We start from the raw sequence: 257866 nt of genomic DNA, 5'->3' as shown, positions 1-257866 counted from the left end.
TCTTTCTTACTCCTCTTCTTTTCTATCTCTGTCATTTCTATTATTCTTCTTTTCCCTCACCCCAAGTGTAGGGTAGCCAACCGAGTCAAGCTTGGTTAGCCTCCCTGCCTTTCCTCTCTATTTATCTCTCTCTCTCTCTCTCTCTCTCTCTCTCTCTCTCTCTCTCTCTCTCTCTCTGCGACTCGTGCGAGACCCAGGTGACCGACAGGGGTCGCCCGCAATGTCCCATAGACGGCACCACGTTCGATCGGGAACAGGTGACCACCATGCCGTTTGCGAAGCGAGACCTGGGCGAGTACCACGTGAGCTGCATCAACGACAACGCGGACGTCAGCGATGGCCTGGGTGGCTGCACTATCATCGGAAGGCTGGCCGCGTTGGAGGAACACTACCTGGCCCACTGCATTCACGGCAGGGTCCGCTGTTCCAAGTGTGGTGGCAGCGTACGTGTTCGGCATGGACACCGTGGAACATTACGTAGGCTGCGTGGGACCAGAGGCAGACACCAGGTGAATGAAAATTGAAAAATGAAATTGAGTGGGAAGTAGGCGGAAAAGAATCATATCTGACGAAAAAAAAGATAGCCCTCAAAAATGGCTCAGGAGAGAACTACGCCCTTGTTCTGCAGCGGGCGTAGTTACATTAGCCAACAGGCCAGATTAATAGACATGAGTACGCTTTAGCCAATTGTCATGGCATTGTTTAGTGCGAAATAACCAGCATTCTGCTAACATGCAGTCGTGGTATCTTCAATAAGGTCTAGAGCTGGGCTAGTTCGTGACTGATCATTACACTGTGTGATGAAGTAGCGCACTTTTGACCGATATAGTGGACAAGATGGACCCGACACTTGCAACAAAATTTATATATCTTGTTATGGGTACATTGTAGTTGTACCGGAACAGTAGTGGCGGCCCCGGGGCATCTACTAAATATACTCATTTGTGAGTTTTGGGGCTGGTCGAGCAGATATTAGCTGTCTTTTCCCAATTCTGCCTCTACAACATTGTTTTGTTTTGTTTTGTTTTGTTTTGTTTTTTGAAAGAAAGCCTACTACTGCTACTACTACTCCTAATGATTACCACCTACACACATTTATCGCACACGTGTTACTCATAGACGCGGACGAAATTTTACATTGTGTAAGCATTAATTATTCTTTGTTTTCCCCACTCTTCGCATGCACTATCGGCAGGCTCCAGTCCTCTGGAGCCTGCCGATAGCGGTAAAATAATTATTGACACCACCGAAACCAAACGCCTGGTGGGAACGCTGAAGGACCTTCATGGGCTGACGAATACGTCCACAGCTACCGTCAGCTACGCGTCGCTCAGGCCCAAATCTGTCTCCCAGGGGGACTTCCTCAGCGTACTCGATCCCGACGTGGACCAAATCTATGTGCCCAGGCACAAATATAGTACGACAGCGAATCTGGTGCATGTATTTGAATTGCGTAGATCTTACAGCTCACACTTTTGTATTGCGATAGCAACTTTATGGACACTCTCACCTGGATTTGCCCGCCAGCCGTCATTCTTGGTATATGTATACGTATCTATATATACATGAAAACGCAAGAAAGAAAAATTGTCCACAAAAAGACTACGGCGCGCAGAATCGGACGTACCGACCTCTTGCTGGCGAGTGTGTGGCGTTAGCCACTGAGCCACGAAGGAGCACCGATTTCAGCGTTTAAACGGCAAGCTATTTATATTTACCACTTACCGCTAGCGATGCCGATCTCGGGGGAACTATCGTGTCTTCACCATTATGAGTGAGATGGCGCAATGAGCGCGCATCGCCATGTCGTCACGACGTGGCGGCGCGCGCTCATGCGTTCATCTCCACAGTCACTGGAACCAGTTACTTCATATTTCCACGCGTACTTTGCCCCACGAAGGGGGGGGGGGGGTTGGACGGTCATGCGTGTGCGCGCTTATCTCGCGGTGGGGATGATCGTCATGCATTGGGCTTTCACCGGAACGATTTCGTGGTAGTTACCGGGTGCAAAAAGATCACTGCACTCACTGCACAGTCTCCGTTTTTGAAAAGGGTGCGCATTTCACACACAGCGAAATAACAGCTGATACACTCATTCGCGTTCATCTATACCTGTGTGTACGTTTTGTGCGTCATTTGTGCGGGAGCAACTCAGGGCACGTTTCGATCTGCTTGCCATTCTTCGTGTGACATTCCACTTTGTTGCTACCGCATTCATTGCTTCGCCTCTGCGGCAAACCTGTGACATTTCCTTTTTTATAGTAACGCGAATAACGGGTGACACTCTTGTTGCTTTACCAACCACATCCGATCCAGAACTTCGAGTTTTTTTAGTATTTTCAAAATCTGATTAAATGAAAAATCAATTGTCTGGTTCAATTTAAAGGAGTGTTGACGCCAATTTTCAATACTTAGGAATTGTTGCTTTAAGCAACAACATGAGTTTCGAGAACCCTTATAACAGTGCTGTGATGGCTGGGAATGCATCGTTAACATTTTTTTATACCGCTACCATAAGTAAACACTTTGGGTTTCGATATCGAGGGGACAGCTTCTGCATGCACGCGCCATGAGAGTGTGACTAGTGGCAGATTTATCAACTGCTCGTGGTGGACATAAACAGGAAAGAGTGCATTCTCTCCAGCGACTCCGGCAATAATTTTAATGATTTAGACTGCATACAGAACCCAGAGTTTGCAATGTCAATGTCAGTTTTTAAATGTGAAGCATAATTTTAGTGAACTTCGGTGACTTTGAGCATATCTATCTATCTATCTATCTATCTATCTATCTATCTAACTGCTTACGTTTGGGTGCTCTCGTGGTCGCCCCCTTAATTTGGCGTGACCCAAAATTAGCATGGGAGGCTAAGATGGTTTCATGAATATGACATGCTGGTCAAGACATGAATATTGTCACAATCCCGTCACATACGTCGTCAAACACTTCCCGCCAGACAGTGACACATACCCACTGGCAGGTATGTGCCGCTGTTATGCGGTTATGTGCCACGGATGATTGACACTTGTATATACCCAGGAACGACGAGGACACATATATGGGCAATTTTAACGCGCGAGTGTTAAGAAATACCCGACATCGGTAGCGTCGATTCAACGAAAGCATAGAATAAATGCCAGTGTTAAAAATCTGATATAGGCAGCGTTGACCCCCCGACGAATGGGAATAATAAATTTCAGGGTCTCAGTAGGAATCGAACCCAAGCATTCTGTGTGGCAGTCAAGCATTCTACCACGGACCTACGCCAGGTCTCGGAACTATTTTTCATATAGACGCTAATCTTCATGAAACGTTCATAGTGGTTGCAGTGCTGCCTACCCAATTTTATAAACATAACTTATGTACTCCTTTAATATAGCCGTCACATCAAGTTAACGTCAATTGTGGTTAGGTGCCATGCGCTGAAGTTGATTTATGTAGCAGTGTGCAGGGTAGCATCCTCGCGAGCATCAGCGCTTCATATCAGCTTCTGGTGTTGCTAATACGCATGTTCCAGTTGCCATCGCTGCACAAGTGCAGCCAACTGGTTATATAAACATCTGCAACGCTTAAACTTGTGCCTTTGCGTGCAACATTTGTACATATATTGAGCGTTATTTCATCACGTGTCACTCAATAAAAAAAAATGCAACATGGTCACCTTCCCTTCGCATGCTTCGCATAACGTTGATTCCCAGGTATACGTGGGATCTGCCTATTTTTAGATCTGGAGCACCTAAGCTGCTTGAGTACATAAGCCGTTGCGTTCTTTGTGTCCCATGTTGTGTCTATGCGGGTGAAAAAAAATGCGAGAGCGTGATTAGGTAAGCGGCGTGGGTTTCCAGGCATTAAAACTTTCTTTTACGAGTTTCATGCTGTTGGTACACATTGTACGTACTCTTAATCATGTGCTGCGTAAAGTGCTGGATATAACGAAGGCTTTATACTTTTTTTCGTACATTTTCCCGGCATTAAGCTAGCACGTACAAGCCTTAGACGGGACCCGACTAAGAGTGTGGTTCTGATTATCCCGTATTTGACAAAAAGATAGTTCTTATATTACTCTGCTTTTGTTTCCCATAGCCTCGTCGACGATTTACAAGTTCCAGGGCATCAAGCCCGTGCGCGAGTCTAGTGACCCGGTGCTTGCTCTGGGGGAGCCTTGAAGTCTGGGCGGCTACACGTTCATCCCGACCTGTTTATATGAGTATTGCCGGGGTAAGGTGTCCGACGTGTCCTTCCTTTTCGCCCTCTGCCCTGGTGAGAGGGACCACTTCGTTCAGTGGCCATTCGCCAGGTGAGTTAAGCTCAGCATCGCCCACCCGAAGAAACCAGAGAAGAACCTTCCGATCAAATTGAAGATTCGCCAAGAAAAGCCCACACAAAGCCTGAAGAGGCCGCAGACGGCGGAGCCAGAGAACGGCATACTCTCGGATAAGACCACGTGGAAGTACCTCGAGAAGAAAGAGCTTGTCAGCGACGACTGTCTGTCAGTGGTCGCTGAGTTCGAATGAGCAACCACTTACGCGTTCTAAACTCCGTGTTTCACTGTTTTCTTTTTTTCTTTTTAAACATTAAGCACTATTCCTTTGAGTCGAGACTACGGTGTGCAAGTCGATATTGAGATCACTCTGTGTGAGTGCCTCTTTTTGCCGCAACACAGCAGTGGCGGAAGTCTTTTATTCGTTGGTCGCGACTGGATTTATCAACTCCGGGCTGTCCAGACGGCCCATGATGCAGCCTTCCCTTCCCAACGTGAGAGCAGACCGCAATATTTCTCCTGTAATTGTGGCATGACGTTTTTAAGGACCTCAATAAAGTACATTACCAACTTAATCATTTACCATTAAGCAACAAAGGAAGACTTTTATTGGGGAAAATATTTAATCTAAATAACGCCTCATACCTTAACGGACGAAAGAGTGTCATAGCGTGACAAGCTTAGAGGAACACCTTCTAAAAGGTATGTGGCGCTCTTTGTGGTGGGTTGCCCCGCAGCGGTGGTCTATAGTGTCTGAGGTACTCGGCTGCTGACCCGCAGGTCGCGGGATCTAATCCCGGCTATGGCGGCTGCATTTTCGATGGAGGCGAAAATGCTGTAAGCCCACGTGTTCAGATTTGGGTGCACGTAAAAGAACACCACGTGGTCGAAATTTCTGGAGTCCTTCACTACGGCGTCTCTCATAATCATATTGTGGTTTCGGGCCGTGAAACCCCACATATCAATCAATCTTTGTGGTGGGTTCTACTGACTTACCATGTCTATGTCGCTTGATGATGTTCCGATTGCTCCGTTTTGCGTCCCATGACACTAATATATTGAACCCCTAAGAATTATTAAGTTCACCCGCGTATCTATAAAAAGAGTCGTATACGTTGCAAATCAAGACACCACATACAAAAGGCAAAAAACGATGGACTAATTTTTCTTATTGCACTGAAAGTCACAACTGTATGGCAACCGTATATATGACCTTGCACGATGTCCGTTGAAGCCAAAACGCAGGTGTTATATATATACCATATACATAGAGCGTTCGTAGCGCTCATGTGGTTTCAAAAAAAAAACACAGACCATATATTCTGTCCATACATCCGTCCCGATTTCGTGCGTGCATCCACCCATCCTTCCGTCCATGCGTTCGTCCTTTATACTAGTCATTATTAAGCAAAAGGGAGAGTTGAGCTAGTAGGCTTGCTCTTATATTGGAACAGCTCAGAGATGAATCACGAAAGAAGACCAAGCAACACGAGCGCTGGCTGATAACTGATTGCTTTATTCAAGGGAAACAGACAAGCAAAGGGAAAAAAGAAGAGCAAAACATGCGCACCCAACCCGTAGGCGCGAGACAAAAGACTACAAATGTGGTATCATTAAGTTTTCTCAAAATACGTCAGCTTTGTTGTAGGTCCGTGTGCTCAGATACGGGTGCACGTTAAAGAAGCCCAGGTGGTCGAAATTTCCGGAGCCCTCCACTACGGCGTCTCTCATAATCATGTGGTGGTTTTGGGACGTTAAATCTCGCATATAATGTTCGCGACTGAAAAGCGTGCCTCGCATCCACACTTTGCACAGTGTAAGGCAAATGGATTTGAAATTTCGATGGTGCGCAAAGGCAGGGGGTGACTGCATTGATATATATATATATATATATATATATGTGTGTGTGTGTGTGTGTGTGTGTGTGTGTGTGTGTGTGTGTGTGTGTGTGTGTGTGTGTGTGTGTGTGTGTGTGTGTGTGTGTGTGTGTGTGTGTGTGTGTGTGTGTGTGTGTGTGTGTGTGTGTGTGTGTGCGTGTGTGTGTGTGCGTGCGTGTTTATTTTCTTAACAAAACCTTCGGTTGATAGTAGCGCTCGTGTTGTACCCTTCTTTGCTTTGTCCGCGTGTCAGGGTGCGCTAAAAATAAGTTACGATGCACTCATGCCAACTAGCTCGTCTTTCAATATTACTCATCTTTCCTTCCTCCGTGGCGAAATACGATTCCCTATTAAAGTTACGAATTTTTGCACCAAGATCTCGAAACTACTGATAAGCGCAACCACTTGTGTTCATCTTCAGCCATCTCAGCATTACTCATGCTGAGATAGTCATCTTCAGCATTACTCTCAGCCTTACCTGGATAAACTTATATACTCACGTCTACTGTTCGCATCAATCAAACAAGTCAGCTTGCAATCAAGTAATGTAATCGACGGTGCGCTAACAAACGTGTCACCATAGATTTTGCAGATAGGAAATGCCTCAGCTAACCCTCTTATATTGTCACAGGCTAAGCAGATGCCTGAGGATGACGAAGACGAAGTGCTGAATGCGAACGTGCTCGCACTGCAGCAGCATACATTGTACACATTTGCTCGAGAGTATATTCGCCAGTACACATTTGCTCGCCAGTGTATACTTTATTCCCCGTAACATCGTTGGTGGAAGGTGCGGGGTACCACTCGCTATACAGCCCAACGAGCTGTACCTTCGCAGCGGACGGCGCATTGCAACTACCACGATGACTGACCAGGCTACTCAATGTCAACAAGATCCATCAGCCCCGCGACCGATCGTTGTGGTGCAACCTCGTGACCCAGGCCCATTCAACAGCACAAGTGGCATAGACGTCGATGACTGGCTTGTTCTATATGAGCGCGTCAGCAGCAGCAACCATTGGGATCCGACGCTTATGTTGGCGAACATCATCTTCTACTTGCATGGCACGGCAAAACTCTGGTACGAGGCACATCAAGAAGAGTTGACTGGCTGTGACGTCTGTAAGCAGAAATTGCGCTATCTATTTGGGAAACCCATCGGACGACAAGTGGCCGCAAAGAAAGAGCTTGCGACTCGTGCCCTGGCATCCACAGAGCTGTACATCACGTACATCCAGGACGTGTTGGCTTTGTGCCGCAAGGTCGACAAGGACATGCTCGACGAGGACAAAGTCGGACACATCCTGAAAAGAATTGCCGATGACGCCTTCAGTTTTCTCCTGTGCAAGGACTGCTCGACGGTGGAGTCGGTCATCGAAGCATGTCGTCGCTTCGAACAGGCAACAAGTAGGCGCATAGTTCACGGATTTGACCGCCTTCCTAACACGGCGGCTACGTCCTCTTGCGAAGATTTGCCCACACTACATCAACCACCAGCGCCGGAAAACGTCACCAGAATAGTCCGTCGGGAACTCGAGGCTATGGCACCCGCTATGTCTAGCGTCAGTGCGCCAGGACACAACCTCGATACTGTTTCAATGATACAGGCCGTGGTTCGCCAAGAGATCACGAATATGGGCATTTCGCCACCTCATCAAAATGCCCCTGCTACTTCCAGCTCAGCTCCAGTCGTTGCGGCTGCCACTCCGAACCACACGTTCGCGCCACGACGAAACCCAGCTGAATGGCGCACTCATGATGATCGGCCCATATGTTTCACGTGCCATCGGATAGGACACATCGCTCGCCATTGCCGCAGCCGTTGGACCTCATCACCTCGACCGAGCTTCTATTATTGGGGGCCTCGCTCCGAACGTGCACCTTATGCCCCGTCCTACTGTGCTGAGACAGGTGCAGAGCATAATCCAGAACGTTGGACCAGCCGCTCGCCATCGCCCGTGCGTCGTCAGTCCTGCTCGCCCCAACCCCGCCGTTCTCGGTCTTCCTACGACCGTCACTCGGAAAACTAGCGGGTGCAGCCCCCGGAGGTGACGCTGCATACACGACTCGGACTGCAAATCCTCTGATTACTCCCGACCAGCGGTGCAACCTTCTTACAATTCTCGTTGATGGTTTACCTGTAACTGCTCTTATTGATACCGGTGCACAAATATCTGTGATGAGCTCAGACCTCCGCCACCGCCTCCAAAAAGTTCTGACGCCTGCGATTGCACCTACCGTTCGTACAGCGGATGGGAGTACTCCTGCTGTGCTTGGAATGTGCACTGCGCGATTAACGATTTCTGAGCATCAAACTTCAGTTCTGTTCGCTGTACTGGAAAATTGCCCTCATGACCTCATCCTTGGACTCGACTTTCCGACTTCGCACGCTGCGCTCATTGACTGTTCCAAAGGTCTTCTTCGGCTCGAACTACCATCCTTCTCAAAGACCGTCTCTACCAGCCCACCTCGTCTACGCTCTGTTGATTTCCTCAGACTTCCGCCGCAAGCCGCAGTCCAAGTCCAACTCTCGCCATATTCTCCAGTACCCGATGGTGATTATGTTGCTGCCCCAATTTCTGACGTGGCCATGACACGTAATGTAGCACTTCCCAAACGGTGGTTACCGTTAAGGACAACCGAACTTCATTTCCCGTCCTAATTTTGACTTCTCAGCGCAAGTTATTCCTCGTGGCATGTCACTTCCGCATCTGACACCACTGGTCGAACACACAGTTTCCGCCCTAACCACTGATTCGCCACCCGATTTTTCATCAACGTCGCTTTCGTCACGTTCCTGTTCCGACCTTTTCAAGCCAATGCTATCTGACAAGCTCACCTCTGAACAAGTCTCTGCTTTTTGCCGTGTGCTTGCTTCTTATCAGGACATCTTTGACTTCGGCGACCGTAATTTGGGCCAGACATCCGTGGTAACCCATCGCATCGACACCGGTGACGCTCGACCCATTTGCCGACAACCCTACCGTGTGTCAGCCCCGGAGCGTGCTATTATACAGCGAGAAGTCGATAAAATGCTTCATAAGGGCATAATCGAACCCTCATCTAGTCCCTGGTCCTCACCCGTTGTACTTGTTAAAAAGAAGGACAATAGCTGGAGATTCTGTGTTGATTACCGCCATCTCAACCATATTACGAAGAAAGATGTCTATGCCCTACCGCGCATAGATGATGCACTCGATTGCTTGCACGGTGCCAAATACTTCTATTCAATAGACCTTCGCTCAGGCTACTGGCAGATCACTGTGGACGACAAAGACAGAGAGAAGACGGCCTTCGTGACTCCTGATGGACTTTATCAGTTCATGATGATGCCTTTTTGACTATGCGATGCCCCCGCGACTTTTGAGCGCATGATGGACTCTCTCCTTTTAGGCATGAAGTGGACCATCTGCTTCTGCTATCTTGACGACGTTGTTGTTTTTTCGACTACTTTCGACGACCATCTTACCCGTCTGTCCACAGTGCTTGATGTTTTCCGACGTGCGAACTTGCAACTTAACTCGTCCAAATGCCGCTTTGGGCAACGCCAAATCTGCGTACTCGGCCATCTTGTTAATGCTGCGGGCGTTCAACCAGACCCTGCGAAAGTCCGAGCAGTTCGCGACTTCCCCACACCCCACTCAGCCAAGGACGTCCGAAGTTTTCTGGGACTGTGCTCCTATTTCTGTCGTTTTGTCGAGAAGTTCGCTGAAGTAGCCCGTCCTCTAACCTGCCTCCTCAAAACGGATGTCGCATTCACCTGGGGCCAACAGCAAGCAAACGCCTTCTCGTCGCTCGTTGACATTCTCACCAATCCACCAGTCCTAGCACACTTCGACCCATCTGCCACCACGGAGCTTCGTACTGACGCCAGTGGCCACGGCATAGGCGCAGTGCTGGCGCAGCGGCAACAAGGCGTGCACCGCGTCGTCGCGTATGCAAGCCGACTGTTGTCGCGCTCGGAACAAAATTATTCCATCACAGAACGCGAGGGCTTAGCTCTCGTCTGGGCCATTGCGAAATTCCGACCATACCTGTATGGCCGACCATTCTCAGTTATTACGGACCACCATGCGCTTTGCTGGCTCTCCTCACTCAAGGACCCTACGGGACGCCTTGGTCGCTGGGCGCTGCGCTTACAAGAGTACACTTTTTCCGTATCCTATAAATCCGTACAACTTCACAAGGATGCCGACTGCTTGTCCCGTTACCCAGTCGATCCCCCTGACACGATGGAAGATGGACAAGAGGCCCTCGTTCTTTCAATTACCGACTTTACCGACATAGCTGCTGAACAACGCCGCGACCCCTCTTTGCGTGCAATGGTCTGCACTCTCCACACCCTGACCACTCCTTACAACTGTTCGTTCTTCACAGTGACATCTTGCACCGCTACAACGCCCGCCCTGACGGTGCTGAGCTTTTACTCGTTGTTCCTGTGCATCTTCGCTCAGACGTTTTGGCCCAGCTCCATGATGCCCCCTCCGCTGGACACCTAGGGGTGTCACGCACGTATGACCGCATTCGCCGCCGATTCTTTTGGCGTGGCCTCTACCATTCTGTGCGACAGTACGTTGCGGCATGCAACCTCTGCCAGCGCCGCAAGACACCTGCTCTGGGACCTGCTGGTACCCTCCAGCCCATTGAAGTGCCAGATGAGCCATTTTTCTGAGTCGGCCTCAATCTTCTAGGACCTTTTCCCGTGTCGGCGACCGGTAATAAGTGGATTACTATTGCTACGCAACGCGGTATGCCATTACACGCGCCCTCCCCACCAGCTGCGCTACTGATGTAGCCGATTTCCTTCTTCATGACATCATTCTGCGTCGTGGTGCTCCTCGTCAGTTGATCACCGACCGTGGCAGCTGTTTTCTATCTAAAGTAGTCGACGAGCTCCTGCGATCCTGCTCTACCCACCACAAGTTCACTACAGCGTACCATCCGCCAACCAACGGCCTCACGGAACGCCTCAACCGTACTCTGACGAATATGTTAGCGATGTACGTCTCCAAGAATCACAAAGAATGGGACATCCACTTACCTTTCGTTACCTTCGCATACAACAGTTCACGTCATGATACAGCTAGATTTTCACCTTTTTACCTACTGTTTGGTTATGACGCGCCTTTGCCCATGGACACCATGCTCCAATCTGACGCCCCCTCATCGACTGCTTATTCTCGTGATGCCCTGGCCCGAACTGACATCGCCCGCCGAGTGGCCCGGGATCGTTTATGTGCCTCGCAGATTAACCAAAAGAGTGCTTATGATCGCCGGCACCGGGACGTACAGTACTCCCCGCGGTCGCTCGTCTTGCTGTGGTTACCATCACGTCGTGTTGGTCTCTGCGAAAAACTGATGTCCCGTTACGTTGGCCCCTACCGCGTCATACGCAAAGTCACCAGCGTGACCTATGAGATAGCTCCACTTCATACCACGACAGTACCATCTTCAGTCCCGACCGATATAGTGCACGTCTCACGGCTTAAACCATACTACTCACGCCTCGAGAATTGATCGCTCTGGGACGGTGCTTCTGCCGCCGGCGGGTAATGTCACGGGCTAAGTAGATGCCTGAGGATGACGACGAAGTGCTGAATGTGAACGTGCTCGGACTGCAGCAGCGTTTTACACATTTGCTCGACAGTATATTCGCCAGTACGCATTTGCTCGCCAGTGTATACTTTATTCCCCGTAACAATATGAGCGAGATTCTTTGTGTAAACAGTGCATGGTCGTGCGTCAAAATACTGGGACAGGCATGCTTCATGTTGGGAAAGAAATTACAATGATATGTGTATTACAATGATATGATATGTGTGCACCTACTTTTGCACCCGTTTATGTGTGTAACAAAGCGCGAAAAGCTTATTTTTACAAAGAAAAATGTTCCGTACGGAGGGAACCGTTCTTAGACCCAATTACTTCATTTTAGGGCGGCAACGAATGCTCATATACCTCCCGCGTGGCAGAACGCCAGTAAACCTGTGAAGGACGCATCAACTAGAACCATAGGTCGGAAAACTTGTGGAGCTCACTCAAATTCGCTCATGAAATATATTGTAACAGCGAGCTGTGATAAGATGGTTTTATCTACAGGAGGTGAACGATGGTCGTTTGCGGCAGCACACTGCGATCGTGCCAAAACTCTTCGTCTTCCTCTGCTTCTCTTCTCTACCTTTTTCTAGTCTGTTACATTCCCACGCAAGCAGACGAAGCCCGTAGGGCGAGTTATGATGCACAAGGAGGGTAGAAAGGTTTCAGGTGAGCAACGTGAGTGAGCTGCGTTCTGCTCGATCGTCGACCATTGGACAAAAGACGAGCAATTACGTAAGTGAGCTGGCTTAGACGCTCCAAATTTACAAATGGTACTGAATATCGTGACAGAAGCTTTTGACACAATCCACGCTTACGTTACGGTGTCCAAAGTAACACCAAGTCACCTTTTTCGAATAAAACCGGTTCGTAACGGTCGTCGTATTGTTCCTTCGAACGACGTTGAGAGGCCAGAGTACGAAGACGAGCGATTCGACAGGCTTCTTCCGCTAGGCACAGGGTGTTTGATACAGAGTCGTCATTGTGTAGAATAAAGGGTAAGAAAGTGTCTAGAGGGCTTAGTGGCAACCTGGAGTACAACAGATAAAATGGGCTGAAGTTCGTTGTTTCATGTTTTGCTGTGTTGTACGCGTACGTGATAAAAGGCAGCACTTCATCCCAGTTCTTGTGATTGGAAGAAACGTACATGGCAAGCATGTTGGTCAGCGTTCTGTTTGTCCGTTCAACGAGACCATTCGTCTGTGGGTAATATGGTGTGGAATGACGGAACTGTGTCGTTTACATGCGTAGTAATTCTTCAACGGCATCGGCAGTGAACTGGCGGCCACGGTCGCTGATAATAACACGCGGTGGGCCATGGCGAAAAACCACGGAGTGAAGCAAGAAGTCCGCCACGGATGCAGCGGTAGAAGAGGTAATAGTTGCGGTTTCGGCATACCGCGTAAGATGATCTACGCAGACGATTATCCAACGCTTCTTATTGTTACATAACGGAAATGGACCCATAATGTCAATTCCTACCGGTTCAAAGGTGTGCTGGGTGGGGTTAATGGCTGAAGGGGACCTGGTGTAGCGGTGGCCGGGCGCTTGTGACGTTGGCACGTCTCGCAGCTAGCGACGTAACGCTTCGTCGTTTCGTACATCTTGGACCAGTAAAAGCGTTCCTGCGAGCGGTTCAGCGTTCTAATGAAGCCGAAGTGACCGGACGTCGCATCGTCATGCATGGCACGTAGAACATCGGAGCGAAGGCTCTCGGGGACAACTAGAAGAAAACGTGCTCCAGGTCTGGAGTAGTTAGTTTTATAGAGCAACTTGTCTCGGACAGTAAAGCGACCATTGTGTTGGGAGGCACGTGCGGCGGCAAAAAGAGGATCCAAGTTGAGATCGTTGCGTTGTTCTCTCTGGAAATCAGCCGCGTTGGGGAACGTGCTTGTAACAGCAGCAAGGCAGTCGTCAAAATTCTCAGCATCGCAGTCAGTAGTCGCAAGAGGAATCCGGGAAAGGCAGTCTGCATCAGCGTGACGACGGCCACTCTTGTACGACACCGTAAAGTCGTATTCCTGAAGTCACAGCGCCCAACGTGTGAGGCGGCCAGAGGGGTCACGCAAACCGACCAGCCAGCATAACGAATGGTGGTCGGTAATTATCTTAAATGGCCTCCCGTAAAGATAACAACGAAACTTCTGTACAGCGAAAACAGCTGTCAGACATTCCTGTTCCGTAACTATGTAATTGCGTTCTGATTTGCTCAGGCAACGGCTGGCATATGCCATGACATGCTCTGCGCCATTGGGACGTTGTACAAGCACCATGCCTGCGCCGATACCACTAGCGTCTGTGTGGACCTCGGTCGGGCAAGATGGATCGAAGTGACGCAACAGTGGTGCTGACGTTAGTACAAACTTAAGTTGTGAGAATGCGGCGTCACACTCTGGTGTCCAGTTGAAGGTTGCATCCTGCCGCAAGACGTTTGTCAGCGGATACACGATCTCCGCAAATCGTGGAACAAAACGACGAAAATATGAGCATAGGCCAACAAATGAGCGAAGTTCTCGTGCGGACTGCGGTGATTTAAAAGAGCTCACTGCTTCTATCTTGCGAGGATCGGGTCTGACGCCATCCTTGTCGACCAAGTGCCCCAGCACGAGAGTTTGACGTTCGCCAAAGCGACATTTTTTAGAATTCAGAGCCAGCCCGGCTTTTTCGATGCAGTCAAGAACAAGACTGAGACGGTTGTTATGTTCCTCAAACGTACGGTCAAAGATCACAACATCGTCAAGGTAGCACATGTGTATCTCCCATTTTAGACCACGTAATACTGTGTCCATAAATCTTTCGAAGGTGGCTGGAGCATTACAAAGTCCAAAAGGCATGACATTAAATTCAAATAAGACATCCGGAGTTATGAAAGCACTCTTTTCTTTGTCGCCGGGTTCCATAGGTATTTGCCAATAACCTGATCGCAAATCAAGCGTTGAAAATAGGAAGCGGCATGCAAGCAATCTGTGACGTCATCAATCCGTGGTAAGGGATATACATCTTTCTTCGTCACAGTGTTTAGACGCCTGTAATCTACGCAGAATCTCCAGGAACCATCATTTTTCCTGACAAGAATTACCGGGGCTGCCCACGGGCTGGACGACTCTTGCACGACCCCTTTGTTCAGCATGTCCTTTACTTGTTCGGCAATGACTTTGCGCTCAGAGGATGACACTCGGTAGGGCTTTTGGCGGATGGGGTGTGCAGAGCCAGTGTCTATTCTGTGACGAGCGCGGGACGAGGGTAACTGAAGGGGTGCATCTCTATGTTTGAAGTCGAAAGCAGCAACATGCCGGGAAAGGACCTGCACCAGCGCTTGCCGTTCCGTCGTACTGAGAGTCTTGCTGCTCATAGCGAGCATTAGATCTTCATTATGGCGGATATCACAAGCAGAGGAAGAGGTGGGGAGGTCCGTAGCTATTGCTGCTATCGAGTTGCATGAGGCTTCATCAAAGAGAGCTATCTTCATCCCACGAGGAAGCACAACCGGCGTGGCAGAACAGTTCAGCGCCCACAATGTTGCTACTCCTTTTGTCATGCACACAACAGAACAAGGCACAAGTATGTCCTTCTTTAAACAGTTCTTGCGTAGAGGCCCCACTACGAGGTCAACACAAGCATTATCAACCGCTGTGGAAGAGACTCGAACGGGTGTCAGGCACCAAGATGGTGCTATCACTTCATCATTCACACTAAGTGTGTTCCTGTCTTCGCCACGGTAGTCTTCTTCGGAAAGCGACGGTAGAAACAAATTGTTTAGTGATATTCCCCCACTACCACAGTCAACGGAAGCACCGCATTGCTTCAGGAAATCGATACCAAGAATGACATCGTGCGAACAACGAGATAGAACCGGAAATTCCGATACAAATACTTTTCCAGCCAATGAAACACTGACAGCACATACACCAAGAGGATTAAGCCACTCGCCGCCTACACCACGAAAGGTGATTGTATCGTCCAATGAAAACATAACTTTGCGACCTAAGCGGTTTCTGAAGGCGAGGCTCATCACACACACAGTCACCCCAGTGTCAACTAACGCCATCGTCGGTATTCCATCAATCAACACATTCACTTTGTTTTTGATCATAACAATAGGCAGAGGTATATCTTGAAAAGACCGTCCGGCAACCTCACCTCCATTGGCCGCGGATGCTAGTTTCCCGGCGGCGGAGAAGAACGACGCAGAGGAGACGGCGAGCGACGAGAACGGTTGGATGGTGGTGTCAAACTCCACTCGGATGCTGGCGAATCACTGCGTCTGGTCTCGCGCGAAAAACGGTCCCTTGGAAACAAGTCGGTTGTCCGCAGGTCATATGAAGCACCGGGTCTTGGTGGCGAAGACATGGCTGGTGTCCTTCGTGATTGGCGGCGTTGTTGGCGGCAATACCGAGCAATGTGCCCAGTGAAACCACAGTTGTAGCACACGGGAGGGTCACGGTTTATACTATATTCAATGGAACGAATCCTGGGCCGCTGCTGTCGGCGAGGAAGTTCGTTATCACGCGAATAACGGGTTTCTGCCACTCTCTGGAATTCATTGTATTCGTCGTAAGTTACATCTTGGTAGTAGGGTTGGTACTGTCCTTGCCGCAGCGGGACGTAGTCCGGCTGAGAGCCCTGAGTATAAGAATGTGGCTGTGCTCGTCGTGATCATGCGTCATAGGCAGGGCCTTCATCGTATAGACGTGGCTGATAATGAGGTGTGGCATCAGAATCCTCAAAGCCCTCCGCCACTCGGTGCGAGGAGAATGAAGCAACGTTTCACTCAAACTCCGGTAGCTGATAGGGGGGATGAGTGCTTGGGCAGTTTGCCACTTGCACGTACAGGCCGAGTTCTTCACGTACTATCTGCCGGATTGTTGTTGCAAGATCAAGCGCCTGGTTGCTGTCTATGCTCGCGATGGTCGTCACATTGGGTAACCTGCCAAACTTTGGCGTGATGCGCCTCGTCTTTAGTTGCTAAAAATTGCGGCAATGACGAATGACATCGGTGACAGATGTCAAGGTGTCTTTCGCGATGAGGAAACTGTAAACATCCTCGGCGATTCCTTTTAGAATGTGCCCAACTTTGTCTTCCTCAGACATTCCGGAGTCAATGGTCCTACATAGCTTTATGACTTCCTCAATGTAGGTCGTGCAAGTTTCACCTGGCACTTGAGCGCGTTGCATTAGCGTCTGTTCTGCTCTTTTGTTTATCGTTGTTGGGTCGCCGAAACGCTCTTTTATTTCAGAAACAAACATGTCCAACGTCGTTAGCGTTCCCTCCCGATTCTCGTACCACATTAATGCAGTATCCGTCAGAAAGAACGCGACGTACGAAAGCTGAGAAGCGGCATCCCATTTGGTAGCGGCGCTCACCCGTTTGTAACGGATGAGCCAAGCCTCGACGTCTTCATCTGGTCTGCCGGCAAAGGGACGAACATCTCTCAGTTGTGGAGCCGAACTGGTCGGCGCAGAAGTCGAGAGGGGTCGGTGTTCATTTGCGTTGTGGGACATGTCCAGACTGCAGATGGATTTGGTGGAAGTCCAGCAATGCGACGGCTCCGTCGAAGAACTTGCGGTTCACCTTCCGTCTTCGGGTGTCGATTACCCAGCACGTCCACCACAACTGTAACAGCGAGCTGTGATAAGATGGTTTTATTTACAGGAGGTGAACGATGGTCGTTTGCGGCAGCACACTGCGATCGTGCCAAGACTCTTCGTCTTCCTCTGCTTCTCTTCTCTACCTTTTTCTAGTCTGTTACAATATATTGAGCTTAGGACTAACTGAGACTCGCGCTCATGAAAATTTTCTCGAGCCAGACTCACTCGCACTAATACTCAGTAAAATTTTCTTCAGCCGGACTCACTCTGACTCAAACGCACCAAAATATTACTCACGCGGACTCACTCAGAATAACGGCTTGATTTGAGTCCGAGTGAGTCGACCTATGAGTCCTTTCACCTAGAATTAGCTTCTTTGACCGTGGTATCAACGCTCTTTAACACCAATATCTCACGTAATTGGTGATATTCGTGGTTCCGCTGGACATAGCATCTTTTAAAACGACTTCTGCAGTGCGTCCAAGCTAGTAAGGTCATTTTTCTTAGAAGACGTGACTGCATAAGACATAGTAATTAAGAAATTTTCTTGAAAAGTTTGTGGAGAGAGAAAAGGCACCCCCCCCCCGGTCATGTATGTAAATCACCCCTCTAATTATTAAACACTGAAGCGGTGTGCGAACAACAATGTTTCGAATACCTGTGAGTAGACGTGAGTATACAAGTGAATCCAGGTAAGACTGAGGGTAATGCTGAAGATGATTATCTCAGCATGAGTAATGCTGAGATGGCTGAAGAGGCTGAAAATGAACACAAGTGGTTGCGCTTATCAGTAGTTTCGAGATCTTGGTGCGAAAATTCGTAACTTTAATAGGGAATCGTATTTCGCCACGGAGGAAGGAAAGATGTAGTAATATTGAAAGACGAGCTAGTTGGCATGAGTGCATCGTAACTTATTTTTAGCGCACCCCGACACGCGGACAAAGCAAAGAAGGGTACAACACCAGCGCTACTATCAACCGAAGGTTTTGTTAAGAAAATAAATTGTTAAGTGGTTTATTGGCCGACACTCAGCGATGATTCACGGCAGCAACAGTCAAAGCGGAGATCGACTCTCTGCGCGAGCTGCTCTTCTTCTTATGGAAAGGGCGACCCACTAGAAGGCGCTGCAGAGGACGACCCACTGTTCAAAGGCTTTACCACAACTACCCCGGGTACGAAAAGGGAGCCGCCTGGCGACCTAACAGCTGGTTGCAATGAGCGGGTCATGGTAGGCCTTGAGGCGCTCCACGTTAACAATGTCGCGTCCTCGACGACGCATGTCCGAAGATGGTTCGATGGGTTCAATCAAGTAGTTGACTGGGGAAGTGCATTTGACGACACGGTAGGGGCCTTCGTATTCGGGCAATAGTTTTGAAGATAGGCCAGTTGCAGTAGTAGGGATGGAGAGCCAGACGAGCGCTCCAGGGAGGAACGTGGGCGCAGTAGTGCTGGAGTCAGCGCGAATGGCTTTTTGCCGCTCTTGATCATGCGCTGTAAATGTCCTTGCAAGCTCTCGACACTCTTCAGCAAGCTTGGCTGTAGCAGAAATAGGCGCCCACTCGGACGGATCTGACTTGTACGGAAGTATAGTGTCGATGGTGTGCGACGGGTGCCTTCCATATTGCCACGTTCCATTTCCCAAGCTTTTGTTATCGTCCCAAAACACCACACGATTCTCAGCGCAAACTGCGCCTGCAGTTTTCGAGATGGTTCCGGACGGTAGTAGATCAATTCGATAAGATTACGCCCACTGTGTGAATGGTACAGATTGTTCTGGAACGTACGCCGCCGCCAGCGATAGCGCTAGAACATTCGACGGCGGAAGTATAAATGCCGACGCGCTTCGCCGCTTGTCAGTTGTTGATCGAAGGCCGACGCTCCGTTCGCCGCTATCAGTCCGAGACTGCTATCTGTGCGAGACTGCTGCTGTAATTGGACTTTCCGTTTACCGGGCACAGGTTCGCCCAAATAAACAGGTAAATCACAACACGAAGTCTCCTGTCTTCGGCCACGTCACGACCCCGTGACATCTGGTGGAGGTGCTGCTTCGTTCATGTACCGCACGCCCCCGTCAAGCCGCGAACCCAGCCCACGTCGCGGAGAAGACACCGACGCCAACCAGGAGCAGCGAACAAGCCGCCGACAGCCGATGGTCATGCATCAACCCAGGGAACCACCAATTTACCATGGGTCATCGTTCGAAGACCCGGAGTCCTGGTTAGAAACATACGACCGTGTGGCCGCCCTCAACCACTGGGACAACGAAGAAAAGCTCCGGCGTGTGTACTTCTACCTGGAAGACATCGCAAGGACCTGGCTAGAGAATCGTGAGTCCACGCTCCGAACGTGGGATGTCTTCTGCGGCGCATTTCTGCAAACGTTCGCGAGCGTCGCTCGCAAAGAAAGGGCCGCTGCTCAACTAGAGACCCGGGTTCAGCTACCGAATGAGAAGGTTGGAATTTTCACAAAGGAGATGACTCGCCTATTTCGTCACGCTGACCCAGACATGCCTGAGGAGAAGAAAGTTCGTTTGCTCATGCGAGGGGTCAAACAGGAGCTCTTCGCGGGACTAATGAGGAATCCACCGAACACCGTCCAAGAATTTGTATCCGAGGCGACCACCATCGAAAAAACCCTTGACATGCGCACCAGACAGTATAATCGTCGCCTGACTCCAGAATGCGCTGCTGCTCAAACCAGTGACTCCGAAAACCTGCGTGAAACAATCCGAGCGATTGTGCGGGAAGAGCTGCGCAAACTGTTGCCTTCGGCGCAACCTCAAGTGGATTCGATCGCCGACATTGTGCGAGAAGAAGTTCGGCAATCACTTCGAATTCCCCATACACCGCTGGCCGAGCCAGAAACTATGAGCTACGCCGCTGCAGTTCGCCACAACGCTCCTCCCCGTCCACGCCAAAACGCCGCCCCGTCGCACTTCCGTCGCCAGACACCACCGCCGCCACCTCCCCCACCGACGACCTACCGTTCACCAGCGGGCCAGCGCAGTGCGCCGAGGAAAACCGACGTTTGGCGCACCCCTGACCACCGCCCACTGTGCTGCCACTGCGGCGAGGCCGGGCACACTTACCGCCGTTGCCAGTACCGACAGATGGGACTGCGTGGCTTCGGCATCGATGCACCACGTCCGCAGCCAGGAGAACGACCACGTGACATCGCCGACTACCTGACAGGAGCTCGGTGGACACCACGAAGCCCTTCGCGTTCGCCGTCGCCCAGCCGCCGCACGTCACCGCACCACCGACAGTACTCTGGCCCAACGCGGGGCCGGTCTCCTAGCCCGTATCCGGGAAACTAAGGGCAGCAACCGGTGGAGGTGCGGTTGCTGTGCGACGAACTACCGAAGATCCTCCGACGACGACGACGCCGCGACGGAGCTTTCCGAACACAACGCCAACCAGGCAAAGCCCTGACGGCGAAAGCTCACTTACTGAAGGTGGCCTGACGACGCAACATGGAAGCAGCGGAACAAGCCGACGCAGCCGTGACCCGACGCCACACCCTAACTGTAATGCGAGACGGCGAACTAGCGACCTCGACGTTCTTATCGACGGCCACAGTGTGACCGCTCTCGTCGATACTGGAGCCGACTATTCTGTCATCAGTGGGTCGTTCGCCGCGAAGTTAAAGAAAGTTAGGACAGCTTGGAAAGGCCCTGAAATCCGCACAGCCGGAGGTCATCTCGTAACGCCTGCAGGAATCTGCACAGCGAGAGTCACCATTAACGGCCGTATTTATCCAACAGACTTCATAGTCCTACAGCGTTGCTCGAGAGATGTCATCCTTGGCATGGACTTCTTATGCCTCCACGGTGCTGTCATCAACCTAAAAACAAAGTCGATAACGTTATCCACAGAAGAAGCACTACCGCCGCGCACGCCGTCTGGACACCATGCCTTGAATGTGCTGGAAGAACAAGTCACCATTCCGCCTCGCTCAAGCGTCATTATTTCAGTCGGCGCTCCTGAATCACCTGACTTCAAAGGCGTCGTTGAAGGCAGTCAGCATCTGTTGGTCACCCGAAATATTTGCGTCGCAAGAGGAATTGCAGAGCTGCGGGGAGGCAAAGCAACGGTTATGCTCACGAATTTCGGCAATGAGTACAAACATGTGAACAAAGGTTCAACGGTCGCATACATCGAAGAAATTGTCGAAGCCACCAGTGCTTTCGCCCTCGCCGATTCTGCGGAACCTGCTCAGAGGAACCAAGCCCCTCCCATAGCTTTCGACGTCAATCCCAGACTTCCGAACGATAAGCAAGAACAGCTCAAGGCCCTGCTCCTGCAATACGAAGATTGCTTTTCGTCGTCATCGAAAGTTCGGCAGACACCAATCACGAAACATCGCATCATAACCGAAGAAAATGCCAGACCACTCCGTCAGAGTCCGTACAGGGTTTCGACGCGAGAACGTGAGACCATGAAGAGACAAGTTGATGAAATGCTGCGGGATGACATTATCCAGCCGTCCAAGAGCCCATGGGCATCCCCCGTGGTGTTAGTGAAGAAAAAGGATGGGACCCTACGTTTCTGCGTCGATTATCGCCGCCTGAACAAAATCACAAGAAAGGACGTGTATCCTCTCCCACGAATAGACGACGCACTTGATCGGCTCCATAACGCCAAGTACTTTTCGTCAATGGACCTCAAGACTGGCTATTGGCAAATCGAAGTCGACGAAAGAGACCGAGAGAAGACGGCGTTTATAACACCGGACGTCCTCTTCGAGTTTAAGGTGATGCCCTTCGGCCTTTGCTCAGCGCCTGCAACTTTTCAACGCGTTATGGATACAGTACTGGCAGGATTGAAGTGGCAGACTTGCCTTGTGTACTTGGACGACGTCGTCGTATTTTCCTCGAGTTTCGACGAGCATCTTCGGCGCGTTGAAGCTGTACTTCAAGCCATCAAGACTTCCGGACTCACACTGAAGCCAGAAAAGTGCAGATTTGCGTATGAAGAGCTCTTGTTTCTGGGGCACGTTATCAGCAAGTCTGGAGTTCGTCCTGATCCACGGAAAACAGCCGCCATCGCCGACTTCCCGCCGCCCACTGAAGAGAAAGCCGTGCGCCGATTTCTGGGCCTGTGCGCCTATTATAGGCGGTTCGTGAAAAACTTCGCCCGAATCGCCGATCCTCTCACTAACCTTACCAAGGCCGACGTGGAGTTCAAGTGGGAAACGCCACAGGAACACGCTTTCCAGGAGCTTAAACATCGCCTCCAGACGTCTCCGTTACTTGCCCATTTCGACGAATTCGCCGAGACAGAAATACATACTGACGCAAGCAGCGTAGGTCTTGGCGCCGTTCTTGTGCAGAGGGCTGACGGACTTGAAAGGGTTATTAGTTACGCCAGCCGATCGCTATCCAAAGCAGAAGCAAATTATTCCACAACAGAAAAGGAGTGCCTCGCCATCATCTGGGCTACGTCAAAATTTCGCCCATACCTCTACGGCAGGCCCTTCAAAGTTGTGAGCGACCACCACGCCTTGTGTTGGCTAGCCACTTTGAAAAACCCTTCAGGTCGCCTCGCACGATGGAGCCTGAGACTTCAAGAATATGACATTACTGTCATTTACAAGTCCGGCAAAAAACACTCCGACGCCGACTGTCTCTCTCGTGCGCCTGTCGACCAACCGCTACCCGACGACCCGGATGACGACTACTTCTTGGGAACGATCACTACCGACGACTTCACTGAACGACAGCGGGCCGACCCGGAACTTAAGGCCCTAATAGAATACCTCGAAGGCAGGACCACCGAAGTCCCGAAGGTATTCAAGCGCGCACTTGCGTCGTTTTTTCTACGAAACGGTCTTCTACAAAAGAAAAACTTTTCACCGCTTCGGGCTAAGTACCTCCTTGTGGTGCCTTCAGCTCTGCGACCAGAACTCCTGCAGGCCCTGCACGACGATCCGACGGCGGGGCACCTCGGTGTTTCTCGCACGCTCGCGAGGATACAAGAAAGGTACTACTGGCCGCGTCTTACAACCGACGTCACTCGTTATGTGAGGACATGCCGGGACTGTCAGCGACGCAAGGCACCGCCGACAAGGCCAGCGGGACTTCTGCAGCCAATAGATCCACCTTGCCGACCTTTCCAGCAGATTGGTATGGACCTACTGGGGCCGTTCCCGACGTCGGCTTTCGGAAACAAGTGGATCGTGGTAGCTACCGATTACCTCACCCGCTACGCCGAGACAAAAGCCCTGCCAAAAGGCAGTGCATCCGAGGTAGCTAAGTTCTTCGTCGAAAATATCGTGCTACGTCACGGCGCCCCGGAGGTCCTTATCACCGACAGAGGAACGGCATTCACTGCCGACTTAACTCAAGCGATCTTGGCATACAGCCAAACAAACCACCGCCGGACGACAGCGTACCACCCACAGACCAACGGCCTCACCGAGCGGCTTAACAAGACGATCGCCGACATGCTGTCAATGTACGTCGATGTCGAACACAAGACGTGGGACGCCATTCTTCCGTATGTGACCTTCGCATACAACACGGCGGTGCAGGAGACGACGCAGATATCTCCATACAAATTGGTCTACGGAAGGAGCCCGACAACGACGCTCGATGCCATGTTACCCAACGTCACCGACGAAGAAAACCTCGATGTGAGAGAGTACCTTCATCGCGCCGAAGAAGCCCGACAACTTGCGCGGCTCCGTATCAAGAATCAACAGACGACTGACAGCCACCGTTACAACCTTCGACGACGCTTCGTGGAATACCAGCCCGGTGAACGTGTTTGGGTGTGGACGCCGATACGCCGACGTGGACTAAGTGAAAAGCTTCTGCGACGGTACTTCGGACCGTACAGGGTGGTTCGACGTCTCGGCCCACTTGATTACGAGGTTGTCCCCGACGGCATCACGAACTCTCAACGACGCCGATCGCAACCTGAAGTCGTCCATGTCGCACGCCTAAAGCCGTTTCATGCGCGTTAACAAACTGAAACAGTGCTTTTTTTGTATTATTGTTGTATTGTAATTTATTCATTGTACTTTCTTGCATTATTATTGTACCTTCATCTTTAGTTAAAGCATCGAGACGATGCCTTTTTCAGAGGGGGGCAATGCCACGTTCCATTTCCCAAGCTTTTGTTATCGTCCCAAAACACCACACGATTCTCAGCGCAAACCGCGCCTGCAGTTTTCGAGATGGTTCCGGACGGTAGTAGATCAATTCGATAAGATCACGCCCACTGTGTGAATGGTACAGATTGTTCTGGAACGTACGCCGCCGCCAGCGATAGCGCTAGAACATTCGACGGCGGAAGTATAAATGCCGACGCGCTTCGCCGCTTGTCAGTTGTTGATCGAAGGCCGACGCTCCGTTCGCCGCTATCAGTCCGAGACTGCTATCTGTGCGAGACTGCTGCTGTAATTGGACTTTCCGTTTACCGGGCACAGGTTCGCCCAAATAAACAGGTAAATCACAACACGAAGTCTCCTGTCTTCGGCCACGTCACGACCCCGTGACAATATAATAAAAAGAAAGGTGAAAAGCCAGTAGTGCTTTGAGGGGCGGTGTTATATGCGTAGGTGACGAAGGGTAGAATGTCATCCCAATTTGTGTGATCGGCGGCGACGTACTTGGAAAGCATGTCGCCGAGCGTACGGTTGAAACGTTCCGTGAGGCCATTCGTCTGCGGGTGGTAAGCAGCAGTTTTGCGGTGAACAACGTTGCACTCTTTGAGAATAGCTTCGACGACTTCAGACAGGAAGACGCGGCCTCGATCACTGAGCAGTTCCTGAGGTGGACCGTGTCGCAGCATGAATCGTGTGAGCAGGAAGGAGGCCACATCGCTCGCTGTAGCCGCGGGGAGAGCGGCAGTTTCGGCGTATCGCGTGAGGTGGTCCACAGCAACAATGGCCCAGCAGTTACCAGCTGACGTTAGTGGAAGTGGCCCATACAAATCGATGCCAACGCGCTCAAACGGCCTGGCAGGGCAAGGTAGAGGTTGCAGACCTACCGGCGACAGTTGCGTTGAAGTTTTGCGGCGCTGACATTCTATGCAGGAACGAACGAATTTCTGCACGTAGCGGTACATGCCGCGCCAAAAGTACCGTTGGCGAATGCGGTGGTAAGTCTTCGATACCCCGGAGTGCGCACATTGCGGATCAGAATGAAAGAATTCGCATATGTCAGAGCGCAGACTGCGAGGTATGACTAGTAGCCACTGGCGGCCGTCACCGTTGTAATTGCGTCGGTGGAGGAGGTCATCGCGAACGGCGAAATGGTGGGCTTGACGACGCAACGCGCGAGTGGATGGAGTGGATGGATCAGTCAGCAAGTCTATCAGTGAGGCAATCCATTGATCCTTGCGCTGTTCAGTAGCAATGGCATGAATGCTAATCGAAGAAATGGCAAGGTGAGACACTGAGTTGTTGGCATTGTCGTCAGGCAAGGGAGAGCGCGACAGGGCGTCGGCGTCAGCATGTTGCCTTCCATTGCGGTACAGCACGCGGATGTCGTAGTCTTGCAGGCGAAGTGCCCACCGGGCGAGACGGCCTGAGGGATCTTTCAATGACAACCAGCATAGTGCGTGATGGTCGGTGACGACATCAAATGGGCGACCATACAAATAAGGTCGGAACTTTGCAAGGGCCCAGACGATTGCCAAACATTCTTTCTCGGTGACTGTGTAATTAGTCTCGGCTTTCGTAAGCGTTCGGCTCGCGTACGCCACGACATATTCCGGGAACCCTTGTTTGCGCTGCGCAAGGACAGCGCCAAGGCCGACACCACTGGCATCCGTGTGTGCCTCTGTAGGGGCCGTAGGGTCATAGTGGCGGAGTATGGGAGGCGACGTCAACAAACGACGAAGTGTTCTGAAAGCGTCGTCGCACTGTGATGACCACGAATGGAGAGGCCCGTTACTTCCGAGAAGCTTCGTCAGTGGCGATATGATAATCGCAAAGTTTCGAATGAAGCGCCGAAAGTAGGAACACAGTCCTACGAAACTGCGCAGTTCCTTGACGGATGTCGGCTTGGGGAACTCGGTCACGGCTCGAAGCTTGGCTGTATCAGGGAGAATTCCGTCCTTGGACACGACGTAGCCGAGTATTGTCAGCTGCCGAGCTGCAAATTGGCACTTCTTTAAGTTCAGTTGCAGACTGGCGTTGCTCAGACGCGTTAAAACATGCCGAAGGCGTTGAAGATGCGTCGAGAAGTCAGGAGCGAAAACAACGACGTCATCGAGGTAGCACAGGCACGTGTGCCATTTCAGGTCACGCAGAACTGTATCCATCATGCGCTCAAAGGTGGCGGGCGCATTGCACAGCCCAAACGGCATAACGTTGAACTCGTACAAGCCGTCGGGGGTGACAAAAGCGGTCTTCGGTCGAGCGTCCTCAGCCATAGGTACTTGCCAGTACCCTGAGCGCAAATCGAGGGATGAAAAGAATTCTGCTCCTTGCAGGCTGTCAATCGCGTCATCTACCCGCGGTAGTGGATACACGTCCTTACGAGTGATCTTGTTGAGACGTCGGTAGTCCACACAGAACCGCACAGAACCGTCCTTCTTCGTGACGAGAACGACAGGAGACGCCCAGGGGCTGCTAGAGGGGCGAATAACATCGCGGTGAAGCATGTCGTCGACTTGCTCATTGATTACACGGCGTTCTGTGGGAGATACGCGATATGGACGTTGCCGCAGTGGTGGCTGTGTGCCTGTGTCGATGCGATGCGTAACGGTGGATGTGCGGCCGAGAGAAGGTTGAGCGACATCGAAAGAAAAGCGGAATTCTTCCAACAGGCTCAAAAGCTGGGAACGCTGGCCCTGCGTAAGGTCGTCGGGTAAGCAGGGACCGAATATATCATCGGATGATGAAGCAGATGTGGAAACAGCACCAAGCGTACAGGAACTTGAGCAGTGCATGTCATCGGGTTGATCCATAACTTGAACGTCTTCGATGGGTTCCACGCTGCCGAGACATTCCCCTCGCACCAACGTAACGCTGCACGGAGATGAGTTCACGACGAAAATAGTGGTACTGCCGTGAGTGAGTTGCACGGTCGCGAAAGGAACCAGCAAGCTTTTTCTTATGAAAACACGATGAGATGGCGAGAGGAGTGCAGCGGCGTCAGAAAGGCTTGCGCAGTAGAGCGACACCGCAACGGACGAGTTTGCAGGCACTTGAGTGTCGTCTCTGACGAGCACCTTGCTTGCAGCGGATGGACTGTCGGCCGGCGTCAAAGAAGAGAATGGCGTGAGTTCTATTTCTGCTGGTGCGCAATGAATGACGGCGTCGTGGCGGGAGAGAAAATCCCATCCTAGGATGACGTCGTGAGAGCATGAAGAAATTATTATGAATTCGACCGCATACATCACATCCTGAATCATAAGGCGGGCTGTGCACATCGCCGTAGGGTGAATACTTTGGGCGCTGGCTGTACGGAGGGAGAGCCCACAAAGCGGCGTGGGCACTTTGCGCAGTTATCGGCTAAGTTTTTCGTCCATCACGGATACGGCGGCTCCAGTATCTACAAGGGCAGATGCAGGAACGCCATCCACAAGCACGTCTATCACGTTCGACGGGCTTCTCTGAGGGCTTCCGCAGTTCGACAGCGTCGCAGCCCTTGCCTCGTGGACTGCGACGACTAGTTTTCCTGGTCGCCCTCGAGTGGACGTGGCCGCATTGGCGACAGTGAGCGACGTCGTGGAGATGGTGAACGGCGGGTAGACGGAACGGGGCGGGACGACGGTGACATAGGCGGCGGTTGGTCATAAGAGCGGCTTAACTGGCTGGGAAAGTTGGAGGCGACCTGCGGTTGCTGCACACGATTGCAATAGCGTGCTACATGACCGACGCAACCACAAGCAAAGCAGATGGGGCGATTGTCAGCAGTGCGCCATAGGTTTGCGGGTCGCATCCATGTCGCAGAACGCGATTGACGAGCCGGCTGCTGATATGAGTGCATGGTAGCGGCACTCGGGGCACGTGGGTGACGCCGGCGTATGTAGGCGAGACAGTTTCTCCAAAGGCCTGGGGCCTCGCGACGGGTTCGGTGTAATTTAGGGGAACAGTCGCAGAAATCGGTGGGGGCGGCCTGGCAACAACTTGGGCGTAGCTGAGTGGCACAGATGCAGGAGGCGGCTGGTGGTATTCAGGGACGACCTCCGCGATTTCCTGCTGAATGGCTCGGCGGAGCGGAGGTAGAAGTGTACTTGATGGCTGTTGAGCATGTTGTGGGGAAGCAAAAGCCAGTAGAGAGACCTGGCGGGCAACTTCCTCACGCACGAACGACTTGATTTCGGCGAGCAAGGTTGCGTGGTCAGGAACTGCTGACAAGGCCGAGAGATCAGCATCACGTGGTGGCGGTCGACGGGTCATCAAGCGCTGCCGCCGCAGCTCGTCGTAACTTTGGCATAACATGATGACTTCTGCCACAGTGCGGGGGTTCTTTGCCAGGAGCATGGTGAAGGCATCGTCGGTGATGCCTTTTAGAACATGCGTGATTTTGTCAGCCTCTGACATGTTCAGGTCGACTTTCTTGCACAAGTCAAGGATGTCCTCGATATAACTTGTGAAGGACTCTCCGGTCTGCTGGGCTCGTTCACGTAAACGCTGTTCAGCTTGCAGCTTACGAACGGCCGGGCGGCCGAACACGTCGACGACAGCGGTTTTAAAAGCGGACCATGTCGGGAAATCAGATGCGTGGTTGTTGTACCACATGCCGGCGACACCCGCGAGATAGAAAAACAGGTTGCCCAGTTTACCTGCCTCGTCCCAATGGTTGGGGACGCTCACGCGTTCGTACATGGCCAGCCAGTCCTCGACGTCGGTGCCATCCGCTCCGGTGAAGACAGGAGGGTCGCGTATGCGGGGGACACCGGGACATGGCGTCGGCGTAGGAGGAAGCGTTTGCTGGGCGGCATCTTGGTGCATGGTTGGAGGCACGGTACGGGATCGAAGCTCCAAGGGCATCGAATGCGGACCGAAGGTGTTTGAAGGGCACAGCACTCTCAGCACTCTCCACCAAATTGTTAAGTGGTTTATTGGCCGACACTCAGCGATGATTCACGACAGCAACAGTCAAAGCGGGGATCGACTCTCTGCGCGAGCTGCTCTTCTTCTTATGGAAAGGGCGACCCACTAGAAGGCGCTGCAGAGGACGACCCACTGTTCAAAGGCTTTACCACAAAACATATATATATCAATGTAGTCACCCCCTGCCCATGCGCACCATCGTAATTTCAAATCCATTTGCCTTACACTGTGCAAAGTGTGGATGCGAGGCACGCTTTTCAGATACAATCGTTTTGTTTAGGCACCATGATCGCACCGCACGTGTGATCGCGGAGGCATTTCACATCAACATTAGGTAATCATCCTGTATCAGCTACCCGTCAGTGACAATTTTCGAAAAAGAAGTGTCACCGCTAAAGCGGATAATGAACACATGAGAGAGAGAGAGAGAGATTAATGAAAGAGGAAGAGACAAAAAGGACGCTATTTTCTGCCTCCCGTCGCGGGGGCACGGCTCAGCGCCTTTAGGGATCGGGGAAGGGGAAGTAAAGATGATAGGAAGAAGAGAGGAAGGAAAGAAAAAGTGAATGTCATGGCAAGAGAACGTCTTGTCAGTACAGTCAGTAGTGCGAGTGAAAAGAGTCCGTCTATAAGGCGGCGAGGTCCGCGCAAGCACAGAACTCGAGGAAGGCTCGAAGGGCTTTCGTCTTCGAGCGCGCGGGAAAAAGTATGTCTTCCATTGTTTCGGCAGGTAGTCCAAGGAGACGATAGCGGCTTACCAGTGCGCAACGCTCAGTGGCCAGGTCAGGGCAGGAGCAAACAATATGCTGCAGCGTTTCGTCATCACCGCACCTTCGGCACGCTGGCGATGAAGAGCGACCCGCGGAATACATGCGTGCCGCAGGCCAGACGCTGCCAGTACGCAGGCGAAGCAACAACCGCCGCTCGCATCTGTCCAGGCCGGTCTCCGGAAGGGATGGTGGAGGTTTGCCGCTTGCCACCCGTGTGTCAGGGTGGGCCGTTGGTAAGAGCTTCCGCAGTCGCTGCCGTGAGTAATCCGACTGGGTTACCGCCTTAGTGACTGGCGTGTCGCAGTGGTGTGCTGCCTTAGCGGCGGCGTCAGCCTCCTCGTTGCCAGCTATTCCAACGTGCGAGGGAAGCCAGTGGAGGGACAGGCGCACACCACTCTCTTTGATGGCGGTCAGTTTTGCGTGCAGCAACGCCACAGTTATGCCTGCTTGGTCTGGTTGGAGCAGCGCTTGTAGGGCTGGTCGGGAGTCGCACAGAATCGCCACAGGCAACTGGGGTAACGTGGCAGCAAGGTGGTCGGCTGCCAAGTGAAGGCCGGCCAATTCAGCTGCAGTGGAGCTGGCGTGAAAGGGAAGTCGGCAGCGGATGGTTGTCCCAGTCGATGGTATGACGCAGGCAGCCGCGGCCGAATGGGGGCTGTCCCGAACGGACCCGTCCGTGAATACCAGGAGCTGCCCCTTAAGTCTTTCATGAAGTTTCGCCACGGCTGCCTGATGGAGCTCGCATGCCGGTGTGCGCCTTTTTCTGAGGTTGTCCAGAGTTAATTGTACGTCCAGAGGCTGCTGGTGTGGTGGAGGGGGTTGGATTGGACTGGGGGGATCGGGGACCAGCTCTTCATAGAGAGCGCAGATCTGTGCCATCCGTGACGCTGGTCGGCTCCGCAGTCTCCGAAGGAGGGCAGCGCCCCCGAGGGCCCTGTGAAGGCGATCCACGTGATGCAGCGCCTGTCGTAGCATCAAGAGTGACAGAGGCCAGGTCTGGGCCTCCGCCAGGGTTGCAGCTATGGGTGACTGACGGGGAAGTCCCATGAAGCGCCGAATTGCCATGCGATGTTGCCGCTCCAGTTGCTCCTTGCGGTGTGGCGCTAGCTGCACCAAGGGCAGTGCATAAGTTTGCGCTGTCGTTGCAGCCCCTTCATAGAGTCTTAGAGCCAGCCGTGAGGTGCACCCTTGGCCCCTGCTGAGCAGTTTGCTTACGGCAGTCTCGACCCTGGTGGCCTTGAGGACGGCGAGCTTAACGGCTGGTATCCAGGTAAGGCGGTGGTCGATCCTTAGCCCCAGGTACGTCACTGCATCGCTCCACGGGATAGGTCGGTCACCTAGCACAAGCCTTCGGACGGCCCTCCGCGCAGCGGCTCTGGGGTGAACCAGCAGTGCCTCCGTCTTCGTGGGCGAAACGTTCAGTCCGATTGCCTTGAAGAAAGAGACGACGGCATCCAAGGAGCGCTGCAGGGAACGCCTTATGGCCGTGAAGTTTTGCCTAGGCCCCTTAACCCACAGTGCCACATCGTCTGCGTACAAGGAGCACTGCGTGGGGTAACGCTTGTCTGCGGGCATCGCGGTCGGCAGCCCCGCTAGCACCAGGTTGAACAGAAAGGGGCTCAGGACGGAACCTTGTGGAACGCCTGCTGTCACTGGCCGTGGATCGCTGAGCGCGCGTCGTACTCTAACCCGGAGGGTGCGTTTTGCCAGAAAGGCACTGATAAAGGTACGTAGGCAGCTCACGATGCCGAGTGTGTCCAAAGCACTCTCTATCGCTATGTGAGGCAAGTTGTCAAAAGCGCTCTGTACATCCAGCAGGACGAGGAGGGCCACTTCGCCGTTGCGCTTGGCCTCCTCCAAGGTAGAGACGACGTCCGCGATCGAGTCTGCTGTGCATCGGTGGCGTCGGAAGCCCGTCTGCTGTTCTGGTAGGAAATCCTTTGCCCCCGCAATCCAATTTAGGCGTGCCAGTGCTATGGCTTCCATGAGCTTGCAGGCAGCAGAGGTGAGAGAAACGGGTCTGTAGGACGTAATGGCGGCACAAGGGCGGCGAGGTTTCCGGATCGGCACCACAACAGCGGTCAGCCAGGCTTCAGGTAGGTTGCCGCTCTGCCATATTTCATTAAAAGTCCTCAACAGGTGTCGTCGTGAGGCCATATCCAGGTTGCGCAGCATCTGGTATGTGATGCCGTCGGCACCAGGGGAACTGCGGCGCTTGGTTCTGGCTAGAGCAACGTTCAGTTCGTGTTCGAAAATAGGGTCCTGACACAGAGATGCGATCTGGCTGGCCGTCCAGGCAGGGTGATGACCTTGCGGTGGCTTGGGAGCAGGCGTGGCGATGAGGGCTGAAGGATTGGCTGGTGGGAGTTCTGTGAAGCGATCGGCCAGTCGCTCTGCCAGTTCTTTTTCACTAATGCCTAAGTAGATGGCCACCGCAATGACGGGTTGCCGCACCATTGGTCCAGTGACGAGGGATCGTAGAAGTCGCCATGCTTTTGCGCCACCTCTTGCCTGACTCAGGGAGAGGCAGATGCCTTGCCAGCTTTGCCGCCTGCGACGGTTGGCATGTCGCCGACATACCGCATCCACACGATTGAAGAGTGTACGTTGAGCTGGGTCATGGGATTTTAGGTACCTTCTCTCAGCCCTGCGCCTCGCAGCCCGTAAGTTCAAGTGATGGAGGTCTGGCACAGGGTGGTGCTCTGGCACCCTGGTCTGGATAGTTGCCGCCTGCGCTGCCACTGCTACCAGATTCAGGAAATCCTGATCCTCTGGGACGTCTCGAAGCTGCCTTCGAAAAGCCCGCCAATCGATCGTACTACACAGCCTCCTCCTTGGGATCTTTCCGCCCACAGGTGAGATGACGATCGGCAGGTGGTCTGAACCCCAGGAGTCAGGCTCCACTGCCCAATCGTACCGGTCCCCTTCACTGGCCAAGGTGACGTCAATGGCGGAGCATGACGGTCGTGCTGTTCTGCGGACGAAAGTGAAGGATCCGGTGTTCAAAACTTGTAGGCCCAGTTGATGGATAACGTCCACCAGATCCCTTCCTCGAGAGGAGCAGGTGCTACTCCCCCACATGGTGTGATGAGCATTCATGTCCCCACATATGAGGTAGTCTCTTCCGAATTTAGCCGTGAGCTGTAACAGCATGGAGGCGTCCCACCGCTGTCCAGGTCGCACATACACAGAGGCCACTGTCGTGTCCACACCGCGAAGCCGCACCGTCACGGCACAACACTCAAGAGCCCCTCCAGTGACATCAGCCACGTTTATGTGCACATGTGGTAGTTCTCGTCGCACGTACACTGCACAACGTGGTCGACCCTGGGGATGTGCACTCGCTATGCACGGCGCGTCCTGGCACGTGTCTAGAGTACACGACGTGATACTTTGGTAACCGATGTATCCGGGAAGTCGCAAGTCGGTCGCTGCTACGTACACTTCCTGCAAAGCAAGCACATCATACTCGCTCTGCAGGAGATGTGAGGAGAGGTCTGCATGCCGCCGCCGCAACGAGTGAGCGTTCCATTGAAGCACACACGGGCGGCGGCGGCGGTGGTTCTCTGCAGCATGCGGATGAGTGTCAGCCATGGTGGCTGCTATGAGGGTGCGCGCCACCTGCCTGAAGGCAGATGGAGCGCAGCTGGTTTTCAGGAGGCAGCAGGTCCGCAACTGCTCTTAACAGGAGCCTCAGGTTTGCATTTTCCTGGTCCACACGAGGCTGGGAAGGTACCTTCGCGGGTGGACGAGTCGTGGTAGTGTCTGGGTGCTTGAGACCAGCCGAAGGGCCCCGTTGTTGTACGCCTGTCTGGCCTGGATGGGTCGAGCTGACCGTCATCTTGGATGGTGATCCCACTGCGGCAGCATAGCTCTTGCCCGTGGTCTGCCTCAGCTGAGGACTATCAGTTACACTAGGGCTTGCCCGCAAGACTGCTTGAGCCTCGCGGTGAGGCAGGTAGGTGGGAGCTGATGCCTTGATGGTGGCCAGGCGCCGCTCTCTTTGCCAGAGCTGACAGTCTGCGGAATCAGCTGAATGTGGCCTGCCGCAGTGCAGGCATCTTAATTTGTTGGTGCAGTTGGCGTCTTTCCCATGGTGGCCACCACATCGCAGGCACCGCTCTGGTCCTCGGCAAGTGACGGCGATATGCCCATAGCGTCCGCACCGCCGGCACTGAAGCGGGCGAGGTCGGGATGGCCTCACTTCGAACACCATGCGAAAAAGGCGGACCCGGGTGGGAGGCACGGGAGAGGCGAACCGCAAGACTAGTGATGTCCCTTGTCGCCTGGCTGCAATCACCGGCACATCGGACGACACGGCGGCCAGGAGGGCTTCGTCGGTATAGTCGCCATCGACGCCTTGCACCACGCCACTGCTTTGTGAACGGTCAGCAGGGAGGCGGGCAGTCACGGGTATTCCTGCGAGCTCCGATGTTGCTAGTAGGCGATTCATCCATTCTGGTGTAGATGCGTCTGCTGCCACGATGTTCTTTTTCGTGTTTACTCTCACCTCCTTGACTCCGGGCAGCGCAGAGAGAGCTTGCGCAATGGCAAGACGAGAGGTGCGGTGAAAGGAGGCGCTGGCGTTTGCTGGTCGAAAAAGAATAGTGCCCGAGTCTAGCGACGATGAAGCAGAAGCCGGCATGGTGTGTTCAGTGGCGCGTACCCCTGCAGGAGCGGTCTGAGTCGCAGTGGGCGCATTAGAAGTCCCTGGAGCAACGTGGGCAAGCATAGCCGTCGATTCAGTGGCGGGACGAGGACCAGTGTGGGCAGCGGGTCCTTGAGATGTCGAGGCTCGCTGTCGGCGCTTCTTAGACTTGGAGAGGACGGTCTGAAACTCAGACTGACTGATTTCGTCAGTTGCGTGTGTGACGGCGTCTTCGTGGGCAACCGCATCATTTGACGTTGGGGTAAGACACGCAACTGTGGCACGTTCAGGCGCTACTGCGTGCATCTTCCGCGAGCCACCCTCATCGTCGCTGCCCGACTCGCTAGGACGCGAGCGCTTACGCGTTGACGTAGTATCCATGTCTGCAATATCAGGTTCCTCGTCTGACGGCAGTGGTACGTTCTGCGGAACGGTGACGTTCACGCACAGAATTGACCCGGCATCTTCGAGTTGGGCTGTATGATGCGCCGCTACAGCGGTCGAAGATGCTGTGGTGCTAGTGGTAGGGCTGGAGGCCGCCGAGGACGTCAGGCCCCTTGCAGTTGTCTCGACGTCGGCAGCAAGCACCGGTAGGCGAAGTGATGTCGGTTTCTCGCTGACGACTCTGCACAGTTTCTGTGCCTGTTCATGATGCAACCGCACCGCTTTGGCACTGGAGATGAGGTTCCACAGCACGCGGGTGCACGCGACGCTCGCTGAGCGTCTGTGTGACGATGTGGGAACCAGGGAACGCGACGGGCGTTCCAATGGCGTAGCCGAGAATGGAGGGGACTGCTCTGCCATGGTAGTCGGGATGACAGCTGCCCCAGCGACGCGCAGGAGCAGAGGACGCTGTCACAGGGCTCAGGTCACCGAAAGCGGTGGCAGGGATCCAAGGGCATAATCTGTAAAGATTACTCGCCTTGACAAGACTCGAACGGGTATGAGAGTCCAGGAACGCGAGGAGCACTGCGCGGAACGCGGTCGCGTCTCTCGCGGGCTGACGCGGTAGCGTCTCTCGCAGAATCGGGAGCACCGGGCAACACGTCTGCTCTCTGTGAACGCTCGAGAGAGACTCTCCATGAGATATGGTAAGGTAGACACGACGGTGTGCATGGGCAGTGGGTGAGTACATTGATACATAAATGTTTCTTTTCTGAATAAAACCTTCGGTTGATAGTAGCGATGGTGTTTTACCCTTCTTTTCTTTGTCATTGTGCGCTAAAAATAGGTTACGAAAAAGGAAAGATGTTTCCTTACTGCATGCATTTCGCAGATAAGCCGCACGTCTGTGTTATGCGCGCGCCAATTTTTCACGGTATTGCAGCTAGCGACACTACATGGTCGTTTTTAAAGCCTGTCAAAACATGTCGGCGCACATGGGCGTCCCACGTGCGTGTGTGTCTGTAGCTAGTAGAGTGTACTAGTACACTCTAGTAGCTAGTGAATCTTGTATTTAATCATTCTGCAACTTTCTTGACTCCGACTGTCGTAGTTTCTATATATCTTGTAAAGGTAAGCCACGCTCACTTTCTGATGTCCGATCTAGGTTTTGTTGATGCCCGTAGCATCAGCGGAGCTGTGCAGTTTTAAACCTCCCTATAATTTGATAACTTCGCTCTTGCTGTGTTACGAAAGCTTTCTTCAAAATCCATAGTGTCCACGGTCATCATCGTAATGTGTAGTCGAGGCAGGAATTTTCAAATTTACGGCGAGTGCAATGAGGTTGTTTTGTAAGCTGTCACGTGCTTTCGTCAGGTACCCCATGTGTATCGTAACAGCGCGTTCAGATTTGCTGACGGCTCTGTGCAAAAGAAAAATTAATGAAACAGTCCTCTTGCTCAATGTGGTAATAAACAGGAACTCCAACAGGTAATCATTTATGTTACTGTACTTCGCGATTGTTTGAGAACTTCGTAGCGTTACGTAACCACTTGTCAACGTCAAGAGTTGTTCCATGTCGAAACATGACAGTAGTGCTTGCCGTCCACATGCGCAAACGGTGTCATAATGCAGTACATGGATTTTCTACATGCATTTTAGGTCTCTCTATGACCGTGATGTGACGCAGCGATCATTTCTGGAGTTTGCGGTGTTCGCATTGTGAAGTTCATTTTGCTCTCGCTTATTTCCCTCTGGTCATTTCTTTGTCCTAGCTGTCTGCGTTTTCGCATCGCAGTGTAATGAAACAGCGTTGCTGTTTTGTTGCTGTTTTCAGCGCTTCGAGTACTTCATTTTCTCGATCGTCAAACCACGTTAACTCATCTAGTGCGGCGATGCACCAAGAAGCTGGGAAAAGTATACAGATCAGTCAGAAAAGCTCTATTCGCTTCGCGAATCGCGCTGGTGGCTGCAAATTTGTCCTTGTCGTCCAGCTGAGGTGACGTTTTCCGTGAGGTTTAGAGCAGCCACAGCGCTAGCCACGCGCAAACATTTTCGCTCCAATCATTTGAGAAGTAGGAGATTGAGAAGTGACGTAGGAAGGAGTGATGTCACCCCACTGGCGCTCTGTAACATTGTGTATGTGTAACATGTAAGTGGCGTGATGTGCACTTGTATTCAAGTTGGGGAATGCCGCGTAGTGTTAGTACACTTGAGGAAGTATCAGTGTTTTTTTTTATAGTTAACGCTTAGAAACATCACCCGACGTTCAGAATAACAGAGCTGAGCCCACTGGCTGAGGTGTTTGTGGTGTCTTGACTTCTCCCTCCTGTCCATGTTTGCGGGCCCAGTCTCTGAAATAAGGCAAACCCACCAGTGAGGACCAGCCATGGCACAAACCTCTCTTGCACGGCAGTTGCAGAAGCTTGCAGCACCACAGACGTCGCTGCTCAAGGAGACCAAAAAACGCGCATCATTTCTCTTCGACCCCCGTGAAGCAGCTGCCCTTGACACCGACACTGCGTACGCCATAGGTAACGTTTTTTTGCATTGCTTTCATATTTCAAGGCAACTGGGTAACAACGGTTGGGATGTTCGTAGTAGCATATATTGCAATAGTTGTAATCCAGGCAAGACAGATGTTCACGGCTTGAAGGTGGAGGCTGATGAGAAGTTGTTGAACAGTAAACGCTTGCTGGCATCACTGTTTTGTGAAAGGAGAATTGTCATCGTCAGGATAGCATTTTTATGTTAAACCTAGTGCACTCATTTGCTGGTTGGATCAGTGGCTACATGCCCAGCTGCTGATCCAAAGGTCGTGTGATCGATTCCAGGTACCGTAATTGCATTTTTGAGGGAGGCAGAACGATATAGGCCAGTGTTCTGTGTGATTTCAGTGCACATTAACAAACACCAGATGTTCTAAATTTCTGGAGCCCTACACTATGGTGACTCTCGTAATCGTATCAGGGCATCGGGATGTAAAATTCCAGATAATATAATTATTACAACCTCACTCTCCCTCGTTCTCAATGGGAGGAAGAGGAGGAGAATGGCTTCCTACATTGATCGGGGAGTGGCCTAGGTGTAGGCACAATAACGTCACTATGAAAGCAGATACAGACTTCACTAAGGCAAGTGCCCTTGTGGAAATTTGACTCCAGCGGCATTTTTTTTGCTCAACAGCTTTTGATAATTGGCGGCAGTAGTCACTTTGACTAATAATACTGCATCACAACTCGAGGCAGTCTTAGTGCCTACTTTCACTAGATCTGGACAATATATTGTGATCTATAAGAGAAAGAAAATGAGCTTCATTCATTAATACTAGCCTTGGTCATGTGGCATGAGGGCTACACACATTTTGATGGATGCACAACTTCTTGGGTGCTTTTGCAGAACGTAGCAATGGTCAGGCAAACCACCACATGTTAGCTTGTTTAGGACATTCCTGTTTCGAATTATTTATAACAGTGGCACAAATGAAGAGTAGGCACATTCAAGATTCCTGTCGTTTCTCCCATGCTTTGTTCTTCTTGCCCTACAGTCCAAGATGACCAATTTCGCCAGCTCGCTCAATTTTTTTTTATTTGATGTAGCTAGTAGTAAGTGTGGCTCATATATTTTCTCCATTAGTGGATGGGTGATTGACTTTGCAAAAATTATTAGCAATCATTGCTCATATGCTTATGAATAATAAGAGTAAGTTATATTGAAGTTTTTCATCATTATTTATCAAATTCTAAAAGGCTTTATATAAGGCATTACATATGTTGAACATAAAGATAAAACAATTTGTGAAAGTGTGAGAATTATCAAGTGCAGTTGGTGGCAAGATGCAATGTCAAATGAGTACCAAAAGGAAAAAAAACAAAACAACAACAAAAATCTTTATTGAAAAGAAGCTTTGTTCAAGAAATGATTAGTGCAAGGGTCAGCTAAAAACAGAAGACAGCAGCTCTCTGAATTTGGCTTGGTGGCGCTCTTGAACAACATACTCAGGAAGACTGTTCCGTTGTTCAGTGGCTGATGACAAGAAGTTCCAGTGAGTTGCTTGGGATGTAAAACTGCAGCTATCATAATTGAATCCCAGTGAGTATTCTAGGGACACATCACAACACCTGGTGACGAGAGAGTTCTGGGATAATAGTAACAATCGGTTGATCGGTGTGGAGTTGCTGTCTGGTTTTTCTGGTTCAGTTGTACCATCAGGTAAGTGAAAAAAAAATTGCTTACGGTGCCTTTGGATCAGTCCAGAAAGATAATAAGGCCTACATTCATTGTCAACAGAGCCTTTGAAAAGGCATTTGAAATCTTTTGCACCACACAAAATATGTGATATCATATGTGGCACAACTACATTACCTCATGGCACGCTTATTGTTACCATATTTCTAAGACAAAACACAAAATAGTGGATTTGTTTAAATAATTAGTAATTTAGTTAATTAGCGTCTAATTACCTTAATGATATGTTTTGTTTTATTATTAAATGTGCAGCATATAAGGAGAGGTTGGGGCAAATGTGTGGCGCCAGCCACTCCTCTCGCACAACAGTCAACATTGCATGTTAGATACGAAACACAAGGCTATACAAAGGTAAACATCACTACACTTATGCTCAGCGTCCATTTTTTTCAATACAAAAATCTGTCCACACCACACAGAGTTTGGAAAACCATAATCACACAACTGAAATATCCACACTGTGGGGTCTCGAATAGGTGAGCGAGCCCCACGCCACGCTCTTGGAGTGAAAGGACACTGTTGACACGGTCGGTACAAACCAAACAACATACATTTATTTAACTACTTTTGAACTACGATATCATCCGCCGAATTATTATACATCAATTCTTATCAACTACCTAGGTCATCCTTACACAATATTACCGTACGCTCAAAACATGACAAACACACAATAACACACTCAAAGCGGCGGCGCCAACGCTCGACTTACCACCTGGGCCCCCCAGCGCGCAGGCCCGCAGTGCCACGCGCCGAGGACCCACGCTAGATACAACCGTTCGCGGCAACCGTCACGCGCAGAAGAGGCTCGCTCAACTCTCACCCGCCACCAAGGCTTGCCTTCCGCCAGGGGTCACTACCGGGGCTACCACGGTCACAACCATGATGACTATGACAGTGGTAATCAACGCCACCTACCACCCGGTAGCTGTAACCCGAAATGCGACCCTTAGGCGAGACACGTGCGCCACACAACGCAAATAATCCTACAGGGGGTGTCAGCACCCCCACATCCCCTTAACCTTAAATCAAACCATATCCCGAAAACAAAAAGATCAGCTACACAAGCCTTAACAAAAAAAATGACATCACATGTCCATAATGTCCTTGAACCACGACACCGCCGCCGGTCGACACTACTGCACTGTCCGGCTCGACTTCAGATCAGTACCGGCCCCGCAACAGCAACGTTGCCGTCGGCGCGACGAATCGTCGCTAGCGCCGACATGTTTTCCAGTTGCGACCAGCACTCACGAAAGCGCCGGACTGCAGGCAGCTGCGCAGGTCCCAGGCATCTCCATTGCCCGACCTCACTACTGCATTCCTGGCCAGCGACGCTAATAATCTGCAGAAGACAGCCGGCTGTGGATGACATCCCTCCCGCTGAATGCATTAAAAAAAAAAACTCGAAAGAAACAATAGAGCAGGGCCTAGGGAAGGGAGCCTCCGGCTTTCCGGCCGCGTGGTACGATGGTCAGTACTGCTAGCCTATACATCGGCGGCGGCCAAGGCGCCCATCAAAATAAAACAAAATCACTTTTCCTACCTTGTGCATCGCAAGATAAAAAAATGATGGAAGCAGAGCGCAACACCCTAACGCCACAATCCACCTAGTTGTGCCACGTGCGACAGCTGGCTGTGCAGAGCCTTAGGCCTCATGAGTCGCTCGGCAACAGCCGGCATCCACCCAGCACCCAGCCTAGGCGCAGAAGAGGAAGCCGGAGGAGACATCTACTCTGTGAGCTGGCCCTATCGCTCGCCGCACGCAGCAGCTCACCAAGCGATCGGCGTCCACCACCCCGGGCGGTGTTACGACGCCCCAGCGTCGAGCCGCAATACAAGTCAGCAACGACGCCCGGCTCCCTAAGCCCAAAGAGGTAGAAGAAGCTATTTACAGAAAATCGGACCACCCACGAGGCTTCTGTACTCACTCAACTGCTGTCCGATACTCCAAGAGTTTGGCAGCCAGTGTGGGGTCTCGAATTGGCTAGCAAGCGGCACGCCACGCTCTTGGAGTAAAATGACACCGTTGACACGGTCGTTGCAAACCAAACAACATACATTTATTGAACTACTTTTGAACTACGATATCGTCAGCCGAAATATTATACATCAATTGTTATCAACAACCTTGGTCATCCTTACACAATATTACCATACACTCAAAACATGACAAAGACACATTAACGCATCCAAGGCGGCGGCGCCAACGCTTGACTTACCGTGCGGACCCCTCGGCGCGCAGGCCCGCGGTTCCACGCGCTGAGGACCCACGCTAGAGACAATCGTTCGCGGCAACCGCTAGGCGCAAAAGAGGCTCGCTCAACTCTCGCCCGCCACCAAGGCTTGCCTTCCACCAGGAGTCACTGCTGGCGCTACCACTGTCACAACCATGATGATGATGATGACAGTGGTAATCAACGCCACCTACCACCAGGTAGCTGTAACCTGAAATGCGGCCCTTGGGCGAGGCACGTGCGCCACACGGCGCAAACAACCCTACAAGGGGTGTCAGCACCCCCATAACACAAAATATGAATGTGCACTAAAATGTTGTCAAAGGTGACCATGTCTCTTGGGAGCAATCTCTTAAATACTGCACTGATTACTACATCAGCGGACACACACATCAGGTGACTAGCAGTGCCCTTTCTTTTGCCTTCAATGAAGCCATCGCCGTGCGGGCTTATACTCATTGCATCATGCTGCGCAACTTTTTTTGTAGAACACAAACCACCCTTCCAAGCACTTGCATACAGCAAATTGTCAGCGTTGTGCATGGGGCCGTGGAAACGGCCTAAAGTGTAGTGAGGCTGTGCAATGCTGTCGGGGTTCTTCCCAGAAATTTTTGGGGGGTGTAGCCAGGAAGGGGGTTATATTAAGTTTAATCGTTTCAAGTTTTCGAGCTTCTGGTTTTTAACACACATCCACATTTCATTTACTGGTCGTGCATTTCGAGCCTCTATGACGCACATAGAAAATCTAAGAAAGGGTATTTGTGTTCTAGGACCGGCACCGTGGTTCGCATTATTCGAAACCACAAGGCTACCTGTTTGGACTCGTTTTTACATAACAAAGTGATGGGAGACGTGCGTGACTGGCTTTGCATGCGCACATCTTCTTATTGGTTTCATTGGTGCACATCTCAAAGGGGTAATTGAAGTGGTGGGTGTCATTTTCACTGCCTCCCCCTGCAGGGATAACCCTCAATGTGACCCTTTGTGGTTGCTTCTTGCAGGCACTACGGGCCTAGAGGAGTTGACGACGCTCAACGAGGCCTTCGCACGCTTTGAGGAGAACCTTTTTTCGGAGAGTGCCAAGTTTCTGGAGCGTGCTGTCAAAAGCAAAGAGGAGAACGCCATTCTTGATGGCCAGATTGAGGAATTCCTGCTTCTCCTGTCGCCTCACTTTCTGCTGCGGCCAGCGCACAAAGCCCTCGAGTGGCTCGTTTACAGGTGAGGCGATGGTGTAACTGCCAGCTTTCATAAATTTTCTGTAATGTTTAGAAAGTTTTGTAAGGACTGAGAAAACCTGAGAGGTGTAAAACCTTAACAAAAAACAAGTTATGTCGGTCTTCCTGACACCTCTTCTGCTTGCAGGTTCCACGTGCACGAGTTCAACGTGGATGCAATCCTGCGCTGCATACTACCATTCCACGAAACGCGCGTCTTTGCTCGCGCCCTCCAACTGCTCGACTTGTCCAGCAAGACCTCCAAGTGGCACTGGCTTCACTGCCTTCAGGTTAGACAGGCACGCTTTTTGTCAAGGCATACTTGGGGACTGGTATCAAATAAAATTAGGCATACGTTTTCGTTTAGTGTTTACCAATGTTCCTTTGTGTAAATGTTCATGTTGCGTATTCATGTGGCACAACCTAAGGTGAAACATAGAAAAAGGAATTGCTTGGCAAATGGTCGATTCTCTTCGTCCTGAAGCTCGCCCAACCATAGCCTTGTGGTAGTTGGCGCGTGCGTTGTGCTAACATTTTTCCTGGTACTTTAGGAACACTGTAAGAGAGAACCATTGGGTTAGTTTTAACTGTCTGAAAGTTCTTTAACGCGTGTCTAAATCGTGAGCGCATGACTGTTATTTCAACGTGCGGGCGCTCGTTTCCTGGCAAGATTTGTGGGGAAATGTGTGTGAGAGGAACAGCATGACAGCATAACAAAATATGAGTCACTGCATAAAGAAATTGCGAGTCTACAGTTACCACAAGACTAATGTCCCAGCTCACTCTTTTTACTCGCATACAACCATCGCTTGTTAAACTTACAATGTTCACAAGAGTATTGGCGAATGATGGCTAATTAATGTAAACTAAATGGTTAATGTTGGCTAATGTCAGATATTGTTGCCATTTCCTGTTAAATAATGGTACCGTAAATAGTGCTTGCTAACACCTGACAATTCTCCTCTGGGCAGTGTCTAATTCAATTTCTTTTTGATTCCACCCATGTATTTTTTAAGCAGTGCTGCTCTCAGACCAGTCAATCAATCCGTTGTTACTTCTTTTGTTATGTAGCATAGGTGTACTGAATGCATCTGTTTACCCTTAGAAACCTGGCCTGTCATTGACCAAGACTGCCCTTGTGACACAGTGCACGCGAGACCCAGGCACCCTCAAGTTCATCTGTGAAGTTCTTGTTGCCATGGCAAAGGTGAGGAGAGCGTGGAAGAGAAATTCGAATCACCGAAAGGAAGGTGATCACGTGTTCATCTTGTATTTCAGCAAAGATTATGAATTTTAGGGGTCTGTCTTAGCAGCCATAGATTAAGGCCTTCGTCATGAATGCTTATCAGTTTGATATAAGTCGATTCTACATATATTAAACTCTAAATGGATCGCAAAATAGTTTGATATATCGATGATTCTAAATACAAAATATGTGCATTCAAGGCCTAAATTAAAGCATTTCAGTCTATCGAAATTGTTACAAACACCAACATAACGATTTATTCAAAGTATGATGAAGAACAAGGTGTGAACTGCAAGTTACCGCACTTTATTTCATGAGAAAATAGTCCGTAAACTTGTCTTGCTTCTTGTGTAGAGGAAAAAATGAGCCGCCGTGCCCATGGCGAAGCCCACTCATCCACCTCTTCTTCATTTTGAATGCTGGTCCTCCCTTAATGATAATAGCAACGTTCGTCATCATTTACACAATATTTAACATCCTTCGCGCCCCCGCATTAACACATGTTGATGAAGAACACGAACACACTTAATTTCGAAGCACACGCTGTTCAAGAGTGCTTGTATATGTCCAGGTCAGTCCTTGTGGACAAATCCATGATATCCTACTGCGCCTGCTTTTCCAGCGGTGCTTTCGTTGCTTGTCCACACTCATGCTTCTGAACCCTTTGACCTTGACGAACCTGCGTTGTCGCTGAGCAAGTTTCCTTGGCATGAAAATTCGCAGATAAGACGATTACAGGAATATCTTGTGTAGCTATACTTGATGGGCCTTTTACTTTTTTTTCTGTTCATTGCTGCATTTACCTTGTAACCCTTTCGCCTTCGTCTGGTCTCTCTCATTCTCTGCTGTTGCGCTGTGTCGGCATTTATGAACTTTGCGGAAATAAGATGTGCCATTCACGCTCTTTGCAATATTGACTTCTGTAGCTTTCTCGAAGAGCCTAAGCTTTAAGCAGCTGTCACGGGTCCCGTTATTTAGGGAGGTGATCGCCGGGCTAATTCCAAGGGCCGAAGTATCGGCCCCCCGAACCGCACCACGAAAGCGTGGACAATTTAGAAGTGGTCCTATTTGGCGCGCCAGCGGACGCCGGCTGTGGCCCAAAGAACAAGTCAGAGCCGAGAGTTGATAAACAAAACAAAATTATATTCTCAATTATGGCAGATCAAAACAATACACAAGTATGCACACTCCACAATAGTTGAATACAATATGTCACCAACCAAACAATGTACTACACAGTACAATCAGCCACACTTGAAACAACGGACACGGACAACAATACGCACTACAATGCAGTTGCATGCATTGAACAACCAGGACACTTAAAGACTAAAGAGTTAGAAAACTTATTCAGTCCAAAGTTCTTGGAACAAGAGTCTGAATGATACTCCTCCAAGAATCACTCACTCAAAGTCCAGCGTTGTTGTCGTTCCGCTGCCCCCGAAGTTTCTCTTCCAGGAAACCTCGCGTCTTCAATTGGCCGCTCTCCAAGCTCCAAACTTCTTCGCTGGTAACACGTCAGCTTCCCACACGCAGCTGTTGCCACGCCTCTTCGCTCGCTGGCGGCAGACACACACTCTTGCCTGTAGCTCGAGTCTTCACCCCTCAGGTGGAAATCCTCTTCTTCTCCTCCTTTGTCACTGAAAACAAAAGGCTTCGCCGACAAGGCAGAACACCCTACGCACTCTGGCGCAATGTTCCTTCTTCTCCTGCTTTGTCACTCAGGACAAAACCTTCACCGACAGACGCGGCGGAATGACCCTACGCACACTGACGCTAACTTCCTTCTTCTCCTGATCTCCTATCTCTGCTGCTCGCTTAAATACCTTTCGCGCGAGATTCCAGAAAGTTCTCATCATTTCGTCGGCGCGATATGCAGCGAAGGCTGGGGAAAGCGCGAGACGGTACGAGGGCCGTCCGTGACAGATGACGCAACCCTGCATCACCACGCCCCTTTCCATCGAGAACTTTCCAGGGCTTGCTCAAGCGCCGATATGAGGAGGTTCGTTGGCGAACCTACGCTTCCGAGGGGAGAGGGACGCGCGCCCGGGGAGTCTTTGGAATCTTGTTTTCTTTTTTACCGTTGACCTCGAGGCGTCTCTCAGGAGCTTCGTCACGAGAATTTGGCGGCGCGGCTTTTTTTGAACGCTCATTTTGTGACAGCAGCACAAGAAGCTGGCTTTTGTGTCGTCGTGGCTTTTTGTTTCTTTCTTCTATTCCTTCTCGCTTTGAGAATTGGCCTTGATTTTCCTCCATTGGGTACTTGTATGCAGGGCGGTGAGGACTTTACTACGTCTAAGTCTGCCAGCTTTGGCTTGGACGCATCCTCAACATCTAGTGGGTGGCCCTTTGGGTCTACAAAGTCCTCCCCCTTTTCAATCATGAAAATGCCTCCGGCCTCGAACACCGGAGTTGTTTATGTCTCTTGACAATAGGTTCACGGGTATCGCACGCTGACGACAGTTCTACAGGCGGAGGCCAGATCCTTGTAAGTAGTGGTTGTTCCGTGCAGGCTCCTTCGATGGTCGTTACTTCAGTCAAAGTCCTGATCGATTGGCATCCACCACTCTCAAGAAGATGTCCTGAAGCTGGCTCGACTGGCATCTGTGCTACAAGATTGTTGTCAATGTGCCTTGGCTAGATGGTCGCGACGCAGATGCAGAGAGCGCCTTTTTTTCTGCTTCCATTTATTCTGTAGTCTTGTTGTCTCCAAACGAGCCTGTCGTAGCTTTAATGCGTCGGCGATTTTATATTCAGTTCTGACTTTCTCTAGAATGATCTGGCGCTCATAAACTTCCGCCTCCTCCATCTCAGATTCCAAATTATCGATGTTAACTGCATTCTTTACTTCCTTGAGTTCCTCACACTGCTCAATCAAAACTCTGTGAATACATCGTAGCTCACAGATTGGTGGGGGATTCAATTGCCGAATTCATTCGACGTCTGCGATGACCTGTGTGACGGCCTTGTGTGTTTGACTCCGCCTTTCGTAGAGGGCCTCTATGATCCGGTCCAGTGTCGGAAACGTGAGAAGTCACTGGCCGGCCGGCCGTTTCACAGGGCGAAGTTGGAGTCAACATGGCATTCATCACAGAAGGTTCACACAACGAATATTCGTCACTTGTCGGGCAGTCGTTCTTCATGATCTTGTGCATATCGGGTCATTGTCGTGAAGGGCGAGTCAGTACTGAGCTAGAGAAGACATCACTGCTCCCGTCTCGTGAGCCTCCAGACGATGCCTGCACTCACGGGGCTGCTCCGTCAAGATGTACATCATTGACCTATGGACTGCCTTCACTTGTGAACATCGGGCGAGTCTGAAGGGCGAGTCTGAACGGAGCCGAAGTAGACGTGAGGGCTCCCGTCTCGCGAACCTCCAGACGGTGCCTCAACTCACTGGGCTGCACTGTCAAGATGTTCGTCGTTGACCTATGGACTGCCTTGACTTGTCAATATCGGGCCGTCGTCGTGAATGGCGAGTCAAGAAGGAGCCGAAGTAGATGTGAGGGCTCCCATCTCGCGAACCTCCAGACGATGCCTGTACTCACGTCAGTCCATGGGTGCTCCTACGGGTCTCAGTTGCAACCGGAGTCGTGCTCCCAGGTCTCAGCGGTGGTTAGGCCTCGCATATCAGCTTTACCCATGGCGGCTTCACGAAAGTCCTCGAGGCTAAGACTGCGGTCGAAATTCGTGCAGTCCGCTCTGTCTCGCCTCCGAAGGTTCTTCCTCTCAGGTTTCGGCACTAGAAAGATGTCGCGTATTCAAGACCCGAGCCCTGCACCAAGAACGTCCATGTTTATTTCTACCGCTCGTGCCCTCCCATTCTTCTTTCCCCTCGGTTCTCCTGCTTGTCGCGCTGCCGCAATCATCCGCGACATACTCCCAAGGGGCCAAGACGATCACTAGGCAGTCTCGCTAGTCTAGACCACTTGTCTAGCTCACTTGCCTCCAGAATATATGCTAACTGAACCAGTTGCTTTCCTTGCCTTTCCAGAAGCTAGTCACTCTAAAGCAGGCGCACAATATTGTTCTCTCCTGGGTCCACTGACCAATTCAGCTATTATAGCACTGAACGTGGGCTACCGTCAACACAGGAACACACTTTGCAGCTCTAAATAGCAAGGCCTTCGGCATTCAGGCTGTAGCACAAATAACCGTCTTGATGCGTTTTCTGTCAAGCGGGTGATCTGATCTGACCAGTCTTCCCACCAAAGATCTCCCCCGAACTTCCACTGGACGACTGGTTGGCTCTGGAAGACGAGCAGCAACTGCGTAACATCAGCGTTGAGCTTTGAACCTTTCAGCAATGCATCGTTGTGGCAAGGATGACCTAGCGCGTACGCTGAAGCGTCAGGCACAGCACTAAGCCTCGGTGTGACAGCACTTTCGTGAATGACTCCATGATGAGGCGCATAATAGCCATTGTCTTGTGGCTGTGGTACTTCCAATCGCCTTGTTTGTTTTTTGCTAAACGCCGCTGTGACTGCCTCGCCACGGTGCCCATACAGTTCAGAACGGCTCTTGAACCAGTCCAATTGCACTTATGTATAACCTTCTCCCAATCTTCGATGATCGCTACCTAAATGTCGGCCCAAAACTTGTTGTTTTAGCGGAACCTTGTAGCAGCTGTCAAACTTGATGATGTCCTGTTTGGATGCCTCAAGTTCTGGTGAACCCTTGCTCCTATTCTTAGCAGGGGCCTTGATCCCCATGATGCCGAGACGCCACATTGCAGAACGATCATCGTTAGGAACAAACTTCGTGCTACAGTACAGGAATAGAGCGCTCGTGTATGCTGAACGTCTCTCGCGTTACAGGGTGCCCTGACCGGTCCAGCCAAACTTGGTTTATATGGCCGTAAGATCACTGGACAAGTGATCTATCCTTGCAGTTGCTATCTTCCAGTAGATGTGGGAACCAAGCAAAACGCTTACTTCCTGTGGGTGCCAGGTGTTGGGATGAAAGTTGTCTGCAGCGTCATAGTTCTTGTCGCACAAAAGCTGTGAAACATCAGTACTGAGCGGCGGACTTGTAACTGCACACACTTCGGGTACTTCCAAAGCCTCCACGGTTATCGCCATGTCCCTACGTTGGCCTCGTAGAGTCAAAGTTACCCGTCGACTGCGTGTTACTTCGCGGAGCTTCGAGTGGCCGAACATAACGAAAGAAACTTCTTCGGTTCTGATAACTGGGCATCTGAGGTCCTTAGAGATATTCACTCGGATGAATGTGAGCTGGCTGCCGCTGTCAAAAAGGATGTGCACGAGATGCTTTTGGGACCCGCACTCCATCCAGACTCGTCCTGTTTCAAGAAGGGCGGCGTTGATTCCGCTCAGGCTTGGGACCGATGTCACTGAAGGCGTGTTAGTGCCTCGCCCGGTGATGCGCAGGTAATCTTGGTTCACTGTCATCGCATTTGTACGGGTTGGGGCTGCCAGTGTGAAGCATTTACTACAGGTGATGCTGCGTTCACGTCGGCAAAAATGCGCCATGTGGTTTTCTCCACATCTGCCGACGACTTGACTGGCACTGAGACGTCCACCGCTACGCCACCGATCACCAAAGAGAGGGAAGAACACTCAACCCTTTTTCTATCCGGTTCCCTCTTGGCTACGTGTCTCAATAATTTCTCACATACAGGGATTCGTGCTGGGGCCGGGAAGTAAGAGACGCTACGACTTGTTTCTGTTTACTGATTCAATAAATTTAATACTAACTTAAAACATCGTATACCGCGTACATCAACCACTACAATAAATTATAACACATGATTTGGACATTTGCGACATGCGACGCCGGATACATAAGGGAAATAACGGTGCCAATACAATGGTGCGACGATACAAAGTAAACACAGCCCGACACAAATGATAAAGTCATAAATTAACAAAACCGCGCAATGTCTCAATTCGCCACCTCCCTTCCCGCAAAGTTACTCTAAATAAGGTGCATAAAGTCCGTCTCACGAAAGGTCCATGTTGACGGGGGCCTCAGAGCTGGTTGTGCAAATCGGGGTCGAAGGTTGGTTCTTTCCGTCGCGGTCTGATCTGTCTCCTTCCGTCGCCGTCTTCATCGTCTTCGTCATCGTCGCCTACGTCGTCCCTCTTAGTGGTTTCCATCTTAGCTTCTCTACCATTTCGAGCTCATCGCATCATCTCTCTGACTTCCTTCGACTCTTCGCATCGTATCTCTCCGACCTTCAAGCTCGTCTCGTAGTCCCCTTTTTGTAGGACCCGACTCCGCCCTACCGGGGCACCAAAACCAGTCCGCCACTCCACGCGGCATATCTTTTCTTCTCAGTCCGAGTGTATCCTCTTCGGCGGCCGCCCCCGCGGCCTACACCAGTAGAAAACCCTCTCCCAAACAAAGCCGAGCAAGTAACGAGGTACAAACTCAAGCCTCAGGGAGAGTGATGGGCGAGCCGTCCGATGACACTTTAATTACGGGCGAACAATGGTCCCGATGTTTTCGGTACTTGGCGAGCCGATGTCCAGACCGTTTCAACGTTTCTATGCAGCTCAGTGTCTCCCACGAAATTCTCCGTAGCTGCCGCTTCCTCGTCGTTCACCGTCGCGGGCGGCCATCCGCACAGAACGCAGTAAGAGCCCTGGTGCCACGGAGACGGACGGAAAGGCATAATGGACCCGGCACAGGCGCTTGCCGCAAAGGTCGCTTTCCCCGAACCAACAAAAGGTGTTCTGCTGCTCCCCCATGCCACAGATCTGAAGGGTCGCGCCGATTATTGTACTCTGTCACACCATCTGTAGACGACAAGGCGCCGCCCGGTCCACGACTTTGCGTGGGCGAGCCCGTGAGAATAGTAGACATAATCCTTCTGGTACTTAACTCCGGAATGCCCTTTATGCGTGGGTTTGAAAACGAGCGCACACATCTCGAAAGGAGCGGGGTTCAGTCCGTGTTCGCGGGGACGTCACAGCACTAAAGCGAGCAGGTGGTCAACGTGCTCATTGAAAAGCAAGTCGTGTTGACCAAATCGCTCCGTCAAGGTCTTAATCGCGATGTTGTAATTGTCCTCGGTTAGTTGGATGCCTTCGGTTGCTCTCTTTGCTGCACCGCTCAAATAGGACTGAAGGTACTTGAACTTCTCCATCTGTGAAAGGTCTTCATTCAGGTGAATTGTGGCACTGAAATGGTCTCAGAAGGACTGCCAATCGCGAAGTGTGCCAGAAAGCGTCGGGATCTGTAGTTTCGGCAGAACCACCGTGCAATGACGCGGCATCGTTTCTTGACTGGGAATGGCATCGGCTACTCAAGAAGAGTCACTGACCTGACTCTGGGCCGCGTTGCTGGCACCACCGGCATCGGCGTTGGGTGATGTAGCCATCAACCTCGCAGCTCTCGTTCCTGTCGCCTTGTTTGCGGCCTCTCGAAGGAAGAAACGCGCTCGGGACACGGGTAAGAGACCCTTCAATAGTACTGTTCCACGACCTCGAGCTCTTCCTCGTAGTCGTCGTCATCAGTCCCATTGAAGATTTTTTTGTTTAAGGTGACAAGTTCAGTGTTCTTCTGAGTGTAGTAGGCAACGTGAGAGTCCACCTGGCTGGCATTGGGAATGGAGGCCTGCAGCTCGTCGGTAAGGAGCATGATAGGTATGACGCTGGTCCTGACGACGCCACGGTTCTTGTGCAGCCACTCCAACGACGCCATCGGAAGTAGAAGTCTTGAAAGGGTGTGACCGGGGGGGGGGGGGGGGGGGGGTTCGGCACCAGAAATATGTCGCGTATTCAAGACCCCGGCCCTACACCAAGAACGTCTATGTTTATTTCTACCGCTCGTGCCCTCCCATTCTTCTTTCCCCTTGGTTCTGCTTGTTGTCAAGCGGCCGCAATCATCCACAACATCTTGCGCGCCGTCAAGTTCCAGTCATCCTCAATGTCATTAAAACTTTTCACATAAGCGAATTCAGCTCTTTCAGCCTCAACAGCATTGATTGTTGCAGAATGCTGATGCAAGCTCTGTAGCACGGCAAAAAGGTTGGTTAGAGGCAGCAGAGAAGGCGTTGGCATATTAATAACTGCACGATTAATAACCAATAATAACTGCATATTAATAACCTGCAGTTCAGGCATGAAAGATACCAGTGCACTTGCAAGCGCTGCTAATCGAACCAGATCAGCACGATTGAATAACATCGCCTTTTCGTCCATTGTGCGAAAAGAGATCAGGATTTGTTAAAACACAGTTGTTGAAAATTGATCAATATTTGCTTTGTGCAAAAATGAACTTTTCGGGCTTCGGCGCGGTGCGGCGTTTGATATAGTCGATGTTCTGCTGTGCTAGAGTTCAGTATATGGGTGCACTGATCCTATACTTTTGCTTAGTATTTCTTATCTGGTCAATATAGGTAATTCCATGTATCCGAGTTTCATATATTCAGGATCGACTGTAGGGTAAGTATAGACTGTATTTCGTGCATGTACAAACCATGTTTTGGGACAATGTACAGGTACACTCTGAGGACGCTGTGGCACTGCGGCCTGTTATCGGCCTGTACGCCTCCGCCGTTCTGGGCACACTGGAGGCAATGAAGAAGATCACAGACCAGACGGTAGCAATGCTGCTGCCATACATTCTGAAAGGCCTGGCATCGTCGGCCATTCCTGACCACCGTGCCGCTACCTACCTCGTGGTCGGCCAGCTGGCTCGGCGCACGGTTCTCAACCGAGAATTCTCACAAGAGTTGGTCGTCCGAGTTGCCAAGGTGAGTAGGGTTGCTTTGCAGAGTTTTCTTTAATTTTTTGTTTTTGCGATAGCTAATGTATGGACAGTCATTTTTGCAGTCGCTGTCGCCGTTGTGTCCCGAATATATATACAGTCAAATCTTGATAATTCAAGCTCCAAGGAGCCCGAAAATTTGTTCGATTGAAAAAAAGTTTGAATTAATGAAAGCTAAGTAAACAGAGCACTCCCCATGCAGTGGCGCATGTGCATTGAGAGAACACACGAGGGGGAAGTATCAGAAGATTTACATTTATTCACAAATCACAAGACATTGGTCGTTAATTGAAGTAATCGATGATGCGCGTCCGCAACTGTTTGCATTGCTGTGAGTCAATCAATTTTGCACGCAGCTTGCAAAGCACGTCTATTTCGGCTTCAGCATTCTCCCGGTCACAGAAGGTACGCGCGGCTATGACCAGCGCCGACACTCTCTAAAGACGACGACTGCTCCGCTACTTCCGTCTGTGTCAAAGCCGCAGCCTGGCCAGCACGTGACGAGAAAGGAAGAGTGTCTCCACGCAGAGAGAAGCAGATCGGCATTTTAAAAAAACCAACACTCCATGGCAGCTTTTTTTTTTTTTTGCTCTCTAAGCACGCGTTGTTAAAAGGGAAAGTGTCTACATCTCAGGGACGAGAAATGGGGAAGCGTGGCACTGGCCAGTGAGAGAGAGCCAACACTCTGCGACAGCTTTTTTTCTCTCTCTCTTTTCGCCCCCGGCATTGAAAGGAGAAGAGTCTGCGTGGCAGGGACGGAAAAAGGAGAAGCATGGCACAGGCGCGTCGCAGATCGTCATTTGAGATAGAGCAAACATTCCACCACAGCCTTTTCTTTCCTTTTCTTTTCCTTTGCGCGCAGCGTTGAGGTGTCGGAGGTGCCGCCGCGGAATTGGCCGTGGTGCTGAGAGCATTTCCGGAGCACGGTATGTTCGAATTAACCATCGAAAATGCTCGTGCGATCAAATTACAGGGTGTTTTCACCCATTGGAATACACAAAGCTTTGACAGAACCTTAGCGTGAGTTCGAATGAACCGGAAGTTCGAATATATATATATATATATATATATATATATATATATATATATATATATATATATATACACACAACAAGTCGAACTTCGATATATCAAACTCGAAGGGGATTGCAAATTAGTAATTTGTTTGATATATGAAAAATTCAATATAAAAAATAGAAGCCCCGAGTGCTTACCTATAGCGGATCATCACCTACAATTGGCGCACTCAAGAATGACAACTAATTAGAATGATTTATTTGCATGACAAAAAAATCGCTAATCTTGGCCTGCTTCTTCAATATTGAAATGTTGAAGATGCTAGTCTCGATCTTGTCAAGGCTGTCCAGGTGCGACAGCCCGGTTTCCTCCATGTGGCCAATACAATGGCGATTGATGCCGAATGCTGCCGCCACTTCAGTGGCAGAGTATGCCCGTGTAGCCAGCGCCTCGTCCGGACGGACAATTCTTCTCGTCACATGGGCTGCCCGCCTGGACATTGCAGTCTGCTTCCACGAATAACCGCAGACAATTCGTGTGGAACTGCTGCCAGGAAGCGGGACGGCAACTCGTGAAACGCATTGTCTATGCGCTCATCGTCGTCGTCTTCACCGGTTTCCGCAAGTTTCACCGTCTTAAACCCTGCCTTGCAGAAGTAGTTGACCACTGTGCCCGTCTTCACGTCTCGCCAGGCATTGAAGATCTCCGCGGGAGAAAACTTAGCAAAGATTTCCAGCCACTCTTTCATCATCCCCTCCTGGCTGCTGACAGCTTCGCTTCCGCCAAAATTGGTTTTGCCAACGATGTTATAGCACTGCTTAAACCAGTGAAGCCACCCGCTGTTGTCGGCGAAGTTGTTTCAACGAGTGCAGCGGCAAATTATTTGGCCTTCACGATCAGCATCGGGCCATCCACTGACATGTTCATCGCGCGCACTTCTAAAAACCAAGCATAGAGTGCCTTTTCTACATTCCTACGGGCAGAAGCGCGCACATGACAGGCTTCAGACATTCGCAGCTCTGCCGCCTTTACCTTGATATCTGCCTTGTTTTTCAACAAGGTACTTGTGTGCTCCGTAGTATTCCGAAGTTATCCGCGACGGCCAAAAACATTTCTCGCCCGCCTCAGCATGCTGAATAGCCTTTCAAGGAGTCCGCAGCAAGTGTCACAACATGCACACAAAAGATAAATGCTACACATGCGGTGGTACGTAGGCTACGCGACAGCAGTAGCAAAAAAGTGCTTGCGAGGCGACGGCCACCTGCGAGGGCAACAGCAAAAGGCGCAAGCTGTGGTTGGGTGATCAAAACTCGCAAAAGAGCAACAAAAAAAAATAAAAGAAATGGCAAAAGAAGGAGGACGTGGGCTTCTTCGTTCCTGCTCTTCGAGCCGATGGGTATGCAGAGAAAGCATGAGAGAGAGGAGAAAAAAAAAAAAAAAAAGACCATTCCGCAAGTTTGAGACTGTGCAGTCTAAGCCCTCTCGCCCTTACCTTTTTTCGAGCGTTTCGGGTTTTGGAGGAATTGTGGGGCCGCGCGGTGGTCGTTGGGCATTGCGAAGCGCCAAAGCACACCTCCAACTCGCCCGCTGTCGTGGAGACCGTGGAAGAGGGGGCTAGTGCGGAATCGCATCTTCCAGCTCGCGCAGCGTTTTCTGAAGGTAGGTAAAAATTCCGTTCGATATAAACGTGCGAATTTCTATACTTTTACAAAAAAATTGCATGGAGATAACTTGCGAGTTCTATATATGTGGGTTCGATATAACCGTGTTCGACTGTATAATATATATATATATATATATATATATATATTGCAACAAGCGTGTTCTTCGGAGGAGTTTCAGCGAGAAACTCGCCAGGATAAACAAGACAGCTGCAGCACAGAAAACAGGAGGCCGAGAGCGTTAAACACAAATGTCGTTGTCTTTTCTCTCACTGGCACAGAGCTGGCGCCGATGTGCACTGGTACAATTTCCTCCCCATACAAAAAGGAGCCATCCTGGCCACGGCGACGTAAGAAAAAGACGCTATGCTATAAGTGGGTCGTAGCAGGGTTTAAGTCACGTGATGTGAACTGTTTCGCGGTCTCGGCAGCGATGATCGGACGATGGGTCGACCGGCTCGATGACGTAGTTTACGGGAGATGTCTGTTCCAGTGTGCGGTGAGGACCGTTGTACTGTGACAAAAGTTTGGTGGAAAATCTGGAAGTTGTGAACAGGACCCAAAGCGAAACCAGTTTTCCTGGGGAGTAATGGGCATTAGACGTAGAGGTGTCATGACGGAATTTTCGGTGCGACTTATCTTGCGTGGTGAACAAGCGAGCCAGTTTACGGGCGTAAGAAGCAGCTTGAGAGATGGGCTTGCCCTCAGAAACATCCGGTTGGTACAGCAAAATGGTGTCCATAGAACATGAAGGTTCATGTTCATACAGGAGAAAGAAGAAAGAGAAGCCAGTGATAATTCGGGATGCAGAGTTGTAAGCGTAGGTGACGAAAGGGAGTACGGGGTCTTAGTTTGTGTGGTCTTCTGACATGTACATTGCCAGCATGTCGGCAAGGGTACGATTGAAGTGTTCGGTCATGCCGTTGGTCAGAGGATGGTATGTGAAAGCGGTGCGATGTACAATGCGGCATTCTTTGAGCAGAACCTCGATGGCATTTAAGAGGAAGATGCAGCCACCGTCACTAAGTAATTCACGTAGGGCCCCATGGCGCAGAATGAGATGACATGGAAGGAACCACGCGATATCTCTCTTGGTGGTGGCTGGTAGCGCAGGTGAAGATGCGAGTACATTTTGAACATGCCAGTGTGAACGCACTGAGGGTCGTTGTGGAAGGCGCTGAAAATGTTCGTGCGCAAATGACGGGGGATCACGAGGAGCCACCTGCGGCCGTCGGTCAGGTAATTGCAACGATACAGCAAGCCTTCACGAAGTGCGGAGTGTTGGACTTGACGACGTAGGGTGCGTGAGACGGAGTTTGGGGCATGTTGAGACAAAATGTCAAACAGGGAAGCCATCTACGGATCTTTGCGCTGTTCTTCCGGAATGTCTGATGGTCAGAAATGATGAATAACAAGTGGAAGCTGGTGAGCCGACAGAGTCGGAAGGCTGTAGCGATCGAGATAGGGCGTCAGTGTCCGAGTGTTTTCGTCCAGAGTGATAAAGTCAGACGTATATCATACCCCTGTAATCGTAAAGCCCAGCAATCCAGGCGTCCAGCCGGGGCTTTCAAGGACGACAGCCGGCATAGCGTGTGGTGGTTGGTAACAACATCAAACTGACGCCCATAGAACTAAGTGTGAAATTTATCGATTGACCAAATAATTGCCAAACACTCCTTTTCTGTGACGGAGTAATTTGACTCCGCCTTTGTGAGGGTACATCTGGCATATGCTACAATGTACTCGCCAAAGTCTGGTTTTCGCTGAGTACCACGCCAAGGCCGACACCGCTAGCATCCATGTGTATTTCTGTAGGGGCATTGGGATCATAGTGGCACAGAATTGGAGGAGACGTGAGGAGTAGTCGGAGCCTCGTAAATGACTCATCGCAATCGGCATTTTAAAATGAGAGGTCGTTGCTGCCGGTAAGTAGCTGTGTCAAGGGGGGTATAATGAAGGTGAAATTACGGATGAAGCGCCGAAAATATGAACACAGCGCAATGAAGCTTTGGAGTTCCTTTAGAGTGCTGGGCCTGGGATATTCAGCAACCGCTCGAAGTTTGGCAGGATCTGGCGAAATTCCCTCTTTGGAAACGACGTGGCCTAGGATGGTAAGCTAACGGGTGCCAAAATTACATCTTTTCAGTTTTAACTGCAAGCCGGCGTTAGTGAGGTACTTGAGAACTTGTTCAAGGCGAGCGATATGAGATGGGAAATACGCAGAAAAAACCACTATGTCATCTAAGTAGCATAAACAGATCTGCCATTTGAGGCCTCTGAGCATGGTGTCCATCATTTTCTCGAAGGTAGCAGGCGTGTTGCAAAGGCCGAAAGACATTACGTTAAACTCGTATAAACCGTCAGGGGTGACGAACGCTGTTTTCGGACGGTCGGCTTCAGCCATGGGCACTTGCCAGTAGCCTGAGTGCAGATCCAGTCATGAGAAATATTCAGCTCCTTGAAGGCAGTCCAGGGCGTCGTCGATGCGGGGTAGGGCATAAACATCCTTCTGTGTAATCTTGTTTAGGCAGCGGTAGTCAACGCAAAATCTTATCGAACTTTTTCCGCACCAGCACGACAGGAGAGGCCCAGGGACTGTTAGATTTCTGAATCACGCCATGTTGCAGCATGCCATCGACGTTGTCACTAATAACGCGGCGTTCGGCCTGCGATACTCGGAAGGGACGCTGTCACAGGGGAGCATGATGACCGGTGTCAATACGATGAACCACTGCAGATGTGCGCCCCAATAATGGCCAGCCAACGTTGAAAGAGGCACAAAAGCGTTCAAGCAGTTGAACAACCTTTGTGCGTTGGACTGGCGTAAGCGCGTTATCGATGCTATGCAGGAGGATGTCTTGAACAGGGGAGGTGGTAGGGGCGGCGGAAGTGACGGCATTTATTATCAACGGTGTCTTATCGCACGTTGCATCCAAAAGGAAAATGACGTCATAACTGTCCAAATGCCCAACACATTCGCCACGTAACAGAGTTGCGGAGCAAGGAAAGGGATTGCACGTGTAGACCACACTGGCACCATTCACAAGGGTAACGACGGCAAACGGGAGTATGAGGTTCCGTCGGCGTGCACAGTCTTCAGACTATGTAAACAGGGTGGTCAAATCACAAACGGAGTCAGAGGAAATGGACACCAGGGTGGCAGAGAATGGAGAATTGATAGCATCAGCAGTGACATCCAATTTAGGCACCAGGCTGGGGACGTCGACGACTGTGGTACCGAAAGGGGACAAAGTGAGTCCAGCTGCAGTGCAGTCAATGACCGCATCATGTGTAAAAAGGGAGTCCCAACCAAGGATCACGTCATGGGAGGCATGTGGTCGGACAATGAATTCCACAACGTAAAATGCATCATTGATAAAAAGACGTGTCGTGCACGCTGCCACAGATTCAACGTGCTGCGAGCTCGCCATTCGTAATAAAAGATCAGAAACAGGTATCGTCACTTTCTGCAGTTTGCGGCACAAAAATTTACTTGAAACAGACACGGCAATTCCATTGTCGACAGAATCAATAATAACCGTGATCTCTTTTAGAGGCGAAAGATGAGGCCATGAAATTTTTGACGAGGGTGCAGTTCGTGCCTCAGGAACTGCAGCTCTTAGTTTTTCTCTTGCGTGGGGTTGGTACGGGGGAGCATAGGAGAAATGGAGCTGCACCGAGGAGGAGGAGATTGACGTGAGGGGAACTGGCAAGGCGTGAATAAGTGCCCGATGAGTCAGCGGAAACACGGTGTGCTGGCTGCTGTGGCATGTAGTCGAGGTTAGGGATGTAATCGTTGGCATAAAGACTGCGCTGACGACAACAGTGACCCGCAACATTGCCAAGAATGCCACAGGCGTGGCAGATGGGCCTGTTGTCTGGAGTGTGCCAAGGGTTGCGTGGTGGTCCGAGAGACGTGAGGGGTTGTGCGAGAATAGGGCATATTGGGTGAACAGGGCGTGGTGGCGAGTTGAAGTTGGTGACTAGGGCGGATGGTGTTGGCATCGGTCGAGCATAGGAACGGGTAACGACCTCAGCATCGGTGAGAGGCGCCGCAAGCTGCGTTGGTGGTACAGCAGGTGGAACCGCCTCAGCAGCTTGAGCCTGAATGACACGATATAGCGAATGGTCCAGTATCGTGGGACTCTCAGTGACAGATGTGACAATAAAGAGCTGACGAGCTACTTCCTCACGTATGTATTGCTTAATTTGCAACAGCAAAGTGGAATATTCAGCGCCAGTGCTCCTAGCTTCCAAAGATGAGAGTTCCACTGTGGAAATTTTGTCGCGACGAGTAGAAAAAAGTTTTTTGCGCAGTTCGTGAAAGCTTTGGCACAGTTCAATGACTTGCGCTACTGTCTGAGTGAGGGCACTTGGCTACCAGCATATGAAATGCATGGTCATCTATGCCTTTTAGTATATGCCGTATTTTGTCAGACTCCGCCATAGATGCATTCACGTGCTTACACAGATCGATGACGTCCTCACTATAATTCGTGAACATTTCACCGCTCCTTTGCGCTCTGCCGCGGAGGCGATGTTCGGTGCGCAGCTTGCGCAAGCCAGGCCGACCGAAGAACAAAGCGATAATTTGCTTGAATGCCGACCAGGTTGTGCACTCGGCTTCATGGTTGTAGTACCATAGCTTCCCCACATCAGTCAGATAAAATCTGACGTGTGTCAACTTAGCACAGTCACCCCGTTTGTTGTGACCGCTAACACGCTCAAACTCTACCAGCAAGTCTTCGACGTCAAGTTCGTCGGTGCCGCCACGCCGCGGTGGTCTAGTGGCTAAGGTACTCGGCTGCTGATCCGCAGCTCCCGGGATCGAATGCCGACTGCGGCGGCTGCATTTCCGATGGAGGCGGAAATGTTGTAGGCCGGTGTGCTCAGATTTGGGTGCACGTTAAAGAATCCCAGGTTGTTGAAACTTCCGGAGCTCTCCACTACGGTGTCTCTTATAATCATATGGTGGTTTTGGGACATTAAACCCCACAAATCAATCAAGTTCGTCGGTGCCGCTGAACATCGGAGGGCCATGATGACTAAGCATCCCAGTACCCGTGTCCGTAGGTGGTGCTAGGGAAGGAGAGGTGTCCTCGGCCATTTCGGGGGCAGATGGTAAAGTCCTGTTGCGGAGCGCAAGGACAGAAAAGGGGAACGACCTAACAGTGCTCCACCAAATGTAACAAGTGTGTTCTTCGGAGGAGTTTCAGGGAGAAACTTGCCAGGGCAAGCAAGACAGCTGCAGCACAGAAAACAGGAGGCCGAAAGCGCGACACACGAACGTCGTCGTCTTTTCCCTCACTGGCACAGAGCTGGCGCCTATGTGCACCGGTACAATATATATGTATACGCATACAAGGCACAAAGAAATCGGAAGAACGAAATTTTAAAGCACCCTCCCGCGAATCCAAACCAGCGACCTTTCTCTGCTTAGCACGCTACGTTAACCAACTAGGCCGGGCCGCTCATGCTATCCGTCTCACCAACAGCGAGCTATATACACTCAAACCTCATTATAACAAAGTTTTATTTTACACGGAAATAAGTTTGTTATACTTGAAAATTTATTATAAAGGCATATTCTTGACACTATACCTCTTGCAACACTATTCTTCATTTATTTTGTTATAACCGATATTTCGCTTTATCCGGGTTTGTTATATCGCAGTTTGAGTTGCATATACAGTCAAACCTCAATATATCGAACACGGATATATCGAATTATTGCCTATATCGAACGGTTCCTATATCACGCCGGAAATTGCATGCATTATTGATTTTTTATTTCGAACAAAGTTTGACATATAATGGATATATCGAACTCAGCCACCCCAAACCGCCCGCGCTCCATTGACAGGCGGCGAGCTTTCTTGCAACTCTCGAAAGAAGCGGTAGAGCGGCGGGCGTTTACGAATGCTGCACACATAGATGGCGCCGAGAGCGCCACTTTAACTTAGCGGCGTACGCGCGCCGCAGCCTTGCGGTAGAGGTTCTTGAATGAGGAAAGTGAAGAGAAAAGCGCGGAGCTGTTATTTTCTTTCAATACGAAGGCACCGACACGGCTTTGCGCGGGGGAAGGGGGGAGAGGGAGGTAAAGATTGAGGAGAAAAGTATAGGAGGGAAAAGACGCAGACGACTGTTTCGGACACGGCCCGCGCTGCCGCGGGGAAAGGGAAAGCAGTCAGGCGAGCCGACATGGGCGCGCCATGTGCGCGCTTTACACCCGGACTCACGCCGCAGCCTTGCAGCTTGCAGTTGTTGCAGTCGCTATGGTGTCAACGGCACACTGCGCACTTGTTGCAAGCTCCTCATCGGCAGGCATCGGTCGTTGTGCTCGCAGTGTTCGTGCGTTCGGAGTTAGGCCTGTTGCGCACTGTTCGGAGTTGGGCCTGTCGCGCTCTGTGGTGCACGACAGGCCTAACTCTCAACGGCGGAACTCACGGCGGAGCTCATATCGGCGAAGCTCACGGATGTGGAGATTGTCGCCGAAGCTACTGCTGAGCAGCCAAATGAAGACTCTGCCGAGGTGGATCCCGCAAGCGCTGATGGTGCCCCGCTCCCGACATCAGCTGAGGTTCGTAGCTGCCTTGGCCCTTGTGCGCCGCCACTGCGGCGCTATTGAAGGCACTGGCCTGTCACTTATGGATCGCCTGGACTATATAGAGGACGCAGTCGTCAAACACGCCATGCCCAACAAAAAATAGGCTACTCTTTTTCAATATTTTAAACCAACACAATAAATACTCTGATTCTTCAAGTGAGTATTTACTGTAACACGCTTGAACGGTTCGTTGGTCGTTTTCAGCAAGCTGTTGGCGCATTTTTTTCGTGATCTTTTTATATCGAATTCATCGAACTATTTCGCGATCGCCGCGCCGTTCGATATATCGAGGTTCAACTGTACACCATTTGCCACTGGCTTACTGTCAATTGGAATCATCTACCCGAGAACATAGTAACTATTTCTAATATCCATATGTTTTGTCAAGCATTATGTAATTTTCTATAATTTAAAAGTGCACAATGCATTGTGTTGTGTCTTTTTATGTATTATGTTCATATTGTATTGAAGTCGTCCTTATGCAGCTAATATTGTATAATGAGGAGTTTTTGTTTGTTGACTAACTTATTTTTATGCTGTTTTATTACTTGTATACTTGTAAGCACTCCCTTTTGTAATGCCACGTGGCCTTGAGGGTAAATGAAATATGAAATAGACATGTAGCCATGCATTGATTATTATGAAATTTTTTTCTATTCCTGTAGCGATCGATTTCTACCTCACCCCTTTTCAAAATTAAAATTTTTTTATATTAACTGCCGGTTTCATGGCCAATCCCTCATGCTAGGTCCGAGCCATATATCAAGGAGCAAGCAAGCAAGCTTCTTTTACCATCCAGCTGCTTCTGGCATTAACGCCCACAGTGAAATGTCTGGGACAATCTGAGGTGGATGTTTTGGTGAAGTGCATTAGAACTGTACTTTTCATTACCGTCACCAGTATCGTCGACGTCGATTGACTCCAAGGAAGCGAACGCCGATGAAAACGGTGCATTTAGTTTGGCCTTTGTGATGCCATCACGTGTTGTACGAACACATTCGAAACAGGTCCAACGAAATGCTAGTCGCGCTGAAGCAAGGCATGCTACATACGTGCCCAGACATAGGAAGAACGGGCTGCTGCACGTGCGAGAAATTCTACAGCTCAATGCGCATTCGACCATGTTCACTACATTCTGTATGGTTCCTAAATATCTTAGTCTTAATTCGTATAACAGTCTGATGTGTTGCTATGGCATTCATTTGTCCAGCCTTGTGCCAAAACTGTGACTTTCTTTTTTTGTGGGCGGAGAGAGCTGCAAGTGTTCCAATATTCTTTTCGCTGTTTTTCATGAAGGAAGTTTGGATATTGTTCACAAAAGTTAATGAGGTCAGTTGTGTATATGCTCTAGGCAGCTCGAAGGCAAAAGCCATGGGTAAGGGATCACCTTCTTTGTTGCCTTGGTTTCACGCTTTCACAAAGACTAAAGGGAGAGTCACACAAGTGCTGTTTTTAGACATTTTTGAACCATGCACACACCGCAAAGATGAAGTAAATGATTTACGCCCACTTTCTGCGCTTGCAGAGTTGAGAAAGTGGAAACCAGCAAGAACACACCACCTAGGCTCTACTGTACACGGCAAGCTTGTGCGAATATTCGAACGAATATTACTGTATTCGAATTCATCTAGATCTGAATTTGAATTACCGACAATTTTGATGTATTCGAAATGAACGTATAGATAATTATTAATCCACATGTAACTCTCTTTAGGGGGGTTTCAATGCAGTAGAAGGGCACTACCCAGTGAAAGCACCTATCTAGGGGCACATTACCTCGCATGTTACTTTTTGTGAATGTGGTTTCACTGCAGTGAATGGGTAGAAACATTGTTTCGTGTCTCCCGAAACAACATCTGTAAATGTATAAACTGTTTCTTATCAGTACTTTGCATGTATAAGTAGAACTTGGTGCGGATTTTAATGCTCAGGAATGAATTCTCACGCGGCAACGGCGGTGGCGGCGCGTATCCGAGAAAAGAATAAATTTGAATATTTCCAACGGTTGTGGATGTGATTTTGCAGCCGCTCAGGCATTTTCGCTTGACTCCTTCAGTGTGGATTCTGCAGGACTGATTTTCTTTTGTAGATTTTGAGGCGCGTTCTTCTAGCTGCTGAAACTCCAAAGCGAGTGAATTTCCAATAAGGTTTGCTGCCTTCGCTCTTTTTGGTGCCAAGTGTGAACACGCCTTATAGCGCCAGCAGCATGAGGGAGAAAACTGCGGCACTTTATCGAGAGGTGGTAAAGGCAGGGAAGTTCTAAAGAACATGATGGATCTTTTTTCAGCAAGAAGAAGTTGACACCAATAAAGTTCTTGCTCATCTTCACGATCAGTTTTAACTTGTTCTTGGTTCATATAAGTTTAGGATGATTTGAATATCTTGCCTGCTCCCTTGGAATTCGTATCGTCAAGATTCTACTGTAGTACGCTTCGCTGTGCGGCGATTGATTGTGTACACTGTAGTTGTTCACCGCATCACAGGGCTGGACTGCAGTGAAGCTTGGGTGAAGCAAATCCATCATTGCTTAACACAAATAAGATTCCTGCTTCGTAAGCCATACATATTTTGAGACACACGTACACCTTGATAACCTCTCGCTGATTGCTTGCAGTGTTTGTTGTATTCAGTGTCCACTAAATAACATTTGCCAGAGTAGCGTTGTTCGTTGGCAGGACAGGAAAAACAACTTTATTTGGTCCTGAGAGGCAAGGCAGCGGGCCAACTATGTAGGTCCCCACCCAGCCGTTGGCTAGTCCCATGTCGGAACAGAGAGGCCATGCCTCTCCGCTCGTTCACGGGCCCTCTGGACAGCCTGAAGCTGGACGTCTTGTCTGGGGTCTGTGATTGCCGTCGTCCAGTCTTCTTCTGTTTTAAAATCCTGTAACGCAGGGCACTGCCAGAGCATGTGACTCAAAAAGCAAAATTCACCACAATCTGGGCAAAGTGGATCAATATCCGGATGAAGCATGCTCAGAAAGCCCCTAGAGGGGTAAGACCCCGTCTGGAGCATGCGGAGCGTGCTTGCTTGTGATCTGTGGAGCTTATGATGGGGAAAGGGAAAAGTCTGTCGCTCTCCTCTATAATGAGATGTTATCTCGTGAAAAGTAACGAGAGGATCACTGTGGACGAGCTCTCCCGAACTCACCCGAGAGACCACCCCGTCGCGGCTTGTGAAACCTCGCGCACAGTCGTGGGCTATCTCGTTTGGGTTCAGGTGACCCGGCAGTACGTCTGGTCCCATGTGAGCGGGAAACCAGACTATGTGATGAATAACGTCTGAGGGGGGTTTGCTGTGGAGAATTCTGGCTGCCTCTGTGGCTATCAATCCCGATGCGAACGCCCTAACGGCCGCTCGGGAATCGGTGTACACCGTGGTGCATTTCGTGTCCAGTAATGCCAGCGCTACAGCAGCCTGTTCTGCTACATCGACCAAGGAGGTCTTCACTGAAGCTGCCGAGACAAGTTCTCCCCTGTCATTGACTACTGCCACGGAAAACTTGCTGCCGCTGGCGTGGCGCGCCGCGTCCACAAATGTCTCTGTTCCGGAGAGGTTCTTTATGAAAGCCCTAGCCCTCGCCAACCTACGACCTTTATTGTGTTGGGGACGGATGTTTCGTGGAAGAGGGTCAACAATAAAGGAATTCCTTGTTTGATAATCAAGCTGCGTAGTTTCTCCCTGATTGAAGATAGGACGGAGGCCTGCCGCATCGAGCAGTTTTCTTCCTGTTTTGAAACTCGATAACCGAATTATTTGTGCTGACCTTTGCGCTTCAATTAATTCCGAAGTGGTGTTGTGCACTCCCAACTTCATGAGTTTTTCTGTGCTAGTCGTGATTGGGACGCCGAGCACCTTTTTGACACTTTTGCGCATGAGCGTGTCCAATTTATCCCTTTCCGTTTTGGTCCAATTGAGAGCCGCCACTATGTATATGATATGGCTCATGAGGAAAGCGTGGTGGGCCCTAAGGAGGATATCCTCGCCTATGCCGCCCTTCTTGTTGGACACCCGCATAATTAATCTCAGAATGTTCTCTGTTTTTGTGGTGAGATGGGCTATAGTCTTTGCGTTGCATCCCTTAGAGTCTAATAAAAGCCCCAGAATTTTCATAGAATTGACTCTAGGAATTGTGCGACCATCCTTGGTGCAAACGCTAATGGGCACCTGATCGAGAGGGGTGAGTCCCCTAACACCTCGTCTAGCCTGTCTGTACAGCAGGAGTTCCGACTTTTCCGGCGAAAGCGCCAGTCCCGTACCTTCCAGGAAAGACTCTGTAACGTCCAGAGCCTCCTGTAGAGCTTGTTCAACCGCCGCATACGATCCTCCGGGACACTAGATTGTAATGTCGTCAGCATATAAAGCGTGTCCGACATTAGGAACTTTAGAAAGGCTTGCCGACAGCTTGCGCATGGCTATGTTGAATAGAAGGGGGGAGATAACTGCCCCTTGGGGAGTACCCCTTCGTCCGAGTTTGAAAGGTTCCGAGACTGATTGTCCCAATTTTATTGCTGCCGTCCGACTCTCGAGGAAAGATTCAACGAAGGAGAAGAATTTAACTCCCAGGTTCAAAGCCGATATCTCCTTAAGAATATAGTCGTGTTTGACAGTATCGAATGCTTTAGTGAGGTCCAGTGCGAGGACCCCTTTTACATCTTTGCTTGGAAAGTCAATTATGTGTGTTTTGAGGAGAAGCATGACATCTTGCGTGGAAAGTGAGGGCCTGAAACCTACCATATTATATGGAAATAGGTCATTCCTCTCGATGTAGCGCGATATCCTGTTGTGTACTGCATGTTCTGCTACTTTGCTAAGGCAAGAAGTAAGGGAGATCGGGCGGAGGTGATCTAAGCTGGGTGATTTACCTGGCTTGGGGATTAAGACCACTGTGGCCCTCTTCCAAGTTTTTGGTACGACGCCCTCCTCCCATACCCTGTTTATCTCCTTCACTAAGGCCTGAATGGCTTTATCATCCAAATTTCTTAAGAGCCGATTCGTAACTCCATCGGGACCTGGGGCAGACCTTCCGTTTAGGCTATGGAGCACTTCCCTGATCTCAGCTTCCGAGAAGGGAGCGTCCAACTCTGGGGAAGGCACACCCTCATACCGGTGGGGGACAGAAGTTGAGCTCTGGCTAAGCGGGAGGTACTTGTTGGCAAGTATCTGAAATTGGGAAGCTTCTGAGATGCCTGCCATTTTCTCCTTATTAATAAGTCGGTCTATGGCTAGTTTCTGATTGCCTTTGGATTGTCCATCATCTAGGAGGTGTTTGAAGAGGGTCCATTTGCCTCCTTTGTGCATTTTCCCGTCCGCAGCCGAGCAGGCGTCCCTCCATTGTTGTTTATGGAGTTCGGAGCAGTGCTCCTCAATATGCCGATTGAGCTCCGCAATCTTTTTCCGTAGCCTGCGATTTAGCCTTTGTTTTTTCCATCTCGCGATGAGAGAGCGTTTGGCGTCCAGGAGATGCGCTAACCTTGCATCCATCCCCGGAGCATCAAATTCTGTTACTATTTCTTTGGTGGCCTTCTCGACATCCTTCTGGATTTGTATAAGAAGTTCACTGAAGGTGTCATGTACTGACTCATCTTCACCTCTGATTTGCCTAAAAAGGTCCCAGTCTGTATATTTATAGGTTCTTGGGGGTGGTGCTCTTATTTCCATCCGGAGTTCTATGATGCTGTGGTCGCTTCCCAAGTTCTCCTGTAAGTTGGACCACTCGACCACCGCATGTCTAGTGAAGCTGAGATCAGGCATCGTGTCTCTGGCGACCGAGTTTCCCAGCCTCGTGGGAAAACGCGGGTCGGAGATAAGCGTTAGGTTTAAGTCTATACTGGCTGCAACTAGATTGGCCCCTTTCTTTGTCCTCGTAACATAGCCCCAAGACGGATGGGGAGCGTTGAAATCCCCAGCTACTATTAAAGGGTGTGATCTGGCGGCAGTTGCGACCCTATGAAGGAGTGAGCGGATATTATGTTTATAAGCCGAAGGAGGGCTATACAGGTTAAAAACGAATATGTTGCTTCGGATTTTGCCGTTGGGGATGATTTCAATTAATTGTGCCTCGAGACCGGATCTCTTATCCGAGTCGCAAATTTTGACTTCGTGCTGCTCAAAGGAGGTATCTTTCCTGACCAACGTGGCGATACCTCTGCCATTTGCGCCTTTTTGGCTAATCGAACGGTAGCCCGAGAGAACTACCTTCTCGCTAAGTGTTTCCTGCAAGAGCAGGACGTGCGGCATTGACGCCTGTGCTTTGATGAACTGCAGTAGAGCAGCTTTACGCCTTAAGAAACTTGCGCAATTCCACTGCCAGATAATTATGTTTCCGGTTTGGCCCGTCATTTTGAATATTATTGAAGGAACATAGCCTGCGGCGAACTCGTAGCGTCCGAATCCTGCTGCACTATCTTGGCTTTTGCAATCGTACCAGTGTTGGTCGTCTTGAGTTTGCTAGAGTCAATCATTTTCATTTTAGATTCGAGGATTCCTACTCGACGTGTCAGGTGGGAGACGCTCCCGTCCATACGTTCGATTGTGCTAGATTGAATGGCTAAGGCCTCTCTCACCTGCTTGAGCGATTCCTCAATCGCCGTTAAAGACGCGAGTACATTTTTCTCAGGGACCTGAGCGGGGGACTCGTCACTTTGCATTGCCACGCTTTCCGCGATCGCGGGGGGCGAAACGGCCTTGCGCTTATTCGACCCTCCTGCTTGAACCGGTATGGGTGTGGCTACTTCACGGGGTTCACGCGAGTTGCGGAAGAGCTCGAACTCGGCCCTCAGCGTTCGTAGTGCTTCTTTAAGTTCTGCATTTTCTTTTTTAAGCATTAAAATCTCTGATTGTTCTCTTTTTTGCTCTGGTAAAATGCCCTGCGTTACCTTTTGGCCGCTTGGGATGTTCATCCTGGCCTTGTCCACCCAAGACATTTGCTTCTGAACGCGGCCCTTGGAACCCGATCGTCCTCTCGAACGGGAGCGACTGCTGCCCTTGTCACGCCCTCTGGAGCGAGAGCGCGATTTGCTGCCGGAGCGTCCTCTGGAGCTGGAGCGTCCTCTAGATGCCGATCTGCTGCGATGAGCGCTGGAGAATGATTCTTCTTCCGCCAGTCCTTCTTCGCCTCCAGCTGTGTCGGAGCCACGCCGCGCGCGCCTACGGCGGCGCCGCCGTCTTTGGCGCACGATGTAGGGCACCTGGAAGCGCTTTCTGCACTTGCGGTCCGCCGTTGGGTGCGCTCCGCCAGAGATGGCACACGTGGGATCACACTGATGATCCGGTGATGGTGACTGCATGCCGCATCCGCGGCATTTCTTCTGTTCATCGCCCTTGGGGCAAACATCGGACCTGTGGCCCAAATCACCACATGCATAGCACACGTCTACTTGCCTGCGATGCAAGGAACAAGGGTATCGAACACCATCACACACGACGTGCTAGGGGACCTTTTGTCCGTCAAACAACACGATCACTGTTGGTGTCTTCTTGATTCTTCGAACCCCCAGAGCGTCAGGGTTCCTCCGGTTGACGATCATCTCTGTCAGTTCTGCGTCACTGAGATCCACATTGATTCCACGGATCACTCCTTTACATGTGTCGTCAGACGCAGCCACGTAAGCCGCCAAGCCTATGACAGTCGAGCCCATACTTATCTCTTGGACCCTGGCGTAGGCGCGCGCATTCGCCTCGAACGGCGTGGCAACGACGAAAATGTTCTGGAAGGGGTTCGTGCACAGCGTGTCTTCGAACACCTGCTCTGCTGTTAGGGAAGCCGCCTTTGCGAGCGAGCGCTTGAAGATAAGAAGGTCTGTCTTCTTGACATCCATCCCTCCACGTGGCCGTATAATGGTCTTAAAGTGATCCCTGGGAAGGTTTGGGATCCTGGAAGCTTTCACAACACGCCTCAACACGTTCTGTGAGGCGGCAGTGCGGGAGCCGCCTTTACCGCTTCCTGTCGCTGACGTGGGCGCATTACCAGCGTTACAATCCGCCCGCTCGGCAAGTTTCTTCTTCTTGCTGGCTACTTCAATCCATCCCGCGCACTCCGCTTCTTCCGGATTGATGTCCATGCCTTCTACAACCGACACATTGGGGTTGGAGGGCATTCTTCAGCTCGACGACGCGTTAGGCGTCGTCGCGACGCTGTTGCAGCGCACGAGAAACGCGTCGACGCGCGAGGCGTCTGCGTGGCGTGGGTAAAAGTCCTGGGGATGTCCAAAAATTTCACCCACCGGTAAGATGTGTGTATCTGCTGGTTCACTACAACAAACGGCGTCGAATGATGCACACTTCTTGCTAGTTGAGGCAAAAAATCCGTGCCAGAACACTTGAACAAACGGGAGCCGACGTGTTCGCACATCCGCACTGGACGAGCGCCCCCTGGCTTTTTTCTTGTTCGTTGGCACAAATATTTTTGATGGCGCAAGTGATTGTAAACAGGCCAGGAAAGGCATACTTGCAGCAATGCTGTATTTCTTGTACAGTTAAACCCCTTATAAGAGGCATGCTCTGGGCAGCAGTTGTCTTTTATATAAGATTTCTCTATTATTTCTCACCCGTATTTTATTGTAGGCACATTGGTGTCTCTTATACCCATTTTTCTGTTATATCAGTGTTCAACTGCATCGAATGCAGCTATGAACAGGAGTTCAATGAACAGGGGGGCTCAAAAGTTCCCAGGTCACGCTGCCATAGGAATACGTGGTATAGTGGCTTGGGATCTTTTGACTAGCTTTATACATGTGGTGCAGGGTTATTCTATATCATGAAACTTGAAATACGATGTTAGGTTTATCTATTTGTTTTTGTCTTGTCTTCTGTGTCACTTGAGTTTGGTGATACAGATGCACAACTTTTTTTTTATTATTATTTTCAGAGTATAAAGGCACCTGGAAGTTTGGGTGCGAACCTGTCGGAAGGCCTTCTGTGCCTGTTGGTGCTGATGACCCTGCAAAACATTCAGGATCTGCCCAAAGCGTGAGTGTTGGAAGCGTTTTCTACTCCTGCTTTTTAACGACCAAATGGGAGTACTGAGACCCTTCCTTCACCTGCTTAAAGTACAAGTGTCCACACTGTCTGTCTAAGCAGTACCGACTTGAATGGTGTCTTTGAAAGATTAGATGCTGTTGAGCCACGTGCGAGATTGATCGCCTTCTGTCTTGTAAATCAGAGGCTCATTTGTAGGCTTGTGTGAATATTCGAATGAGTATTACTGTATATGAATTTGCTTCTGTTCGAACTTAAATTGTTTAAAATTTCAACGCATTAGAAATGAACGAATAAATGTCAATAGTCTGTATATAAACACTGTGAAGGTGGTTTCGCTGCTGTGGAAAAGTGCTAAGCCATGAAAGCATCTATTTAAATGTATATTAGTCTGCATCACTGTGCAAGAAGTACTTAGGTGAACGAACGGCAGTACTGCCCACTCCACTACTGTGTTCTGCGTCGCAAAAAGCCCGAGAGATGACGCTACCAACTGCGGTCTAGCGTGACAAGTAGGGTGCCTTGATGCCTGCTCCGCTCAAAAGAATCAAGGCACTCTAAAGCCTTTCAAGCGGGCTTGCGGGTGTGCACTGGCCGGAGTGTGCGTCTATTTTTCAGATTTTCAAGTTAAACCGCGTGCATATAGCTGATATGAGAAATGAAACGGTGCCTAAAGTAGTATTTTGTGCAAGACGTAGCACTGTTATCACGTTTGAATGGCAATAGTGTTTGAATAGCATTAGTAATTTTCGGCCACAATGCTAGCCGTTGTTGAACCTGGTTTGTTGCTGCGTAAACATGACTATAGCCATGAGCTTAAAGCATGTTTCTTAGTATGCGTAGAAGTGTGAAACATAATTTCTTTTGCTGTTCTGAAAATTTACAATGGCTTAAGCAGCTCAAGGTTATGGTAAACAGCATAAAATTCACATGCGGAATGCTCTCGTTAAATGGAAGCTGAGGGGACCAGAAGTATGTCATGTTTAACAGGAGTTCCGCTGACAGAAAACTGAACAAGGCTGTACAACCCGAGGACATAAAAAACCATATTACAGACATTTTCTATTAACGTATCATTCCGATTAAGAGATTTTCATTTACTGTGGGGTGCAACAGCTGCACCAATTTTGGTGCCAAGCTGAGCCAAAACCGTGAAATTTAGTAGAAGGGCTGCAAGCGCCGGGGTGGCCGGCAACCATGTTGGTTGACATAGCAATGTCACATAAACATTTTTCTGTCTCGAAGTCGCGTCATCCTGCCGACAGATGTCAAGTACCATTGCCAAGTTGACGGGTGTGCGCCATCATTACCTTATCTGGTTGAATGCGCCTTGCAAGCGAGTCGAGAAGTTGCACACGAAACTTAACTCCACCGTAAAGGAAAAAAAATCGCTACCATATCCACAAAGGGAATGATGTTAGAGGACCTTGGTTGGAGGTGCATTGGTTGTTTCTTGGTGAGACCATCTGTGTAGGAGGACTTGTTAATGAGCCAGCGCATGATGTGTTGTCGAAGGCAGCATTGTTGGGCACGTTCCGCTGCCGGCACTGCACAGTGTTGGCCTCGTCGATCGGCATGTTAACCACCTGCCCCTCATGCCATACTGGCCACTGCCGTGAGTCAAATGCCTAACGCTCATAAATGACAGACAAAGAGCTATCAGGCGTTCTTCAACGGTGTTGAGAGCAGGCAGGTGAAGGGGCTTGGGAGAATATAGGTATCGTGCGTAACAATACCGTAGGAACTTGTTACGTGCTGCCGTGCCTGCGTAGCGACACGAAGTTGACATAGACGCGAGGAGGGGAGCGTGTGGGTCATCGAAAACCGACTTCTTGGGTGGGGAGAATTGGCGAGACTCTGGTGAGAATTGTTAGAATTACCGGAGGGACAACCGGAGCAGCGACCTTGAGCGGCAACTGGAAGAGAGTACACTGGCAACACCATAGTACACGCTGGCAGCTGCCGCTGGGCTAGCCCCGAGCAATAGAAGCTTACTGACCAATCTTATAGGGGGGGGGGTAGCGGTTCGAAATAGTCTATGCCTTGTTCTGTACCTCTCTGTACCATGCAGAACGCTGCTTAAGCCACCTTCGCTACATTCACCGGCATCTTGCAGAAAAACATATTACAATTTGGAATGGGCTTTAATCATCAGATATAGCTCATCTTATTCCTCTATTATTCATGCATGTATGTGCTGCATAATTGAGAGTGCTGATATGATAGCTCATGTCTAAAAAAGTTACTGGAAATCATTTGAAGCAATGTAAAACAGTTCTTCAGCAAAAAAAAAAAAAAATAAAGCTGTGCACCAGTCTTTTTTTATTTTTCCCCCATCGCTACTCGTTAGTTTTATGTATCTCACAAATTTCAAGGGTGGCAGATTCATGCTTGAATTCGCAGTATTTGTCAAACGATTTGACAGGCGCTGTAAATGCTAATGGGAACATTATAATTGTTTGTACTATCGGGTGGTTCAAAATGCTACCTCAATTTAAATTGCAGTGTTATATTCTGTCTGCACGGTTTAGGTGATGTTGAATGGTTTGTATACATATTTTTGTTTTCTTTTTTAAGTCTAGGCCTAATTTTTTACACTGCTTCAAATTTGGACCATCGTGCTCCTAGAGTGAAGTTTTACTGCTCCAAAAATTCCTCTAAATTTTATTTCGGCTGTTGCGCCGCTGTTTACTGGGTAGTCTGGTGTACTGATACCAATTTGTATAACTGCACCACATTTTCAATTTCATGTTAAATAGAACTTCTAGTATGTTTAATGACTTGGCACCTATTTCAGTCTTCCTTTGTGCCCTCAACTACTTCTGAAGTTTTCTCTTTTTTCGACCCTTGTCATTCCTAATTCAGTGCATTTCAAGCCCTGATGAAGCACAAGAAGTCCCTCGTAGCTGCGCTGGAGGAGTTATCATCTAGGCATTCCGTGTCGGCAATCCTGAAGCCACTGCTGGCTCAGCTGACCAATTATGTGCTGGAACCTCGTCAGAGTGAGGGCGAGGATGCCAGTAAGAAGGCTGCCGTGCTCAAGGCTCTAATCCAGCTCGCCCTGTCACTCGACAAGTACTCCGACTACGTTGTGCGGTGAGCTCATCGTTTACGTAGTGAAGTTGTTCTGCAAATTACGTGCTTGATATTTTTGGGTAACAACTAGTACTAATAGCACATTGAAGTTCTGAACATATAGGAGCTCAAGACGATAAAAGCATCATTGAGCAGTGAAAGCTGGTATAGCCTTTGTTTTGACAAGAGAACTTGTCTTCTACCCACAGATTTCTGATCACATTGAAGTAATCAATAGTTACCTTTAAAGCTCTATTCCATTTAGAACTTATTTCTAATTCAAGTAACTTGTATTATCGATAAGTTTTGCATAATTACGGCAATTCTACTTTGTTGGGGTTACTAAAAAGCATCTGACAAATACACATCTACATCTGACAAATAATGTGTTATATATAATAAAAGAAAGCCGAAAAAAATACAACAAAGAGCCGGCATATAACATTGAACAGACTTAAAGGGACACTAAAGGCAACTATTAAGTCTATGTTGATTGTTGATATAGTAGTTCAGAAACTGCATAGCACTACTTTTGGGGCCAAGGAAGTGCTTATTTTGAAACAAAATCATCTTTTAGTGGTCAGCATTGGGTCAGCACACTTCAATTTACCCGCCTCGAGCAGAACGTGGCAGCAGTGGCGGGAAAGCTGTGAACAATGTGGCCCATCTTTACTGCGCGGTCGCTGCAGAATGAAAGTAGCAGAGCCACAGCACCAACGACGGTCATTGAACAATTTCTTGCCATGGCCTGCGAGATGGCAGGTCTGCTTGGTTCAACTGGGCCCCACTAGATGGCACAACCTGTCCAGTTCAACCAGGCGAAAATTGAACTTTTGAACCACTCACGCCATTCTCCAAAGTAACGTCCTTTGGTTCTTATTTTTTCCGTGAACCAAACATAAACAAACAAGCAGCTTTTTATTGCATCTCTTGGTGCACGTAAGGTTCTTTATTTAGTGCAGCTAGTTCGATTACTAGTGATTAATTGTGGACGGTACGTCTGGCGTAATCAGGATCATTTCGCAAATGCCCTACTGTAGCACATGTGTTCTCGTGCATTTACCTTGATTTCTTGGTAAGTAGGGCACTGCTGTTGATAATATTGTCGTTTTAGACATTGTCTTACCTTGAGCTTTCACTCTGACATAAATTGTTATTTGACTTAAGTGTCCCATTAATATCTCTCGTATGACCTGCACAATTTTTTTTTAATTTGGAGTGAAACTCGAGACAAAAAAATGCAAATTCTTGTTTCAAAGGTAGCTTTACAGCTATGCGGCAATACGTTAGTATCATTTAAAAAATATTTTGCTAATCGCTCTCTTTTGACAGTTCAAGTTGTTCACGAGAAAATGTGATACTTATCACAGAATGGCAACAGTGTCTCTTTTTCTCATAAGTCTAGCATAAGGTAAACTGTATTCTTTGTGTATGTGACGGCTTTTATAGCTTCGCTTACAGTAAAAAAAAAAAAAAAAGTGACATTGATTGGTAGTGACTAACAAGTTCAAATTTGTTGTGACTGGTGGGTTACCTTTTAGTTTCTGATGACTTTAACTGTAACTCTTAACTTTTGCTGGTGAAGTTTTAAAAGGCTTTTGCTTAAATATTATGCCCTGCATGATGAACTTCGCATGTTGAAACTAATCCGCAAGTTGCTTTCTCAACCTTTCTCATTCATGCAGTCTGTTCTTTGATGCTTATATCAAGCTACACAAGAGCAGAAAGGCCGGTGACAGCAGCACGGCATCAAACTCGGCAAACGATGAAGTGGTTCTCGACATTATGAAAATGCTGCGTCAAAGGTAAGCATTTGCTCTGCACAGCACCTGCAAAGGGGGCTTTAGTATTTCGAAATTTGCTTTTGTAATGCAGTCGAACCTCTGTACAAGAGAGACTGACATAAAAGACAGATAGGTGTAAGAGACACCAGTGAGCCTACATAAAAAAAAAAAGGGTTGATAAGGAAATGCATATGGGGTACCCTGCTTATAGGAGACATCACATATAAAAGATAAGAATTGCTGCCTGGAGCATAAAGGGGTTTAATTGCAGGATTGTTAATGGCTTCGCTAGAGGTCATGAGGTCCGGCAGGAAGGGATTGATGGCCGGAATAGGACAAAGCCATCTTGTTGACCATTCCCATAAATCTGCAAACAGTAGCCTCTCGATAACACAAACTCGAATAGACTTCCAACATTGCAGACAGATGTGCGTAATTGCTAATAAATTTTTCAGGAGTCTGTGGTCATACTGTTACTCATTATTGTACAGCTCATTCATGCCCGTGTATCTGCTCCTGTTAGTGACATGAAAACTCGAATGTTCCGCCAGAAGTAACAAGGACAGCAGACTTTTTCACGCATGGATGAGTATGAAGCATTAGCTGAACTGTTGCAGCGGGGCAGTCTGAATTAAGTGGTCTTGAAAGTACATTAGAAAGCACAGCTGGTCATCCATTGCTTGAATTATTTGAAAGTATAAATCCTCACAGTTTGAAATATCAAGTTTATGTAACGAGCGTGTGGCGCCCTGCCTAGCCTATTTTCATTACCTTGCCAAGTTCGGCAGGCAACCTTAGTCGTGCTTGGAAAATAAACACTGCTGAGCGCTGCTCAGCAGTCAGTAGCTGTTACTCCGCCAAGTGTGTGGTGTCGTCCTTGTTAGAGAGTGGCGCCTCGGCCCTCCCACTCGTCCACGGTCTTCGGGGTCAATCGTGACAGTTTATACTGTAGTTTAAGCTCATTCTGTGGCTTTATGAATCCTGTGTCGTTAGGTTTAGAATCTCAACACTTCTTTAAAGGGGCCCTGCAACACTTTTTGAGCGGGGTCAGAAAACGCTGCCGATCAATAGTAGAGGCTTCCGACAACACGCGAGCCAAATATTATAGCACAGCACGCTGCCTGGAATTCACAATAAATTATCCAAGTCAGCTAAAAATTTCCTTCTCTTCTCTTGACAAATCACGTGAAATCGCAGGTCAATGACCCAACTATCAGCCATTGGCTGATTTGAAATTGGCGTGCTCGCTCGTTATAGAGATCGCCGCTGGAGGCCACTACTTGTCCACGCGTGCGCACGCGATCACACTGAGAAAGCGGCACATTCGAATAAAAACAAAATAGAAAATTGGTCAAGGTCGTGAAGTGCGCCTGACGTTTTTCTGTGGCCTTGCCATCCCTCCCTGCTTAGCTTCCAGCGCTTTCATTGGGACGAGACGCGGTTGCAGCATGCGACTTTGTAACTCCACTTGCACTGCACGGATTCTTACAATTTTTGCGGTGTTCAATTCGTGAAGCAACAAGCTTTTCCAGTGAATTCATTGCATGTGAAAAAGTGTTTCAGGGCCCCTTTAAAAGATTCAGTGGTGGTACATTTGCCACTCTTTTGTTCCAACTAGACATGCCATATACAGTCGAGCCCGCTTATAATGAACCTGAGCCTGACGCGACATCCGTTCGCTGTATACCGAAGATCGTAGTAAATAAATAAGGTGCAATAAGGTGCAGCTTTTAAATAAGGTGCAAGGGAAAACGTAACCTTTTTTTGCTCCGAAAATTCTGTGATGCACATGTTTTGATGAGCTGAAGCGATAAGGGCGGTCTCGAGTTCATTCAAAACGGCAGGGTGCTTGTTTGCCGAGGCCTGTGGCATAAGCTGCATCAGGCACTGGCTCCAAAGTTTCATCGTTCTCACAATCAGATTCCTCCAAATCGCTCTCGCCACGTACTTCATTCACAATGCCCTAATCCGTGCATAGTTCTGCAGTGTCGGCATCATAATCGGCCGTAATTAAACCATCGCAACAGATGTCCCACCCACTCTCCCAGGTCGGAGTCGACAACCCGCTGCCACAAATCGCTGCCGGAGTGGTCCTGTTCGGAAGCTTCAGGCTCGGAATCGAGCCTGACGTCGAGGAAGTCGGCCTCACGAAAACAGTTTCGCGCGCATGTAGCCGTCACCGCCGCCTACAAAAAACTCACCATCTCCACAGCTGAATACCGGGACGGCGGAAGCGGCAAGATGGCTGCCAGGTGGTCAACAGCTATGAGCAAGCGCTCTGCAACGCGGCACCTAATGCGCTGATTACGCTCAAGCCAAGCGGTCACACTTTTAACGTTGTTTTCAGTGGCAAGAAAAAGTGTGCAAGGCCTTTCGTCTGCCATCCTGACCACACATGCACACCAAGAGTGAGCAAGACACACACATGCGACACAAATGCCATAGCGCGTGGAACAGCTCTGGGCCCGTTTGTCAGACGACGAAACTTATTAGAACCAGCATGGCTGGCGTTGCGGAGCGGTGGAGACTGGCAAAAAGGTTGTGATCAAGAGAAGAGAGCAGATTTGCGAGAGAAGAAGGGCAAGGAGTTGGATTGAGTGAAGAGAGGGGGGATGCAGCGGTAGAGCGACCTTGAAAACCAAAACACATGGGAAAGAGGCAGGTTCGGTAGCTTGCTTGAAAGGTCCGCGAAAGGCGCAACTCGCACGTAGAAAAATTGAAAAAGTGCCTGGGCGCGCAGAAGTCAAAGCACAGCCGCCTAGATCGGTGCATGTGGCATGTTCAAAGAATCGGCGGCCGTGTTCAAAAAATCGTTTTGTTGCGCTGGTGGGTTTGCATGGCCTCACGAACGTTGATATTTCGCGATTCGTTCCACAATAAAATCGCATTCGAAAAATCGATTCTTTTCACAGCAAAGTTGGTATGAGCAAAGTCACTGATAAATTTATTGAACCATGTCTAAAGGTAAATGGTTGCTTAAACTATTTTTATACCAACTCAATTACTTGAGTGCTACTTGATAAGCAAGCGCGATTTCAGGTTCGAAGCGAGTAGTAACAGCCGTACTCACGCTTCCGCACGCATATGGAGGGCATGCTGAGCCGAGTGGAAAGTGAGCGAGAACAAGTCCTAGGCACGAATCACAATTCCAAATCGCAAATTGCCAGAGTCGGTGGGGTAGCGTACGTGCGTGCTCTAGACGAAGACTATCGGATACAGTCGGTGGCTGAGGATGTTGGCAAATGGTCTGGTCACTCTAGGCCGACGACGCCAACGACAGTACCAGCGATCAAAAACGGGGTAGATGGCCGACTGGTCTTCGAAAGATCGGCGGCAGTGTGAAAACACGGGTCTTGTCTCGCGATACGGGGTGCGTAACAAAACGGTTAGGGAGAGCGGAAACTAGAGGGGCACAGAGGCAGAGTTGGCGTTTAACAATAAGAATGTATGGGCACCTCGCCAATGCCTGACCGGTGGTCGAAAGTGGTTTCCCGGGAGGTCAGCAGAGCGTCGACTCCATTCGCTGTCACCGATCAGCGGGGCTCGGAGACGTTCGTTGTTAGTGCGATTTTGTGCCATTGAACCAATGTATATTTTCACAGTCATGCGGATTTTGTTCGTTTTAAGTGAAGGTTCGTTTTAAGTGGGGCCGTTATATGTGGGCTCGACTAGTACTGTAAACACAGCCGTATAAGCACTATTTTTATTCTCACTGTCTTCTTAGGATTGAAGCTTGCACCCTGTGAGCATCCTGGTAGCCATCAGGGTAATATCTGACACTGTTAAGCTTATGGCACGGATTCCACTCCCATCCACTGCAATTACATATCAACTGGGACGAAATGCAAAAACTCTCTGATGCTCAGATGCAAATGCTTGTTTAAAAATTCCAGGTCTTCTAAATTAGTCTACAGTCCTTCACGACGATGCATGTCACAATTCGCCTTCTTCACGACGCCACGATGCATGCGCTTTTCTCTAGTGGGAATTCGCAAAACACCCCCTGGTCTCTGAGGCTTTAGTACTAGCAATACGGGTCCTCCCGGCCCTCACCTCACCAAAACGGTAGAGGGCAGCTCGGGAAATCGGAAAAGCTGAATGGTATGTTGAAGTCGGCATGTGCGCTCAGAACTTGACCTTTTTTTAAAAGGGCCATTGACAGTTTGCAGTTCTCCACAAAAAAGAGAAGTATCGGATCCATTATGTCTATACATTTACGAAAAAATGGACTGCAAATAAATTTTTCTGTGCAAAATAAGCCCCAGAAGCCGCCGGCAACGAACGAATGGCTACAGGCTGCAGCTGCCCCTTTTCCCTGGCACGTGTATTGTCATGTGCTGCATGAAGTCGAGCCATTGTCGTCTAGCGATAGTTGCAGCTGCTTCTAATCGTTCACTTACAATACCACACTGAAGAAAGCTAGAAGGGCTTGATTGTTTGTGCAGCTGACCTGGGTACACTATTGTTTGCCGGAAGGCGGACAATTGCACAACACAGTTTGTTAGGTAACGACTTGTAAGGGCACTAGCATTGCGCGACGCGAGCTGCTCACATCTTTGTAAACGTATTCAGTTATAGGTTAAGTGCTCGACCAAATTCACTGAAATTTTGCCAACTACACACTGGTATTAACCCACATAACCCGGATTTGACTGAAAAATCATTGTTATGGCCCCCTCAATTTAGCTGCTCAACAATCCTTTAACTCTGGTGAGCTTCCAAAGACAGCGAAATTGATATCAGTAAAGTCACTGATAAATTTATTGAACCATGTCTAAAGGTGAATGGTTGCTTAAACTATTTGTATACCAACTCAATTACTTGAGTGCTACTTGATAAGCAAGTGCAATTTCAGGTTCAAAGCGAGTAGTAATTGGGTCGAATAATTTCGTACTGAATAGTTCGCATAGTATACGTCACAGATAATAAAAAAAATAAGCATATTTGTCAAGACACAACTAACCTGCAATCTTTTTTTTAATTCTAGCTATGCTTACGCAAATCTCATTCTTTTTGATGCAAAGTTAAATGGAAGCAGTTTTAAATAGTTACAGGGTTTGACTACGATAGACTCTTGGTAAACGGAAATCTGTTAAACGAAACTACTGCTTAAATGAAACTATTTCCTCTGCAATGCTTGGTTTCGAGCTTGTATTCAGCACCCATGTTCACTTTTCAGTATATGGAACTCCTGTTAAATGGAACAAATCTTCCCGTTCCCTTCAGGTTCCGTTTACTGAGAGTGTTTTGTATTGGAAGATTGCAAGGGATAACCTGTAAAGTACGCTTTGTTTTAAAATTTACCATGAACATATAAGCCAATATAACAAGCCTTTACACTTAAAAAATGAAGAATCGATGTGAGGGTAATATGTTCAGTTAACTTAAAATAGGGCTTTGTGGTAGCATGCATTTCTCCTGGATAGGTGGGTTCATAGTGTAGCATGACTCTACTGCAGCGAAACCATCTTTATGGGAGGGGGGTTACATGCACATTATGTACAGTCGGCGTCTGATTTCCCGAACTCTCAAAGGACCGCGAAAATGTCCATAAAATCGGGCAGTCTGGAAAACCGAATGCAAGGGAAAACACTCTTTTTTTAATAGGTATTTTTTCCTGACAAACAAGGTCACGGCAGGAGTACAGGACTCTCATTGCAATTCAACAAATGCTTCCTTTAGGTGCTCTGAAAGGAGCCGTTATACAGTCGAGCCTGCATATAACAGCCCCCCATAAAACCAACATTTGCTAAACGAACGACATCCGCATGATCATGTAAATACACATTACTTCAATGGCACAAAATTGCACTTACAACGAACGTCTCTGAGCGTTGCTAATCGGTTATAGCGAATGGAGTCGGCGAATATTTTTGTTACGCACCTCCTGTCCAGAGGGTCTGTCACGTAACTGCCTTCCACGAGTCCGCAAGCGTGCCGACGGCACACTATAAGTCAACAGCGTAGCTTTTCTCGCTGTCGGAGCACAGGCTGCACAGCACCATGCGGCTGTGGCCACAAGTTTGACTAAGCTACCGCTGGCAGCGGATTGGTGTGTGTTAGATTGCGGCATTTGCGGCTTCGTGGTTATGGCAGCCGCGATGCGGTTTGCTCGAAAACAACCAAAATGGCGGTGTCAATGGTGACTTCAAGTCTGCTGTTAGTGGTAAGAAGTCCGGAAAATCGGATGGCGAAACCTCTAAATGTCCGGAATTTCGAATATTTTATTACAATGACTATGTGGTTAAAATCACAGTGCCACAAATGAGTCCGGAAAATCTGGCATGTCCGGAATATCAGGCGTCTCAGAAATTGGACGTTGACTGACTGCTTATGTTTATTCTGTAGTGAAACCTTCATTTGAGTTATTTTGAATCACTTAGACTGAAATACTGTAATATTCGTTTGAATATTTAAAGTGCTTGAATATTCTCCCAAGCCTACTACTGAATGAATTTGTAATGTGATGTGCGATGAAGTTCCTGCATTGTTTACATTACCCTGTTGTCTGTGTCTAGGTGCCCTGATGAGGTGGACGCCTGTCTGGAGTGCCACCTTTGTGGTGATGATGAGCAGGCACGTCTGGCAGCAGAGCAGCTGACCCGCACCAATGCCTTTGGTCGGGAGCATGCCGTGGTGGAGGCTGCAGGGAGCGCGTTATTTCTGGCTCTCAACAGTGGCAGCAAGCACCATCGTTTGGCGGCCGTGCGGGAACTGGTCGCCTCTCTCCAGAAGAAGCAGGTGCGAGGCCATCCTTGAATCAACTAAAATGTTATTACAATCAAGCTTCATTAAAACGAAGTTGCATCTTACTCGAAAGTAAGTTCATTATATCCAAAAGTATGTTATAAAAGTACATTCCTAACATTATATCTGTTGCAAGATTACGCTTCATTTGATTCATTATGACTGATATTTCATGATATCCGGGTTTGTTATATTGCGGTTTGAGTATATACCGAAACCCTTACATGCCTCGCCAAACATGAAAAATGATTATTGGTGTTGACCGTCATCCTGCGACATCAATGTCAACGCGAGTATTGGAAAAATTTATCATCACGAGATGATGTGATGATAAATTTTAAAACAAAAGACAAAATACTCTGCGCACGCAAAAAACTTAAAGGACATTTCTGTGAACGAAGATTTTTCGCCGGCAACACGCCATGCTCGAAATCAACTTGCGGCCTTCGCGAAAAGTCAAACGAGGCACCCTTCCAACTCCGGCACAACAAGCTGATTATGAACAAAAAACAATACTTCTTCGGCCCCTCAACTAATCGCGTAACAGAGCACCTACAACGCCTGCCCCATAACCCCCAAAACCACGCCGTGCCGAGCAATGAAAGCTAGGAAAAACTGAGGGGCAGTGGAAGGAAACTAAATCGCGTATCATTTCTTTACACCAACATTCGTAGCATTCTTAAAAAACGCGATAATCTTCATTTTGCCATTACTACAACTAATGCTGATATCATAGCACTAACAGAAACCTGGCTGCATCCAGATATTCTTGACCACGAATTACTCGACTGCGCTCATTCTTTTTCTTTTTACCGATGTGATCGAACAGCCCGCCAAGGGGGCGGCGTATTGCTGGCTATTACGAAAACCCTACCATCACAGTGTGTTCATGTTCCTTCAGATCTGGAGATAGTATGGGCCATTATCCAACTCTCCCATCGAAAAGTTGTCGGTGTATGCTATCGTCCTCCTGCATCATCCCCGTCCTTTATCAATGAACTGCACGACGCTATCAACATTGTTAAGTCTCGCCACCCGTCGGTTCCTTTGCTTCTTATAGGCGATTTTAATATTCCAAACATTTCCTGGGCAACTGAACCACCTACCATCAGCCCCTTTTCCACATTCGCAAATGATTTCTTAAATTTGTGCTCTGTTTTTTTCTTGTCACAATTAGTAAAGCAACCTACCAGAACTACTGCGTCGGTAGCTAACACACAAGACCTTGTGCTTTCGTCCCACTCCGATTTTGTTTCGAACATTACCCATCTGCCAGGTTTAAGCGATCATACTCTGCTATCGTTCAACATCAACGCATCCTGTCCCAAGCGTGTAAAAACGGTTAAAACAATTCATGACTACGGTAAAGCCGATTGTGTCTCCATTAATAATGAACTTTGCACATTTCTTGATAGTTTCCTCTCCACGTTTGATAGTCGTAGTGTTCAAACTAACTGGGACGTTTTTGTAGATAAGGTGAAACAACTAACAAATAAACACATTCCTGTTCGCACTATCACATCCAACCAAAATGCACCATGGTTCAATATACAGATTAAGCGTCTCCTAAACAAAAAGCATCGTATTTACAAGGCCGCGAAAAAATCCTCCCAAGAGTACACCACCGCACTAAAAAAATGCAAAATATTGCTATTTTAACACCATGCTTCCGAATATGTTACTAACTGATCCTAAGAAATTTTGGCGCGTTATTAACCCCAAAGATAGCGAAATGTTAACCTTGATTGACAGTGCTGGAAACACCATTCCCCCCCCCATTTGTGTGCAGAAGCCCTTAATGATGCCTTTTCCAGAAATTTCTCAGCAACTACAGACGCCCCTGTTCCGACCACCCCCCATTGTGACTACCCACCCATGCCTCGTATTATTATTGACTACGTTGGTGTTGAAAGTGTAATCAAGTCCTTAAAGCCTTCCTCGTCTCCTGGGTGTGATACGATCAGTCCTAAATTTTTTGAAAAACACCAGCTCTGATTGTTTAATCATACTAACGAAGATATTCGAACAATCGCTTCATGAAGGCTGTCTCCCCGTTGACTTTAAGATTGGAAAGATAACTGCACTGTTTAAAACTGGTAACAAACATTCACCGTCTAACTACCGGTCTATCTCGCTAACCAGCATACCTTGTAAAATACTAGAGCACATATTATATTCCAAACTGGCAGGTTTTCTCGAATCTAACTCGTTTTTTTCCAAGTGTCAACACGGTTTCAGAAAAAACTATTCATGCGACACTCAACTTGCATCTTTCACCCATAGATTAAACATCATTCTTGATCATTCATCCATCGCCGATTGCATTTTTTTATACTTTTCCAAAGCTTTCGATAAAGTATGTCACAAGCTGTTACTTCACAAACTACAAAATCTTAATCTTGATCCGAAACTTTTATTTTGGCTTGAATGTTTCCTTTCTAACCGCGCTCAGTTTGTTTTAGCTAACGATAACGTCTCACCCCGAACGAACGTCTCTTCGGGAGTCCCTCAAGGATCTGTCCTGGCTCCCCTGCTCTTTCTTATTTACATTAACGACTTACCTTTATCTGTTACTTCTCCCGATGACTGCGTCCTCTTTCGTGAAATATTTAATGACAATGACCTATTGACCCTTCAATCCGATCTTAACGCTATTTCTGTGTGGTGTAAAACATGGGTAATGGAACTCAACACTAGCAAATGCAAGTTCCTTCGCGTATCTAGAATTAACCGTATATTGCCCACTTACTATCTAAACGATGCTCCACTGGAATCTGTCAGCACTTACAAATATCTCGGAATACATATTACTACCGACCTCACTTGGTCCGTGCATACCACGTACGTAATTAATAATGCTAATCGCATGCTCGGCTACATACGTCGAAATTTCTCACAGGCTCCTTCAACACTAAAACTAACTCCCTACAAGACGCTTATCCGCTCCAAACTGGAGTATGCTGCACCAGTTTGGGATCCTAACCAAGAAAATCTAATACACTCACTTGAAATGGTTCTAAATAACTCTGTTCGTTTTATACTCTCTAACTACAACCGGACTGCCAGCATAAGCACTATGAAATCCAGCCTCGGATTACCTTCCTTATTATCTCGTAGGGAAATCCTTCGCCTTTGTCTTTTCCATAAGCTTTTCTATCACAGCCAGCTACGAAACGAACTCATTCTGCCTCCTCGGTACATTTCAGCTCGCATAAATCATGTCCATAAAGTCGGCTTGCCATCCTGCAGAACTAACTCCTTTTCCCAGTCATTCATACCGCGTACATCACAGGAATGGAACCACCTACCCGCACTGACGGCAACAATCTCGGACCACCAACTTTTTAAAACTTCTTTAGCTAACATTGTATAACGTGTAACACTGAATTACATTGCATTTGCCTGGTTTTGTTGTGTTTATACCTTTTTTTTTGCTCTGTTTTATATTATGTTTGTAACTATTGTAACCCACTCCCCTCTCTAATGCCTCTGGCCCTGAGGGTACCTAAATAAATAAATAAATAGATGTCCCCGCTTGACATCGTCATGACATAGCGTAATGTGACATCGAATGAGGGCGCCATCACGGAGCGATGTTGCTTGGTCGAACATAGGTCAATCACAGAGGCCATGCTAAACTACCGTAATTACTCGCATAATAGGCAAACTTTTTTTTTTCCAGAAATTCCGGCTCCAAGTTCAAAATGCGCCTACCATGCAGGGCGAAATTTCTGAAAATTACATTTATGACTAGCATATACCGCGGATCAGGTGTACGTTGCCGAGCTCCCAAATATCCGCACTACAGCTGAAACAACCTTCTTCATAAGCTACACTAGTGCAAAACGTGTTGACTATGCAGGCTAGATCACGTGTCCGAGAATCGAGGCATGCAATGCGGTGCGCATTTGAATTTTCAAAAATTTACTTCGAGAGCCCGTCATTGGCAATGAAATGGGCACAAAAAAAAAAACTACGAAAACAAAGCGCCATTGCTAGAATTCAGCAATTATGTTTCAGGCCATCTACATTATGCGCATTATCACGGCCGAAATTTTATGCACTGAACGTTACCGATCATTTGATTTCACGGGCTTACACCCCATATCCAAGACATTGTAATCGAATCGTGAACCATCATTTGAGTGTTACAAGTGCCACCCTAGCCCCTTTTCCTTCGAGTAGAGCCACTGAAAAGAGTTGCGTTGATTCGGTATGAAACTACAACTTTGATAGCCGTGACTACCACCTCAAAGCACCAACAGTGATAGGCCTAGGCTACGGTTCGGCATGCCATTACGGGAAATTAGCGCAAGACAACAGGACGAAAAGACCGCACTCAAGCGCTGATCCAAAAGCAGCGCGCGTGATATGATGTTTAGGTTCGCGGCCAGCAAATCAACAGCAAAAGTCTGCCTAGCTTGTGCAAGATGGCGCAGGGGCAGCAAAGGTGAAAGCTCGCGTCATGAATCTCAAAAGCTTTTCAATTGGCAGACAAGGTAGCAAACGGGATAACGACAATGCTTTTCCTGACAGAAAACTCAATGTGCCCTTGACGGGGACACGATCGCATATTCCATGCAGAGCGTGCGTTGCCGTAGTCACGCCAATGCAAAGGTTACTGCGACGTTCAGGGAACTGCCCTTCTTCTACACTCGGTGGGCTCATGGAGCTGGCGCAGCGATGCCGTGGTCTTTTTTTTTTTTTTCTTTGCTTCAGTTAACGTAAAAAGGCGGTGTCGTATTGCAACTGTGCAAGTACATTGGTGACGACCAAGTTCGAAGTGCACCTATTATAAGCGGAAATAAAAAAATCTGATTTTTTGCGACAGAACTGGGGTTGTGCCTATGATGCGAGTAAATATAGCAGGTGTGGTGCAGGAAGCTTGAAGTGCCTTCAATGCCGGAGGCTGTCTTGATACACCAAATCTCAAGGGACCACTAAATATCATTCGTTATTTTGAAAAGGCGTAGGGAAAGTAATAAAAATTTGCACACAAGAATTGTAAACGCAAACATGTGAGTCACCTGCCTGTGCTGCGTACACATTCGCAACCATGTTATGCTCGAATAAGTGTGTAAAAGACAAACACCTAATAATATGGATCAGTGCATGTTTGTTTGAGAAAAAGCGCAATCTATCTTGGTGTGGGCAACTCAACTGCTGAAAGACAAGCTCTTAAGCTTCCGCATTCTTCTTACGCGCTGTGAAACGTCAGCCTTAAATACCGATTCTTCACGTTGGTTCGCACGCGCTGTTTCAATGCCGTCGTTGCTCTCGTCGCCCTTTCCAGAACAAATTGTATAGATCTTATCGGTCATCAGCTAAGCTCACGTGCATGCTTCGTCGTCGCACTGTGCGTAATGTTGAAGCGTTAGTGAAGCACGCACGATAATTATCGGCGTCTTCATCCCATAGGTGTCTCGCATTGCACTTTTCGCTGTCATAGCATTTCTTTCGTGCTGCTTCCAGAGCTAATTTTGAATGTTCAACCGCCTATCTAAACGCTAGAAAACAGCCGTGGAACAAGCTTAGGTCAAGCTTTCCAACGAAAGCAAAGGCAACGGAGCTAAGCCTGACTAGCCTGACGCAAAAAACAAGTATCAGATTATGTAGATGGCGATAGAGCTGTCACACATTTGAACTGGGCGGGCAGATTGAGAAATTCACGAATGCTCTGATAATGATGATAGTGGCACTTATTGAGCTGGGCATTATTTCTACAGCTGCAAGTAACTTTTTTAAATCGCTATTCGTTATTCTCAAGTGTTGGGGGGATAAAATTCAATATGTTGTTCTGAAACATTCAATATACTGAAATTCGCAGTAGTGTAATATTTTTACATTAAACCAACGGACATACAGAGGGGGATTTTCGAAAAATTCGTTAATCTGAAAAAAAAAAAAATCATACTGAGGTTTGCTATAACGAGATTTGACTGTAATAGAGAAGCCAGGTTATGTGTGACTACACACTCTTAATCACCAGCCTACTGTGCTTATGTTTCGAACAATGATGGTACTTATGCATGTTGTTTATTGTGTTCATTGCGTATTGCATTACCCATGGTTCACATTGCATAATCATTGAGTTGCCGGAAACTCACAGCTCTGTCATTCTCTGTGTCAACCACGCTCATTTGGGAAATAGAGGCAAACTGTTGTACTCTGTAATGGCATGATTAGTGAGAAAGCTCAACCTTGCATGTTGCAGCTGTAAAGCAGCTGCTGTGCACTGCACACGGGACACCCGAGAATGAAGTGATCACTCCCAAATAACACTTTGTACATGCTGCATTTGGACCTTCATTGGGTCGGGGGTCACTGCACCTCAAGGCTTTGCAAACACACTGAAAAGAGAGGGAGGATGAGGGTACATAAAAAAGGCATTCGATAGTCATGAGAGATTTTGTTTGAAATTACTCTTAAATAGTTTCTAGACTATGAATTTAAAATATTTTTCTCTACTTAGAAAACGTGCAACTTTGCCAGGACTAGACATTCAGATGGAATTGTGTATTAAAAAAATCTTTGAATTATCTATGCTGAAGTGTACTCAGTTTATAAATGCTTTCCTTTGACAGCCACACAACATGTTGATGAAATAGCAGATATACAGTTATCTTGTGTACAAGTTTTTGTTTGCTCTTATCATGTGGTTCTTGGTAGGTGAAAATAGAGGCATAATATGTGGATTTTTGCATCAAATAATGTTGGTTTGTACTCTGTTTATGCTGTCTCTACATGTCTCTTTATTCAATGTTTAGTTCATTTATGCAGTAATTGTGTAACTAATATAAAACATAATTGTATATTTACCATAACATATTAATTTAATTACACAATGCGTAATTTTGTGATGTTTCATTTATTTATGCTCTAAGACTTTTTGTTCATAAAATCTAAACGTGTTTCTAAACCAGAGGAGCTGTAGTGTTGTGCTGTTGCTGCAATGAAGCTGGGTACATTCTGTGCTTCTTTGTAACAAGAATGCGCATGCTGCAATGAAGCTGGGTACATTCTGTGCTTCTTTGTAACAAGAATGCGCACTGGCATTTCGTTTTACTGCCGAGTACATTTGTGCCTTCTACGTGGCATCGTCAGAGACGACGCATACTTCTTTGTTGTCCCGAGAGGGTTGCTCAAGAAGTTGTTCTTTTGCGTGCAGGATGTGGAGGAAAAGTTTGCTCGAGAGTCGTTGCGTAGCCGCTTGGCAGACACAGAGCCCGAAGTGGTGCAGGCAGTGCTTGCACTTGGCAAGGTGAGTGCCTGTGTGTTGTGTAAATGAATGCTTGCTCGCTCATTCTTTGCTTAGTTTTTCGCTGGACATGCAAGCTCTATTGTATGCACTACGCAGCAGTAAATAGCAGCAGTTACTCCCGGATACAAGAACCATATCTAGTACCATTTGCCTGGACGGCAGTGAGGTTTATCTACTTGCCCTCATGTGAGTTTTCGATCTTGTCTCAAACGTTAGGGGGGTGCCTTGACTAGAGTTGTTTTGGTTCTTTGCGGTGCAGTGTTACCAAATGCAGTGCAAAACATTAGCTGTCAGTCACATTTTTAATGAGAAATAACAGACAATAATGCCAGGGAAAGTATAGGGGATATTATTACAAGTAATTGGTGTGTACATGTGAAGAAAGAAAAGTGGACGAAAAGAAAAAAAGCTATCGGGAGATTTCTTGAAACGTTTCGCTGTGAGAGTCTGCTGTGCCAACCCTACAAACAGAATAAGTTGTTTCTCATTCATTTATGAAACGAAAAAACACTGGAGTCAATTTTGTTACTTTCTTCACATTCGCTGGCTTACTTCAGTATGCTGTCTTACAGCGTTTGTGTTAAAACATCTCTTCTGCCTTTGTCTGATGTGCGTCTTATGTGTCTGATACCAAAACTAAAATGGTGGCTGGCAGTTACTGAAGTCACTGGCAAGTTATCTGCATTGACAAAGCTTGCTAATGTATTTGATGCACCACAAAAGCAAAATCACAAACAAAATTTGCACAAACGCTTGTTTTCTCACTGTAGCTGTGGCTTTATCCGGCATCATGTCCTCAACAACTAGCCCGACTTCATTTTAAGACCTGCTCTGTTTTTCTTATTCCTGCCTCAAGCGCGTCTTCTTTTGCTTTCTAGGACCTCTGCAACTTTGTGGAGCAGAGTTTTGTCCTGAACACCTTGAAGCGAATCCTGTTTGAGCCTGCAGAAGAAAGCACAAAATGGTGTGTTTTGACCGCCGTCCTTGGTTTTGTTTCTAGGATTTGTTGTGGCACTAGTCGTGCACGGCTGTGAGAAAAAGTTTTAGATACCGTGGTTGCTCTGATACAGTGAACTCCCATTAAGACGAACTCGTTTAAGACGATTTCTCGCTTATGCCGAACAACGTGAGAACGTTTGTTTGGTTTTCCATAGACCCAATGCGAAAAAAATCCTCTTAAGGGGAGACGCGGGTCGAAAAGTCGCGGTTCTCCGGAAAATTTTCGCTTTTTTTTTCCGGCTGTATCGGCATCCTTGGACTATAATCTATTACTTCTGAAAATATCAAGCTGAAATTCGCACGAGAAATTATCAAAAAATGCTTCCAAGTGGGCAGCGGTGACGCGAGAAATGCGCGAAAGTCGCGAAAAACGGCGAAGTACGCGTCGTCCTGTCGCGAAAACGACGCGTTGGCCGCCATTTGCAATCGTGCACGCATGCTGCGAAGGCCGTATCCTTCATAATCCACTAGTAGCCAGTCTCGTGCCTTCACGCAGAATAAACAAAAAACAACGCGTACGTCACGCGTTTTGAATATCGCAACACACAGCGCGAGGCCGCCATTGGACGGCGGTGCGCTCCACGCTCCTCCCCCTCCTATCTCTCCGGCAAAAGAGCGAAGCCTCGGACGTCGCGATCGAGTTTTTCTGCGTCTCTCTGCATTTTTGCGTCATGGCAAGCCCGAAGAAGTGCAGTTCAGATAATCGAAAGTTCAGAACTCGCCACAAGTATCGAGGGAAACGGCGTCGGACGCTTCGCAAAGCGACAGCGAACGACGATGTCGCCCCCGACCAACGCCCCGACGCTCCGACTTCGGATAGGCCTGACACCGTCACCGAACCCTGCGACAGTGGTTGTGAAATAGCCGCTGCCGTGGAATTCGTCAGTGCATCCCAAAGGAAGATTGGATTCTTCGAGAGTGAACGTAGACCGGTAGATGCTGCTACTGCGAACATGCTGCTTTGCGAAATCGATGCGCTGACGGCACTTGTGGCGGGTGCGCAATGCCCAACCTGCCGCGAACGGAAGCTCGGCGTGCGAGAGGCAGCTGGAAAGCGCAAAGGACTTTCGGCATTCCTCGAACTGTGCTGTCAAAATTCTGATTGCCCTGAATCTGCACTTTCGTTCACGCACACGTCGAGACGTACTGCTTCGGCCGGGGACCAAGGAACGAGCGCTCGTTTTGACAGCGGCAGCTCGCGTGACAGCTTTGCTGTAAACGTGAAGGCAGTTCTGGCAGCACGCGCTATAGGCGCAGGCCACGACCAACTTTCACGATTTTGTGCGATTCTCGGTCTTCCGAGCCCAATGCATCACAAGACATTCAACGGCATTTGCAAGAAGCTCCATGGTGCGGCGATGACGGCAGTGAGAAAAAACTTGCACCAGGCACGAAACATCACGAAGGACGCAGTCGGTTGCAGAGATGTGCCAGTCATGTTTGATAGCACCTGGCAGAAAAGAGGTCATAAAAGCCACAATGGAGTGTGCACAGTCGTGTCCCTGGACACGGGGCTCTGCCTCGATTTTGAAGTTCTTTCGAACTACTGCCATGCTTGCAGTATACACAGGGACCTTGGGGAGGATGAAGAGATATGGCGAGCTTTTCATCTTCCAGTTTGCCAAAAAAACACTGACTGCTCATCCCATGCAATGGAACCTGCGGCAGCTGTCAATATATGGCAGAGGACCTTGTCTTATGAAACTCCACTGCGATTCACCAGCTTCCTAAGTGATGGTGACAGCAAGGCCTACACTGCAGTCTGCGAGGCAAATGTATACTGTGACACCCCCATTGACAAAGAAGAGTGCACGAACCACGTTGCAAAGCGCTTGGGAACTGCCCTACGGTAATTGGCAACGCCACTGCCACGAGGCGAAAAACTGAAAGATGCGACAATAATAAAACTACAAACATATTACAAGATCGCCATCACGAGCAACAAGGACAGTGTCCGAAATATGTACACTGCCATATGGACATCGTATTTTCATTGCTGCTCCAGTGATGGTGCCAGTAGCCACAACTTTTGCCCCGCGGGACCAAATTCGTGGTGCAAGCACAAGCGTGCGGAAGCACTGGGGGAGCCTGCACCACGCCACACCCCACTGTTGACGAAGGCTCAAGGATTGGCAATTATGACTATCTACAAGCGCCTTACAGAGGAGAAACTCCTTATTCGGTGCCTTCATGGCAAGACACAGAATGCAGCCGAATCGCTGAACAACAAGATATGGCTGCTATGTCCAAAAACAAAGTTCGCCTCCAGAACAACTATGGAGACAGCCACCGCTCTTGCTGTACTCTGGTACAACAAAGGCCACAGGGGCTTTGAAGAAGTGCTCGAAGGCATTGGAATTCTCCCCTCACAAGATGTGGCCACACATGGTGACCACTGTGACGTCATGCGCATCAGGAAGATGAACCTGAAGCAAACTGCAGAAGCGAGGGCACACCGTCGCAACACAGCGAAGAGAGCTCGTGTTGAGGACACTGACCGCAAGAGCCGTGAAGGACCAAGCTATGGTGCAGGGGACTTCTAGACACTTGCAGTGCATTCAAGGCAAGGTACTTTTCATTGTGCCCTAATTTGACACAAAAAGAATGATTTCCTAATAAATGCCAACTTTGCGAACTTTCAAACTTGTTTTTCTCATTTTCATTTTTTCTGACAGTTTCACGTTTTCCGGGCAGCCTTTTAGAAACTTATATTCATTGTATAGTAACGAAACTTGGCACACATATTCTTCAACACATGCAGAATGCAAATATCTACTCTAAATTGCAATGCCTACCAGCATTAGTTGTGAAAATATTAGCTTATTGTTTCAAGGGAGATTGAAAATAATAAGTCATTCAATACAATTTTTTTTTTCTTGGTTCCAATATTTCTGTGACATATCTATATAGATATTTGCACTTTTCAATCTACCAAGAGTCAAATAAGATCAGACACAGTGCTTTTACTGAAAGTTTAGTACATAAAAGAGTGCCCGCAAAAAATGTAACTTTTTGCTATTGTTTATGGCATAACTCAATAATTATAGCAGCTACACAAAAAATGATTGCATATTTGAAATCTGCATGAAAAACTATACTAATAACAAACTTTTCAAGTCTCTATTCCTAGAAATAAAAAAAAAACTTTTTCGAGGAGCGTCTCCCCTTAAGACGAACAGCCTTGCATCTGCTCTTCTGTTAAGACGAACACTTTCGCGGAGACCGGAAGACCGAGGCGATTCTACAGAGGAATTATGGCAATCTTGGGGGGGCATTCCCGCGGCCAGAGGGAAAGAAAATACAAAAGCAGCAATGGCGCAAAGCAAATTCGCGCCAAGGCGGAGGGAGGGAGGCAGCGACAAAAGAATGGCCCGCGGCATCACTCGCACTTTGACCTGCAGAGCGAGCGGCAAAGCAAACAAGAAAAAAATGAGAGAGCGAGAGAGTTTTGAGATCGGCTATCGGCCGCGAAGAAGCAAGCAGGGGAAAAAGTAAAAAAACAAAATGACGACCGAGACGCCCTAGTCGCGAAGAGAGCAGCTCTCATGACCAAAGCCGTTTCTTAACGGGAACATATGAGCTCGCATCGTACAGCCACAGCTCTCTCCACATGGATGTTCTACCTCTCCGACCTCGCCGTCGCTGCCACCGCCATCGCCGAGGAAATGAGTTCTTTCTCTGCGCCGAGCCTGCGATCGCACGTTTTCTATTCCATGCGCATTGTTTGCTTCGCTTGTCTCATTGAAAATGGCCAGCAAGCCAATTGTACAACGAAAGCCAATCGAGCTTTCAAGGAAAGCAGAAATTTTGTCCGAAGTGAGAGCTGGCAAGCTCACGAAGACCGAGATTGCACGCAAGTTCCGAATAGCAAAGAGCACGCTAACGGGCATCGTGAAGGATAGTGCGCGGGTAACCGCTGCATTGAGCGATGGAGACTTCACGCCAAAGCAAAAGAAGATGCGAACGGCTGCGCACAATGGCTTGGAGGATGTTCTGCTCGCATGGATCCAATGTGCTCGTAGCGTGAATCTGCCTGTGAACGGCGTAGTTCTGAAGGCAAAAGCGGAGGAAATTGCCCTATGAATGAACATCGAGTATGCCTGCCGCGACGGGCGGCTCGATCGCTTCAGAAAAAGACTTGGACTTGTGTTCCGACCTATTGCCGGTGAGGCCGCCGCCGTTGATGAAGTGACCTGCAACAGACGTCCATTATGGACTGGATCAAGCCGAGCAAGAGCACTTAAAAGCAGTTGCCTATCAGGTTACTCCCTCAAATAAATTATTTTTGTGTCTTTTTCCTTCACTGTAAGTGTACTTGATACTTTGTTTTGAACTAAGATATTTGCATGCACCTAGGTATGTAGCCAATTCTTTTTTCGAGGGTGCTTCTGATAAGACGAACATCTGATAAGACAAACAATTCTTCATGGTCCCTTCGAGTTTGTCTTAAAGGGAGTTCACTGTATATTGTTTTTCACTGAAACTGTATATGTAGGATGTGGAAAAATGTAGAAGTCTTCGAGTGCGCAGAAATTGTAACAAGAAGCAATACTAGCGTTTACTATCTTGATGGGTCTTCATGCTTGCGCTAGTTCATCTTCATATTTTGTTGGTGCATACCTATGTACAGTAAAACCTCGTTATTTCGATGTCACTGGGAGCGTGAGAAATCTTGAATGAAGCAGGTTTTCGAATTACCAGAACATACAAAATGTGGAATGCAAGGAACTTGAAATTAATCATATTAGTCAGGGCTGGTCATTTGCTGTGCCGGCTAGTTGGTGGCTCTGAGGGTCATGTTTTCGAGTAATACCTTGTCATAGTTTTGCTGCAAACAAGGGGAAATTCTGGGCCTAACTGCTCTCTCACTGTAAAAAAAAAAAAAAACAGCTGAAATTAGCGTTTGCGAAAGAGACACTGCAACACAGTAGTGACACGCCGGCAGCATGTCGCCTGCTCCTCGCTGCGTCAGCACGTCATGATGCGACCATTCGCCCATTTATTTGTCATAAAATAAAGAATTTAATAATGGACAGTGTGACAAAATTCGCGATGTGTTTTCGCTGGAAAACATCATGTTGAAGCTTTCGACCAGAGTTTTCAAAGTAGGCGTTGCAGGCAAGAACTCCACCAGCTGTGAAAGTGCGTGGATTGCTGGAGAAACCGGCGCTCAGAGGTTCGCATACATCCTGGATCTCTGCAGACTGTTCTTTATTATTTAAATTCCCGGAAAGAATGAATAAATCGTGGCACGCTGACGTTGCGAGAAGCATGCGACATGCTGCCTGCACATTGTTCGTGTATTGCAGTGGAGCACGTCTTGCTTTCCACAGGGGCATATTTTAGTTGATCACAAGACTATTATTTTTTTTAATATAATTTTATTTTTCGTGCTGGAAGTAGGGAGGCAAAAGTGCTTCAGCTACCAGTCATTAGTATCGCTAAAGTACATTGCCTAGTGGCTGTTAAGGTCCGTCGTTTCCGCGGATTTGCGGCAAAATCGGGATTGGGAATGGGCGCACCGCACCCAAAGTTTTTGAAATAACGAGACTTGTACTGACTCCCGCTTCAATTTATCCACTCAAACTTACATTGCGAAATACGGGACTGCAAAAATACTTCGAATTAAGCAGGATTTCAAAATAACCGAGTTCAAATTAACGAGGCTTTACTGTAGCTAAAAATAATACCCACTGCAGCATAAATCGCTATTAATAAAATTCTTTAAACATTCTTGGTAGGCTTGTGCGGTATGCTTGTGCTAAGGGGAGGCAGGAGGGTTGAGCACTGTACTCCTGGAACCATTGCAAAAAATCACAACGAAACTGAACCATGTCGAAAAAGATAGCTGAGGTATCAGGGTTGTTTTGCAGTGAATTCGATTGACTTCCCCAGGCAGTGAATAGTACTGCTTACTTGCTCCTTCAAGAAGAGATGTACGCAACACTCACAGATTGCATTGATAATGAAAAAGCAGCATGACATTTTGTGACGAGGATATTTGCGTGAATATAACGTGAATATAACGTGAATGTTTCTGCGCGGCGATTTTGTCCGGCTGTGTTGTGTGTGTATCGCTGTAGCTTGAAGAGTAAAAGTCTTGCATTTAGTTTATGAATGTTGAAGTTTCGGCTCTGAGGAGTTCTAGGTAAGGCAACGCCATATGACGTTGCGCTGTGTGTCAAATGACAAGGTGCCTCTGTCTCTAGTGCCACCCTGGGTCATGACATTGCAGGCGTAATGTATTCACCATCTGGCAACTACAACGAATCGGTCCATGCTTTTTTATTTATTTTTTTTACTGCAGGTTTGATCTTCGCACTCGAGCATTGGCATTTGTATGCGATGACCTTTGCGCCGTTGTGGATGAAGGGCAGTTGCTTGCAACGCTGCTTCCCTTTCTGATGCCGACGGAGAAGTCTGAGATATCGCTTGCCCGCGTGGCATATGCTAGCCGGGCCCTTCAGCGGTTTCCAATGTTCAAGACTGTCACCACTGACAGTGAGTGTGGAATATATGTGTACTGTGTGATGGTTGTGGAAGTTAAGGCTCAGTATATGTAATTATTAGGGGTGTGTGAATACATTCAAGGTTCGATATAACGAACCCAGATAAAATGCAATATTGGCTATGATAAAGTAAATGAAAAATAGTTCTGCAATATATATAGTGTTAAGAGTATACCATTATAACCAATTTTCAAATATAACAAATTTATTTTCGTGTTATTTGCATCTATTTAATTAGGTTTTAGTATAGTGAAATTCTGAACAGAATCATACAGGGAGGACACCGAATCGAATATTAATACTAGTCTAAATACTGTTTGAATAATTTTTGAATAATTAGGCGATCATTTTTAAAGTAGCCTGCCTTTGATCGGTAAGGCAACAATTTTCAAGACGGCCCAAGAATTCCACGAAATTTTATTTGAAACGCTGGTTTATCGTTGTCGGCCTCTAGGCATTTCGATCGGCATGGTAAGCACCTTCAAGCAGATCGATGGCGTTGGCTCTGCATCAATATAAGACTGCAGGAACACGCAACCAACCAGTTGACCAACGATAGTGCCGCACACTCACCGAAACTACTGAAACCACCGAAATTTACAGGCACAAAATGTCATTGGCAGCAGGATGACTACTGTTGGATTGCCGAGAAGTCTCTAATGAAAATTGATGACTCTGATAATCAAGTGGTGCCTTCATTCATTTTTATAACTGGTACATCATGGCCGCTAAATGTTGCGATAAAACGTTGCAGTTGGTTACTCATACTATTTAGTTAGTCGTGTCAGATGGGACTGGCACACAGTGGGGTGCCCCTCTTTTATTTATTTCATCAGTTTTGTGGGTTTAATGCTTCAAGAAGACAACAATATAGTCTGCGTAGCAGTGGCGGTCGTAATCTGAGTGGTCGCAGTGCTGCTTTACGGCAAGTACCATATTTATTCTAATCTAGGCCGATGATGTCTTTCAAATTTATTTGTATGAAACTTGATGATCGGCTTAGATACGGGGATTTTGAAAAACGCACTGAAAGAAGGATGCACAACTAGCGCCACCTAGACTGTATTTTCGCCATTAGTAGCCGAGCCAACACCTGGCCTAAGTAAACACGTGTGGCCGCCATTTTGATCTTTGTGACGAGTGTTGAGGCAAGCTGTTTTGTCATTTCGCGTCGCGCTTCAAGAGGTCTGTGTGTGGCGTAGCTCAATGGCGCCAAACAAGCGGTGTTGTTATAGCCCCGCTTATAAAAGAAAAGTTGTTATAGCTGGGGAGCCGTCGTCCAACATTCAAGCTGGGCAGGACTTTGGGGTGGACGAAAAAAAATGTGCGTCGCCGGAGGGGCTGCAGCATGTGACGACATCCCAGGAACTGTGATTGTGCGATCTTTTAAGAAGTGTGGCATGTTTAATGCGCTTGATGGCACCAAGGATTGCGCACTGCTTGAAGACAGCGACAAAGAAATCGGTGACAAGGAAAGCAGCGACGATGACTCGAAATGAGCGCGGTATCTTCATGATTCAAATAGTTAGAAGCAGCATGAAAAAAAACAATGAAAGAGAAACACACACAACAGGACTAGTGACTATGTGTTTCTCGAGGTATTAGAATTGTAAACCAACTGCTTTGTTTCATCTTCATGTTCAATAAACGTTTTGTCTTAGTGCATGGTGTCTTCACTGATTCATTAGGCCTACATTTTATGTATTTTTTTTATCTGGCTTCAGACTATTGAAAGTCGGCTTAGAATCAGGGTTGGCCTAAATTTGAGTAAATACAGTAGCTTCTGCATGACATCAATGTTGCTTCGTTGTTATAACAGGATTACAATATGTTTTACGAATGCTTTCATGCAGCTTATCTTACTCGCGAATGAAATGTGGACAGATTGGTCACTCAAGATCGCATGACATTTTGCTTATATAAGGCGCACTTTTGTATAGACACGCCAGCGAAAACTTCAGAGAAAAAGGTGCATGTTATAGGCTGGAAAGTAGGACACTTAACTTATTGAGCAGAGAGGTCTCGACTGGGTAATGTCATTCAATGGCTAACTGTTTTGCAGAGAGGATGGCGGCTGCTTTGGGAGCAGTGGACCTGGACACCATCACCGAGTTGCTACTGGCCAACATTGCGGAGACTGTAGGGAAGGTTGAGCAGCCCCTGGCTCTGGTAAGAAGCAGCACCAGCATTTTATATTTACGTGGGAAAGGGAAAAGCTTGAGAAAGAGTGTATTATACCCCTGTCATACGGCAAATCTAATGCCTCTAATGCCATTTATAACGAATGACATTTAGCGGACCCAGTGTCCCTTTACCTGCGTGCTGTCACACAACCAAACGAAATGTCATATTGAAATCATGACCGTGACCTTAGCCCTGCTGAGCCATAGATTTCGGGAATAATAAAAGTACAGTCGAGTACACTTATAACGAAGCTGAGCCTGACGCGGCATCCGTTCGCTGTATCCCAAAGCTCGTAGTAAATGAAACACAGCTTTTAAAAAGCTTACGAGTGAAAACACACAATTTTTTGCCCAAGTAAGTCCATGATGCACGTGTTTCAAAGAGCAGAAGTGATAAGGGCGGTCTCGAGTTAATTTAAAACGGCAACGTCCTCTTCACTGAGGCCCGTAGCATAAGCTGCATGAGGCACTGTCTCCAGAGTTTCACCGTTCTCGCAATCCAATTCCTCCAAATCGCTCTTGCCGCGTGCTTACTTCACAGTGCCCTAATCCGTGGACGGTTCCGCGGTGTCGGCATCATCATTGGTTGTAATTAAACCATCGCAACAGATGTCCCACCCGCTCTGCCCGGTCGGAGTCGACAACGCGCTGCCATAAATCGCCGCCGGAGTGGTCCTGTTGGGAAGCTTCAGGCTCGGCATCGGGCCCGACGTCGACGAAGTCGGCATCGCGAAAGCAGTTTTGCGTGCATGTAGCCATCACCGCCACTCACGAAATATGCGCCATCTCCACAGCTGAATACAGGGACGTCCGAAGTGGCACGTTAGCTGCCAGGTGGTTGGAAGCTATGAGCGAGCACTCTGCAATGCGGCACCCAACGCACGGATTACGGCCAAGCCAAGCGGTCACACTTTCGACGTTTTGTTGAGCGGCAGGAAAAAAGATGCGAGGCCTCCTGTCCGCCATGCTGAACACGCACGCACACCAAGAGCGAGGAAGATGCGACATGCAACACACATGCCAGAACATGTGGCACAGCTCTGGGCCAGTTTCTAGTCAGAAAACAAACCTTCTGAAATTGAGTCAGTGTGGGTGGCGTCATAGAGGAGCGATAAACGGGAGAGGAGAAACAAAGCAGAGGCAGTGCTTGACCACCTCCCCCACCCCCCTTCTTCGTGCTCACGCGAGGAGAAGGGGGCGAGTTGGCGTGCAAAGTGGGGGAGCGGACAGTCGCCTAGGGATTGACACAGCCCCAAGAAAAAGTTGCTTCACGTGTAAACAATTTTATGTGCAGCACGCTGGGCTTAATCTTATGTAGTGCACTACTCTCATACGTGGTATCGAGGAGAAAACATTTGTGATTGTTAGAAAAAGTGAACATTTAGAATGTGCACCTGTATTATTGCTGGTGACTCAAACTTTTACTGGATGTTTTCCCCCCTCCTTTTTTTTCTTTTTTCACAGCTGTACTAAACAAGTAGCAAACATTGCATGCAGTTCTACTAATGTCTGTAACTAATAGTTAGGCTGTACCAAATGTTAACATGGAATAATATTTTGTGTGTCATTTTGCTTCAGCAGTTGAGGTGACATTACCAACCTAATCTTACCTTGATATCTAATTGTGATGTGCGCAAGGTGCCTTCCCGATTTTATATTTTCCTATCCTGCACTGTAAATATGTACAGGTAAACCTGCTTTTAACGAACCTCTATGTAACGAATTCCTTAATATAACGAAGTTTTTCAATTCCCAACGTCACTCCATAGAAGCGCATGTATTTTCAACCTCTATGTAACAAAGTAACAGTGGGAGACAACCTTGATATAACGAATTTTCTCCGCGGACAATCTAGGAATTTCGCTTCGCATTTTGGTATGAGCATGCATCTTCTGCGGCTGCCCCGCCTCCGACGAAGCGGTGTCGGCATGCACGGCGCACCAGGCAAGATCGAGCGCTCGTTAATGCGCGCGGGTGTGCGCCAGGTGGGCAGGCAGGCCTGCACCCCACGAGCCAATGTGGCCGCCGTTCCCGCCGCCACACCCCCCTCATCTTTTAACCAAAATCAAAACAAAAAAAAAGAAAACTACTTTTGCGTGTTGGCAGTGCCACGCTTTTAGTTAGCGTCACATATGTGGGCACGCGTTGCCTATGGAGGGTGCTTTACCGAATAGTTTTCCGCGGTATCCGTGTGTGTGTCTGTGTACGTGTCGTTCCGTCTTCGTTTTCGACCCCGCTCGCGCATGCATGGTGTGGCCCCGACGACGTTCAGATTTTTTTTCTTATGGTGATAGAAATTATATGGAGTCTCAGAGTGCATCAAGTCACGTTACACGTGAGACATGAGTGGCATCTGGCAGTTATCTTGGAAAACGAAGCGCGCCTGTGGCGTGCGCGCTCATCTCGGAGGTGATAAGGTGTAGAACGCTAGGCGACGGGTAGGTGCCACCACCGTGTCATCTTAGCAAAGCGTTGGAAACACTTGCCTTTCGTGCAAGCATTGCATGGTCAGCGCAGCGTGATAAACGCTACGGTCCTTAGAATTGCTTATGTATGCCTTGTCTAGTAAAAGATATACATACAAAATATTTACGTGTTGTTATGGTGCTTCAGATATGCACAATAATCACTTTTCAATAGACAATCGCACAAGTATGAACACTGAACATTGAGCAATATTAGTGGGCGCTGTGGATGGGGTCGGCTGTTCGGGGTATCGGTCGGTCACTCCTGTGCCTTTTAGGGCGTCATTCATCATCATCATCATCAGCCTGACTACGTCCACTGCAGGACAAAGGCCTCTCCCATGTTCCGCCAGTTAACCCGGTCCTGTGCTTGCTGCTGCCAATTTATACCCGCAAACTTCTTAATCTCATCTGCCCGCCTAACCTTCTGTCTCCCCCTAACCCGCTTGCCTTCTCTTGGAATCCAGTTAGTTACCCTTAACGACCAGCGGTTATCTTGTCTACGCGCTACATGCCCTGCCCATGTCCATTTCTTCTTCTTGATTTCAGCTATGATATCCTTCACCCCTGTTTGTTCCCTAATCCACTCTGCTCTCTTCTTGTCTCTTAAGGTTACACCTACCATTTTTCTTTCCATTACTCGCTGCCTCGTCCTCAATTTAAGCTGAACCCTCTTTGTAAGTCTCCAGGTTTCTGCTCCGTAGCTAAGTACCGGCAAGATACAGCTGTTATATACCTTCCTCTTGAGGGATAGTGACAGTCTACCTGTCATAATTTGAGAGTGCTTGCCGAATGTGCTCCACCCCATTCTTATTCTTCTAGTTACTTCAATTTCGTGGTTCGGCTCCGCGGTTATTACCTGCTCTAAGTAGACATAATCTTTTACAACTTGAAGTGAACTATTACCTATCTCGAAGCGCTGCTCTTTTCCGAGGTTGTTGTACATCACTTTCGTTTTATGAAGATTCATTTTAAGACCCACCTTTCTGCTCTCCTTGTCTAACTCCGTAATCATGAGTTGCAATTCGTCCCCTGAGTTACTCAGCAATGCAATGTCATCGGCGAAGCGCAGGTTACTAAGGTACTCTCCATTAACTCTTATCCCTAACTGTTCCCATTCTAGGCTTCTGAAGACCTCCTGTAAGCACGCGGTAAATAGCATTGGGGAGATTGTGTCCCCCTGCCTTACACCCTTCTTGATTGGTATTCTGTTGCTTTCTTTATGAAGCACTATGGTAGCAGTTGATCCCCTGTAGATTTCTTCCAGGATGTTTATATATACTTCATCGACGCCCTGATTCAGCAGTGTCTGCAGGACGGCTGATATTTCTACTGAATCAAACGCCTTCTCGTAATCTATGAAAGCTATGTATAGTGGTTGGTTATTTTCTGAGCATTTCTCTATTACCTGATTGATAGTATGAATGTGGTCGATTGTTGAGTAGCCTGTTCGAAATCCTGCTTGTTCCTTTGGTTGATTGAATTCTAATGTATTCTTTACTCTGTTAGCAATTACCTTTGTAAATAGCTTGTATACCACAGAGAGCAAGCTAATCGGCCTGTAATTCTTCAAGTCCTTGTCATCTCCTTTCTTATGTATTAAGATGATGTTAGCGTTCTTCCAAGACTCTGGTACCCTTCCCGTCAGGAGACACCTCGTAAACAGGGTGGCTAGTTTTTCTAACACAATTTGTCCTCCATCTTTCAGCAGATCTGATGTTACCTGATCCTCACCAGCAGCTTTGCCTCTTTGCATGCTCTCCAAAGCTTTTCTGACTTCTTCTATTATTACTGGTGGGGTGTCATCTGGGTTACTGCTAGTTCTTATAGTATTAAAGTCGTGTTTGTCCCGGCTACTGTACAGATCTCTGTAAAACTCCTCCGCTATTTTAACTATTCTATCCATATTGGTGTTTATTTTGCCTTCTTTGTCCCTTAGTGCATACATCCGATTTTTGCCTGTCCCAAGTTTCCTCTTCACTGCTTTGACGCTTCCTCCGTTTTTCAGAGCGTGTTCAATTCTCTCCATGTTATACCTTCTTACATCGGATACCTTACACCTATTAATCAGCTTCGAAAGCTCTGTCAGTTCTATTTTGTCTGTTGTACTTGAGACTTTCATGATTTGACGCTTCTTAATGAGATTCTTCGTTTCCTGGGAAAGCTTGTCAGTGTCCTGTCTAACTACCCTGCCTCAAACTTCCACTGCACACTCCGTAATGATACTCGTCAGATTATCATTCATTGTATCTATGCTAAGGTTGGTTTCCTCACTAAGAGCCGAGTACCTGTTCCGAAGCGAGACTAAATTCCTCTACTTTCCCTCTCAGTGCTAGCTCATTGATTGGCTTCTTGCGTATCAGTTTCTGTCGTTCCTTCCTCAAATCTAGGTGAATTCAAGACCGTACCATTCTATGGACTGCATCGTACCTTGCCAACCACTTCTACGTCCTGCACGATGCCTGGGTGTGCACTCATTATAAAGTATATTTCGTTCTTATTTTCGCCATTAGGGCTCCTCCATGTCCACTTGCGGTTTCCTCGTTTTCAATAGAAGGTATTCAAAATCCGTAAATTATTGCGTCTGGCGTTTCTCGCCTCTGGCGTTTCTAGTGTCGATGCCATAATCTCCTACTGCCTGGTCTCCCGCCTGCTTCTTCCCTACCTTTGCATTAAAGTGTCCCATCAGTATTGTATACTGTCTTTTTACCTTACTCATTGCCGATTCCACGTCTTTAAGGGCGTCGTTAAGGGTGGACAAACAGACAAATGTGCAGACAGACAGGTCAAAATTTTTGCGTCGAAGGTATCATCTTTAAAAAAAAGCCGCCCGTGCTCGGCGCCCTGCAGCTCATCACGATGCGCCGATGCGCGTTTATCTCCAACGCGTACTTTGCCCCGTGAGTTGAGGTGGGGTACGGGGAGGGGTAGATGCTTGTGCGCGCGCGCTTATCCTTCGGTGGGAAAAATCGCGCGCCTTCGACTTTGACCGGAACGATTGCATTTAGTTGTTGGGCGCACAAAGATTTCTTCGCTCGCTGGGCACGCACCGTTTGTGAAAAAAGTGCCCTTTTCAGACACAGCGCAGTAACAACATTAAGTTATGGAGGATTCCGATGACTCCGACACCGAGACTGAGAGGCAGCACCTAAACAGCCAACGAGCTCGAATTTAGCGCGGGCACTGACATTGTAATCGGTGTGCAGCGACAGCATGGCGTTAGCTGAAATTAAGGCAGACATCATGGGGGGAAAATGGAATGCCATGCAAATGAAAATAGCGACTGTCTTTTTGTGCCTAAGTGTGTACAAATGCAGTAACGCCGGCTACATCGGATTTTTTTTCTTTCGTTTTTTTTTTAAGTAAAATCTGCTCTTTTCAAAGCACCTACATGATGTATTAGCTGAATTGAATGAGAATCCTATACTCCTGCTACGACCCTCTCTGTCAGCGAAAAATACCTATCAAAAAAGTCTGGTTTAGCTTGCATTCGTTTTTCCAGACTGCTTGATTTTCAGGATGTTTTCGCGTTCCCTTGAGAGTCTGGGATTTCGGACGTTGACTGTATTGTGCAGAAGAAGTTCACCTCAGCTGTCGATATAAGTTGCTATTGCAATGAAGGTATCCGGCAATTAGAGGATTAATTACCTTAAAAGTTGCATTGCTATTGCAGGTGAAGACATTGGAAGAGCTCTGCTTCCCAAGCACAGGATACGCAGCAGCACAGCTTCGATGCATTTGTTGCTCCCTCCTGAATGGCCTGGCATCCTCAACGAAAAACGCTGAAGTCCTCCAGGAAGCATTGTGGTTTTACCGCCGACTGCTGGCTGAAAAGGCAGCTTGCGGCGAGTATGAGTTTGCGGTGGCTGCAGTTCGAGATGGGCGTGTTCCCTCTGCCATGGTCATCAGTGGCTTGACTGCAGTCATCAACGGCGTGAAACCTGTGGCAGCATTGAAGGGTGAGAGCGTGGTGATGACCATTTTGTACTTCTAAATGTATGGCTAAGGCACCAACCTTCTAGATGCGAAGCTGCTCTTTGACTATCCTGTGTAACGCTGTCCGTCTGTGTCTCTGTGTCAACGCGCCGCACCGCGTCCGCGTCCGCCGCTGTTGTTGGACAATGCCATGTAGGTCAAGGGCCAGCTGCATGTTGACATCACTTTCTCCCTTATCGGTAGCAGCTGCCAGCTCCTCCCAAAAAACTTAAGTGGTGTTAACACGCTCCTCTTTCTGCTCGCAACACTTGACCGCACGTTGAATAAAAACACTCTTTCGGCTGCATGAAACATGCATGAAACCCAACCCATCTTCCATGTCTTTGCGTTTCAAAGAAACGTTTGCTCAACTAAAGGCTACACCGAGCTTTGCTTCAAACGGTTTTTTCAGCACCGGCGTTGATGCCAGTTTCAGCCGGATCAACGGCGTGCGCACCGCTGCTGCTTCGCATCTCAACTAGGTTCCCTTCGGGGAGATGGTTCATAATTTGTTTAATGCAGCGGCTGCAGGGAGGGATCTAATTCACAACCTGTCGTGTGGTAGCGCCCCACCTCAGCTAAAGCTTCACCATCCACACTTTGCAGCTACTGTTTTCTCCTAGTGGGTTCAACGATTGATGGGCACTGCGATTTTACGGGCCCCTTGCAATTGATCCTCATCATCATCAGCCTGGCTACGCTCACTGCAGAGCAAAGGTCTCTCTGATGTTGGCCAATCAACCCAGTCTTGTGCTTTTCATTGCCACGCTATACCTGCGAACTTTTCAATCTTATAAGCCCATCTAACTTTCTGTCTCCCTTCGTGCGTTTGCCTTCTCTGGGAATCCAGTCAGTTCCCCTAATGACCAGCGATTATCCTGCCTACGTGCTACGTGCCCAGCCCACGTCCATTTCTTCTTCCTGATTTCAACTATGATATCTTCAACTCCGGTTTGTCCTCTGGCCCACTCTGCTTTCGTCTTGTCGCATATGGTTACACCCATCATTTTCTTTCCATCGCTCACTGCGTTCTCCTCAATTTAAGCTAAATCCTCTTTGTAAGCCGCCAGGTTTCTGCTCCGTAGATAAGTACTGGCAAGATGCAGCTGTTATATACCTTCCTCTTGAGAGTTCTAAACTAAAAGCAAAGTGGTCAGCAACATGAACAGAAGGAGATTCGATGGCCATGAAAGAAGGGACGAAGGTTGTCTCAGTGTGCGAGTGTGTGCGCATGGCAAACATGGTGTTCGACTAAGAGGCAGCGGAACATTCGAAGCCAGTGAACACCACCTTGGATTGTGAATCTAAGGTTGCATATGCTATGCTGCTGTATTTTTGGCCTGTTTTGTATCCGCAAAATACATCTAATGTAAGTGCAGTGTTTTGACTTAAGCCTGCTGTATAGTAATTCACTTGAACGTTTGCTAAGAGGTGATACATTCACTGTGAACAGTAAATTTGTCAATGATATTACAGATAATCCTGTGTGGGTCCTAAAACGACAAGACAAGGACACTCAAGCTGCATTGGACATCCTTACCGACATTTTCGAGACGATTGCAGAGAATTCGCTCGTCAAGAGCAGCTGCCGGTTACAATTTCGCCAGCTGCTTCAAAAATTTTTCAAGGTACAAAATTTTTTTAGTTGATCTCTGCGTAACGCATGCACTTCTGTTGTTTAGGCAGAGCTTGATAATGTTCCCAGCATTACATTGAACGTCTGTGTGATATATGATCCTTTGAGCATGATGTGCCATAGTAACTGAACTGACTCTGCAAGAGTTTTAACTAGGCTTGTGCGAATATTCAAATGCTTCGAATATTCGAACGAATAGTAGGGTATTTGAATTCGCTTCAATTCGAATTTAAATTGTTGAAAATTTTGAAGTATTTGCAAGAAACGAATAAGTGCATATTAGTCCGAATGTACTGCCTGTAAAGGTAGTTTCACTGCAGTGTAGAAGTGTGGAACCGTGAAAGCACTTGTCCAGTAGAAATCGGCTCTGCTGCCAAGCCCCCCAACAAATTTAAAGAGGCCTTGCAACACCTCTTGAGCACTGTCAGAAAGCGCTGCCGATTGGCAGTCAAGGCTACCGAGGACACGCAAGCCAAATATTATAGCGCGGCGTGCGATCACAGTAAATTCTCAAACTCAGCTGAAAATTGCTCTCTTCTCTCGGCAAATCACTCTACAAGCTTAGAAAGCACACGTGAGGTATTTTCTTTCCCCGTGCAGGGATCCCACTTTTGCGCCTACTGTGCCAAAGTGGGCTTAACAATATTTGCTGCGCCACCCTGATAAAATCGACGTAAATTGCGCCAAACCGTCCATCTCAGGGGTCCGCAACCTGCGGCCCACGGGCCGCATGCAGCTCGCTGGGCAGTCTTATGCGGCTCCTGGCACGACGTCAGAAATAATAAAATTGCTAGACACTGTAATCGCGGCAGTATTTAAATAACTACAAATAATGCTTCAATTACCGTAGACAGTGGTCGAGTCTAATTGGAGAATTCTTTACTTTCCTGCGAACGATTGCGCCTTCGCTGCTACCCTCTACACGGCAGCCGCAGCGTGGCCAGCACGTGACGAGAAAAGAGGAGCGTTTCCGCGCAGAGAGAAGCGATCGGCGTTAGAAAGACAAGCAACTTTCCACGGCAGCGTTTTTTTTTTTTTTTTTTTTTTGCTTTCTTCACGCGCGGCATTGAAAGGAAAAGCATCTCTACGTGACAAGGACGGGAAAGGGGGGGTGTGTGGCACCGGCACGTCGCAGATCGGCATTTGAGAGAGAACCAACACTCCGTGGAGGCGCTGCATCGTGCTCCCTATCAGGCCACAGAAATTGGGTGCCTTTCTTCCTCTTTCCTCTTCTAACCATCACTCCACGACAGCTTTTTTTTTTTCCTCTCTCCGCTCGCGGCGCAAAAAGGAGAAGGGTCTCTACGTGGCAGGGACGAAAAAGAGAGAAGCGTGGCACAGGCGTGTGTCCCAGATCGGCGTTTGCATACCTGCCAGCTCTTTTTGACTTCCCGTAAAATGTACGAATTTTGATTGCGCATACGATTTTACGAATTTTGCCTGATATTTACTAAAAAATTTCGTTTCCAATAAAAAAAAATAAATTGGTAAAATAGTGTGCCCTCTTCGATTGGCTACAGCGCATAGCCGTTGCTGGCTGCATAGGTCACAAAAACTACCTTGTGCTATATTCTGCCACCAGGAGAGACCTATATCTATTGGTGCTATCGTCGTCACATACTTGCAAAGTCTCCGGCATTGTCCGGGAGACTCGGGGATTGCGACCATTTCTCTCATTGGTAGGGTTGCCATGAAAATCTGCCGAAAATCGAAATGTGTGTGCGAGATGTGGCCGCATTGACGAAAATGCAGGTCAGTCTGTTCCAGGCTTTTTGCCAGCCCACTGCATGATAAACGAATTTGAGAGGCGTTCATCTAAACTTACAGTAGAGTCTCAGGGATGTGAAACTGTGGCAGATACGAATTCGTGAAATTCTCCAGCCAAATTCACGTGTCCATTAGGCGAAATTCGAATGTTCCGAACACTTTTCCTAATCGCGGCACGTGATATGAACTTTAGTACCGAAGCCGTCGAACTAAGGCCGATCGAGAGCAGCATGCTCGAATCTTCGGAAGTATGCGTGCAACCAGCACACGCGCTGTCTTGAACTGTGCGTGTGGTTGTCGTTGCCACAACAACTGCGGACAAAACCGTGGTTTTTCGACGTGGTCATGTTTGGTGATAACGTTACTGACAGAACTCCTAAAGTGTGCGTGCGGCTAGCGTTCAACCAGTCAAAGCAACGCTGCTTTCGGCAAACTCTGTGGAGAAAACGGCGGCAGTCACGACCATAAATAACATAAAATGACTGTCTCCTAATTTGTGGGCGCGGCCCACGAACGACCAGTCAAAGCAACGCTGCTTTCCGCAAACTCTGTGGAGAAAACCGCGGCAGTTGCGGCCATAGGTAACACAAAACGATTTAGTTTTGAGGGCATGTGGATTGAAAACAGAACTACCGTTTGCCACGAACCGCCATGCCCAAAACCGAGGCCACGGCGATGCGATAGCGATCTACGAGCTCCAAGGGCACATGGCTGACGCAGCGGCAGGATGAAAGGCGGCAAAGACGTAAAAGAGGCTAGAAGCGTTTTGCCGTTCCTGTCCAAAGAATCTAGTAGCGAGCAAAGCTAAAGCTTTTATTCGCGCTTTCGCAGCAGCCAGCTGCACCATCCCGTCCGTTGACGTGCGTCCCGGGAAGACATACGCGAGTTTTAACGAAAATATATTTTGCTAGTTGTTTTGTGTGGGGGAACATGTGCGCCCAGCCACCCTTTCCCTTTTATGGCAGCACGACAGCCTAGTTGCCGGGACATGACTGTCCCTTCGAGAGTCAATAAAGCCTCTTGCGAAGAGAAGGAACACCCCCGCGGCCTGCGCTCGAGATCCTCCTTTCCCACGCATGGAACGGGTTTCCCCTCCCTCAGCGAGGGAACGTATACTTGTCAGGAAAGGGAAACCGGGGCAGTAAAGAAAACCAGCGTGCCGACAACCGAACTCTCCCTGACACCGGTCTAGGAAGGAGGAGGTCAAACCCGCAGCCCCCTGAGAGCCGAGGACGACAACGACCAAGGAGTGAGCGTCTACCCTTGTCTTCCGTAGTATCTCCTCGTGGCGTTTATGCATTATTGCTAACCTATAGCAATAAAGCGTGCTGTTGACCTAGCTTGTTGCCTTATTTGCCCGAACCCATGTAGCTGCAGTGAGACAAGCTACGGATAGAGGACGTTAATCATGCACGGTGCGACTGTGTGCGGCTGGAACATTAGCTAGGCTTCTGCGTCAGCTACATACAGGACGAACCGCCTACATTTGATGTCGCGAAATTTCGGCCGGGAGCATTTGCGCTCCTTCTTATAGACTCTCACCTTAGTGGAAAACCCTACGCTCATGTGTTCGGCCATTATGAGACCGCAGCGCCGAGGTTTGCGCGTGTGTTTGGTACTCCCAGCATTGTTTCTCGCGATGTTTTTTTGTTGTTCTTTCTTTTGGTGCCAAAAACAGGGGAAAATAATTCAGTGCGCCCATTTCACTTATGGCGGCAAAACGTGATTATGCTTGTCGCTAAAGGCAAATTCATCACAGCTACAAATTTAAAAAAAAGTCGATAACCCCCGCTCGGGGGTTTTAAGAATTTTTCTGTTGCCAGGTTGGCTCGTATACCGTATTTACTCGATTCTACCGCGCCCTCGATTGTAACGCGCACCCGATTTCCACCACGAAAAAAAAAAAAAACGTAAGACATCGATTGCAACGCGCACCCATTTTTCTCGCTGGCCCGCACGATCACACCACTCGAAAAAACGACTCCTTTCGGGAGCGTCTTGCGTTTATATATAAGGTACGGGCGAAGCTTGTGCCCATCTGACGTGTAACAGAGCATTGCCGTCACTGTGGTTTTACCGTGGACCGATGTCAGCACGCGAACTTGCTTCGCCTCCTTCTTCTCGACGGTTGTGGTGCCAGGCATGTCGAAGTAAAGAGGCGTCTGATTGGCATTCCCGATTTGCCCAAGCAGGTAGCCGTTGTTGCGCCGCAAGTTTAGGACGAACCTCTGAAAACTGTGAAGCTTTTCATCGTACTCCTCCGCAAAAGTTTTCGCATATGCATGTTCCCCTTCGGAAGGGAAAGCCTTTCCTCTTCATAAAGTTAGTTAGCCAGCACCTGCTCGCTTTAAACTGGCTCCGCATTAGACCTTTTTCTAAGACTAATTGCATAGCCCGCACTTGGAGCAGTTCTGTCGTCACGGGCCGCTGTGCCGCTCGCTGCTCAAGCACATACTCGCCGAGCAGCTCTTTAATTTGCGGAAACTGACCCTGCTGTGGTCCACTGAAGCCTTTGCGTGAAGCTTTGCTGTCGACAATCTTCTGCTTTTGTTTCCGCCGGTCCCGCACAGACGTTTCGGGAACTTCGAACGACCGCGATGCGGCCCGATTTCCGTCCGTTTCTGCACACGCGATGACTTTTCTTTTAAAAGCGGCATCGTGGTGCACTCGGGTTTTTGGAGTCGGCCCTTCCACGCCGTCGATGCTAATGCACTACTAGATGACGAACTCCTCAGCACATGTACGAAGTGCCGCACATGGGAAACACATAGGCAGAAATGGCCGACGCGCCATGCCGACGCATGTAGGGGGCGGCCATTTGAATTTGCCGATGGCAATAGATTGACCGTAATTTTTTTGTTCGTACTCGATTCTAACGCGCATGCGATTTATGAACTCTCTTAACCGGAAAAAAGGTGCGCGTTAGATTCGAGTAATCACGGTACATTGGACAGAGAGCAGACATTCTGCCCCAGCCTTTCCTGTTCTTCTTTTCCTTCTTCGTGCGCAGCATTGAGGTATCAGAGGTGCTGCTGTGGGATTGGGCGTGGTGCTTGAGAATAACGAACTCAAGGGCAGACAGTGGAGCGGTCACCAAATTTGTGAGCGGGTGTGGCGATCGCTCCCCGAGAACTCCAGAAAGAGCCCCAGAGTGGCTCAGGACGAGAATGACAAACTCAAGGGTAGACAGTGGAGCGGTCACTGAACCACCGGGATAGGCCGAATGGGCGCTAAACGTACGAGCTCGTTAGTTGCCGACAACGCCGCTGGAAGCAGCCCTGTGCACAATGAGATGCAAATGTTGCAGCCCGAACAGTTGGAGGACGGCAAGAAGAAAGCGGAAGTGAAACTGTGAAAGATATCAATCGTTGCAGTGGCGGAGCCAAAGCATAGACTTATCATTAAACGCGCCGATGTCGCAGTTCCCCCACCTGATAAAACGACCTTCACTATTGCGTACTTGGAGGCGGTAAATGCATTAATATTATTGCCTCGAAAGGGTAAGATGATTAGTGATGGGGACGCCAAGATTAGGAGAAGTGAGTGGAAATATGGCCTTGTCATATGCTTCAGCTCGTTTGTGTGTGAACTGCGTGACGGGTCGTCAGAGTGGAGTATGCCGTGCGTCGATGAAACAACAGAAAATCAATCATTTCGCGCTGAACGTGCTCGCCACCTGCGCAATGGCGGCTACTGGAAACAAGCAGAGTGCTTTTAATGACACGCTCGCAACGATGAATATACCGTGTTGTGGTCTCCACTCAAAAATGTGGCAATGTGGCAAGTAGTAAGGGAGCTAACACTTCGCTGCTCTTCAGCCTCGAAATTGATGAGCGAGTGCATGAGTTCGAGTTGCAACATGTACGTGTAACTCAATCTGGACAAGCCGGAAAATGTCGCTGTGTCATATGACGAATTGCAAATAACACACGCTCGTTCGTTGCACATCGGTGTTAATACCGTCACTGAACTGATAAGCGGCCCTGTCGGCAGACGGGCGCACGATGACAACTTGTAGCAGAACTTGAAGAAACGACACGCTTATGCAAACATTCAGCCCAATCACATGCCCGGTGCCTATTAACTGACTAAAAGTATGTTTGCCATGGTATTTTTCACTCGAAAAGGCGAAATAAAGTTTTAAGTTGTTGATTTTTTTTTTTCTTTTTCGGAACACAGGTTCTGACCACTTTCCTTGTTTGAGTGTTATGTAAAAGTGGACCTAGGACAGCTATAGCTATAATTCCTTTTGTACAATGTAACTAAATGTGCGCAGGAAACAGCGCTGAGAGCAGAATTTTAACGTGCAGCTCAGACTTTTCTATTTTATTATAAAATTTCTTCTTAATTACATGCAGACAATGAACTTGATTGTGTAATAGTTAGTTGAGGTACCTGCTCAATTTTCGATCAGCTTGCAGTGTGGCACTCCTCAGGCCTCCTAGTAATCATATATGTGCTAATGACTATGTGATATTATGTACATAAATTTTTATGGTTTAAGATTGTTAGAATTCTTTGTTTTCTTGATTTTCTCGAGATGACAATTTTGTACACCCTCATGACAATTCCTGCAATATGTTGGAAGCTATTACAGGTGGCAGAATAAATCTTTTTGTGGTTTGTTTGCAGCACACAACATGGGAAGCAGATTTTAATTTTTCTTGATGTAAGTTTTTAAAATTAGTCTTCTGTGTGACCACTCCATGGCCACATTCCGAGCTATGAAGTTTAGTCTGCTGTAAGGTAAAAAATAATGACCAAATCATAAAAGTGGTTCCTATGTTGTGTGGCTTGTGCTTTATGCTGTTGATTCCTATTTCACTTGTAAACTTCTGTCTGGTGGTTGTTTTTCTATTGTAGAATTAACAATAGATTGTTATCTTAATTGTATAATGAACTAATGAAGGTACAGAAAGAACATCACATTTTTAGAATCAGGAGAAGAAATGAGTAAGCATGCCAACTGTTGTCACATTTGGTTCAAGAATAGATAAGATAGCCCTCAGACCCATGTCCTCCCTGGAAGGGACACTAAAGGCAAAGAACAATTTATATCAGAGTGAAAGCTCAGTGTAAGACAACATCTAAAACGACAATATAGTAGAATCTCGATGATGCGAATTCGTAGGGAGCACACAAAATACTCATATCATCCCAAATTCGTAATAACGAAAACAAATTAAAGCTGATCATGAAGATGAACAAAAACTTTATCAAAGTTAGCGACTTCTTGCTGAAGAAGTCCATGATGTGTTTTTGTACTTTCTTGCTTTCGATATCCCTTGGGAAAGCCGCCTGAAAGGCATAAAACCGTGCTGTGGTTTCTTCGCTCAGGCTTCCGGCACTTACGTTGCGGCGCAGGAGATTGAGGGCGCGGTGGTTCTCTGATGTCGACGGCAGGGCGTCGCACATGTCGGCGTGTTCACCGTCACTGTCGGACTCCGTCTCCTTTGCCTCGTCAACCAGTTCTTCGACAGATCGCAGCTTAAAGGTCGCGACGTTGTCGTCCGCGGTGACGTAGTTTTGCGCTGAAGCTGGAGTCCCAAAGTTTTCCCAGCCCTTGATATTTAAATCACCCTCCGGCTCTTGGTCTTCTTCTGTCGTTGCCACATCCGATCCCGCAAAAAACCACACTTGCGAAAATAGTTCGCAATCATGTCTTGGGTGACATTGTACCAGGACATGGCCAGAAAATGTAATGCATCGAGCAGACTGATCCACAAGTTTTCGTCTTCGCACTGAATTTTAGGCAGAAGCCTTCCAAAAGCAATCTTTTGAAATGGTGCTTGACGTTTCGAATTATTCCCGCGTCTAGTGGCTGCAGGCAGCTTGTGGTATTTGCGGGCAGGAACTTTACGGTGACGTTGGTGAAGTTGCACTCTCTCGGATGGGCCGAACACTGATAGACGAAAAGCAAAATTTTTCTATTTTGGGCTGCTATTTCCCAGTCTAAAGTAGTCAAAAACTCGCGGAAAAAATCTGCAGTCATCCAAGCTTTCTTATTTCCCTTGTACAGGCAAGGCAAATGTCCTGTCGATCGAAAGCACCTTAGCTGTTTTGATTTGCCAGTGATGATCAGATGAAATTTTTTTCGAACGGTCAGCATTGGTGCAAAATAGCACGGTCACTCGTTCTTTACTGTTCTAGCCCCTCTGGCAGGCCGGGCCTTTCACGCACAAGCTTCTCTCTGGCTGGAGGTTGAAGAAAAGTCTGGCCTCAGCGTTGAATGCGTCACGTGGAGCATAATCTGAAATGAGCGTAGGCAATGTGCTCAGCCAGTCGCTGACCTATGATTCGTCCGCTTTCTTACCTTCACCGTCAACAACTTCGTACACTAGGCCGTGCCATTCTTCAAAACGGTGCAGCCACTCACCAGAAGCTTGAAAGTCGTTAATTCCAAGGGAAAGCGCAATGTTGTCAGCCTTTTCGTGTATCACCTTGCCATCTATGTTGATGCCAGCTGCTGCGAAACCACGTCAGCAGGACCTCTTCCAGCTTCACGTCGGTAGCCGTCTTTGCTTGCTTCACATTAGCGCCGAAGTGTTGTGCATTGTTCAACACGACGTCTTGCTGCCCAACAATGGTGCAGAGCGTCGACGGCGCTATTTCTAACTTTTTTGCCAAATCGGCGCGCTTCCTCTTGGGGTTTTCATCGACGTTTCTCAGTATTTCAATTTTCTTCGTAAAGGAAAGAGCTTTCCGCTTCCGAGACATGTTCACTTATGCTTCGGTCTCCAAGTATACGAGCAGCAACTTGCACAGATTACGCAGCAGCGGCGACACGAGCACAGAACACCTACAGGAGTGACGAAAACAACGAGAGCCTCTATGCGCGCACCCGCGCCACGTCCACGTGAAGTCGCGGTCACGCGGCGTAGTCACGTAGCAATAAAAAAAACACATGCAATAGCCAATGATCTGCAAAAAAATAGCTGACATACCAAACTTACCAAGCGCGTGACCCATCCTGGAAACGACATGAGAGGGACTCGCTCTGCCATGCTGCATACCTGGGCGCGACTCTCCTCCTCACAGGCTCGTATCTCGAGCAAGCGTGCCCAAGCATGAGATGTTTTTCCTTTTCCGTCGATTGGCGTAGCCGTTTCCACGTGGAGGAGGCGAGGAGACATTTCGGCACTTCTCCGCGCTGCTGCAAGGCTCGGGCAGCTCAGGAGGTGAAGGCAATCAAGGAGGGGAAAAAAAAGAAACACTGGCAGTCGCGATGGCCTCACCCCGCTTTGAGACCACCGCTTCGCTCTGCTTTGCTCCGCTCGCGTGCAGCGGTCACTCGCACATTCGTATCATCCAAATTGGCTCGGGAAACTGTTCGTATAACACCGAATTACGGCGTATCTTAAAGAACGTAGTGCGTTCGACACATCCACAAAATTCATATCATCGCCAAATTCGTATAAACCGTAATTGTATCATTGAGATTCTACTGTATTATCAATAGCAGTTTCATACTTACCAAGAAATCAAGGTAAATGCACGAGAACACTTGCACCTAGAGTAGGACATTCGCAAAATGATTCCGATAGTGTCGTAGCTGCCGCGTACATTTAATCACTAGTAATCGAACTAGCTGCCCTAAATAAAGAACCTTCCGTGCATCAAGAGATGTAATAAAATGGTGCTTGTTTGTTTCTGTTTGTTTCACTGAAAAAAAAAATGACAGCATATCCATGGAGTGAATGATGATGAATGGGGCGAAGCTTCGGAGGGTTTTATCAGTAAACCGTGAATTGGTCCGTCCGTCTGGCTGTCTGTCTGTCCATTCGTCTGTCTTACTGTCTGTCTGTCTGTCCATCCATCTGTCCGCACCTGCTGAGTGAGTCAAAGAACTAAGCAGTCACGTACCAAGAGAGACATTCATGTACAGATACACGGCTCAAGGAGCTTCGCTTCTAAAAAAACTGCCAGACGCTACTATGGAGAATCGCATGAGTGGTTCAAAAGTTAAATTTTCGCCTGGTTAAACTGTAAAGGTCGGGGCATCTAGGGGGGCCCAGTTGAACCAAGCACACCTGCCATCTCGGAGGCCATGGCAGAAAATTGTTCAGTGGCCGTTGTTGCTGCTGTGGCTCCCGCTACTTTCGCTCTGTTGCTACTGGTGTCGGCAGCTGCGTAGTAAAGCTGGGCAACGTTGTGCACGGTAGCAGTGGCGGGAAAGTTTCCACTTTGAGGCGGGTAATTCATAGTGTGCTAACACGATGCGGGCTACGAGAACGTGGTTTTTTTTTTTTTTTTTTTAAATAAGCATTTCCTTGGCATAAAGCTTGCACTACGAGACGTCTGGACCCCTGTTTCGGCACTCAACATCGACTTAATACTGTATTTTTTTAAATCTAGGCTGATAGCTTTTTTTGAAAATTCTTTGCATCAAACTTCAGGGTAGGCTTAGATTCGATGAGTTTGAAAAATGTGATATTTTTATTTGAGAAAACTCGTGCACAAGTAGCGCCACCTAGACTGTATCGTGGCCATTAGTAGCCGAGCTAACACCTGGCTTAAGTTCACACGTGATGCCGCCATTTTTATTTTTTTTAATGAATGTTGAGGCAAGCCTTTGTCATTTCGAGTCGCGCATTGAGTGGTCTGTGTCTGGCTCAATGGCGCCCAACAAGCGGTCTCGGTATAGTGCCGCTTATAAAAGGAAAGTTGTCCTAGCCACGGAGTCGTCATCTAACGTTCAAGCTGGGCGGGACCTTGAAATGGACAAAAAAAAAATGTGCGTTGCTAGAAGGGCTGCAGCGTGGGACAACAAGCCAGTAACTTTGATTGTGTGCTTTTTTAAGAAGTGCGGCATATCCAGTGCACTTGATGGCACCGAGGATTGTGCACTGTTTGAAGACAGCAACAAAGAAGGGAGCGACGGCTCAGAATGAGCGCACTATCTGCAAGCACGGCATCTTTATGATGCAAGTATCAGAAGCAGCGTGAAAAAAACCACAAGGAAACGCACACAACAGGACTAGCGGCTATATATTTCTCGGCTTATTAGCATCATGAACCAACTGCTTTGTTTCATCTTCATGTTAAATAGATGTTTTTCTTCGCTGTTTCATTCGGCCTGCATTCTAGATAAGTTTTCTTTTGTTTGTGGGAGGGGGGAGGGTCTTTGGAATTTTATGGGTCGGCTTAGAATTAGGGCTGGCCTAGATTCGAGTAAAAACGGTGCTTGCCTTCAGTGTCCCTTTAAATGGACTTTTAGGTTTGTGCGTGTTTACCTAGAACCTGTCATGTACTTTGCAGTTTGAAAGCATATTGTACGGGATGATGTGGGCTAAGTATAGAAAAGTTTAGAGCGTAAAATTTTTTTCTGCTTATGAATTGCACCTTACTTCTATTCGAATCCTGCTGCTTTTCAAGTCCACTTCAAAGCTATTCAGTGCTAACTAACATTCACCAAAGACTTAATTTTGTACAAAAGTTGCAAAGACCAAAATCATAGGAATACACTCAAACCTCAATGTAACAACCTGAATATAACAAAATATCGGTTATAATGAAGTAAATGAAGATAGCGTTGTAGTAAATATGGTGATACGAACAAACTTTTATAACAAATTTATGGATATAACAAAGTTATTTTTGTGTTAGACGCAACTTTGTTATAATGTGGTTTGAGTGTAACTGCGATTCAGGAAATCATCCCTATAGGGGAAGCTTGACCGTAATGCTGCAATCAAAATGAAGATGAATTCTACTTGAACTTTTTTTTCGTTCTCTCTCCCTCTTTCTTTTTTTTTTTTAATTGCAGGTTCACTGTCATAGCCTTCAGCATCAGGTGCACTTTTTAAGTGGACTTTGGCTGCTGCACCTAGACGCCATCTGCAACGCTTCCAGCACTGGTTCCCAGGGGGCGCCAGCTGCCCACCCAAAAGAGAGGCTTCAGTCCTTGGCCCTTGCAGTTTCGATTCAGTTGTTGCGAGATGCAGAGGGCATAAAGTGGATCCTGGCTGAAAAGAACCTTGGTAAGCACACGCTAAAAGATGCTAGAATGGAGCACTTTTATAAAGGGTATAATTTTCAACATGCAGCTTTGTAATCGAAACCTCAGATTTCCTAGACATTTGTGCTAATTTCGTTTTAAAGGTTTCACCTTCCTAACATGCGTACTGTTCATATTTCATTATGCATCATAGTATAGTCAAACCTTGATTCAATCAAGTGGCACTTGGAGAATATTTAGGTTGTTTTATTCTGTTTTTTTATTAGAAAAGTAAACAAAAGTATGCACTAAGTTCTTTGTCTGTAGTTGGGGGCCACCAGGCAATAAAGTGACAAGTGTAAACCATCAGTGAAGTTTTCTTACAAACTTCACTAATCACCTAGCTAACTTCAGTTTTTATCCATGATTCATTGATTGATTTTCTCCTGCTTTGCAGTCTTCCTGTCCATCATCCTGTCGCTTCTGTCACCAACGCAAGGAATTCGAGATTTGGCCGTCAGCTTGGTGGAGGCATCGGTCGCCTGTTCCCAAAAGGGACGCACTGGACTCCATGCCCTTTTTGAGCTGATCGCTGATCACGCTGCTGACGTATCAGTGGGCACCAAGTAGGTTTACAAGGATAAAGGGGCTACTTGAAAGAGTTGACTTGAGTTAGGCTGTGCACAAGAGGACTTAATCAGTCTGCTTGGTTTGTGAATATCGTTATGAACAGTAGACGCCACAGTGCAAGAACTACAGAGCATATGCACTGTTACATCACATGAGTTCCACTTCTTTTGTTTCTGTCCTGACTGTGTATGCTATTCATCTTACTGTGCTGTGTATTAGGAGGCTTTTCGTTATTGCCAGCTGATATAAAGTAAAGACAAAGAAATATGCACGCAGGCTTGTAATTTTTTGGGATGACCTGTGTACGTATTCCTTTGTCACTGTTGTTTATCCGCTGCCCAGAATCGATGACGCCCTCGGTTGCCTGCAAGGAGCAGAGCTCTTTTCTTCTTTAAATCTTCGATCCGGCTACTGGCAGGTCCCTATGAATGAAGCCGACCGCTCCAAGACTGCGTTTGTAACGCCTGATGGATTGTACGAGTTTAACGTCATGCCGTTCGGCCTCTGTAATGCGCCTTGCCACCTTCGAGCGTCTCATGGACAACATCCTTAGAGGCTTTAAATGGAACACATGCCTGTGCTATTTGGATGACGTCGTCGATTTCTCAAAGGACTTCAACTCCCACCTCAGCCGCCTTGCAAGCATCCTGACTTGTCTTTCGAACGCTGGACTGCAGCTGAATTTGAAGAAATGCCACTTCGCTGCCCGCCAGCTTATCATCTTAGGGCATGTTGTTAGCAAACATGATGTCCATCCTGATCCAGCCAAGCTTAATGCTGTCGCCGACTTTCCCAGGCTGGCTACACTAAAAGAACTCCGCAGCTTAATCGGGCTCTGCTCATATTTTCGCCGTTTTGTGCGCAATTTCGCCACCATAATCGCACCCCTGACGCAGCTACTTGCCAACAACCAAGACCTCTCGGCATGGTCCCCAGCATGCGACGAAGCATTCGCGTCTTTTCGCCATCTTTTGACATCACCACCTATCCTACGCCACTTTGATCTAGATGCTCCAACCGAAATTCATACGGACGCTAGTGGAGTTGGCCTCGGCGCTATTCTTGCTCAGCGTAAATCTGGCTTCGATGAGTATGTTGTATCCTACGCTAGTCGCACCCTCACTAAAGCGGAAAAGAACTATTCAGTCACCGAGAAAGAATGCCTTGCCATTGTTTGGGCAATCACGAAATTCCGACCTTATGTATATGGCCGCCCATTTGACGTCGTGACTGATCACCACGCATTGTGTTGATTGTCGTCATTAAAAGACCCATCTGGTCGGCTAGCTCGCTGGGCACTACGTCTCCAAGATTACGATATTCGTGCAATTTATCGGTCAGGCCGCAAGCATTCGGACGCCAGCGCTCTTTCTCGCTCGCCATTTCCCCACGATTATGTTGCAGCGTCTGTTTTCAGCTGCGAATGTTCTTCACTTGAACAGGCCGACATGTCCGCTGAGCAACGCCAGTATCCATGGATAGCATCTCTCTTAGAGTACCCGTCTCAGACGCCTCCACGTACCGACAACCGTTGACTTCGACGAACTTCTCGCCATTTTACCATCCGTGACGGTCTTCTGTACCGGCGAAACTACCTAGCTGATGGCCGCAAATGGTTGCTGGTAATACCTCGCCACCTACGTTCTGACGTCTGTGCCTCCTTCCACGCAGACGTATGCTCGCCTACGAATTCGATATTACTGGCGCGGAATGTATTGTCTGCCCCAGGCCTTTGCTCAGAGTTCATACCCAAGTATGACGGTTCGTACCGGATCCTGCGCCAGACTTCACCAGTCAACCACATAGTTGAACCTATTCAGCCACCTACAGGTCAACGACGCCGCGGGCGCGAGACTGTGCACGTCGAGCGTCTAAAACCTCACTACAACCCACCAGTCCTGTTTGTGCTATAGGTCGCCAGGATGGCTCCTTTCGCACCAAGGAGTCAATGTAGTGACAAATACGGGCTCTAAAAACAACGAAGAAGACGTTTGTTGTGGCGGAGGCTCGTGCTGCTGCAGCTGCTGCTGAAACCGCTGGTTGCTGTCTCGGTCCTGTTGAGCCCAATAAACGGCTGTTTCACCCCGGCGTGCGTCTAACAGTATTCTTACACTGTTTTGTTTTCACTGGTAATATGTATTCAAATATAAACAAACTAGCCCAACTCTCAGCTCTAACCAATCACGTTTACAGTGGACCATACTGTGCAAGTGAGATGCAGCCCTGATAAACTCAATTTTAAAATCTCTGCTGCACTGTTCATCCTGCCCAGAATTGTGGCTGGATAGCAGATAGTACCAAGTTCAGGTACCCTGAAAGTGAACAAAGAATTTTCACTTCACTGCAACTAGGATTCTCTAACAGCATGTTTAGTGTTGTTACAGCAGTCATTGCAATGAAGCACAGCTATCCAGATTTCGAACATGCTTGTTTAAAAGACAGTACCCTGTAATGTTAAGTTGTTGACCCAATGAAACTAAGGTACATGTAGTGACATTGAGAGCTGAATAATGCCAAAGATGGCCTACTGTAATAGGCAAAATAAACTCGCAAAGCTTGATGTTTGTACAAGTTTCAGCTCCACAAAAGCACCCAAGAACAGTGATTTTCTGTTGTGCTTTCCTGCAGGAAGCTGCTGAAGCTTGTAGCTTCCTGGCATGTGACATTGAAGAAGCCCAACACGCTGCTGGCACTGCTGAACCATGAGCAAGTTCCTGTCGTGATGCGATGCGGCATACTGAAACTGGTGTCACGTGTTGACTCTGAGGTAATTGCGTTTTTTCTCTCTTATAAGTTCATGGCTTTAGTAACGTTGCTCGTGATTGTGTACCTGCCAACTTTCCCGATTTGCCCCGAAGTCTCTTGATTTCTGTCCTGTCTTCTCAATAGTATGATCATGCCTGTAGATCTCCTGATAACCTGCCTAAACTGAATTTCAAAACCCAAAAACTTCAGTGCCTGTATCATTGCAAATAATCGTAAGACCATTGTTGTGGCACGGCATCATTTCTGCCTTGACTCAGCAGCACACAAGCAGTTCTGGTACTCCTGCCCTCAAACATAAGATCTACTAGCGTAATGAACCCACCTGTTTTTGAAAAGGTTGATGCCAATTAGGGGGGAGGGTTCATTATGCAGAAGAAAAAAAAAAGCTAAGGGAGTTATAACAGGACTACAAAGCCTCTATTCGATAAATTCATATTCGGAACTGCTCATATTCTGGCCCACAAAATGCGTGACGAACCTTTTTTGTAGCCCAAAACTGTATATGCTCTATCCACACCGCACGTGCCGGGACACCTAATGCGCGCAAGGCAACGCTCATTTGCTTGCATGCGCCAGGTGTCCTGGCACGTGTAGTGTGGTTGTGCGGATAGCGCAAGTGCAGGCCAATATGCATTGATTGATGCTGAAAGCGTCGTCCAGCCGCTCGGTTCCCATGCTTCAGCACTTCAGCAACATCAAATTTAAAACTGGCCGTGTTGCTAGCGTACAGGCCAATTATCAACAGAAATGAAGTATCTGATGTGGGCGCTTGCACGTTGCGCGGCTGCGGGTGTACATCGCGGAAGGCGTGATCGCGCTTTGTTTTCTAGCTTTGTTTTCGGGCCGCTGTGCTTGCGTGACTCCATAAGCAGGAAGGAGGTTTCTTCTACCCTTTTCAATTTTGATTGACGTCATCTGCGCTCGTGCTGCTCGTAACTGTTTAGCATTAGTATTGTTAAACTATGTTCTGACTGTTATTGCTTCATTATTTCATGATATAATGGCATGATTAAACATTGTTTTCATTGTCAACGGCACTGGCAGTCACACTGAAATAAAATGCACAGATACATTAAAAAACAGTCTTTTTTTTTTAGGACCAAGGTGAGGGGTCGGTTCATAATGTGAGTGGGTTCATTACGCAAGTAAATGCGGTACTTCTAAAGTATGGCAAAGCCTTGTGAGTCCCTGATGCTCGGTGATGTGCTGCATCAGGCCAACTTAGTAGTGCATTTCAAGCGGTTTCAATTAGCTATGCACCAAGTGATGTCTGCCAATGTGTCTAGTCTGCGAATCACTTAAAAGAGAATGTGTCTATTCTGCGAATCACTTAAAAGAGAAAGCCTGCAGTGATGAGTGTGCCGGTGCATTTGTAACTGATGGTCTTTACTAAGCACATGAAAAATGCAGTATTAAATAATAAACAGACAACCATTAATCGAAATAGAAAATACGAAGTACCTTGGTATTTCTGAAGTGAAATAAATTTATACCTATTTATGAAACTCAAAACTACCAAGGTAAATTATATTGGGAATACATTCACGATTAAGAAATTAGCCATTGGCCGTGTCCGTGTCCGTTCAAGTTTGCCAAGAGCGAGCCATTTTCGGCTGACTGTGAAATGAAAGTGCATATTCTATGTGCTGTACAGTGCTATATTTGTTTCGCATGAGCCTTGGCTTCTAAACTGCAGGGATTTCAGAGTTCAAGAAGTGTTGTACAAGAAGTGTTGCAGGGCTTCCTCGAAGGGCCCGTTTAAGATAAACATGAATTTTGTTGCATATTCGAAACGTGTTACAGGGACCCTTTCAAGTGACTATTTCAGATAAGGACAGCTTTGTTGACTGATCACAAGCCTCTTCTGAAACAATTTTTTTTTTTTCTTGTAAAGGGGTTTAACTGTATCAGTCTGTTGGGGTTCAGCTGTAGTTTCAGCGTCAATCCTTACAGGAAGTGCTGGAGGCGGCTGTGAAAGTGATTGCGTCGACGCTCGGACTCGAAGCTTGCGACGTCGCTCCCACGTTGCCACTTCCTTCTGCCGAGACGCAACTCCTCAGAGAGTGCTTCGCAAAGTACGGCTTGGGTGCTGTTCAACGCCTGGCTAATGTTGAAGGAGCTGTGGAGACCTTTGAAAAGGCCCTTCGCAGCACAAGAAGGTGTGAGGGCGATGAGTCAGTGGCTACTATGGCACTCCAGGTGGTGAGTTTATCATGTTTACATTACCTGCTGTCAATGTTTCATGACTACTTCAAAATGTACTTTGTAATTGAAGCAGGCTCGGGCAAGTATTAATCATTTGTTCAAAAGATAATTTATGTCTATTTGATAGTGTTTAGTATCATATACATTCGGGACAAATAGCTTGTTGCTGCATGTTTTTACACAGATGGTTCAAGTTCTGAGAAGGGAACAGTTTGATTTGTGCAGACAAAGTGTTTTCAGTTTTGTCATTAAGATAAAAACTGCATGCTGTGGTGCTCTGCAAGTTTTATGCTTGGATTTTTTATGACCTCTTGTAGTTGGGGGTGTGATTGATTGATTGATTGGGTTGCTTTTGTTGGACAGGTGACCAAGGACTTGTTGAAGAAGCTTCCCAAGGAAAACCAGATGGCCCTGCTTGACACTCTCGTTGACCTGGCCCTTGACACGCCACCCGCCGTTCAGCATTCAGCAGTGCTCAGGGCTTTGCGTAAGGTATGCAAGACCAGAACAATGAGAATGAGCTGCATTCTTCTTTTTTTTTTTATGTGGTCTTTAATTTCTGGAGTTCACTTTATTGCCTCAACATCAGATCTGCAGTCTCATATAGGCCCAGTCCGCTGCAGTGGAGCAGCGGTTACGGTGCTCAGCTGCTGACTTGAAGGTCGTGGGTTCGATCTCTGCCATGGCGGTCACATTTCGATGGAGGGAAAATGAACTGTGCGCTCTCAGAGCACTTTAAAGAGCACCAGGTGGTCATAATTTTTGGAGCCCTCTACTACGGCATCTCCCATAAATATGTCGTGGTTTCGGGACGTAAAACCCCAGATGCTATGATATCGGCCCTTTTCATAATATGCAACTGCAGTTCCCTGATCTAATTGTTTGCCCTACTAATGGCAGCACCTGTTGAGTCCTCCTGTAGCATGTGCTGTGGCTTGTCTGTTATTCATGTTTGCATTGAGAAGAGAGTCTACATTGTCTGTGTATTTAGATACTTTAAAATGTTCATCGTTGATAGAGTTGTCGCAATGGCGGGCCATCATCACACACTCGTGTGTCTCCGTGCAGCCATCGTAGCACTCGCACCTAATCGCTGCGTGGTCTAGTGTTGATGCACTTATCGTAAAGGCTCCAAATCAGAAGTGCTTTTACAGTAACATATGCGAGTGAATAATTTTAAAAATTGAATATTCGAGCTAGTTCAAGCGTTTGAAACTTTCGAATGTGTAGTTTTCTATTCGAACGTGAATATTACAATTGCAATATTCGAGGAATATTTGAAACTTGCGAATATGCACACACTCCTAATAACTAGTAAATGCAGTCATCCTTTAATATGTCTACTACAGGTTTGAATGAATTTCCCGTTTTGTGTACTTTTTAAGCGTGGCAGTGTGGTAGTTGTCACTATTTGGTAATGCCGTGCCTATGCGCTCCAACTTATTTTTATATTTTGGATATTTCTTGTGATTCAGGTCTGCTGCAAGCAATTGACCTCAGTAAATGCTCTCTTGTGCAGATTCTTCACGCTGGCTTAAAATCATAAGTTCTTGTATTGTCACCAGGCTATCAAATGTTATCTTTGTCTACTGAATGTCAACTCCGAACCTACGTTTTCACTGTGTCAAAGTGCGCATGAAGTGCATTTACATGAAGATTTGAAATACAGTAGTATCGTGAAAATTTGGTGCTGTTAACACATCCTGTACAACATTGCGTGCGCTTATGTGCAGGTGTGTTCTTTTGGGAGCCTTCTCGTGGAACCTCTGCAGAGAACGAGCACGTCACGGCAGAGCCCAGCAAAGACGGTCAGGGAAGCCAAGAAGATGAGGTAATCGACTCGGCATTTATCGATGAATGCACCTCTCTAGCGTTCACATGTAACATTTGTTTGGAGACGAAAGGTGGTTAGTTCGAATTGTAAACGTGCTTAGTAAGTGGTGATATACCAGGCTACCACACTGCCTGGTATACCTCGTATGTTTCCTTTCCTTGTGCTTCACTTGGCCTCGGCAAATGTTTGCGTTTTCGGTGCACCATTGGGCTTGGTTATTATCTATCTGCCACCCCGCTTCGTCTTTCCACTTCTAAACAGAATGGTTGTGGGTCCCAGTTCAGCTGTGCCAGCTTCATTGTGATGAGGCTGTACACTCATAACCCCTTATAACATAGCTGCATATTACCCAAAAATAAGTTTGTTATATCCAAAACATTGTTATAAAGGTGTATTCCTAACACTTTATCTATTGGAAGACTATTTGTCATTTACTTTGTTATAAACGATATTTCGTTATATCTGGGCTTGTATCGAGGTTTCAGTGTTATTCTATAACGTTTTTATACACTCATACCTCGATTTAACAAATCTGGATATAACGAACTATTGGTTGTAACCAAGTAAATAAAGAGCTGTCTTTCAATAGACACAGTGTTAGACATACAGTTAAACTTGGTTATAACGAACATTCATATAACCAATTCCTCCATTCTACTTTTTCTATTCCCTGTCGTTACCCCATAGAAACACATGTATTTGCAATCAACAAAGTAACAGCGGGAGGCATCCTAGATGCAACAAATTTTTGTCGCGGATAATCAGGAATATTGCTTCAGGTTTTGTAATTTTGGCACGAGCATGCATCTTTTGCTGTTGCGCCCCCCCCCCCCCCCCTGATGAAGTGCGGAGCGGCAGGACAACTGCATAAGACGCACTCCCTTGTGAGAGCGAGCGCTCGTTATTGCACACGAGGTAGGCCCACGCCTCGCGAGCCGGCGTTGCCGCCGTTTATGCCACCGCAGGCGCATGTGCTAGTTTGCCCTATCTTTCTCTTCAAACCAAAACCAAGAAAAAAAGGAAACTTGTTTCGCGTTGGCAGTGCCACCACGCTTTTAATTAGCGTCACACGTGGCTGCACTGCATATACAGTGCGCTTTGCTGAATAGTTTCTCACGGTATCCATGTTCGCTTTTCGTTTTCGACGCCGTGCACGCGTGCGTGGTTTTACTGCACACGCATGGCGTGGCTTCCGACGACGTACAAGGTTTTCTTCAGTTTTGTTTGTTTTATGTGGACAGTCGGGTCGTCACTACCGAGGGAATGTTAGATTATTCACTGATGGAAACTCTCCGAGACCATGGTGACAACAACGGATCTTCGGAGGTCGACTTGTCACGTGTTTCTGTCTTGCGCTATGCTGTGAGTTCACAGGACCGTATAGCCCATTCAGCACCAGCAAATTGTAATGTTATACAAAGTAAGGCTGGCAGCCAAAAATTTCAGATCCGATATTGTGGAACTCCTACAAAACGCTGTTGTAAGCAAATACCGCCATTCCAGGTAGGAGATGTTTTATTCACACAGTCTCATCGCGTTGAAAGCGCACTGATGCTTGTTGAGATAGTGCGTACGCCGGGGATATTGGCAGCGTCCTTGAAATCAATGTTCACTGTTGCTACTCGAGCGAGCCCCACCCTCACCTTTGCGTTTTCTTATGCTCGTTCAAGACGGCTGGGGCCCTTTCTGTTTGAGGATTCAACGGCAGTTCTAACACTTGGGGGGGATGTTATTATATGCGCGCTCCAGACGACAGATATGGGCTAGCTCATTTGATCTCTGCTTCGGCAGCGCTCGTGTGATTTTATTCGATCGTAAACGTTACGGTGTGCAGGAACATGTTATCAATTTGAACTTGTTACGGAACATGGCGGCGACAGCAAAAACCTGCCGAGAGTTTCCGTATAACTGCTATCATATTAATAACGCGGTTCTTTACCACTGAATGAGTGGTTTTTTCTTGGTTAGCTCTACTTTCAGTCCCCTTTTATTTAATTTCTGCATTTATTTTTTGAATTTTCGTACCGAATCTGCATACAACTAAATCCACTTTCTTGATTACATGCTTTGGCCGCAAATAACACCCAAACAAAGTAAAGGAACACTCAACGACAAGCACAAGCGGCTATGAGTGTTCCTTTACTTTGCGTGTTTGTTATTTGCAGCCAAAGCATGTCATTAAGCAAGTACCAACTGGACCAACAATCAGTATTGTTACAAATCCACTTTATAACGAAATGATTTTCGTATAAGATTCAACTTTGTTATGATGAAGCTTGAGTGTACTGCACATTCGGCGCACTTTAAAAATAAAACATGGGGTGGAGTTCTCCTCTGTTATGTGCCTTATAACGTGCTCGTAGTTTTGGAATGTAAAAGCCCAGAATTTCTCTCGGTACTTTTTTTTTTTGCCCTACACTGAACAGATTGATGGATGCGGCGGATGACCAGGACCCAGCCGAATCACCTCAGTGGAAGCGCATTCTCATTCTTCTCGAAATGATCCAGAGCCGAAAGTCGATCGAAGACGTTTTGCTCCTTGTGGCACCCCTGTACACCTTGCTCAAGAGGTGAGTTGGCGCGATTCTGCTTATCAGTTCGGCTTTTCACAGCATAGGCCGGCATGAGTGTTGAAGAGATGGCATTGTGAATGCTGTCTGTGCTAGTCCTGAACAGTTGTACAATTCAAAAAGGTGGGGTTTTCAATTGCAACAGGTTGTAATACTTGGGACTAGGCTTGTGCAAATGGTGAATTTTAGGTTTGAGGCTAGTATGATCTTGGGCGCATAATTTTAAATCGAACGTGAATAGTGTTGATCACATATTGTAAAAAAAAATAAGCATATTTTTTATGGCACAACTAATGTGTGCAGTTTTTTTTTGTGTGTTTATGCAAAAGCTATTTTTTATGGCTCAAAGGCAGTTGAAACAACTTTAAATAGTAGCAGGATATTACTTTCATTATAAGGCAAGAGATAACTTGTAAAATAAGTTGCATTTTAAAGTTTACTGTACTTAGAACAAATCAGCTATTATAGAAGGTTTTTAATAGTTGATGAAACGGTGTAAGGGTTCATTAAACCATGAAGTGAGGCTTTGTGGCAGTGCTGATGTCTCCTGGATAAGTGGTCACACAGCTTAATATGCTGTTACTGTAGTGAAACTTTATTTACGGAGAGTTACAAGTGAATAAGCATTTGAATAGGTGCTTTCATGGCTTAGCACCCCTCTACTGCAGCAAAATCACCTTTACAGATTTCATGTGGATTAATAGCGTTTATTTGTTCATTTCGAATACGTTGAAGTGTTCAGCAATTCAAAGTCAAATAAAGTAATATTCGTTCAAATATTTGCACAATCCCATTTGACACCCCTTTGTGCCTTGAAGGTATAAGTTCATGCGATTTTGCCCAGTGCATTCTACTTTTTACATCATAAGGTGGTGTCAGTGCTGAAGAGTTTGCATTATGCCCCGCCGCAGTGGTCTAGTTGCTAAGGTACTCGGCTGCTGAACCGCAGGTCATGGGATCGAATTCCAGCTGTGGCGGCTGCATTTCCGATGGAGGTCCAAATTTTGTAGGCCCGTATGCTCATATTTGGTAGCACGTTAAAGAACCCCGGGTGGTCAAAATTTTCGGAGCCCTCAACCACGGCGTCTCTCATAATCATATGGTGGTTTTGGGACGTTAAACCCCGCATATCTATCAATCAAAAGATTGCATTATGATAATATTTTCTCTCTGTTGACCTTGGACAGTTTTGGTGCAGTTTTTTGAAACAGAAGTTTTAATTTCCTTGAGATAGTAATGCTGTGTCGTCCAAGATAAATTGTTTTTTACATTGTGCTGTCTTTTGTAATTGCTGAAGCCATTGTTATATTAAATGGGTAATGAAAATAAGGCTCCTGTGATTTTACAACTTCTTCACCACAAACAGGAAAAAGCTATTAAAGCTATTCGTGGTTTAAGTGATACACTAAATGCCCAATCACCACATTGCGCAGAAATACCCAACAAAATGAATGTGAGTTCTGCCATCATTGTAGCTCGATTGACAAAGCATTGAACGCATTATCTCAAGGTTGCAGGTTCGATCCCTGCTGGCAGCAGGTTGCCTTTTGTTCACCTCTAGCTCTTGACAGAAATTTCATAATTCCTGTACTGCTATTCTAAAAAAAAAAAAAAAAGACTTCAAATAACATCCCCCATACCTTCCTATGCATCATTGTCTGTTGGAATTCATTAATATTGTGCAGCAACATGAATACATGAACATCAAGTGGTGAGCCATAACTCCTTTACTCCTTCTTTCTTTCTTTTTTTCCTTTTTTTCACTACAGGAGCCTAGATTTGAACCAGAGTCCACATGTTGAATACCTGCGCCAATGCGTGCTGACAGCGCTCCAGGCACACGGCCTGTCTGCGCCGCGTCACGAACTGGCAACCCTGGTGAAGTGCCTGCGCCAATCGGAGAGTGCCCAGGCCCAGCAGCTGTCCCTGGCTCTCCTGAACCTCGCCGCCCAGAAGTATCCCGTACGTTGACATCGATTATGTGATATTTCCAAATTCCCCTTTACCTACAGCTTCATTTGTCCCCACGTTATATACTCATTAAAGCCTTGAAATAATGAGGCTTGCAATTAGACTGAATCACTTACAATATAATTTAAAGGGACACTGTAGTGCACCATCAAGACACTTTAGACAGATGAATTATTCTTTCAGGGCTCCACTGTCATTTCACCATCATAAGTGATGTTTGTGAGGGAATCCATGTCTAGCTGGGATTTTGCTCTTTGATGTTCGCCATACCATACCTATTGTTCAAATGAGCTTGGAGCATTCATTTCTGTTGTTCTACTGTGCACACTTCTGATTCCATACTGTTGCGGTAAGCTAGTTTGTTTTTTAATTCTCTTAGTTTGTAAAAATCCTGCTCCCCAAAAGGAACGTGACATATCAGCTATCTTAAAATTTCAAATATGTACACATACCTCATTATAAAAAAGTTACATTTTACACAAAAATGACTTTGTTATAACTAAAAATTTGTTACAAAGGTATATTCCTAACACTATATCTATCGCAAGACTATTCTTATTTTACTTTGTCGTAACCAATACATATTTCATTAGATCTGGGTTTGGTATATCGAGGTTTGAGTGTAATAGAAAATTAAGGGCATATTTGAAAGCAACATATAAATCACTTAAAATTAGCAATTTTCACCAAAGTCGACCCAGAACTGAAAAAGCATTTTGAGTGCCATGTCCCCTTTCATTATAATTTAAAGTGATGTTTGCACTTTGTGGGATGGGCTACTGAGGATAAGGGCTGCCACATGACTTGCAAATGCGCCGGAGCCCCTAATGTTTACCATGTTACATTTCTAGACGGTGATGCTGAGGTAAATATGAGTATTCTGGTGCTTGTGTGTGTTTCCTGGAATAACGTCAGCCCGTCTGATGACTGGCATTATCAACAAACACTTTTTGCAGGAGGAAGTGTTGCACAACGTGACCTCGGTGTTCACCTTCATGGGGGCCAACCTGTTGCGACTGGACGACAACTACAGTTTCCAAACAGTCATGCAAACAGTTGAAACAGTCGTCCCAGCTCTGCTTCAGGTGGGTTGTCATGATGTTTTGTTTTTTTTTTCTGCGATAGAGACGATCGGTGCCTAAAAGCGAGCTTGTTCTAGAAATGATGTGCTTTACGCCAAGGAATCCAGCTGCCATTTCAGTTATTGAATTAGTTTGCCTTGCTTGTGTTTTACAGAATTCGCTCAGCATTGCATAACTGATTATGTAACTGCAGTGCCAGGCTCGGCGGTATACTTCATGACCCGCGCGTTCACTACACACTCTGCACATCCTTTCTTCTCCGCGCCACGTAACCAACACGTCCAACTTCTCCCCCTCGTACCCTCGTCTCTCTCCTCCCGTGTACACGTGCGCTCCCCTTCTGTTCACTTGACACTCGTGCCATCTCGTTCTTCCACCGTCAACCACACACAGCCTCCAAAACCCGCGCCCAACAGACACGCACTCCCTGCTCCATCTCGTCTCTCTCAACGGGAGATCTTTAACCTTAGTCTTTCACTTTGTTGAGATATGTGCGGCAGTGGTTCTTTGTCAGACGCCTTTGGGTGATGTACGTTTTTGTTCACTCAGTTTTCTAAACTGCTTCTGGTGTGTACCAACATGCAGAGATCTCGTGCAACGCTGTCAGTTTAAATATCATGATTCGTTTTTTGATCTAGCATTAGTTGATGTGCACTGTGTTAAGGGGGGGCGCGGCAAGTAAAGTGCCGATTTTGGTCAAAATATGCGATTTTCTGATTTATTTTTTTTCGTAATCTTCAGACCTTCAACTTCCTTGTTCTAAAATATTACAGCGAAACGTGCGCTACAAATCCCGCAAATAGTGTTTTTGCCGAGGCTAGTCGCCGAAAAGTGCGAAAAAAAAGCCCCTGAAACGGTGTTGTTCACGCCGCACAAACGCGCCAAGTTGTTGACCGTGGGCCGCCATTTTGGTAGCTTTGGAAAGAGGAGAAAGCCGGCTTCCCGATGGTCGCGGTCTCGTATTTCGCCGAGTGAAAATAAAAGCGCGAGGAGCAAGTAAAAGAACGAAAACGAAGAACGGCAATTGGCTGCGCGGGTCACGTGGTAGCAGGCGCGACCTCTTACTGGTCAAAGCTGCGCCGCGCACCTTGGCAACCTTGGAAGCGCGAGCGCATCTGCGGCCGCCGAGTCGAGAATCATCCGGCGTGCGCTTCGTTTTTTGCCAGTTGGCTGTTTTTGTGATAGTTCGCGTGCTTTTTTTACCAAGCTTTGTTTACATCGGTGGTCTCTTCTGAGTGCTTGCTCATACTGCGGTGCTATGTTGTCGCAAAAAAAGTTCCGGAGCGTCCACAAGTACGGCAAGCGTCGGAAAGCTTGGAACAAAGGGCAGACGACTGCGGCTGCCGTCCCAGTCGCAGTTCCGGACGGAGCATGCTCTTCAAGCGTCACGGAGCCTCTACTCAGACCCTTCGCTGATTGTTGTGAGGCCGAGAGTGTGGAAGGTGCCACATCGTCGTATGTCAGACCGCCGGATGCCGTCGACCGTGATGGACGCTCTCGCGAACCCGATTGCGGTGGCACCGCGTCGGCAGCCGTTGCAACTCCGGGCGTGCGCGCGTCGAACATTCTATCGCGAGTTTCGGCCCAGATTCCGAGCAGTGAAGAAATCGCGCAGTGGGCGCAGACAAGGCGGGATGTTTTGGATGCCGTAGCATCGAAGTCCGCTTCAAAGCGGAAGCTCGAGCTTCTGAACGAAGGCTGCGACGAAAATGACGGCGGTAAGGACTCCACATTCTTCATTGTAAATAAGAAGATGCTGAACGGTCTGCTTTCGTCAGTAAAGTGCAACAAGTGCGACGAAGGGTCGATACGCCTCGAGACTACGCACTGCCTTGGACTCGCGGCGAGGATGGGACTTTTTTGTGACAATTGTGGCATAGTAAACAGTGCGTGGTCGTCCCCGAGGTGCTCCGGGCAACAAAAAACGAACCCCTTTGAGGTAAACGTGCGTGCTTTGAGGGCTGTGCAGTCAGTTGGCAGAAAACAATCTGCCATAAATGACATTTTTTCTGCGATGGACATTTCGCATCGAGCACTGCACCACAAGTCCTACCAGAGACTGCAAAGGAAGTACAGCCACCCTGCCACCACATCAGCTGCCACCCGCATTGAAGCAGAAAGTGCACAGAAGGTGCATGACATCTACAAGGACCTAGGAGGAGTGCCAGGCAACATTGACGTCATTTACGACGGCACGTGGATGACGAGGGGGCACAGAAGTCATATTGGCGTGGGCTGTGTAATCGAGCTGTACACAGGCTTGGTCTTGGACCACTGTGTCCTGTCCAACTACTGCCAAGGCTGTGCTGTTGGCCCCAAGCCTGGTGACGACAACTATGAGGAGTGGCTTGAGAAACACAAGCCACAGTGCCAAAAGAACACCGATGCTAATGCAGGCCAAATGGAAGTAGAAGCAGCTAGGATCATGTTTGAAAGATCGTTTACCAAGTACAAGCTTCGATACATCAATGTGCTCTGCGACGGTGACAGCCGTACGTACCTTGCCCTCACGCAAGACAAGGTGTATGGCTACATGGTGATTAAGAAACAGGAGTGTGTGAACCATGTGAAAAAAAGAATGGGCACTTCCTTGCGCAACCTTCTTGATGAGCACAAATCCAAAGGCCGAGGACTGAGCATGGGTGGCAAAGGCCGGCTGACGCAGGGCCTGATAAAGAAGTTGACGAATTATTATGGCTGGGCCATTAAGAGCCACCCCAACGATGTTCCTGGCATGGAGAGGGCCATCATGGCCACTTATTACCATGTAACATCCACAGACCAGGATCCACACCACGACCTGTGCCCAAGTGGGACTGACTCCTGGTGCCCGCACAATCGGGCATTGGCCAAGGGAGAGCCGCTGCCGCCTCACAAACATAAACTGCCCCCTCACGTGCGAGTGGCACTGCTGCCAATCTACAAGCGCCTCTCGAACAAAGAGCTCCTTGAAAGGTGTGCGCAGGGAAAAACCCAGAACGCTGTGGAGAGTATGAACAGCCTCATTTGGTCACTCCAGTCCAAGAGCCAGTTCGCGTCCCTTCGAAGTGTGGAAAGTGCAGTTGCAGATGCAGTCTGCCGTTTCAATGGTGGCTGCAAGAGTGCGCTGCAAGAGATCACTGCTCAACTGGGCTTCAATCCAGGAGACTGCTCTTTGCGGCGAGCAGCCGAAAAGGATGCCAAAAGGGTAAAGAGGGCTCAAAAGGCGCATTGTTCCACGACAAAGAAGCGCAAAACTGGGTTGCGCTCTACGGAGGCCAAGGCCACAGCATCTCAGGATTACTGCCCAGGAGGATTCTGAGTGTTTTAGGCATGTTGTGAACTTCCAAACAAGAGTGAACTTTCAAAGTCAGTTTTCTCAACTCTTGATTTTCGCCTATGTGCCTTCGCTAGAACATCAGTCATTTTCTAACAAAGACTGATAGAGTCGTTCCGTTTTTTGCACTAGGCTCAGGAGGCCTTTAGCAGTGCAATAAAGCTTTATCTCTCTTCTTACTCATCATTTAAAATTTTTAGAACACATTTTATAATTACTGCGATGTGTGCGCAAAACAACATCCATGTTTTGGAAATTTTATTTATGGTTACAAGAACTAGAAAAATCAACTAATAGCTTCTTTGCACAAGTTGATGCTTTGGGAACATAATAATATGAAAAAATAATTTCATTTAGCAATAATTATCTCTTTAAGTGTGAAGAGCATTAATTAGTATAATTATGCTTGTAACTCAAAAAGTACAAGAGGTATTTGAAAACGGTTTTCATATTTGGAATCCTCACAATTATCCACATACACACACCAAATTTCATCACAAACAGTACATTAATAAAAAAATTAGTTTTACTTGCCACGTCCCCCCTTAATGCACTGACAATTACGGGATTAAGATTTGATGTTGGCAAGGGAGCCTTACCTGTCATGGTACAAGTCAGTCTTTCACAAAGCTGCGTGCTTTATGAATACCAATAGACTCACACTAAGCCCTGCTGTGAAATTGGGTCTCATATAGATGCATAACATGTTGACATTCAGTAGACTCTCATTAAGCAGAACCTGAAGGGACTAAGAAAATGTGTTCCATTTAACGGGAGTTCCGTTTACTGAGAGATGAACAAAGGTGGAGAAAAATCTATGACACCAATTGTGCTAAAAGCAGTTTCATTTAAGCAGTAGCTCCTATAAACAGATTTTCATTCACAGAGAGTCTCCTGTAATACAATTAAACCGGCTTATAACGAACTTCCATATAACGAATTCTTCAATATAACAAAATTTTTTCCATTTTTCATTATTACTCCACAAAAGCACATAAATTTGCAACCTCCCTGTGACAAAGTTCTGTAATACCTCGTTAACTCGAAGTTGTAAAAACCAAGGAAGATTTCGAGATAAGCAGATTTTCGAGATAAGTGAAGTTATGCAAATCGCTGAAAAAAATCAAGCACTTTTTAGCAAAATAACTGCTACTTACTGGATCTTCAGCAGCAGTTTCTGATGTTACTTCTCGTGAAAGTTTGTAAGAGAAAAACAATATCACACAAGAGACGTTAACGAGCTTGATTTTGCAGCACTGCCATTTTATTTAGCGGAGAAGAACTTCCTAATGCTTATCTGCTTTGCGGTGGTGCTCGGGCCTAGGAAGGCATCCTCCGCTGCTTCATGTATCGCATCGGACGATCTTCCCCTCCGCTGCTGCAGTTGAAATGCATGTGCCCCATTCGCAAGGCCAGGGCGTCTGCCTTCTCCATCATCAGTTCAGTAGTAACGGGAAGGTTGGCTGCTCTGGCATTTCGCAGCCACACCATTGAACCCGCTTCTGCAGGCTGAAAAAGCTCTGCTGATATCCATCGAGCACCTTCTGCTTATTTTTCAGCACCGTCGAAAGTGTAGGCAAAGGGATGCCAAACTCCTGCGCAATGGTCGATTTCGTTCGGCCTCCTTTCTCCGCTTTCTTAATTAGGACAACCTTCCTTTCTTGCGTTAGCGACTTGCACTACTTTTGTGTTGCCATGCTTGCCGCACTTACGCTAAGTCGCTGCTCCACAAAGTCAGCGTTAAATGCGTGCTGCGTGCGTTGCGCAGATTAGACTGAACGGAAATTACACCTTAGAAAAACAACGAGCACTGCAAACGAACGAGAAAAACGACGCGGCTATGCTACTACGCCAAGTGTGGAGCGAAGAGGGAGGCCTTCTGCCTGAGAGTCACATGACGTGCCACAGGGTTGCTCCACAAAGTTGACATGCTGCTAGGCTCAGACTTCACGTTCGCGAAAAGTATCAACGTAGTGGCAGGCGCAGATAAATGAGAAATAAAAAGTAAAAATTTGACGGATTTCAGGCGTAGCAGCATCGTGCGAATCTTGTGTAATGGCCGGGTGGCGGAATTCTCATTCCACCCCCACTCAAGATCGAGATATCCGCAATCTGATCCAAAAGTACTTTGAGATAAAGGGAAAATAATACATGGGATGTAACGGAGAAGGCTCGGTGCCACGGAAAATTTCGACTTAGTCAATTTTTGGAGATATGCGAGTTCGAGTTAATGAGGTATTACTGTAACAGAGGGAAACAGCCTTGATATAATGAATTTTCCCCACGGACTATCTAGGAATTTCGCCTCTGATTTCGGCATGAGCATGCGTCTTTCGCGGTTGCCCTGCCGCCAACAAAGCGCGTAGCGGCAGCGGAGCGCTCATCGCCTTGGCGATTCCCAGGTGAGAGCGAGCGCTCGTTATTACGCGCAGGTGTGCGCGAGGTGGGCAGACGGGCCTGCTCCTCGTGAGGCGGCGTTGCCACTGTTCTTGCCGCAATGGGGGCCAACGCGGATCTGCCCTCCCTTTCTTAAGTAAGAAAGAAAACTACTTTTGCGTTGCCAGTGCCGTGCTTTTAATTAGCGTCACCTATGTGGGGCCAAGGTGGATATGGATATGCATGTCGTTCTCTTTGTTTTATGAAACTGTGTATGCGAACACAGTTTCACTGCACGCGCATGGTGTAGCCCCCAACAACATTCAGCTTTGCTTTTTTTTATTTTTAAATGGGAACAACCGTGTCGTCACCACACAGGTGATGTCATATTAGGTAGGCACTGATGAAAACTCGGAGGCCTCGGTGACATCCACGGATCTTCGGAGGTCAACTGATGCCGTGTGTCTGTTTGCACCGCAAGTTCGAGGGACCGTAGCTTCCCCGATTAGCCGTTTGGCTCTAGCAACAACACGACGGCACGTTGAATGCAATGCAATGAATGCGAGAACAACAAATTGTATTGTTATATTAAGTAAGGCTGGCGGCCAACTCTTCTGGATTCGATATCGCTGAACTCTTACTAAACGCTGGTGTAAGCAAAAACCATCATGCTTGCGCAAAACGTGCAGCACAGTCACTGTGAAAGCTGGAAGAGTGGCCTTTCAGACCCTTTTCTAAACACTTCTTGGGTGACTGCTACAAGCACACTTGCTAGGTACCCACTACGCCATAAATAATCATATATTTTGTGTAGTAGGCCGACCTTCATTGTGCTGTCCTTCATCCTTCTTTGGAAAAGTGTGGTATCCGCTACATACTTGCAAGGAATTCGGTTCAAGTTTTTTTGCGTAGTAGCTGGCAACGACGAAGAATTATACCTGAAGTGGGTATGCACCACAGTTAGTAGGTAATCAAGAACAAGCTTTTTTAATGGGTTGGAGCATTATTACACAATTTGCATTATTGTGATGTCTGGTAGTTCCTTTGGTGTTCTAAAATGCTTTGCAGTAAAAACTCATAAATTTGAAGTTCCTTGGACCGTGATAAATCTTCAAACTATACGTGTTTTCGAATTAACAGAACATACAAAAAGTAGAATGCAAGGAACTTGAAATTATTCAAATTAATCAGGGCTGGTAGTTTGCTGTGCTGGCTAGTTTGTGGCTCCAAGGGTCATGTTTTCCAGCGACACCTGGTCACAGCTTTACTGCAAACAAGGGGGAATCCCAGGTCTAACTGCTGTCATCGAAAAAAAAAAAAACATGATCAACTCAACTGCGCACCTGCGAAAAACAAACATCTTCTCTGCAACACAGTAGTGACACGCAGGCAGCATGCCATGATGCGACCGTTCACCCATTCTCTATCGTAAAATAAAGAATTTAATAATGGACTGCACCATTGAAGCTTTTGACCCGAGTTTTCAAAGTAGGCGCGTAGCAGGCAAGAACTCCGACAGCAGTGCAAATGCACGAATTGCTAGAGCAACCGGCACCACTCGGAGGTTCGCATACATCACGGATTTCTTCAAACTGTCCTTTATTAATTTTTTCCCAGAAGAGCGGATCAATTGTGACACGCTGACGTTGCGAGAAGCATGCAACATGCTATCTGCACGTCACTGCTGTATTGCAGTGAAGCACATCTTGTTTTTTCACAGGTGCATATTTTAGTTGATCACAAGACCGTTTTTTTTTTTTACATAAAATTTTATTTTTCATGCTGTAAGTAGTGAGGTAGGGTTGCTTCAGCTACCACTCATTAGTATCGCTAAAGTACATTGCCTAGTGGCTCCTAGGAGCCGTCATTTCCGCGGATTTGCAGCGAAATCAGGATCGGGAAATGGCATACTGCACTCAAACTTTTCGAATTAAACGGACTTATGCTGACTTCCACTTCAAATTATCCGCTGAAACTTACATTGCAAAATACGGGACCACGAAAATACTTAAAATTAAGTGAGGTTTCGAAATAAACGAGTTCGAATGTCTTACTATATTATCATAATAACATGAGATCATTGCTACTCAAACACCCCCCCCTCCTCCTCTAGTGTTTTTTATGCTCATTCAATACAGGTGGTTTTCTATCTGTTTGGGCATTCGACGGCAGTTCTAACTGGGGGGGGGGGGGGGGGGGCATTCTATGAGCCCTCCATGCGATAGAGATAGGCTGGCTCATCTGATCTTTGCTTCAGCAGCTTTTGCGCTTTTACCCACTCTTAAAAGTTACGCTACGCAGGGGCATGTTACGGAACATGACGACAATGGGAAAAACCACCGTCCGTATATTTGCTATTGCTATAATAATGACATTCTTTACCACTAAATTTGTGTTTTGGGTTAGCTTTGCCTTTTAGTTCCCCTTTTGTTTAATTTGTGCATTCACTTTTTGAATTTTCGTACCAAACCTGCATATAACGAAATCGTCTCTATAACTGATTTTTCTGGGAACTCGTCAATTTCCTTATATCCACGTTAAACTGTATTTTTCTTCTATAGCATTTCATCCTTCCTTAAGCAATACATCGCTGACTCACTTGTTCTATCATGTTTCCTGTAGGCTTGTGCTGGCGAGAGCAAGTCTGCCGAGGGTTCGGAAAGTGCGGTAGCATCGGTTACACGAGTGTTTGTCGGGGCCTTCCCGGACATTCCCGAGCACCGGCGGTTGCCCCTGTTCACCAAGCTGGCCACAACCCTGGGGGCCAGTGACCACCTCTGGGTCCTGGCTGCTCAAATGGCTGGGCACCATGTCACAAAGATGGCAGCCACCATGGACACTGACGAGGTAGCTAGTGTTGATGCTGTAGTCTGCATTACTTATGTATGTTAAGCGGTAATCCCAGATTGTTCTCCAAGCTGCCATATTTGTTTCAGTTCAGTGGGCCTCTCAGTCAAACGCATCTTTCCACCTGAAAAAATTACGCCATCTCCCACTTTTTGTTGGAGATGGCGTAATCCAGTGCTGCTTTGCATCCCCCATCTCCCATGTGGGGATGCAAAGCAGCACTGGTGTAACTTGTGTTTCTATTAGCATGTTTCCGTGTATGTTTCATTTGTGTATGGAGTTGTGTATATGTTGTGTACGCCTTATGTTACCCCCTCTCCCATTTGTGTGTATTACCACCGTGTGTTTGCCGCAAAGTGAACACCCACCTCTTTTATGAGAGTGCAATGGAGCCCGCGCTCGCAGCATTATATAAAAGGACACAGCTGTGGCGGAGCGATAAACGGGAGAGGAGAAACATAGCAGAGGCAGTGCTTGACCACCTCCCCCACCCCCTTCTTCGTGCTCACGCGAGGAGAAGGGGGCGAGTTGGCATGCGTAGCGGGGGAGCGGACAGTCGCCTAGGGATTGACACAGCCCCAAGAAAAAGTTGCTTCGCGTCTAAACAATTTTATGTGCAGCACGCTGGGCTCAATCATATGTAGTGCACTACTCTCATACTTGGCATGAAGGAGAAAACATTTGTGATCGTTAGGAAAAGTGAACGTTTAGAATGTGCACCTGTATTATTGCTGGTGACTGAAACTTTTAATGTATGTTATCCCCCCCCCCTTTTTTTTTTTCACAGCTGTATTAAACTACAATTAGCAAAGATTGCATGCAGTTCTACTAATGTCTGTAATTGATAGTTAAGCAGTACCATATATTAACATGGAATGATACTTTGTGTGTCATTTTGCTTCAGCAGTTGAGGCGAGGCATTACCAACCTAATCTTAACTTGATATCTAATTGTGATATGTGCAAGATGCCTTCACGATTTTATATTTTTCTATCCTGCACTGTAAATATGTACAGTTAAACCTGCTTTTAATGATCCTCCATATAACGAATTCCTCGATATAACGAAGTTTTTCAGTTCCCCACCGTCACTCCATAGAAGCGCATGTATTTTCAACCACTATGTAACAAAGTAACAGCGGGAGACAACCTTGATATAACGAACTTTCTTCACGGACTACCGGGAATTCGCTCCGCATTTTGGTATGAGCATGCATCTTCTGCGGCTGCCCCGCCGTCAACGAAGCGGTGGCGGAATGCACGGCGCACCAGGCAAGAGTGAGCGCTCGTTATTGCGCATGGGTGTGCGTCAGGTGGGCAGGCGGGCCTGCACCTCACGCACCAATGTGGCCGCCATTCCCCCCCCCCCCCCACCCACCCCACTCAACCAAAATCAAAACAACAAAAAAAGAGAACTACTTTTGCGCGTTGCCAGTGCCACGCTTTTAGTTATCGTCACATATGGGGTGACGCATTGCCTATGGAGGGTGCTTTACCGAATAGTTTTCCACGGTATCCGTGTGTGTGTCCGTGTCTGTGTACGTGTCGTTCCGTCTTCGTTTTCGCCGCCGCTCACGCATCCATGGTGTGGCCCTGACGCCGTTCAGATTTTTTTTCTTATAGCGATAGAAATTATATGGAGTCTCAGAGTGCATCAAGTCACGTCACGTGTGAGACATGAGCGCTATCAGGCTGTTATCTTGGAAAACTAAGCACGCCTGCGGCGTGCACGCCCGTCTCGGAGGTGATAAGGTGTAGAACGCAAGGCGAGGGTAGGTGCCACCACCGTGTCGTCTTAGCAAAGTGTTGAAAACACTTGCCTTTCGTGCAGGCGTTGCATGGTCAGCGCAGCATGATAAATGCTACGGTCCTTAGAATTGCTTATGTATGCCTTGTCTAGTAAAAGATATACATACAAAATATTGTCGTGTTGTTGTGGTGCCTCAGATATGCGCAATAATCGCTTTTCAATTGACAATCGCACAAGTATGACGGCTGAACATTAAGCAATATTAGTGGGTGCTGCGGATGGGGTCAGCCGTTTGGGGTATCGGTCGGTCACTCCGAAGCCTTTTAGGGTGTCGTTAAGGGTGGACAAACAGACAAATGTACAGACACACAGGTCAAATTTTTTGCGTCGAAGGTCCCTAAGAAAAACTATCATCCTTAAAAAAAAAAGCCGCCCGTGCTCGGCGCCCTGCAGCTCATCATGATGTGCCGACGCACGTTTATCTCCAACGCGTACTTTGCCCCGCGAGTTGAGGTAGGGTGTGAGGAAGGGTAGATGCTTCTGCGCGCCCACGCTTATCCTTCGTTGGGGAAAATCGCGTGCCTTCGACTTCGACCGGAATGATTGTGTTTAGTTGTCTGGTGCACAAACATTTCTTCGCTCGCTGGGCAGGCGCCGTTTGTGAAAAATTTGCCCTTTTCAGACACAGCGCAGTAACAACATTAACTGGGGCACTTGTTAGTTGGCATACATATCTGCATTTGTGATTACGATTCGTGCCTCGTTTTTTGTTTAAACAGTGCGTTAAGTATCGAGCGATAAACGTTGTTAGTTCGTTCTCGTTCTCTTTATGTTGTTTTCGTGCGTGAGCCGCGCGCTACACGTTTTGAACTGCTTGCCACTCTCAGCGTTACATTCGAAGTTGTTGCTAACACATTCATTGTTTCGCGCTTGCGGCGAAACTGACTTTTCTTAATTTCGGACAACCGTGTCCACACCATCGTGGAGATGTCAGATTAGGCGCTGATAGAAATTCTCCGTGGCCAGGATGACGAGATCTACGGAGGTCGGCTCGTAACACACTTCCGTCTTGCGCCGCGCTGCGAGTTTGCAATCTGTAGCTTTCGCGATTAGCTGATTAGTTCTGGCAACATGACGGCGCGTTGAATGCAATGCTATGAACGCGATAGCAAAATATTGTAATGTTATAAGAAGTAAGGCTGGCAGCCCATTCTTTTGAATCCGATATCGCGGAACTCGTACAAAACGCTGGTGTTGGCAAATACAGCCACTCCAGGGAAAAGTGCTCATTCAAGACAAGTGGTTTACTTTCTGTTTGAGCATTCGACGGCAGTTCTATCACGCGGGAGATGTTATCTTATGCAGTATCCACGCGATATGGGATGTGCCGACTTTTTTTATGTCTGCTTCAGCAGCGCTCGCGCACTTTTACCCACTTGTGAAAGTTACGATGCGCGGGGGCATGTTACGGAACATGGCGGCGATGGCAAAAGTCCGTCGAGATTGTCCATATAATTGCCATCGCAACATTAACGCAGTTTTTTTACTGTCAAATAAGTGTTTTTGGTTAGCTCTGCCTCAGTCCCCCTTTTGTTTATTCGCGCATTTATTTTTCAAATTTTCGGGCCGAACCTGCATATAAAGAAATCCTCTTTATAACGAATTTTTCCGGGAGTTTATTAATTTCGTTATATCTAGGTTTAACTGTTGTATAATCTTGTAAAAATGGTCGTCTTGAAAAGACACATTTCTCAGTTTTTGGCTCTTGATCCGCAACTATGTGCAGATGACTTGAAATAAATTGAAAATTTTTCATGGCCTGATATACGTGCAGTACATTTTGAAGCCAACTGCTTCATTGTAAATGTCCAGCTCATGTATTTTGCTTGCTTGTGCCTGAACAGAACTGTTTCCTTCATCACTTCTAGCCTAACATTTACATTTTATATTACTACTAGCCGCAAATAAAGCCAAATGCCAGCATACAAAGTGGCCAAGCTTGCCAAAGAGCCTTCACTGAAGCTAAGACTGCATCTTTTTTTATTTTTTTTTCCAGTCTACGTCGAACATCCTCGAATTTGGTCTTTCCCTGTGTGGCCAGTTTGAGGTTTCTGTACAGATGCAGACCACAACACACTTGCTCAAGTTTGCTGCCAGCTTGCCTGCTGTCAAAGGTATGTTTCATGAAAACTGCCATCTACAGTGATTGGATTCGTTAACTCCTTGTGAAAGTTGTGGCCAAGTAGTGTATTGGGTGGCACTCAGCCACGGGCAGTCCCTTCCAAGCATGGGTCTTGGCAAGTAAGGTGCTGTGTTTTCATGAAGCTAATACCATGTTTTCTCATTGTAACCAGTACAAAAAAAATTGAACATAATTTCTAGCTAATATCTCAACAAAAAAAAACAAATTCCAATTTGTAAAAGTGGCTTCACGGCAGTTTATATCACCTACGCAAGAAGGCTAGTTTTGCTGCAATGTGCGAGACTGATTTTTAGTGAATGTTCCGTGAATCATAGTTCAGGAGACTTACACAAGAAAAAATATCATATTCATCGGTGTGCCAGTGACAAAGCATTTATCAGGCAAAGTTCACTTAACTTTTGGTGGCCATAAATCTTTCAAACGGTCAGCTGCTTAAACAGCACAACTGCCCCTCATAGGATTGGCTGTGGGCTGTGTATTCTTCACACGTCTTCATCTCTCAGTAAACAAAACTCCTAATGAAATGTTTTTTTGCTTCCTTTGGGTTCTGTTTATGTAGCAAATCCTTATAAGGAATTCCTAGTGCTGTGCAGGTAGCAAAATTTTGGGAGAAGTAATGTAGTGTGAATTGAATATTTTTTAATATTTCTCAAATACTTCATGCCAAGCGTAATTTATGCATCAATATTCTGCATTTGCTTCTATGGAAGCAATTGCTTAAAGTTGTCCCCAATAAATAATGAAGCTCAATGACAAGCACATGCCACATTCTTGTTGGCACTGCAGATAACAACAACGAGCCTCCAAGTCACCCCAAAGTCTTTGACGTGCAATTGTATTCGGAAAAGCAGCTCCAAAGGTTTCGACTGAGCGTCACCAATTTTGTGGCCGATCTTCTGGGCTCGTCAACCTTCCTTGGCCAGGTGAGCATTAGGTTGTTTAGTTGAAGCCGGGCTTAGCTTTGCGTAGTTTTCAAAGCATGAGACCATGTCTCAGTTGGATCGAGCTGGAGGCAGCAAATGTGGGACGCTGCTCACGCCTTTAACGATGAGCTCGGTATGGTCCTTGTCATAAGTGCTGTCTTTTCATAAATAGATGCATCAGATTCTTTCTCTCTCTTTTTTTTTCTCATTCTTGATAGACACATTACCGGCCAACTCTCCAAATTTACCTGAGACTCCTGTATTTTGAGCACATCTCTGGGTTTTACGGGAATGGCCATCAACCTCCTAAAGAACAACACTAGTGCCACTGTGAAAAGAAAATAAGTATAACTAAGGACATTGTTCTTCAAATTTTCTGATTGCCTGCTGAGTGCACTCTTGCTGTGACACACTAATGTGATGTGTAAAAGCACCTTAAAGAGCCACTCACCAGGTCTGACGATTTTGAGCTGACAAGTGCAATGTGTAGATAAGGCGTTCACGATCCTGTCTGCGAAAATTAGCAACGCTACGTGCCGCGTAGATGGGTCAAATTTTAATATGAACGCTACCTGCCCTTTCTCTTGCCGGCGCGCACCCAGAGAATGAGGGCATGACATGCACGTATGAATGACTCTACGAGCACGGCAATGCAGTGACATTGGTCCTCTACGTAGACGACTCTGCTCTGACGTTGCTAACAGTAGCACGTGACATGGCGAAAGTTATTCAACATGGCATGTGTAGTTTATGTATTTGTTGCTTGAAGAGATTCATAAATCTCTAGATAAATAATGAGACGCAATAAGAAAATGTGAGCATTCTTTTTCTTTCTTTTTTTTTTCCTCATGAATTGCAAATGGATGCGGGGCTAATGTGCTGGCGTTTCACATGCGTTCGTGTCCCGCAGTCGGCGCATCGAGCAGACGACAGTTGTGGAACGCTCTTACATGTTCGGGCACTCATTGTGCTGATCTATTCTACCGTGTCTAAGACAGCGTTTGCAAACCATCTCGCAGAAACAGGCAGTAGACCACAAAACAACAATGGGGAACAAAAAAAAACGCTGCTCGCGTGCACAGGGGTTGGGCTTGTTCGAGCACGTTATGAGCACGTGACCTCTTGGTCGGATGCGAGAGAGGGTAGGGAAAAGATTTGGCTTGCAAAGGCTACGTGGAGAAGCGGCAAGGGTTTCGAGTTGCTTCCTCTCATTCTCATTTCACACCGTTTCAAAAAAAAAAAAAAAGTTTTCTCAGCTCGAGATGAACCAAATGAAAAAAATTTTTGTGGCAAAATGTTCCTTATCGGACACCCAACAACTTCTACGGTCTAACTAAAATTTGGTATGGGGCCTGGTGAGTGGCCCTTTAAGATTGGCGAGGGGCTACTAGCCATCTTGGGACACAGCAGATTTTATCGCTTGAATATGCACACGTGCACGCATCATGAGATCATACATCCAAACCTCATTATAACGATGTTGTGCCTTAACCAGAAATGAGTTCGCTATAGATGATACCTTATTTACTTGCATAATGAACGCACTCGCATAATAAATGCACCCCTAACTTCAGTCATCAAAATTCGGAATTTTATTTCCCCCCCGCGTAATAAACGCACCCCGTACATTCATTCACTGCAGTCTCACTGACACCTGGCGCATCCTCACCCGTTGGATCTCTTCCGTTTTTGATTACATTGCTAAGCCCCCCCAACCACCTCGGCTCGACCCCTCCCCCCCCCCCCTTGCCCGGATCTGCTTTTCTATAGTCGTCGGCAGGAATTTTTTCTTGGGGGGTGCAAACCAGTGTTGCTTCGCGGCTTAGGGAGGTGGAAAGCACTGCTGTAGTTTGGGTAAGGGCAAGTGCTTGTGAGGCTTGAGGGGGGCATGTGCCCCTTTTGCTCTCTCCTGCCGATGCCCATGAGCGTGCCGTATTACTTTTCTTTCTATCTGTAATAAACGCATCCCCTCATTCATCTACTGCAGTCCCGCTCACTGACACCTGGCGCCTCCTCACATGTTGGCTCTCTTCCGTTTCTATTATTTTGCCGACCCCCCTCAATCACCTCGGCTCACTCCCTTTCCCCCCCCCCCCTTTGCCTGTTGCTGTGTGCTGTGTGCCTATTGCTTTTCTTTCTATCCATGCGCCACAGCGGGGTTCACGAGCGGTGCGAGTGTAGAAACATCGCAGCTGATAAGCACACAGCGAGCGAAGAACACCAATCTGCCCTCGCCAACCGTCGTCGATTGCTTCCTGCGAATCCCGCCCCCTTTCTTTTTTAGCCTACTTTCTTTTTTCTTCACTCTGTCTCTTCATTCCCTTTCCCTCGTGAGTGCACGCTGTTGGGCGCCCCTCGAGATCACAAGCACATACCACTGTTGCGGTTAAACGATAGCGAGAAAAATCGTCGCAAGGCATTTTCAAGACTTGCGCGGGCGGCCCGAGGACAGCTTAAAGAATATAGCGCCATCAACCACCGAAGATGAGTAAAGTGCAACAAAAAAACGGTTTCCAAACAATGTACGTGTATGTAAATTGCTTACATTGCATACAAAGACTAAGCGATCTAACTTTCTTTTTTTTGCATTACCACATTTTTTTGTTCTCCCGAAAAAGTTTTCATAAAATTTACCCCGTGTACTAAGCGCATTCTCGAACTTTGCTTCGTTTTTTAAAAGAAAAGTGCATTTATTATGTGAGTAAATAAGGTATTTAGTTATAAAGGTATATGCTTTAACACTATATCTATTGAAAGATTAGGTTTCATTTACATCGTTACAACCGATATTTAATTATATCCAGGTGCTTAAGATAGAAGTCTGAGTGTAAGTACCAGTATGATTATTGATGTCTACACAGTTTATTGGCAATCATTCGTTTATGACACAGCTGTGGTTCTGAGATACAGCAAGTTAGAGTCAAACATCCTTATAACGAAGTTGAAGGGTGTGGAGATTGAGGCCAGCCCGCTGCCTTTGCGCGTGCTTTGCCGCCTCTTTCTCCGTTTTTATGTCCCAACATGACTCCCCTCCTCCACTGTCTGCCGCACTGGGAGAGCGGAGTGACGTTTAACCCTCTCACCCAGTAGCGGATGTCGATTGTGGCGCCGCGCGCAGTCTCCTGAGGTTTTGCGCGCGCGCGTCGGAAGTGGGGAGACCTCTCCGGGGACGACATGGGAGTAAGCACGCTTTTGTGGGGCTCATTCGGATTTCGCCAACAGTGCCTTGCCCCCACGGCGAATGTTTACCTTATGTCGCTCCCCCTTCCGAACGCTAGGCCGAAGAGTGGTACGGTGTCCTAGTGCGTGGCCAAGCTACGCCGACCCGTCTCCCTCCGAAGCCAACGCGAGCGCCTTTGCCCTCGCTCTAGCAACCGGGCCTTGGTCCCGGTGTCTCCGTGAATCACCTTTACCACGGAGACGTGCTCGTGGCACACTGTGTAGTACTTTTACGCCCGTGGCGTAGATAAGCCCATTTGCTATCCCGTCGTGCCTTTGCAACGGGCTGTATTGCGTTTGGTGTTGCCACAGACAACAAAGTGTTGCGGCCCTGAGCAGTATCGCGTTCTCACCACAGCGATGGTTAACGCGTGCCCTGCCGCTCGCTAAGATCAGACCACACTAGTGGCCGTACTCCTTCGGGATACGTCTCACTACAAGAGGGAGTTGTAATTACTTCGTTATAACCATTAGTTCATTATAGCCAGTATTCATCTTGACCAACAATTAGCCAGCAAGAGAGAATGTACACACCAACGAATATAACAGCAGCCCGTCGCGCAGAGAAAAACGGCCGTCGGAAGGCAAAAAATAGCAAAATAACAAAGAACAATCCACTTCATTTCCGCAAAATTCAGCACACCTTCTGGCAAATCACTTTGAAGAAAAGTAGTCCTGAATATTATTGACTTTGCCGACTCTTTCTCACTCAGATGACTGCTTTTTCAGCTGCAGGAGCTATTTCAAGTCCGTCCTCGCCGTCATCATAAGCACCAGAGAAGCAACACAGCAAGTCTGTCGCATCCAGCGCTTGCGCGGGCGTCGGGTTCACCAACGCTAGGCTCCAGGGTGTTGGCGAATTCGTAACTGTTCCACGTCACTGTTTCATTTTCATTCGGCACAATTTCTGCATCTGACAACTCTTCGGTTATCGCCGGGTCAGCATCGGCACTGACGTACATGCAGAAAGTATCGTCAGGCACAACGCCAGCGTTTAGGAGAGCGTCCCACGATGTCTGGGCCTGGTCGCCCGCGGCACCCAACGACATTGTCGAAATCTTCGGGCACTTTTTTTTTCTTGACGCCAGACTCAAGGGCTTCAACATTGCCGACTTTTGCCCGATTGTTTATTTTTGCACTTACGTTTGCCACTGCTGTTGTCCATCACGTGTCTAGCGGCAGAAACTGATAGAGGTGGTGTTGCTCTTTCACAGCGAACGACAAGGACGAACGCCACGGATCTCCGCCGCCCCGGGCGGCGTGCGAGGCCCCGGCGGGCAGCTGAAGGGGGAGAAGAAGGTCAGATGCGCGGGTGGGTCCACGAACTCTACAGGAGAGGGGAGGCCGGCTGACGCGCACATTTGCGGAGTTGCTGCGTGGGCGAGTTCATTAGTTCCTGAGGAAAGGGGAGGCAGGGAGACTTGCTCCCACACGCGTGTTGGCAGGCCGCAGGTGGCTTCCGGGGAGTGCAAGGCGCGAGTTTTGAGTTACCACAGCCGTGATGAGACATAAACCGTCGCGCGCTCTAAGATATTGAGTTGAAGTATGCCAAATGATCAGTAAATGCTCATTGCAGACGAAGACTGGTTTGTTATATTCATTGTGAGGAACTTTTCGCTTTGTTAAAACAAAGTTTTAAATACATGGCCATTTATAAGAATTTCAAGGGGTAATACGATTGCTTCGTTCTATACATTAGTTCATTATAATGAGGTTTTATTGTAATATGTATGCCACGCCAGTTTTCTTGTCGCATCTCTTCCCTGTTTCTGCTTCTCCACCTAACAAATTTCCTGAATTTGGACGTCATCAGGTAGGCAGGCATGTATAGACGCTTACCTTTTCGTTGTTACTAATATTCCAGATGGCAGCACTTCAAGGTGGTAAGGGTGATGCAGGCACGACTGAGGCACTCTGCGGACCATGCCTGTCAGCCTGCCTGCAGTTCGTGCCGCAAGTGAGCCGCTGGAGCCACAGCCCAACCAAGACTCCCTACCAGGAGCGCGCCTGGAAGGCCTTGCTGTCAAAGCTGCACGACATTGTTCACAAGGTGTGTGGGTGTCATAGTAATACCAGAGTGTACTGCTTTTGTTTGCACTACCCTTACTTGAAGGAACTATAAAGAGCATGGCAATAAGGGAAAACGAATTTTTTGGTGCATCAGATTAAACTTCTGGGTTACCAGATGAGAAAGGTCTCATTTTGATCTGGGGTGGAGTAATCCATAAAGGCCCAAAGTGAAAAGCGGGTACTAGTGGTACCACTTTGAAATTTTATAATACATTAGTCACGATACTGTATAGGGCTGTATTGTGTCACAGCACAGCATTGTTTTTTTGGTGAGTGATTTCTTGCTCAAACGTTGACTGTTGAACCAGGTGCTGCATTATTCTGAAGTTTTCGAGCGAAACAAAACCCGGTACAGGAAGAAATGTTGTGGACAGGATCAACGCTATGCTGCCACAATGCTTACTTCTGTACTATGTTTTACTTGTTTTGTTTCCCTCAAATGATTTCACAATGAATTCTTGGTCGCTTTCTGTTTCTTAGTCCTGGTCACTTCCCTGCTTTTCTGTTATTGTTGTGCCCTTTATTATGTAATCAAGGCAGATCTTGAGCGTAACTTAACAAAGAAACAGATGTGTCAACAACCAGAAAATTGTGCTCATATCTTTGTGCATCCTATTTTGTTTCCTATGGGGGAGACTGTATGGCTTAAGAACCTTTGCACACCCGTTGAATCTACTCGTTTTGTCCTCTCATTTGTGTCTAACGAATCAGGTGAACGGGCTGCTCCCCAGCGGGCAGTTTGTCTCGGTGGTTCGGTCACTGATGTGCCACGAGCTCTCGTCTATCCGGCGCAGCGCCATGGACATGCTGAACGAGAAGCTGGCCGCCAAGGATTACTTTGCAGAAGAAGACGTAAGTAGGCACTTTGCTTGACACTTCAACATATCTGCCAAGTCTCCTGGATTTCGACCCTTTTCTCTGTTTGTGCGGTTGTCATGAAAATCTCCTGTATATCGAAATTTCTGTTCGTGATTTGGCTGCATTGACGAAAATGCAGGTCAGTCCACTCCAGGCTTTTTTGCTTACTGACTGCATTTTATTACAAATGAATTTAGGAGGGGTTCATCTAAACGTACCGTAGAATCTCAGTGATGTGAAACTGCAGCAGATAAATACAAATTCGTGAAATTCCCCTGTCAATTTTCGCTGCGTTCATTGCGTGAAATTTCAAATGTTCCGAATACGTTTCTTAATTGTGGAAGGTGATATGAACTTTAGTATCGAACTTGTCGGACAAAGTCCGAGAGCAGGGTGCTCGAAGTTTCAGAAGTACGCGTGCGACCAGTGCACGCACTGTCTTCAACAGTGAATGTGGTTGTCGTTGCCACAACTGCTGTAGACGAAACCGCGGTCTTGACACAATCATGTTTGGTGACGGTGTTACTGACAGAACTCTAAAAGTGTGTGCGCATCCAATGCTCGACCAATCACAGCAGCGCTGCTTTCTGCAAACTCTGTAGACCAAACCGTAGCAGATGCGATCATAGGTTGCATAAAATGACAGCTTTGAAGGCATTCGCGCAGCCAGTGCACGCAGATTGAAAACGGAACTACCGTTTGCTGCAAGCACCGCGCACGAAACCGTGGTCGTGGCAACACAATAGCGATCCACGAGCTCCGAGGGCAGGTGGCTAACGCAGTTGTAGATTTAAGGCACTAAAAACGTATAAGAGGCTAGAAGCGTGTTGGCGTTCCTGTCCAAAAAATCTAGTAGAGAGCAAAGCCTTGACCTGCGCGGCAAGCAGCTGCGCCGTCGCATCCGTTTATGTGTTTCTCAGGAAGATATACGCGAGTTATTTTGAGGGAAATAGATTGTGCTAGTTGGCTTTGAAGTGCGGTCTCACCGGTAACCACCGCCGGGAACGCACTCCCTCACCAGAGAAGGATTGGCCACCCTGGTGCAATATCTGGCCACTACCTCCCACATGCATACGCCTAATAATTAATAATAATAATAATTAATAAGGAATCTCTGGACTAAAAGCCGCCATTCGAAGAATCTCTGGACTACAGGCCGCCATTGGAACCTGAACTTGGCAACGTTTAACGCTAGAACCTTGTCTAGTGAGGGAAGTCTAGCTGTACATTCAAGGACCTAGAGGGTGTTAAATGGGATATAATAGGGCTCAGTGAGGTTAGGAGGACAGATGAGGCCTATACGGTGCTACAGAATAGGCACGTCCTTTGCTATCGGGGCTTGGCAGACAGAAGAGAACTGGGAGTGGGGTTCCTAATTCGCAGAAACATAGCTGGCAGCATAGAGGAATATTATAGCATTAATGAAAGGGTGGTAGGTATTGTAATTAAACTGAATAAAAGATACAAGATGAAAGTAGTACAGGCTTACGCGCCTACATCCAGCCACGATGACGCTTCAGTTGAAAGCTTCTATGAAGACGTGGAATCGGCAATGAGTAAGGTAAAAACACAGTATACTATAGTGATGGGCGACTTTAATACAAAGGTAGGAAAGAAGCAGGCTGGAGACCAGGCAGTAGGAGATTATGGCATCGGCACTAGAAACGCCAGAGGAGAGCTACTAGTAGAATTCGCAGAACGCAATAATTTGCAGATTTTGAATACCTTCTACCGAAAACGAGAAAACCGCAAGTGGACATGGAGGAGCCCTAATGGCGAAAATAACAACGAAATAGACTTTATAATGACTGCACATCCAGGAATCGTGCAGGATGTGGAAGTGGTTGGCAAGGTACGATGCAGTGACCATAGAATGGTACGATCTCGAATTCGCCTAGACTTGAAGAAGAAACGACAGAAATTGATACGCAAGAAGCCAATCAATAAGCTAGCACTGAGAGGGAAAGTACAGGAATTCAGAGTGTCGCTGCAGAACAGGTACTCGGCTTTTAGTGAGGAAACCAACCTTAGCGTAGATACAATGAATGATAATCTGACGAGTATCATTACGGAGTGTGCAGTGAAAGTTGGAGGCAGGGTAGTTGGACAGGACACTGGCAAGCTCTCCCAGGAAACGAAGAACCTAATTAAGAAGCGTCAAATCATGAAAGTGTCAAGTACAACAGACGAAATAGAACTGGCAGAGCTTTCGAAGTTGATTAATAGACGTAAAGTATGCGATCTAAGAAGGTATAATATGGAGAGAATTGAACACGCTCTGAAAAACGGAAGAAGCTTCAAAGCAGTGAAGAGGAAACTTGGGATAGGCAAAAGTCAGAGTTATGCACTAAGGGACAAAGAAGGCAAAATAACTACCAATATGGATAGGATAGTTAAAATAGCGGAGGAGTTTTACAGAGATCTGTACAGTAGTCGAGGCAACCACGACCTTAATACTATAAGAACTAGCAGTAACCCAGATGACACCCCACCAGTAATGATAGAAGAAGTCAGAAAAGTTTTAGAGAGCATGCAAAGAGGCAAAGCTGCTGGTGAGGATCAGGGAACATCAGATCTGCTGAAAGATGGAGGACAGATTGTGTTAGAAAAACTAGCCACCCTGTTTACGAGGTGTCTCCTGACGGGAAGGGTACCAGAGTCTTGGAAGAACGCTAACATCATCTTAATACATAAGAAAGGAGATGACAAGGACTTGAAGAATTACAGGCCGATCAGCTTGCTCTCTGTAGTGTACAAGCTATTTACAAAGGTAATTGCTAACAGAGTAAAGAAAACATTAGAATTCAATCAACCAAAGGAACAAGCAGGATTTCGAACAGGCTACTCAACAATTGACCACATTCATACTATCAATCAGATAATAGAGAAATGCTCAGAGCATAACCAACCACTTCATAGACTTCATAGACTATGAGAAGGCGTTTGATTCAGTAGAAATATCAGCCGTCATGCAGACACTGCGGAATCAGGGCGTAGATGAAGTATATATAAACATTCTGGAAGAAATCTACAGGGATCAACTGCTACCATAGTGCTTCATAAGGAAAGCAACAGAATACCAATCAAGAAGGGTGTAAGGCAGGGGGACACAATCTCCCCAATGCTATTTACCGCGTGCTTACAGGAGGTTTTCAGAAGCCTAGAATGGGAACAGTTAGGGATAAGAGTTAATGGAAAATACCTTAGTAACCTGCGCTTCGCCGATGACATTGAATTGCTGAGTAACTCCGGGGACGAATTGCAACTCATGATTACGGAGTTACACAAGGAGATCAGAAAGGTGGGTCTTAAAATTAATCTGCAGAAAACGAAAGTAATGTACAACAACCTCGGAAAGGAGCAGCGCTTCGAGATAGGTAATAGTGCACTTGAAGTTGTAAAAGACTATGTCTACTTAGGGCAGGTAATAACCGCAGAGCCTAACCACGAGATTGAAGCAACTAGAAGAATAAGAATGGGGTGGAGCACATTCGGCAAGCATTCTCAAATTATGACAGGTAGATTGCCATTATTCCTTAAGAGGAAGGTATATAACAGCTGTATCTTGCCGGTACTTAGCTACGGAGCAGAAACCTGGAGACTCACAAAGAGGGTTCAGCTTAAATTGAGGACGACGCAGCGAGCAATGGAAAGAAAAATGGTAGGTGTAACCTTAAGAGACAAGAAGAGAGCGGAGTGTATTAGGGGACAAACGGGGGTTAAGGATATCATAGTTGAAATAAAGAAGAGAAAATGGACATGGGCCGGGCATGTAGCGCATAGACAGGATAACCGCTGGTCATTAAGGGTAACTAACTGGATTCTCAGAGAAAGAAAGCGGGTTAGGGGGAGACAGAAGGTTAGGTGGGCAGATGAACTTAAGAAGTTTGCGGGTATAAATTGGCAGCAGCAAGCACAGGACAGGGTTAACTGGCGGAACATGGGAGAGGCCTTTGTCCTGCAGTGGGCGTAGTCAGGCTGATGATGATGATGATGAGTTGGCTTTATGTCGCGAAATTTCGGAAGTATATTTGCGCTCCCCCTTTTAAACTCACTTTAGTGGGAAACGCTACTGTCATGTGTTAGGCCACTCCAAGCCATTAGGAGGCCTTTTGCACATTTGCCCTCATGTTTTTAGCTATGTTTTTTGTTGTGGTTTGGTGCCAAAACAAAGGGGAAAATAATTTGTTGTGACCTACCCGCCTTGTTTTTCGCGATGTTGTTTGTTTTGTTTTTTATTGCCAAAACAATGGAAGGAAATAATTCAATGCGACCCCCCACCCCTTTGTTGCAGGAATCTCCCGAATTCAGAAACGGTGAGCTTGAAAGTGCTTAGCCCCATTCTAACCCTCTAACTCAGGGGTTGACAACCTGCAGTCCATCCTGCGAAGCAGTATTGTGCGACTTCAAGCACGACGTCTGAACCCACCTCCTCTCCTTGTCAATTCTTTTATGAAGGCCGGCTTGAAATTTCTCACCTCAATTGGAGTTTGCACCTTTAACCCATGTTTGTAAATTGCAGCCTTGTGACATGCGTGCAGAAATTAAGGTTTATTTCTGTTCCAATTTTGTACAGTATTGCCAGCTCCCCAACTCTTTTTTTTTTTCTTTCCTAATTCTATTTATCGTACTTCCTGCTCAAGTTTCAACTCCAAAACAGTATTAATTGTGCCCCCATCTCTGTCACATCTATCATCTCCATGTTGAATCTAGCGTTTTCTCGATTAAGTTTATTTGACTGTAGCGAGCCTGAAATGCAGCTTTACCATAATACAAGTGTGATGGGTATGATGGGGTGAAGCATATTAAAAATTTGAAGGGGCCACTGCCAATTTGACGTTAATTATAGTTGTCTTCGGGAAGTTCGAATAGTTTCGAATGTAAAAATTTAAGTGCAATTCAATTCAAGTAGTAAACACTATTAAAAAAATATTCCAAATTTCGCATATTCGCTCACCCCTAGCGAAAACATTTTTCTCTCTTGTATCCCTCTAAAGTTGTTGTGCCACACAAGCATGCAATTTGCACCAATTTTTTATTGTGTTGTAGCTTTGCAATGACAAGTAGGATGAGGCTGGGCACATTTAGCTCTTCTTGTTGTGACATCTACAGACGCAGTCCCTGCTGGAACTTGTTCCATTGCTGCTGCAAATGGCGCATGGAAAATCCTTGTCCGTTGTGCCATCAGCATCAACTATTGGCAGCGAAACATCTGGAGCTACTTCAAGCGAGGAGGCAGCCCTGAACCGGCAAACGGCACTGTTATCACTCAAGCTTCTCATCCGTACATTGGGCGCTGAACACCGGGATGCTTTCGCTGAGGTGAGGACTGAGAGTGGATTGCCGGAAGTGTTAAGGAGTTGTAATTGATACAGCCCTTTAGTCTTTTCTCAGAAACATGACAGTAGAAAACAATGGTCAAATGAAAAGAGGAGAGTAATTTCTAAAAATAAATGTTTAACACTGAGAAGGCAAGCGCCTGGGGGGTTCTTCTTTAAAATATTCAACTGTAAACAACCTTTTGAGATTATAGAATGAGCCAAGACAACATTCATTAATTTATTCCTTGATTCATTCATCAATACTATTACCTACTCAGAGTTTAACGCTTTCAATGCCACGTATAAATTCTTGTATCATACAATCACCTAACATTCATACAAGCACGTCGCATTTCTAGTACCCCTTCACATAAAAAAAAGACAATGAATGCAACTCATGTTCTTATAGGATCACATACAACATTCTAAAGATCTGGGAATTTCCCAAACCACATTAGGTTAAGTTTCAGAGATCACTAGCCAGCATGGTCTGTTCACAGTGCTTTTTTTTTTTCCCTCGCAGGTTTACGACTTGGCACACCAGCTGCTCTCTGACAGGCATTTGAATCCACTACTGATGAGTAGCGCACTGCTGTGCTTTGCGGAATTGTGCCACAGCCTGCCGACGCCCACCATTGCTCATTTTGGCCGTCTCATGCCACCCTTCCTCGGCATCCTGCAGGAACAGGGCAAGGAGAGGTCAGCACATGTTTTCATCTTTTGTCCTCTTCGTTGGCTGAATCAGTCAATCAGTGGTTTCTAGGCTTTGCGAATAGTGAATGTCAGGTTCGAAGCAAAATCGAAGTGAATAATGATTTTGGTTGAATAATTTCCAATTGAATTCGAATGGTATGTATTGCATATTTTAAAGAAAAGGGGGCTTATTTGTCATCACCTAATCAACCTGCACAATACTTTTTTGAATATTGAAACAAGGCCTGTTTAAATCAATGTTTTTTTTAATTTCAAAGTAAGTAGAAGCAACTGTGAATGATAGCAGGATATTACTTTCGGTAGAATGCAGTGATAACCTGTAAAATATTATACGTTTTAAAAATTATTGCACTTGGGGCATATAAGCCGGTATAACAAGCTTATAAATTTAATTAAAAAGTGAATCGATGTGAAGGTGATATGTTCACTTAAGATTGAAGCGGGGCTTTGCGGCCATGCAAATTTCTGCGGGATAGGTGTTTCACTGCTCAGCATTTTTTTGTGGCAATGAAATTATATTTAAAGGAGATTACATGCAAACTAATATACAGCAAACCTTCATTACAACGAAGCTGCTTTATTCAAATCATGGCTTTTATCGAAGTGTCACACAGTCCTTACCCCTATACGTGTATTTTAGACTGGATCACTCCAAGCACGTCTATAGCTTGCTCCGCTTAGACTCAAGTAACAAGTTGCAGATCTATATTGCAATATTACAGCTGATGGACCAAGGCATTATTGAGACAGCACAAAAGTTATTCCGGAAAAGTCTTTTACAATGGGTGCTTGTTGCGTATGATACCAACAAGCGATACAGCATTGACTTACTTGGAGCAGTGCATTTACCATGCCATTCATGGAAAGAACTAGCACCTGCAAAGATTGCGAACTGCTTTACACCTGCCGGATTTTTCTGGTTGCATGCAAAAGACGCTGATGATGACTGCGAGTACTGCGACGATCTTTACAAAGCTGTTCACAGCTTTGCCGAAGATCTGGAAGGCAACTTCGAATTATTCGTGATGGCTGACCAGTGTACCCATCGGTGCTCCAGTTACGAATGCCAAAATAGCCGACTTGCTTGGAGGCCCCAATGAGGAATATGAACAGTTGGACGAAAGCCTCGCGAAAAACCAACTGTGGCACAAACGCAGGAGAGCCTCTGCCTGTTACGAAATAGGGTGGAGTGGGTGGGAAGCTACTACGACTTTATAATTTGCCTAAACAGACTGGAGCAGGCACTCCTCGTGCCCAGCCAAAGCAGCCGACAAAGCCAGCTGATTGACTTTTTTGTGCGTGAATAAAGTAAAGGTTTGTTTGACTGAATACCACTTCTGCAAAGTTGTCATAGCTACCGTAAAAACCAGAATGTAGGTCGAATTAAAAAAAAAAACGCAATGGAAAGTCTACTCTCGTTCTATATACTAGTCATTGGCAGAAAAAAAATGTGGAAGTCTCGCAACATTGGGCAGCTGAAGTCGAAAGTCTTCATTGCCATCGTAAGCATAAGCAGCTGCACGGTTGGGCGAGGCTAGGCAAGGCCGACAGTGTTCTCGCAACGCCATTTTGCCTCAGTTATGGGCTGTCAGTCTGCAATTTTCTCTTTTCTCGTTGCTCTTTGAAAATGAGTGGTAGTCGACGGCAGTTTACGATAGGCTTTAAGAAAAAAAGTTGATATGCTGAAGCGCATGGCAACCTGGCAGCACGACGGGAATTCAGACAGAAGTGCCCGATACTGGAGGAGCCAAAAACAGCCCATTCCATTGTGCAGCAACCAGAAAAAAAAAACATTGTTTCATGGACGGACTGCAGTGCACCCCAAATTGAAAAAGCTACTAGCCGAATTCGTCCAGGAGCTGCATGCTAGGTCTCTACCCATAACAGCAGAGTGCATCCGTGTGAAAGCTCTCGAGATAGTACGCGAGTCAGGGCTCACAGTGGTGCGATTCAAGGGATCTCCATCGTGGGTTCGCTGATTTATATAGCGGAAGGGCTTTCTTTGCGCTGATACAGTGACTTCCGCCTTTCCGCAAATGCTGCATCAATAACGCATTGGATGGAATGAAGGACGATGCACTCTTGTACGTTACTAGTGAAAAACAGATGTCTTCGGATTCATGTTCGGACAAGTCTGAGTGACAGCACTTTGTGACCTTGGTTTAACTACTTAAGATTAGTGTCCAAATAAAAAGAAATGTCAGCAAAGGGCAGCTGGTTGTGTCACGTATTTACCAAGGTAAGGGTGCGCCGTAACACTTTGCGATTTTTTTTTCTTTCTCGTAGATTCAAAGTTTGAGGGATCGACCTATATCCCGGTTTTTACGGTAATTTAGCTGTACTTGCTGAGTTCTTATGGGGCAGTCGCGTATATCCAATCACCGCTTATATCAAACCTTTCTTGCCTTCCCTCTGACTTCGTCGTAACAAGGGTTTACTGTATAGTAGATGTCTTCACGGCTTAGCACTGCTTTACAACAGTGAAACCACCTTTGCAGGGGGTTATAAGCGGACTAACTTACATCTGTTCATTTATTTCGAATGCTTCGAAATTTTTAATAATTTAAATTTGAATCGAAGTGAATTCAAATATGCGCACAAGCCTCATGTTTTCATTGCTGTTGCTGGATCTACCGTTTGTTTTCTAACATTTGTTTTTTACCCGTCTTGGAGTGTATGTGTAGTTGTTGTGACTTTCAGTGCATGCTAATAGGGACACCTTGGATGTGACTGTGTGCGAATTTGATAAACAAATAATCATTCTTCGCTGCACACATTTGTTCGATGCTGATTCAAAACATCACGAAGCGGGGTGTACGCGGGAGCCTCCGCTTATCACATGCTGAGAAAATGATCATCTGCTTACTGTGCAGGCACCAGATGCTGGCCTTGATATCACACCCTGTACTGTGGTTTTCTTTTTTAACTCTATCATTCATTTACAATGCTAGAAGCTGTGAGATACTGTGAAATTTTTATGTAACGAAGTACTAAATATAAAACTTGGTCAGCCATGAAGTTCTTTACTGCTATAACGAAATTGAATGTGGGCCATCCAGCTGTAAACTGAAAATAAGCCATCGAACAGGGGCTTGAATAGCAGCTTGTTTGTGCAAATGTTGTCCAGAGTTTGACACATTGCTTTACCCTTGGGGCATTGCAGGTCGGATGTGGTCACAATGGCACTCATTACGACATTGCATCGGCTGGTTGAAAGCCTGGCACCATTCTTGAGTGCATACCTTACTACAATCTTGGTTCAGGTAAGTGCGCTCATGCAATTTCGCTCCTCATTACCTCACCTTATAAAACTATCTAACCTCAAACCTCAATATAACGAAATATTGGTTATAACGAAGTGAACAAAAAGTAGTCTTGCAATAGGTTTAGTGTTAGGAATAAATATCGAAGTAAACGAAAAGTAGTTTTGCAATAGGTGTAGTGTTAGGAATAAACATTTATAACGAATTTTTTGTCATAACAAACTCAACTTTGCGTAATGTGCAAGTTTTTTTTTTTTTTTTAAATGAGGTGTGAGTGTATTATTGTTATGTGGCACTTAGCGGTATTCATATTTGCAGCCTTAAAATCTGGTGTACACGAGAACCCACAAACATTGCTTCTCATCAGTGTGAACCTTGTCTTTTTCTTTCTTTCTTCAAGCTTGCAGCAGTTTTCTAACCACTGTAATTCAAATTTTTCCTTATTGCATAATTCAAACAAGCACTTTAACAATTGCAATGCTTGGTGAGGGCATGGTAAAAAAAAGTCGCTCGGTCCCTCAACTGTTCAACCAGAGTTACTCTAACACGAAATTCATTTCGTTTTTTTCTTCTCTGTTCATTATATTGTTTTCTTCCCTCCTTTAACTAAGCAGCAGTGCCAAATGATTTATCATCGTGTGACGTCATGTTATTTTTGGCGATCTGTGATGTCTTAAAGACGTCATTAGATGATGATGGTTTTGTTGGATCATTCGAGTTCACAGTGACGATCGCTTTTTATGTTTAATGAAGCATCCGAAGCTTTCACCTGTGTAGACTATTATACACATTGTGTCATGGTCTCTCTCTACCTCCGGAATTTTTTTTATTGTGTTATATTACATTGCATTGTCAGTCGGCAGGGGACCTGTGTACCAGGCCACCTTCTTTATTGTTCTGTGACTCGCATCAGTTGCAGTTATTGCCTTGACTTCGGGAAACCGTTCGGTTGAATTTAAAGTGATGTTTTTTGTGCAATAGTCATGCCCTATGGCTCTCTTTTTCTCTGTTATACTTTGTGCTGTAAATGTTTGTACGTGATGTACGCCTAGCCTGTGTCACAATCAACCCAATACAATGCCAGTACGTTAGTTGAATTTTTCTCGTTGTCAATCAACTTCTGCCAGGTATGCACAATGCACGTTTCGTGCGCAAAAGAAGGTGCCAGTGGAACCCTGTGCCAGCGGCTGGAGTCTACGTCGACGCACATCGCCCACCACGTGCCAGCTCGCGTCCTCATCCCAGCGATTGAGGAGAGTTTTCACAAGCTCAGCCATTCGGTAAGTGCCAGAGTTTGAGACCAGGCTTTCAAAGGATCGTTGGTTATTCTTGATTATTCAGGCATGCATAAGTGCACACTAAGGTGTAAACTTGCAACGAACACTCCACAGAGTGCCTAACGAGACAAAAAAAGAAAGATGAGCATGACTTAGACATTTTGTGCAAAAGCCAATAATGCTATTAAAGGTGACAAAAACAAGTATACAGTAAAACCTCATTAATACGAACTCGGTTATTTTGAAATCCCGCTTAATTCGAAGGATTTCCGTGGTCCCGTATTTTGCAATGTAAATTTGAGTGGATAATTTGGAGCGGCAGCCGGCACCAGTCCAGTTAATTCGAAAACTTTGGGTGCCAATTGCCAGCTTCAGATTGCAATTTCGCCACGAATACGTGTAAACGATGGCCATTAATTGTCACAAGGCAATGCGACATATCGATACTAACGAGTGGCAGCTGAAGCACCCTAGCCTCGCTACTTCCAGCACAAAAAAGAAAAGAAAAACGGTCTCATGGTCAACCAAAACATGCGCCTGTGGCAAACGAGCCATGCTTTACTGCAACACAGTGGTGACAGGCGGGCAGCTTATTGCATGCTTTTCGCTACGTCAGCTGGTCATGGTTTATCCATCCTTTCTGGAATAGTAAAGAAATTAATAAAGGACAGTTTATCAGAAATTGCACTGTATGCGAACCTCCGATTGGTGGTTTCTTCAGCAATTTGCGTCCTTGCACTGCTGGAGGAGTTCTTGCCAACACCACCTACTTCAAAAACTAAGTTCGAAAGTTTCAAAAATCATTTTCTTTCAGCCAAAACACATTGTGAGCTTCGTCATACTGGCCATTATTAAAGTCATAACAATAATAGAAAGAATTTGCGAATGGTTGTATCATGACGTGCTGATGGAGCGAAAAGTAGGCGACATGCTGCCCGCATGCCATGTCTGTGCTGCAGTGAAGATGTCTCGTTTTCTGCAGGCGCACATTTTAATCGATTGCGACTGCGTTTTCTTTTTTTTTTTTTTCGGGGGTAACAGCGAGGCCCAGTGTTCCACCATGTTCGTGGCAAGATAAAGACCAAGTATTGCTGGAAAAGATTACCATTAAAGCCGCAAGCTAGCTGGCACGCCAAACAACGAGCAGTGATTACTTTGAATAGTTTCTTGTATCCCACTTCTTGTATGTTCTGTTAATTTGAAAACCCACTTAATTTGAATCTTTCTCGCAGCCCCAGTGCCTTTAAAATAACGGGGTTTTACTGTACAGGAAAAGAGCACACAGCACGCTCTTTCCTGTACCTCTTTTCTTTGCGTTGCACTGCCACATTACTTTTTGAGCTGTACAAACTGACTAGCTGAGCAACATGTTTTATTAGTGTAGTTAAACATTCTGTTTGTATTCTTTGAGTATCATCACTCCGCACTCTAAATAAGCTTCACGTGTTACTGCAGTCTCTTGCTGAATGGAATGAGCTAAACAGTGGCAAAATTTCTGTACAGTCGACTCTCGTTAAGTTAAACCTGAAGGGACCTCTGAATTTTGTTTGAATTTTCAGGAGTTCTCACATATGTGACGGTGGGTGAGGTGACATCACACATCATGATTAGGCATTGATTTTATCAGACTTGATAAAAATGTTTTAAACTACTACAATACCTAACTGCATGCAATGAACAGGAAGCAGAGGTGTAAGGTCCACAAGTTTGTCGGCCATTTAATGCTGATCAGACCTTTTACAGGAATCATGAATTGCCAACTGCTTCTTTGCTATATGCACCTTCAGCACAAAGCTCTCTGTACCAGTTGAGAAGCATCTAGGTTTACCATGCAAGTGCTTCAATTCAAACATTTGTTTACTAGCAAAGCCTTTTTCTTTGAAGGCCTGAAGCGCTTATTTTTCATTTTTAGACGTTTAGGATTACATAAGTACCCAAATTTTTAAATAGTAGCACGAAAGCAGCAAACATTTTCTTGTATGGAACCGCAAAAAGTGTGAATTAACCAAGTGGTGGAGTTTGAATTAAGAGGCTTTTAAATACATTGAAAGAATAGAGGGCCAACCGAAAAAATTGAATTTTGTTTGAGTAACTTGAAAGTATGACTTATCAGAGTTTGAATTTTCACGAGTCTACCGTACTTCCAATGAAGTAATTTGTTTCTGATTCGCTGTAGCAACTAATTTTACCTTTTCCTTGCATGTTCTGTTTCTTGTTTCAACTTGTACTGCCTTGGCGAATTTCGTGAGGTGCACACTGGCCTTACCGAAAACCCTGAATGGTATCTTGCGGTATAATATGAACAGCGTACTCTGTCCCAAGTTCAAGCAGTCAAGAATGTCGGTGCTTTTACATTTAACTAGCCGATTGTTCGCTACTTGGTGCACCAACCTTTTGTGCTATTGCGTTTGTAGGCAGCTGCCCTGGAGCCCCTGATGTCGTTGCTGGGAGAGTTTATCAGCTCCATCGAGAAGGCCGACCTGAAAGGTCACCTGCCCCAGCTTCAGGAGCTGGTCCTCCATTTGCTGGCCTACCGCCGAGACAATCCGGAGGTGAGCTGGTAACATACGAATAAATGCAATTTGAGTGATGTATGAATATGAACGCACAAAACTGCCTTGTGCTTGTTTCTTTTGTCTTCTGATCATCAACACAGGGAAAGTCGTAGTTTAAAAGTTTTTTGCAAAATCACGCGCATGCATTTTGATTTAGAACTGTCTGACATTGAGTTCAAAGTTCGGTGTTGTGCTTCACGCGTTTACGCTCCGGTTTTTCTAGTCTGTGCACACTTATCAAGCTACGTTGTCTGAAATTGTGTCAGGGTGCTGTGATGGCTGCTGGCCTTTCGGATAGGTAGAAGCTAGTGAGGAGAATGGCGTTTTTATTATTCATTAAGAAGTGCTGTGATTTGATTTTCAGATCGTAATATCCTTATATTTATTTTGTGAAAGTTCAAGAAATATTACTACTAATAGAGTTGAAGCCCACAATAAGGGACCCTGATGTAAGAAACAGATCGGTATAACCCCTTAAGGCGTGAATATTATGCACTGTCTGCAAATGTGTCAAATTCGCATGCATAATTGTAAGGCACTCAATACATAATACAATCCTCACCTGCCTTAATTAAATGCGCAATACGGGTGCTGCCTTAAATACGCAATTCTCTCTTGCCTGCCATATGCTCGCTACACCACCGACTCGTCGGTTCACACTCAATACACCTGATGTGCGCCTAACGCACGCGTTAAAACATGTTTGTACATGTCGCCTCTCTCTTGCTTCTCTCTCATCACCGCTCGCAACGCTCGAGCGCACATGGAGTGGTAATACCGTATTTACTCGCGTAATCCTCGCACCCCCCACATCGTCCAAGAAAAATGAATTTTTTTTTCCTCAAGTAATTATCGCACCCCCGAAAACTGCCGCAATAATGTCGTCTGCTCGTTCCAGCCACTGATGATGATAGCGCGCGCTATCTGGCGCCACCTCTTAAACATCAAGCGCATTATTGCACAGAGATTCAATCCAGTCCAAGCCAAGCCGAAGTGGCCAGTGCACGTTGCGGCGTGTTTTGTATGTTGTGTCGGTAATCTTGGCACGTTATGGGGTGGTACCGAAGCCACATGGCTGCTAAAAGTTGCAAGTGATAGATCATGCGCTAAACAACGGCAAAAGGGCCGCCGGTAGTCCCTTCGGAGCCTACGAGTTTTGTGTTCGCTACTGGTGACGGCAGCTGAAAGCCACCAAGACGCGTTGGGCGTGCTGTGTGCCTACAACTGGGATTGATGGTAAACTTTATTTCTTCAGAAGGAAACTGCGGACGATTCTGTTAAATAGCCATCAGCCCAATACTGACGTCCAACGCTTACCTTTTGAGGGCTCCTGTTGAGCGCCGAGCGCTACCGCTACGCCCACAAGCTTCTCGTATGGTATTCTAATTCTCGACTATTTGCTTCCACTTTTTGTGTCTCAAATAAATCTTGCCTTGTGTTGAACCTCTGCTTTTATTATTGAGGTAAGCTCTAATTAGTACTTCTTAAAGCTTGCTGTAAGTTGCTGGCGTGAGAATCCCGATTTGCGGCCACTTCGTTTTCTTTTTCGCTCTCTGCGTTTTCATGGAAAGTTTTCCCCGCGTAATTCTCGCACCCCCCAACTTTGCATCAGTTTTCTGGCAAAAAAAGTGCAAGGATTATGCGAATAAATACGGTACTCTTTCAGCTCATTTATCTGCAATGAATGGACAGGACGCCGGAAGACGACACTCCCTCGCCCGCTGAAACTTCTGCCGACGCGATTATGCCTAACCCGGCTGTCGCAAGGGTTAGCGAAGCCGTGCTCAGTCGCGAATGACGACATCGTTTACTGAAGTAAATACCACATTGAGTTTCGCTTTAAACCGTTGTTCCAGCACACGCCTCAACACCCGTTTCAACCCGGTCAGCGCCGTGCGCATCCCAGCTGCTTCGCATCCCAGCAGGGTTTCCTTTAGGGAAATGATCCAAGTTTTTCTAATTATCAATGTATTGAACTATTTCACGATTCCCTTCGAGTTCGATATATCCGGAATCGACTGTAAACTCTAAAACCTCGATATAACAAACTCAGATATAACAAAGTATCGATTATAGTGAAGTAAATGAAGGAATCTTGCATTAGGTACCGTATTTACTCGTGTAATGCATGCACTGTTTTTCTCGAAAAATCTAAGAAAAGTGGGGGGGGGGGGGGGGTGTTTATTGTGCAAGGTCAATTTTATGAAAACTTTTTCAGGAGAAGAAAAAAATGTGGTAAGGCAAAAAAAAGTTTGGTTGCTTAGCCCTTCGCAATTTACATATGCGTACACTGTTTGGAAACAGCTTCTTTGTTGCACTTTACTCATCTTCGCTGGTTGATGGCGCTATCTTCTGCGAGCTGGGCCGCCCGTGCAATTATGAAAACGCTTTGGGACTATCTTTTTTCGCAATCGTTTAACCGCGACAGTGGTATGTGCTTGTGATCTCGAGAGGCGCCCAAAAGCGTGCACTCACGTGGAACGGGAAATGAAGGGACAGTTAGAGTGGAGAAAAAAAGAAAGCAGGCTAAAAAAATAAAGGGGGCGGGGGGGCGGGGGAGGTTCGCAGGAAGCAACCGACGTTAATTGGCACGGGCAGATTGGTGACCAATGACCGCTCGCTGTGTGCTTATCAGCTACGATGTCTCTACAATAGGGAGTTTTAGTGCTGGGTACCCAAGCGGCTTGCATACCCAAGACGTTGGGGCGGTGGCATTGCGCATGCGCGAAACCCCAAACAGATGCGTCGCAAGATCGCTGGGGCGATGGGGCCATGCGTCCGCGCGGCCATAAACAACGCTGCCACCACTGGCCTCCTAGTGGAGATAAGCTGCCCTGGCGCATCATGTTGCTCGTGACGTCCCCCACCTTCACGGCGAGCAAAGCCGGGACTGGCCAGAGCCACCACCTTGATTTTTAAGTTTTAAGCGCAACTACTATAGTGGCTAGCCACTATACAAATATCATGGCACAAAGGTGCCAAATCTCAGACGGCATGAATCGGCCGCCTTGTAAGGTTCACCTTTGCAGGAACTCTCGGTATCCGCACTGCGGATACTCGAGCCGTCGAGGTAAAATAAGCCAAAGTGCGAGCACCAATAGCGATTACATTGTTCAGCCAGATTGCCAAAGCTAGAATGGCCTGGAACATAGAAACCAAAATATGCCAGCCCTCGACTAGCTGAATAGGTGGCGCCATCTAGCGTGGCCACAGTGAACCACGCAATCACAACATTGTTATTGCAGAAACATTGTGCATTGTACGTCTGGTGCGAAAACCGTGCAGCGGCATTCTTACAAATGAGTAACCTTTTTAATTATTTTCACCTCAAAAACATTACGCGTAATCCAACATGTTCATGACTGTGGTTGCACGAAGTGTCACAAGATGTCGACACCATCGTTACAGTATCCTTGTATTTTTCACTTTTTTGCATATACCAAGATACTGTACACGATAAAAAGTCTCGTAATTTTGCCGCAACGGTGATTCTATGTAAGTTAAATTCAGTTTAAATGCAGTTAGCATCACCATTTATGGTTTGCGAAAACGTGAAGGCATACGCGTTTAAGTATGTACGAAAACGTTTACATATGAGGAGCTCGAAACCTTGTAAGACGTGCGTTCCGGTAAGACGGTAAACGCAAACTGGTATCCGGTCACAAGTTAACCTAAAGAATTATACGTACAAGCTGAAAGTTACACAGAGGTACACGTTACACCATTGTTCTGTTGTTGCGCTTGCTGGACTACGACCGGCCGTCCGGATTGCTGGCATCGGCGGTATTGGCTTCAGTCGCAACTCGCAACCGCGGCACGTACGGAAAATTTTTTTTCTTTAGTGTTAAAAGTTGTCAGAATAATTAAAAATGACTTATTGAAATTAATTCACTTTATTTACCTATGTACGCTAAATTTAACACTTTAAATTGTAAAAATAATTGAAATATACCTACGTGACCGGACGCTATGGCGCTGCGAGCGCGTTTGACCTTCGTGCGGCTCGCGTTTGCATGCGCGCAACCGTGGCGCCAACTAAAAGGCATTCCGGTTGGGTATGGGTTGGGTAGGCAACGCCGCGCGCTCCCAAGCCCCCAGCGCCCCAAGAGATTGCGTACCCAGCACTAAAACTCTCTAATCGCAGTGCTTGTGAACCCCGCTGTGGCCCACAGATAAGACAGGAGATGTGCTGTGCACGGATAGAAAGAGAAGCAATAGGCGTGCGGCAACGAAGGAAGGCAAAGGGGGTGGGGGCGCGAGCCAAGGTAGTTGAAAGGCGTCAGCCAAGGTGGTTGAAAGGGGTCGGCAAAGTAATAAAAAAAAACGGAAGAGCCAAGACGTGGGGAGGCGCCAGGTGTCAGTTAGCGGGACTGCAGCGCATGAACGTAGGGGATGCGTAGACAGAAAGGAAAGCAATACGGCACATCACGTGGCAATGGGCGAGGGGGGGGGGAGCTGGTTAAAGGGGGTTGGCAAAGTAATCAAAAACGGAAGAGATCCAACGGATGAGGAGGGGCCAGGTGTCGGTTAGCGGGACTGCAGCAGATGAATGTAGGGGGTGCGTTTATTATGCAAGTGCGTTCATTACGCTAGAAGATACGGTATGTAGCAGGGGTGTGTGAATGTCAAAATTTTTTAATACAAATTGAATACGAATACATAGTTTCAAATACGAATCAAATATCGAATAGTGAAGTGATGCAATTTTTTTCAGTGATCCTTAGTCAATCATATATTGAGGTTAGAAACAGTACAATTGTTATTATAGTCAGTTAGTGCTTACAAAAATTAAAAAAAAAAATGTCACCATCTGTACTATTTAGAAAGCATAAGACTAATAGGTGAGCTTGTGACTGTGATGTTGGGTTCAATTCACATGATGAACGAACCTTTTGTATCCCTTTTTTTGTGTGGTAGCACTTTATTACAAAAAAAAAAGAAAGAAAAGCTTTTGTACCTGCTTTGATGACTAGTGAGCATGAGGCCATTGGTTTGATTTTCTAACACTTGACACTCGTGTACATAAGTCTAAGAGATTATTAAAGCAGTCTGGGGGGTCACAATTCATCCAGCTTTAGCTCGAAAGACCCCGATTTTGTAGTTTTCTTTTTAATTTTGTCCTCTGTTCTCATATCCAGTCAAGTCACTAAGGAAAATGGGAGTACTCGGGGCGTTTTTCAACTACACAGCAATACTCGTTATCTCGCTTGTTTCCGTTGCCTTTCTTGAGGACAGGGCTCGTCATTTTACAATCAAGAATGCTGGGTTCTTCTTTGCTTTTTCTTTTCCTCCTGTTTCAAGAAATGTTTTTTGCACCTCAGTCATCTGCACCAAGGCAATTTTAGGTTCGAAGCGAATAGTGACTTTGGTTGAATAATTTCGTGTCGAATTCGAACAGTATATATGACATATAAAGAAAAATGGGTATATCTATCATGACCTAACTAACCTGCACAATATTTTAAAAAAATGAAATAGAGCCTCTATGTAAAATTTCTTTTTTTTTTTCTCGTTCAAAAAAAGTCAAAAGAATTTTGAGTAGTAGCAGGATTTTACTTTCAGCAGGATGCGAGTCATAACCGTTAAAAAATGTAACATTTTAAGATTCATTATACTTAGAGCATATAAGCCATCATAACTAGCTTTTAAGCTTAATAAAATAAATTGATTTGAGAGTAATATTTGCACTTAAAGGGGTCGTGCGACACTTTTTCAAGTAGCCATAGAATGCATTCACTAAAGAAGCTTATTTGTTGCCTCGTGAATTAACCGTCGCAAATATTTTTAGAATCCGTCCAGTACAGGCGGAGTTGCAAAGATTTCTCGCACGCTGTTGGTGCATTCTCTCTTCTCATCCCGACGAAAGCACTGGAAACTAAACAGGGAGGGATGGCACGGGAAAAGAAAATACGTCACACGTGCTTTCTGAGCTTGTGGAGACATTTGCCGAGAGAAGAGAGCGATTTTTAGCTGACTTCGAGAATTTATTGTGAATCTCACGCATGGTGCTGCGCTATAATATTTGACTTGCTTGTCCTCGGTAGCCTCGACTACGGATCGGCAGCGTTTTCTGACAATGCTCTACAAATGTTGCAGGGCCCCTTTAAACTTGAAGGGGGGCTTTGCGGCATAGCGGGTTTCTCTTGAATAGATGCTTTTACGGTTCAGCACCACTATGCTGCAGTGAAACCTTCTTCACAGGCGGTACATTTGAATTAATATGCATCAATTTGTTCCTTGCGAATACTTCGAAATTTTCAATATTTTAAATTCGAACTGAAGCAAATCGTTTGAATACTTGAAGCATTCGAATAATCGCACAATCCTACAAACGAATATTTATGAACATTGAATATTCGGGGAATACCCTAATTAGTTCGAATGTTCTAAGTTTTCAAATATCTTGTTATCGAATCGAATTCGAATCCAATATTCGCACACCCCGAGTATATAATGTAAGGAATATACCTTTAAAATAAATTTCTCGTTATAACGAACTTATTTTTGTGTAAGATGCAACTTTGTTATTATGGTGTTTGAGTGTAGACACGCATCGAACCTTATTTTCGTTGACCTTGGTATTGGAATTTTCAGATGGAGGATGCGGAAGTTGACACGGTCGAGAGCAGCATCGTTGGTGTTGTGACCTCTCTTTCCTTCAAGCTTTCTGAGGTCACGTTTCGTCCTTTCTTTTACAAGGTGGGTGACACATATAGAAGCCTGTATTGTTTGTTATTTTGTTTTAAATTATACAGCATCCCATAGGATACCTTGTCTCCTATAAGTGCACAAAACAAGGAGAGTACAGTGAACAGTCTATGAAAAGGTGCAGTCAGATCACTAATAGCCTAAAGAGCCCTTAAAATTATATTGGGGAGAAAAAAGTTTAAAGGACTAGAGTACTCAAAACAATTAGTGATAAAAAGAACTAGAGTATTTAAAACAATTATTGATAAACCTTTTATGCACTGCTGTCAATAGCGTGTTGCTGCTGAAATAGCTTCTGTTTCCACTTTAGTACTTGCTTGGGTGCTTCTGCTAAATTTTTCCTCGAGTGAACCTTTTCAATCCATTCTTTCACAATCCTTGTCTAACACATTACAGGCTATTTACTGCACCCACTTTCTTCTTACACTTTCATAACTTGAGGCATGTCATTGTGATCACTGTTGCTCAAGATTTACAGTTTTCTTTTTTATTGAGATGTAAACTTATAATAAGCACATTGGAGCACTTGATTGTTTGTGCAGAAAGGCACAACTTCTGCATTGGCGATTGCATCGTCAGGTATCACTGCCGGACTGTAGATCTCATCTAGTGCACGTATGCTCATGGAACCGTCTCCGTTGGCTTTCGTTATTTGGAATTCTCACGAAATGCTGAATAATTTACTGCCACATGGCATAGTCACTGCATGAACACACTAATCTTCACCAACTGTTTCCAGATGTACAACTGGGCTGCTGTGGAAGATCTGGATAAGAACAAAGTCCTCACGTTCTACCACCTCACTGAAAGGTAAAAAACTAAAGTGCACAAACTTGATCTGTGTGCTGTTTGCATTTCACACGTTGTACAGCCAAATTTTATTCTCCTTGCTGTCATATGCATAATAAAAACATTAAGGACGTTAGCTAGTGCACTTACATGGCAGGGCTAGAATGAGAAGATTGTAGGAATAACCTGAGAGTTCTCTTCCAGCACAGTATCTGCTCACACTGTTCTTATCACTAAAGTTAGGGGATGATAAGGACATGTAGCAAAAACGGGCTTTGCATTTCACTGTCTCGTAATTTGTCGATCTTGTCCCGTTATTTTCCTGTTTGACTTTCATGTTTCTGTTGTTTCTTTTCTTGGTCTCCAGGTTATCGGAAATGCTCAAGAGCCTGTTTGTCTTGTTCGCGGGAGTTTTCGTGGAGCACAGCGCGGACTTGTTGGTGACTACAAACACCGTCAAAGCAGGTGCATGCTGCAATGCATTCGGTTTTCTGAGTGCCCACTTCGTGTCTGTTGTATGTTGTGTGCTCTGCGTGAGTCCTGACTACGTTATTCAATTGTGTGCTATTTTGGTGTTGTGACATGTAGACATTAACGAAACTTCCGAGTGGAAAAAAAATGAACGATGTTGCGAATGCGCCCTTTAAATTATACATCCCTGAGAGTCGCGAATTTTGAGGCCCGTGTGCTTAGATTTAGGTGCACGTTAAAGAACCCTAAGTGGTCGAAATTTCGGAAGCCCTTCACTACAGCGTCTCTCATAATCATATGGCAGTTTTGGGACATCAAACCCTGATAGTTATCAATATTACAATCGCAAATTGCAAGTGAGTGTTGCATCAGCATTGTCACAGACAGTGCAGGACTGCCAGGAATCAGTAATTTGAAGGGCCCAGTGAAGCAGGCTACACTCAAACCTCCTAACTACAAAGTTTAATCTCACACCAAAATAAGTTCATTATACCAGAAAATTGTCTCAAAGGGATATCCTAACACTAACGTAATTACTCGAATCTAACGCGCACCTTTTTTCCGGTTAAGCGAGTTCATAAATTGCATGCGCGTTAGAATCGAGTACGAACAAAAAATTACGGTCAATCTATTGCCATCGGCAAATCCAAAATGGCCGCCCCCTACGTGCGTCGGCATGGCGCGTCAGCCATTTCTGCCTATGTGTTTCCCATGTGCGGCACTTTGTACGTGTACTGAGGAGTTCGTCATCTAGTAGTACATTAGCATCGACGGCGTGGAAGGGCCGACTCCGAAAACTCGAGTGCACCACGATGCCGCTTTTAAAAGAAAAGTCATCGCGTGTGCAGAAACGGACGGAAATCGGGCCGCATCGCGGTCATTCGGAGTTCCCGAAACGTGCGTGCGGGACCGACGGAAACAAAAGCAGAAGATTGTCGACAGCAAAGCTTCACGCAAAGGCTTCAGTGGACCACAGCAGGGTCGGTTTCCGCAAATTAAAGAGCTGCTCGGCGAGTATGTGCTTGAGCAGCAAGCGGCACAGCGGCCCGTGACGACAGAACTGCTCCAAGTGCGGGCTATGTAATTAGTCTTAGAAAAAGGTCTAATGCGTAGCCAGTTTAAAGCGAGCAGGTGCTGGCTAACTAATTTTATGAAGAGGAAAGGCTTTTCCCTTCGAAGGGGAACATGCATATGCGAAAAGTTTTGCAGAGGAGTACGATGAAAAGCTTCACAGTTTTCAGAGGTTCGTCCTAAACTTGTGGCGCAACAACGGCTACCAGCTTGGGCAAATCGGGAATGCCAATCAGACGCCTCTTTACGTCGACATGCCTGGCACCACAACCGTCGAGAAGAAGGGGGCGAAGCAAGTTCGCGTGATGAGATCGGTCCACGGTAAAACTACAGTGACGGCAAAGCTCTGTTACACGTCAGATGAGGCACAAGCTTCGCCCGTACCTCATATTTAAATGGAAGACGCTCCCAAAAGGAGTTGTTTTTTCGAGTGGTGTGATCGTGCGGGCCAGCGAGAAAAATGGGTGCGCATTGCAATCGATGTCTTACGTTTTTTTTTTCTCGCGGTGGAAATCGGATGCACGTTACAATCGAGGGCGCGGTAGAATCGAGTAAATACGATAGATCTATTACAAGACTTAGTCTTCATTTACTTCGTCATAACCGATATTTCGTTATATCCGGGTTTTTTTATAAAGTTGAACCTGGATATAACGAAATCGACAAATTCCCAGAAAAATTCGTTTTATGAAGATTTCGTTATATCAAAGTTCAGTATGAAATTACAAAAAATAAATGAACTAATTAAACAAGGGATACTGAAAGCAGGGCTCACACAAAAAAACTCATCTAGTAGTAAACAACAGGGTTATTTTTTCAATGGCAATTATATAGCCACACTCAGCGGGTTTTTCCCGTTGCCGCCATAGTCCGTGCAAGTCCATTGATAACATGCTCCCACTAACTTTTACGAGCGGGTAGAAGTAAACGCGCGCAAGCGCTACTGAAGCAGCGATCAAATGAGCTGGCCCATCTCTCTCGACTGCAGGGCGCATACAATAGCATCCTCCTGCATGTTAGAGCTGCCGTCAAATGCTCAAACAGAAAGGAAATCAGTCGTCTTGAACGGGCATAAAAAAATGCAGAAGGGGGGAGGTCACTCAAGTAGCAACGGGGAACTTGGATTTTAAGGGCGTGGTCACGATCTCGGCAAGCATCAGTGTGCTTTCAACGCGAAGAGACTGTGTGAAACGAGCACTTCTCCTTGAAGTGGCCAGATTTGCTTACACAAGCGTTTTGTAAGTGTTCCTCGTTATTGGATTCAAAAGAATTTGCTGGCAGCCTTACTTCGTGGAACATTACAATTGGTTGCAATTGCATTCATTGCATTGCATTCAACGTGCCGTCATCTTGCCAGAGCTAATCGCAAAGGCTACGGTCCCGCGTACTAGTGGTGCAAGACGGAAGCGCGTGACGAGGCGATATTCGAAGCTTGCTTGTTGTTACCGTGGTTTTGGAGAGTTTCCATCAGCACCTAATCTGATATTTCCTCAGTAGCAACGACACGGTTGTTCGCATTAAAAAATGCTTGTCGGGAGCCACTCCATGCCTGTGTAGTGAAAACATGCATGCATGCACCATCGAAAACAAAGAGCGAATGACACGGATACTGCGAAAAACTGTTGAGTTAAGTGGTCTCCGTAATGGCCCCGCATATGCGACGCTGATATCATGGCACTGCCAAGGCAAAAGTAGTTCTCTTTTTTTTTGGTTGTTCTTTATTTTGAGGGATGGGAGGGAACATTCACGCATGCGTCTGCGGCGGCAAGAAGGGCGGCAACGAAGGCTCGTGAGGCGCAGGCCTGCCTGCCTGCAAACCTACGCACAAAAGCGCTTGCTCTCCTCTACTAGTCGCTAGAGCCACAAGCGCGCTGTGTGCGCCATCGCTACTTCGCACATGCTTGGGCCAAAATGACCCAACCCAGGCCGAAATTCCGAGATTGTCCTTGGCAAAAATTTGTTATGGTTGTATTCCCCTGTTGTTCGGTAAATAGAGGTCGCAAATACATGTGCTTCTGTGGAGTAATGGTGGGGAATTGAAAAACTTCGTAATATTCTTTATATGGAGGTTCATTATAGGCAGGTTTAACTGTATTGAGGTTTCGGTGTGTTCAATGTAGATTTCATGTTTTAAATTTTGTGCTGTACCTAATTAGCAAGGCGTTTCATGGTCCACTTTAGAGAAAGGTGTGCCAGCTGGAGTTTTATTCTAACGTGTGCTTATTAATTTGCCAACAGAGGAAGACTACTTTGACGACGAAGCTAAAAGCTGTCGCCTGCTGAACCATGTTCTGGCAACCCTGACTGCATGCTTCCATCATGGAGGCAAGCAGTTTTTGACAAAAGAGAAGGCTGCATTCTTGCTCAAGCCATTGGTGAACCAGGTATGGGAAAAGTGACATTTGGTTACTAATTATTTGTGCATTGTTTAGCAATTAGGGCGACAACGTAAAAAGTAGCAAACTGCTGGAATTTTTCTTGAGAGATTCAAGTATTGGTTAGGCAGCTTTGAGAGTTTTTGTAATCAAAACATACAGACTAGGAAGCACAATATAGATGCTTGAATGCTTATGCTCTACGGCAATTCTGTTGAGTTTGAATAACGGTCTGCAGTACAGTATTCAATATTCAAAGAGTGCCTCAATACCACTAATAAAGCAGTTCCCCTTAAAATTAATAGACCTCAGCTTGTTGAAAGCTTTTACCAATGCGTGCAAGCTAATGGGAAGCTGTCTAGGCAGCCTTGAATAGTGGCACAGCAGTTTTTATACCTGTCCTGTAACTTAACATCTCCATGTTCACAACACAATAACACCGAGATAGTATAGTTTGAAAATTTGCAAGTCAGCATAAATCAGAACTTGCAGCAAAATGAATATTCTTTGACTTTGCTCAGGTTCACTAGAAAGCTGATAAGCATGTGGGATGAATTTTCATCGTGAATTGAATTCAGCTTATTTGCAACAAGGTTGCGAGGATGACGGAGCAAAAAGGCTGCATTGTGCAGCTTTAGAGGAACCTGGCCACCTCATACACTGGGCACTTTCACTGTGGTCAAACAGGAGTGTGCTGTATACACAGTGCATAAGCTTACAAAACAGTAAACAACTGCGGCCAGAATTCAAGAGCTAGGTTGCGGCGGGAACACTTGAAAAATAAAGGAAAAAAATTGTCATGGTGATAAAGACAAAAAAAAAAAAAACAGATGAACCCATGGTAGCACAAGCAATCACATACCATATCTACTCGCGTAATGAACGCACTCGTATAATAATGCACCCCCAACTTCAATCATCAATATCTTGATTTTTTTGTCCCCGCATAATAAATGCACCCTCTACATTCATCCACTCAGTCCCACTAACCCACACCTAGAACCTCCTCACCAATTGCATCTCTTCCGTTTTTTATTATTATGCTGACCTCCCACCCCGGCCACCTTAGCTTGCTCCCTCCCCCCTTTCGCCGTTTCCACGTGCCATATTTTTTTTTGTCTGTGCGCAGCAAGTCCCCAGTCTCTTTTATCTGTGCACTACAGTGGGGTTCTCGAACAGTGCGAGTATGGAGACATTGCAGTTGATCAACACACAGCGAGAGAAAGTCACGAAACTGCTTATTTGCCACTAGGTGGAGAATGAGTTGGGTGGCATACTTAACCGTCGCTTATTTGCCACTAGGTGGAGAATGAGTTGGGTGGCATACTTAACCATGTTTCGCTTATTTGCCACTAAGTGGAGAATGAGTTGGGGGCATACCTAACCACATTTCCCCTATTTGTCCCTAGGTAAAGAATGAGTTGGGTGGCATATTGCAGTTGGGTGGCATGTTTCGCTTATTTGCCACTAGGTGGAGAATAAGTTGGGTGGTGTGCCTAACCACGTTTCTCTTATTTGCCACTAGGTGGATAACGAGTTGGCTGGCATACCTAACCATGTTTCCTTTATTTGTCACAAGGTGGAGATAAAGCTGGGTGGTGTGTCTAACTACATTTCTCTTATTTGCCACTAGGTGGAGAATGAGTTGGGTGGCATACCTAACCATGTTTTGCTTATTTGCTACTAGGTAGAAAATAAGTTGGGTGGTGTACCTAACCACATTTGTCGTATTTGCCACTAGGTGGAGAATGAGTTGGGTGGCGAGGAGGCTACACAGAAGCGAGTGGAGCGGCACCTAGTACCATGCTTGGCCAGCTTTGCCGCCGGCTGTGAAGACGCAACTCGAAAGGAGTGGCACCAGAAGCTCCTCCACCAGATGCGCAACTCCAAAGCACAGGTGCGTCATGAAAAAAGCCATTTCACTCTCTCCTCTAAAAATGCTTCGCCATGGACGATTTACGTGAAAGTTCACGCAGAAATAATGGTGCACGTGCGTGGTGCTTGTGTGTAGCACACAGTTTTAATCTAAGCTTTTATGGCGCATAGATTTAGGTGGCATTTTACGCAGAAAAATGAAATTTCAATGAGGGTAAAGCTTTGTGCAAGTGGGTGTAAGATTAAATTAAGTTATGTTAAATTACAATAAATTAAATTAGGTTAAATAACGAGCATCACTCAGTGCAACTGGCAAACAATTAACCACGTCAAATTGCAGTTAGCGCCAACCACAGTTTGCCAATATTGCACAACGCAACAGAGTCCTTGGTTAAGGCGGGTGACCCTTCTTCCATTGATGCCACCATTTCCTTAGTTAGCCACAAAACCAAGGTTGCCAGGCTTGGTTCCTACAACCATGGTTGGTGGCATAACCACAGTTTTGCATATCATGTAACCTAAGTGAACGGTGGTTACGTTCACCATGGTTTAGGCTGCCTGTGTAACTTGGGTATAATTCTGTAGGGCAGAGAATAGTCAGTACGTTCGGTTGGGAGTCTGTTTTCTTTCAGTTAACATTGCTGATAACTTGCTTAACACTGATAATATACGAGCATTGTCAGTGCGCAATAGGTGGCTTTATTTTCTACCAGATAGCAATTGCTAAAACACCAGCATCCTTTGCAATCATTCGGAAATCATACACTTACTAATGCAGCAGTAAGGGCTAGGTGAAAATTGTATCTTGGAAACGGTGCTGTTCTGTGCAGGTGCGTTACACTGTTTTCTTTCAGTTAACATTGCTGATAACTTGCTTAACACTGATAATATACGAGCATTGTCAGTGCGCAATAGGTGGCTTTATTTTCTACCAGATAGCAATTGCTAAAACACCAGCATCCTTTGCAATCATTCGGAAATCATACACTTACTAATGCAGCAGTAAGGGCTAGGTGAAAATTGTATCTTGGAAACGGTGCTGTTCTGTGCAGGTGCGTTACACAACGCTGCTGGCATTCCGCGAGGCTGTGCGTAAACTCGGCGACGACTACCTGTCCTTCCTGCCCGAGGCTGTTCCATTCCTGGCTGAGCTTATGGAAGGTATGAACTGCTTGCGTAACCTTGCAAAAAGTTTCATTTCTGTTTGAGCTGTATCATGAACGACTGAATATTTCACACCTAGCTGCACAGTCAATCGATAAAGTACTGGTTGTTAGAGTAAAAATGTGTGCGAATTTTTCTCAAACATGTGGCCCATGGTTTGCATGCCGCCTTTTCTTCTGCAAATTGCGGCTTCACAAAGGATTCAGTATCAGGACTGAGCTAAATGGTTTGCTCATATTATTTTTCGCCTGTCGCGATCCATAACGTTTTGTTTAGGCAAGCTCCTAGGCGGGACTAGCTTCAAGCATTAGTTTTTTTGTTTTTTTTTTTTCATGAAGGGTTTAATGTGATTACCATGTCCGTGGAATGAAATTTCTATTTAAGAATTGGCATGCAGATTGTAGTCATTCTAGAGGTCGATACGGATATTTCTCTCGAATCCCGACGCCAAATTGTCTTCACGAGTGACCCATATATGAGGCTCGGGAAAGACTCGTGCGAAAGTTAACGTCAGATGGCATTTTAGTCAACTCCGCGTCCCTTTTCCCCACTTGTTCCAGCCACCTCCTCCGTCCCTGCCCTTGTGGCATTAGGTTTCCTCATTAGGGCCCGATAGCTGCAGTGAGTTTGAGACCGCCACTCTGAAGGAACTGTCAGTGCGTGCAAGCCGTTTAATAACACGAGGCAGTATTTGTGCATCACAGGGGTTATGGTGCTTGGCTGCTGACCCAACGGTCGTGAGATGGAATCCTGCCCGCATTTCAATGGAGTTCACTAGAGGCCACTGTGCTTAGATTTGGGTGCACAACAAAGAATACCAGGCGGCCGAAATTACCAGAGCCCTCCACTGTGTGCCTTTGACATCAACCATGTTATGGCTTTGAAGCACAAAACCCTCACTATATTATATTACGAGGCATAGTGTAGTTAATGTGTATATTACATTATTAAGTCTTTTTTTAGAGCAAGTACTGAACATTGGCCATTTCTGAGATTATGCAAGTAAACATGGCAGGCTTCACACTTGCTTTGTATGTTATTCATAATCACTTGTAGGAGTACTGATGCAAAAATCTCGGCGGCCTTGGCTTTTTTTTTTTTTGCAACGTGTTTTTGGAGGCCTGTTAGTCGTAGCACGACACATCGTTTTCTGCAGCACACAACAGACAATTGACTCAAGCTTGTTATTGCCGACCAGTGTCAGTTTCGGTTTCAAAAACGACAAGCCACAGGGTGCAACCTACAGTCGATCCTGGATATATCAAACTCGAAGGGCATCCGAAATAGTTCGATATATTGATAATTCAAAATAAAAAATGTGCTTCTTTAAGACCTAAATTGAAGCATTTCATGCCTCAAAAATTGTTACAAGCGCTAACGATTTGCTTCCAGTGTAATGAACAAGGTGTGAACTGCGAAATATCGCACCTTATTTTGCATGAAAACAGTTCGTAAACTTGTCTTGCTTCTTGCATGCCGTCAAGTTCCAGCCATCCTTATCATCATTAAAGCTTTTGAAATAATCAAATTCAGCTCCTTCAGCCTCAACAGCGTTGATTGATGCAGAATGCGAATGCAAGCTTTGAGTTATCAAGTTGGTTGAAACATGCAATTGAATCCAAGCTGAACAAACCTGACTTCTGACTTATTCGGCAATATTTCAATGGTTTTAACGTACCCATAGAACCACACAAGCTTCAAAATAGCTGAAAATTTAAAAATTACATTGGAGTGGCTTAAATGCATATAAATCTAATGTGCAACTGTTACTTTAGCAATAAAGAAATTGTCTGACAGCAACTTGAAAAAGATGAGATTAGTGTACTTGGTTTTCACAGAATGAAAGCCTTCTTATTTATGTCCATCTTGATCACTTGTGGGCAGCGCATGTATTTGTATAAAAACATTATTTCGTCATCCTGCATACAATCAACGGTGTGATTAATGTCCTGCATCCCATTTTGTGAACTGCCCCTTAACACCAGGCTCCATAACAAATTGTAGTTAGACCATAGAAGTGGGTGTGTGTCGGATGAAAAGCATTATGCCATAAAAATGTTTTCAGTCGGTTCATTACGAGCTAAGAAAACTGTTTTTTAAGCGGTGTGAAAGGAAGATGCGAAGAGGCAGAGTTAAAACCCTTGCCGCTCACACCGTGCCGCAAGCTAAATCTCTTCCCTACCCTATCCGGTGCCAGACTAAGAGGTCACGTGCGCATGACGTGCTTTGAACAGGCTCAACGCCCGAGCACGCGAGCGGCGTTGTTTTGTTGACCAGCGTTATTTGGTGGTCTACTCCCTGTTTCTGCGAGATGGTTTGAAAACGCTGGCTAAGTGGCAGTAAAGTAGATTAGAGTGCTCGAACGCGCAGGACCATTAATTTCTTTTCCAAGAGTAGGCGTCTGCTTGATCAGCTAACCGCGGGGACACGAACGCATGCAAAATGCAGGCACATTGGCCCCGCATCTCGTTGGAATCTAAAGGGGGCGAAATTAAAAAGATGCATACATTTCCTTATTGCGTCTCATTATTTATCTGGAGTTTTATTAATCTATTCAAGCAACAAATTAGATAAAGCACACATGTCATGTTATATAATTTTTGCTGTGTCATGTGATACTTTTGGCAACGTCAGAGCACAGACATTTTTGTTAGGGACCAACATTACAGCACTGCCGTGTACGTAGGCCAATTCTTACATGTATGTCATGCCCTCATTCTCAATGCACAAGCCCGGGAAAAGAAAGGAGAGCAGCGTTCATCTCGAAACTTGACCCATTTTCGCAGTGTGTAGCAGTGCAAATTTCAGCAGACGTGATCGCGATTGCCCCATGTACACATTGCACTTGTCAGCTCAAAATTTTCGAACCTGGTGAGTGGCCCTTTAACAATAACTGAATCGTGACCCACAATGTTCTGAACATTAGTGGTGGCAGTGCCGGTGGCTTTGACTCAACAGTTGTGAATGTAGTTTTGGTCTGATAGTAGAGTGGAGGGCCAGAGAAATTTTTAACAAGGTCTTGCAAAAAAAAAAAAAAAGGACAAGTAAGGGTTACAGTTGGATAAATGCTGTAATAATTCAGAGGTATCGGTTTTTTGCTATAATCTATTCTCAGGGAAGGCCCAGGAAAGTTAGTTTTGACAGCAGGTTCAACGGATTCACTCTGCCCTATGTTTCTTGAAGACTGATACGACTTCTATATTGGAAGCATTACAGTGGTCACCATTGTGGTCAGAAGTGTGTGGGACGACCAGCATACTCCATATCATTCCACAAGGATAATTTCAGGATGAAAGCAATGAATGTTTGGTACCACAAAAGTGTATTGGGCACCACCTGTGGCTTTTTGTTAACATGAAGTGAACCACAAAATTAAACTATGTAGAGTCAGATTTATGCAAGTCTATCTACCATATTAGAATAAGCCATTGTTCTAATCTCACAAGCCAAGCTTTTCTGGCCTGTTATTTTGTAGCCATGGTTGCTGCCATCACAGTTTATACTTGCTGATGTAAACAACAACTTACTCAGGTTCACGTAATTTCGTGAATGTCAGGAGCTAAAGTTATTGACATAACACGATTTTCCGAAGGTCAGGAGCTCAAGTTGTGTAGATAATTGATCTTTACCTTTTTGGTTCTATTCAGATGAGAGCACTGAAGTGGAAAGCCTATGCCAAGACGTCATCCTGGAAGTGGAGCAGATCCTCGGTGAACCTTTGATGAAATATTTTTAGAGTTTCTCGAGTGCAATAAACCTTATGAACATGAGGCGTTGTATTTCACTCTTACGAATACTTTTGCATTTTCACTAAAAACATACCGGCCTCTTGTAGTTGAAAGCGCCTGATTGTGGACCGAAAGTTCATGAACACACTAGCCTAAACTAAATATAACAAAATATTGATAATAACAAAGTTGACGAAGAATAGTTTTGCAATACATAAAGTGTTCAGAATTACCTTTGTAACGAATTTTCGGATATAACAAACTTGTTTTTCGGTGATATGCAACTTCATTAGAATAAGGTTTGAGAGTGTATAGTGATTAGACATCTTTTCTGGCTACGGGAAGTATTTGCAGTGATGGGTATGATACCGCTATTGCTTCAATGTGCTACATTTCAGCTACATCTTCGCTACAATTGAAAAGAACCGCTACTGCACTGCTCCAAAACTTTAAGAAGCCCACAGAATGGCAAAAACTGCGCCATTCTCCACGTCAGAAGCTACATCCCTCAGAATTCAGAACTAGTAGCTCACAATGCGTAGCTTTTGCCAAAGCTCAGCAGCAGAAGGCTGTCTCAACCCCATTCACAGTGTCCCTCTGCAGTTAAACCTGCTTATAACGAACCTCCATATAACGAATTCCTCAATACAACGATATAACGTTGTTAGTTTGTTGTTGTCCTGTGTATGTTGTTTGTGTGCGTCATTTGTGCGTGAGCAGTGCGCTGCACGTTTCGGTCTGCTTGTCGTTCTAAGTGTTGGTACATTTCAAGTTGTTACCGCATTCATTGCTTCGCCCTTGCGGCGAAACTGTGACTTCTTAATTTCGGACAACCATGTCCTCACCACTGAGGGGATGCCAGATTAGGCGCTGATGAAAACTCTCTGAGACCACGGTGACGACGGATCTTCGGAGGTCGACTCGTCACGCGCTTCCAATTCGCGCCGCGCCACAAGTTCGCAGGCTGGTGGCTTGCGCGATTAGCCAAATAGTTCTGGCAGTGCATTCAAATCAATGCAATGTTCACGATAGCGAAAAATTGTAAGGTTATAAGAAGTAAGGCTTGCAGCCAACCATTTTGGATCCGATATAGTGGAACTCCTAAAAGAAAAAAACGCTTGTGTGAGCATACGGCTGCTCCAGGAAGAAGTGCTCTTTTCACACAGTCCCTTTGCGTTGAGGCCGCACTGATACTCGCCGAGATAGCAAGCATGTCAGCGATCGCCACCGCCCTTAATATCCAAGTTCATCATTGCTACTCAAGCGATCCCCGCGTTTCAAGCTCGTTCAAGACGGGTGGTTTACTTTCTGTTTGAGCATTTGACGGCAGTTCTAACTACACGCTGGAGATGTTGTGCACTTTTGAGGCGATAGGGATGGGCCGACTCATTTGATCTCTGCTTCAAAAGCGCTTGCGCGCTTTCACCCGCCTGTGAAAGTTACGATGCGCGGGGGCATATGTATCATCAATTCGGACTTGTTATGGAACATGGCGGTGAAGGCAAAAAAATTCTCGCGAAAGTCCATATAATTGGTATAGCAATAGTAACGCAACTTTTTACTCTAAAATAAGTGTTTCGGTTTAGCTTTGCTTTTGTTCCTTTTTTGTTTAATTTGGGCATTTATTTTCTAAATTTTTGTAACGAACCTGCATGTAGTGAAATCCTCTTTATAAGGAAATTTTCCGGAAGTTTATCAATTTTGTAATATCCAGATTTAACTATATATAGTACAGTCAAACCACGATATAACAAATGCGGGCATAACAAAATATTGGTTATAACGAAGGAAATGAAAAATACTTTTGCAATAGATATGGTGCTAGAAATAAACCTTTATAACGAATTATGGATATAACAAACTTATTTACACATAAGATGCAACTTTGTTATTATGAGGTTTGAGTGTAGTCAAATCCAGTGTGTACTAGCAGGCAATTTTTTACGAAGATCTTTCAATGTTCTAAAGCGTAACTGTATATTTGGACTATATTTAGCATTTTCACTGGACCACGCATTTGTTGAGTTGTATGGGCTGTAAAAATACTTCAAGACGGCGTAAATCCAAGTGACCGTACCACTGCTGTTGCTTTGGTGGAAGCACAGCAACAACCAATGTCTTCTCAGATTTTCATCGCCATCGACTTTTTGTTTTGCGACACCTTGCATCCAATATGTCCAAGGATCAAGCATCACTCCCTGCAGCAGTCACCGTTGAATATTGGCTGAACGGCTAAACAGAAATCTTGTGAGTCCATTTTAACATGGCCCACCCACATGACTACGTGGTAGTTTGGTAGTAATGCCACAGGTAAGTGTGAACCGCTCAGTACATTTGTAATGACACTCAATGTTTTTCCATTCGTAAAGATCTATGAAAATACTTTTACAGAACGAAACACTGAAAGAGAGAGGGGTAACACCTCTAGTTTTATTCATCTAATTACCAAAATGCATGTAGTCCAAGTTGTAATGGGAGTATTGATGCTTGTATATTTTTTCATTCAGTTTAATTTGTAGACCCTAGGGGCTTGAGAATGGGCATTAAATAGGGCGGGGAGGGGGTGATACTTTACAATAAATACAGGAAACTTATTGAAAAAGCAACTAGCAAAGAAAAAGAAATCATGCAACAAGAAGCAAATGTAATGCCAGCACAGTGTAAAAAAAGAAACAGCACAGTTCAGTATTACAAGGTCGGGTAAAGTACAGCAGTTGCGATCAATAAGTACCGTATTTACTCGCGTAATGATCGCACTCGCATAATGATCGCACCCCTAAATTTTGTCGTCTAAATTTGACTTCTTTTTTTTCCCCGCGTAATGATCGCATCCTGAACTTGCCACATTGACATGTCATGTGCCAAGTCTAGCTGAACGCGCGTATCATTGTTTCTGTCATCTGAAAATAGGCATCACTATGCTAAGGCCATAAATTTACTGATTTAAATTAAAGCAGTCCTTATTTAGATGGAAGAAACTGTTTTGACGTGCGTGACGTACTCACAACCTCCATAACTGACACAAAGAAGAAAAAAAATGAGGTGGCTTCGCTCCACAGAGTGTTTCGCTCCATCAGCCGCCATGTTTGTTTTGACATCCCGCACTGTTACAGCGGCGGCCACCTGTTGGTCCACCTGTGTTCATCCCGCAGCAATGTTTTTTTTTTTTTCCTGGGACCAAGTTTTTGTGTGTGCGTGTGCTTTGTATTGTCTGTTGAAGTGCCGTTTCACCATGGGGCGGTATGCAAGCTTTACTGCCGCGTTCAAGCTGAAGGCGCTTGACTATGCGCTAGAGCACGGCAACCGCGCTGCCAGCAGACATTTGTGGCGTCGACAAAATCTAGATCCAATATTGGAAAAAACAGTGCCACGTGCTCATGGCTACTAACAGCACGCGATGGGCTTTCCACGGACCCTAACCTGGCAAGTTCCCTGACATTGAAAAGGCAGTCCTCGAATACGTGAAAGACATGGGCAAGGACGGTTATGCAGTGTCATTAGACATGACACGGACGCAGGCGTGCACAGTTTCCCGGAGGCTGGGAATAGCCACAAAGGACTTTCACGCCAGTTCCGGCTGGACGACATGCTTCATGCGGCTTATGGACTGTTGCTGGCATTTCCAACGCGCTCGACGGAACGGAAGATGACCCTCTGTGGGACAGTGAAGACAGTGCCGGTTCTGACAGGGAATCGTGTGGCGACGACACTGACGCCAGTGATGCTTCGGAGTCTGAATGAACGTTAGGGGGTCAGCGAGGTAAAAAATAAAAAGGCAGTGTGTCATGCACGTAGCTCCTGCGTAATGGGAGTATTCTAGTACAAAGGTAAGCCTTAATTTACTTTTAGGTTTGGTTATGTTTATGAAAGCTACCGTAAGAATTCTGATTAGCGACTTTTTTGCGTTTTCGGTGCTCAGAATATTTTTACACGGAAAATTTATCCCGCGTAATGATCGCATCCCGAAGTTGGTGCCAATCTTTTTTTAAACAAAGTGCGATCAATATGCGAGTATATACGGTATACAACAGAATACACTCTAGCAAAAAAAATGCATAAAATAAATTCAGTTGGTGCGGTAGGGCTGCTTACCGGTGTATGATAGGACTGATTGGAAACTAGTTAATTCTTCATTGTCTGCAGTGGTACTGTTCACAGTAGTATGATTGCAAACTTATTGTTCGCAGGATGGAAACATCTTCAGAGCAGAACACTTGTGGGACCTGGGCTGTCGTATGCTATCATTGCTTCACAGATTTCAGGCAAAAACACTATAACATGGAAGAATGCAGGAATGAGCGAGTTGGTACAACATGATTGTAAGTGCAAGTAAGGGCAGTGGAGAGAAGGGGACAGAAGAGGGGGCATAGAGCACTGAACTCCCAACCGTTTCTTTCTTTGTTTCTTTGGAAGGGCTTCACTTTTTCACACTTACACACTGTTACGACAGCCATGTGCAGTACACAATGACGTCACAAGTATACTGGCACTCTTGATCCCTGTTCTGTCTCCTACAATCGGTGGCACTGATTTGAACTCATAATCGCTTATAGCATAGCCATCTGCTGGATATGGAGCTCTCGCTTGCGCTGAGGAGATATCTTTCTCTTGTTTTTCGTACTCCCTGAGGATGCAACAGGTGTGGAGCACTTTAAGGGCCCGGGCTGTCGTATGCTATTGTCGTTCAGCGTAATGCAGACAAAACTGCGTACAGTGAAACTTCACTTGAAGCAACCTTCAAGGAACCTTAGGGAAAAGTTGGTTAAAGTAAAAGTTCGCTGAACCAAAATGTGTGCAAACTGTTGCAGCTTTATATCGGAAGCTAAAAAAGCATCATTTATAGAAGTCGAATCGGAACCCTCGTATTGCGAGTGCTGCTTATTTGAATAAGTTTATGCTTATTTAGCATATTTTGAAGAATGCAGTAATTGTTCACCGTGCTTGGGCACTCAAAGCTGCAGTGGTTATGGATGGAATGTCTGTCACCTAAGTCCCATAAACTATCTCCAGCTCAGCACTGCTAGACTGTGAAGGACTTCACTTTGTGCCAGTACATCAGTGCTCCTTGTGGAAGTACGAGGCGACCGGGAAGGGACGGGACGTTCTTCACTGCCGTCGCGCACGTACGTAGACGCTACAACCGATTCTCCGACATGGTGCAGAATTGACACTCGCGTCAGGTTAACAAGCACGGGTTTATTAACCCAGGATGCAGCACAGCGGGACTATTGCGGGCTTGCGGGCCGGCAGGACAACTCCGTAAATACACTAGCCCGCGGCGCCACTGTTACTATACATAGGGGAACCTCCGAAGCATGTGAACGAGAATTCACCCGCAAAGGCAGAACATCCTCGTTGCGGGTATGCGAGCGTCTTCCTAGTTATGTGAGCATCGTTGCAGCTAAGCAAAGCAGGGCAGCTTATGGGTGCATCGGATCTCAGGGTCCGTAGCTGCCGTAGATGGTAGCCCCCCCCTGTTTTTTTTTGAAAAAAAAAATCGCCTTTCTAACGTAAAATAAAAGCATTATCTTAATTGATGATCATACCTTTTAAGTCCCATTCGCAGTGTGGCTCTCAGCATTGTACTTCTAGTGGGCAGTGACGGAAGTGCTGCTCAAATTGCTCCAAAAGAGTGTTGTTGCTTCATGCTGCTCCAAACAGTAATTTTTATTACTAATTGCTCCAAACCTGCCCCGAAATGACAGTGAGAGAATGAGAACAACAAACTTTTGCTGTTTGACCGACTCATATGTCAAGAAACTGAGAATAATTTGTGTACTAGGATCCCAGTGTATTATGTAGCATTATCGGCTCTGATCACATTTGTGTGACAAAAACTGGGATATTAAGCATATAGTTCTTTTGGCTGTTTTTTCTTTTTCTTAGCTAGACGTATGGGCTAGTGTGGTGAAATGCAAAAATGAGCAGGATTGTTTTATCTCATACCGATTATCTTCTGCCTATTCGGCAACTGCTATATGGAACTGTGGTTACTTCTAAAATGTGGCTCTGACCTTTTTCGGTTTCATTTGGTTTCTGCCACAAATACTAGTATTTTAAATCCCGTCTCACTTCACAGCGCATTTTTGACAACTTGCAGATTTGCTACACAATGTTTACATTGATTGTTGTCTGTTAATTACATATCATAAGAAATTTTAATATTTATGAGATGTTTCAACTATGCTCTCAAGTCAAATTAATGTATGGAAAATTTAACGTCTGTTTTTAAAACACCAATAGCTGCTTCTAAACTAGCACTTTTTTTTCCTCCGAAAACAATTTGCGCCTTAGGGAACCTAATGTAAGCGACGTTTCTAAAACTTTGTGCAGTTTCTTTATTCAAGCACCCCTCTCTGCGCATTTTTTATAAGGATATCTGTTTTCATACGCCAGCATTAACCGATATGTTATGTGTTACAATGAGAGCATCCCGAGTGAAGGGTTTCCCTGAAGAGTTGGCTTCACCGCAGAATAGATCAAAACCACTCGAAAAAGTGGAGGCCCTTATGACCTGTGATAAGGCCCAACTTTTGTCTGACGTCACACAAAGCAGCGAAGGAATAACTTTCTCTGTGTTCCATCTCAAATGTGCCATTTTCAACCCAAAAAATTTTCCCACGGTCTGTGTTGGTGGGAAGCCAACTTCCTGTCGCAAATGGTGCGCCGAGTGTGACGCCAAACAAAAGTTGGACCTTATCATAGGTGATAAGGGCCGCAACTTTTGCGAGTGGTTTTTCACATCTGCTGCTGTGAAGCCAATTCTTCAGGGGAACCCTTCACTCGGGATTCTCTCTTGTAATGCATAACAACTGACAATGCAGCCCATACTAATAATATATGGCACAATCAGTTTTTTATTTTATTTTCGCCAACATCGTTGTGAATGTGGGGAAGCCTTATAGACCGCAATATTGTGCAGACGTCAAGCGACAGATAAGATTTAATTCACAGAAATGCACACAGAAGCATTCTTTTGTTTTGTTGTTGTATTCAACGTTTCTGAAGCCCGAAAAAGGCACACATTTTTTGAAGTGTACTTGTACAGCAAATACTCTGGGCATTTGCAGGTAATTGACTTGATCGAAATGCCTGACCACTTTGCAAAAAAAAAAAAACTAAATCGACATGTCGAAGACATTAAAAGCCTGAGTCTGTGTTATTCCTGACATGACAGCGGAGAATTCTTGTTGTTCCAATTTTAAATTTTCGCCACTTTCTACCCTAAATTTCTTATCTAAAATACTTGGCGGTAAAAAATAACAAATTTTCAAAGGGTTATACTTAGATTTACCTTTCCAATCCGAAAAAGCCCTAAGAATTTATATAAATGAAATGCTCCCACATACTCTGAATTAAGAAACTATGAGTTTTTCAAAGACTTACTTTTCTGATATAAAAATTGGCACGAGTTGATATAATTAAAATACGAGCTTACCTTCTGAAATATAAAATTACGTGCTTTCCAAAAGTTATAGACTTATCATTCTGATCGGAAAAGCCTTAGAAGTCGAAATATTTTAAAATACGAGCACATCTCCGGAAATCTAAAATTACGTGTTTTCCAAACGCTATATGTATACCTTTCTGATCAGCAAAGCCCAAGGAGTTGATATAAAAGAAATACGACTGCGTCTTCTGAAATCTAAAATCAAGAGTTTTCCAAAAGCTATGGACTTACCTTTCCAACCGTCAAAGCTGTAGGAGTCAATATAATTAAAGTACGACTACATCTTCTGAAATTGGAATTTAAGAGCTTCCTAAAGGCTACAGACTTACCTTTCTGGTCGCGTAAGCGGTAAAACGAGATTTAATTAAAATACGAGCACATCTTCTGAGATCGAAATTCATGAGTTTTTCAAAGACTTACCTTCCTGACCGCGAAAGCGGTAGGAGTCGATATACCTAAAATACGACCAAACCTCCTATCGAAATTTAAGAGTTTTCCAAAGGCTACATATATAATTACCTTCCTTATAGAGAAAACCTTAGCAGTCGATTTCATTCAAATATGACTACGGTTCGCAAAATCGAGAATCAGAAGATTTACAAAAGCCCTTTTCTTGGAAGAAGCCGTAAAAGTCTATTCCATTCACATACGGCATAACTTCAGAAAATTTTAAATTAGGATATTTCGAGATAATCTATTTCTTTAGTGACGCCAGAAAATATTGTGAGTCCCAAGGCAGGGACAAAAAAAAAAACTTTTTTAGCATAATGTCCAGACTGACTTTTAAACCGGCTCACCATGTCGTGGCATTAGCTGTGTGGGAAAGTGTTCGATTCATAATCGGAAGAGTAGTGGTTCGAATCCCGCTGCAACCCTCAGTTTCCTATCGTAATGCTTAACGCTTTTCAACTTTTATTTTCTGAAGGTCGGTCCCACATAGATGAAAATGACACCGATTATATTTCGCTGAAATTCCCACCGCAGGGGTAGCAATATGGTAGAGCGTCTGCTTCCAATGTGGGAGGTGCCGGGTTGGTTTCCGCCCCGGGACCGGCCGGAGGTCCCCTGATTCAGAGGAAAGTAGAGCCTACATCTTGCTCAATCTTGAAGTGGTACTTCCCTCGCACGATACCTCCGAATCGAAGGTACGAGCGGGCTTCGCGTTTTTGCTACAACACGGCGATGTTTATATCGCTCGGGGGCGACGCTTGACCTACATGGCGGCTTCTGAGTGCCCCGGACCTTAGTGACCGCCGCTGCCGTATATCGGGGCCTCCTTCTTTGGAAAAAAAAGTCACCTTTTTAACGTAAAATAAACGCATTGTCGTATGATGGTCGTAATTTCAGGCCTATAAGCCCAACCCGCAGTGTGGCCCTCGTTATTATACTCCTAGGATGAGAAAGTATACGCGCATTTTAGTTTTGGCACAAGTGTATCCGGATAACTTACTGGTCTTTCATTCGAACCATCAACCTTGTGGTTAAGAACTGAACACCGTACGCAATCGACTACCTCCATAATCGACACAGCATGCAGTGGTTAGAACTTGGTCTCCTCGCTAAATTGCCGGTCAATTATAAAAATAAACAATAAAGTTTGGCGTATTAGCACCTTTAATCGCATCGCCTTGTTTATTCCCCACCTCTAGAACCAGCATTTAAATTAGGAACTTTTCAGTTTTGAGCCAACCACCTTACTGACTCGGCTACTGCCAGGGCTTGAAAAGTTGGTTTAATAGTTGGTCTCTACATTATGCAGCTTATTCTTCGTTATTAAATGATTCAATTGCGTGTTGGTACCTAGACGCACGTAGTTGCTTGAACTTCTTTAAAAAAGAGGTAAACCTATAGCGGTCACAAATGATCAGTTTCGTTATTTCAAACGAATCAAGAAACTGAAGATTTAGAGTTATGACAAAAATTATTTCTCCTCAATTTGCAATAGAAATGGTAAGTAAATTAAGAACGGCCTTGTTAAGGTCACGAACTTTGATGGTCCCACCCCGTTTTATACACAGCCTCATAGAAACAACCTCACAGATATGCTAATAGCAGACCCTGTAAACCGCACAATTATGCAGGAAAAAAAACAATTTACGTCTTATTGAGCCTAACGTAAGCGACGTTTCTAAATATTTGCGCAGTTACTTCATTCAGGCGCCCATCTCTATGCATTGTTTATAATGATTACTATTTTCATACGCCAGCAATACCAGATGTTACGTGTTACAATGGGAGCAAGCCGAGTGAAGGGTTTCCCTGATGAGTTGGCTTCATCGCAGAATATGTCAAAACCACTCGAAAAAAGTTGCGGCCCTTATGACCTATGATAAGGCCCAACTTTTGTATGACGTCACACAAAGCAGCGAAGGTGTAACTTTGCCTATGCTCCGTCTCAAATGTGTCATTTTCAGCCCAAAAAATTTTCCCACGGTCTGTGTTGGTGGGAAGCCAACTTCCTGTCGCAAACGGTGTGACGTCAAACAAAAGTTGGACCTTATCATACGTGATAAGGGCCGCAACTTTTGCGAGTGGTTTTTCACATCTGCTGCGTTCAAGCCAACTCTTCAAGGGAACCCTTCACTCGGGATGCTCTCAATGTATTACAAAACAACTGATAATGCAGCCCATGCTAATAACGTGACACAATTGTTCTTTTATTTTTTTTTTCGCCAGCATCATTGTGCATGTGGGTCGCCGGTCGCAGGAATCCTTATAGACAGCGATATTGTACAGACGTCAAGCGACAGATCATATTTAATTCACAGAAATGCATAGAGAAGCTTTGTTGTTGTTGTTGTTGTTGTTGTTGTTGTTTGTCGTCTAAATTTTGTCGTCTAAATTTGACTTTTTTTCCCCGCGTAATGATCGCATCCTGAACTTGCCACATTGACACGTCATGTGCCAAGTCTAGCTGAACACGTGTATCATTGTTTCTGTCATCTGAAAGTGGGCATCACTATGCTAATGCCGTAAATTTACTGATTTAAATTAAAGCAGTCCTTATTTAGATGGAAAAAACTGTTTTGACGCGTGTGACATACTCACAACCTCCATAACTGACACAAAGAAGAAAAAAAATGAGGTGGCTTCGCTCCACAGAGTGCTTCGCTCCGTCAGCCGCCATGTTTGTTTTGACATCCCGCACTATTACAGCGGCGGCCATTTGTTGGTCGACCTGTGTTCATCCCGCAGCAATGTTTTTTTTTTCCTGAGACCAAGTTTTTTTGTGTGTGTGTGTGCTTTGTATTGTCTGTTGAAGTGCCGTTTCACCATGGGGTGGTATGCGAGCTTTACTGCCGCGTTCAAGCTGAAGGTGCTTGACTATGCGCTAGAGCACGGCAACCGTGCTGCCGGCAGACATTTCGGCGTCGACGAAATCCGGATCCGATATTGGAAAAAACAGTGCGACATGCTCATGGCTACTAACAGCACGCGATGGGCTTTCTGCGGACCCAAATCTGTTAAGTTCCCTGACATTGAAAAGGCAGTCCTCAAATACGTGAAGGACATGCGCAAGGACGGTTATGCAGTGTCATTAGACATGATACGGACGCAGGCGTGCACAGTTTCCCGGAGGCTGGGAATAGCCACGAAAGACTTCCGCGCCAGTTCCGGCTTGATGACACGCTTCATGCGGCAGAACGGACTGTCGCTGGCATTTCCAACGCGCTCAACATAACGGAAGATGACCCTCTGTGGGACAGTGAAGACACTGCCTGTTCCGACAGGGAATCGTGCGGCGACGACACTGACGCCAGTGATGCTTCGGAGTCTGAATGAATGTTAGGGGGTCAGAGAGGTAAAAAATAAAAAGGCAGTGTGTCATGCACGTAGCTCCTGCGTAATGCGAGTATTCTATTACAAAGGTAAGCCTTAATTTACTTTTAGGTTTGGTTATGTTTATGAAAGCTACCGTAAGAATTCTGATTAGCGACTTTTTTGCGTTTTCGGTGCTCAGAATATTTTTACACGGAAAATTTATCCCGCGTAACGATCGCATCCCAAAGTTGGTGTCAATCTTTTTTTAAACAAAGTGCTATCAATGTGCAAGTATATATGGTATACAACAGAATACACTCTAGCAAAAAAATGCATAAAATAAATTCAGTTGATGCGGTAGGACTGCTCACCGGTGTATGATAGGACTGATTGGAAACTAGTTAATTCTTCATTGTCTGCAGTGGTACTGTTCACAGTAGTGTCATTGCAAACTTATTGTTCGCAGGATGGAAACATCTTCAGTACAGAACACTTGTGGGACCTGGGCTGTCGTATGCTATCATTGCTTCGCATAATTCAGGCAAAAACACTATAACATGGAAGAATGCAGGAATGAGCGAGTTGGTACAACATGATCGTAAGTGCAAGTAAGGGCAGTGGAGAGAAGGGGACAGTAGAGGGTGCACAGAGCACAGAACTCCCAACCGTTTCTTTCTTTGTTTCTTTGGAAGGGCTTCGCTTTTTCACACTTACACACTGTTACGACAGCCATGTGCAGAACACAATGACGTCACAAGTATACTGGCACTCTTGATCCCTCTTCTGTCTCCTCCAATCGGTGGCACTGATTTGAACTCATAATCGCTTATAGCGTAGCCATCTGCTGGATATGGAGCTCTCGCTTGCGCTGAGGAGATATCTTTCTCTTGTTTTTCGGGCTCCCTGAGGATGCAATAGGCGTGGAGCACATTAAGGGCCCGGGCTGTCGTATGCTATTGTCGTTCAGCCTAACGTAGACAAAACTGCGTACAGTGAAACTTCACTTGAAGCAACCTTCAAGGAACCCTAGGGAAAAAGTTGGTTAAAGTAAAAGTTCGCTGAACCAAAATGTATGCAAACTGTTGCAGCTTTATATCGGAAGCTAAAAAAGCATCATTTATAGAAATCCAATTGGAACCCTCGTATTGAGAGTGCTGCTTATTTGAATAAGTTTATGCTTATTTAGCATATTTTGAAGAATCAGTAATTGTTCACAATGCTTGGGCACTCAAAACTGCAGTGGTTATGGATGGAATGTCTGTCACCTAAGTCCCATAAACCATCTCCAGCACAGCACTGCTAGACTGTGAAGGACTTCACTTTGTGCCAGTACATCAGTGCTCCATGTGGAAGTACGAGGCGACCGGGAAGGGACGGGACGTTCTTCATTGCCGTCGTGCACATATGTAGACGCCACAGCCGATTCTCCGACATGGTGCAGAAACGACACTCGCGTCAGGTAAACAAGCACGGGTTTATTAACCCAGGATGCAGCACAGCGGGACAATTGCGGGCTTGTGGGCCGGCAGGGCAACTCCGTAAATACACTAGCCCGCGGCGCCACTGTTACCATACATAGGGGAACCTCCGAAGCATGTGAACGAGAATTCACCCGCAAAGGCAGAACATCCTCGTTGCGGGTATGCGAGCGTCTTCCTAGTTATGTGAGCATCGTTGCAGGTAAGCAAAGCAGGGCAGCTTATGGGTGCATCGGATCTCAGGGTCCGTAGCTGCCGTAGATGGTAGCCCCCCCGCCCCTTCTTTTTTTTTCTGAAAAAAAAAAAATTCACCTTTCTAACGTAAAATAAAAGCATTATTTTAATTGGTGATCATATCTTTTAAGTCCGATTCGCAGTGTGGCTCTCAGCATTGTACTTCTAGTGGGCAGTGACGGAAGTGCTGCTCAAATTGCTGCAAAAAAGAATTGTTGCTTCATGCTGCTCCAAACAGTAATTTTTATTAGTAATTGCTCCAAACCTGCCCCGAAATGACAGTGAGAGAATGAGAACGACAAACTTTTGCTGTTTGACCGACTCATGAGTCAAGAAACTGAGAATAATTTGTGTACCGGGATCCCAGTGTATTATGTAGCATTATCGGCTCTGATCACATTTGTGTGACAAAAACTGGGATATTAAGCATATAGTTCTTTTGGCTGTTTTTTTTTTCTTAGCTAGACGTATGGGCTAGTGTGGTGAAATGCAAAAATGAGCAGGATTGTTTTATCTCATACCGATTATCTTCTGCCTATTTGGCAACTGCTATATGGAACTGTGGTTACTTCTAAAATGCGGCTCTGACCTTTTTCGGTTTCATTTGGTTTCTGCCACAAATACTAGTATTTTAAATCCCGTCTCACTTCACAGCGCATTTTTGACAACTTGCCGATATGCTACACGATGTTTACATTGATTGTTGTCTGTTAATTACATATCATAAGAAATTTTACTATTTATGAGATGTTTCAACAATGCTCTCAACTCAAATTAATGTATGGCAAATTTAACGTCTGTTTTTAAAACATCAATAGCTGCTCCTAAACTAGCACTTTTTTTTTCCTCCGAAAACAAATTGCGCCTTAGTGAACCTAACGTAAGCGACATTTCTAAAACTTTGCGCAGTTTCTTTATTCAAGCACCCCTCTCTGCGCATTTTGTATAAGGATATCTGTTTTCATATGCCAGCATTACCCGATATGTTATGTGTTACAATGAGAGCATCCCGAGTGAAGGGTTTCCCTGAAGAGTTGGCTTCACCGCAGAATAGATCAAAACCACTCGAAAAAGTGGAGGCCCTTATGACCTATGATAAGGTCCAACTTTTGACTGACGTCACACAAAGCAGCGAAGGAATAACTTTGTCTGTGTTCCATCTCAAATGTGTCATTTTCAGCCCAAAAAATTTTCCCACGGTCTGTGTTGGTGGGAAGCCAACTTCCTGTCGCAAACGGTGCGCCGAGTGTGACGTCAAACAAAAGTTGGACCTTATCATAGGTGATAAGGGCCGCAACTTTTGCGAGTGGTTTTTCACATCTGCTGCTGTGAAGCCAACTCTTCAGGGGAACCCTTCACTCGGGATGCTCTCTTGTAATACAAAACAACTGACAATGCAGCCCGTACTAATAATATATGGCACAATCACTTTTTTTTATTTTATTTTCGCCAACATCGTTGTGAATGTGGGGAAGCCTTATAGGCCGCAATATTGTGCAGACGTCAAGCGACAGATCAGATTTAATTCACAGAAATGCCCACAGAAGCATTCTTTTGTTTTGTTGTTGTATTCAACGTTTCTGAAGCCCCAAAATGGCACACATTTTTTGAAGTGTACTTGTTCAGCAAATACTCTTGGCATTCGAAATTTGCAGGTAATTGACTTGATCAAAATGCGTGACCACTTTGCAAAAAAAAAAACTAAATCGACATGTCGAAGATATTGAAAGCCTGGGTCTGTGTTATTCCTGACAGTGACAGCGGAGAATTCTTGTTGTTCCAATTTTAAATTTTCGCCACTTTTTACCCTAAATTTCTTATCTAAAATACTTGGCGGTCAAAAATAACGAGTTTTCAAAGGGTTATACTTAGATTTACCTTTCCAATCGGAAAAAGCCCTAAGAATTGATATAAATTGAATGCTCCCACATATTCTGAAATAAGAAACTATGAGTTTTTCAAAGACTTACTTTTCTGATCTAAAAAGTGGCACGAGTCGATATAATTAAAATATGAGCACACCTTCTGAAATATAAAATTACGTGCTTTTCAAAAGCTATAGACTTATCTTTCTGATCGGAAAAGCCTTAGGAGTCGAAATATTTTAAAATACGAGCACATCTCCGGAAATCTAAAATTACGTGTTTTCCAAAGGCTATATGTATACCTTTCTTATCGGCAAAGCCCAAGGAGTTGATATAAAGGAAATACGACTGCGTCTTCTGAAATCTAAAATCAAGAGTTTTCCAAAAGCTATGGACTTACCTTTCCAACCGTCAAAGCTGTAGGAGTCAATATAATTAAAGTACGACTACATCTTCTGAAATTGGAATTTAAGAGCTTCCTAAAGGCTACAGACTTACCTTTCTGGTCGCGTAAGCGGTAAAACGAGATTTAATTAAAATACGAGCACATCTTCTGAGATCGAAATTCATGAGTTTTTCAAAGACTTACCTTCCTGACCGCGAAAGCGGTAGGAGTCGATATACCTAAAATACGACCAAACCTCCAATCGAAATTTAAGAGTTTTCCAAAGGCTACATATATACTTCCCTTTCTTATAGAGAAAACCCTAGCAGTCGATTTCATTCAAATACGACTACGGTTCGCAAAATCTAGAATCAGAAGATTTACAAAAGCCCTTTTCTTGGAAGAAGCCGTAAAAGTCTTTTCCATTCACATACGACATACCTTCAGAAAATTTGAATTTACGATATTTCAAGATAATCTATTTCTTTAGTGACGCCAGAAAATATTGTGGGCCCCAAGACAGGGACACAAAAAACTACTCCAGCATAATGTACAGACTGACTTTTAAGTCGGCTCATCAAGCCGTGGCAGTAGCCGCGTGGTGAAGTGTCCGTTTCACAATCAGAAGAGGAATGGTTCGAATCCCGCTGCCACCCTCATTTTCCGATCGTAATTATTAACGCTTTTCAACTTTTATTTTCTGAAGGTTGGTCCCACATGGATGAAAATGACACCGATTATATTTCGCTGAAATTCCCACCGCAGAGGTAGCAATATGGAAGAGCATCTGCTTCCAATGTGGGATGTGCCGGGTTGGTTTCCGTCCCGGGACCAGCCGGAGATACCCTGATTCAGAGGAAAGTAGAGCCCACATCTGGCTCAATCTTTAAGTGGTACTTCCCTCGCACGATACCTCCGAATTGAAGGTACGAGCGGGCTTCGCGTTTTTGCTACAACACGGCGATGTTTACATCGCTCGGGGGCGACGCTTGAGCTACATGGCGGCTTATGAGTGCCCCGGACCTTAGTGACCGCCGCTGACTCATATCGTGGCCTCCTTCTTTGGAAAAAAAAGTCACCTTTTTAACGTAAAATAAACGCATTGTCGTAATTGATGGTCGTAATTTCAGGCCTATAAGTCCAACCCGCAGTGTGGCCCTTGGTATTATACTCCTAGTACGGGACAGTATACGTGCATTACAGTCTTGGCACTAGTGTATCAGGATGACTTACTGGTCTTTCATTTGAACCATTAATCTTGTGGTTATGAACTAAACACCATACGCAATCGACTACCGCCATGATCGACACAGCATGCAGTGTTAGAAACTTGGTCTGCTCACTAAACTGCCGGTCAATTATAAAAATAAACAATAAATTCTGGCGTGTTAGCGCCTTTAGCCACATCGCCTTCTTTCTTCCCCACTTCTAGAACCGGTATTTAAATTAGGGACTTTTCAGTTTTGAGCCAACCACCTTACTGACTCGGCTACTGCCAGGGCTTGAAAAGTTGGTTTAAAAGTTGGTCTGTACATTATGCAGCTTATTCTTCATTATTAAACGGTGATATTGCGTGTTGAAACCTAGACGCACGCAGTTTCTTGGCCTTCTTGAAGAAAGAGGTAAACTTGTAGCGGCCAGAAATTATCAGTTTCGTGGTACCAAACGAATCACGAAACTGAAGGTTTAGAGTTATGACGAAAATATTTCTCTGCAATTTCGAATTGAAATGGTAAGGAAATTAACAACGAGCTTCTTATAGTCATGTACTTTGATGACACCACCCCTTTTTAAACACAGCCCCATAGAAACTACCTCACAAATGTGCTAACTGCAGACCCTGTTAACCGCACCATTATCCAGGGAAAAGACAATTAGCGTCTTGGTAATCCTAACGTAAGCGACGCTTCTAAAGCTTCGCACAGTTACTTTATTAAAGGGCTCCTGTATACTCATTTTTTGATAAAGATTACTGTTTTCATACGCCAGCATTACCAGATGTTGCGTGTTAATTCGGAGCATCCCGAGTAACGGGTTTCCTTAAAGAGTTGGCTTCACCGCAGATTATGTCAAAACCACTCGAAAAAGTCCAGGCCCTTATCACCTGCGATAAGGCCAAACTTTTATCTGACGTCACACAGTGCAGCGATGGGACAACTTTGCCTGTGCTCCGTCTCAAGTGTGTCATTTTCAGCCCAAAAAATTTTACCGTGGTCTGTGTTGGTGGGAAGCCAACCTCCTGTCGCAAACGGTGCGCCGAGTGTGACGTCAAACAAAAGTTGGACCTTATCATAGGTGATAAGGGCCTCAACTTTTTCGAGTGGTTTTTCACACCTGCTGCGTTGAAGCCAACTCTTCAGGGGAAGGCTTTGTTAGCGATGCTCTCATTGTAATACAAAATAACTGATAATGCAGCCCATGCTATTAACGTGACACAGTTTTTTTTTTTTCACAAGCATAGTTTTGATTGTGGGTCGTCTGTTGCAGGAAGCGTTATATACCGCAATATTGTACAGACGTCAAACGACAGATCATATTTAATTCACAAAAATGCATACAGAAGCTTTGTTGTTGTTGTTGTTGTATTCAACGTTCCTGGAGCCAAAAAATAAGGCACAAAATTTTTCAAGTGTACTTGTATAGCAAATAATCTGCGTTTCCGAAATTAGCAGGTAGCTGACTTGATCGAAATGCATAAGCACTTCGCAAAAAAAAATCGACATATCCATGATATTGAAAGCCGGGGTCTGAGTTATGACTGAGAATGACAGCGGAGAATTTTCGTTGTTCTAATTTTAAATTTTTGCCACTTTTACCCAAAATTTCTTATCTAAAATACTTGGCTGTAAAAAGTAACGATTTTTCGAAGGGTTATACTTAGATTTACCTTTCCAATCGGAAAAACCCTAAGAATTGATATAAATGAAATGTTTCCACATCTTCTGAAATAGAAAAAAATATGAGTTTTTCAAAGACTTACTTTTCTGATCGGAAAAGCGGCACGAGTTGATATAATTCAAATACGGGCACATCTTCTGAAATCTAAAATTACGTGCTTTCCAAAAGCTATAGACTCACCTTTTTGATCGGGAAAGCCCTAGGAGTCGAAATATTTTAAAATACGAGCACATCTTCGGAAAGCGAGCTTTATGAGTTTTCCAAAGGCTATAGACTTACCTTTCTGATCAAGAAAGCCCTCGGAGTCAAAATAAATAAAATACGAGCACATCTTCGAAAATCGAACTTTAAGAGTTTTCTAAAGGCTTACCTTTCTGATCATGAAAGCCCTAGGAGTCGAAATAATTATAATACGAGCACATCTTCGAAAAGCAAACTTTAAGAATTTACCTAAGGCTATAGACTTACCTTTCTGATCAAGAAAGCGCCAGTAGTCAAAACAAATAAAATACGAGCACATTTTCGAAAATCGAACTTTAATAGTTTTCCAAAGGAAATTATTTTCCAAAGTTTTCAAAGACTTACCTTCCCGATCGAGAAAGCCCTAGGAGTCGAAATAATTAATGTACGAGCAACCCTTCTTAAATCGAAATTCACGAGCTACATGGCGGCCACATGGCAAACCTCATGGTCCCCAGCTGTCAAAAATGGTGGCCTCCTTTTTTGAAAAAAAAAAACTCACCTTTTTAACGTAAAATGAAAGCGTTGTCTCAATTGATAGTCGTATTTTCAGGCCTATAAGTCGAACCTGCAGTGTGGCCTTCAGTATCACACTTCTAGTATGGGACAGTACGTGCAGTGCAGTTTTGGCACTGGTGTATCAGGATGACTTACTGGTCTTTAATTCGAACCATAAACCTTGTGGTTATGAACTGAACACCATACGCAATCGACTACCGCCATGACACAGTATGCAGTGCTTAGAACTTGGTCTGCTCACTAAACTGCAGTTCAATTAGAAAATAAACAATAAATTTCAGCGTATCAGCGCCCTTAACTACAACGCCTTGCTTCTTTTTTTTTTCTTTCGAGACTACTGGCATCGCGATTTAACCAGCGACCTCTCGGTTTCGAGCTGACCACCTTACCGACTCAGCTACTGCTGCGGCTTGATAAAACGATTTAACAGCTGGTCTGTACGCCATGCAGCCGTTTCTTCAATAATAAATGGTGCAGTCGTGGGTCCGAGCCTTGGTGAAATCAGTTCTTTGGCCTCCTTGAGGAAAGAGGTAAATTAATATCTCTGCGAAATATACTCCTAAGGCCTTTCCGGTCAGAAAGATGAGTCAATAGCTTTTGGAAAACTCGTAATTTTTGAATTCTGAGGTTAGGCTGTATTTGAATGCAATCTACTACTAAGGCCCTTCGAATCAGAAAGGTAAGCCTTTTTACAAAGGAGGGGCTACAGAGTATACGGAACTACCCAGGGCTTAAGGAGCTTCGCCGCCAAGGAAAGTGCGGAGAGGACATGCCGAGCGTAAACACTGTCGTCTGTATACACCGCCGTGTGTGGCAATTACATCAAGCATGGGTATGAGCCACGAGAGAAGACGAACAGTACAGAGTGCCTTTTTGAAGCTTGCTTTTGGCCACGGGAGTGTTTACGAGGCCGTATGCACTTTACGACGCGATACGAAACAAGTTGGGTGCTAAGGTTAAAGCGAAATATCAAAACGTAGCCCACATGTCACACACCAAGTGTGTAACCCCACCTTAGGAGATTCTCTCGTGCCGGGGAGAATCTCGATACGTGTGCAATTGTTGATTTGTGGGGTTTAACCTTCCAAAACATACCATATGATTATGAGAGACGCCGTAGTGGAGGGCTCCGGAAATTTCGACCACCTGGGTTTCTTTAACGTGCACCCAAAACCCAAATCTGAGTACACGGGCCTACAGCATTTCCTGCTCCATCGGAAATGCAGCGGCCACAGCCGGGATATGATTCCGCCACCTGCTGGTCAGCAGCCGGGTACCTTAGCCACTGGACCACTGTGGCGAGGCATTGTGTGATTGTTAATTAAAAATAAAATATTGCGCATATCTGGGACCCCATAACAACACCTTGATGTTTCGTATGTGTGCCTTTATACTGGAGAAGGCACACACAAGTAATTTAAGGACCATAGCGTTTATCACGCTGCGCTGATAGCGCAACGCGATGTTCAAAAAGGCAAGTGTTTCCAACGGTTTACTAAGACGACAGGTTTAGAGTGTACTAAATGTTCTTGTACACTGTAACACGTTGGTGGCACCTGCCCATCGTTTTGCGTCCTACACCTCACCGCCTCTTATACAGGCGCGCATCTTTCTCTTCGGCCGGACGCCTTCCTTTGTTTTCGAAGATAACTGCCAGATGGCGCTCGTGTCTAACGTGCTTCGATGCACTTGTTCGTCTTTGCTGCACGGATCGAGACTCTCTAACGCAGCGCATCCAGAATACAATTCACTGATTTTCTCGTGCAGAACATCAAATAAACGTTTTGTTCACTCTCTCCACACGCAAGACTATATCGTCTTTCGACGACATTTGCTTTGAAACATGCAGATACGGGCCATTTTGTTTTTCAGTGAGCAAGTCCGCGATGTTTGAATACTCAGTAGATTGCTGTCTGCCCAGCAAGACGCTTGGCCGGGAGAGGCTGCCGGATGGGATTGTCTGAAAAGGTATTTGGCTTGGCAGGTGGTTTAGTGCAAAGTGACTTAAAGACGCTACCGTGTCGTATCTTGGGTCGAAACCTGCAGAGCTCCAACAAACCACCTGTTGATTTGGCGTCACAACGCTATTTCGTACGGCCTCCAGCGCCATTGCGACATCGCACTTCGTCGCCCAATTTTCTTCAGATTTGACCCTTCCATTAGATTCGGTTAAGGCAAACGGTAGCGTCATCCGACATTTTGTGCAAATCCCCCTACCCACCCACCTCGCTATGAGCTATACTTCATTGAATTGCCTGATCACTCCCTCTCGTCCTTTTCTCTATAAATATAGACCTGACCTCTAGTGTCTCAATTGCCTCTTCGCATGCGCCGACCTGTCATAATGCCTTTTCTACCACCCAACTGCTCAGCAACCCAGATTTAACCTTCTATCTTCCATGATTAAAGACACAGCGCAAACAACGGCAGGAAGAAAGGAGAGACAGGACAGAGCGCTGACTTACAACTGATCTTTATTAGGAAATGCGAACAAATATATATCATGGCAGGCAAAAAACACGTGTCCACCACAATATCAAAAAATTTCGCACAAGCGTCACCATCACCATATCGCTACTGTCTCACCGCACACGTGTTCATCCTACAGATAAGAAGTCCATCTCTTTTTGAGAGAGGGTTACAGATGCCCTACTTACACATTGATCTTTCAGACGTGCAATTTCAGCCGCTTCCATTATCTCCCTAGTTTTTCTTTCTTTGTGCCTGGCTAGGATTTTAGTGTCGCGAAACTGCGGTGTGCACCCACAATCCCTACAATGGATGCCAAGGTGGCCGCTAATAGTATTTTTCACGTTGTACTCGTGCTCCTTCAATCTTGTGTTTACGCACCTTCCTGTTTGGCCCACGTATATCCTTCCACAGGACAGCGGGATCGAATAAACTACATTTTCCGCGCAAAGTATGTAGCTAAATTTATGATTTACTGCGCAGAGCTGCGGCCCTCTTGCGGGTTTATTCACTTGCGCACATATGGACAACAGCTTTATCGGCGCAGAGAACAGCACTCTGACGTTAGCATGCTTCCCTATCTTTTTCAAATTGTGTGCGATCCCATGCATATACGGCACAACGGTACACTTTTTATTTCTGTTGCACTCCGATAACGATTGCCGGCCCTGGGTATGCTTTAGCTTTTTTAAAATAGATTCTGCGACAGAAATTAACAGATGTGATGGATAAGCTGCTGCCTTAAGGCGTTCAAGTTGTTTACTGAAGCTCTCTGAAATTAAGTGGCGACAAGACTTCTTTAGGGCATTAGTAAAGCACGTAGTGGCAATAGACCTCTTTACCAATTTAGAATGGCAGGAATCAAAAGGTAGCAATGGTTTACTGGCTCGTGGCTCATACTCCCAGCAAATGTGATCTGTTTCAAATTTAAGCTTTAGATCAAGAAACCTAATGACCTGCCCCACTGGTAATTCATGCGTCAAAACAAGTGGCTGGAAATGCTTTCGAAATTCATTTAGCACTTCTAACATTAGTGGTTGTAGGCCTGATTCGTCCGTCTGAAAAATAACTAAGAAATCATCTACGTAGCGGAAGACCTTGGTCAGCCTTAAAACATTCATGTGGTCGTGCACTTGCCTATCTAGATGCGCTAGGAAAAGATCACTTAATATCGGAGCTATGCTAGATCCAATGCAGACCCCATTTGTCTGGATGTAAACCCTGTCATTCCAAGTTGTAAAAGTCGAATTAAGGTACATGGTTAAAAGCTCTAAAAAACTGCCAACCGCTAACCCTGTGTCGTTCTGAAAGGCGGTTGCACCATGCTTATCTATACACTCTTCAATACACAGCATAAGTTGACTATGAGGCAAAGAATAGTAAAGGTCCTTTACATCCAATGAGCATGCCATGTAGCTTTTGTCGTTACAGGTATCTAAAAACGCAATCACATCGTCCGAATTTCGCACAATAAAGGGGTCATTTACTTCCAATTTCCTTAACTTTTCTTGCAGAAACGAAGACAAGCATTTCTGCCACGTACCACTTTCCGATACTATTACCCTTAATGGCATGTCCACTTTATGGGTTTTTGCAGTGAAAAACATATGCAAGCTCCCACCTTTGCTTTTGTCAATCGATTTCACCAAGCTCTCAAGATTTAGTTTTTTACATAGCTTCTTGGCTTTTGACCTAACCTGCTGAAGGGAAACATTTTCCTTTAAGGTGAAAGCTGAAGATATCGCTACCTCAGCTTTTGATATAAACGTGCACTCTTTTAAAACTAGGAAGCCCCCTTCTTTATCGGACGGTAACACAGCCAAAGCGTTAGTTCTCAAGAAGGACACCGTCTGCCGAACTCGAAAGTCATTCTCCCTCTGACCGCACTTCACCAATACATCAACACCTTCAGACACGCACCTGTCAGCGTCCGCCTCTGGAGCCAGTTCAGACACTTGTCTCACCAAGGTTAGCAGTTCAGGCGCAGTCTTTACAGGTTGTATGGCGAACTTCGGTCCTTTGTTCAGAACTTTGCGAATGCCGTCCGGAAGAGACTTAGCGGCCACCTTGGCATCCATTGTAGGGATTGTGGGTGCACACCGCAGTTTCGCGACACTAAAATCCTAGCCAGGCACAAAGAAAGAAAAACTAGGGAGATAATGGAAGCGGCTGAAATTGCACGTCTGAAAGATCAATGTGTAAGTAGGGCATCTGTAACCCTCTCTCAAAAAGAGATGGACTTCTTATCTGTAGGATGAACACGTGTGCGGTGAGACAGTAGCGATATGGTGATGGTGACGCTTGTGCGAAATTTTTTGATATTGTGGTGGACACGTGTTTTTTGCCTGCCATGATATATATTTGTTCGCATTTCCTAATAAAGATCAGTTGTAAGTCAGCGCTCTGTCCTGTCTCTCCTTTCTTCCTGCCGTTGTTTGCGCTGTGTCTTTAATCATGTATTTGAACCAACTCGCCCAAGCTTTAACCTTAGCAAGCTTCTATCTTCGCTTTCCATCTCCACCTGGCTCGACTAAATCGGCTACTACTACTACTACTACTACTACTACTACTACTACTACTACTACTACTACTACTACTACTACTACTACTACTACTACTACTACTACTACTACTACTACTACTATTTGAGTGAGGGACTGCTTTTCGTCACCACGATACCGCTAGCAGATGTGCGTTTGGCAGCCCCACTATAGGAGCTCACGTGAAGCAGACATTGAGCGCTGCACATATCATGAAAATAAAGCTATTATGAAAATTTTCATCTCACTGGACAGGTCATGAGAGGCACCATAGCCGCCGCAACTATACGCGATGCCCGAGTCTCGCCCGGAACGTGGTGGCTTAAACTCTTCAGGTACTCTTACTTAACTTGTTAACCATCACGTCGGATACTTTTGTTTTAAAACTCACCTTTAAAAGCTATTAAGATGCCTCAGCCTTGCTATGGAGATCCGGCACCCTCGACAAGGCAGCGAATATCTGAAGATTGATTTAGCTTCGAGAAAATCCACCTGTAGTTATACGGACAATTTGAACCGCCGTTTTAGGCATCGCGCCACTTTGCCAAGGGCATTCAGAACTTGTTTTTCACGTTTCCATCTCTCCTTAGGGGTTTCGCACTACCTATTGAAACTTACCGCTACTAACTAGAATGGTCCAATTGCCTATTAAGAATAATTTAGTACATATACTGCGGGTGTCAATAGAAAAGTGTGCGTGTGGACGTTTGCTTGTAGTGTGAACTTCCTGCAAGCAAACTGAACATTGCCATGTTATTTGAACTTGTTTCAGCGTGTTTTTTTTTTTTGCTGAATTAATTTTGGGGATTCTTTTTTTACTGCATAAGCTGTTTGTATGGAGTAGCCGAGGTAATATAGACCTCTCCACAGGAAGAGTGTTAGAACAGAACACTTCAGGACTTAAAGGAAGGACAGTTCCGGTGGAGAATTTCCGCTTGATTGACATGTGACGAAATGCGTTCTTGCCTTCCTCGTTGCTGGCAGACCGAAGTTCCAGAGGACGTTTGTGTTGAGGAGTGCGTTCGATGGTTGGCCACTGTTTTTTCAGCGAGAGTACAGAAATATTTTGATCTCGCGGGGCCTAAATTTATGGCCGAGGTTCCGCTGTGCGTCCTTTAGCAAGTACGTTGCTTTTCCAGTACAGAAATAAACCACTCTGAGCATTTCAAAAACGCGATAGCCAAATACAACACGTCGCATCATGCCTTGTAGATTTTATTGGTGATATGCCGTCGAAAAGAAGGACAGCAACAAAAACATTTTTGAAAAGTACCGTTTGGGCCACGATTTACATATTTTATTCCACTTTCGAAAATCGGGAAACAGCTATTAGCTTACGGACATAAAATGTGTTAATTGCATAACTGGCTGCTCAGAGAGGTCATATGTCACCACATCGATGTCACCACAGTGGCGACCTGGACGCTATCTTTTCTTCTCGGTACTAGCTCTCGAAGTCTCGTTCGAATATTTTGTACTGGAGATAAGTGATTGCCGGATGTATTTCTCCAAGACAGCTAACTTTCGTTGTCGCAATGAGGTTCTGGCCACGAGCGTCCCGCTGTGGTAGCTTGGTTGGTACGGTGTCGCGCTCCAGCACCTGAGGACATGGGTTCTTTTTCCAGTCATCGCGGCCACATTTCGAGGGAGGTCGCAATGCTATAACACCCGTGTCCTTAGGTTTGGGTGCTCGCTTAAGAACAACACATGTCCAAAAGTATCCTGAAGTCTCCTATTACGCTTTTGATACGTTAAGTTCCGCAGTTACATTACATTAAACAAATGAGTATACGTGGTATTTCCGTAAATTGTGCTGTCCTGGAAGGTTGATTACGAGTTGTTGCGTTTCACGAATAACGAATGCACGCAAATTACGTTGTTTGTCTTTTTTAATGACGGTAGTCTTTCGTGGGCACCTTCGACGGAAAAATTTTGGTCTGTCTGTCTTTCTGTCTGTACATTTGTCTGTTTGTCCGCCCTTAACGATACCTCAAACGGCCGACCCCATCCGCAGCGCCCACCAATATTGCTCAAGGTCCAGCGTTCATACTTGTGCCATTGTCAATTGAAAAGCAATCATTGCGCATATTTGAGGTACTATAACAACACGTCGATGTTTTGTATGTGTGCCTTTATACTAGAGAAGGCACACACAAGTAATTCTAAGGACCGTAGCGTTAAACACGCTGCACTGACAGTGCAACCCGATGCTCAAAAAGGTAAGTGCTTCCAACGCTTTGCTAAAACGACACGGTGGTGGCACCTGCCCGTCGCTTTACGTTCAACAGCTTATCGCCTCCGAAAATGACACGCATCTTTCTTCGCAGGCACGCAGGCCTTCCTTCGTTTTCGAAGATAACTGCCACATGGCACTCATGACTAACGTGCCTCGATGTGCTCGTTCGCGTCCGCTGCACGCTCGAGGCACTCTAACGCAGCGCCTCCAGAATACCATTCACCGAATTTCGTGCGCAGAACATCAAATAAATGTTTTGTTCACTCTTTCCAGACGCAACACTATTGTCTTTAGATAGCATTTGCAATGTACCATGCAGATCCAGGGCCAAGATTTTTTTTTTTTTATCTTGAAGAACACAAGATACGGAAGTAGGCTGGTTAAATGCTTTGGTGTGGTGTCTGGATGTGACGCAGATATCCGTCGTTTCAACAGGCGCGATGCTCAGCTAGGCCAGCCGTAAATGCAAAATGGCCATAACACAACGACTGAGCAGCTAAGCACATGCGTCGACGCACTCGGACATTTGTATTATATTTTTATTTGTTATTCGCGCACATGTATAATGCTACCATTTAACACCACTGGCTCACACAACGCCTTTGTTAGCACTGCGATCGGGACTGGTGATATGTTAAACAAGAAGAAAGACAAACGTGCTGCCGAACTCTGCATGTTTTTGGAAGCTTGATTGATATGTGATTGATATGTGGGGTTTAACGTCCCAAAACCACTATATGATTATGAGAGACGCCGTAGTGGAGGGCTCCGGAAATTTCGACCACCTGGGGTTCTTTAACGTGCACCCAAATCTGAGCACACGGGCCTACAACATTTCCGCCTCCATCGGAAATGCAGCCGCCGCAGCCGGGATTTGAACCCGCGACCTGCGGGTCAGCAGCCGAGTGCCTTAGCCACTAGACCACCGCGGCGGGGCTGTTTTTGGAAGCTTCCGTATTTTTGTGAGATATGGTGTTAATGCAGCCGCGTGACTTTTTTACCGACAGAAGATGAGCGAACTGTAGTAAAATTTCGTAATTACCACGGCCACGTTCGATATGGGATCTGTCCATTTACACAGCGGGCGTGACTTAATGTTAATTAAATTCTGCTGTTTTACAAACGTTTTGTAAAAGGGTCTACGTTGAGGGTCTATAAGTTGAGAATACTGAGCGAACGAAGGACATCTCGCTCGCTGCAGCTGTGGCATTTGCGAAGGAGCTGCCAACTCAAATAGCCAAAGTAAGGGCGGTTGGTCTTGCATAGTACCCTTGTAGCGCGCTGCTGAGAACACAGAGAAGGGACAGCTGTGACAGTAGTTGGTTCGCGCTCGTCTTGCGTATGCCTGCGCGTTTGTTTTGTGCTTTCTTCTCTGTTCCTTTGCAGTGCACCGCAAGTGTCGAGTGGTAATAGCTATTCTATTCCTGACCTTCATCGCATACCCGGATGGTATCAAGGTGAAAAACTCATATTACACTGCGCAAGGACATGGGTGGTTGAGTTAAATACGATGTTGACATCACCATTTTTTGTGACGATCTTCCGTTACTGGTGAAGAAAGCACGTGATCACACAAACATCGTCAAGTATCACGCTTGGGTAAGCCCCGTTGCGTGAATATTATCTTCAGAGATGACACTTTGCCGTCCCATGTGGAGCAAAGACACTTTAGACGCGTGGTTGATCCACTTATACCGAAACTACTACAAATGCCGCAGGTGTGAGAAGATTGGTCATATGAGCGGAGTTTGCAGGACTGTAGTGGTTTACCCCGGATGTGCGGAGCCCCACAGTGCAGAATTCTGTTCAGCAACAACCCTGAAATGCCCCCACTGCCACGGATCACGTGAAACTTCATGGAGGGACGTGAAGCTTCATGGAGGGGACCCGCATGCGCAATGGGTGTGAAACACTGTGGGGTGGAACGCCAAGAGGAGAAAGAGGGAAAGCAAGCGTAGGTTAGCAGACGCTCCCAGTATCGGCGCTGCGAGACGAAGTAGGGAAGGCTTAGGAGAGGGGAAAGATGGGGAGTGGACGCGCATGTGTAGTAAGATTGGTCACGCCGCACACTGGATTGAGCTCAACCCTAAGGTGTTTTGCATCTAAAAAAATGCCAGTTTTGCCGCCCCCTCCGCGGTGGTATAAGGTACACTTTAAAAAAAAGGGGGGTAGTACTTGCTAACTTTGGGGTAGTAATGGTTTGTCACATATGTCACAACCCTGGTAGTAAGCGCAGTTAGTAACGGCGAGGGTGGTAACAGTTACTACCCTTGCTGTTACTACCAGCATTTAGTGACGGTTACAGCCGTTACCACCCATGGATAGTAACTTTCAAACGTTTCGAGAAAAAAAGTAGTGACCGATACTACCTTGTTTATTCATTTTGGCATATTATTTCTCCACTGCTAAATGTTCGCCAATTAATGTCTTATTACTAGACAACTTCGGGTAATGAAGCTTGGTGTGTCATAAACGCGAAGAATAGGCAAGCAAGTTCACTATTTTTAATTTTTTCTTTATTGAAGTTCAGTATTTTTATTTTTTTCTTTATTGTTTTCTTGACTACAGGTCAAGCTAATCTAACAATCACTATCACATGTGTTTTATGTGTGATAACGCATCAAACAAAGATATTACATCTTCAACACAGTCGGTAGTCTTATACACATCTCGCACCTTTATAATAGCTTCCACGAAACACTCATTAACGGATAGAACTCTTACATCACAGTGTTTGTACGATAGCTTACTACGCCAAACCCAATGAAGACCAAGTAAAAATATAACATCCAAATTTTGCACAGAACTAGCTTGTGGTATCTATAGCCCCTAATTTGCAGGGGCATGTCTGGCACAAGGGAGCACTTGTGTTTCAGGATGAATTATAACAAATTTGAACCTATAGCACTACATCTACTACCTCGTTACGTATGTTTGCGGACGTAGCACCAGACTTTTGATCAGCCTTAGTTATAAAAAATTGTATGTCATATTTATTTATTCTAAAAGGGTCACAAAGAAGCATTACGGACAGAGGGCGAAACAAGGACATGAGGCTCCTTCTCAGTGCATTTGACAGGTTCACATGGCTAATATATGAGCCCTTACAAGGTAATATTCGTTTTTGGGGTTTGACGCGCCAATATTATGATAATATTTAGAGACACGCCGCAGTGGATTGACTGCGACTGTTTTCAGGGCTAATTGTGACCGCCTGGTTATTTTGATCCACCGCGGTCTTGTTAATATGTTGTAATTTACTAAGTTTGTTATAATTGTCTATTTCAACGCGTGTGCACTTGCTTATGGTTAGTTAACCCGTACTTCTCCATTTCGACAGTATCAGAATCACGTTTAGATATCTCAGTTGTGCACGTTAAAACAAAATGTATTTTCTTGATCTATAGATATCTTCTGCGTCATTTTTTCGTTTAAAGGGCCACTCACCAGGCACCATACCGAATTTTAGATAGACAGTCGAAGTTGTTGGGTGTCCGATGAGGAACGTTTTGCCACAAAAATTTTTCGAATCGGTTCATTGCGAGAGGAGAAAACAGGTTTTTCGAAGCGGCGCGGAACGAGGTGAATCGGGGTGAACCGACAGATGATGTTGAAAGAAAATGGGGAATCTTTCTAAGCTGTAGAAGGGATGCATCCCTTCTGATCAATGAAAAGATTAGAAGAAAGGAAGTCCAGTGGCTGGCAGAAAGACATAAAAAAGATAGAAAGGCAGCTGCTAAATTTTGGAACCATCTGAACTCCCTAAGAAATGAGACGAGCGTAGAGCCGATGTTTATAACTACAGCTCAAGGTGCTAGGCTAGAAGGGGACGAAGCTATTGAATATATAGAAACAAGGGTGACAGAAAAATTTCAACACAAAAGTGCTTTATGCACCACAATAGACAAGGATGAATCAAGTGGCGCAATGGCTCCATTTTCACAACAAGAGTGGGAAAGGGCTGAGAAAAGGGTTCCTAGTAGTACATCAACAGGCCCAGATGGCATTCCAATTATGCTGATTAATACATTAGGTCCGAAGTCTAAGCAGGCTTTGAGAGAGGTAGTGAGCAAAATAATAATCGATGGAGATGTTCCCGATGGATGGAAACTTAGCAGGATGAGCATGATCTATAAAGGAAAGGGGGACAAAGCTGACATAAACAACTACCGTCCTTTAACAGTGACATCAATGGTCTACAGGCTGGCGATGTAGATTATAAAGGAAAGACTGCAGGCATGGATAGAGGATGAGGGGGTGCTGGGGGAACTGCAGAATGGGTTTCGGAAACACAGGAGGTTGGAAGACAATCTGTTCTCACTGACGCAGTGCATCGAAATAGCAGAAAAGGAACTCAGGCCCCTGTGGCTAGCATTTTTGGATATCAAGGGAGCGTATGATAGCGTGGTTAAAGAGGACTTGTGGGGAATACTGGACACAATAGGTGTGGAAGATGGAGTCACTAATCTTTTAAAAGAAATCTATAAAAGTAACAAGGTAGTTATAAAGTGGGAAAAAACAGGTATCCAAGCCCACAGAGGTGAAACGGGGGCTTATACAGGGTGTCCTCTATCACCCTTGTTATTCATGATGTACCTACAAGAATTAGATGCCAAATTAGAGGGAAGTGGACTTGGCTTCAACCTCTCTTTCGTCAAACAAGGAAAAATCATTGAACAGGCAGTACCAGCATTGATGTACGCGGATGATATAGAGGTAATGGCCGACAACAAGGAAGATTTGCAGAGATTTATGGACATCTGCAGTAATGAGGGAGATAGGTTAGATTTCAGATTTGTTAAGGAAAAATCAGCAGTCATGATTTTTAATGATATGAAGGTAGTGAGCTTAGGATACAGGAGGTCACGCTAGAGATAACAGATAAATACAAATTTCTTGGCGTATGTATAAGCTATGGGACCGAGTACCTAAGGGAACACGAAATATACGTAACGACTAAAGATAACAGGAATGTAGCAGTGATGAAAAATAGGGCACTGTGAAATTACAATAGGTATGATGTTGTGAGAGGAATATGAAAAGGGGTCATGGTTCCGGGTCTGACGTTAGGCATTGCGGTCTGGTGCATGAGATCAGAAGTTCAAGCTAGATTAGAAATTAAGCAACGTGGAATAGGTAGGTTTGCTTTAGGAGCTCACGCGAATACACCAAATCAGGGAGTACAAGGTGATGTGGGATGGACATCATTTGAGGGCAGGGAAGCTAGCAGCAAGATAAAATTTGAGAAGCGATTGTGAGAAATAGGGGAGGAGCGTTGGGCTAGGAAGGTTTTCAGCTACTTGTACATGAAGAATGTCGATACAAAATGGCGGAAGCGAACCAAAAAATCGACTTGTAAATGCTTGGAAAACAGCAGGGGGCGAAACCAAAAAGAATTATCGGTTAAGAAGAAGGTGAAGGAAGCTGAAACCGATATGTGGAGAATTGGCATGATTAAGAAGTCCACACTAGAGATCTATCGAACTTTTAAGCAGGAAATAGCCAAGGAAAGGATCTATGATAATACTCGGGGTGGTTCCCTACTGTTTGAGGCCAGGACGGGAGTATTGCGAACAAAGACATATCGGTCCAAATACGAAGGGGTAGACACGGTATGCAGTGCGTGTGGAGAGGAAGAAGAAACTGCCGAACACTTGATAATGTTCTGTAAAGGGCTTCACCCAGTAGTGCAGGTTGATGGCGCAGAGTTTTTCAAAGCACTGGGGTTTAGGGACAGTGAGGGCAAAAATTACTTTAAGCGAGTATAATTAACTAGAAAGAGGTTATCAGATTGGTGGCCAAAGTCAAGGCACGAGTGAAAATTGAACCCTTCGCTGCAAAGTACGAATCCTCAACCTCACTATTTAAAAAAGAAATCTAGTTTTTGGTTCATTAAGTATAACGTCTTGGTGGTTCTAGCCACCGCCCGATCTAAAGGGTACAGCCATATCCATTCATCCATCCATCCATCCATCTTGAAATTTGACCCATTTCCGCGGCGCGTAGCGTTGCAAATTTTGGCAGACGTGATCATGAACGCCTCGTCTACGCATTGCGCTTGTCAGCTCAATATTTTCAAACCTGGTGAGTGGCCCTTTAATGATAACACGTCGAGAAGATTCCCCTCATAAATTATTAGAATCGGAATCGCACACTATTTTGTATTAAATAGTCAACAGCCGGGTAGCAAAAGGGCAGTAACGGGGCAAGAACGGTAGTAACGGCTGCAATTACTACCTCCTTCAGTCCAGTTACTAACCGTTTCCTAATGTATACGTAGTGAACAGTTCACAAAAAGTTAGTAACGGTTGCAGCTAGTAACTGTTTACTAACGTAGCTAGTAAACTGGTAGCAAAAAGGTAGTAATGGTCCAAGTAAGGTAGTAAATGCTGCAGTTACTACCTATTTGCTGGCAGTTGCTTCCTTTTTACTAACTTTTTAAAGAGTGTATTCGACTGCTCACCCACTAGTGGCGGGATCGTATCCCGGCTACGGCGGCTGCATCGATGGAGGCGAAAATGCTGTAGGCCTGTGTGCTCAGATTTGGGTGCATGGTAAAGAACCCCAGGTGGTCTAAATTTCGGGGGCCCTCTACTACGGCGTTTCTAATAATCATATGGCGGTTTTGGGACATTAAACCCCACATATCAATCGTTGATCAATTTCGCTGCAGGTGTGCAGCAATGAATGCGATAGTAACAGCAGAATGTCACACGATGAATGGCAAGCAGTTCCAAACCTGCAGGGCACTGCTCAAGGACACAGGACGTACGAAATCAACAAGCAACTGTCAGTTACAACAGATGGCTGGTATATTGCGTTGACGGTCAAGACATTCTCGCGAAGGTTGAATCTTACACCTTTATTTTGTTTAACACCGGAGCCTCTTTTCTCAGATGGCCAACAGATTCGGGCGCCTCAGGTTGTCGGATAGCATGCGTAGCACGAATACATTGGGGTGGTTCGAAGTCATCTTCTGCGCCACTGCAGAAGCGGCTGAAGGTGATGAAACAGCCAGCGGTCTTCGTTTTGGTTTATGACTGTAAACTGGGGTGAAGTCATCGTCGGAATCGTCACAGCTCCCCGAATACAGTTCTGCGGACTCACTGTTGACGTCGCCGAGTTCGCTGTCCCTCTTCCTCGAGGTGGCCACCGATGGCGGCGAAATTAAAAACCGGTGACTATACGTGAGGAACATAAAAAAAATCAGCAAAATCTGTCACCCGGTAGACAAAGCGCTGTGCAAGAGGCACACTTTCATTAAACAATTGCAACATATATGATGAAGATGTGGGTAAATCTGGACGTCTAGACACTTTAAAGAAGACTCATTTGGCAATGCATACGTGAATGTTAGCCCAGAAACAAACTTGTGTGAACTTAAGAGCTATATATACCACGTTAAGCGAATTCATACCTTTGCATGGTACTGAAAGAAAAAAAATCATCTGCATATCGAAAGCAAGCTTTCCCATGTATTCGATTCAAAAACAGCATGAAAGGTCTACATGCATATGCCATATAAACATCGCATATCAAAGGCGCTAAACAGGAGTCGATACATATTCCGTTTCGCTGCGCCAACACACCACTGTCGTATTCGAACAAAAGCGATTGCGGGTAGAGATTTAAACAAAACAATGCGACCTACTTCTACATTGCTTTTCGAAATTCCTTTCACCAAACGAATCGATGCACTCTTCAACGAATTGAAAGGCAACCGGTTGTGGTATATTGTAAAAGCATATTAACGCGACAGCGTTAACGAGCTCGTTTCGCAGGAATTCCGGCGTCGGTTTTGGTATCGCTGCTTGTGAGCTAAAAATCATCTCACGTGTGACCGAAAAGTTGCTAAGATTCAAATTAAATAAATTATAAAAAAATCCCGGGTCATAGTAGGAACCATATTCTATACCACGCGTTCACGCGTCTGCTAGTGAATGCCGTGAAAATAACTTCCTCTGCCTGGAAATGCAGTGAGAGCAACTTTCGTACTTTATGAACACAGGCGTCACGTATACATGCTTTGCAATACGAGATGAAATATATCAGCAATGCGTGGTACAAGCACCGATTTCCAGCGGGCGTCAGAAAGTGTGATAATCATAATCACTTTGTGGATTAAAGCCGGTCAGCAACTACAAGAGGCACACACACACACACACACACACACACACACACACACACACACACACACACACACACACACACACACACACACACACACACACACACACACACACACTACTGTGCCTATTCCTTTAAAGGGCCGCTCACCGGGTCCCATAACAAATTCTAGTGAGACGCTGGCAGTTGTGTGGTCAAAGATGAGCCTTGTGCCACCAGAATTTTTTCGATCGGTTCACTATGATCTGAGAAAACCAGTATTTAGAAGCGCGCGAAACGCTGATGGGACGAGGCGAGCTCGAAAGCCTCGCCACTCGACCCGCGTAGCCTTCGCAAGCCAAAATTTTTTCCTATTTTCTCCAGCATCTGAACGAACTGTCACGTGTGCATGGCGTCTCCGACCAAGCACAACCCCCGAGGGGGCGAGCAGCGTTGTTTTGTTGACCAGCGTTATTTTGTGGTCTACTACCTCTTTCTGGGAAATGCATGACTTGGTGTACGTGCTTGTTGATTGATTGATTGATTGATTGATTGATTGATTGATTGATTGATTGATTGATTGATTGATTTGTGGGGTTTGACGTCCCAAAACCACTATGTGATTATGAGAGACGCCGTAGTGAAGGCTCCGAAAATTTCGACCACTTGGGGTTCTTTAACGTGCACCCAAATCTGAGCACATAAGCCTACAACGTTTCCGCCTCCATCGGAAATGCAGCCGCCGCAGCCGGGATTCGATCCCGCGACCTGCTGGTCAGCAGCCGAGTACCTTAGCCACTAGACCACCGTGGCGGGGCATGCGTGCTCGTTTATAAACGCTAGCTTTGACACAGTATAATATATGAGCGTATTGAGTGCTCGAAGGTGCAGGACGATTTTTTTTTTTTCCACGGCTGGAGTCTGCTCGATGTGCTAACCAAGGAGACGCATGCGAAACGCAGGCACATTAGCCCCGCATCTCGGGGAAATTCACGAATAAAAAAAATTAAAAGGACGCGCACATTCACTTTTTGTGTCTAATTATTTAGCTCATGTTTTATTCATCTATTCAAGCAACAAATTACACAAACTAGACATGCCGTGTCAAACAATTTTCGCCCTGTCACGTGCTACTGTTGGCGCCGTCAGAGCACAGTCGTCTACGTAGAGGACCTACGTCACAGCACTACCATCCACGTAAGGCGATCATCTTTACGTATACGTCGTGCCCTCCTTCCTCTGAGCACGCTTCCGCAAAAATAAGGGCAAGCAGTGTCGTTACTCTAGAAATTCGACCCACTTCCGTGGCGTGTTGCAAATTTGGCAGACATGATAGTATGATGTATGCATTGATGTATGCATGAAGTATGCATAGCACTCGTCAGCTCAAAGTTGTCAAACCTGGTCAGTGGCCCTATAAGGCCACGTAGTGGGTACATAGCAATTCCTATAAGGTTTCACGCACTAAGTGTTTCAAGTATACGCACTAAAAATAGGATATCGCTATAGCGTTCGATTCTTAAGGGCAAAGGTGTAAGGTCCCCTAATTTTTTACCGTCAAGAGAAAAACACAATACGATTGTTTTTCTTGACGGAGGCAAGCACCATCTCGAATCCACGTAGCATGCATGTGTATTCGATTGGCAGAACAGACAGGTGCGTCTTTATGTACACAGCTATACATTGTTGCCATGTTTTTTTGACCTCGACGATCCTTCGAAAGGGGCGGTTTTGTTTTTGAATCTCAATGTTGAAAAAAAAAGTGGTTAGAGCGAGCTGATTACTTCCGGTTACATTCGCCCTTTGCTTGCTAAGGCTGAATCTCTCGTACTTTTCTAGAGCCCACTTTCGGACTTGTTTTAGCTTGCTTTCATGGTAGTCGGTATCAACGTTGAAATAAGAGTAGTTCACTGATATCTCGGAAAGCCAATACAGATTCGACCATATTGAAGCGGTGTGCCAACTACCGCTTAAGGTGAAATGCCTGTTTGACAAAGGACCATAGTTTCCGGTAAAACCCACTATTCAACCGGCGAAGCTGGTATGTATTCTGCTATTGATTACAAATTAAGTTCCTGAAAAACAATGCCACAATATCGGAAAGCGTGAACTACGTCGTGGAATATAGTAGAGTTCCTTTATAATGGCTGTTGCTCAGGAAATTGTGCTGCGCACCTATTTCCAGATCATGAAGCAGTTGGCACGCAAATAAGGGACGACGAGATATGTGATTTGCGCCTAAATAACAACACCCCACCGTGTCGAGCATTGAGTTACGTTGCTGTTTGAGAAATTGCATGTAAGAACATCGTGTGGTGCAGCCCCTACCAAGGCCGACATGCAATTGTTCCACGCGTTTCATTATCGATCGCAACACTCATCCTTAAAGTAGCCGTCACGCGAGCCACTGAAGTTGGGCCGCGCATAATGATAGCCGTGATCAGCACTATCAATCACATGCATGCGAGAAATACACGTTCGCGACGCAGATATCTCTTGCGTGGTATAATCCGTACTGTCACAATTTATTGCTCATTTTGTTGTTTTTTCACAGATGTGTTCTCTCTTCTTGGGTCACTGGCGTAAAACCTACTAAAATACGATCGATGAGTGCTTTGCACACTGCCCGCTTGAGGCCTGTGTTCTTATATATCGGTACATGTTGTGGAACCCCAGGTGGTTGATATTTCCGAAACGCTTCCCCTACGACGTCTCTCATATTTATGTGAGAGTTTTTGGACGTTAAACTCTAACGACGACACTCAGTTATTATCATAAACATTGTTATTCATTCTTCTCCGCTTCACCAATGTTCGCGCCTTTGTTTCGCTTTGTTTTCGACACCTGCCATAATGCTCACACCGAAAAAATACAAACTGCGAAAGCTTTCACCGAGGAACCCTTTATTTTGACGCTGAGATTCTGTTATTCACTTGATGACAACAAAACATCTCGCAGAGCCGAGCACCAGAAAGCGCTCCATTGATATTGCAGTTTCATTTCCGTGCCGCGTCTTCATCATAATTTCCTATTCTTCTTTGTGCTGCACGTTATAATGACCAAGCAGCTAGCGTTCCGGGCTCTCGTAAAAGACCGAGTCATTTTCTTTCGCCTTGCCTCAGCCCTTTTCCTTACCTTGGTGCCCTCTTCAGATTTCTCTTTATTCCAAATAGACTGAGCCATGAGTGAGTTTTATGCGATGCACGTGCATCTGTTTGTTTGTTTTTACGATGATTAAGTTCAACCTAAATATTCATCCAATAGGAGCGGTGCCATAGAGGAAATCCACGGGGTAGAGTATGTAAGAGGCGCAGCGGTGCTAGGATATTCTTATTGTTCTCTCCATGATTCGTCGAGTCCCGTCGTTGCCGCAGTATATAGATGACTACGCGATCGATCGACAAATCAGCTGTCAGAGATGATGAGCCTGTTTTGCGTCGGAAGTATATAAGGGCTTATCTTTCTAGGTTCATGATCACTATTATCGCCATCGACGCAAGAGAGGATCAGGCAGGTCGTTGCTGCTGCTGGGACTGGTCTGGCCTACACGGTCGAGTCCCCCAATCACTGTTTTGCCCACCGCACTATACTTAATTATACTTGGTGGATGTGCTCAATCAGTAACACAGTTCAAAACTAGGGATCATGTCGCAAATAATAGAAGCATTACACTAATGTAATAAGGTTTGCGCTGATGTGGCCACCCGGAAAAGAGAAATGATCATCGCCATTAGACGGCTGTCATTTCTGCCCTTTCTCATCGCTGTGCTGGTCAGAGAAGGCCACGGTGTTTTAAAAGACGACGCACACGAAAGCCTACGAGACTTTGTGGAAACACCTACTCCGAAAAGAGTGATAATCGCGGTCGTCTCTTTTCACGAGCAATGGCAGGTAGCAGACAACTCGTTGACGCGGCGTCTGCCATGGCCGAGAACAACATGGACCTTCAGAAAAGGTGGTTTCGGAGCTTACATCTTGAAGAACTCTGCAGCAGACGTGTCCACAGTGGCTATAGTTACAGGCCTCAAGGATGACTGGTTGAAGACATCCCACCTTGTACGAATAATTTTGAAACGGGCATTTGTTCGTTGGATCATTGCTCCCAATAATTGGACCTACAATGGGGAGCCGGTGTCGGTGCTGCCCAGTTGCTTGGCGGCCGCGCCAAATAAACAGAATGTTCAGCCCAATGTTCAAAATTCTGAACCTCATGGAAGTCATTTGCTCCACGACCATCAGCCACACAAAGAGTTACGCCTGTTCAAACATTCGACAAAAAGAACGTCTTTGTTGGACAAGGTTATGAAGATCAGTTGCTTGCGGTCGAAACAGTTCCCAGACCACGATATTTGCACACTCTACGCCTATCTTTTTGATATTCTGAAGGAGAAGAACGTCTCATTGGTGTACCAGTTTCACTCGGACTGGTCCATGATGTTCTACGACTTGTACTGCGAGAACACTGACATTGTAGTGCTAATCATGCCGTTACATGAGAACATTCTTGCAACTTCAACGTACAGTGAAATTAAGTTTGCGCCTGAAATTTTCTACACCGCAGAGGGCAAGATCGAGGCCCCGTCTCTTCTCGATACAACACTGCGGTCAGCCTTGACTGTCACCGTAACAGCTGCTTCGCTGATAATTTGCGTCGGTCTCCTCCTCGTCGTAGGTGGTAATCGCTTAAAGGAAAGGGTACAAACGGAGACGCTGTTCCTCTTTGCCCTCTTCCTTGCCAGGTCAACGCCATTTCCGAGGGCAAACAGACGGCCGAGAGTCCAGAACGTCGTTTATTTGTTTTGGGCGTTGGCTATGTTCCCACTGTCTCAGTACTTTCAAGGTGAACTGACATCTATGGTGACTGTGGGGCGTCCTGCCGACATTTTGGACACGCACCAGGAACTGGAAGCGGCTTTGGACGCCGGCATCGCGGCACCGTGCGTGACGAGGGAATCAGCCAGCTTGGTCGGCATTCAGTATTGGGACCATCCGACGAAGCTCGGACAAAAGCTGCGCACGTCGCTCATCAAACACCAGGACAAGTTGGTGACTGCCGACTTACGATCCTGCTTCGACTGTGCGACGAGGAGTGGAAGCGTGTGCTACGGACCTCGGATGCCACCTTCGTTTTTGAAAAGAATCCCGCATCGCGTCGTCCCGTTCGGCGAGAACTTCATGACGCGAGCCTTTAGCATGCCTCTTCGTAAGAGTTTCCCGTTACGGGACTCCTACAGAGCCTTTCTGCAGAGACTGACTGAACAAGGCCTGCTCGGTTCTCCATATTGCAAATATGCCACAGTTTGCCAGCATCCTTCCCGCGTGGAGAGTCCTCCTCAGACGGAAAAGCCGCTTTTAGAATTACACGGTTTTGTCCAGTTCTATGCTGTGATGCTTGCCGGTACGGTAGGTGTCTTACTTGCCGAACTCCTCTTCACACGATTTTTCACAAGCGCGCGTTGTTCTTGTTTGCTTCGTTTCTAGCGCTGTCGGCATTGGGCGAGCAATGCACCCACAAGATATAAGAGGCTGCCGCATTTCAACACTGAATATTTAGCTACGTTTACTTGGAACGGAAACGGATTTTAGATGGCTCACAACGAAGACCGCGATACAGCATGAATGTTCCAAGAAGCGCTGGTCTCAATAATTTCAAAAACTCCAGGAAATTAGCATTTCAAGATCAATATTCGTCCGGTTACATGAACCTGATTGTGATGTTACGTCATTTGGTAGTAATGGAACGATGAACTCAGTGCATCTCATCATGTCTTAACATGGTAATCTGCCAGTTCCACAACAAATGTGAAGCAGGACTGAATTCGCGTAGTTTCTGTTGTCAGTATTAATTCGAATGTAGCACGCTGGTACAATAACATTATCATGCTGAAAAAATGGCAACGTCCTGTTTCATTTACAGCCTAACGATCTTTTTCATAACAATCTCGTTATGGACGCAAAACCACTCGGTTTGTACTAATGAATATAGGAGTATAGAGACGTGGCACTAGGTTGTTTGTGGGTAATCACCTCGCAAGGTGACTCCAATAGGTTATGAAGAGGCGTCTGGATCCCCTTCAACCAACGACAGCCTTGGTGAAGTTGTCGAGCGCAATTCACGAATGTGGGAGGCAGAAAATTGCTGGTGCCAGTTACCTGCTCGTGAAACAGGTAAAAACAAAGTTCCAGCTGTGTACTCGGCAGAACGAAGAATGCAGTAGCTTGAGAGGGCGTCTTTCTTGTGGGAAATTGGGGACATGGAACCACCATACTTGAAAATGAGAACATAGCCCTCTGTATCCTAATAAAGCTTGAGTCATTTGAATTTTAAGGGCGAAGCTCCTCTTAGTCTAACCTTGTCACTTGTCACGCGTAACCGAGAGAAGAACAGACGAGACAGAAAATAAGGCAAAAGAAACGGATGATTATTTCTCGTCTCATTTCCTAGATGGCATTATGCCTAGTTCACACTGATCTGCTTTCTACAGCGACCGAAATTCCCCTGCCGCCGAAACGCAGCGTCGTTCGCACTGGACGCGCCCCGCGCCGCCGAATATGCCATCTACTACGGGGCGAACGCGGGATAGATGCGCTGTCACCCGGTTGTTCTCGCGGCTCGCAAACGCTACTACGCTATCCGGTGGTGTATACTTCGACGATTCTCGTACGCAAGAAGCAAGAAAAGACAGTACTTCTTACTTTGCTGGCAAGTGGCTGTCTTGTAATGCACGAAGAGCAGAAAAACCACCAACGCCAGCGGCGTTGGTGGGTTTGTTTTGCTCTGCAAGACCACAACAAGCTCGGTCACGCCAACAGCAAGCTCAGTCACCTTTCACGTAATACGGATGCGAAGTAGGCACAGAGTAGGTTAAAGTCCCGTTGGTTTCAACATTCAGTTACGTGCAGTGCGGCATAACAAGTGAGTAGGGCTTGACCGCCATTTTTCAAAATTCCTTAACTAGCGCTCCTATTGGTCCGCGGTGACCGATTCGGCGGCAGACGCCGCAAAAATCGGTCCAAGAGCGATCGGTGCGGAGAGGGCCCTTTCGGCGGATCTCGCCGCCGCCGAACCGGATTCGGAGCACTTTCGGCGGTCGGAATGCTCAGTGTGAACGAGGCCTTACTCCGCCGCTTCTCTCCGATTGGGTCCTGCGCGTGCTTCGCCTGATTGCACGGAACACGAGGGCCTCTCTTCTCCTGGATAATCGCCGTTTGTGGCGGATCGTTGTTAGGACTGTACGAAGCAGAGTAGTGGGCGCTTTGAACACGCTTGCACTCGGCTTTCTTGGCTCGCGTCTCGTCAGTGTTACCCGCGCACCTTCTACATACTCGAACGTGATCAGACGAATGCACAGATGGACGGACACATGGACAGACGGGCGCTTTGCTCCACTCACCATCATTCACTCCGTGGATGTACTGCGATTTTCAGTCATTTTCGCGATTCATTACTGACTGACATTATTTCGTGTCCAAACGTCGTCGTTGTGGCGCATTTTCTACAACGTGTTTGTGCCGGGAGTGAGAAGGAATTGCCATGGACACCAATATACTGCGTTTCGTAGACTCGTGCTGAGAAAACCGCAGTAGAGGAAAATTTTCAGTCAAGAGTAATCGATTGATTGATTTGTGGGGTTTAACATCCCAAAACGACCATATGATAATGAGAGACATCGTAGTGCAGGGCTCCAGAAATTTCGACCACCTGGGGTTATTTAACGTGCACACAAAAGGAGTCATCGAGCGGCCGGTCTCCCTGAGTGGCTTGGTGTCAATCATCCCAATATCATCATCATTCTCATAATCATTATTATGATCAGCATCATCAGCATCATCGAAAAGCCCTGTAGGTCATCCCGGTCCTTGAAGAGGGCCACTAGCACCGAAGCAAGTCGTTTGGGTCCCGAACAGGAATCCGAGCAGAACGCTCGAGCGCAAGCATCGGCGCGGAGACGCAAGCGAGGTGAGTACTGGTTACAGAGGAACACCAGAGTCCACTATTTTGGACTATTCTCTTTGCAAGTCATATCGTTATCTCAGAAAATTAGGATGCATTGTTGTGATTGTTTTCCCATAGGATACGGCTGTGCCGCTTCTTTCACTTGTGGGTGTAAATACATGGGTTAAGTTTTCGTAAGCCTATATGCTACCTACTTTATGTCGAGTGCAAGACGGTATGCCTCTCTCGAAAGTTTCCCGTCACTCCTGTGGTGAGCTACGTTTTCTGGCAACGTGTCATGATCTTGAGCTCGACGTCCGCGGTAAATCATTGCGGTGGAGTTTACCATGCTACTTCATGTCGTTGTGACCCCGTGAATCGAGGAGTGTTCAGCTTTGTCTTGATATTCTGTGGTACAGCAGCGCTTATGCATTACCCATACTAGCAACCTTTGCAAGTGCGTATATTGAGCAATAGTTTACAGTTACTTATATTTTAGATTAAGATTATGCGAGAGTTATATTGTATAATGTTATAATACTATATGGTTCACTGTATACACCTTTAGGCTATTTCTTTTTACCATTCGGGCAAAATTGTGACTTACTCAAAAAGAAATACTACAGCTAACACGAGAATAGAGTCTTCTAGCAGTATACATCTATATCGTACCCTAACTTTGGCGGCACTGTTGAGTCGCTGTCGCAAGTAGGTATTTTTGGGAGACCAGTGATAACTGTGCTCAGCCTATCGCCACGCTGCACCACATGCATAGAACAAATAGTGCAATTAAAACGTTTCTGGACCATGGTGCTGGCACGGAACAGTGATACAATAGCGCAGACGTCGTGGTACTACGGGTACTACTAAGATGTTGTAAAGCCCAGAAACTTTATGACTGGTTACCACAAGCTCTGTTTCACTTCCCTCCCTCTAGCCGGAAAGGTCGAGACCGTCCTCCGTAAACTGTTCATGGATCCATCACGGAATGACGGAAGTCGCCTACGGAAGCGAAGCCTACGACGTGCCACCCGTAGGAACTGCGGCCACGTCGCTGACGAACGCAGTTGTTCCGTCAGCGTCAAGCAGGCGGACAGAATGGACTTCTCCATCTTTCACGGGGCCACTTGCAACAGATTTGCAGACCAGAAGTATCAGGCCACGAATACGCGTACTGATTGCTCGGTAGTGGGAATAACAGTTTTTGAGTGCCTTTGTGTTATAGGACAGATGTACAAAAAAATAGTTCAGTAGTTGCACTGAGGTGCGCAAAGCTCTAGACGCAGTGATCTGATTGGTATCACGCATATTTATTGCTGTATACAGGCAGAACTTGGCTGTAACCTTGCAGAACTTCTGCGTTAACTTGAACTTGGCTGAAATGGGGTAGAACATTGCCATTGTGGCGTCGTCAGTCTCGCTATGCATCGAGCTTATTGGAAGCTTTCAGTGATTTTTTTAAGCAGAGTCATAAGCTGTCGGCTTAAAACGTACTCATACGCCAGCTCTTAGACTCGGTTATGCAATTGCGTACGCCCTACTGTAAGATATTCAGCGATACCTCGGCTTTCGCAAACACTCACACAATCACTCACACAACCACCCGAGTAACACACACAGCTTACAGCGCTCAACGCTAAATATCTTACACTATGACGAATAACCAACTAGCCCAAAAACAAGTTTTATTGAGCATACGCCCTATGCATGTTTGTGTCAATTTTGTGTGCACAGTCTCAGGCCACATCGAAAACCCGTCGTTTCCGACAGCTGGCACAACAATCAGTGGAGCTCGACGTGTGAACCTCTGAAGATATTTCTTATGACGGGAGAGCACATTACAAGCATGGTAGGTGCTCCCCCGCTAACGCGAGTTTTCGGTTCGTGGGAGAGGGAACAATTCGCTGAAAAGCTTCGCTGTTAAAACAAAACTTTGCGACGAGGGTGCAGCAGATGATTGCGATAGCAACAAACTAAAATTCTATACGAAGTAAGGCTAGAAGCGAACTCTTTTCGGGTTATATCTCGCATAACATTACAACCCGCTGGCGTAGAGGAATGCAGCCACTGCAGGGCGCGAAGCAGTTTTGGTAAAGGATGCTTATGCGATACCCGCGTAGCCATCATGTGGCTCCAGAAGATAGCATAATTGTTCAGTCGCCATTTGAGGCCATGCACGAGCGACAAAATGTATTTTAAATGTTTCACACTGTCCACGCGGGTAGTTGATTCCCGTCTCTGCGCAGCGCATTGCCGCCTTGGGTGACGTTGGATGGATGGATAGATTGATATGGCTGTACCATTTAAAACGGGTGGTGGCTAACGCCACCAAGCAGTAATACTTAGTGAACCAAAAACTACATTCATCTTCTTTTTTCCTTGAAATAGCGAGGTTGAGGACTGGTACTTTGCAGTGAAGGGTTTAATTTTCACTCGTGCCTTGACTTTAGCCACCAATCAGATAACCTCCTTTTAGTTAATTCTACCCGCTTAAAGTCCATTTTGCCCTCCCTGTCCCTAAACCCCAGTGCTTTGAAAAATTCTGCCCCATCATCCTGAACTATTGGGTGAAGCCCTTTACAGAACATTATCAAGTGTTAGGCACTTTCCTCTTCCTCTCCACACGCACTGCATACCGTGTCTGCCCCTTCGTATTTGGCCCGATATGTCTTGCTTCGCAATACTCCCGTCCTGGCCTCAAACATTTGAGAACTACCCCGAGTATCATCATAGATCTTTTCCTATGCAATTTCCTGCTTAAAAGTTCGATAGATCTCTAGTGCGGACTTCTTAATCATTCCAATTCTTCACATATGTCGGTCTCCGTTTCCTTCACCTTCTTCTTAAAAGATAGTTCCTTTTGGTTTGGCCCCCTACTGTTATTTACCCGTCAATTTTCTGGTTCGCTTTCGCCATTTTGTATCGACAATCTTCATGTATAAAGAGCTGAAAACTTTTCTAACCCAACGCTCCTTCCCCATTTCTCTCAGTCGCTTCTCAAATTTTATCTTGCTGCTAGCTTTCCTGCCATCAAATGATGTCCATCCCATATCACCTTGTACTCCCTGATTTGGTGTATTCCTGTGAGCTCCAAAAGCAAGCATACTTATTCCACGTTGCTTAATTTCTAATCTTGCTTGAACTTCTGATCTCATGCACAAGATTGCATTGCCGAACGTCAAACCAGGAACCATCACCCCTTTCCATATTCCTCTCACAACATCATACCTATTGTAATTCCACAGTGCCCTATTTTTCATCACCACTGCATCCCTTTTACCTTTAGTCGTAACGTATATTTCGTGTTCCCTTGGGCACTCGGCCCCATTGCTTATCCATACGTCCAGATATTTGTATTTATCTGTTATCTCTAGCGTGACCTCCTGTATTCTAAGCTGAATACCTTCATTGTCATTAAAAATCATGACTGCGGATTTTTCCTTACTGCTAACGTGCTAACGTGTGCGAACGCCACCTGGCGGCTTCCTCCAAATGCACTACGCGCTAGCCGGCGCGTTCATCACACTTCCCTATTCCAGCCACTGTAGTTTTGGTGTGGCTGTCGTTTCGAGGTGAAGTAAGCGGTGAGAACACCATGTGCACGGGAAGGAGTTGTCTACCCATGTATGTCTAAATAACGCGCACGCAAGTGCACATGACCGTGCAATCTTGATCTAAGTTCACAGTTACTGGTTAGAACACTGGACCTCTCCCAGTGGGAAGCCACTTCCAGCACAGCCTTGACCCCATGCGGCCAGCTTGATTGCAGCAGCAAATCTAAATTCAGACTCAGACCCCCACCGTCTGTAACTATAGGCCAGAATACTGAGCCTTTCCAGAAAGCAGCCATTTTCTTGCGATGGTGGCGCCGCGATGCGAGCGTTGGCTGTGGACTGCGGTGCATCTCTACGAGCATGCTGTGTTGACCGTTTATATCTGCCATTGTTAAACTGACCGGGTGGAGCATGCATGCTCAGTGAGTGTTTAAAGAAGCATTTCTGCACCGGGAATCACTGCGGTAGCTGAAGTGAGCATGATGACAAGGGCTTGTCGTTCAGGCGGATCATGGACGCTTAACGTTATGTACACGCTTATGTCACTACTGAATTATGTACACATTACAAAATAAACACAACACGCATTCGATTGGGGCATATAAACTTAGCTTTACCAAGCTTTCGTGATACGATCTTCGCAAAGAGCCCGACGTACTTCGTTTGCGGAAGAAACGAATTCGTTTGCACTCGACGTGAGTAAAATATTTGATTAGTTCAAGAGTTTCAGCAAGAACAAGCAATGGCTGCAGAATCATTAGCGTTAGTAAGCCTGTTCCGGCAGCATACACTATTGCTGCGTGCTCTCACAGAGCCTTTGCCGCGGCATGGCACTGTGAGACAAGTAGTGAGAAGTGCAACGCTACATTTATTTCGCTCTTGGACAAGCTTATTTAAAAATGGTTGCGGTTTTTAAAATGCCTTCAGTGTCTTGTTTAAGGATCGCAATTAGGGGTCCGACAAAACTAAGTAAATTGCCACGAAGCATTGTTTTTGTATATCCCCTTCGTTAGCTAGTCCCATTGTCTTGTTGGCTACGCTATCCGTGACAAAAAGTACATGTGTACTGCACGTAAGAGTTGAACTCTCCTCCTCGATGACTATTTCATGTTCTAACACGAAAGTGCTTTACGCCGGGGTTCACCACAGCTCCGCTGACGTATTTACGTCAAGGATATGATGAACACGCAAGCGACGACCACAATCTGATAGAGCTGCATCGCCGCGCCATTGACGCGGTCAGTGTCGTGTGCGTCTTTTCATTTTACACCCACATCTTTTTACTTGTTTGCAGTGGGCCAAGCGCCTACATGTAGCGTATTGCGCTAGGCGTCGCGAACATTTTTGAATCCATGACGCTCTGAATTTGACGTTAGCGTGGTGGCGGCGAAATGGACATGGCTCGCTTCACAGACAACGCAGTTTAACGCGCAAGTGTTAAAAGCTCCTTTCGCTGGAATTCCGGTGTCCGTGTCTAGGAGTACGTAAGCGTCATTGGGAAAAAAATCAGCGTTGTCTGCTAGTGAGAAAACAGTATTCTTGTAAATAAATAAATAAATAAATAAATAAATAAATAAATAATATGGGTCCTCGTGGGGATCGAACCAGCGCGTTCTGCGTGGCAAGAAGGTGTTCGATGTTACACGCACAAGCGTTATTTTCCCCCGGGCACGTGCAAGGAAGACAAGTAATGAAGTGTGTGGGGCCGGTTCGCCACTGACACAAGAGATGCTATCTCTTTAATCAGGGCATAGCGAGCCACATTCACTGCCCCGCCACCGTGATCCCGTCGAATCGAGCGCGTCACGAGTCGAAGAAAGAAAGCGACGCCTAGCACAAAACGCTACATGTAATCACTTGGTACGAGTAAGACAATGTGGATGTGAGACAGCAATGTGAGACAGTAATCACGAGTAAGACAATGTGGATGTGAAAACGAAAGGACGCGCAAGTGCACTCACCACGTCAGATATCGCGGCGATGCAGTTTCATGAGATTGCAGTCGTCGCTCGCACGTCCCAACTTATTTTGCCGACGGGTTGCCGACGTTGAAACGACGTTAGTTTGCCGACGTTGAAAAGCATGCTAACGGCAAGCCATTTATACACACCATATACCATTTGGCGGTCCTCAGAGCTTCGTAACTTCAGCGTGTTTTTGTAATCAGTAGCCAGATGGCGCGAAGGTCTCACGTAGGGCGCGATTTTAAGGTCGTCGCTTTCGGCGTTTCGATCAGTGCTGCCTCCACGGAGCGTGGTCTTTCCTGCGCGCGCTTATCAGACGCGTGAGTCGGGAGGGTAAGATGGTCACCTCGCTCGCTGCCACAGCCGGGCGTACGAAAGGAGCACGCTGCTCGCACTCGAAGAAGTAATCATTGTGACAGTTGCTCGCACTTCTCCTGTATATGCGTTCGTTTGGCGAGTCTTTCTGTTTACTGTGACAGTTGCTAATCCGCGCACGTCTTTTGTACGCTCATTTCGTGTGTGCTTCTTTCATGGCGTGTGCGCTGCAAGTTTCAAGCTGGTTGTCATTCTTAAGGTGACTTTGCGATTTGTTCCTGTTACTGAAACAATGCACAATAAACGCCCAACTTCCATTGTAAAGACAAGTTTCACTTTCTTCTTATTCCGATTTCTATATAGGGGGATCAGCCACGTTTTTCTTCCACTTCTCTATCTAAAAATGTCACCTTTCCAACAAAGCATCTTTGGTGCGCCAGGGCAAAACGCTGGACAGCACAAATCGCTGACGTCTTAGCCAAAAAAGGCTGCGACATTGAAAAACATGTTTTTCCCGTTTCTCACGACGTTCCGAGTGCAGCTTGTCACTTGGCACGAAGTGTCCTTTGTGAGAACTTAAAGGTCAGAAGTACTTGAAATGATGCACCTGCAGGGATTAACATGTCGGATCCGAGAACGGAAATACCGTGTCGTCACCTTTGGCACGTAGGTCCCTTTTTTTTTCAATTTGCAAGACTCCTTTTTAACTTTATTCTTTTGCCGGATAGCTTTTGCGAGTAGCAAATGCCATAATTTTTTTTATAAGCACAGTTCTACTGGCTTGACGCTGCGCTGCGAAAAAAAAACAGTGACTCTGGCAGCATAGCGGCTAGAAATGAAGGTACTGCATTGTTTTTGCCCAAAGATACCTGCTCTCGAATTAAGCGGGAAACGCCGGTGGGCAGTGACAAAGCACAGGCGGCTGACGGCTGTGCCACTGTATTGCGAGTGTCGTAGACGTGCATATTACTACTCGAGTCATGAATCAGAGACTGGTACTATGCCCTCCACTTAGTCAATGCTGACGCTGCAAGGAGGTAAGTGCAGGTAACCCTTAGAAATTTAAAATTTCATATCACGACCATTGGAATGTTTTAGAAGCTGGCTTCGTTGCTCTCGGTTTGTCCATCGGTGGTGGCTGGCATGTACCATCAGCATAAAATGAAACCCGAACAGCGACAAGCTTTCGCGATGCTTTAGTGCCCACCGTCCACTTATCACTACGAACAGGCACGAATATAGTCGGAAAGCTGCCGAACAGGTTGCGCGCGGCTGTCAATTATGATAACGCACTACACTTCACAAAGGCTTGCCGCTGTTCTGGTTTCATTTGACGCTGATAGTACACCAGTGTTGTAAGTGTGTACACTTCTACGGTCGCCGCTCAAGGTCGCCTTTCTGGTGAATGCAACAATACTCACTATATGGCGCGCCGCCATCCAAGGCGTGTTCGAACTGGCACAGTGGATGGACGTGTTATGCGAGGGCTCCCGATTAACTGAGCAGAAAAGTGTGTTTTACATATTTCAAACTTGCTTTTATAATTAATAAGACAGCAGTATAAACCATTATAGCGCCTATTGCATTGTACGGCTTTGGGGGGAGGGGTCTGTCACCTGGCATTGAAACAATCACTTGGCATTGTCACCTGGCATTGTCACCTGAAACAAGTAAATGCCAGGTCTGTCAGCTGGAATTTACTTGTTTGTGTGTGTGTGCTTTTTTTTTCTCCTGCGACTCTGTGGTGGTAGTGCATGTACACGAAACACGCAAACTTGCATAGTAGAGCTTAGAGTTGTTGTTTTTTTTTTACTTAAGGCAGGGTTTGTCGTAGGCTGCACTTTATAAATATGGAGTGGGACAGTACAGCAAGACACTTAATATCAAAAAGACAAGGTTAAAAAACTGAAATGTTCCGGATGCGGGGTGGGTTTGAAAACAGAGGCTAGTGCGAACGCGCATACAGAGGAGGCTGACACCAATTGTAAGCAGTGTGAAGTCGAGGGAAAAAAATGAAGGAAATGATGGTTGCCCAGAGTGAACTGCTGATAAGAATCACCGAGCTGGAGACTGCGTTGGCGACAGCGCAAGAAAAAATGAGGGCTATGGGAGAAAGGCTTAGGTCAGCTGAGGGAGAACTAGCGAAGGTGAACAAAGCGGCCGATGTAGAGAACGATAGGGCAGCGGCACCGGTAACGGCGGGGAAGAAAGGGAAAACAGGTTTGGAAAAAACAGGTTCAACCGGTTCAATAATCACGACATCCAGCTTCAGTAAAAGAGTGGTGGGGGTGGGAGGGGACAAAGCAGCTGGCGGTACAAGTGCAAGTAACCTCCAGGTGCGGGCAGAAAAGTCGGAGCATGTAATAATCGCCGGGGACTCGAATTTAAATTGATGCGCAGAAGCAGAGGCGACAAAAGGGTTTCAGTAGGGACGTTTCCAGGACATAAGCTGGAAGCAGTCATGAGGCAAGCGAGCGTAAAACACACCACTAAAGCGAATAAACGAAACCTCGTGACATCGCGGGCGGTCTAAACGATGTCTAAACGAAGGGTTTCGGAAAGGTGTCATGGTACCGGGCTTTACGTTCGGCAATGCGGTCTTGTGCACGAGATGATAGGTTCAAGCAAGATTGGAAATGAAATAACGTGGTATATGTAGACTCGCTTTGGGAGCACACGGGAACACCCCAAATCAGGGGGTACAGGGCGACACGGGATAGACATCGTTCGAGTGCAGGGAAGCTAGCAGCAAAATAGAATTTGATGACCGATTTAGAAAAATGGGAGAGGGGCGTTGGACCAGAAAAGTTTCAGCAACTTGTACAAGACAAAGAAGACGGAGACGAAAAATAAGAAGAAGAAGGTATTTATTCAGAAGGAGGAGGAGAGGTCGGCCTAGAAAGCGGGTTTCTAGCTTGCTACTTCTCACGGGGGTGAGGGAAAAGGGAAAGAAAACGATAGAGGGCACGATGAGGGGGATTTTTATATAGCACAATAATTCACTGCACCCAATGTCTCGTTCGGTGTAGGACACTAAATGAAGGAAGCGAACTCGAAAATTGTCAAGCGAGTATCTAGACAACAGCAGAATACCGAGCCTAAAGGATAAATCGGTTATGAAGAAGGTGAAGGAAATAGAGAGGGGCATGTGGAAGATTGGAATGCTTACGATATCGTCACTGGAGACATACCAAACTTTCAAGCAGCAAGTAGCAAAAGAAAAGATCAACGATAGTTCTCGGGGTAGTTCTTTGCTGTTCGATGCCAGAACGGGAGTATTGCTGACCAAGACGTACCGAGCCAAATACGAAGGCACACACACGTTATATATGCAGTGCGTGTGAAGGGAAAGAGGAAAATTTGATAATGTTCTGTAAAGGGCTCCACCCCATCGTCCAAAATAACGGCGCGGAATTTTTCGAAGCATTGCGGTTTAGGGACAGTGAAGGCAAAATAGTCTTTAAATGGGTAGAAATAACTAGGGAGGAGGCTAACTGATTGGTGGCTACGATTAGGGCGCGTGTGAAATTCAACTCTTCAACACATAGTGATAGTACTTAATTTCATGGCTAGGTGGCGTGAGCCGCTGCCCTATCTAAAGGGAACAGCTGGATACATCTATCCATCCATCCATCCATCTGTCCATCAGTTTTTCATGGCTGGCGCGCTCGCCTTCTCGAAGTGGCTTTGAAAGTACGGGAAGTGAGGGGAAAAGTGTGGCGTCGTAACTGTATCCACCTCAGGAGGTCACCTGAACAACGCCAGACGGGGGATGGGTAGGGTTGAGAGAAAGGAATGTGAAAGAGAGAGGAAAAAAAGAGGGTGTCAGTGATGTTTGGCCTGGCTACGAACATACGCGCGCCGCCTCCGAGCTAGGAGCGGAGAAAAAATTGGCAGATCTCACGTACAGTGGGAATCGCTGATATGCGAAGCTCGAATCAGGAAGGTTGATATGTCACTTTCAAATCACCACAACGTTACGAGGTGGACGTAAATTTGTCGTACATGACCTCTTTGTCATGATTATCAGGTTTGGACGTGTCATTTACCTTTGTCGTCCATTCGCAACACGTAATACCAAGTTTGGTATATATGAAGCTAGCGAAACGGCCGCGAGCGCATGATGAGCATTGTACGCTGTCACGTTACGTGACACGCATCTCATGATTGTCATGTTTGCACCAGTCACATACCTTCGTCATCCATTCACGTCCCGTAATACCAAATTTGGTGTAAGGGAAACTAGCAAAACGGCCGCGAGGGCACCATGAGTGTGGCATGTAGTCACGTTCTTACATTACAGCATCTCATGACAATCATGTTTGTACGTGTCATTTACGTTCGTCATCCGTTCACGTCACGTAATACCAAATTTGGTATGTGTGAAGCTAGCGAAATGGGCGCGAACGCATCATGAATGTGGCATGTAGTCTTTCACTGAGTTTTTCACTGAGGTCAAGTCGGCGTAACGGCGTCCACACCCAAACGCGGTAGCCGGGGTTGTATTCCACGAAGTTTCGTCGAATATTGTAACTGAGGCGGTCAGTCGACTGTCAATTTTCGATGCGCAGGCGGGCGAGTTGACGGGCTTCTTAAGATAGCGAGTTGACGGGCGCTAAAGATAGATGGTAACGTCGAGGTTTCCTTCGTCAGCGACTTATGGCAACATCGACGTCGAGCCAACGTAGCCGTGATACAACGCCTTGACCCAACCGCAGAGCAAAACGAGGAATAAGCGACTTCGGAGTTCTCATCCACGGCCACAGTGTCACCGCTCTCATCGACACTGAGGACTATTCCGTCATCAGTGGGTCGTTCAACGCCAAGCTGGATGAAGTAAAGACCGCTTGGAGTTGATCCGAAATCCGCGCAGTTCGAGGCCACCTATAATAAGGCCGGTTGGAGGTAGCATAGCAAGAGTAATCCTCAATAAGTGAACATATCCTGCGAGCTTTGTAGTTTTACAACACTGCTCCAGCATGTTATGCTTGGTATGGACTTCCTGTGTCACAATACGGCGCTGTCATTAACTCGAAGTCTGAGCCAATAACGCCACCCACAGAAAAAGCACTATACCGCTGCACACGCCGTCAGGAAGGCACGCCTTCAATGTGCCGGAAGACCAAATCACCATTCCTCCTCGATCCAGCGTCACCATTTCCGTCGGCCCTCAAGAGTCAACAGATATGCTATGTATCGTTGAAGGCGACCAGCACCTGTTGATTAACCGCAAAAGTTGCGTCGCCAGAGGAATAGCCGAGCTTCGAACGCAAGAGTGATGCTCACGAACTCCAGCAACGAGTACAAGCACGTAAAGACATTGGAGCGAGCCGACCTTAGAATCGAGGGGGAGGGTCTTGTGGAAGAAGACCTGACGGCACCGATAGCGGCGAACAGAACGTCAGCCGTCGATCGTCTGACAAGTGGCGAAGCGCGTCGGCATTTATACATGTACCATCCAATATTCCAGCCTTACCACTGGTCGTCACGCAAGCTCTGGAATAATGTCGAGTGTTCGCATCTTGCGCGCAATCTTAACAGAACGATCAACAATAATCGCGAACCTTCTCAAACATATACCCCGTATTCTAGAACGCCCCTTCACTCAACGCTCCACCTTCACTTGAGAAAGCCGATGGGAGTGCCATCTCTAGGCAGGCCAAGTCACTGCATATAAGTGATAATTTGCTGCTATTCTTGAGTAGCGCCACTGCTCGTCATTTTCAGCCGAGCAGCGGCGCAGTGCTCAACTCTGTCAAGTGAAGGGTGAAAGTCGAGTCGAAGAGTGTTTGTGAATACGGGGTATAGGGGCACAGTTTCCCCTGAGCATTCCTGACAGTCTTTGTAGGCCAATATGTAAGGACGATACATTGCGAAAGACGAGAAAAGTTCGTCTGTATTCGACCTCTAACGCTGCAATTCAAACAGTCATTGAAACGTCCTCAAACCATCCTGAGTTCCGAAGCGAGTGATCTCATGTTTTCGCCTCGCTTTCACTTCCTCACCTATGGCGCCCTAAAAACCATGTGCAATAACTATAAGGTGAAAAATCTTCACATTTACGTTAACAATTATTCTTTCTATTCATCGAGTTAACGCTGCCGATGACAGTTTTTTTTCTTCACGCTCTCGCTTTAATACTTCCAATGTGCGTCCCCGCCATTTTTAGTAGACAGCTGTGAGTGACCTGTGGCGCATACCAGCATACCATGGTACACGGGTATGTTATACACATGTCTGAAGGAAAGAGCTTGATGACGTACGCCACAAGATTGTGACGTCATTCATTTCGTGGATATTGATTTATATGTGGAGTGTAACGTTCCAAAACCACCATATATGATTATGATAGATGCCCTAGTGGAGGGCTCCGGAAATTTCGACTACCTGGCGTTATTTAACGTGCACCCAAATTTGAGCACATGGGCCTGCAGCATCTTCGCCTCCACCGAAAATGCAGCCGCCACTGCCGCCGCCGGGATTTGGTCCCGCGACCTTGCGGGTCAGCGGCCGAGAACCTTAGCCACTAGACCACCACGGCGGGGCATGTCATGAACAGAAAGTCATAATCGTTAAGTCACCTTACCTTCTAGAAGTATATATATATATATATATATATATATATATATATATATATATATATATATATATATATATATATATATATATATATATATATATATATATATGTATATATAATCACGCAACAAGAGCCGTAAAGACAAGACAGGAACAGTGGGACAGAAAGACACCACGAGCGTGTATCTTCAAACGAAGTGCTAACACACACTTCTTCGTTCTCTTTGCCCTTTTCGGCTGGCTAGGGCTTGCCGGCTCACAACTCTAGGTGGCATTATTCCCCCTCCCATTAGAGCATCGACTCGATGCTCATACCCAAGGGGACAGTAGGGCCCAAAAGAAAAAAAAAAGAAGAAACGATACTTATAGTGCAAAGCTAGGGCATATGCAGGTGGGAAAAAATGTCTGTGGTTTGTTATAAGAAAAAAAACTAACACAGTTCACAGTTCATTTGAGACCCAACAGACAACGTAAAAAAATGTTTGCTGCCCGGGCCCAATTATGCGAATATCACCGCGTAAAATAAGGTTTTAGGCGGACGACATGCACAATCTCTGTTCGTGGTAAGTGGCGCTGGGTCATTGCCGAGCCTCCGTCTGGAATAACTTTATAGTTTACCTCGTTCAACCGCCGTAATACTTTATAGCGTCCGAAGTACCTGCTCAGGTGTTTCTCGCTGAGACCTCGCCGTCTAACAGGAGTCCAAATTCACACTTGGTCGCAAGATTGATAGGTGAATTGTCGATGGTGGATACTGTACCTTCAGGCGTCTTCACATTGCTGCGATCTTATGTGTACGCGATCTAGTTGACGTGCTTCGTCTACACGCTGAATGTGTTCCTCGACATCAGGAGGTAGCAGCTCGTGCTGGTCGATGTCACAAGGAATCATGACGTGTACGATGGTTTGCATGTATCGACCGTAAACGAGGCGGAAGGGTGCGAACCTTGTCGTAAGCTAAATGACGGCAACGTACGGGAAAGTTGACGAGGAACAGACGCGGTGCTGCCTTCCAAATGATCAATGATGGGCCTTAACTCCGGGTTTGCTCGTTGCTTACTGAGTAGGTCCGTCCCAACCTGGTGAAATGGCATACGAGGTGGTCGATGGGTTGTAGGAGGCTTGCAGGCTTTACAGGTGGTGACTCGCGACGCTGACATTCGTGGCATGCTTTCACGTAGCGTTTGACACAAAGCTGCGAGTTTTGGCCAGAAATATAGCTGTCGTACCCGGTCGAGCGTCCGTGAGTATCCCAGATGTGAGTATCACCCCGCGCATGACGTACCATACTTTCTTTTCTTCTGGCATGCTGGGGTCAGCTCGGTGGAAAAGACGCATCATGTCCTCGACATACATCGCAACTCCTCCGTTCGGCAGTTGTATGCGGGACTGCAGATCGCGCTCAGCTCTCTCCCGATGGTAAGAGCTGGCATATGTGCCAAGAAGTCGGCGTTTGAAGTCTTCCCACGATGTAAGAATACCTGCCCGGTTCTCACACCATACACGTGCGCCGTCCAAAAGACTGAAATAGACGTGCCGCAGTTTGTCTGCGACGTCCCACTGGTTGTGCACGGCAACGAACTCGTAATGAACAAGCCAATCTTCGACATCCTCAAGTGCAGTGCCGTGAAAGAAATTTGGCGTTCGCGGTGTGAGTAAGGTGCAATGAAGCGGCGCTGTGCCGTTTGTATTGATTGTGTTGGTGTCGGTAGGGCTGGTCGGAGCTGCCATGTTGTCTGCGAGCAGTCCAAACTGAGGGGATCGCCCTCGAATTCTTCAGCTGGCGCGGTGCACAGGAGTGACAACTGGTACGACGCTTGATTTCTTGCTATGTGGAGGGGCATGGTGCACAGATTACCCAGCACCTCCACCAGTTTGTCACGCACCAAGAGCCGTAGAGACAAGACAGGAACAGCGGGGCAGAAAGACACGAGCGTGTATCTTCAAACGAAGCGCAAACACACACTTCTTCGTTCTCTTTGCCCTTTTCGGCTGGCTAGGGCTTGCCGGCTCACAACTCTAGGTGGCAATATATATATATATATATATATATATATATATATATATATATATATATATATATATATATATATATATATATATATATATATATATATATATATATATACGCAACAAAATTCTGCGCAATTAAAAGTGCATCACGAATGAGCCACGCCACGCGTTGTTATGCTATTTCCTGCGCATTCATTTCTTTCTATTCTGAAGAAAAATAACTTTTCGAGACACCTTGTTTGCTGGTAAAACAATACTGCCTTGAAGAACAATGCCTTCTAATTGCTTTCTAACTGTACTCGCCACTTGAAGAACAAAACAAGCCGCCTTGCTGTTGGGCGTACTACGTTAAAACATGCACGGAAGACTTCGTTGTTGACATAAGCAAATGTATTTCTTTACGAAGAAGTGTGTAGCGTTATAATTAAAAATTATCGCGCAGTGCAATTTATCTCGGTGCCACGCCAACGTGGTTGTAAATCAATACAGCGCACGTACAAAGTGTATGCGTTTCATTAATTAGACATCCTGTCGTGCCAAGAGGGGCGTGTTTTTTTTTCTTTGTAAGCACTGCATATACTGAGCGATGCCCTTCACAACCAGAAAGACAACTATTCCGCGTGTGTCCTTTTCCGAGATGCCGAACTCACTGTGAAACAAGTCACCCAGACAGCGCGTAGAGGGCATCATGAGGCCCATCATCAAGCCGGCTTTACCTGTGCCCATTGCTATCACCATTCTAGTGAGTAAAGCAGCGAGTGTCTTCACAGAAGGCGGCGTACATCAGACAAGCCTAGAGGATATCGTGGAGATGTTAACGCCTACAAAGGTGAACGTGGTGGTGGTCTCTTTCGATGAGCACTGGAGGGACATCGACAACTCGTTGATGCGTCATCTACCCTGGCCGACAACGACATGGATTTTCAAGAAAGGGGAACTTCTGAGGTACGTCTTTGAGAACGGCGCTGGCGACAGGTTGACCGTGGCGATCATTCCGAGTCTCAGCGTTCACTGGCGAGACATAGTAGACGAAGTCAAAGTTATATTTGAGCATACATTCGTGCGTTGGATCGTTACTGGCAATAATCTAACGCTTTCCCACACCATGACGCCAGCGTGGGTGCTTCCTTCTTGCACTGTGGGCACCTCGCAAGGAAGTCACATTAATGTCGGCGTTGCCAATGTTGATACGTTGGTCTACGACTATCGGCCACAGGAGGAGTTGCGCGTCCTCATACGTTCGACCAAAAAAACGTCCCTCAAGGGCAAGGCGATGAAGATTGGATGCGTTCGGTATAAACAGTCTGTAGGTCGGTACTCTTGTTCTCTTTATTCCTACCTGTTTGACATGCTCAGTATTGGGAACGTATCGTTAGAGTACAAACTGACTTCTGCCTGGTTGGAAACCATGGAAGACTTGTACTGCGAAAGTATTGACATGGCAGTCCTCCTCATGCCTTCAAACGAGGACTTACTTGCAATGGCGACATACGACGAGATTCACATGGTGCCCGAAACGTTCTACGCCCTGGAGAGCAAGACCCAAGCTACGTCTCTATACTATAATACGTTCCAGTCTGCTTTCACTGTCGCCGTTACAGCTGCATCACTGATGATTTGCGCAGGTCTCCTTGTCTTCATAAGTTGCTCTCACATACGTGAAAGGGTTCAATCGGAGACACTGTTTCTCTTAGCCCTCGTTTTTGCCAGGTCGAGTCCATTTCCGAAAGCGACCAGATGGCCGAGAGCGCAGAATGTTGTTTACTTGTTTTGGGCCGTAGCGATGCTGCCGCTGTCTCAGTACTTTCAGTCAGAGTTGACGGCACAAGTGACACTTGGGCGTCCTGCTAGCAGCTTAGACACTTTAGAAGAACTGGAAGTCGCTCTGGACAACGGTGCCGTGACACCGTGCGTTACGAATGAATCGGCCAGTCTTACCAACCTCCGGGACTTCAATCACTCCACAACGCTGGGGAAGAAGCTGCGGCAGTTGCTCCTGAAATACCCTGACCGCTTGTTAAAGGAAAGCCCCTACTCCTGCTTCGACTGCGCCACGAAAGCCGATCACGTGTGTTACTCGCCCCGCATACCAACGTCCATGCTGAAAAGACTCTCTGATGACATTATCGCGTTCGATGAGAATTTCATCGCACTACCTTCCACCTTACCCATTCGCAAGGCATTCCCGCTGAAGGAAGCTTTCAGGGCCTTCCTACAGAGGGTGCGAGAAGGCGGTTTGCTCTCTTCACACCAGTGCAGAGGAGAAATGATTTGCAAACGTTTTTCAAGCACGCAGATCACTTCCGAGACGCAGGCGCCACTGTTCGAGTTGCACGGCTTCTTCGCGTTCTATGCCGGGCTGATATCATGTACGGTAGGCGCCTTCATTGCCGAAATAGTTTTCGCCCGTTTTTCCAAGCACCCCTCGTTTCGTTGCCGCAGGCGGTGTTGGCAATCGGTGGGCAACACTCACAGTCCACCTAAATGGCGGAAAGCTTTGCTACCGCAGCCCTAATACTGTTTCTGTGTTTCTCTAAAAGTTAAAGTAGAAATCAGTCATCAGAAATTACAACGAGGGCGTCGAGTTAATGGTCGATTAGTGTCGATTAATAATGGTGATTTGGTCGTCATTTAACACAATTTCAGGGACAACTATTGGATGCTGTAGACAGCGCTCGGTCACTCTCCATACATCCAGAGCAAATGAACCAGATCGGTCACTGCGAAATACCTCTGCTCCATCAGATTTGATCGGAACTGAGCAATACACTAACCACTATTACCTTTCCTCGGGAATCCTTTCTCATAAATTAGTGTTCTGGGCGTGTTGGTACGTCATGCTGTAGTTTTCTAGCGCACTAAAAAAAACGCGGACAGATGAAAACGGGACAGGTGCTAACTTGCAACAATGTTTATCCCAGAAAAAGGTAACCATATATATATATATATATATATATATATATATATATATATATATATATATATATATATATATATATATATATATATATATATATATATATATATATATATATATATATATATAAATATATATATATATATATTGGCAACATTGCGTTTCAATCATCATATTCAGACGCACTTTACAAATTCGCATATTTTCCCGTAGACAGGCCACCTCCTTACACGATAGGGCAATTGGCAGTTTAGAAATACATTTATCTGCCAGGCTTTTTCCATAAGAACTCGAAATGTAAGCGTCAACGTGTAATTGCTTGTCTACGCGTCACCAGGTAGCAGGTACACTGCGCAGAACAACCACAATAATGCTCAATGCTGCAAATCAAGTACAACTACTCGGAAGACACCGCGTAGAACTGGAAGACTACACGACCTCCTCGAAATTCGCTGAACTTTTGCCATCGCTTTCTGTAATGACAAAAATAGTGATATTGCGCTGGCACATTTATCTACAGTAATACAAAGTGAACGTTAAACAAACTGCTTACCTACATATCTGAACGAGTGGTTTTCGCGTGATACAAATCAACAAAAGAAGTAGCTGCAAGATTGTGCCTTTGCCGAGTGTACCATTGAGCTCTCTAGTTTTCCACGTGTTTGCCTTTACTTCACAAAGCTCGCATAACTAGAACACTGAGGCTTTAGAGTACTTGAGACTAAAGGACAAACAAAGAACACAGAAGACAAGATCTGGCGAAGATGCGATGACTGGAGCAATATACGAACGTCGCCAGCTCCACACACCCTCAGGGTCACATCAACGAAAGACAGCTGACCCTAAACATACTGTTCGTCGTCAGCTTGCCTTAAAGGATAAAGCCCGTCTTTCTCTTTCGCACTGGGCCATTTCAGGTTATTCCCGAAGCTTCTCAAATATTGTTGTTTGTCAGTATTGCGGGTCCCGGTTTTTGTAAATAATCATATGAGTTGTCTGTCACTATTTATCATCGCACTTTTCTTTCTCTGCATGCATTCTGGGGCATTAACTCTATCGCTGTTTCTGTTACCCAGCTTCATTCAAATTATTTTGTTATAAATACTCACTGTTGTACTATGTACCGTGCTCGCCTTTGCATCAATAAATGCGGTTAATACCTGACACCACGTCAGATGTACAGCTCTTCTTTCTTACCCATGGTGATTCTAGCAGAGACCCAGAAAAACGAGCGATGTTGCAATGTGGCATCATGACACTCTATTCATAAGTGTGGCGATTACGACACGTCTTCACTTCAAAATGTTTTCTGGCTCGTGAAGATTGGAGAATGACTGAAATTCGAACAAGTTTTCGTTTCCCTAGCGCAGAGGGCTCGAACAGGCGTCGCACAGATCTCTCGTTAACGGCCCAGCCAGGACATTGCTGCTCGTTGGGCCATTTTGTTTTATTTTCTCAAGTCATCATGACCACTCATTCAACATTGAACAGCTGTCGCACCTGACAGGAACATATTTAATTAACTGAAGAATTGATCCACATTAGAAATATGGGAATACCTTTGTTCTATTGCCAACATTAGTGCATATTTCGGTCGAATTCCACTCTCCCCACCCAACCCCTTTCTTTGACCTTCATTTTCCCAGCCCTCGCGGAAATGTCTTCAGTGCGACCCGCTAGATGAGGCAAGTTTGAGCCCCGTAGTTTATGGCGACTGAGGCTGAGGACACGAATTCTTGGGGCCCCGTGCAGGGAACTGGAACAATAACCGTGTCTTAACGACGTGTCGCTATAATCTCGAGGGTAAAGGCTTCTCAGTAACAGAAGGCTAGCGGCGAAAGTTGCACGTGAGACTAGCGAACGCCGTACAAATTGTGACAAGGCTGGAAGGCGAGATGGGTTGAGCATGCTAAACGTAGCATGGCTGTCGATTCGCGAATTTCATGGCTGAGCGGTACCAAACACTAGTTACTTTGCGCAGCACATCCGCTTCGGCTACCGACTTCCGGTTTAGATTAAGAAACTGGATAAGTATAGGGTAATTTCAGTTAAGGTTACTGATAGATTCGATATAAAAGTTGAGATAATTTCAAGTATAGCGGAAAAGGTGCCAGGAGAAATTGTAGCAAAATTATCTTTTTTTCTTCAAACGCAAAGCAATGAATGGGTTAGCAACAAATTGTATTGCTATACGAATTAAGGCTAAAAGCTGACTCTTTTGGATCTGATCTTGCGTAACTCTGCTGGATGGCAACGCGGCTGCTCCAGGGAGGAAAGCGATTTTTCAGCACAGCTCTAAGGCACCCAATTTTATGGCGAGCGGCTTCAGCATCGTCCTAACCATTATAGTGAACGAGGATGGAATAAATGTGAGCATATGGAGCGCACCACGCAGATGATGAAAAACGGCGATGACAAAGACAGCGTTAGGAGAATAAATGACACAGGCTACACGATAGGCTACATGTGTATGTCAACAAGTACTGGAGGGGGGTCAGCTACCCTGGCTGACAACGACAAAGGAAGCCGTCTCCTAAGGTATGTTTTCAAGAATGAAGCTACCGACAGGTTGGATGTGGTGATCGTCGCCTTGTCACGGTGGTTTAGTGGACTTATGACGCTCGACTTCTGTATGCACCAACATGCCCGTTACGACACACAAATCTTCCTGCCAAAGTCTTTTCTGGCACGCTCGGCGTCTAATAGCTGGAATTCAGACACAGTTTCATTTCTCTAGAGCGCGCGACTCGAACAAGCGTTTCGCAGGTCTCTCGTTCCCGGCCGGTCATGAGCAGGCGTCCCGCAGACCTATCGTTTCCGGCTGCGGCGGCTACATTTTAGGTGGAGGCAATTTACATTTTAACTGTGTGGTAAGTTAACGGCAGCGAAATAACTTTCGTTGCAAAAGTAAATAGCATCCTGTTTGAAGTCGGGTGGGTCTATTCTCCCGGCAACCGGGATAATTGTTCAAAAAGATTTCTCTCGGCAGTCGCCTCCCATTGGCTCTTATAAGTCACGTGACTAACTGCCATGGGCGAAGAGGAAAAAAAACGGACTGCTGCGGGACCGCCTGGGCATACGTAGCCCATAGCGGGCGTTAGGTTAGGTTAGGTCAGGTTAGGCTGCGAGACAGACTGGACAGACGTGGCTTAGCGTGCGTTGGGTTAGGTTACATTAGGTAATGTTGAATCAGCATCATCAGCAGCGTCAGCAGCAGTTTGACTACGTCCAGTGCAGGACAAAGGCCTCTCGCATGTTCCGCCAGTTAACCCGGTCCTGTGCTTGCTGCTGCCAATGTATACCTGCAAACTTCTTAATATCATCTGCCCACCTACCTTCTGTCTCCCCCTAACCCGCTCGCTTTCTCTTGGAATCCAGTTAGTTGAATAGGGTCGGCTAAGTTCTACCGGTTGCCGGAGAATCATACAATATGTATCCCGGCAGTTAGTCACGTGACTTATGAAAGCCAATGGAAGGCGACTGCCGGGAGAAATGTTTTTGATCAATTATCTCGGTTGCCGGGAGAATAGACACACTCTTTAAAGTCAGATGCACAATACGTCAAGTCGACGTAGGCCCTCCCTTATGAAATAGGCTTTGAAGTGAGTCGACCGTATTTTACTGCATTCATAGTTGTGCCTGACCATGTCGCGCGCTAAAGCTTCCGCTCAATCATCCTACACAAGGCGCATCAAATTCAGATAGGTAACAACGCTTTATCTGCTACACTGAATACACACAAAGTTTATCATCAGCATCATCATCAGCCTGACTACGTCCACTGCAGGACACAGGCCTCTCCCATGTTCCGCCAGTTAACCCGGTCCTGTGCTTGCTGCTGCCAATTTATACCCGCAAACTTCTTAATCTCGTCTGCCCACCTAACCTTCTGTCTCCCCTTAACCCGCTTCCCTTCTCTGGGAATCCAGTTAGTTACCCTTAATGACCAGCGGTTATCCTGTCTACGTGCTACATGCCCGGCCCATGTCCATTTCCTCTTCTTTATTTCAACTATGATATCCTTAACCCCCGTTTGTCCCCTAATCCACTATGCTCTCTTCTTGTCTCTTAAGGTTACACCTACCATTTTTCTTTCCATTGCTCGCTGCGTCGTCCTTCATTTAAGTTGAACCCTCTTTGTAAATCTCCAGGTTTCTGCTCCGTAGCTAAGTACCGGCAAGATACAACTGTTATATACCTTCCTCTTGAGGGATAGTGGCAATCTACCTGTCATAATTTGAGAGTGCTTGCCGAATGTACTCCACCCCATTCTTATTCTTCTAGTTACTTCAATCTCGTGGTTAAGCTCTGCGGTTATTACCTGCCCTAAGTAGACATAGTCTTTTGCAACTTCAAGTGCACTATTACCTATCTCGAAGCGCTGCTCCTTTCCGAGTTAGACAAGACGGAGTTAGACAAGGAGAGCAGAAAGGTGGGTCTTAAAATTAATCTGCAGAAAACGAAAGTAATGTACAACAAAGTTTATAACCCAGCGCAAAGCTTCAGTCGCAACGACGACATGCGTACATTCGATTCGGTGACGAGCCTGTAGCTTCGTCTCGTTTTGAGCCAGTTCTTCACATGCAGCAAGTAACTGTCAACGTGATAACAGCGAAATTCCGGCAACGTGTACATGCCTTTACGCGTTCGTCTGACATTTTCATGCTCCGATTGCATGTTTTCAAGACAAGTACACTGTCGTTCTTTACGAAAGGGAACACGCGAGCGCGTGGCCTGCGCTCTGTGGCGGCTGCCTACAGCACCATCAACCGACAAGTTAAAAAAGGCTCGTTCGCTTTTGGCGTCATCTTTTGGCGCCAAGCAAGATAACGAGTCGTGGCAGGTAGACAAGCGCTGCTAGATTACGTTCCCTCACCGTTCGCGCGGCGAGTGATTATCGGGCGATTACTGCAGCCTGCGTCGTGGTCGCGCACAACGTTTGATATGTTGGCAGTGGACTACGCACTGCAGGCCTGAGCAGAAAGGTAGTGCAATCTAGCAGCGATTGTCTACCAACCATAACTAATTATTTTTTTTCGTAACAGATGACGCTGAAAGCGAACGTGTTTCCTTTTGCTGTCGGTTGATGGGGCTGTAGGCAGCCGGCGCAGAACGCAGGCCACGCGTTCGCGTGTTCCCTTTCATAAAGGACGACAGTGTACAACCGAGAAGTTACAGCAGTGACATCAACACGATTCGCACACAAGCCTCCAACATGGCGCGGAATCGGCAGTTTCGTCAAACCTCCGACCGGTAGCAGCAATATTGCATAAGATATATTAAAAGATGACGAGACACACACCTCTCTAAAGACGTGGAACTCTCGAAATGATCCCGAAACATTCTAATGCACTCGTATTAATGCGATAGTGTTAAAGGCTCGTTTCCCGGAAATTCTTTCCTCGGCGAGGGCATGGTGAGAAAAGATAACTCCTTTGGATCTGATCTTGCGTAACTATGCTGGATGGCAACGCGGCTGCTCCAGGGAGGAGAGCGATTTTTCAGCACAGCTCTAAGGCACCCAATTTCACGGCGAGTGGCTTCAGCATCGTCGTAACCATTATAGTGAACGAGGATGAAATAAAGGTGAGCGTATGGAGCGCACCATGCAGATGATGAAAGAACAAAATGGGGGACCTTTAAGCTTCGCCTTTAAAAGTTGAACGCGATAGCGACATTCTGTTCCCTGCGTACTTCAGACACATAGTGTAGGAGATCTTTTCGAACTGGCTATGCACCCACTACGTCGATTTAAATGTGCATTAGTGTGTGTGTCTTTTGTAAAAGGTTACTGGCTTTAAACTATGAAGTCGTTATGATAATCCCATGTTTTGACGACCAATAGCAATGTAAGCTTGTACCACGCATTATTAAGGCAATAATTCGTGAAAAAATTCAAAATCAAACGATTCCTTTGGCCCTCTGGTATATCTTGTATTCGCATGCACGTACACTATTCCAGGCTTCACTAGCTCGCTTCACGGGTACGCTGGATGACAGTGACCGCGCGGCGCGAGCAGACGCTCGAGAATGTGACAGGCATGCTGGCATATTTAGTGCTTTAGTGCATGACGTCATCACAACTCGCCAGACTGTTGCACGACGTCACCCGGATAGTTCGATGTCAAGTTGGTGTCGATGTCGGTCGATGCGCCGCGAGAAAATCGACTCGGAAAAAAAAAGTGTCAGTACCCCTTTAAAGCTCGCGAAGACGTGCGTGATAGGCGGCGATTCCTGTTGCAGGACAAGCCCGTACGGCGGAACTGTAATTAATGCGCAGATGTATGTATAGACTTACTTTAGTTTTGGAGCACACCGTTGAGAAGTATTAAGTTACCACTGGAATTGTTATCGTTTCAAAGTGGGTAAACTACGAACACCCACAGTATATTGTCACATGGCCGTGATGTTAGGAAAGCAGCAGTCAGCATGTCGAAGATTAAACTCTTTATTTGACCAAACTTGTGGCCGGAAAACAAAGTCAAATTACAGCAAGGAATGCACGCTGTACAATGATATGGGCGAACAGAGCGTCGACCGGCGAAGAACTGACAAGCGGTGACGCGCGTCGGTGTCTATACATATGTGTTATCGAATATTACGGCGTTATCGCTAGTGGCCACGTAAGCTCTACAATGAGCTGTAAAGCTCGCGTTATGCGCGCAATATTATCGGAAGGTTCCAAGATTACCTGCATGGTGCCTATAGTCATTCGGCGTGGTTTACGCAAGACATGCAGCAGTATACGCGTAATGGAACTGTAACTTAGAAATGAAAAGAAAAGACTCGGAGCGTGGGGTAATACTTGGTTGCGCGACGAACACCAATACAGCGAGATTACTAGCTTCCATCCCGCTCCCGCCCCTGTCTGCGAACAGCCAGTTATTCAAAGTACCTCATTTCTCCCGACACGCGACATTAAAATATGCTGGGTGTTTTAACGGATGTGTAAAACGTCACGCGACATGCGCTATAACCGAATGACTCTCAAGATACATGGTTATATTGGGAACATCGTGAAGTTCAATTATGGTAGTCTTACGCGTAGGACATTTCTCTGAGCACGAGACCATAGCAGGCATTTCGAAGAGATGACGAGACACTTAGCTCTGTAAAGACGGAAAACTTCGTTAAGGCAGTTAATGCTTTGCTAGACATTAGGGAGTTTTAGTGCTGGGTACGCATTCTCTTGGGGCGATGCGGGCTTGGGAGCGCGCGGCGTTGCGTGCCCAACCCATACCCAACCGGAATGCCTTTTAGTTGGCGCCACGGTGGCACGCACGCAAACGCAAACCGCACGAAGGTCACACGTGCTCGCAACGCCATAGCGCCTTGTCGCGTAAGTATTATTTAAGTCTTTTTATGATTTAAAATGTTAAATTAAACATACATAGTGATCAGGACATTTTTTTCATTTTGTACAGCAATCTGATATACGCAAAAAAATGAAATAGAAGGTTACTATAACGACAGTGTCGACATCTTGTGACACTTCGTGCAACCACAGTCATGAACTTGTTAGCTTACGCGTAATGTTTTTGAGATGAAAACAAATAAAAACGTTACTCATTTGTAATATTGTCGCTGCGCAGCTTTTGCATCAGATGTACCATGCACAATGTTTCTGCAATAACAATGTTGTGGTTGTCTGTTTCAATATAGCCGCGCTAGATGGCGCCACATATTCAGCTGATCGGGGCTGGCATATATTTAGTTTCTATGTTGCAGGCCATACTAGCTTTGGTAATCTGGCTAAAACCGTGTAATCTCTATAAGTGCTCGCACTTTGGCTTATTTAACTCGATGGCTAGAGTATCCGCAGTGCGGATACTGTGAGTTATTGCGAAGGTGGACCTTACAAGGCGGCCGATCCATGCTGTCCGAGATTTCGCGCCGTTGTGTCATGCTATTTGTATAGTGGCTAGCCACTATAATATTTGCGCTTAAAACTTAAATGTCAAAGTGGTGGCTCTGGCCAGCCCCGGCTTTGCTCGCCGTGAAGGTAACATGATGCGCCAGCACGTGCGCCGGGGCAGCTTATCTCCGCTAGGAGGCCAGTGGTGGCAGCGTTGTTTATGGGCGCACAGACGCATCGCCCCATCGCCCCAGCGATCTTGCGACGCATATGTTTGGGGCTTCGCGCATGCGCAATACCGCCGCCCCATCGTCCTGCGCACGCAAGCCGCCTGCGTACCCAGCACTAAAACTCCCTATTAACATATACCACTTATGCAGCGTGCGTTGCCTTGAAGCAGGCATGGTGGACGTCGATTCACTTAGAAGGGACAGTAAAGGCAAATATCAAGTTGACGTTGATTGCTGAAATAGCAGCCCAGAAACATCGTAGTGCTACTTTTGTAACTTAGAAGTGTGGCAGTTTGGGCTATTTGGAATGACATGACGATAGTTATAGCGCGAGAACAGAACGACGACAAAGAGACAAGCGCTCGTGTCCTTCTTGCCTCCTGGTCGTCATTCTGTTTCCGCGCTATATTTATCGTCATGGCTACTTGTGTGTGAAAAAAGTGCTTATTTTGAATTAGAATCACGTTTTTTGTGGTCCGCATCATGTTAGCGCACTTCAAATCGCCCGCCTGAAAGCGGTCCGTTTCACGTCACTGTTGCCGTGCCCAATGTTGCCCGCATTTACTGCACAGCCTACCAATACTAGCAGCAGCAGCGCGAAAGTAACGGGAGCCGCAGCAGCAATAACGGCCATTGAACAATTTTTTGTTATGACCTCGGAGAAAGGGGGGGGGGCGGCTTGTTTTGCTTGGTTCAATTGATAGTACTAAGGGTTGCAGCACAAGCACGAAAGTGCTGGAATAAAAGCGTACGGAAGGCTAGGAACGGAAGGCAAAGAGGAACGACACTAACGACACGGTTCAATTTAGCCCCGCTAGACGACACCGTCTATGGGGAACCACTCGCGTCGTTCCCCATAGTAACGCCAGGAGGTTCTTTTTTCTACCAATCAAACAGAAACGAACAAGCAAAATTTTTTTACGTCTCTTCATGCGCGAAATTTTTCTATTTATTACAGATAGTTTGATTACTAGTGATTAATTGTAGCCGGACGCTCTCACTTCGTTCGGATCATTCCCAAACTATCCCACACGTGGGCTTCGTCATGTGGTACATTTAGCTTAATTATTTCTCGGTAAGTAGGGCACTGCTGCCGTTTAAGACTGTCATACATTCAGCAATTGTTATTCGCCTTTAGTGTCCCTTTAAGTCGACACACACTGCGACTTCATAGGTTCTTCGTGAGGCCAGTATATTGCCACACGGCCAGTTTCACAAATACGAGAGGGTAATTCCGTGAGAGGTCAACAGGGGTTGAACAACTGATAGCTTAGATTTGGTTACCTATAATTTTTTCAGCCATATCAATGCTGCCATGTATATAAAATGGCCAAGTTACAACAAGGGCCTAGGCTGAATTTTTCGGGGGGGGGGGGGGAGTGGGTGGCAGGGGCTTAGCCTGGGGTGACACACTGGACATGTGCCCCCCCCTCCTTCAAAATTTTTTTCGCCATGGCATAGAGAGGAAAAAATGGCCATTTTACGGGGTTGTCTCTCCCGAAATCAAGGTGAAGGCTCCCCCCACCCCCCCGCAAAAAAAAAAATCACAGCATATCCACAGAGTGACTGATGATAAGTGGGGCGAAGCGTCCGCCAGCCCGTCCGTGCTTCCATCCATCCATTCGTTCTTGCTTCCGTCCGTCTGCGCGACCATCCGCGCGTCCATCTTGCGTCCATCCGTCTGTTCATGCGTCCATCCGTGATTCCATCTGTCTGTCTGTCTGTCTGTCTGTCTGTCTGTCTGTCTGTCTGTCTGTCTGTCTGTCTGTCTGTCTGTCTGTCTGTCTGTTCGTGCGTCCATCCATCTGTACGTCCGCGCGTCTATCCATCCGTGCGTCTGTCTGCTAGTCTGTCGATCCGTCAATGCGTCCATCTAGTGAACACTCCAAGTACCATCATCTCATATCTCGCATCCCCTGTAGCATCCCCTATGGTGACACATACCCGCTCTAGAGCGGGTATGTGTCACCGGTGGCTGCGTATTACTACATACATATTAGGGATGGACAGACCCACGCCTTAAGGAGCTTCGCCCCTAAAATGTTTCTGGCTACGCGCCAGGTGAAGGGCACTTGTTTGATTTCGGGGGGAGAGAACATACGTTGAAAATGGACGTTTTTGGCTCCGTATGCCATTCCGAAAAGTTTTTTAGGTTGTAGGGGTGCAGGGCCCGGTGTGCCAACCCCTAGTCACGCCACTGGGCTATATTGGTGCCACACTGCTGGACAACCGCCTTCATCGCGTTGATTACAAGTATTATTTTTAAACGCAAAGCATTTTTAGCGCACTGCAGGCACTTATGACGCGTCCATCCATCCATCCACCCACCCACTTACCCCTTACTAACACATTTCACGAAATATACGCATTCCCAATATTCATGTCGCACCATTTGGTCGAAGTTGCAGGAGCCCTCCACTAAAGCGTGCCTCAATATTTCGTGTTTCTGACACATGTAACCTAGATATTATAAATAAGTAGTTACAATCAACACCACCCAGCATTTCTGCGTAGCCGTATGTGAATTTCTTGGCGACAAAAAAAAAGAATTTCGTGCTAATTCATTTTCATTAAACTTTCACATTTCAACCTTTCTCTGATTAGCCGGCTGCGTACCACTGTATTGTCTTATAAATACTGAATTGTCATATAAAATAATCATCTAAAATTATGTTTCCCTGTCAACCGAATATTTTTGGTTTATGTTTTTTCCTCTCAAGCGTATACGTTATCCTTATAAAGAACCGGTTCCATGGCCAATTACCCAAAGTGAATATGAGCTACATTACAAGGACCAAACAAGCAAGCAAAAGCATCTCGAGGCCTCGTGGTGAGAAAAACTCCAGAAGAAAGAAAATAAGAAACGCAAGCGTCATGGTGTCGGCCAAAGAGCCCCGAAGCCCGTCCAGATCTTCGGAACGAGCCGTCAGCACCGAGGCACGTCGTTCGAGTCCTCGGCTATTAAGCGGGAGGCCCTTGCACCGCAGTCCCGAACAGGAATCCGAACGGGATCGAGCGAATATGCGACCCGAGCCCTGACGAGCTGACGTAGAGGAGGCGAGAACCAGTCCTAAAGGAACACCAGAAGACAACCTCCCGGACCGTATCCTTTGTAAGTGAATATCGTCATCTTTGCAAATTGGGAACGTTTGTTGTGAATGCTTCTCCGAGGACTATGGCTGTGCCTCTTCTTTCGCCTGAGAGTGTAAATGCGTGGGTTGATGAATCGTCATCAGGCTATGATGTCCTGTGCAAGACAGTAGCCACTTTCAGGAGTTTCCAGTGACCCTTGTCCTGAGCTACCATGGTAGCTTGCAGGGAACACGTCGTGCTCCGAAGCTCGAGAGCCACGGGCCGTTATCGTGGTTCAGTGAACTTTGTTCTTTAGTGACCACGAAAACACGTGGCATCGGACGTGTCTAAATTTTTCTTTAGAGGAGTACTCACCCTTCTGAGGCATCGCAAAAGGGGCATATTTGGTTTCCTTATCATGCATTGTTATCGCGCTCTGCACACAACAAACCACGCACCGTAATTCGCACCTCAATTGGGTACATTGCTTGGAAGCAATGTATTAGACAGTAATCACTGGTAGCTCAGCTTTGTGGACGCTGCCTTCTACAGAGGACGTCAGGCTTCCACAATTATAAGCGTCCGTTCAGAACAACAAATTACTAATGCTGCCTCGGTCCGCACCAGACACTCAAACTGCCCGAACCGATGGCAATCACGCTAGCTTTACTCGATGACACGCGATGTGCTTTTTATAGCGACTCGATATCCTCAGCCCGAGCATTTGAAAAAGGCGTTACTTCCAAGCAAGCCCTCCGGCTTCTAGATGGTAAAGAAATCACATGCCACTTCATTAGTTGGTTGCCCACACATCATGCGCAGAGAGAGGGTGTTCCCCCAACCTCTATATGAGTCGGGTCATGGGGCTGCGCACAACCTAACCTACCGCGCTTCCGCCGGACAGCTTGGAGACGACTATAGCGAAAGTAGGGACAGCCCTTCGACCTATACTTTTGTACTATACTACACAATACTTTTGTCTCGCCAGCAGAGTTTACTCAATTCTCCATCTGTTGCTCAACAAAGCTCAGTCCCCAACACTTAAGCTTTTGCTTAATACATGTCCTAGCCCGTACCTCTCTTACACACGATCTATCCAGATACACATATCGACAGTTGTTGCCCCTCATGCCAAGCAGTACGCATGTTAGAACCCATGCCCCGGTGGTGTGCCCTATCACACTCTGATGTTGGTAACAACTCGGCCAGGTGAGGTGCGGCCCTCCGTAGCCCCTTTTTGGCCGACCAGCTTTGGACTTTCCAGCAGTCCCACGATGCGGCCCAGAGGCTTGGTCTTCTGGTTTTCTCATGAGAGCGGCCCGATGCGTGTTGAAACACGGTTTATGGGACATTATTAAAGTTTTCCATGTCATACCATATTAGTCGTCTTATAATGATGTACCATACACGCATCGGGACACTCGAGCTGCTAAAAGATTCACGCTATCCCGAAACAGTGACGCCATAGCCTAAACAATACGCTACCACCGGCTATGTTAAAATATCTTAATGCACGGAAAACGTTTGTGAGCAGTTACCAAAAGCTCTGTTGCACTTCCCTGCCTCTAGCCAGAAACTCCAAAACCATCCTCCATAAACTGTCAGCTGAACCGGCATCGAAAGCCGCCTTCAGAAGTAGAACTAGCGACGTGTCGCCCGCATTGACTGTGACGATATCACCGACCTCAACAAATACTCCCTCTGCGTCAACCAGGTGAACGGGATGGCATTCATCTTCTACCGGCCCACCTCAAGCACCTACGCTTACCAGGAGCACTGATGACGCTAAATATAAGCACAAGGGTTGATTGATTGGTATCTTGGGTTTAACGTCCCAGAATGACCATATGATTATGTGAGACGCTGTAGTGGAGGGCTCCGGAAATTTCGACCACCTGGGGTTCTTTAACGTGCACTCAAATCTGAGCACACGGGCCTCAAACATTTCCGCCTTAATCGGAAACGCAGTCGCCGCAGCCGGGATTCGATCCCGCGACCTGCGGGTCAGCAGACGAGTACCTTAGCCACTGGACCACCGCGGCGGGGCCTGAGTGAGGAATATGCATACATCTTATTCAGAAATAGAAATGGCTGTTTTACATGCGAACAAGCTCGTGGTCGGGGCTTGTTCTCTGTCTGTCTTCGTAGGCACGCTAGCACTGAGAGTGCCTACCAGATGGCTCTACGGCATAGCGCTCCCTGTAGTGGAAGGAAAAATGGAGAAAATGATGGTTACCCAGAGTGACTTGCTGATGAGAATCACCGAGCTCGAGACTTCGTTGGCGAAAGAGCAAGAGAAAACGAGGGCTATGGGAGAAATGCAGAAGGCCGCCGAGGAAGCACTAGCCAAGGTGAACAGAGGAGTGGCCTACAGAGAGAACAGTAGAGAACCGACAACCAGAATGGCGGAGAAGAAAGAGCAAGCAAGTTTGGAAAAAACCGGTTCAGTCGGTTCAATTGTCGGAAGACCCAGCTTCAGCGAAGTAGTAATGGGGCTGGGAGGGGACAAAGCAGCTGGCGTCACAGGTGCAAGTAACCCCCAGGTGCAGGACGCTCCAGCTGAAAAGTCACAGCATGTGATAATCACCGGGGACTCGAATTTAAATTGCACAGAAGCAATCAAAGAGAGGGTAAGAGGTGACAAGAGGGTTGCAGTAGGGGCGTTCCCAGGACGCAAGCTGGAAGCAGTCATGAAGCAAGCGAGCGCAAAACTCAAAACTACAGCTGATAGACGAAACCTCGTGATAATTTCAGGCGGTTTAAACGATGTCTTAAATAAAGATACAGCAGGACTAGCAACCACACTGGAGAAAGGCGTCGATGACATGCGCTCCACTTCTCCTAAGGTACAGGTAGCGATATACCGGAGGTACCGGTGCGTGATAGCAACCTGCAAAGAGCGGTTGTCAACGCAAACCAAGAGATATGGCGGATGAGTCGAGAGAAAGGCTTTGAGGTGGTGGAAATAAACAGAGAGGTGCATAGGTGGGGTGGTTTTCAACGAGACAGAATTCACTTCGATAGGCGGCTAGGTCATGAAGTGGGTTGGCGACTTGCAGGACTCGCAGTAGCTTTTTGGGGGGGCAAGCGGGCCCTTCGGGGTGCAGGATAGCTAGTAACGAGGAAAACAACCAGGGAGACTCTTTGACAGGTGGTATAGACAGATACGATTCCAAAATGGCCCCAGTAACTAAGATAGGTAGAGTCCGGGGCAGGAATAGACGTAGCCACGAGCGCAGAGCCAATTCAGAAATAGGGGATATTAACATGCAGGGTGGTAGGAACAGGCTCAAGTGGGAAGAGATAGAAGAACAGCTAAGGGAAGAGAGGCCGATAGTATACGGTTTTGTAGAAACACATCTCAGGGACATGGAACAACCTCCTAACAATGCGGACTACGCGTGGGAATATTGTAAGAGAACAGAAGGCAGCAAAAAGGGGGTTGGTAGTTAGGCATTCATTCATAAAAGTACAGACTGGCAAAGGGTCAAGCAGGAGTGCAAGGAACATTTATGGCTAAAAGGGAAAGTGGCAAGGCAAATGACACTCCTTGGTTTCGTGTACTTGTGGACGGTAGCAAAAGCCAGAGGAAAACCAGGCAATAGTAGAGTGTATATCAAATGACATTCAGAAGCTAGGAGGAGAGTGCGAGATAACTATACTAGGAGATATGAATGCGCACATACAAGATATAGATGGGTATACCGACCCCCCAGGCAAAATGATCATGGATATGGGTGAAAAGCTTGATTTGATGATTTGCAACAGTACCGAGAAGTGTGAAGGACAAATAACATGGGAGGTAGGAAGGCTCCAGTCGACGATAGATTACGCACTGATGTCACATAAAATGTATGATAAGCTCAGGGGAATGCACATAGATGAATGTGGCTCCAGAAGTC

At 46.5% G+C, this 257866-nt stretch overlaps 1 protein-coding gene across 2 annotated transcripts; it reads left to right on the top strand.

The window, feature by feature from the left end:
• The first annotated feature begins 36114 nt into the window (after positions 1–36114).
• On the top strand, positions 36115–183389 carry l(2)k09022 (HEAT repeat containing 1 homolog l(2)k09022). Of its 2 annotated transcripts, XM_075873504.1 has the most exons (43): positions 36115–36170; positions 36201–36270; positions 37488–37670; positions 42623–42839; positions 42984–43125; positions 43941–44042; positions 52549–52803; positions 70970–71070; positions 73945–74175; positions 75840–75959; positions 82457–82679; positions 89854–89946; positions 90825–90910; positions 97253–97446; positions 99517–99623; positions 105776–106061; positions 107554–107705; positions 119247–119460; positions 119875–120043; positions 122676–122814; positions 124767–125015; positions 125382–125510; positions 126752–126849; positions 129279–129422; positions 131192–131384; positions 132350–132478; positions 140790–141014; positions 144820–144937; positions 145753–145889; positions 150973–151158; positions 151890–152030; positions 157149–157358; positions 157881–158056; positions 161235–161334; positions 162462–162614; positions 165026–165163; positions 171761–171865; positions 172614–172684; positions 173031–173128; positions 176444–176589; positions 178322–178477; positions 179508–179616; positions 183267–183389. In XM_075873504.1, exons 3-43 carry the CDS (start codon positions 37526–37528, stop codon positions 183353–183355), a joined length of 6276 nt encoding a protein of 2091 aa, XP_075729619.1. In that variant the 5' UTR covers positions 36115–36170; positions 36201–36270; positions 37488–37525; the 3' UTR covers positions 183356–183389. The 2 variants fall into 2 exon arrangements, with proteins under 2 accessions (XP_075729619.1, XP_075729620.1); XM_075873505.1 differs by lacking the exons at positions 178322–178477; positions 179508–179616; positions 183267–183389 and adding an exon at positions 177833–177979.
• Positions 183390–257866: the final 74477 nt, after the last annotated feature.

The sequence above is a fragment of the Rhipicephalus microplus genome, chromosome 9 (genome assembly GCF_043290135.1).
Source record: "Rhipicephalus microplus isolate Deutch F79 chromosome 9, USDA_Rmic, whole genome shotgun sequence".
Classification (NCBI taxonomy): Eukaryota; Metazoa; Arthropoda; class Arachnida; order Ixodida; family Ixodidae; genus Rhipicephalus; species Rhipicephalus microplus.
Note: the sequence above shows the minus strand (reverse complement) of the source record. Positions and strands in the feature narration are given on the sequence as shown.